Source organism: Vulpes vulpes, chromosome 6, assembly GCF_048418805.1.
Source record: "Vulpes vulpes isolate BD-2025 chromosome 6, VulVul3, whole genome shotgun sequence".
Taxonomy (NCBI): Eukaryota; Metazoa; Chordata; class Mammalia; order Carnivora; family Canidae; genus Vulpes; species Vulpes vulpes.
This window is the reverse complement of record NC_132785.1, coordinates 34,619,642-34,907,999: the sequence shown is the minus strand read 5'-3', so window position 1 is coordinate 34,907,999 and position 288,358 is coordinate 34,619,642. Positions and strand designations below refer to the sequence as shown.

Here is a 288,358-nt window from a genome sequence, read left to right as displayed (position 1 = left end):
AATAGTACTTATAATTCATATTTCTGGGGTCACCTAGAAGTCAGTGAGGCAGCTTTGTGACCTTGGCTGGATTAGTTTACGCACTGGGATTTGGCCAGCTGTCTGTCGATTTGAGATGGCCTTAGCTGTGACTATTGAAGTATATTAGCGCTAGCCTACATATCTCCACTGCTAGCAGGCTAACTTGGACATATTCTCATGGCAGAGGTGCAAAAAAAAGAGCAAATTCATTTGTATATGTGCATTCATAAGCTGTTGTCTGCATCACATCAGCTAAAAACCCCTTGGCTAAACCACTCACATGTTCAATGCAATAATGTGAATGGGAATGGACTTCAAAACGCTATGGCAAGGGAGGTGATAAAGAATTAGGATTGTTTTTGCAACATTATATAACACATTTGTCCCACACAACTTCATTATGACTGTAGTTGATAGTACCAATAAAGTCATGGATTTCTGGTAAAACTGAATTTCCTAGATGAGATAGCAAGATTTTTTGTTCTTGTTCTTTTCTCTTTTGTTTGTTGTTGGTGTGGTTTTTATTGTTTTGTGTTTTGTCTTTCCAAAATGAAGGGCACAATTTGTAGATTTGTCAAAATATCATTTATACTAATCAGTATTTTGAAAGTGTAACTATTAGGCCAGCTACATGATCTTATTATTTAATAAATTAATAAGGACAAAGTCATAATAAAACAGAACAAGCTTATTTGACAAATGTACAACTACATAACAAAATAACTTGTTTCCTTGGTAATCTTACATATTTTATACAATTCAAACATTATTCTGAGAATGGATCTACAACTTTGAATTACTTTAAAAAGTAGATTTATGGACCAAAAGAGTTAATAAAATACAATACAGAGTTTGAATGCAAATAGTTTCTGATTCTATTTTCATCCCCTTCTTGTAAAATTTAGAACACTATTTAATAATACAGTGTGTTATCAAGATACTTTTTATATAACTAAAATAATTGAATCTGCTTCCAGTGTTTCTCCTTCTCAGATCTTTACCTTAATAATTGATCATTAAATGTAACATTTTAATACAGTAATTATACCAACTAGGCCTCTTAAATGTGTCAATCTCTTCTGTTAATTCTTCCCTTATTCAAAAACTTTTCTTAAGCATCTCTGCTAAAGCTAAGCACCAAATTGTAAGTTAGAGCTTAAGTGAGAACTAAGATGTAGAATTTGATATGAAGTATTTAATAATTTACTAGTTGAAAATGACAGAGAAATGCATAACTAAAATATTGCTTAACATATGCTATGATAAAAATGAACTCAGAATGTTAGAAGGTATACTTTAATAATGATGCAAAGAGGGAGATGTGTAGGGTCAACAAAAAATGTCATGCTTCTGTGAATTTCTACATGTTATTTCCTCTATGAAAACACTTCTTAATAGCTGCTGGAAAGCTAATAATTATGAAAACTTAGTTTAGATGCCATATATGTGATTCCTTTCCTCTTTGCAATATCATAAGGTTTTGTTCATTACTCTATCATATCATTTATTCACTAATGTTATCTTTAACATTAGACTGTGAAAGAAATTTGTGAGTTTACGGACTTAGTTTTTCTTACTTGTCTTCTTAGTATTACTTCAGTACATTTGATAAATCCTTAGTAGTAATGAGGAGCTGAGGATTTGGACTCAAATGGCAGTAATTCAGACATTAGCCTCATCACTTGCTTACTGGGTAAGTTGGATGAGACTGTTTCTCTCCTGAAGTAAAGATTTTATAATATAATCCATATTATACAGATATTCTAATGACATAAATTTATAGCACATTACTTATACAGAATAATGGTAGTTATCTAATATTTTATTATTTTTAAAAAATATTTGTTTTTTATTTGAGAGAGGAGAGAGCGAGGTGTGAGCAGGGAAGGGGCAGAAGGGGAGGGAGAAACTTAAGCTCACTCTATGCTGAGCTCAGAGCCTGACCCAAGGCTCCACATGGGGCTAATCTCATGACCCTGAGATCATGATTCTGAGATCATGACCTGAGCCAAAACCAACAGTTGGCCACTTAACCTACTGTGCCACCTAGGTGCCCCAAGTACGTATATATTATCATCACATACTATAAGAACATTGATACCATCTTTTGAATGTTTGTGGCACTTAATCTCTACATGGTCAAAAAAGAGATTAAAAAAGTGAAAATCTTGAACATAAACTCTGTATTTCTTAGAAGTAAATAGGATTACAATTTAAAATTGTAGGTATCTAGAAAATCAATCTGTCTTGGAGTTTTAGTAACATTTCTGAGGGAGATATTACTTATACGCACTTGTTGAGTAATTGATAGGATACTGGAATCTTTACTTTTTAGGATGTTTTCCATCCTAAACATATAGATAAGTGAATCAACTGACATAGAGCAGTGTACAATGTAGATGCTTATGTTTTATTTGGAGATAATGAATAATTTTCCATATAATTAGTTAGTATAGTTGCTTTGGGGAATCAAAATGATAATCACATACATCTGCATCTTTCTTTTTTCTATCGTTAATAACATGAGCTCCTGGTTACAAATTATAATACTTCTGATTATTTTTCTTACCATGTTCATTACTCACTTAAAAATATAGGATAAGTAAATAGCATGCATTGTGTTGAGTGGATAGGCTGCATGTTTAAAATTGTGCATGAATTATTTAGAATTTTTACTATTAACCACATGATATAGAAATGCATCAAGTTCTGTATTATTTCAATGGCATGACAGTTCTTAACCTATTCTATGTGGAAGTATTTATCAAACATTACAATAAGATCACTTTATATAATTAATGTGAATATTTATCTTAGATACACAGTATTCAGAGTTTACATGAAGATTAAAAATAATGAAAAAGCATCTGGATTAAGTTAAAGCATTAAACATCCATATGGAAACAATATTGTTGTATGACTTAAAATGTTATAACTTAACATCTACATTGGTTTTATAAACCAACTAAATTCTCTTATAGTTACTTTAATACTCTCTGCAATTCAACATATTGTTGGTTTATGAACACCTAAACTTGATTAAAGGGAGGTTAAATTTATGTTAAATGTATACATATTACTTTAGAAAAATATAAAAAGATAAAATATTATTTTTGAAATTTATTTTAAACATTCTGAATCAAGTCCAAGCTAAATTATTTAGTACCTTAAGATATGACTAGTGTTCCTTAGGTAGGCAAATTAGAAGTGTCAGGAAACATATTAGTGAAAATTTGACGTTTTCACTAAGACTGTGGGAATGTCTTTCTCTTCTCTACTTTTAAAGTAAAATTGCCCGAAGTGAATTTAAGTTGATGCTTTATTTAAAAAGCAATACTATATTTTATTTTATTTTCAATGAGTTATATCAGAAATATCTCTAATCCAAATATCTTCAAAATTTCATGGTAGAAAACTCAAATACAATCACTTTTTTGAGGGTGCCTGGCTGGCTCAGTTGGTAGAGCATGTAACTCTTGATCTCAAGGTTGTGATTTCAAGTTCCACATTGGGTGTAGAGATTCCTGAAAAAATATAATTCTCAAGGAAAAAGAAAAGAAATCACTTTTCTTGTTCGTGAGTTGCCCCATTTGTTTTCAGAATGCTGTCTTAAGATAATGAGTCACAAATTAGTAGGTAGAAGTTTGTATTTTCTAAGATGGGGCTGCAAAATATTTACTGTCATGTTTTTTTCTGGAAACTTCCCTCTTCCTTTTGCAAACTGAAGTTTAATTGCTCTCACCTTAGTATTGGCAGCTATGACTGCCAGAAATGAGCTATGAGACCTCCCAGGTTTAGTTATGAGAGCAGATATAGCTTTGACCTTTCTTACTGGATATCTGCCTTACAAGGCAGAGACAGGCAAACCTTGTTCTGTAAAAGGTCAAATAGTAAATATTTTAGACTTTGCCAGGCATGTGGTCTCCGCTGCAACTATTCAACTTTGCTCTTGCAGTCCTAAAGCTTCCATACACAATACCTAAGTGATTTGGTTTGACTGAGTCCCACTTAAATTTTATTTACAAAAATAGAAGACCATCCAGATTTGGTCCATGGTTACCGGATGTAGTAAATAAAAATACGGGATGCCTAGTTATATTTGAATTTCAGATAAACAACAAATACCTTTTTATTTAAAGTATTATTTGATCCCAAATATTGTCCAGACTATATTTATACAAAAAAGTTATTCATATTTATCTGAAATTTTATTTAACTGTATCCTATTTTTCATCTGGCAATCCTCTTTGTGCTATAGTTTCCTGACTCTTGGTGTAAGTAATCTCACTCATGAGAAGTTACGCTATAAGAAAATCCAAAACAGCAAAAAGGATAGAATCCATGGAGAAGAATTAAGACAATACAAAGAGAGAGATGCCCAGCCTGCATACATCCATCCCATCAAAGTCTCTGCCATTTCAGCTCCAAATACTACCTGATTAACTGCATGAGAGCTCCTGGCAGAAACGTAGATGGATTTTTGCTCAAATCTTTATATGCAAAACCACAAGAAATAATAAAATGAGACTTGTGATTGTAAGTTACTAATTATTGTGTACATTATTATGCATTGTTATTAACTGGAATACTCCTTCTACACTTTTAAAAAACATTTTCACTGTTTTCTATTTGCATCTAGAATTCCAAGTTGCATGTTTAAACATGATAATATTTGGCAACTCCATCTGAAACCATACCCTAGAAAGTTTGATCACAATAGAGATATTTTTGTGTCACCTCAATAATTACATCTTATTTTCTGGCTCAGTGCTATCACAAGTCAAACAATAGCATTATATAGAAATCTATGTATTCCACATATTTTTTCATAAAATTCAAATGCCAGCGAGTCTTCCTTATTCTTCTATTTATGAGAAGTTTATTTGCAATTAAATCATCATATACAGGGATCTCTATTCAAATTTTTTTAAGACTTTTTTTATTTATTCATGAGGCAAAGAGAGACAGGCAGAGACACAGGCAGAGGGAGAAGCAGGCTCCATGCAGGGAGCCCGACTTGGGACTCGATTCCGGATCTCCAGGATCACGCCCTGGGCTGAAGGCAGTGCTAAACCGCAGTGCTAAACCGGACTGCCCCTCTACTCAAATTTTAATAATGTTGAGCTGAAAATGACTCTTCCTAATGGGATAACGGTTTTGCTGTCAATTTCATTCTTTGAATTCAGCTATTTGAGCACTAAAACATTTGTCTCGAAAACAGAGACAGGTTTTCTAATATCAGGAAAGAGTAGTTCTCAATCTGTGTTGTGAAGTATTGTCACTTGGAGGCTCATTAAAGACACAGGAATTATTACTCCCAAATGACTAAATGGTTTGAAAACGAATTTGGACCAGGAAGAATATAAATTTCTAACATAGTCCTGCTAATCAAAGTTTGGGAAACATATAATAAGTGAAGCTAAAATTCTGAGTTGTCTTAGTATCATTTTAAAAGCATCTTGTTCTTTTTGATTTATCTTTCAAGTTCCTAGAATTCTTTTTATTTTTAATTATGTGCTTCATTTCCATTCTAGCTATGCACATACACACTCACAAACTTAAATAGGAATGCCATGAGGGTCCTTCATTGGTTTTTGAGAATGCAGTGTCAGCAGAATGATCTGCTTCTATAAGGAAGAATATGATATCTAAATAGTAGTTTCTGTTTATTTTATACTTATATGAAAGTGTTTTATGAGGTGTAACAAGTACTTGACAGAATGAGCACTGGGTGTTATTCTGTATGTTGGCAAATTGAACACCAATAGAAATAAATTTATTATTAAAAATAAATAAATAAACAAATATTTGATAGAATTCTTTGCTTTGCCTACTGTCCACCCTAAGCTAGTGGGCTTAGTAGTATTTTTTCTCAAACAAATGAAATCACTTTGTGATCAGCTTGTGCTGATTTACAGCCTGTTCAGTTGGAGAGACAAGGGGAAATGAGGCACCTTATCAAATTGGTTGGCTTGGATTATATGCTAAATAAAATAGTAGTGAGAGCTTTCTGTTAACCTCACATATCATTTGTCTGAAGTTGCATTTGCAATATTTGATTGGTTATTCTATTTTATGATGTATTACATACGTTATGAAATTTGTTTTGTGAAACTTGTTTATATTATGAAAATTTTTACTAATGCATGCTAGAATCTCCTGGTACTTTCCAATCATAATTATTACTGTTGTCTACAACTCTGAGCTGAACTCTTTTAAGAGAAAACATTTTTGCCAATAAAGGAACATTTCTGGTAGTAAAGCTAATTTTAAATATAGCAAAAACATTAATATTCACATATTAAAATAAAAAAATGAGGCATCCTTTGTAACTTCAAATAGTAGATACAGATAAATGCATAGACAGACAGATAGACATATATAAACCCAAGTACATGCTATTTACATAATGCTCTAAATATCTAGAATATTAGATGATGAAATTGTGAAGTAGATGAATAAAGACATTCTTAATATTATCAATAATCAGACAAATGCAAATGAAGATGACAAGATAGGCAATTAACTTTTTAAAATAAATCAGCTGAATATAAACAGGATAGTATTCATCATTATGACTTATTTATTGTTTGTGTGATTACATATTATTATAGATTCTTCATAAATAAAAATTGTCATTTTACTTAAAGTTGAAAATTATGGGTTTGAGACGCCTGGGTGGCTCAGCAGTTGAGCATCTGCCTTTGGTTCAGGGCGTGATTCTAGGATCCAGGATTGAGTCCCACAATGGGCTCCCTGTGAGGAGCCTGCTTCCCCCTCTGCCTATGTCTCTGCCTCTCTCTCTCTGTGTCTCTCAGGAATAAATAAGTAAATCTTTAAAAAAATAGAAAATTATAGATCTTACATGCATGAATGAGGACAATCTATAAAATGTTTATAACATTGCTAAATGCTTTTGAAGGATGGAATACAAAGAGAAATGTACACAACTCATTAACTATACAGGTCAGTGGATTACCACAACGTAATCGCATCTTTGTAACTACAACTGTCAAAGGTCAACAAATAGAAAAAGTAATTGCAACCCAGAAGACCCCTCCTGGTCTCTTCCAATTATTATCCCTGTCCCCCTCCATAAAGGCAACTATTATCCTGATTTGTAATAGTCATTTCATTTTGCTTCCTTTTGAACTTTGAATAATGTCATCACTGCACAAGTACTTTTGTGTTTTCCTAATTTCTTTCATTATTATGTTTGTGAGATTCACTCCACTGTTTTACATAACTCTAACATGTTTATTTTTATGGCTATTTAATAGGTCGTTGTATAAGTATACCTATTTTATGCATGTTTGCAGAGATATACATTTGGGTTGTAGTAGCTATTACTAATAATGCCCCCAAATACATTTTGTGCATGTCTAAAATTGCACATTTGTACACATTACTCTTATATATATATAACGAGAAGAGGAATTTCTGCTGATACACATGTATGCTGACCCTTAGTCAGTACTTCCAAAATGAACATCTCCATTCACACTCTAGTAACAGCATATATGTGATTACAAATTACGTATTTTATTTATTTATTTTAGAGGGAGAGAGAACATGAAAGCTATAGAAGGGAGAGGGACAAGCAGACTCCACACTGAGCATGGAGTCCAATGCTAGGCTTCATCCCATGACCCTGAGATCATTACCAGAGCCCAAAACAAGAGTGAGACACAACTGACTGAGCCACCCAGGTGCTCCACAAATTATATTCTTGAAAACACTTGGTATTTAGATGAAAAAAATCATTTAGTCAATCTGGTAGGCACTCATGGTATATCATAATAGATTAGATTTAAATTTGAATTAACCCTTGTAATTAGTATATATTATTATATATTTGTTAGCCATTTGAATACTTTTCATGTCATGTCCAAGTATTTTTATCATATTTTTAATTTTATGCATGTCTTTTTATAAATAATTGATAGTAATTATTTATGGGTTCTATATAGAAGACCTAAGTCAGTATGTATCACGAATTGTTTCTCAGTATTTCAGCCTTTTTAACTGTCCTAAATATTTAAGCAGATATCAATTTTAATAAAATACAATTCTTTAAAGGTTTCCTTTTTTGGATAAGTGTTTTTGTATCCAACTTAAGAAATGTCTGCCTACCCTAAGATTGTCCTCTGTTATATTGTAGATGTTTTATGTGTATTTTATCTGTTTTACAGTTAGAACAATAGGCCTTTTTTAAGGTAGCTAGTGAAATTATATTTTTACTCCATATTGACATTGATATAAACCTAAAATTAAATAAATATTGATCATTACAAATAGTAAAAAAGTGAAAAATACACAGAATTTCTATGAATTATTTCTTATAATAATATGTGATTGTATCATTATGTTAACATAAAATTTTAAATTTAAAAATAATGAAACTAATATAAGGCAAATTGACTTCATGAAAAAAGAGATCTTGGGAGAAATTTCATAGCACCACTTCTCATGATAGAAAAACCTTAAAAGTCATACAACATTCATTTTCAGAATATGAATAAACTGTAGTATAGTCAAAGAATGAAATAGGGTACAAAAGTAAAAATAAAGGTCTATAATGATATGCAACACCATGATTGAACTTTAAGAACAAAAATATTGGGTGAAAAAAACAACTCTAAATATATTACATATTGTTTCATAATCCATATCTCTAAAAATATATATAACTAAATATTATATAACCATGCATAAATATGTGATGATTGTTGAGAAACAAGAAAGGGGAATGATCAACATTTAAACCTGGTAGTTCTTTACCATTTTGGGAGAAGTAGTGCACTTGGCAGCTTAGGGGAGGAGTATAGGTATCTATAAATACCAGCAATATTTTAATTCTTATATTGGATAGTGGATTAATAAATGTTTATTATTTTGAAAATAAGTGTATGAATGGTTTACAATTAATAAATAAAACAAAGTTTCAACAGTTCTTTTATATATATGCATTTATGTACTGTTAATAATGAAGATTAAGATTAATCAATATTTTGTGTTTCAAATCCTACACCAAAATTAAATTGACTATAGATACTTTTTTCTTTTTTTTAGGATTTATTTACTTATTTCGGGGGTGGGGGGGTGGGGAACAGACTACCTGAAGAGCAGGGAGCTCTCCTGGGACTCTATATCTATATCAGTAGATCAAGATCCAAGCTGAAATGAAGAGTCAGACCTTCAAGTGACTGAGAACCCAGGCAACAGATTATGGACACTTTTAAGTAAATAATTACTTTTTAAAAATGTATTTAGTAGAACATCAAGTCTTGTAATTGTCTAACCTTTCATTCAAGTTTATTTTTTATTTTTTTTTAAGATTTTATTTATTTATTCAGAGAGAGAGAGAGAGAGAGAGAAAGAGAGGCAGAGATATACGCAGAGGAAGAAGCAGGCTCCCTGCAGGGAGCCCAATGTGGAATTCGATCTCAGGACTCTAGGATCATGCCCTGAGCCGAAGGCAGATGCTCAACCACTGAGCCACCCAGGCCTCCCTCATTCAAGTTTTGAACACTGAAATTTCCTCCATTGGTTTTGCATATTGATTATTCTCAGGACTAAATCCTTAAGCATGGAAAAAATACTGAACCACTAATACAAGATTACTTTTCCATTAAGTTACTAAGATAGCCTCTCAGTTTGCAATCTTTTCTAAAGCTCTTAGACTTTTGCTCTAAAGAACTTAATGGAAATTCATACATTTACATATAAATATCATGTTTAGGCTTTGGAATCATTAATGTAAATTAGACACATATCTAAAATATATATATAAATGAATTTATACAATGATATATTTCTATACTTCAGTAAACATTTCATAGAGAATTCTAAAATTTTTAGTTTTATTTTTTCCTTTAGAACTCTATAAAAATGAATATATGTACCATTTGAGAAATTATCTGTGATTAAGAGTGATGTATTGAAAACTGTAGGTTTTGTAGTACACTTATGATTAATTATTTCTACATTCTTCTTGTTTAAGCAAATTAAATTATATTCTGTGAATATTCCACTTATTTCAATAATTTGCAAACAACAAAAATAGTAAAAAAAAAACATGTTTTTATGTGTTCTCTATTTAATCTAGAAAGAAAATAATACTCAAAATAGAACTTAATCAACTGGTAAATATTTTTTTTTTTATTTTTTATTTATTTATGATAGTCACAGAGAGACCGAGAGAGAGGCAGAGACATAGGCAGAGGGAGAAACAGGCTCCATGCACCGGGAGTCCGATGTGGGATTCGATCCCGGGTCTCCAGGATCGCGCCCTGGGCCAAAGGCAAGCGCCAAACCACTGCGCCACCCAGGGATCCCTCAACTGGTAAATATTTTAAGCCTTGAGACTAACACTGATTTGAAATCTATAATACTCTGGGATGCCTAGGTGGCTCAGCGGTGGAGCAACTTGCCTTCGGCTCAGATTGTGATCCGGGAGTCCCGGAATCCAGTCCCACATCAGGCTCCCTGCATGGAACCTGCTTCTCCCTCTGCTTATGTCTCTGCCTCTCTCTCTCTCTCTCTCTCTCTCTCTCTATGCCTCATGAATAAATAAGTAAAATCTTTAAAAATATAGAAATCTATAATACTTTATCAGAATGTGAGATAAAAATCTTTATTTAAAAAATGAGAATTGCTAATAAAATGCAATGTTTCAACCAAATTCTTATGCTTTGGTAAGAAAAATATTTTTAATTGATATATATTTCTTAAGTACTATGAATTATACATATAGATGAAAAATACATGTAATATTATCAAATTATAAAGTTCTGGGGTTTTTCTCTAAAGTAAAAGACTTAACACATTCCTTAACAGTCAGAAATGATTTATAATGAAGATTTTTATACCATAGATTCCAAGACTTTCTGTTACAAAAATACTGTGGGCTTAGCAACTCTGAAATGTATTACAAAACCCTAAAACTGATGTGTAAAATGCATTAAAATATATTTTTAAATAAGGGCTTTCTGTAGACCTCCAGGATAGAGGAATGTACTGAAACAAGGTGAAATGTAGTAACTATATGAACAAAAGAATAATGAATCTTACTATATTTAAAATGAAAACTTCTACATTAAAAAGGACAGTATAAAACAAGCAATATAAGTCAACATTTAAGGAAATGCATTTCCTATGTAAAACTGAACATAATATACAAAATAGAAAAAAGACCCTTTTACAAATCCATACAAAATCAACCCAAATCTCAATATAACAAAGGACAAAAGACATGTGAACAAGTATTTAGCAGAGGAGAAAAATTAATTAAAAAGATACTTTAACTATGGATTAAGGATTAAAAATTAAAACTGCAATGAGACATGTTTTCATATTCATTCACAAGAACAGTATGATTTAATAAAGGCCGAACAAGATAAATAGAAAGATGGTAGTAAGGGAGGGATGGATAGAAGAAGGTCATAAGTGGTGAAGGAAGGAAACAATACTACTAGGCATTGATGAGGCTGTAAAAATTTGAACTTCCATACCATCAATTGGATTGTTAATTGATATGTCCAATTAGGAGAACAATTTGGCAACAGGTAGGAAAAATAACAGTGCACATATCTTTCATTCCAAGAATTCCACTTTGGTATATATATCTCAGAAAAATTCACATAGGTACACAAGTAAGTAATGGATAAGAATGTTGGTTGCAGTCTTGGTCTTAATAGCAAAATACTGATAACCACACACATATCCATCAAGAGTACAATGAACATGCTTTGAGATATATAATTACAACAATATAATACATGGAATTAAAATGAATAAAAGAGGTGTTGCACAGATTAAGTTAAATATCACAAATAACTGAGTCAAAAAGTATAAACTACAGATAGTTATATGCTTAGAGAAATAAAATAGTATATATAGTTTTAAATATACAAAACTGTATATATATGTATTTTGAATATAAATACAAATATGCATACATATATATTCCCAAATACACATATATTCTCATTCTACCTATTTGCAACCCAATATATTTATATTTTATGTTAAATAATATTATTTTGGGGTGCCTGGGTGGCTCAGTCAGTTGTCTGCCTTTGCCTCAGGTCATGATCCTGGAGTACTGGGATCAAGCCCTAAGTTGGGTTCCCTGCTTAGAGGGGAGTCTGCTTCTCCCCTCTCCCTCTGTCTCTCCCCCTGCTTTGCTCTTTCACTTTCTCTGTGTGTCAAATAAATAAATAAAATCATTTTAAAAAAGGATATATTAGTTTTATGACTTTATATTATAAAAAACAATTATACCCCATAGGATAAATCAAAATACTAAAAAATAATAAGATGTTCTAACAAAATTTTGAGTACTTCATATGAAATTTAGCAGCAAATAACATTTTAGGTTGATCTATTACACTTTGTTCATTTTGAAAGCAAGGAAATATGAAGTGGTGTAATAATTATTTATTTTGCAGGAAGAAATACATGGGTCTAACACTAAATCTAAGAGAGATTTTTTTTAAGAGAGATTTTTTTAAAAGTAATAAATGGTCATTCTTTTACACATGAATTTAATATGAAAAATGGCAAATGTTATATTAGTAATTTAGCACAATTACTGTAAAGTCATTAAGAAATCCTATCCATAGTTTTTTATTTATACAATTGAGTTAAATCCAGTTAAGCAACTTAATATTTTCCACCTGCTAAATCATTTACAATGTCATATTAATCATTGTCTATGTTAATGGTCTAAAAGACACACTTGTTAGAGCAGATGTTCTCTGGATAAGGACATAGTTTTAACTAAAGATCGGCACTTGGATATGTTCTGGAGTCTTTCTTAGTATCATGTAGAAGTAACAACCCACATAGTAACCTAAGTTTACAAATCTAATTTAATATGTTAGTAATCTAGAAGGTCATTTATAAGTGCCTATTACATATTATATATTACATGTATTCTACTCAAATGACTATAATTTGAGCTATAAAAAATAAAATTGTACCATTAGAGCAAAAAAATCATGAATTTGAGGGCTTTATTTACCTACATCTTATTTTAATATCTGAGAGGCTGAAAGCAATGCTTAGGAAAAAATCATTCCCGATAATTAAAGAAGACATAGATATACAAGAAGTTTGCTTAGGCGTCAGTGTGTTGTCTTTTTATTTTTATTTATTATTTTTTAAAATATTTTATTTGTTTATTCATAAGAGACACAGAGTGTGCGAGAGAGGGGCAGAGACACAGGCAGAGGGAGAAGCAGGCTCCATGCAGGGAGCCCGACCGGAGATGCCATCTGGGTCTCCAGGATCACACTCTGAGCTGAAGGCGGCGCTAAACCGCTGAGCCACTCAGGCTGCCCCAGTGTGTTATTTAGAGTTGAAAAACAGTATAATAAATCTTGGCTATATTCCCAGCTTACCATACAGAAAACCTATTAATGCACATTTCTGAAATGCCGAGTATTTGCAATGAAAAATGTGAAAATAGATACTGTCATATGACACTGGCAATTAAAAGAGAAATAACAACATGGAAATATTTTTAAAACTTGTTTTATGGTTCACCAACCAACCTTAAGTCACAAAGTTCACAAATAGAGATTTAGAAGTATTCAAAAGCAGCACATGCCATTAATTATAATAACTCCTTTATAATTGTCTGAATCCTTCCCCAAGATATAACTTTTCACAAAGGTGTTCACTATTTATAACCCTCCATACTCATTCATAGCCCCATTTCTATAGATATATGAGGATGAAATAAACTTGAAGGAACTATATTTGACTAAGAAGGATTCTAAGGACCTTTCTTATAATAAGAGCTCATAAAAAGAGAATTCTGATCAGTACGTTTCTTCAGATATATCACCGAGTCAGTGTCTATGTCCATCTCTTGTTGGTATGGCCAGAAGTAATGGAACCATGATTAGTTTCATTTGCAGGGTGAGTGTTGCCACTATCATAATCCTAGGATGCCACCTAGAATGCTATATGAATTATCAACTAACATTTTTCTTTCTTGCCAGACTATTTTGTGAAATGACAGATCTCACCTTGCATGTCTACAACATAATAAAAACCTCCACCAAGAACTTGGTAGAAGAATTTCTAATATCCCTGTAGGAACATGATTCAGCCTAATTCCTAGTCTACTGGGAAAGTATATATTAAAGAGCAGACGCAGGAATCATGCTTCTAATTCTTAAATCAGCTCAATTCCAGCCACTGAGATATTCCTGAAAAACATATTTTCCAAGTTTTTTTTAAAATTTAAAATACATTTAAGATGAAATAAATATATGGAAAATAAATTTTAAAATATATATGTTTTAATTTTGAGGTAAAATATATATTTTTTAGCTAATACTGATCATAGAGTAAATAGTTTCTGAAAGGGCAATATTCCAGTTTTTCCCCCCTACCTTAGCTGGATAAAAGCATCACATTGTCCATTTCTTCAGTGTCTCTTCTCATGGCAAGCCTTTAATGTTACATAAGCATCATCCTAGTAACCTAGAAAATAGTCATAAAGTATGCTGTCATAAATTTACATTCAAGATAAGAAAACATGCACTCTGGTCAGTCAAGATCATGCCTAAATAAGATTCTTATTTTACATTAAATGGGAAGATTAGTTCACTGAAGCAGCAGTATAAAATATGAAAAAAATCCATAAATTTTAAAATGTGAATATTTAGGGGCACCTGAGTGGCTTAGTCAGTTAAGCATCCAACTGTTGGTTTCGGTTCAGGTCATGATCTCAGGGTTGTGGGATCAAGCCCCACATCAGCTCCACACTCATGTGGAGTCTGCTTGATATTCTATCTCTCCCTTGCCCTCTGCTCCTCTCCTCTCTTGCACATGTGCTCTCTCTGACTGCCTCTCTCTCTAAAGTAAATAAATAAATCTTTTAAAAAGTGAATATTTGCATTGCCTACCCAACAAGCATTCCCACCAAATATCTAATAAGCCACACAAAATTAATGTTTCCAAAGACAATTCTTATTTCTTGTCCATTACTTTCATACCTTTTGCTTCTTTCTCTATTTCTCATCTAATTAACAATGATTATGACAACAATAATTCTTTCAGTTACTCAGTTCAAAAACTTTGGTAGTAACCTTTTGACTTCTTTCTACTATACATCAATTATAATCCCCTAATAAATGTATTACTCTTCTTCAGAATGTATCAGGAAAGCAAATAATTTTAACCTCTTTTACCTATATTCTGACATCATAATACTTTCCACATATTGTTCAAATAATCTCATAAGTGATCCCCTGCACTGAGACTTTTTATACTATGACCAGAGACATCCTTTAAAACTGAAACTCAAGGCAGCTGCATAAAGATCTTAACTTTACTCCCCATCTCATGCAGTAGAACCCCAAAGAAATCATCATGGCCTATATTGTTACTTATGATACAGTCCCTGGCTATGGTTATAATACCATCTCTTACTGCTCTCCATTTTGTTTACTCTGTTCAATTTTACTGGCCTCCTCTTTATTCCTTGGGCATGCCTCTCATACTTGCCTTAGGGCCTAATCAATTGCTTTTTATTCTGTGATTCTCTTTTCCCCAGATATTCACAAGACACTTGTCACTTTCCTTGGGTATTGTTTAATAAACTGTTAAATAGTTCTAGTATCTGAGGTGCTTCCATGACCACCCTATATAAAATAACACTGCCCTTTTCACACTTATTATATTTATTTGTATCACTCTTTATAAAACTTAACATTAGCTGATGTTCTGACTTTTATACAATTATTTGTTTAAAAGTCTGTCTCCCCCATGAAGACTAGTATATTTATTAATGGAGAGTAGGATTTTTTTTTCTTTTCTTCACTGCTGTATTCCCATCATCTAGCACGATCCCTGGTGCACAAGAGGTAGTAAATTAATATTAGTTGAATCCGGTTGTTAACTGAAAGAAACTGGTACTATACAATGTATGGGTTTATAATATAACCATTATAGGAGTGCCTGGGTGGCTCAATTAGTTAAGCAGCAGACTCGATTTCGGCTCAGGTCATGATCTCTGGGGTCCTGAGTCAAGGCCTGCATCTGGCTACGCACTTAGCAGGGAGTCTGCTTCAAGATTCTCTCTGTCCCTCTGCCCCTCCCCCTGCTCATATGCACACACTCTCTGAAATAAATAGGGAAATATTTATAATATGTCCATTACAATCAGCAAATTCCTCAAGTACTTCTCAAGTACTAGATACATTTTCTAGAGAGTCAATATTGAGTATTCCTATAAATAAACAAGGAAAATTTCTCCACTTATTTATTTTTTATTTGATTTTGTTGATTGGAGTTTTATCATTTTTTCTCATATGCAAATTGTATACATTTTGTTAGATATATTCATTTTATGGATGCTAATGTAATAGGTATTATGTTTTTTCACTTATTCATTGCTAATGTAAAGAAAAAGTGGTTGACCTTTTTTTTTTAAGGCTTCATTTATTTCTTTGAGAGAGAGTGCACACATGTGTGTGCACACAAGAGAAAGTGAGCAGGGGGAGGAGCAGAGGGAGAGGAGAAGCAAAATCCCCACTGAACAGGCACCCTGACAAGGGGCTCCATCCCAACCGGGGATCATGATCTGAGCTGAAGCAGATGCTGAACTGACTGAACCACCCAGGTGCCCCAAAAAAGTGGTTGACTTTTTTTTAAGGATTTTATTTATTATTTGAGAGAAATCAGGAGAGAGAGAGAAGGAGAGAACAGAGAGAGAAGGAGAAGCAGGCTCCTCATTCAGAGGGGAGCCAATTGAGGCTCAATCCAGGACCCAGAGATCATGACCTGAGCCAAAACAACATAAGCAAAAATAAACAAGTGGGACTACACCAAAGTAAAGAGCTTCTAAACAGCAAAGGAAATCACCAAAAGTGAAATGGCAACTTACAGAATGATAGAAAATATTTGCACACCATGTACCATCTAAGGGATTAATTAATATGGGCAAAGAAACTAAACAGATATTTTTACAAAGAAGATGTACAAATACATAATAGGTAAATTAAAAGATGTTCAGTATCAGTAATCATCACAGAAATGCAAATCAAAACCACCTCATATATATTAGAGATGACCTCATATATATTAGAGTGTCTATTGTCAAAGAGATAAAAAGTAAGAAATTATGGCAAGAATATTGAGAAAGGGAACACTTTCATACTGTTTATGGGAAGGTAAACTGCTATAGTTATTTTGGAAAACAGTTTGAAGTTTCCTCAAGAAATTGTAAATAGAACTACCATAGGATCCAGGGGAAAAGAATATATATATTACGCACTCAACCATGAAACAGAAGGAAATCTATGCCATTGCATAGATGGACCTTAAAGGTATTATATGAAGTGAAACTAGTCAGGCAGAGAAAGACAAATACTGTATGGTCTTACATTTGTGGAATCTAAATAAACCAAACTAATAGAAACAGTATAGTGCTGTTGGAGTGGGGGTAAATGGAGAGATGTTGTCCAAAGGAAACAAACTTTCAGTTTTACAATGAATAAATTCTGTGGCACTTGGCTGTCTCAGTCAGAAAAGTGTATGACTCTTGTTCTCAGGATCATGAGTTAGAACCCCATGTTGAGTGTAGAGATTACATAAATAAATAAATTTAAAAATAAAAAGTAAAATGGGTAAGTTCTGAGGAAAAATTGTAAAACTAATGGTTGTAGTTGACAATATTGTATTGGAGAAGCTCATGTTATACTTTGGGGCATATAATAATAAACATAGGGTGGTTAGCAAAAAAAAAATTAGATTTTTTTTAAATCATAAACTTAGATCATTATATGTCCCAACACAGGAATATAGTAAATGATAGTGAACCATACATAGTACCCAAAGAGAGCCAGATAAATCTTGCCAAAAAGAAAAACAGGAACAAAAATAATCTTACTAGTAATAGAGACAGAGTAAGCTGGCTCCCATCTTAGATGAGTAGAAAAAACAATAGACAATCAAATATCAGATTCAAACATTAACTTTTACAAACATTCTATTCATCAGATCTGGGATATACTTAGAAACCAGGTCTGAGACAAAGAGTAAGGAGTATATTGGAATATAATCACAAGATGAGAATGAGCTGAACAACTAACACAAAGATAAGGAAAATCCAAAAGTGTGTGATTGTTTTACACTTTCTCTTCATATATTCTACAAGCAAGCATAGAACAGTGATTCTATGGTAAAAGTGCTTTAGAGTGTTTCCTCATAAATTATTTACCATAGAATAGTGGTTTTCAAAAAAAATTTAAAAAAAAGGATAGTTGTTCTCAAAATTTACTATGCCTAGGAAGCACATGTGAAACTTCATAAAGATGCAAATTTCTGGGCATCCTCTACAAATATTCTGATTCAGTAGGTCTGAGTAGACTCCACAATTTATTCTAAATTAACATTACAGTTTTTTTTTAATTCAGATTTTCCCTAAAGCTTCCTTTGAGAAACATTACTTAGAAACTGGTGCATGCCCAAGCCTTAAATTATTTAGTCTTGGGGTTGGGCAGAAGAATGGAGCTTAAAAAGAAAGGCAGTGACAGAAACAAGGGGGAATTAGAAGACAAGGAAACACTGCCAACAAATCAGTTCCCAGTATTGGTCAAAGACATAAATCTACATGTGACAGTATTTATCTCATAAAATTAAACTTTGACATTTGTTGCTGAATATTTTAAAGAGGTAATTATATCTAGGTGCACTTCTACCTGAAAATATCGTTGGAAACAAATAATGAATATTTTACCTTTTAGACAAAACTTGTAGTTGATACACAGCCTGTCTTCAAAGCATGGGCTTTTATGCTACAAAAACAATATAAAAAGGGACTGGATAAAACTTAAAAGCTTTGGGGATCCCTGGGTGGCTCAGTGGTGTAGTGCCTACCTTCGGCCCAGGACATGATCCTGGAGTCCTGGGATCGAGTCCCACATCAGGCTCCCTGCATGGAACCTGCTTCTCCCTCTGTCTGTGTCTTTGCCAATCTCTCTCTCTCTCTCTCTCTCTCTCATGAATAAATAAATAAAAATCTTAAAAAAAATAAACTTAAAGCTTCATGAACATTTTTTATTTAAAGAAGAAAAAATGGATGAATGAACTAACACATGAAAAGTACTTGTTGCTTATAAGTAGATACAGTATTTCATTTTTAGGATATTGCTATAATTATTTACTTTAAAAGTCAGTGAAAAGATAAGAAAAATAATGGAACATAATAATTTAAAACTAAGAAGAAGGAAACAAGAGTGTAACAGTTGTGTATCACTAAAAATACAAAAGACAAAAGATATAGTTCTAAAGGACTTATTTACCCTACACAGAATATTTTCCTCTTCTCTGAGCATCACTACCTAAAATTATACAGACACCAAATTACACAGAAGAAAAATGCCAAAGGACAAAACAATTTTGTTATGAAAAAATATATCTTTTAAAACTGTTGTATATAAAATCTACAAGCAAAATAAGCTTTCTAGGTCAAATATATTTGCAAAGTATTTTTCATGATATGAGAGGCAGGTGCTAGTAATTTTTCACTCAGTACAATAATTCAATATAATATAAAGGAAATTAACATAATCAATGGAAAAATATAAAATTGCTATATAATCAGCAATCAGGCAGCATCCTCCTAGGCTAAGTAATCACAACCAGATGTATAATTCATTGAGATAATTAGGAAACATAATTTAAATATTGTAGAGACACAGAAGAATTCATGAGACTCAGAGGTTCAAATGAAATGAGGGAGATTTGTGACTGTCCATATTTGTACTAGTGGATAGAGTAGCCACAGGTGGTAAGCCAGATGATTACACATAAACAGTGTCTGACATTTTGAAAAAGGGAAAATCCATCAATAATTAGAAGCACTGTAGGTGAGTATTTCCACGCCAAACTAACGGTGGGGTTGGTTAGCACAAAGTTAATTGCTGCTGGTGGCATAGAGCACCATGATAGACTGGGGATTGCACAGCAGAAAATTAAAGGTTGGAAAAGATGCCAATTTTTCAGTTCTTTCCCATTTTATTTCCTAAACATAACAAATATAAAACTGGAAGAAAAGCCATTCACTTGTGAATGAATGATAAAGGGAAAGTAATGAAATCACAAAATTTTTATAACAGAAAGAAGCTTGTAAATAATATAATTCTTCTGTTTGCTTTTAGACTATCAAAAGTTCCAGCAGAGTATAGTCTCTCACTATAGGCTTGAAAGCCTGGAAACTACACTTTTGAGATCAGAAAACAAATTTCTTGACAGTAAGGTCAATACTTCTTTGCTCCCTTGTAATGTTATTATCTTTGATGTTCTAATCAAAATTTTGCCCTAGATTTATTCATCTAAAAGATATTTTTGAACAAATCATGTGTCAAACGCTGAAAAACACATTTCTATTTAGGGCAAAAAGTTCCCCAGTGTATTTAGTTTTTGAGTGTTCTAGGGAGTCTTTCATTTTCTTAGTGGGGACACCAGCAAGCCTAGAAATACCACATTTTTGTGTTATTTGGTTTCTGGTCTGGTTTAGCTCAAAATGTATCAAATCTTCACTTATCTAAGTCATCATTGGGAGTGAGGCCTGTCAGATTATCCATCACTATGCACTATAGAGTTATCTATTTCTTGCTTCTCTGTACAAACTCTAATCAGAATCTCTCTTTCAATCTTTCCTGCTTTCATAGACTTGTTCACATTTCCCTTTGGAACTGAGGTTCTTATACATGAGACTCTTTAAAAAAAAAATTAAGATTTCATTTATTTGAGAGAGTGAGAGAGAGCATGAGCAGGGGGAGGGGCCGTGGGAGAGGGCTAAGTAGACTCCCTGTTGAGCAGGGAGCCCAAAGTGGGGCTTTATCTCAGGATCTTGAGATCATGACCTGAGCCAAAGTCAGATGCTTAACCGATTGAGCCACCCAGGCACCCCTGGAACACCCACTCATTATCCTCAATCACTTCTCTTAATGTTTTCTTTGTAGTTTTGCCTTGAAGAAAATTTAGCTCCTCCTGAGAAAATTGTTTCTCTTGATGTATTCTCAAGGTGAGCCTTTTAATTTTCTGCTGTAAGTCATGTGCTCCACATGGAAGGTAAGTTGACTTTCTCATTGTCTACTTCTATAAAGAATTAATCTCTTATGATTATAGCATGTTGAGAAGGGATTTACAGAAATAATTAATGGGAAAAAAGTTACCAAAATGTTATTTCAAAGAAATTTTTCTTTGAACTTTGAAAATCTCCATTGTGTAAGATATAGGTACTGAAAAACAGATGTTGAAGAAACATATGGAAGGACAGAAGGACAGAAGAACATTTAAATAGGTGGTAGAGAAACATCAAATAAACTCTTGTGTGATATCTTCGAAGGTAGTTGATGTGTCTAATGAAATTATAGCTCCACAAAGAAGCTTATAGACAGAATATTTGTAAATATGTGGGTTATTATGGGTTATACTGGTTGTTGCTATTATTATTATTATTATGTGTCAAGTCATCACAGAAAAAGGGATGAGCACACAAAGCAGCCACTGATTTACAAGTAAAAGAGAAGGGAATTTGAGAAAAATGTCCAGAAATTTTGGGGCTCATAGGGTTGGAAGAGGCAACTACATCTTTACCACCAAAGGAGAAGATGAAATCGAGAAGTCATTGGAAAAATTACTTGACTCTGATTATAACTCATTGTAGAAAAAAAAAATTATATTACCATAACGCCTATTGTAGTAACATCTGAATTAAGTAAGGTGTTCCTTAAGTAGATGTTTGCAAAGTTAGTACTTTCAATTGGGCAAAACTGCTCAGATAAAAGAAACTCCAGAGATGGTTGTCTCACCAAAACCTGATCACCTCCATGTACCTATGATTAAGTTGAGAGAGTCATGGGCTACGTAAGGAAAAGGAGAGTAAAACAACAATAACAAATATATATATATATATATATATATATATATATATATATATATATAGAGAGAGAGAGAGAGAGAGAGAGAGAGGATAGATTATAGATATAGATACATATAGATTATATATATTGGATTATATATATGTGTGTATATATATATATATATATATGGATTGAAAAATAAAAATATATAGGTAATAGAAGGTACAATCCAAACTTCTCACTGTTTGAAAGGGAGGTTAGATAAGCAAGTGGCAATAGATAGAATGAGACATGTCAGACCACATAAAACCCGGAAACCTCAGCGTGAACTAATACTTTCTTTCTTTCTTTCTTTCTTTCTTTCTTTCTTTCTTTCTTTCTTTCTTTCTTTCTTTCTCTTTCTTTCTTTCTTCTTTCTTCTTTCTTTCTTTCTTGATTTTATTTATTTATTAATGAGAGCCACAGAGAGAGAGAAAGAGAGAGAGAGATAGGCAGAGACACAGGCAGAAGGAGAAGCAGGCTTCATGCACGGAGCCTGATGTAGGACTCCATCCCGGGTCTCCAGGATCAGGCCCTGGGCTGAAGGTGGCGCTAAACCACTGAGCCACCTGGGCTGCCTCCAGATTTGGGTTTCTAATGACATTCTTCAATAAAATAAATTTGTATTTCACTGTGGAGAAACTGTTGAGTCTAGTGTTAAGGTTAGAGTTTTAGAAGATAAGCCTGGAGAATCTTCTGCTGCCAGGAAGTAAGGGAATGGAAACAAAACAAACAAAATATCACAACAATGGAGGTATAACAAAGAGACACAGAAACGAGAGCTCCAAAGCTAGAATAATCTCAACAACAAAGAAAATTATATAGTGTTGGATTATAAGCCAAAATATAAGATAAATACCTTTTAGACCATACTGAAATAAATGAGTAATTGAAAAAACAAATAAGGGACAAATGAGAAATTTCCTGCATAAAAGAATTCCAAAAATTTTTTGAAGATAATACCCTGCCAGGACAGGAAGCATAACTCTTGTTCCTTAAATGTCAAATGAGCAAAGTGACTTTCTTTTAAAAGAGCAATAGTTTCACAGTTGAATAACCTTACAAACACTATCCCAGAATGGTAATAATAAAGGTCAATATCAGCTGTGATAAGTAATGTTGATAGCATAGCCTATACCCTCAATATAAATTGTTAAGAATAGTACTTAAACTCTGTGGTCTTCATCCCTCAAACCCATAGCCACTACATAACCATGAGAAAAATTATAAAATCAACCCAAATTGAAAGACATTCCATAAAATATATACATAGTACTCCTGAAAATGGTCAAGGTCACCACAAATGAGGGAAGTCTGAGAAATTTCCACACTCTAACAAATCCTAAGGAAACATAACAACTAAAGGTAATATGGTATTCTGGATGTATTCTGGGAAAATAGGTCAAAACTTAGAGAATCCAACTAAAATGTGAACTGTAGATGACAACACATTGATACTGGTTCACTAGTTATGACAAATGTACCATAGTAATACTAAGGGAATATGTCCCGTCCATGAGTATACAGGTACTCTCTGTAATATTATTGCAACTTGTCTGTGAATCTAAAACTATTTTAAAGGTAAGAGTTTATGACAAATGAGGCGCCTCAGTGGCTCAGTTGGTTAAACGTCAGACTCATGGTTTCAGCTTAAATTGTGATCTCATGTGTGAGACTGAGCCCCCGGTGGGGCTCCATGCTCAGTGAGGAAGCTGCTTGAGACTCTTCTCTCTCTCAGTTTCTCTCCCTACTCTCTCTCTCTCTCTAAAACTGATAAATAAATTTTTTTTTAAATCTTATTACATTTGAGGAGGAGGAGCTAAGATGGTAGAGTAGTAGGAGTGCTCTAGGCTTGCCTCAAACACAGGTAGATAAATATCAAATTATTCTTAATGCTCAAGAAATCGATCTGAAGACTAAAAGAATGAACAGTACAACTAGAGAGAGAGAGGTCACATTGTGGAGGGTAGGGGGTGTGGAGATATGGTTTGGGGGAGAAATGGCTTACAGGAGCAGTGGAGGGAAGGGAAACCTAGACATAGAGAAAAAAAAAAAAAAAACAGAGAGAGAGAGAAACATAAGATAGAGTAGAGACACAGGAAATCACACAAGGAAAACCCTTCCCCAAAGTCATTGACTGGGAAAATGAGGGACAATTTTCCTCAGTTTTTACATTGGACCTAAAGACTGAGATTTAGAGATCTGCTACAAGGCTGGTGTGGGGCCCTGAGGGTGCTGCAGTGCTCCTATGGAGAAGGATGGCATATAGCCTGGGGACAAACAGCTTGATACTAGGATCCCCTGGGACACACTAGGAGATATGGTTCCCTCTTCTTGAGCCAATCTGGGAAAGCTGGCATTGCCTCTTACAGGACAAAAGATCCTGCAGGTGCCATTTCCCTCCCTCACCTCTCAGCATAGATACATAGACATCTGCTGAGGATGGCTAACCTGGACACTTTGCTGCACTTTAATCCAAACTCCATACCCTTGCACTTTGCTGTGACTGCCCTTCTGGGACAAACCTGCAGTAATTCCAGCATGGTAAGACCATCCCCCACAGGACCAGCAAGGTCCCGTCACACCAGGTCCCTAAAGTTTGGAGTTTTAAAACTCAGCCAGTATTTTGTGATAGATCGCAAGATGCACTGCACTGCTAGGTGGGAAGGTGGGCTCAACACATACAAAGTCAAGGCAATGATCTGAGGGACACATTGGATACATGAGGGATAATGTTTGCACTTCTGGACGGGCTTCTCAGTCAGCAACAGGTGTGAATTCTTTCCAGGGATGTGGGAGGTGCCTGGCAACATTCGCCCATGTCCCACCATTCCTCAGCATAAATTCAGTAAGCAGCATAGTGCCAACAGTGGTTACACTATTCTATGGCCAGCTGAGATCAGGTGCTGCTGCTTTTCTCTCACAGGTATGCCTGAGAACCAGAGCAGTGGGCCTCTCCCCCAGAAGACCAATATAAACACCCTGAACATATCACATCTGCTGACCATAGAGTGCGGCAGTTTCCGTTCTAGAGGAAATAGCATCATGTCTCCTTGAACAAGCAGACTAGAGTACATCTAGTTGAAACCTGCTACACACTGGATATGATCCAAACACTCCCCACCACAGGCAAGCAGAAACTCTGCAGATGACTCACCTCAGGGAAAGAGCAGCCAAAACACAGCAGCAGAATATACATAGCATACACCAGAGACATTTTCTAAAGCACCAGGCCCTGGAAGTATATGACCTCTTCCTCATAAAGGCATAACTCTCAGGATCAAGAAACATATCAGGCTTTCCTAACACAGAGAAGACACAGATCTAGACAAAATGCTAAGATGGAGGAAAGCACCCCAAAAGAAAGAACAAGGAAGTTCATGGGCAGGGATCTACTCCAAACAGATATAAGTAATAAGACTAATTCAAAATATGAAGTAACAATCATAAGGATACTAGCTGGGCTTGAGAGAAGCATACAAGACACGAAGGAGACCTTACTACAGAGACAAAAGACCTTAAAACTAGTCAGGCTGAAATGATAAATGCAATAAACAAGATTAAAAAATGAGGATGTAATGACCATAAGGAAGGAAGAAGCAGAGGAATTCATAAGTGATATAGAAGATAAAATTCTGGAAAATAATAGAACTGAAGAGAAAAGGGAAGAAAAAAATATTGAATCACGAATGTAAACTTAGGGAACTTGGTGACCCCATCAACTGTATATCATTTATATCATAAGAGTCCCAGAAGTAAAGAGAGGGGAAAGGGTGCATGAGATTTATTTGAGCAAATTATAGCTGAAAACTACCCTGAACTTAGGAAGGAAACAGATTCAGGATGCACAGAGGACTCCCATCAAAATCAAGAAAAGCAGGCCAATCCCAAGACATACTGTAGTTACATCTGCAAAATACAGATAAAGAAAAAAAAATGCTAAAAGCATCAAGAAAAAAGAAATCCCTAACCTACAAAGGAAGACAAATCAGGTTAGTAGCAGACCTCTCAGAAGAATATATGGCAAGCCAGAACGGAGTGGAATAATATATTCAATGTGCTGAATGGAAAAATATGCAGTCAAGAATACTCTATCCAACAAAGCTGTCGTTCCAAATAGGAGAGACAGTTTCCCAGACACAAAAACCAAAGGAGTTTGTGACTACTAAACCAGCCCTGTAAGAAATATTAAAGGAGATTCTTCGAGTGAGAAAGAAAGACTAAAAGCAAAAAGATTAGAAAGGGACAGATAAAATGTCCAGAAACAAGTAATAAAATGGCACTAGATTCATGTCTATCAATAATTACTCTCAATGTAAAGGGACAAAATGCTCCAAACAAAAGACACAGGGTGTCAGAATAGATTAAAAAAACAAAAACAAAAACAAAACAAAACAGAACAAAAAAACAAGACCCATCTACATGTTAACTACAAGAGACTTATTTTAGACCTAAAGACACCCTGAAGATTGAAACTGAGGGGATGGAGAAACATTTATATGCAAATGGACATCAAAAGAAAGATGGAGTGGCAAAATTTATATCAGACAAACTAGATTTTAAACCAAAGACTGTGACAAGAGATGAAGAAGGGCACTATATGATATTAAAGGGATCTATACAAGAAGAAAACCTCACAATGGTAAATATTTATGCTCCCAACTTGGGAGCACCCAAATATATAAAATGATTAATAACAAACATAAAGGAACTCACTGATAATAATAATACAATAATGGTAGGAGACTTTAACACTCAAATTACATCAATAGGCAGATCATCTAAGCAGAAAATCAACAAGGAAACAATGGCTTTGAATGACACTGAATCTAATGGCCTTAGATATATTCAGAACAGTTCATCCTAAAGCAACAGAATATACATTATTTTATTTATTTATTTTAAAGATTTTATATATTTATTCATGAGAGACAGAGAGAGAGAGGCAGAGACACAGGCAGAGGGAGAAGCAAGCTCCATGCAGGGAGCCCGACATGGGATTCTATCCGGGGTCTCCAGGATCACAACCTGGGCTGAAGACAGCGCTAAACCACTGAGCCACCTGGGCTGCCTGAATATACATTATTTTAAAGTGTATTTTAAAGTCTACATGGAGCATTCTCCAGAATGTTCCCTAAGTCTACATTCAAGATCCAATATTTTTTCTTCCCTTTTCTTTTCAGCTCTATTATATTTCATAATTTTATCTTCTATATCACTTATGCATTCCTAAGGTTTCTTCCTTCCTTGTGGTCATTACATCCTCATATTGATAAGTCTGACTAGGGGATTATTAATTTCTAGGTTTTTTTCAAAGAACTACCTCCTGGTTTCATTGATCTCTTTGTTTGTTCCTATATCATTTATTTCTTCTCTACTCTTTGTTATTTCCTTCTTCTGCTGCTTTTAAGTTTCATTTGTTCTTCTTTTTCTAATTCCTTTAGGTATATGGTTAGGTTGTTTTTTTGAGATTTTTCTTGCTTCTTGAGGTAGGCCTGTTGTGTTTTCATTATCATTTGTTTCTGTGTATTTTTTAAAAATTTCTTCTTTAATTTTCTGTTTCACCCATTTATTCTTCAGTAGTATGTACCTTAACCTCTATGTATTTGTAGTCATTCCAATTTTTTTTTCTTGTGGTTGACTTCAGATTTCATAACATTGTGATAGGAAAATATTCCTGGTATGATTTCAGTCTTTTTATACTTTCTGAGGCCTGATTTGTGACCCAGTATTTAACAGACTTATCAAAAAAAAAAAAAGAGTTTTGAATAAAATCACACCACTTGTTTTGAATAAAATCACAAATGAGAGAAATCACAACCAACACCACAGAAATATAATTATCAGAGAATATTATGGAAAGTTATGTGCCAACAAATTGGGCAATTTGGAAGAAATGGATAAGTTCCCAGAAATATACAAAGTACCAGAACCATAGCAGGAGGAAATAGAGAACTTCAACAGATCAATAACTAGAAAGAGATTGAATCAATAATTAAAAATCTCCCAATAAATTCCCAGGGAAATTCTACCAAACATTTAAAGAGGAGTGAGGGCTTAATTTTCTCAAACTGTTCCAAACAAAACAAAACAAAACAAAACAAAACAAAACAAAAAAGAAATAGAAGGAAAACTTCCAAATTCATTCGATGAGGACAGTATTATCCTCATAGTAAAACCAAAGACTTCACTAAGAAGAGAACTGGAAGCCAATATCCATAATGAACATGGATGTAAAAAAAATATAAAAAAAAAAATACTAGCAAATCAAATCCAACAGCACAATACAAGAATTATTCACCATGATCAAGTGGCATTTATTCCTGGATTGCAAGTGTAGTTCAATATTTGAAAATCAACCAATGTGATATACTACCCTAATAAAGAAGAGATAAGAACTACATTACCTTCTCAATAAATGCAGAGAAAGCATTTGACACATTAGAGTATTCATTCTCAATAAACCCTCAACAGAGTACAGATAAAGGGAACATACCTTAACATAATAAAGGCCATATGCAAAAGACCCACAGCTAATATCATCCTTAAAGGGAAAAAGCTAATAGGCTTTCCTCTATGGTCAGGTTATTTAATATAGTACTGGCATTCTTAGCCTCAGCAATCAAACAATAAAAGTCATCCAACTCAGAAAGGAAGAAGTCAAACTTTCACTATTCTCAGAGGACATTTTACTCTATGTAGAAAACCCAAAAGACCCCACCAAAAAATTGCTAGAACTGATACATGAATTCAATAAAATCTCAGGATACGAAATTGACATACAGAAATCTTTGCATTAATTAATATTAATTTCTGTTGTTTCTGATATTGAAACAGCAGAAAGAGAAATCAGGGAATCAATCACAGTTACAATTGCACCAAAACCCAGATACTTCATAATAAACCTAACCAAAGAGGTCAAAGATCTGTACCCTGGAAAATACAGAACACTTCTGAAAGAAATTGAAGGTGATACAAAGAAATGGAAAACATTCCATGTTTATGAACTAGAAGAATAAAATACTGTTAAAAAATCTATACAACCCAAAGAAATCTACACATTTAATGCAATCCCTATCAAAACATCACCAGGATTTTTTACAGAGCCAGAAAAAACAGTCCTAAGTTTGTATGGAACCACAAAAAACCCTGAATAGCCAAAGCAATCTTGAAAAAAAAAAAAAAAGCAAACGGGATGCATCACAATTCTGGACTTTAAGCTATATGACAATGTTGTAGTCATCAAGACAGTATGGTACTGGCATAAAAACACATGAATCAATTTAACAGAATAGAAAATCCTGAAGTGGACTCACAACTACATGGTCAACTAATCTTTGACAAAGTAGGGAAGGAAATCCGATGGAAAAAAGACAGTCTCTTCAACAAATGGTATTGGAAAACTGGACAGCAACACACAGAAGAATGAAACTGGACCACTCTCTCACACTGTACACAAAAATAAATCCAAAATGAATGGAAGACCTAACTGTGAGATGGAAAACTATTAAAATCCTAAAGGAGAACAGAAAAAGCAACATCTTTGACATCGGCCATAGCAACTTCTTATTAGATGTATCTTCTGAGGCAAGGGAAACAAAAGCAAAAATGAACTACTGTGACTTCCATCAAGATAAAAAGTTTCTGCACTTGGAAGGAACCAATCAACAAAACTATGAGGCAACCCTAGGAAAGGGAGAAGGTATTTAAAAGTGACATATATGACAAAAGATTAATATCCAAAATCTATAAAGAACTCATAAAACTCAGCACCCAAAAAAACAAATTATTCAATTAGGATATGGGTAGAAGACACGAATATACACTTTTTCCAAATAAGACATCTAGATGGGTAACAGACACATGAAAAGATACTCAACATTACTCAATATCAGGTGAATACAAATGAAAATTACAACGAGATGTATCACCTCACACCTGTTAGAAGAGCCAAAATTAATACACAGGAAACAACAGATATTGGCAAGGATATGGAGAAAGGGTAACCCTCGTAAACTGCTGGTGGGATGCAAAGTGAGGCAGCTACTCTGGAAAACAGTGTGGAGGTTCTTCAAAAAGTAAGAAAGAGAACTACCATATAATTCAGCAATTGCACTGCTAGGTATTTACCCAAAGGATACAAAAGTACTGATTGAAAGGCACACATACACCCTGATATTTATGGCCACATTATCAACAAGTCAAATTATGGAAAGAGCCGAATGTTCATCAACTGATGAATGGATAAAGAAGTGGTATACACACTCACACACACAATGGAATATTGGTAATAAAAAGGAATGAAAGCTTATTCTTTGCAACAACATGGATGGAGCTAGAGTGTATTATGCTAAGCGAAATAAGTCAGAGAAAGACTAATACCATATGATTTCACTTATATGTGAAATTTAAGAAATGAAACAGGTGTACATGTGGGGAAAATAAAAGGCAAATCATGAGCAGACTCTCAAATATAGAGAACAAACTCGGGGTTGCTGGAGGGGAAGTGGGCAGGGAGATGGGTTAAATGGATGATGAGAATTAAGGAGGGTACTTGTGATGAGCACTGGGTGTTATATGTAAGTAATAAATCACCAAATTCTACTCCTGAAAAAAAAATAAAGGATAGAAGTGTTTGCAAACATGTAAAGATAGAAGAATATGGAAAAAGCCGCAAACTTAACTGGTTGAAACCATACTGTATATATGCCTTCTTTCACCGAACATGTTTCATTAAGATAAAACTATTTGTAAACGTATGTGTAGAAGACTATGGGAAGAGGTGTATGCTTAACATATACAGTTTATTAACTTTAAAAACAAGTTTTTAAGAAGAAAAGCTAGTCAGTCTGAAAATACTAACATTTTGTACCAGATTCCTAGAAGTTGTCTAAGGGACGGATTTTGTTGACAAAAATATTTGTTTATAAAATTTTTACTTTAACCTATATCTTGCAGTGTGGGCTTTAATAGGAGTTCAAAAAATACAAATTCAAGTTTTCTTCCCCAGAAAAAATCCACACTTCTTATTAAAAGTTAACAGAGTAGGTTAAACAACTGCCTTCACAATGATAGCCTGAAAAACAAAACAAAACAAAACAAAACAAAACAAAACAAAACAAACCCACAATCGACTGCATATCAAGGACAACTATCTTGATATCACACATAAAATTTCTAAAATAATATGTACATACTTAGAATAAATCTATTTATGTTACTCCTACTTTAAAGAGTATGCTTTAAAAAAAGTTTATTACATTTTAAAAATCAAAGCAAAACAAAAATAATGATTTGAATGGAAACACATAGAACTTACTGGAAATCCAGGTTCCATTCTACAGCAAATAGGTACATTAAGAAGATTTTTAAAAGCAATTTTTGCCTACCCATACTAAAGTGAGTAAAACTAAAAACAAAAAGAAGTAGGTTTGCCTTGTGTATTTTGATACACATCTCTTAAAAGTGTACTAGTTTGCATTCAGCATGTGAAACACAACAGTAGAAAAGAGACCACATATCAATAACAAATCAATACATTTAAAATTATACAGTAGTTATCAAATTTAAAAGGTAATTAGATGTTATCCATTTTTAAAATTATACTTAATCTGAAATAATTATATTTGCAGCTACCTTTGTTTCCCTTGGAATGTTTTAGTGATGAATACATATTAACAGAAAGCAAATCTAGAACACAGAAGATGTCAACATAACATTCAAAGCATGAGAAGCTTTTGCCTCTTTGCTACATTTTTTACTTTACTATTTATCTCAAATCTTCTAGGGGAAAGATTCTCAGGTGGATTCTTAAAATATAGGCTGTAATTATTCATAATGTCTCAGTGCTACCACTTCTAAAATTATTAATGCAAACTGTGAGAGAAACAACTAGATAACTACTGTGCTCCTGGTGAGTGAGGAGGGTAAGGAGCTGGTCACTGAGAAAATGCAGAGAAAAGGAAACAGGAATCAATAGTTTTGTATAATAAATTTTAGAAAATAATGAGACCTAATTAACTATATTAAGTATATATAAGGTATTCAAACAACTTACTATATCTCCTGACCCTGGACAAATACTTTGGCAGTCATGTAAAACTCAGAAGACAAATGAAGATAAAGACTGTATTTTCTATTTATTTTAATCTGTATCCATCTCATTAGTCACACATACCAAACCAAAGCAAACAAAAAATACCTCTAGCTATGCAGTGTTCAAAATAATGGGATTCCTGGAGAAAAGAAGAATATCTTGGATAGTTTTGCTGAGCTTACTAATTCAGGCAAGACTCCAATAACTGTTAGTTAAGCAGTATTTCACCTTTTATAAGAAACATATAAAGCAGCCTGCACTAGGTTATATATCTTTTGCTTGGGCCAAAGAAAACAAATTGCCATATCATCCTTGGAAATTATACTCTTTCCTGTACACTAGGACTGTTAGTCATAGGGCACTCAATCTGTAACAATAACATTGACAATATTAATAATAAATATTCAATACATATTGCATCATATGTCTTAGGCTCATTTAATACAACTTGGTAAGGCACATGTTATTATTTTTCTCTACTTACAAAAAAGGAAACTGATGCACAGAGTTTAATTTATTTTACACACTCAATTACAAAGTACTTGGGCAAGTGTTCTAATCCAGTTAGCTTGATTCAAGAGTACATGCTCTTAACCACATAATATAATCTATCACCACATTCAAGAAATCCTAAATATTTTCTTATGAATAATGTCATTGTATTTCTGGTAAATATAAGACTTCTACTATCCACTGACTTCAAACAAATTGAGCCAAGAAATGAACATAAGGTTTAGTACTCTGAGATAAATTTAGCATGGAATTTATATCATCTTCAAGACTAATGTTGCACCAACAAGACAGAACATCTGGAAAACCAAGGGTCAGGTAAATCAGGTAGAAGAGACTGAATTTGCCAACCCTGAAAGAAATTCAGATGATTTCAACCCAACATCATATGACTCAGAATGGACCAATGTCAAGCTTTGCCATGGAAGAGTGAAACATTTTATCATGTGAGAGGGAGGCACATATTTTTTAACTTAATGTAAACATAATCATAAATGTTTTGTGCCCTTTTCTGGTCCTTCACCTTGTACACACTTTTCTTTTTTTTAATTCCTTCTTCTGTGGCAAAGTCCTTAAATAGTCTATGCTTATTTTGCCTAACCTCTTTGAACATCAAGTATACAGTATAAAACAAAGGCTTGGAAGGGGAATTTTAGCTACCAACTATTGGAGGAGGAGATGATCAGCTGTCTTTCTGCTAAAGTATAAATTTATGCCCTAAGTTTGTTCAAGATAACAAGTGGGCTGAAATCTCTATACTTTACCTCTGGTAAGAAGCATACACTAGTCATGATTAAATGAAGAAGAACCAGTCTTCTCTCTTCCCCATTTCATCTAGAATGTATTAACAGATGACCAAATTGTGAGCTATCTCCAACTAAAATTGAATTGAATTTGACCTAGACAGCTTCATTCCCTTCAGATTGATGAACACCATGTAAGCTTTTTGTTTGTTAGTTTCTATTGTTTTTTTTTAAGATTTTACTTATTTATTCATGAGAGACACACGCAGAGAGAGGCAGAGACACAGGCAGAGGGAGAAGCAGGCTCCATGCAGGGAGCCTGATGTGGGATTCGATCTCAGGATTCCATGATCACATCCTGGGCCAAACTGCTGAGCCACCCAGGCATCATTTTTAATTTACTTTTATTGATTCTAGTCTCCAGATCATATTTCTTAAAGCATTTACCTTAGAAAATTTGCAATTACAAATACCTTTTCTGCCCCTTTAAGATGTAAATATTCTCTCAACATCATGCCAGCTTTACAACCCAGAAATATTCTCAAGGACCTAGGAGCCATTGATTTGCAATTTAATCAAATAAATAGTGGCCTCATCTCTAGGCAAATTAGCAAACACATCTGCCTAACCACATTGATCAACCTCACCTCTAACATGCTTCATTACATTTGCATGAACTCACTCTAGCACTTAAAAATCTCTTTCCTAGGCACCTGGGTAGTTCAGGCTGTTGGGTAAGTGTCTGCCTTCGGCTCAGGTCATGATACCAGGATCCTAGGATGGAGTTCTGCATCTGGCTCCCTGCTCAATGGGGAGTCTGCTTGTCCCTCTACCCCTACTCCCTGCTATCTCTCAAATAAATAAAATCTGAAAAAAAATTCTATTTCCTTTTGTTTCTCTGTTCAAACTCTCTCCCCTCTTGCAGCAGTCTTGAATAAAGTCTTCCTTCCCTGTTTAACTTGTCTGCTGCAATTTTTCTTTGACAGATTTTGTTACAAATGCATATTTGGATAATTGATATATAGATAAATCAATCTGAACACAAGTCCTGTAAGATCACTCTTCCTTTCTTGGCAAATGATTCTTCTTTAAAGTATTTAATAAGTATTATCTAATTCTAAACTACCTAAAATCTATTTTAATGGCCATTTTGAAAATGATTCTGTTTTTTATTATTGCTGCTATTATTTTTCTCCTTATACATTTACCATACAGTTGTCATTAAAAAGGAGAATACAGAAAAGTTTTCAAAATCCAATTATTATTTATTCCTTTATATTAGTTGTCACGGTAAGATTGCTGAGTCATAGACTACACTCTTTATATAGGAAGTAATGCATTCAGCTGTAAGCAAAAAAGTAAAATAAAAACAAACAAAAAAACCCCATCTGTTTTGAATTCCTTTAACCAGTAGAATCTTTCATTAGTCATAAATACAGAGATAAGCCTTGTAAGGCTGCTGACAGGTCAAGATATGACTAAACATTTCTTCCCATTTTTCTTCTCCACTCCTCTTACATGTTTTTCATTCTCATGGTCATGACTGATAACTGTCAATTAAGTCATCATATCCATATTCAAAAGGCAGAAGTGTGAGGGATGGAGCAATAAATGTTGAAAGGTTGAAGGAGTCCTTCCAGTAAGTTTCTCCTTTCAGTAAACTTTCCTGGAAATTGATAGTGACTTCAGCTTACAGCTAGAATTAGATTGTAAGACCAGTCCTAGCTATAGGAAATTCTAAGAAGTCTATTTATTTAATATCTATGTTAGATGAAATCAAGAGAGAAACAGACTAAATAGTTTTGGAACTGTCAATCCACAAAGTCTGCTTCAATGCTTTTATTTATACTCTATCAACATTTTGCAATATAATTCACATTAACATAAGCATATTTTAAGTAAATATTTTGAAGCATTTTCACAAATTTGTGTACTCATGGGACCACTACCCAATAAAGATAGAGAATATTACCATTATCAGGTTAAGTTTCCTCATGCTCCTAGGCAGCAAATCCCAACTTTTTACCCCAGTCTACAACTGTTTGGTTTGTTATAATAGATGATTTTTTTTTTGTCCTAGAAATTCAAATGCATTGAATCACAATATATAATTTTTGCATCTCGCTATTTTACTATTATAATTTTGAGATTCCACCACAAAGTTGGTATTGATTATTCACTCATTGAAGGACATTGGAGTCATTTTCAATAATCAGGGATCATGAGTACATCTGCAATATTCATACACAAGTTTGTTTGGTAAATTCCTAGTAATTGAAATTGCTATGTTATAGGGTAAGGGTAGTTTTAATTTTATAAGTAATTCCAGCCTGTTTTCCACACTGGTTGCACTCTTTTATTCTTCCATAAAGAGTGCACAAGAAGTACAGTTTTTTTCACACCCAGGTCAATTGTTGCTATTTCAAACTTTGAAATTGTGGTCACAGTGATGGTATCTTGTGATTTTAATGTTTGTTTCCCGAATGACAAAGACTATTGGACAACTTTTTGTGAAAGAGAAGTTCAAATCCTTCACTCACTTTTTTGGAGGGGGGTTGTTTGTTTACTTATTATTGTTACACAAATTTCTTAAATATTTTGGGTACAATGTATTTGTCATGTATGTGTAGTGTAAACACATTCGGTCTGTAGCTTTTCTTTTAATTATTTTTAAAGATTTTATTTATTTATTTGAGGGAGAGAGAAAGAGAGCACACAAGCATTTAATTCTTAATAGGGTAATTAGAAGAACAGAAGTTTCAAATTTGGTAAGTCAAATTTATCAATTTCCTCTTAAACTTAACGCTTTCTTTGTAGAATTTAAGAAATATTTCCCAACTTAAATGTTGTAAAGATGTTCTCCTAAACTATTGTTTCAAGGATTTAGATGTTTGCTTTTATATTTAGGCCTGTGATTCACTTATAACTAATCTTCCTGTATGGTGTGAGGTGGGGTAGAAATTCATTTTTCTTCTTTTGGTACATATATTTAGATTTTCTTACCACTTTTTAAAAAATTTTACTATACTTTCTTTTTAAATCATGTTGGAATATATATTTAAAAACAATTGAACAGATATATTTGGGGCCATTTCTGCCTTCTCAATTCTGTTACCTACATTTGTCTCTGTGCCAGTAGTATTATAATGTAATTATTTTAGCTTTAGAATTAATTTTAACATCATTTAATTTTAACATTATTTAGTCTAAAGCTTCCAATTTTGTTATTTATTATTAAAAAACAAAAAGTCTTGGCTATTTAAGCTTGTTGATTTCTCCTTCCAAAAATATTATGCTGAGATTTTGAATGAGATATTGCTGAATCTATACTTTAAGTCCTAATAGACTCCTAAAGTATATATTTTTGATAAATATATATTTATCCATTTATTTATATATTATTTAATTTCCTTCAGCAATATTAAAATATTTTCATTGCAAGGGCCTTACACTAATTTTGCTAAATTTATTCATCAGTATTCTTGTGCAATTGTGAATTCTATTTCTTTCTTTCTTTCTTTCTTTCTTTCTTTCTTTCTTTCTTTCTTCTTTCTTTCTTTCTTTCTTCTTCTTTCTTTCCTTCTTTTTTTTTTAAAGATTTTATTGATTTGAGAGACAGCCTGCATGGGTTGGGGGAGAAGAGGGAGAAGAAGAAGCAGACTCCTCACTGAGCAGGGAGCCCAACATGGGGCTCCATCCAGGATCATCACCTGAGCCAAAGGCAGATGCTTAACCAAATGAACCACCTAGGCACCTCTCTATTTCTTTTTAAATCTATGTTTCCAACAGTTTATTTATGTGAACATATTTTGTTTACATCAACTTTGCATCTCTGACTTTGATAAGTTTCATTATTTTGTTAATACTTTATTATTTCCAATATTTATGGCATTTATTTTATTCTATTATGTTGTTTTGATGGCCAAAATATATTGTATAATATTAAATATAAAAAAATAATATTAAATATAAGTGGTAAGAGTAGACCTTCTTTCTTTGAATCTTAGGAAAAAATATATTTAGACTTTCACCATTTTATATGACATTAGCTATAACATTTTTGTTGATACATCTTGTCAGATTAAGAAAAAACCTTCTTAGAGAATTTAGGTCACAAATGGATGTTGAATTATGTCAAATGCTTTCTTTTGATTGAGATGATCATATGATTTTCCTTCATCCTGTAAATGTGAATTATTTCTTTCATCTTATAAGTGTGAGTTCTATTATTTCTTTTAAAACCTACCACAGGGAATCCCTGGGTGGCTCAGTGGTTCAGCGCCTGCCTTCAGCCCAGGGCTTGATCCTGGAGTCTTAGGATCGAGTCCCACATCAGGCTCCCTGCATGGAGCCTGCTTCTCCTTCTACCTGTGTCTCTACCTCTCTCTCTCAGTCTCTCATGAATAAATAAATAAAATCTTAAAAAAAAAAAAAAAAACTACCACACAGGTGCCTGGGTGGCACATTTGTTTAAGCACTGACTCTTGGTTTTGGCTTAAAACATGATCTCAGAGTTGTGAAATTTGGCCCACATGGGGATCCACACTCTAGAGAATAAATAATAGGAAACTAGCTGTATTATTTCCAAATGTGTCGAAATTTAATAACAAATTTAATAACAAATTTGTATGTAACAACACATAGATTTTAAAAAGTGGCAATTGATGTTATTTGAACAAGGAGATGAAATAATTATTTTCAGGACCTGTGATAATCTTTTAATAGTTTTAATATAAGTTTAGACTATAATATCAGCTTTGATGATAAAAATCTGAAAAAAATGTTACAGATGATTTTTTAGAATTATATGCAGTGATAAAATGAGGAATGATAGGTTGAGGAGTCAAAAAAGTTTGAGGTAGGAAAAGAGGTACCTGTTGGCTTGGAAATCTTAGACACAGTATTTTCCAATTCTTTGAGGCATATTCCACTTGATTTTGAGTGACAGCTGAAATATTTTAATATTGTAACTTTCTCTTCTTTAGTTGAAGTTAGATTTTTATTCATACTTTTACCTTTTAAGTTGAGATAGCTCTATACTTTAATTGAATAGCTCTGTATTTAATTCAATAGTTCTATATTTTATTTCTCATTTGAAAATTTGGGTAAAACTCTTTATGACATGTTTAATATATAACAGCTAGGAAATATATTTGCACTTTCTATTTCAGAAAATAAGTGAACATTTGTAAATTTTTCTTTTTATTTTATGAAATTATAAAGTATTAGTTATCACATTTAAAACATTATAATTTTTATTTTATGGACTTTTTCTTGTTATGGTTAAACAAATAGCTTAGTGAAACTACACATCAGTTATATATTTTTCTTAAATATGTATGTTCTTTGTTAGTTGATAGCAGGAAAAATGTAGTTTTTTACGTCATTAAAAATAAATACAATTGGTACCTAAATGGCCTGATAACAATCTGAAGTATCAGCCGGCATGTGCACCTTGACCCCATTCATTTCTTGCAACCTTCCATCTTGCTCTTAAGACTTCTAAGTATCGCTTTTAATATTGAAATTGTCATGGTAGTTTTTTAATATTTTTAAACACAGTATTGCTAGACAATATTTATTCTAAAAATGCACATATGAATTAGAATGAATCCTAAGAGCTGATTCAAAGTACCAAAAGTAGCATACTTTTATTGCCTGAAGTCTTTGTAGGTTTGCTCCTACTGAGTTATTGTTGTGCAGTAATGGAATTTGATAGTCCTGATATCTACTTAAAATAATTGTAGCATATCAAGTAAACTCTATATGAGTAAATCAGATAGATCTTGATACCATTATATGTTATATTCATTAGTCTTTTTAATCAGTTTTATGAAAAACATATTTTTTATTTTACTGATTGGGTTAGTTACATTAATTTCACTATTTTTTTTTAATTTTTGTTTGTGAATGTCACTGGGTATGTTTATTAATAAGATTGGTTTTAGGATCCGTCGATAACCAGGAAGGGATATCAGGACCACCACTAGTAAATTTATTTTAATGGCACTAGGTCTTTTTATTGATTTAGTTTTATGTATTAAAAGCTATTTTTCACTAGAGGGTCAAGTCTCTAAGAGCTATTAATGACAATGGCCTCTGAGTAAAATAATAAGAACGAAAATAACCAGATACAATTAAACATTACTCAGTATACAGCTAATTGTTGGAAGCATTTAGAATTTTCTCTGAGATTTTTCCCAGTTTTGACACTTTTATAATACCAATTTTAAAAGATTAGCCATTTGCTTGTCAGATATTTTGGCTCTGTTGCTAATTAAACCTCACAACATTTGGAAAGAATATGCAAATAAATTGTTCCATCCAATGTAAATGAAAGTGCCTGATTTTTCTTAATGCAGAGATTTAATTATCTTTAAATTTTAACTTTGAATTTCAAACCATTCTTATCTGAGTTGTTTATATACTTAACCCCAAGCTTACGTATTTGAAAGTAAAATTGGGCATATTTTTTTATGTTTCTTTTCAATAAAATGAAGTTATTTGGTTGTCTTCACTGGTTTCTGTCATAGTGACCCTAATGAAAATCATAACTAATATCCACATGTTCTGATAGCAATCCATACTGTTAACTAGCTAGTATGTGCAACTTGAACAGTCTGATCCTTGACTTTCCTATGTATCATTTCTGACAGAATTACCTCTCTCATAGCGGCAGATTCTGACAGCATGAATCCTAATAGACTGTGAGCCTCCTCTCTGAAGCTTATCATCAATTACTCACATGAAACAGCTACAAGAATGCAAGTTCACTGTTCTTGTCCACAGGCTGCTTACCAAACAAGTGGCTTCCTGATGGCTCATTAGTCACTGTGCACAGCACAGCTCAAATAGAAAGCCTCTGGTGGCCTCAGGTAGACATTTTAAAGAGAGAGAGAGAGAGAGAGAGAAAGAAAGGAACACACACACACACACACACACACACCTTAAAGAGGTTACCTCTAAGGAGATGAGCTAAGAATATTCAGCGTTATGGAGAAAGTAATAGAAAAATAAAAAATTAATATTTATAAAGCTTTAAGGGGTATCCTAGGGTTTTCAGGGAAGGAATGTACAGCTCTTTTTTGTGCTACAGTGGATTATCATGACTGAACCATGCTACTATTGATTACATTGGAAGAGGAAACCAGTCCATATTAGAAATCAGTCAGTTGGGGAAAGTCTTGTCTTTGGCAAAGATGAAGCTGGCTCTATTATGAAGCTCTTATGTTTAGTTTTGTACATTATATTATTTAATTGAGTCTTATATACATCGTTAACTTATAATACTGCCTGCAGCTTTAAAAAAAAGAAAAGATCCTCTACTCCTAAATTTATATCTTGAAACTAATTTCCAAAATTAGTTTCTTTAAATAAGAAACTAAAATAAATAAATGAATAAATAAGTGTAATGTTATAAATCTTGGAAAACAGTATACAAATATACACACACTTTTATTTGTTGCAAAAAAGTCCTGCATTCTAGATTCCTTTTGGATAAAAACAATGATTTTTTTTTTTGCTAAAGCAAAACTTGAGTAACATAACTTCTAAGTTTTAAAAATAATCTGAAAAAATACTTTCTTCTTATTAAAAGAAATAAAATGCTGACGCTAATTTTAAATAAATTATTTCGAAGGAGGACAGACCTGAAACAAAGGAAGACAGAACATATCCAAAGTAACAACATAAGGTTAGTGTAATATGGATACTAGAGCATGACAAGAGCATAAGAATACAGATGAATTCAGAATAGCTTAAGAATAAAGATGCAAATCAAAAATTCTCAACAAAATATCAAAAAGGCTCAATCTGTTTAAAAAAAGGTTAATGCATCATGAAAAAGTAGTTTCTCTCAGGAATGAAAATTTGTGGTAGCTTTTATTGATTTACTTACTTATTTTTTATTTAAGGTTTTTTTATGTATCTTAGAGACAGAAAAATAGAGTGAGCATGAGCAGGAGGGGCAGAAGAAGAAGGAGAGGGAATCTCAAGCAGATTCCACATTTTTTGTAGTCAGAATAGATACACTGTATGTTCTGAATTATCTTAAATTCATGGTAATTTCTTTCATTGATTAGCATATGTTCTATCTTGGTGTTTCTCATGCACATTTGATTGGGATGTGTATTCTGTTGTTATTGAATAGAAAGTTCTAAGATTATCAATTATGTTAAATTGATAATTAGTTCTATACTTTTTTGTTAATGAAATAATAAATTGTTATTAATAAATTGATTATTTGTTCTGTACTTACTGACCTTTAAATCTATTTAAAAAAAAACAGAAGTGAAGAGATATAATTGAACATTACTACTTCTTTGAGCTATATAATACTTTGTTGAGTGTGATTTGAGACTGCAGTCTGGTGCATATACACTGAAAAGCTTTAGTAACTATATTAACATATAGTTATACAAAGTAGAATTCAAACAAAGAATAATACCAGCAATAGGGAGGAACACTGATTAATAATAAAGAGCCAATTTATAAGGAAAACATTATAATTTTCAGTGTATATGCACGAGACACCTGACTAAGCCACCCAGGTACCCCCAGTTTATATTTTTTATTTGAACTATGCTATCACATTAACTTTGTTTTTTGATTTATTTAAGCTCAGAAACCACCAACTTTGTAATTCTCTTATGTATATTTTCCTCTTTCTCTGTCTTCTTTTGGATTATTATTCTTTTTAGTAATTTAGTATTTCATTATGTATATAAAATCAACGTAACTGTCCTTCATTGTTTAGTTTCTAAACTAAAACATCCTGTCTTTAACTTATCACAACATACCTTCAAGCAACACTTGCATAAAATGTAAAAATCTTACAAGTATCTAAATATTTTTTTGCCTTTCATTTGTCTCATTGTTCTGCCTTTTTATTCTATATTAGTTATAAAACCAACAATAAATTCACTAAAAGTCCAGGCAATAAAAGCAAAAGTAAGCAAATAGATTATTCATACTTAACTTCTGAGCATCAAAGGAAATAATAAAATGAAAAGGCAACCTACAGAATAGGAGGAGATATTTGCAACACAAACATCTGATAAAGGGCTAATATCTAAAGTATATAAGAAACTCCTACAAATCAACAGCAATACTAATAATAACAATAATAATAATAATTATCTCAAAAATGGGCAGAGGACTTAAATAGATATTTCTCCAAAAAAGACATAGAAATGGCTGACCAGTGTATGAAAAGATGCTCAGCATCACTAATTATGAGGGAAATGCAAATCAAAATCACACTTTACATATATTTTAATTATTTTTTTTTAATCTAGCATCAGTAGGGATGTGGAGAAATTGGAATCCAATTACACTATCAGTGGGCATGTAAAACTATGAAGCTGCTATGGTAACTAGTAAAGAGTATTCTCAAAAATAGAACTACCATATAATCCAGCAATTTCACTTCTGGGTACATATGCAAAGGAATAGAAATCAGGATCTTAAAAAGATAATTTGCACTCCATGTTCACTGCAGCATTATTCAGAAAATCTGGGATACAAAACCAATATAAGCATCCATCTACAGATGAACGGATAAAGAAAATGTAGTATATAGATACTACATTTAGTAGTATCGTAATATTCAGTCTTAAAAAGGAAGGAAATCTTGCTGGATGCAACAACATGAATGAAACTTGAAAACATCATAGTAAGTGAAATAAGCCATTCACAGAAAAATGAATATTGTATAATTCTACTCATTTGAGGAATTTAAAGTGGTCAAACTCACAGGCATGAAAAGTAATATAGTGATTGCCAGGGCCCGGGAGGTGGAGAAATCAGGAATTTTGCTCAGTGGTTATAGACCTTTGATTCTTCAAGGTGAAGAGTTTCTGGAGATCTATAGTGCAACAGTATGAATATTGTTAACACTACCAAACTATACAGATAAAATAATAGTAAACTTTATATGTATATTTACCCCAATGAAAAATAATGGGGGAAATTCAGTACATATGAAATCTCTTCATATTACCTCATCAAACTACCTCTGAATCTAAATATATTCTAAACAAATTTTAAAAATAAAAAATAAAAATAAAAACTTTATTTACATGTTAAAAATAAAAAATAAAAATCTAGATTTAAGGAACAAAAATAGCTTGTTTTAAACAAACGTAGAAAAGCATTTTTTAAAATGACTTATTGTGTATGATCTTTAATCATTCTCTATTACTATATGACCATACTGGTCACTAGCTCCAGAAGAGAGTACTATTGAGCCTGGCTGGCAATCATGCTCACCCCATCTGCCTTGTTCCTTTGATACAGAGGTGGAAACGGCTACCATATTTGTTTCAATGAAAGCAAGAGGAGGTTTATTTATTTATTTATTTATTTTTTAAGAGGAGGTTTATCTGCAGCTTCAGGATGGGAAGCCTCTATATATCATTAAGATAGGAGACTTCAGTTGGTCAGAAATCTTGAGATTTTGGTTGCTGCGATAGCCATCTAAACCATGAGGGGAAGGATCCAGGCTAAAAAGGCAGAACTGGTAGAGCTACCCTGATCAAACTGTGCATGAATTCCAACCTATCCTTGTACTTCCATTGCAGTGAGCCAGTTGATTGATCAGTCCAATATGAACCCAATAGGAGTCCAATATAAGTTTCAACTGTCCCTGTACTTCTACTGCTGTGAGCCAGCCATATTGATTAGTTCAATATGAATCACATTTCTATTCTTTGGAGCTCAAATCATCCTACTTAATAAATGTTTCAACAAGAAGAAAAATAAATAATTTTTTTTCAGATTTCATTTATTTCAGAGAACAAATGTGAGAGCAAGTGTGAGAGAAAGCACAAGCAGGGGTGAGAGGGTAGAGGGAGAAGCAGATTCCCCATCACCCAGGGAGCCTGATGTGGGGTTAAATTCCAGGACCCTGGATCATGACCTGAGCCGAAGGCAGATGCTTAACTGACTGAGGCACCTAGGCGCACAATAAATAATTATTTTTACTAAAGAGTTGATCATCTTTTAAATTAATTTTTAAGTAGAAAAAGAAGGTATATTATTAGTATTCTATGCTACATAAAAAATTACCACAATCTGAGTTTAGTTGCATACATTTATTATCTTACAGTTCTAAAAGTTAGAAGTATAGGCAGGGCTTAACTGAATTCTCTGCTTTAGGTCTCACAATTATAGCAACATAGATGAATTCCCAAATACAGTGTTCAGTTAAAGATACAAAACATTACATATAGCATAGTTCTATTAATATGAATTTGAAGAACAGTCAAAATTAATTGGTAGTACTAGAAATTAGAAAGGGACTACCTAGCATAGAGACTGAGGAGAGAGTGGAGGCACAAAGGAAATTCTCTGGGTGATGGCATTGTGCAATAACTGGGTTTTAAATTTAGATCTGAAAAAAATTTGGTAATAATAGCCCTCTATTATATATAATTTTGTGTCAAAAGTATTCAATATTTCAAATTCAACACACACACAAACATACAGGAAATTTTAATAGCTTGCTATCTGCTAAAGATAACTAAATTTGTTATTTTTAAAACTTCCCAGAGCTCTTTCTGTCCATGAGTCCTGTCCCAGTCCTTTAATAAAACCACCTTTTCTGGATTGAAAAAAATAAGTAAATAAAAGTAAAACAAACAAAAACCTTCCAAAGAGAAAGTGTGTGTTCATGAAGAATACTAGAGTATAATTTCTTTCTCTGGTAATAGCACTGTCAACTTTTAGTTTCTGAATTAGGATGGTAGCATAAAACATATATGTGAATGTGTGTATAAGAATATTTTTTTCCTTTTCTAGTATTTGATAGACTTTACCAATAAAGCCAATCGGCTTGGAGTTTTCTTGTAGTTAACTATTTAAAATACCAAATTTGTATCATTAACATATAGGAAGCTATTCAAATTTTCTGTGTGTTTGTGTGTTGAATTTGAACTACTGAATGTTTCTGACACAAAGTTATATGTAATATTTTCTTATTAACCTTACTAGGGATTAATCAACATGATTAACTTTTCAAAGAACACATTTAGGGGGTTGCTGATTTTGCTTCACTGGTTTCTACATTAATTTTTATTGTTTCCCATCCTTTTATTTACTTGGTGTTTAATTTGCTCTTTATTGAATTCTTAAGGTAGAAGCTAAGATTGTTGATTCAATCATTCTTCTAGTATATAGTTATAATACTACAAGTTTCTCTCTATTGATATTTAATTTATAATACCTGTTTACATACTATAATTTTATTATCATTTATTTTAAATATTTTTGTTTAAATATTTCTTGATATCCTTTTTATTCCATGGTTTGTGTAGAAATGTGACTCTCAATTTCCATGTTATTTGGGGTTTTCTAGATATCTTCTTGTTATCAATGTTAAAATACACCTTACATATGCTTTTAGTTCTTTGCAATTTATTCAGTTTTGCTTTGTGGCCCAGCATATTGCATATCTTGTTGCACTACATCTTAAACTAACAACTTAATAATATTAAAGTTGCATTCAAGTATACTCCTTAATCTCTGTTAACATTTTAATAACACAACACTGTTTTCTAGTCATTACCATTTTAACAACTGAAATCCAAACATAGAATAATGAAATGTAATGTATTACTATTAATTTATATTCGGCTTTGTCAACAAAATATTTTAATAAATATGCTTGGCTTAAATAATTTGAAGTTTAAAATTCATACATTATAAATCCTTTCATAAAATTAAATTCAAATAGCCAGAATAATGTAAAATGACAAAAACTGGATATTATTTTAATTGGGTATTATTCTTCCAAGAAATATTGTTTTGTGCCATGTCTAACTGGTAACCAATCCTTGATAATTTGTATTAGTTTAACTCCAAAGAGAATTTTATAAACATAATACAATTTATAAAAAAAAAATACAATTTATATGATTGATTCACACTTGTATTATTTCCTCTATTTTGTCTATAGTCAAAATTAATATGTAAAAATGTGTTCCAGATATAACACTGCATCACAATTCTTTTTTAAAAATATTATTTTAAGAAATGAAAAAATGAGACAGTTAAAGGAAAATTTTTGGAATATTTTGAAGAAAAATTTTGTGGTCACTCTTGAATTATATGAAATTTATGGTACTATTCATAAATGTCTTTTAGAGAAAAATGAAAAATAATATATGACTTTGTCAAAAATAGCCATGTTGTTTGACAATGTAGAAAATAGTTAAACAAATGATATTTGTCTCCTTATCTGCAGAAATTTAGTTTACAATAAGTAAATTGCTGTAAAAAAACTTCTTAGATAAGAGTCTAATTATTAAAGTATAGTAATTTGTATAATTTCAGTAGTTTACAGAATTAATGCTTTAACTAAACCCACATTTTGACTATTTTATATGTAGAATGTATATCATATCACTCATTTGGTTTATATTGGACATCAATAGACTCCTCCTTTCTAACTTCAATAATACAGCTGACTTTCACTTATTAACTAGTCAACAGCTTAGGCTAACCATTGTCTTGTAAAATAAGCAACAGTGCCTTTAGAAAATTGCCTGTACACTATCTCTACTTTGCATTCATCACCAATATTCTAGAACAATATTTTATTCAGTAAATTGGTCTAATACTGGAAATTTTAGATGTGGTGATCTTTGAAAAAAGATTTTGGATACTGACTGACTCCCCTGTGTCACCCCTTAATTCACATCATGTAGGTGTTAATATTCTACCTATGAATAAAGTGATGTCTGGTTTGCAGGTATGTCCTCTCTCCATTTGTAACATAAAGAGTAAGACAGAGAACCTTCATAGATAAGTTTCTTGTTATTAGAAAAGAAAGGGGTTAATAAAATATTCATTTTACTATATAATTGCCAGATTCCACTAGTGTAGCCTTGTGCAAAATTTGGACCTACCAGTCATATAGAATGATCCTGAATTTGTGGAAAATGTTAGTCTTGAAATAAAAACAAAACAGCAAAAACACAGCATGAAACATGACTTATTTTTGTGTTTCTTGCTCTATCATGGATTCGATTCTTTTTTTTTTTTTAAAGATTTTATTTATTTATTCATGATAGACACAGAGAGGGGGTGGGGACAGAGGGAGAAGCAGGCTCCATGCAGGGAGCCTGATGTGGGACTCGATCCTGGGACTCTGGGATCACGCCTGGGCGGAAGGCAGGAGCCAAACCACTGAGCCACCCAGGGATCCCCATGGATTCAATTCTTTTTTTTTTTTAAGGTTTTATTTACTTATTCATGAAAGTCACAGAGAAAGAGAGGCAGAGACATAGGCAGAGAGAGAAGCAGGCTCCCTGCAAGGAGCCCGATGTGGGACTTGATCCCAGATCCCGAAATCATGCGGGCCAAAGGCAGACACTCAACCGTTGAGCCACCCAGGCATCCCTTGGATTCAATTCTTAAAGACACTCTGTTAATACATTAATAAGTATTGTTATTATTGTCTTTGCAAAAAGACAAATGAAGCTCGCTTCTCTTTGCTCTAATTTTCATTCAAAATTAAGATTCTATCCTAAAAGTAAGAATTGTTAGTTATTAGTCATTGTCAGCTAAACACTTCAGCGATTTCAGAACCATAGACTTCTAAACAATAATTCTTTGTTATAATAATGAACAAATGTGAATGGAAAATAATTTATATTGTCAAAGTGGGTATTATTTTCTAGCACATTTCTTTTTTTTTTTTTCTAGCACATTTCTATATGTTTGTCACAAGTACAGCTTTTTGGCTTATAATCCACAAACTAAACACTGCTGCAATTGGCCTTGACAGGCCCAACTAATTGGTTCCCAAGGAGCCGTTATATTCTACCTAGTGAACAGTCCGTGAAGTACACAGCCACTTGTCCAAATCAAGCACAGAGCTAATTATAAAGCAGCAGGAGATACCACATGGTAATAGGCCATGCACTGTTATTAGTACATAATAATTCCATACCCAAATCATCAATTATAGAATTCTCACTGCCTTGAAGAAAACAGTATTGTGCAGGAATGATTACTTGGGGACACTCTCTTAGTAGAAACCATGCTATTTTTATTGTCTTAAATGACTAATTCTTCTAATTTTTCTTAGGAGACAAAAAACAATGTCTAGTCACCAAAAACAAAGCAAAATTAAAGAAAATAAAAAAGAAAACAAAGAGAAATCTCTTTAGTCTCTGAAATCAGAGAAAGAAATACAATTCAAATTATATCATTTGAAAAGTAGAGTGTTACGGCTTAATTTTATTCTTTGCAACTTGTCATATTCTAATGTCTTATTGGGTCCTCTAATTTGTAACTAATTTCAGGAATGGTTAAAAATAACATTAACTATAAATTTATTTTAATAAATATTTATATACTCGCTATACTACTAATAGACACATACTGAAGCTGGCATCACTATTATCCTTTCAGGATTATCAATTATATTCATACAGAAGTGCTCTGCTGTAGCTTAGTGAATCATTGAAAGTAATATAGAAAAAATTTTAAGCCCAAGTTATTCCAGACTAACTCTGAGAAATTTCTCTCCTTACTTAATTACCTTCTTCTGACAATTTGTTTTATAATCAGGTTCAGTCCTCTCTCTGACTTGTTTGATCTTGGTTTGGGTCATTAACTCTGATCTGTTCTTGCCTTTAGATGAAAACATAAAAATTCTTATAATCAGGCACTCTCAATTTTTTCTTCCTTCCTTTCACTAGTTTTCCCTAAAAAAGTGAGTTTTAATTTTTTTCACTTAATTATAATTCAAACCACATACAATTCATGACATAGTTTTTATCTTTATCCACTAAAATTGAGTATAATTCTTCAATTTCTAGCTATTTTTATTGGTAGTGGAACCTTTCTCTAACTCAATGCCTGGAACTCAGTGGAAAATAAAAATTAAGACAAAGTGAGACTTAATATCCGTATGAAGGTCCATCTCACAGGTTTTGCTTACAATGAAATGGTCTGTACCAAAAATGGAATGAATCAATACTTTCAGTAATCTATATCTGTTCAGGAAAACTCAAAATGAATCAGATCTGAGCAGGCTAGTTGTATAGCAGTTGGCTTTATGAATCATTTTACTGTATAAATGTGATTTCTGCTAAAAAATCTCACCTATTTATTATTATATATCTTAAACAATTCAGCATTTGCCAATATAAAATGATCCTATGACACTAGACTCGAAGTTATACATCTCCTTGTTTGATAAAAAGGTCAAGAAGCTTTTAAAGAAATTAAAATTTTAAAAATTATTTCTGTGATTGTACTGTGAATTCCTGAATCTCTCAAACCTTAAGCACAGTTCTATGACTTTTTCATTACCATGAATGTTCTTGTGGCAGCAAGACTATTCATCTTGGAGCCACAAATCACAGACCATAAGCTATAATTCATAATTATTAATTACATTAGTTTAAGCATTGAGAAAATTTCACTAGTCAGGGAGATTTATGATTTATTGTTCAATCCATATTTTCATCACTTATTTAAATGACAATTGGAAGTTATCCAAACTCTCTAAATCCGAGTATCTTCGACTGTACCTTAGATGAGATGTGTTTTGGAACTGGAATTAATTGGTACTATGTATTTAAACCAGTAACAAATTCTTAGTCCTTCATGCAAATCTCATTTTGATAGAGGACGTTTATGTGAGCTGATTACACCTAATTGCTATATCTTAAACCTACTAAGTACTACAACACTTTAATAGCAAAAATGAAACCAATGGAATAGCAGTAATGTTTGCAAAACATATATCTGATAGGGGCTAATATCCAAAATATATTTTTTAAAAACTTCTCACTAAGTAGAAAGAAAAATAAATGATTATAAAATGGAAAATGGACTTTAGTAGACATTTCTCCAAATAAAATATTACAAATTGCCAAATTTCACATAAAAAGTTGTTGAACATCATTAATCATCAGGGAATTGCCTATCTAAACCACAAGTGGTACAGTTGCTATGGAAAACAGTATGGAGGTTCCTCAAAAATTTATACATGCTTAAAAATTAAACTACCATATGATCCAGCAATTCCACTTCTGAATATATATCCAAAGAAAATGAAATCAGGATCTTCAAGAGATATCTGTACGACCATGTTCGTTGTAACATGGCTTGCAATAGCTAAAATATGTAAACTTTAGTTTCCATTCACAGATGAATGGATAAAGAAATGTGGTATCCATTTAATATGCATAATATTCATAAAATACCCTTAAAAAAAAGAAAATCCTGCCATCTGTGACCACATGGATGAACCTTGAGGATATTATGTTAAGTGACATAAGCTTATCACAAAAAGGACAATTACATGATTTCACTTATATGAAGTAACTAAAATACTCAAATTCATAGAATCAGAGAATAAAAGGGTGATTGCCAGGGGCTGAGAGAAGATGAAAATGTGAATTCTTGTTCAGTAGACATAAACTTTCATTTTATGCAAGATGAGAAAGTTCTAGAGATCTGCTGTAAACATAGTATTAATAGTTTGTGATGCTGCACCATGCACCTGAAAAATTTATTAAGAGGGTAGAACATACTATCTTCTTTAAAAACAAGTACAATAAAAAAAAGGCACAGGAAACTTTTAATGTAATGATTTCACAGATACATGCATATGCCCAAAGTCATCAAGTTGTATATATTAAATATATGCAGATTTTTTTCTCTTTTTTTTTTTTGTATATCAATTGTACTTCACCCAAACTCTTTTAAAAAAGAAGAGTAAGGGCAGCCCAGGTGGCTCCGCAGTTTAACGCCGCCTTTAGCCCAGGGCGTGATCCTTGGAGACCTGGTATCAAGTCCCACGTCGGGCTCCCTGCATAGAGCCTGCTTCTCCCTCTGCCTGTGCCTCTGCCTTTCTCTCTCTCTCTCTCTCTCTCTCTCTGTCTGTCTGTCTCTGTCTCTGTCTCTTGTGAATAAATAAATAAAATCTTAAAAATAAAATAAAAAAGAAGAGTAAGTGACAAATATGGTTTAGCTACTGGGCTAGCTAGGAATATAAAAAATAATTGAGAAGTCCTTAATGTTTCCAGTTATAATTTATATAGAAATGTTTAATATGAAAAAGTCAAAAGCAACATTCATACATGCTTGAAAATTTAAGGGTTCATTTGCCTCATAAAATATGCAAAACTAAATGTGAACGAAACTTATTTATTCTTCTATTTAAATGTACAATATCTTCCTGCATATTTGGATATGTTTTTGCTCTAAGAATTTTTTTAAGATTTTATTTATTTATTCATGAGAGACAGAGAGAGAGACGGAGAGAGAGGAGAGAGAGAGAGAGAGAGAGAGCAGAGACATAGGCAGACGGAGAAGCAGGCTCCATGCAGGGAGCCCGACATGGCTTTTGATCCCGGGACTCCAGGATCACGCCCTAAGCTGAAGGCAGGGGCTAAACCGCTGAGCCACCCAAGGATTCCCTGCTCTAAGATTTATGGGAAAAATTGTCATCATGTCATTTCCTTAAGAGGCTCAAATCTATGCACCATATAACTACATATACTTATAAATCAGTAATTATTTTATTAAATAAGATTTATTTTTGAAGTATATTTAAAGATACCTGAATTACATTAATGCTTAACTTTCATATCATTACCTTAGAAATAGTAAAAGGAATGCCATTTTGTTATACATAGTGGAGACACTAATTTTTTCTGCTTTGGCTTCACTAAATCCAACATCATACACCAGAAGGCACATGAAAATGAAAATTATATATTTTTAGCAAAATAAAACTTGATTAAAAAATGGAAAAAGAACCTGATTATACACTTCTCCAATGATGTTATGTAAATGGTCAAGAGATTACATAAAAATTGCTTAATATCACTAAAAATCAGGGAATTCAAATAAAAAACAAGGAAATATCACCTCACAACTATTTGAATGACTATGATCAAACAAAAAACAAGCAAAATGACAAGTGTTGGTGAGGATGTGGTATAAAAGGGAATTCTTGTGCATGGTTGCTGATATTATAAACTGGTACACCCTTATGTAAAACAGTGTGGAGGTTCCTCTAGAAACTAAAGTTAGAACTACCACGTGATCCTGAAATCCCACTTCTGAGTATATACCCAAAACACTTGAAATCAAAATCTTAAAGCAAAATCTGTTTTTACTTTTAATTCATTGTGCTAAACATCCAAAGGGCAATTTAATATAGCCCAAAATTTTATAAAATTGCTCTCTATATTTTATTTTCTTGGATAATTTCCCTCCCATGATTTTCCTTACTTTATTATAATTCTAATTTTTTATTTAGGTTATGTGTTGACTATGTGGATTTCCTACTTAATATCCCATAAATTCTACCTTCTTCTCCATATTTCTATGTTTTTGTTCTACTTTATGGAATATTTTAAAAATATATCTTCCAAAAACAGTTATTTTAAAAAATAGGAACAACACTTATTTTTATTTCTAGGAGCTACGCTTTGCATTTCTGATTTTTTGCACATAGTTTCTTACCCATGTCATAAATGAAATTTGGTCTCTGAAAATGAAGATATATGAATCTTTTCTCCAGACATTTCACTTCTGTATTTCCAATGAATTACTTTTTTGTGTTTTTGTTTGCTTGTTAGTTTTAGGTATCATTCTTTGATACTGGCAGATTTCCTCAAAATTTAGGTGATTTTTGGATGCCCTTTTATATTTAATATTCCCCAAAAAGATTTGTTGGAAACTGTATATTTGATGCTTTCAAAGACTGAGTTTACTGAAAAGAAAGCCACTAGATTCTTAGGAAGAACTCCTGATCATTATGTCCTTTTTATGATAGAGTTTCTTGTAAGTAGAATCTTAGCCTAAATCTTATCAAGAAAATTATGTTTGCCAATTCCAAGGATCTGGAAAGATGAAGGGATTTTGAAAGTCCTCACATTTAGTATGCCAGGTTCGATTATTCATTCCTTTGTGAATAATGTTGCTAAATCTAGAGTCTGATTTAATGTCTATAGATGGACTTCTGAAAATTCTAGGCTCTGGAAGGAGCAGTAAGGCTGGTAAAGCAGGGAACATGGTTTTATCCAATATCTCTATTTTCACATTTTTGTTTAATATTTCCTATTCTAAAAAGTGGCAAAATTATAAATTGTTTCTGTGATACTCCTGATGTATTTTCCTATTTTTCATTGTTTTCTACATAAACAGGAATCTGAATTTTTCTATTCTTGTTTTTTTAAGTGACTTAAAAAATACTTCAACTTTATAATTTTTTTCTTTGTAATGACAGCTTTTATCTGAAAATAGGGGTTTTGTTTCTGTTTTTCTTTCTATTTCTGGTTAAGAGAAGAAAGGGGCAGAAAATTATTTCATCCTGTTCAAACCAAAAGCTTTCCTAAATTACTTTCAGCCAAATGTATGATGATTTTTCCACATTGATTATGTAGCAATCAAGAATGTTTCACTGAACCAATTTTTAAGACTAAAATAATTATTTCTTTTTCCTATTTAATATTGTATGTTTTACAAAAGGGAAAATTTGTCATTGAATTAACAAATAATTTAATTATGTGTTGGCAGAGATTATAGAAATGATTTCTCAGTATTTTCAACTTGCTTAGAACTAAATTTGGCTCAAAATGTGAAATTTATTTAAATTATCATAAAGTTATTTCAAAAGAATTCTATAATATTCTTCATTTTTAGTAATACAAGAAAATTATAATCTTCTTACATTCTTGGGTCTTGATTTGCATTAACAGCATCTTCCAATAGTTTAAGAACTAAAAATATGCAAATAATATTTTTTAAAAGCAGAAGAGCTCTGTAACCTTGTGTACATTTTCATTTAAGAGACTACACACATATTATGTTAAAAAACAAGTTAACACAGAACAGTTTAGTTATTAAGAAATTGTAAAATACAAAGTAAATAGGAAATACAGAAAAAAATCCAAGTAGATTTCTTCTTCCTATCTCCTCCTCCCTCCTTTTTCCTCTTATTTTGCTCTCATACATCTGATAATAATATTTTCTGAAAGTTAACATGTATTTAAGTAGAAATTATGCACCTAAGCTGTCACTGGGGAAATTAAAATACTAGCTATTATTTTTTTAAAGATTTTATTTCTTTATTAGAGATGGGGAGGGAGAGAGAGAGAGAAAGAGAGAGGCAGAGACACAGGCAGAGGGAGAAGCAGGCTCCATGCAGGGAGCCCGATGTGGGACTTGATCCTGGGTCTCCAAGATCACGCCCTGGGCCGAAGGTGGTGCTAAACCACTAAGCCACCGGGGCTGCCCAAATACTAGCTATTAAATAAGATTCTTAAATCTTAAAAATAATATTTTTCCTATAAATGTAAATTTGAATTTATGTATCCAAAATAACTTTTTATACCCTATACACTAATCTTAAAAACACAAATAGGGACTTATGAATTATAATTAAAACAAACTCTCCTCTTATCTTTTGCATTATCTGTAGATGAAAGATTAAACAATTTTTAAACCAATAATTGATCAATTAAATTGACTGAGCTGTATTCCAAAGCTAGCCATATCTTAACAGTAGAAATTTAAACACCTTGGAAACTTCAGTACCTAAGTATTTCTTTTAACCACACTGAGATTATCAGAGATAACAGCAGAGACCACATTCAGAACTTTCTCAGTTAACTGAGTCTATAATAAGCTACCAACGTTACATGTAAGTTTAATATGTATAGTATTATAGATAATATATATGCATACCAAATGCATGCATATAATACACATGCATTTTATATTTCTGTTAATACACACTGTATATATATGCATGTGAATAACAACAATGATAATAATAATATAAAGCACTAACATTTATATTTCCCTTACTATGGACCAGGCAGTATACCAAGCATTTTCTTTTTTTTTTTTAATTTCATAGTGTTATTATTCATTATATAATCATGACAGAAAACAAATATCCATTAACAAGAGTATGATATATACATATGAGGAAATACTACTCAGCAATGAAAAGTAACCAACTGCTGACAGACACAAAATGGATGAATTCAAGTACATTACAATGAATGAAAAGGTTAGATACCAAAATGCATATTGTATGGTGCCATACACTCTCAAATAGATAAAAAATCATCTGTAGTTAAAGAAACCCAGCAATGATTGCCTCAGTGCTGAAGAGAAATTGGGAAAGATTAAAAGGGAATTCTGAGTGCTTTTAAATCATTAGATTATATGATTAACTTTGTATTCACGATTGATTGCCTCTTGTTAATGGAGACATTGGCCTATAATTTTCTTTCTTATTGATTGATTGATTTTTTTTTTTTTTGAATTTTAGGTAGTTAACATACAGTTCAATATTGGTTTCTGGAGTAGAATTCAGTGATTCTTCACTTACATACAACACCCAGTGCTCATAATAACAAGTGCCCTCCTTAATACTCATCACCAATCTAGCCCATCTCCCACCCACCTCCCTTATCACCCCTCAATTTGTTCTCTATGGTTAAGAGTCTCTTATGGCTTGTTTCCCTTTCTCCTTTTTTTCCTTTTCCCCCTTCTCATATGATCATCTGTTTTCTTTGTTAAATTCCACATATGAGTGAAATCATATGATATTTTTCTCTGACTGACTTCTTTCACTTAGCATAATACACTCTAGTTCCACCCATGTCATTGCAAATGGCAAGATGTCATTTTCTGATGGCTGAGTAATGTTCCAATGTATATATTTGTGTGTGTGTATATATGTATATAGATACATATAATTTATTCATTTATTAGTTGATGGGCATTTGGACTCTATCATTTTGCTATTGTTGATAATGCTGTTATAAACACTGGGTACATGTACTCCCTCAAATCTGTATTTTTGTATCCTTTGGGCAAATACTTAGTGCAATTGCTGGGTCATAGGGTAGTTTCATTTTTCACCTTTTGAGGAAACTCAATACTGTTCTCCAGAGTTCTGGAGTTTGTATTCCCACCAACAGTGCAAAAGGGTTCCCTTTTCTGCCCATCCTTGCCAATACTGTTGTTTCTTGCGTTGTTGATTTTAGCCTTATGACAGCGTGAGGTGGTAACCTACTGTGGTTTTGATATGTATTTGGAGCATCTTTTCATGAGTCTGTTAGCCATCTAGATGTCATTTTTGGAAAAGTGTCTATTCATGCCTTCTGCCCATTTCTTATGTGGGTTATTTGTTTTTCTATTATTATATTTTAGTATACTAAAATACATCCTCTAATTCTCAAATCAACCCTGAAAGGTAGTTAGTATTTGATTATCATTCTTTTGCATATGAAGGAACTCAACACAATGAGTTTCAACAATGACCCCTAAGTGACAAAGCCAGAACTCCAACTCTTTTGCAGCGCCAGAGTAGAGCTCTTAACCATTATACAGTATTGTCTCTTATATACCGAGGATTGTTCCTGAGGTATATAAGAGAAAAAGCCAAAACACCTATTTCTTATAACCCTATATATAAAACTTTAATTTTGTTATAAATGTGCATCTATGAAGTGGCCTTATAATTGCTTAAATATATTTCAACATATAAGTTAGGAACTCTGGCATCAAATATTTATCTTTTTTAAGAAAAACTTCATCCACTTATGGTAAATTTTCCCATTGTTGAAAAACCAAAGACACCTTTTATTTGCATTTTGCTGCTGGTAGTGCCTCTTCCCAATTTGAGACGAGAAACCACTCATTCTTACAATTCTAGGAATTCTCCATATTCCAGAATAATTTCTTCAAAATGGGACATAGATAACCATAAAAGTACACCAATAATTTGTCAAGTGTCTGTAGTACGGGTAACATATTATAATATATTTTCAGAATCTCATCTTTTTCCTAAAATACTTAAAATGTACTTATGATGGATGCATCATGCTGGATCTATTGTTCCAATTCTGCTTTTACAATAATCCTCCATTACTTTATGATAAAAGTGTGTATCTTTTACCCATTCCAAATCTTACTCTCTTGCATTTCCCTGTGAATAGATAACATTGATAGCACTGAAACCTCTAGCATTAAAATAGATTATATTAATATGTAAAATGTCAATAGTTAGATTTTTGCAACCATATAAGTTACAAAATTTTAGGTACAATAGTTTTTCAAAATATTTCAGGGACAGATAAGTAGAATACTGGAATGCTTCTTCTATACTTTTTATTATCTCTGTGAAGTAGAAATACAAGTGAGTAGTTGTGAGTAATAAGGAAATAAGAGATTCTGAAGGTTTCAAAAGAAGTGAAATTGTTCTCTCAGAAAATGGGAGTATAAAAGTATTTAGAAAATACACAGGTGATGGGGATTAAGGAGTACACTAGCTGTGAATGAGCACTGAGTGTTAAATGAACTGTTGAATAAATATATTGTATACCCCAAACTTACGTTACCCTGTATACTAACTGGAATTTAAATAAACAGAAACAAAAATAAAATAACAAAACAATAACAAAAAGAAAGAAAAGATTTCAGTACCTCAACTGTTCCTAAATGCCTACTTAGAGTTGGTTCAGGAAATGAGTAAGTAGAAAACTACCTTTAGGCAGATTTGGAGTTTCACTATTAAAATGAATAGAAGGGTGCCTGGGTGGCTCAGTCATTTGAGCATCTGACTTTTGATCTCAGCTCAGGTCTTGATCTCAGGGTTGTGAGTTTAAGTCCCACACTGGATACCATATTGGGCATAAATTCTACTTCATAAACAAACAAACAAAGGAATAAATAATTTTTAAAAAATTAAAAATAATAAAGTGAATGGAAATATCACTCACTACATAAGCTTCAGGTTGAAAGCAAATGTCATATGATGAATCTAATGATATTAAAATATTAAAATGTGACAAAATATGATATTAAAATGCTATAATTATATGTGTATATTTTTTATTGGAGTTTGGTTTGCCAACATATAGCATAACACCCAGTGTTCATCCCATCAAGTGCCCCCCTCAGTGCCCATCACTCAGTCACCCCATCCCCTGCCCACCTCCCCTTTCATTACCCCTTGTTCATTTCCCAGGGGTAGGAGTCTCTCATGTTCTGTCACCCTCTCTAATTTTACCCACTCATTTTCTCTCCTTTCCCCTATAATCCTTTTCACTATAATATGCAATAATTAAATCATTCTTTCAATTTCTAGCAGGCATGCACCTAACATGGTTCCATTCTCCTGAGGCAGCATATTTCCTCACCTAATTCCCTACTCTGTAAAATAGCTCTGTACTCTATAAAATATCATTATAAAGTACTCTGTAAAATATCATAGCATTTTTTCTTTATCCATTCATCAGTTGATGGACATCTGGCCTCTATCCATAGTTTGGCTATTGTTGATAATGCTACTATAAACACTGGGGTGCATGTATGTGCCCCTTTGAGTCAGTATTTTTGTATCCTTTGGGTAAATGCCTCATAGTACAATTGTTGGGTCAAAGAGTAGTTCTATTTTTAGCCATTTGAGGAACCTCCATACTGTTCCCCAGAGTAGCTTTACCAGTTAACAATCACACCAATAGTATAAAAGGGTTCCCTTTTCTTCTTATCCTCTGTTGTTTCCTGTGTTGTTAATTTCAGCCATTCTGACAGGTGTGACGTGACATCACAAAATAGTATTGATTTTTATTTCCCTGATGATGACTAATGTGTTGAGCATCTATTCACGTGTATGTTAGATACCGTCTTTAGAAAAATGTCTATTCACTTCTTCAGCCATTTCCTAACTGTATTATTTGGCTCTTGGGTGCTGAGTTTGGTAAGTTCTTTATAGACTTTGGATATTAATCCTTTATCAGGTATGTCATTTGCAGATATCTTCTCCCTTTCCATAGACTGTTTTTTAGTTTTGTTGATTGTTTCCTTCTCTGTGCAAAAACTTTTTATCTTGATGAAGTCTCAATAGTTCATTTTTTTTTCTCCCCTGCCTCAGAAGATGTATCTAGTAAGATGTTGCTACAGCCGATGTAAAAAAATATTAGGATTTTGATTGTTTTCTGTCTCACCATTTTGAATTTATTTTTATGTATGGTGTAAGAAAGTGGTCCAGTTTTATTCTTCTGCATGTTGCTGTCCAGTTTTCTCAACACTATTTGTTGAAGAGACTATTTTTTCCATTGGATATTCTTTCCTGCTTTGTCAAAGATCAGTTGACCATATATAATTGTGGAGCCATTTCAGAGTATTCTATTGGGTTCCATTGATCTTTGTGTGTGTTTTTGTGCTGGTACCATACAGTCTTGATGACTACAGCTTGTCATGTAGCTCGAAGTCCAGAATTGTGATGCCTCCTGCATTCCTTTTCTTTTTTAAGATTTCTTTGGCTATCTGGGTCTTTTGTTGTTCCATACAAATTTTAGGATTGTTTTTTCCTAGCTCTGTAAAAAGTCCTGGTGGTATTTTGATAGGGAATGCATTAAATATGTAGATTGCTTTGAGTTATATTGACTTTTTAAGAATAGTTGTTATTCCAATCCATGAGGATGGAAGGTTTTTCCATTTCTGTGTTTCATTTCCAATTTCTATCATAAGTGTTCTATAGTTTTCTGAGTATAGATCCTTTACCTCTTCGGTTAGGTTTATTCTGAGGTATCTTACGGTTTTTGATGCATTGTAACTGGGATTGATTCCTTGATTTTTCTTTCTGCTGTTTCATTATTGGTGTTTATAAATGCAAAAAAGGGGAAGCCCCGGTGGCGCAGCGGTTTAGCGTCGCCTGCAGCCTGGGGTGTGATCCTGGGTACCCAGGACCGAGTCCCGCGTTGGGCTTCCTGTATGGAGCCTGCTTCTCCCTCTGCCTGTGCCTCTGCCTTTCTGTATGTGTGTCTCTATGAATAAATAAAGAAAATCTTAAAAAAATAAATGCAACAAGGTTCTGTACTTGATTTTATATCCTGCAACTTTGCTAAATTTGGGTATCAGTTCTAGCAATTTTTTGTGGAGTCTTTTGTGTTTTCGACATATAGTATCATGTCCTCTGAGAATAGTGAAAGTTTGACTTCCTCCTTGATGATCTGAATGCCTTTCATTTCTTTTTATTTTCTGAGTGCTGAGGCTAGGACTTCCAGTACTATATTAAATAATAATGGTGAGAGTGGACATCACAGTCTCATTCCTTACCATAGAGGAAAAGCTCTCAGGTGTTATTCATTGAGGATGATATAAGCTATGGCTCTTTCATGTATGGCCTTTATGATGTTGAGATATGTTCCTTCTATCCCTACGTTTTGAAGGTTTTTATTGAGAATGTATGCTGTGTTTTGTCAAGTGCTTTTTCTGCATCAATAGAAGAGGATCCTATAGTTCTTATCCTTTCTTTTACTAATATGGTGTATCATGTTGATTGATTTGTGAAATTGAACCTCCCTGGCAGCCAATGAATAAATCTCACTTGATTACGGTGAATAATTCTTTAAATAAATTTGTGAATAGTGCATATGGTTATTTTTAAGAAAAAAAGTAAGAAATCATAGACTTTTATACCTTCATTTCAGCTATTATATACCTTTGTTATGAATATTTATACAATTATGTGGAGAATTTCAATACTGTCAGGAGAGGGAAAGGTTGAGACAAGCAGTTTGCAGGAGTCCTAATAGACATTCAAAAATCAAGTTGATTGGAAAGTGACACCTGAAATACCCAGAATAAATTTTTTTGAAAATATATAATAAAACAATAGAAAGCCAAATACAATCCACCTCACCCCACAAAAAAATTATGATATATATTAGAGGAGAGACTATATATAAAATTATATTATTTTTAAACAATTGATGAGTTAGCAATGTTAAAATGAAATGCAAAATATGAAAAAATTAGGTAATTTAAGCAGCCTATGTTGTACAATAAATATATGAATGAAGTACCATTCACTGAGTGATAGTACTGAAAGAAGAGATTTACTTTTCAAAGAAAACTGTTGCAATGACTATGAAAGGGAAGTGTTAAGAATATAAGAAAGTTATTATCCCCATCTTCTAAAATGGAAAGCCAGATGATAATGTATAACATGGTAAATAAAGAAACAACAGTGCATGACAAGAGTTAAAATAATGAAAAGTATTGTCTCTAGAAAGTGGGGTGATGTTCAAAGAAAACAAGGCCAGTAAGTATCTGTTATTGATTTTTTATAACCTCAGTGTAAGCACTATGTGACTTTAACACTATGTACATTTATTATTCAGATATGAAAACAAGCAACTTAAAAGTACAATTCAGAAAAAAAAAGGGCCCTCAAAACACAAAACAAGTAAGCATAGGACAGATAAAGTAAAATAAACTTGACACATAAAGGTAGTGAAAACACAAAGCTATGTATATGTCTATGTATATGTATGCAAATACCCATGCCCACTCAGGAAAGCGATTTTAAAGGCACTTCTGATGCTTTATAGTTCATATGAAAAGGCTAACAAAAAGGACCAGATTGGGTAATAGAAATTACTGTAACATTTGTCTCCTTGAAACCTTTTAAAACATAGAGATACAATGCATTCTTATCACAGAGGATGTAAAAAAAAAAAAGGGTTTAGCTTATCATCATTTGAGAATTATTTTTATGAACATGATTTGCATCCAGTTTAAATTGTGATGAAAAGGAATAAATATGTTCTACTTCCTCTCCCCCAAGCAATTGAGGGAGATTATGACTACTTTTTTGGAAGTGATTAAGAAAAACAGAATGAGTCACAAATGCTAGAAGTTAAACAGAGCTGAAATGGTAAATTATTTCAGAGCAGATGTTTAAAGGAAATGAAACCAACATTTGAGAAGAAAGAATGGGAATTAGAGATCAGGAGTAATCTTTTCAGTGATTTTTTGCTGTACTCTACTTTTGACAGACACAACCTGTCAAATCACTAACTGCATAGAAACTGTTGCTTTAGCAGGGGTACAGTTTCATTCTTTTGTGTGTTGCTGTCCAGTTTTCCGAACATCATTTGTTGAAGAGACTATCTTTTTTCCACTGGATATTGTTTCCTGCTTTATCAAAGACTATACGACCATACAGTTGTGGGTTCTTGAAACCAACAGTACTTATTGACACTTACCCTCTATAAAATATTTTCCATAAATAGGATTGAATTATTAACAATGATAACATCCCTATTTTGTGTATTAAGAGGCTTATAAATAGAAATGCTTTATGAGATGGCCATGATTTTATAATCACTTGAATAATTTTTGGGAACATTTCAATTTCAGCTCTGCTCTTCCCCAAGACCCAAACTTGTCCACAACACTATGCTGCCTTGTACACTTAAGATAATTCTGCTTTTGTTTGTTTGGGAGAACACTGTCAAAGAATGTGTAAGTAAAAATAAAATTTTATTAATTCTGAATATATGCTTAAAAGTGAAGCGATGTCATCTAATTCACCTACCCAAACATTCATTGCAGAGAGTTAATTGGTACTTAAAGGGAAATTTTTCCTTTATAACTTATTGAAAAACAAAGAAAATAAATTTAAAGTTACCTACTGTGGTAGGGAGAATAATGGGCCGCCAAATATATACTTGTCCTACTTCTCGATCTATGAGAATGTGTAAAGTTATAGGACAATGGAGAACTAAGGGTGCAGATGAAGTTAAGGTTGCTTAATTTAGCTGCCCTGGGATGGGAATATTATCCTGGATTATCCAACTGGGCTAATAGAATCACAAGGTCCTTATAAGTGGAAGAGGAAGGCAAAAGAGAAAGAAACCAGAAATGAATGATACTGTGACGAACACTCAGTGCTGATGCAGATGTGCAGATGGGCCTGGAGCCATGAACTAAGGAATGTGGGCAGCTTCTTGAAGCTGGGAAAATCTAAGAAATGGACTCTTCCTTCAATCTCTGGAAGAAATGCAGCCCTATCTGCTAACACCATTTATACTTATTTTGGACTTTCAAACTCCAGAACTAAACAGTAATAAATTTGTATTCTTTCAAGTCATTAAAGTTGTGGTAGTTTTCCTGTGGCAGAGATAGAAACTATGATACTGACTGTAGGAGAGACAAAACTATACTCATCTTAGATTTTTGGCTGATACTGTAACAAAAAGATTAATAAGAGAAAAACAGTCATTAACAAGTGCAATAGACATCATATGGAAGAAACCTAAACACAAAGTAATTCAAAATAGGGGAATAATCACTTCTGCTTATATAACATCTCAACAAAGAGAAATAAATTCATAGAGAAATGCCAGCACAAAAGAAAGCAGTTTCAGGCTTCCAAGGGCAGCAAACTGTGGGAAGATACGTATAAGATAGAGAACAAATGGAGTAGAGTATGTTTGCAGATTCCTCTGGTACCATCTCTAGATTGATAGGAGACAATCTCCAGAAGAGGGAAAATTTACTCCCTTCCTTAGTCTAAATGGAAAGAGTAGAGGGAGCTTTTCTTGTGTGCTATTTCTTAACTGCCTTCAGCTCAAAAGAATTTTTAATGTCAATAATTTGAGGGTAACACACTATGGTTTTCTTCACTACTATATCCTATCCATCTATTGCTAACATCCTTGCTAGATGTTAGCAATAGATGATGAAACAAGAGAGAAAATACTTATTTTCCTGTAAGAGCTTGAATTTTATGTATTACTCAAGGAGTTTTTTTTTTTTTTAAAGCAAACAAAATTAGATTGAAAGTAATTATCAAGGGAATGGGCACCTGGGTGGCTCAGTAACTGTTCAGTATCCCACTTTTGATTTCTGCTCAGGGCATGATCCTAGGGTCATGAGATCAAGCCTGAGTTGGGGTCTGTGCTCAGTGGGGAATCTGCTTGAAATTCTCCCCCTCTCCCTCTGCACGCTCTCTCTCTCTCTTTCTCAAAGAAATCTTAACAAAAAGATAGTAACTATCAAAGAAAAAGGAAAGTGTTGGGAAAGAAAATGAAAGACTTACTCAAAATAGGTCTATAGTTTGCAGTGGGATAGAATCTTTCAGAAGATACCACAGGCACTGATAACTATAAAGTAGGAGTCAGCTATGCTCAGAATATTGTAAAATAGTATTTCCAAGACATAACATTGAGTTCACAAATTGTGAAGACTAGAGGAGCTTGATGCTTAGAGAATAGAGTTACGGCATTTTGACAAAAGCTTACTAATAAAAAGGGTATAAGTTGATTTTGGAAAAACAGTTGAAAGAATCTTAAAGGCTAGGATAAGTAGTTTGGACCTTAAAAACTACAATGAAAATCATCAAATAATTTAAGAAAGAAAGTGACATTATCATATATAAATATTTTTAAGATGACTTCCCATGGATAATGCTGACTGGAACATGAATAAAAGCAGTTTTGGAGAAGAGTATGGAGGCTTTGATTAGTTTAATTTCAGTAAAATGCAGAGAGTTAAATAAAAATGAGACAGGGCAAGAATTGCTAATGGAATGGATAGGGGAGGAGAAAGATGAAAAAAGGATTAGTTATTATTAGGTTTCTAATTAACTGGATAGATGCCAATGCAATTTACTAGAATGGAGGAAATTTTCTAAGGAACAGTTTTGGAAGCAAAATATAGAGTTTCATTTCAATAGGTTAACCTTGAGAGGATTAGTAAAAATCTAAATTAAAATAGTAAATAAGTTATTCAACACAGGCATATATATATATATATATATATATATATATATATATATACACATATATATACACACACATATGCACATAAGTATATATCTGTAGACATGCATACTCACATAAACATATATATATATATATAATTTAATGAGCTAGGTTGTTGTATTTTATTTGGGATTTTAAAAAGATAAATGTACTTTAGCAAAGTTACTAATAGTAGTTATTAATATAATTTGTTCAGTTTGTTAGTCATAGATTCTTGAGGCTATAGTAAATGAGCAGTTGTCATGTCAGTGACTAAAATGAATCATGTATGGGGAAAACAGATACAACTCTAAGTGAACTCTAAGCTTACATTTATTATAATATTATAAACCAACAATACTCAGAACCAGTTAAAAGCAAACAAACAAATAAACAAACAAACAAAAAACCCACTGATGTAATAGAAAGGGTTTTTGATGTTTTAAAGTAAATTATAAATAGATATTTTAGGTTTCAAAATAGATAACACATTGAACTTAAATAAAATTGTATGATAATTGGTCTGTAAATATTCATTAATGTGCTTACTTTTCTATCGAAACCAGTACTAATTGTTAAGTGCTTTGAATTCTCAAAAGCATTTGTGTCCTGTCAAGTTTTCTGCTATTGGCATGTGGCATATGGTGTTAATCAAATTTCATGAAGGCTAAATTAAAGATATTTATGGCTTATGATTATAATTTTACAAGTGTGAAACATCTGCCAAAAGCCAGGGAGAAAGAGAGAAAGAGAAAGATTAAGAGAGGAAAGGCAAAGGGGAGGGAGAAAGGGAGGGATGGGAGAAGGGGAAGGAGAGAGAGAGAGAGAGAGAGAGAGAGAGAGAGAGAGAGAGAGAGAAGGAGAGGTAGAGTAAAGAAAAGGAAAGGAGGGAAAGAAAACTTAGGACTAGAACCTGAGGAGCTTCTTCATGGTAAAATATTGGGTAAAGTACAAATGTCAAATGAGGTGGGAGGAAAACCCCAAGAAACCAGTGTGATTTAATCCAAGATAAAATCATGAGAGAATCATCCTCCATATTAAATAAACAGTTAAGCAAAATGAAGACAGAAATCCATACCAAAATGTAGAGTGGTCTCTGAGATTTCATTCCCTGTTTAGGTTGAAGTATAACCTTCATACAGAAAAATCACACTAATTATAAATAAGCTCAATGAATTATTCCAAAATTAACAAAGATGAACACATCATTGTAACCACCTTGCAGGTCAATAATTAGAACATCACCTGCATACCACAAAAGCCTCCTTCTCCCCCTTTCCCATAACTATGTCATTTCTTCTCCCTGATAGACCCACTACTAAATTACAATGAATTTTTACCAGTTTTCAGCTTTATGTAAGTAGATTCATAGAATATATATTATTTTATAAGTGCCTTCTTTAATCAATGTTTCTGTGTTTCTTCTATGTTATATTGAATGGTAATATTTTCATTTATTTTTATTTCTGAATAGTTTTTCATCTGATGATTGTACCTCATTTTATCTACTCAACTTTGATGGGCAATTGCAATTGATACTGCTATTAATACCTACATATATGATGAGAGTATATGTATACATTTAAACTACAATATGAACTATCTAAATTACCTGACATTCAAAGATTCAGGGAAAGGAATCCCTGGATAAAAATCATAAAATCAACAAAGTATGAATATAACAAAGAGTTGGTTATTATTACAAAACATAACGTGCACGTGCACATACACACACACACACACACACACACACACACCTAATCATAAAGGGGAGAATAGTAAGAAACAGGTAATAAAAGCAGACAGGACCCACATCTTGTGGGTCTTGTCAGTGGTAACTGAGTTTGCATTTCAAAGAGAAATGCTGATAGATTATTTTTTAAATCACTTTGGAGTAGTATTAACATACAAAATACTACAGTTATATGTTAAAGTCCAGGCTAAGGATGGTGATGATTTGTTCTCTGTAGTTACAGTGAATGAAGAGTAAAATGGAATGACTAATGAGGTGTTGTTGATGAATTAGTTGGTAGGGGAAAAAATTTGAAGAATTAAAGAGGCATCAGTGAAAACTTGAAGTTTTACATTGAGCAACCAGATAGATATAGCTCCTATTCCACAAATACTGGAGGAGTTTCAGAATTGATGATGGGCAAACTAAGGCAAAAAAAAAAAAAGTGACTAAGGAAAAATTTCAAATTACTCATCTAGGAGATAATTTGGTATTTGAATTAACAGAAGAGAATGGGTAAGGAAGAAAGCTATATATATTGCCCACCTATTACATATTAGTAACTGTTCCTATGTTAGAAACTTTATAAATATATTATTTATTTTAAAGTAGTTCTACAATATAGCTAATAAGAGGGTTAATAATATGTTGCTTTTAAAGAACTTAAGAAATTCTCCATGACATGTTGTTCTCGTAAAATGTGATGAGTCAGAATCACATATAGATTTTTGGAATATAAACTATATTCCACTTGTCTCTCCAAGTGTTTTCTCCCTAGGACATCATAGTAATTTTCCATAGTAATGTTCAGGATGATTATTCTGACAAAGAGATGACTATATTGCAAATTAACAGCCACAGAGAAAGGAGTTTGGTGCCAAGACAATCATGGATATTGTAATAAGGGTGAAGCATAGTCTTTACAGGAAGTATAATATCTATTATGTTCTGTTTTATATCAAAGAAAAGTAAAATCACAATTCAAAGATTCTAATTTTTTCCCTTATAAATGAATCAGATGCCAGAATGTAAGGTAAAGGAGCAGATGTCTAGGACATTTTCCAGTTTCCATTAAAATAATGATGTATTTAAAAAACTTTATATGTAGGTTTTTAAATGGTCAGCAGTAATGTGAAAGTTTGCTGGACATAAATATACATCCACATTTTAGTAAAATGGTAACTGTGTGGCACTCCCCATATGAAGAAATGAAACTATAGTGTTATAAACAATTTGAATTGCAATTAAAATGAGATTACATTAAATTACTGTTTCTGTTTTTGATTTTACTACTTCACATGAGTATAAGATTTTTATCATTGACCTAATAAGTTTACATATTTTTATTACTTTTTTTCACCTCCCAGAGCCCTCTCCAATAACTTTTTTTCCTTAAGTTTTATTTAAATTCCAGTTAGTTAACATACACTGTAATATTTGTTTCATGTGTATAATATAATGATTCAAAACTTCCATATAGCACCCAGTACTCAGATTTTTGTGTAATCAATCACTTCTTTTCATCATTTAGTTTAAAAATCATACTTTTTTTCTTATATTTTTATTTATTTATTTAAGAGAGAGAGAGAGAGAGAGAGAGAAGCGAGGGGAAAGGGACAGAGGGAGAAACAGACTCCTAGCTGAGCAGGGAGACTGATGGGGGGCATGATCCAGGACTCCGGGATCATGATATGATCGGCAGAAGCTTAACTTACTGACCCACCCAAGCACCCCACAACTCAAACATTTCAATAAAATGATATTATTATCAAGTATTTCTGGCAGTAATTATGATTGCATGATTTGTAAGCCTCCTATTTGTTCTCTGAAGTAGGTTGTTAATGTATTTTATCTCTCAAATTTTCTGTATGTCTTTAAATATAATTAATTACAGTGAAACATAATAAAATCAATAAATTTGATGTCAGTATTTTTTTAAAAATCAGGTTTTTATATGAATAAAGAACAAGAATTCTACAAACTTGTTTTAAACTATAAGATAACTGAGAAGCATTCCCAATGTAAATACTGTTAATGATTAGGCGTTTTAAGTTTAAAAACAGTAAATAATTCCATTAATAGTGCAACCATATTTGTGTATGTAGAACATCTATAAGTGTGCTTGTGTATGCTTTTGTGTGTGTGTGTGTATAGCTTCAGAATTTACAAATTACTCTGATATAGTGATAGAATAAAACTTTGATGTATTAACTAATGAGCTTTCATTTTCATTCATTCCTTTTACTCTCTGCCACTCCCTGTCTCTAGACCTTCTGGACCTTCTTCACTTTTTTTTAATTTTTTAATTTTTTAAAAAATATTATTTATTTATTTATTTATTTAATTTATTATAGACATAGAAAGAGAGAGAGACAGAGACACAGGAGGAGGGAGAAGCAAGCTCCATGCCGGGAGCCCGACATGGGACTCAATCCCGTGACTCCAGGATCGCGCCCTGGGCCAAAGGCAGGCGCTAAACCACTGAGCCACCCAGGGATTCCCCACTTTTTTTTAATGACTTAGCAAAGAAACTTGAGGATGGAAAAAGTTCTTAACTTTTAATATTATACAGTTATAAACAGGAAAGTTAATCTGTTACATAAATAATATAGTATACAGTCTATATTTAGTATATATTTATATATAACATATATATACATACACTAAATCTGAGACAATTTTTGCCCCTTTCCTTCTTACCAAAAGCTTTTAAAAAGAGAAATTTTCTTCTCTTAATTAAACAAAGTAGTCAAATAGGACATGAAAACATCCTGAAGCTGGGGTAGGTCTCAAGAGAACTGCTTTCTGCTTCTCTAACTTGAAGCTAATCGTTTAAAGGATAGTTTGTAGGTGGAACAAATAAAAGGCCAGCTATTTGGGAAATCTGGTCAACAGGGTTATTATTTCAGCCTCATCTAGTTAAGATATAGGAAAGCAGGTAAACATCACAGAGAAGAAACAACATCCAAGCTAAAATGCAAATAGTATGGGTTATGTAAAATGGTTATGTGCAATGTATAAGCAGATGGAATGAGAGCAAACACAGTCTTGTATAGCCCAGAAAGGAAAAAAAAAAAGGAACGAGATGAGCTTTCATATTAATTAAGAGAATATGTCACTAAGAGCCAGGAAAAGGAGAGGACTTGTAGTCAGAACAGAGAATGCAGAGAAGTGCATGCAGGAAAAAAAACAAATAAATATAGAAACAATGTGAGAGTACAAACATCTAAGTTGATGACAGCATGAAGAACCAAATATTAATATGGACAACTTGGTGCCTAGTGAAATATGACAACCAAGGACAGGAGACTAGGTGGTCTCTTCCCACTTTGCTCTGGCATTTTAGCAATAATCAGATAGGCTCCCCTTCCAAGATAAAGTTAAGGGAGACAAACAACAACAACAACAACAAAACATGTTGAATGAACTGACTTTAGCTTAAATTGTGTAGGTTTTATTCTATTCTATAACCAAACAGAGTTTATTATTATAATGAATACCATTCCCTCATGAATCTGGATTAGTTATGAAAATGTGACCCTTTGACTTACATTAAGCATTTAACTAACGAATGGAGAGGTTAAATGATTTGAAAAAGTTACAAACTTATGCATTAACAAAGGTAATGTTTAAACTCAGGCATGTTCAAAGGTGTATCAGAAAGTAAGAATCATTGAAAGCCATTTTAGAGGGCCAACTATTATATATAGTATATATCATTTTCTAATTTACAGCTTGTGTAATCCCCTCTATTTGAGTATGGACTGGATAAAGTGCCTTGCTTCCACTGAATAAAATATGACAAAAATGATGAGATGTCACTTCTGAGATAAGCTATAAAAGACTGAGACTTCCACCTCCCTAATATTCTTTCTCTAGCTCTTCTTACATAATTTCCTGATAAAGGGGATCACTTCGGAGTGAGGGACTGAGAATGATTTCCAGCTCACTAGCTAGTGAGGGACTAAGAACAAAATCCAACAGCTATATGAGTGAGCTTGAAATCAGATGCTTCTCCATTCAAGCCTTTGGATGAGACCAGAGACTCAGTAAACACATTGATTTCAGCTAAGAGACTACAAAGCAGAGGACCCAAGTAAGCCATGACTGGATTCCTAACCCAAGAAAACTGTGAAATAATAAATGTTTTAAGCTACTGAAATTAAATAAATATATAATTGGGACAGGCTAGTCAGAGAAGCCAGATCAAACCAGAAGGGAGGGGCAGAGGCATGGTCAAGTTTCATGGGGAGAGCAGAGGCATGTACAACTCAGAGGTTAGGGCAGGGGCAGGGTGACAGAACAGGATCGGGGTACAGCATAGCCTTAAAAATAATAGACTCATCTTCTTTTAACCATATATCCAGGTTAGGTTCACTAGTTCAGCGAATTCTCCCAATCATGGAGAGACCATGACCCAGAATTATTAATTACAACATGGAGAGAAATTGTCTAAAAGTTTGAGATTTTAACTGTTCAGAGAAAACTCAGTCCTTGTGTTTTAATTTTTATGCTGTTAGTGACCTGTACCTAATAATTTTGATTCCTTACCATTTATCTGAATTTTAATATGAACTCTTAACTATGCTATGCATTATGAAAATGAATTACTTTTATTTTGTGCATAGAAAATTAAATATCTTATTAAGGAAAAGTTGATCAGGTATGTGGAATTTATATCTACCTTCTGATTTATGTACAATGACAAAGACAATTTAAAATGAAAAGTATCTAGCTTCTCATGAGATTTTTTCTATGTAATTAAGCATCACTCTTTTTCAATCACTACATCTTTTAGGAGGAATAAGATTTAAGATCTCACACTTTCATGGTTTAGCTATATGAACATCAATGTTTCATTTAGATTGTGTGTTTATTGAAGTACAGAGAAAAGAATTTCAGTGTCATGAGGTAGTTTTGGTTATTTGTACTCTGAGAAGAGATCTAGATGCTAAAAACCCAATATTAAGCAATAAAAACAAAATAAAATATGCAAATATCTATATGGTTATTGAGCTTTAAATGCCCATTACGTAACTTTAATCGAGACCAGTGGGTTTTCCCAAAAGCTATTTCAAAAGCAAAGAGAGAGTAGTGTAAAGGCTCATGTTTTCCTTATACAGAGAATTTATTGTTCTTTGGGCTATCAGCATGATCCCATTATCTTTAAAGGATTCTTAGATAAAATGTGAAGATTTCAGGAATTTGAATGAGAAAAAAATTTTGTCTATACTTTTAATACCCTCTCATTGAAATTTAACATCTCTTCCAATTATGAATCTCAGTTATAAACCACATCATTAAAAGCAATACCATGACATTTTTTAGAAAAAGATGTCCTAGATATTTACATACCACTTTACACTTATTGCATATATCCCTAAAAATCATCTGTGGTTGTCACTACTTTGAAATTATAGTGTTTTATTAACATGAGACTGCATCATATTATTAAATGCATTAATATAGAAGCATGCAAGCTTTCATATTACAAAAATTTTAATAATTACAGTTAATAGAATTATTTCCCTTTACAGTCCATGTATTTTTGTTTTTTAAAGCATTATTCTGAAAAGAAGTCCATAAGCTTTATATCCTGTGATGGTTTTAGTTTGAATGTGTTTCTCACATGAAAATCTGAAATATTTATTTCAGCTCTCAAATTCTATGCCCAAGGAAGGAATCTTTTAATCTACTCATCAGTATTTATGGATAATATCCTTATCTACTCTCTGCATTGGGTGCTCTGCCATGAAAATTGTTTTGATTTGTTCTTTCCTCCTCCCTGTTTCTCCATATCTTCCTCCCTAAGTCTTTCCTCACTCCCCTCCTTATTCCAGCCTGAGCACTGTCCCTTCTCTGTCTCTATGTATTTCTCTTCTTTCCTTCCTCCTGTTTCATTTTTCTAAATATTATAGTCAAATTATTCTCAACATAATGTGAGCTAATATATTTACCTAGAGAAACATCTTTACAAATTTGAAAAATTACCTGGAGAAACATTTTTACAAATCATGAAAAAGTCATGAAACTCAACATGGGGATATATTAAACCTCACTGATACCTAAAAAAACAATTTTAAAAATAATCTTTAAAATGCGAAACATAAGTTAATTACAGATAGTGAAAAATATATTTTAACATTCACTGTGAACAGCAAAATTAATAATTATTGCTAAAACTTATTTAATTTATCCTGCATTTAACAAACATAAGTTATATTCTATATATATTTGTATATTTGATTCTTTCATCAAAGTCTGAATCTGGTAGTGATTATTTGTTTGATTTTTTAGCATTATAGTATAAAACCATATTATCAAGTTTTATATTTCATCTTTGACTTTTTCATGAAAATCATATAGGGAACTATTTTTTTTCCCAAAAATAATCAAGAGATGCCTTATCTTTTTCTTTAATGAATCTATCTGTTATTTTCTCCAACTTTTTCTTTTACTATGATTTTTTAACCATTCTCTAGGACCACTGTCATGTATTAGATAAAATTCTATTTGAGGGTTGTATTTGTAATTTTACTTTGCATTTGATTTACACTGTATATTTACTATAAATCCCACAAACAGCAAGTAACTGATTCACAGACTGACATTATAGGTAAGGAATAGAATACATACTTGAAAAAACAAAAGACGTTTTAGAGAGGTCTAATTTAATAAGTTGCCATTTAATATTATTTACTTATAATGACTCTTTTTTTTCAATGCACAGTGGTAACTCAAGTAAGAAATCTTTGTATAATAAGGATCCCTGTAGTTAGAATAAAAATAGTAGGATGAAGGAAAATAAGTACCTGTCCATTCCAGACAGATGGGGTAAAATAAGGCATTGATAGTATAATGTATCTGTAAAGCAAATTATATAAATGCTGTTATATAATGGTTATGTATGTAGTAGCAGAAATGCATGTATAAGGGGCTAGAGATGAAAACAGAGGCAACTCTAATATACTCAAAAGAATGTAGTTATCATAAAAGGAATGAAAACCACTGAAAAGCTTCAAAATGGTAATGAAGAGTTAAAGACAAATTTCTGACTGGAGAGATTAAAAAATGATGAAAGCAGAGGAATTAAAGTGAAGATGAACAGAAAGAATAGTTCTGGAGCAGACATTTGTAGAATCTAAAATACCTGTGGCAAATGCACAGGGTTATCAGAAAAAGGAGGCTATGAGTCTGAAATACATGTGTAAAAAGTTTGTGGAGAATTTTATTTTAGTCCTTTTCTGACAAGTACTACTGAAAATGAAATAAAGGAACGGAAATACTAGAAGTGATTTTTAAAAGGTGAGTTGAAGTGGATATATATACAAAACAATAAAAATGAAGTAAAAGTAATACTTTGGAGAAAGCTAATGAGATTCTATTTTATATAAGACATCCAGGGGGGGAGGGGCAAGATGGCGGAAGAGCAGGGTCTCCAAGTCACCTGTCCCCACCAAATTACCTAGAAAACCATCCAATCATCCTGAAAATCTACGAATTCGGCCTGAGATTTAAAGAGAGACCAGCTGGAACGCTACAGTGAGAAGAGTTCGCGCTTCTATCAAGGTAGGAAGACGGGGAAAAAGAAATAAAGACACAAAAGGCCTCCGAGGGGGAGGGGCCCGCGAGGAGCCGGGCTGAGGCCGGGGCGAGTGTCCCCAGGACAGGAGAGCCCCGTCCCGGAGGAGCAGGAGCTGCACCAACCTTCCCGGGCGGAAAGGGGCTCAGGGAGTTAGAGCAGGACCCAGGGGGGCGGGGATGCCCTCGGGCTCCCGGGGACACTAACAGGCACCTGCACCCCGGGAGAGCCCCACACCCTGTGGCCGAGCTCCCTAAGGGCTGCAGCGCGCAGGGCTGGACCCGGAGCAGCTCGGAGGGGCTCAGGCGGCGGCTCCGCGGAGGGGGCTGCGGGGAGGGAGCGCGGATCCAACAGCGCAGGCCCCGGAGCACAGGGCGCGGGGACACAGCCCAGGATCCGGCCTCCCCCGGGACAGGCAGAGGCCGGGAGGGCCCAGGACAGCGAGGACACTCCTGCCTGGAACTAAGCAGATCAGCGGCCCCGCCCCGGAGCCCCCAGGCCCTGCAGATGGAGAGCCCCGGAGCTACTGCGGGAGCTGACTCCAGGGCTGCAGAGCTGGCCCCGCCACTGCGGTTGTTCCTCCTGGGGCCTCACGGGGTAAACAACCCCCACAGAGCGGAGCCCTGCACCAGGCAGGGGCAGAGCAGCTCCCCCAAGGGCTAACACCTGAGAATCAGCACAGCAGGCCCCTCCCCCAGAAGACCAGCGAGACAGACCAGTTCCAGGGGAAGTCAAGGGACTTAAAGTACACAGAATCAGAAGATACTCCCCCGTGTTTTTTTGTTTGTTTGTTTTTTGTTTTTGTTTTTGTTTGTTTTTGTTTTGTTTTGTGCTTTTTTTTCTTTCTTTCTTCTTGATTTCTGATTGCTTCCCCCACCCCCCACCCCGTTTTTCTTTCTTTTTTCTCCTTTCTTTCTTTTTCTTCTCTTTTTCCCCTTTTTTCTCTTCTTTCTCTTTTTTGTTTTTCTCTTTTCTTTCCTTCTCTCTCTTTTTCTCCTTTTCCCAATACAACTTGTTTTTGGCCACTCTGCACTGAGCAAAATGACTAGAAGGAAAACCTCATCTCAAAAAAAAGAATCAGAAACAGTCCTCTCTCCCACAGAGCTACAAAATATGGATTACAATTCAATGTCAGAAAGCGAATTCAGAAGCACTATTTTACAGCTACTGGTGGCTCTAGAAAAAAACCATAAAGGACTCAAGAGACTTCATGACTGCAGAATTTAGATCCAATCAAGCAGAAATTAAAAATCAATTAAATGAGATGCAATCCAAGCTAGAAGTCCTAACGACGAGGGTTAACGAGGTGGAAGAACCAGTGAGTGACATAGAAGACAAGTTGATGGCAAAGAGGGAAACTGAGGAAAAAAGAGACAAGCAATTAAAAGATCATGAGGATAGATTAAGGGAAATAAATGACAGCCTGAGGAAGAAAAACCTATGTTTAATTGGGGTTCCTGAGGGCGCCGAAAGGGACAGAGGGCCAGAATATGTATTTGAACAAATCCTAGCTGAAAACTTTCCTAATCTGGGAAGGGAAACAGGCATTCAGATCCAGGAAATAGAGAGATCCCCCCCTAAAATCAACAAAAACCGTTCAACACCTCGACATTTAATAGTGAAGCTTGCAAATTCCAAAGATAAGGAGAAGATCCTTAAAGCAGCAAGAGAAAAAAAGTCCCTGACTTTTATGGGGAGGAATATTAGAGTAACAGCAGACCTCTCCACAGAGACCTGGCAGGCCAGAAAGGGCTGGCAGGATATATTCAGGGTCCTAAATGAAAAGAACATGCAACCAAGAATACTTTACCCAGCAAGGCTTTCATTCAAAATGGAAGGAGAGATAAAGAGCTTCCAAGACAGGCAGGAACTGAAAGAATATGTAACCTCCAAACCAGCTCTGCAAGAAATTTTAGGGGGGACTCTTAAAATTCCCCTTTAAGAAGAAGTTCAGTGGAACAATCCACAAAAACAAGGACTGAATAGATATGATGACACTAAACTCATATCTATCAATAGTAACTCTGAACTTGAACGGGCTTAATGACCCCATCAAAAGGCGCAGGGTTTCAGACTGGATAAAAAAGCAGGACCCATCTATTTGCTGTCTACAAGAGACTCATTTTAGACAGAAGGACACCTACAACCTGAAAATAAAAGGTTGGAGAACCATTTACCATTCAAATGGTCCTCAAAAGAAAGCAGGGGTTGCCATCCTTACATCAGATAAATTAAAATTTACCCCGAAGACTATAGTGAGAGATGAAGAGGGACACTATCTCATACTCAAAGGATCTATCCAACAAGAGGACTTAACAATCCTCAATATATATGCCCCGAATGTGGGAGCTGCCAAATATTTAAACCAATTAATAACCAAACTGAAGAAATACTTTGATAATAATACACTTATACTTGGTGACTTCAATCTAGCTCTCTCTATACTAGATAGGTCTTCTAAGCACAACATATCCAAAGAAACGAGAGCTTTAAATGATACACTGGACCAGATGGATTTCACAGATATCTACAGAACTTTGCATCCAAACTCAACTGAATACACATTCTTCTCAAGTGCACATGGAACTTTCTCCAGAATAGACCACATACTGGGTCACAAATCGGGTCTGAACCGGTACCAAAGATCGGGATAGTCCCCTGTATATTCTCAGACCATAATGCCTTGAAATTAGAACTTAATCACAACAAGAAGTTTGGAAGGACCACAAACACGTGGAGGTTAAGGACCATCCTGCTAAAAGATGAAAAGGTCAACCAGGAAATTAAGGAAGAATTAAAAAGATTCATGGAAACTAATGAGAATGAAGATACAACTGTTCAAAATCTTTGGGATGCAGCAAAAGCAGTCCTGAGGGGGAAATACATCGCAATACAAGCATCCATTCAAAAACTGGAAAGATCTCAAATTCAAAAGCTCACCTTACACATAAAGGAACTAGAGAAAAAGCAACAAATAGACCCCACCCCCAGCAGAAGAAGACAGTTAATTAAAATTCGAGCAGAACTCAATGATATCGAGACCAAAAGAACTGTGGAAGAGATCAACAGAACCAGGAGTTGGTTCTTTGAAAGAATTAATAAGATAGATAAACCATTAGCCAACCTTATTAAAAAGAAGAGAGAGAAGACTCAAATTAATAAAATCATGAATGAGAAAGGAGAGATCACTACCAACACCAAGGAAATACAAACGATTTTAAAAACATATTATGAACAGCTGTACGCCAATAAATTAGGCAATCTAGAAGAAATGGACGCATTCCTGGAAAGCCACAAACTACCAAAACTGGAGCAGGAAGAAATAGAAAACCTGAACAGGCCAATAACCAGGGAGGAAATTGAAGCAGTCATCCAAAACCTCCCAAGACACAAGAGTCCAGGGCCAGATGGCTTCCCAGGGGAATTCTATCAAACGTTTAAAGAAGAAATCATACCTATTCTCCTAAAGCTGTTTGGAAAGATAGAAAGAGATGGAGTACTTCCAAATTCGTTCTATGAGGCCAGCATCACCTTAATTCCGAAACCAGACAAAGACCCCACCAAAAAGGAGAATTACAGACCAATATCCCTGATGAACATGGATGCAAAAATTCTCAACAAGATACTAGCCAATAGGATCCAACAACACATTAAGAAAATTATTCACCATGACCAAGTAGGATTTATCCCTGGGACACAAGGCTGGTTCAACACTCGTAAAACCATCAATGTGATTCATCATTTCAGCAAGAGAAAAACCAAGAACCATATGATACTCTCATTAGATGCAGAGAAAGCATTTGACAAAATACAGCATCCATTCCTGATCAAAACCCTTCAGAGTGTTGGGATAGAGGGAACTTTCCTCGACATCTTAAAAGCCATTTACGAAAAGCCCACAGCAAATATCATTCTCAATGGGGAAGCACTGGGAGCCTTTCCCCTAAGATCAGGAACAAGACAGGGATGTCCACTCTCACCACTGCTGTTCAACATAGTTCTGGAAGTCCTCGCCTCAGCAATCAGACAATAAAAAGACATTAAAGGCATTCAAATTGGCAAAGAAGAAGTCAAACTCTCCCTCTTCGCCGATGACATGATACTCTACATAGAAAACCCAAAAGCCTCCACCCCAAGATTACTAGAACTCATACAGGAATTTGGTAGCGTGGCAGGATACAAAATCAATGCCCAGAAATCAATGGCATTTCTATACATTAACAATGAGACTGAAGAAAGAGAAATTAAGGAGTCAATCCCATTTACAATTGCACCCAAAAGCATAAGATACCTAGGAATAAACCTAACCAAAAGGGTAAAAGATCTATACCCTAAAAACTATAGAACACTTCTGAAAGAAATTGAGGAAGACACAAAGAGATGGAAAAATATTCCATGCTCATGGATTGGCAGAATTAATATTGTGAAAATGTCAATGTTACCCAGGGCAATTTACACGTTTAATGCAATCCCTATCAAAATACCATGGACTTTCTTCAGAGAGTTAGAACAAATTATTTTAAGATTTGTGTGGAATCAGAAAAGACCCCGAATAGCCAGGGGAATTTTAAAAAAGAAAACCATATCTGGGGGCATCACAATGCCAGATTTCAGGGTGTACTACAAAGCTGTGGTCATCAAGACAGTGTGGTACTGGCACAAAAACAGACACATAGATCAATGGAACAGAATAGAGAACCCAGAAGTGGACCCTGAAATGTATGGTCATCTAATATTCGATAAAGGAGGAAAGACTATCCATTGGAAGAAAGACAGTCTCTTCAATAAATGGTGTTGGGAAAATTGGACATCCACATGCAGAAGAACGAAAGTGGACCACTCTCTTTCACCATACACAAAGATAAACTCAAAATGGATGAGAGATCTAAATGTGAGACAAGAGTCCATCAAAATCCTAGAGGAGAACACAGGCAACACCCTCTTTGAACTCGGCCACAGTAACTTCTTGCAAGATACTTCCACAAAGGCAAAAGAAACAAAAGCAAAAATGAACTATTGGGCCTTCATCAAGATAAGAAGCTTTTGCACAGCAAAGGATACAGTCAACAAAACTCAAAGACAACCTACAGAATGGGAGAAGATATTTGCAAATGACATATCAGGTAAAGGACTAGTTTCCAAAATCTATAAAGAACTTATTAAACTCAACACCAAAGAAACAAACAATCCAATCATGAAATGGGCAAAAGACATGAAGAGAAATCTCACAGAGGAAGACATGGACATGGCCAACAAGCACATGAGAAAATGCTCTGCATCACTTGCCATCAGGGAAATACAAATCAAAACCACAATGAGATACCACCTCACACCAGTGAAAATGGGGAACATTAACAAGGCAGGTAACAACAAATGTTGGAGAGGATGCGGAGAAAAGGGAACCCTCTTACACTGTTGGTGGGAATGTGAACTGGTGCAGCCACTCTGGAAAACTGTGTGGAGGTTCCTCAAAGAGTTAAAAATAGACCTGCCCTACGACCCAGAAATTGCACTGTTGGGGATTTACCCCAAAGACTCAGATGCAATGAAACGTCGGGACACCTGCACCCCGATGTTTCTATCAGCAATGGCCACAATAGCCAAACTGTGGAAGGAGCCTCGGTGTCCATCGAAAGATGAATGGATAAAGAAGATGTGGTTTATGTATACAATGGAATATTACTCAGCAATTAGAAACGACAAATACCCACCATTTGCTTCAACGTGGATGGAACTGGAGGGTATTATGCTGAGTGAAATAAGTCAGTCGGAGAAGGACAAACAGTGTATGTTCTCATTCATTTGGGGAATATGAATAATAGTGAAAGGGAATATAAAGGAAGGGAAAAGAAATGTTGGGAAATATCAGGAAGGGAGACAGAACATAAAGACTCCTAACTCGGGGAATCGAACTAGGGGTGGTGGAAGGGGAGGAGGGCGGGTGTTGGAGGGGAATGGGTGACGGGCACTGAGGCGGACACTTGACGGGATGAGCACTGGGTGTTTTTCTGTATTTGGTAAATTGAACACCAATAAAAATTAATTAAAATTAAAAAAAATAAAAAAATATATATTTAAAAAAAAAAATAAAAAAATAAAAAAAAATTTAAAAAAAGACATCCAGAAAGAGATAATCTGAAAAGATGGTGATGATCCAAAAATTTTCCTGCAAACTATGCCAACTAACCTGGATCTACAGATTAGTTAACATTTGAAATATAAAGTACTAGTTGAAATGATGACAATAAATAAATTCTTAGGAAATTTTTTATAGAAAACCAAGATACTAGAATTTAAAGAGAAAAAATGGAAAGACAACTATATAATGGTGCTAAATATGTTTACTGATTCTATTTTTGCTTTTCCTAGATCTCTTATCAGAAGCAGAAGTAGAATCAGTAAAATATGTTTGGGAAGAAAAAAAGAGTAACGAATTCAGTAAAGAGCCTGTGATGAACATAGAACAGGTTCTAGATTTTCTGTAAGAAAAACTGAGATGGTACCAAATGGAATGACAAATCATGAGATTAGTAATGACATTGTGAAGATATTATGCAAGTCAAAGGAAGAGCCCAGATTGAAGTATGTTAAAAGGTGGGCATAGATTAAAATATGGTGTCATTTCATGGTAAACTATTACAGCGTACAGGGATAGGAGAGGGTTCATTTTGTGTGTGTGTGTGGGGGGGGTTTGTGTGTGTGGGAGGGGAAGGCTTGAACATCTTTCTAGATGGCTTAAACAGTAAAATAGCAATGGATCTATTGTATTGAAAAAAAGTTTTAAATGGGATTGGTATGGATTGGACTAGGAAAACCTATGGAGGAACTGGAAGAAGAGTCCTCTGAGAAGAATAGATGTCCATGCATGTGTGTGTGAGTGTGTGTTTTTTAAATAATTTAGTTTTAGTGCAAAAATACTTAAATGATGCATTTTATCCTTGATTACTTTAATTTTCTTGAAGGAAGTCAGAGATGGTTACACAGGGAAGTGTTAATATCAGCAGAAGAATGAAGATGTGAAAACATCACTGAAATACACGAAGGGACAAAATTCACTGAAGAATAGTACCAACTGCTTAACACCAATTAGAAATAATTTCTCTGAAGCCATCCAGCAGTACTGTATGACTAAGAATTATTAACTTCTTGATCATAGAGCTGAAAGGCAGACTGCATGATTGAGTAAGCTTATAATTTTTCAGAATCATTTCCCTCTTTTTTAAAGTAAACATATATATGACAAATTTTGGCATGTATCAATTGTAAATAAATGAATCCAGTAAAGGTTATCTCTAAAGAGGGCCAGGGTGAATGGTAAGCCAAATCTTGGTTTCATTTTTCTTAGATTCATTTCACCTTCAGAACAAGTGTAGGCACTAGGTACTGACACTAGTATTAAGGACAAGAAAAGAGAAGTAAATCCAACATAATAGGTAAAACTGTATTTACTATGCTCTCAGTTGGTATCTGTCTCTGAGAATAGCTTCTTCAAATTTGCCTTCAAGAAAGAGTGGAATTATATAGAGTGCAGGAATCACCCTGAGAGTGAAAATTCCTGCTGTTTTTTGGGAAACATGATAGAAACACAGACTTGCACAGAAGCACTTTTCCAAAAATAGTGCTCTTCTGAGGATTTGGCCTTTACAATGACTGTCATTTTCTGTAGAGAAGAGTACAAATGACCATAGGGTTTTAATAGATGATTCCAAAAGTGCAAAGTGATAAGAGAATACAGAATCAGTGTTTATGAACAAAAAAGCTAAAAATATAAAAATAAAAAGACCATCAAAATCCTCATACTCCCGATTTCTCTCTCTCTCAATTTCTCTCTCTCAAATACACACACAAATGAGGTGCAGTTAGAGAGAATACTTAATATTTAGATGAGATTCTCATCTATTTTGATCAGGGAAGCAGCTATGAGTCCCCATCAATCAACAGACCTTTGAAATTTTCCTATCACCATGGGAATAGCTTTCCCAAAAGTTTTCTGGGTGGTTTTATTTAAAATTACTGCAGGATGCTTCTAAAGAGAAAAAACTAAGTCTATTGTGTTTGCACACTGCTGACACAAATGGCAACAATTGTTGTAGCTATCAACACTATATGATGATGGTTAATATAAGTTTCATCAATCCAAACCTGTGTGTTCTTTTCTCTACCTCAATATCCATGCCTGGCATTCCTTTTGTTTTTATGACACTGCCTTTTTTTTTTTTTTTTTTTTTTTTTAAGAGAAGGAGGTTTAGGGAGGAAGGGCAGAGGGAAAGGCAGAGAGAGAATCTCAAAGCAGACTCCTGAGTGTGGAGCCTGACTCAGGGCTCAACCTCACAACTCCAAGATCATGAGCTGAGCTGAAATCAAGAGTCGGATACTTAATCAACTGAGTCACCTAGGAGCCCCATGACACTGTCTTAAATGCCAGTTTTCCATTATTTCTAGAACAGAAATCTAACACTAATGTTCAGCTACTAAAAATGAGTATGGCTCTACTGGTCACTTTAGTCAGAATCTGTTATGATTATTTGGTGCCTGTACCATGTTGGTAATTAGGTATTTAATTTAAATTCCTATAGCATGATCTGTACTTTTAGATGTATTTTAAAACTCTTTTTCCTCCAATTGACCAACTTTTCCAGAAGGTACATCGAAACCTCTATTTATGTTCAACAAATATTCCCCTGAATGTTCCTCCTTGCTTTTATTAAACTATTACTATCACTATGGTTCTCATTTTCCTTACCACCTGAAAGTGTTTTTTTTTCCATGCTACATATAACTCAGAGTATGAAAATGGCACTAGTATCACCCCTGCTTCCAAATACTATTTTCAAAATCATGTGGTAAAAAATTCATATTCCTCTGAGTGTGTTCTGTTTCTATTGTGTTCCATGACCTTTATATAAAAAGTATTGATTTACCTTCTGCTAACCTTCTATGCTCCTTTGATAGTTTAAGCTCCTGTTATCATATTCTTCTACTATATTAAAACACCTTCCATTAAAATATATTATTTAGACATCCATGAAAATAGCCCATCCATCACAGTCCTTCTCTTCTATTTCCCTTCAACAACCCATATCCAGTGTTGAGCTTGGATTTTTCATCATTCAAACTATCTTCTCTTAAACAAACTCAAAAACAAGCTACCTTCCAACTGCAACCTCTTAACAGGCAGCATGCTTATTCAAGTATATTCTCTCTAATTTTTCATTTGCTTCAACAGGTTTTCCATCCTCTAACACATTTATATCCTATCCCATCATCAATTCCATTTATTTGACTATTTTCCTAAGAGCTCATGTTATTGATATTACACTTTTATCATTTAAGTTTATATCAACACTATTTTTAAAATATTTTATTTATTTATTCACAGAGACACAGAGAGAGGGAGAGGCAGAGACACAGGCAGAGGGAGAAGCAGGCTCCATGCAGAGAGCCCGACACAGGACTCTTGACCCCAGAACTTCAGGATCATGCCCTGGGCCGAAGGCAGTGCTAAACCTCTGAGCTGCCCAGGGATCCCCTATATCAACACTATTTAAAGGCAGCCATCTGTCTTACCATATACAAGAAGATGCTTCTAATGAAAACAAATTACATAAATTAGAGTAAAACTATGATTTAAATTGTTCATTATTAGTCTCAATTAGGCCTAAACTTTCTGGATATAATACTATGGTGATATGGTAAAAGATCCAGGATTCCTAGAGTAAAATTGTAGATGGTTTGTGATAAGAGTTTTGGTCAAAGCAAGATCAGAGGTTCTAGTCAAAGACTTGACTTCACACAATAGGAGCATCAAGAGACTCCAACGTTTTCTTTATTTGTTATTTTAAAATGTTTTAGTATTTTCTAAGATAATATGAATTTTTAGGTTCTAGCTTCTTATTGTTTTTATTGCTATACAAGCAGCATATTTATCTATCAAAACTTTATCGGAGAAGCAGAACCAATATGAGTGAAGTAAGAGATCTATTGCAGATACGAACTCTTACAAAATAGTAGGAGCTGACTGAAAAGTATCTTGGTGGATACTGTTTCTGCTTTAACAGTGGGTTTGAAGATTCTATAGGTCAACTAAGACAGCAGCTGACAGCAACTAAAGGAAGGATGGATGTGAAAAAAGGAAGAAGATGATAAACTGAAACCAATGAGGACAAAACAGAAGCAATAAGATGAGGCAGGACTATGAGGATGAGGGAGAACATTCTTGAATGAACCTGCATGTTTCTCTCAATGACATGGGTGAAGTTCAAGAATCACTAGCATCCTTTGCTACAGAACTGGAGACGCCCATACATCTCATCTAGGACTTGTAGAATCTATAGGAAGATATTTGGCTGCAGCAGGACTATCTGGGGGCATGGCAGCTACCCCCTATGAATGAGGTAACTTAGCACAACACTTACAACGTGCTTGAGCTCCCACTGTGCTTGAATACTGACACCAAGTTAACAAGTGGTTTCTGTTTTACATCAACATCTTCAATCTTGTGCTATTTCATCATAGTCTACTCATATTCTGGACTGGAAGAAGAATTTTTCAAAATATTATTCCAACTGTAGTAGGTTGGTAGGATACACACCTACTATGGTATCTATTTTTAAAAATTACATTATAAATTTTGGATTATCTGGTAACCCTAAATGTAATTGCAAGTGTCCTTATAGAAGGGAGCCAGAAGAAGGTTCAAGTATAAAAGAGAGGAGAAGAGGTAATGCAATGTTGGAGGCAGAGACTGGAGTAATAAACTCTGAAGATTAGGAATGGCCTACAAATGGTATAATGCAGTGAGCTACAAGAGCATGGAATATTCTCTCATAGCCTCCAGAAGGAAATAGCCCTATTGGCACCCTGATTTTAATTGAATGAAATTAATGTAGGGCTTCTGGTCTCTGGAAATGTAAGACAATAAATTTGTATTTTTTAAAGCTATTGCATTTGTGGATATTTGCTATAGCAGCAGTAGGAAAGTAATATAGATACTACTGTGAGGAAACCAACAAAAATGGTCAGGCACAAAACTATACAAAATTGAAGATATATTGTCCCAAAGAGTAGAGACTACCGTCATGTTATAAAATCCACATGGATCGACGAAAAACGAAAATTCAGATTTCTAGTAGTTCAAATTGGTGAAAGATAAAGGAGAGAGTATCTGCAGTATGCTGGAAGAGTAAGTCAAGACTAACTCTTAAATTGAGGGATAGAAAGCCACAAGGGTATTTTATTTTGAAGATTGTTTCCTCTTAAATCTAACTCCTTAGACTAATACAGCTGAGAAGCAGCTTATTACCCTTCGTAAAAGACTAAGTGGAGATAAACATTTCCTGATTCCTCACAGATTTCAGACAACTGAATTTAACATACATTTCAAATGCAAGAAACATGATAAAATCATTATAAAATGTAAATTAAAGTATTAAAAGAAAATGTTTTAAAATATGATTATAAAACAATATTATTTTTAATACAAAGTATTAGCACATTAAACACAATCTATAGTAATGAAAAAAGAAACTTAAAAACATTAAAGTAACAAATTGAGATGGAAGATTTAGAGCCAGATTTTAAGCTATATTTAAAAAATCAGGTTAAATGTTTAGAATCATGACAGTAAATCTTCTATAAACATTTGACTTGATAATTTTTCAGGAACAGAGCATAACATGCGCACATATAAAAATAAATATTCAAACTTAGGTTCAGAATTTTTTATAAAGTTGGACAATTTTCAGCTGCAGATACAGGCATTTAAATGTTCTAAAGTCTGAGAAAATTGATCATTTTAGCTATTTACTGAATAAAAAGTGAATCAATCACAGTCTGATAAAGGAGCAGTCTGAATTCATCTTTAAAATGTATATCAAACACTAGCAAGACATTACTTCAAATTCCAAAAATATGAGGTAATGGTGGCTTTGTTTTGGTGTTAATTGAAAGATCAAGGAGGTGCTCAGTGGTTGGGTGGGGACTATGCGGACCCTCAGCAGTGCACAACTTCTCATTCAGTTCTTGTCTCTCTGCAGGAAGCAATCTCTCCTTAGCCATGTGTAAGAATATAATTTTACAATTAAAAAAAAAAAAGAATGTCCCTTAACAGATTTAAGTCTTTGAATTATAGTCTTCATGTTTTTGTTTGCTTCTGACATTTAGTGCAGGGTCATTTAAAAATCATCTGATTTAAGAGTCTCATTTTATAGATGATGTAATTGGAGTTCTGATAGTTTCAGTGTCTTCTCTAAGTATACAAATTAAAGACTTTAGCCTAATAAAACATAATTTTAAAGGAAAAGAAAGAAAAAAATCATAAGATACTCTCTTTTTTTTTTTTTGTACACAAATGTTTAATGCCCATTTAAAAAATTGGGTTGTCATTTTGCCAATGAGTAGTAAAAGTTGTTTTTATGTGAATACTAAACCTTATAGATGTATGATTTGCAAAAATTCTCTCCTGTTTTTTAGGTTACCTTTTCAGTTTCTTGATGATGTCCTGAAGCATAACCGTGTTTAATATTGATGATGTCCAGTTTATCTGTTTCTTCTTTTCTTGTGCTTTTGGTGACTTACTTGAGAAATCACTGCCTAATCCAAGGTTACAAAGATTTATCTCTGTTTTCTTCTAAGAGTTTTATTTTTTATTTTTATTTATTTATTTTTTCTGTTTATTAGGTAAGCATTAACATTTTATTTTTTTTATTTTTTTAAATTAATTTTTATTGGTGTTCAATTTACCAACATACAGAAAAACACCCAGTGCTCATCCCGTCAAGTGTCCACCTCAGTGCCCGTCACCCATTCCCCTCCAACACCCGCCCTCCTCCCCTTCCACCACCCTTAGTTCGTTTCCCCGAGTTAGGAGTCTTTATGTTCTGTCTCCCTTCCTGATATTTCCCAACATTTCTTCTCCCTTCCTTTATATTCCCTTTCACTATTATTTATATTCCCCAAATGAATGAGAACATACACTGCTTGTCCTTCTCCGATTGACTTATTTCACTCAGCATAATACCCTCCAGTTCCATCCACGTTGAAGCAAATGGTGGGTATTTGTCGTTTCTAATTGCTGAGTAATATTCCATTGTATACATAAACCACATCTTCTTTATCCATTCAAGATACTCTCTAAAGAAGTAAAGTACTACAATTTACTCTGATAGAATCAGGAACTTTTATTTATTTATTTATCTATCTATCTATTTATTTATTTATTTATTTTTCAGGTGAAACAATTTTATTTCACAGTTGTCTTTAAAACCACAAAGACACTATGTTCTTCATATAAAAACATTAGTACAGATAACTATACTTTCTAGAAAATGATTATATAGACCCTCTCAAAGAAAAATGCACACCATTATATGGTTCAGACAAGTTACTTGGGAAAAACACATCTGGACCGATTCTTAAAACATACCAGAAGACTACACTGCATCTTTTGGTTCAAAGTATAGATTCCTGTCATCAGTAAGGGCTCCTGCATTCTTACATATTTGATAATACACATATAGACTGGTTTGTGACTTAATGCTCCATTGGTTCATCAGCCTTTTCTGCAGGTTCATCAGCAGGTTGAGCAGGCTGTGACTTTCTCTGTGGTCTTTCTTCAAGACCTTCCAGGAACAGAGATACATCATCATCATCATAAATCGTAAACTCCAAGTCTTTACCAACAATTCCAATGGAAACATTCTTTGTAGTTAGGTCCTGTTCTGCAGGAAGTGTCTCCCGTAAGGCACGCAGACCATGTTTAACCAGTTCATTCAAACTGCACTCCATAAACCCAGACATATGTCCCTCCAAGTAAGTACGAGCTGATTGAGAACGGGCTCCAATGGACATGGCTCTACAGTTAAAATAGTTGGCAGATGGACAGGTTTGGAAAATGTGAGGGCCCATATCATCATAACTAGCAATAAGCAGTCCAACACCATATGGTCTCTGGCCATACCGTTGTGTTGGTATCTGGGTCTTGCTTCCAATTAGAGATACAAGACAAGACACAGGAAGAGGTCTGTCAAATACAAATCTGGAATCCAAACACTCCTGGCGCATAAAATTACATAACAGTCTAGCATCAGCAGTAAGTCCCGCAATTGAGATACCAATGTGGTTATCAACATGGAGAATTTTCTTCTGATGAGCTGCAAGCTCTGACTGTGCTCTCTTCAATGCAACCAACACTGCATGGGTTTTTGATTTCAGACCAACTGTGGCTGAACCTTGTTTGACAGCTTCCATTGTATATTCAGTGTGATGAATCCTGCCCTGAGGACTCCAAACAGTGACGTCACTGTCATACTGGTTGGAAACATGGTTCCAGCGTGGGTCCCGCTGTGGCCTCCGGCAGAGGTGGCGACTTCAGGAGCACCTTATATTTTTTTTAATCAACATAAAATTCTCTTAAAATCTCAGTCACTGGTACTTTAATCCTAATTATTTAATCCATAACAGTAAATTTAATATAGTAAATTTAGAAAGATTTTCAAGTTGTCTTCAACATTCCAGTGTTGCTTGCAGGGATTAAAATTTTCATATAACTTAAAAAATAATTTTTTTTTTTGAGAGAGAGAGAGAGAGAAAAAAAAAGGGAGAGCTTGAGGGAGTGAGATGGGGCAAAGGAAGAGGGAGCAAGAGAGAATCTTAAGTAGGCTCCACCCTAGCACAGAGCCAGATCCAGGGTTTGCTCTTACAATCACAAGATCATGACCTGAGCCAAAATCAAGAGCAGGATGATTAACTAACTAAACCACCCAGGTGCTCCTTAATTAAACTTTAAAATAAAATAAAATATGAAGTGTAAAATCTATCACTCAATTACACATTTTAATAAAACAACCAAACTAAATTTTTCAAGTCTCTAAGTTATGTAATTATTTTAATCATTACATTTTTATTCTAAATACAGATATTATCCCTAACCAAAAGTATATCATTAATGTATCTATGATTTATATCATCATCTCTATATTTTATTCTAAACCTTTCCAGGGTTAAAAATATCTTAACCTTAATGATATAATTACAATATTCCAAGTAAACTGGAATTAACAAAGTGAACTGAGGTTAACAGCTGAGGTTACTAAGGTCACTTATTTGCTAGATAATTTTTGTTCAGGGTGATAACTGTCATACACATACACACAGAGTGACCAACTTTTTATTGTTGTTAAATTGGGACCACAATTGGGGTCTCATTGTTCATATTTTTGTGTTCAAATCATGTCAGTATTTTAGTCTTGTTTGAGCTAGGGAGATAAACATGTCTAAATTTCTCCCCACATATGCATACTAAAACAATATTTACCAACCTTTACCATCTGGACAATTTTATATTTACCAGGGTTAGAACTTAAAGGTTCCTATTTTGCCCTAGTAACATTTTGATATAATTCTATCAGATTTTACATTTTTACACAATTCTGCAGGAACCTGTTTCTACTTTATGATTTGATTAAACACTCTCTCCCGCTACCCCCATATCTATCTCTCTCTCTCTCTTTCATTCTCTCTCTCTCTCTCTTTCATTTTCTCTTATAAAAGGTCACAATTCCTACTGTATTCAAATTACATCTAGGTGATTTTTGACTGTTTCCCAAGGATCTATCTGGATCTGAAGTTATATATCTATATCGCTACAATAAAATATTTCATAAAGCCACATCCTAAATATAAATTTAGTTTCTCATTTTGATAGGACTTATTGTCACTGTTTTAAAATTTCATCTATGCTAGTTTCAAGAAGAAAAGTTAATATAATTAGTTGAGTCTGTCTACATAAATATATGTTTAAATATTCCATTATCCCATCTGAATAATGTCAAGGTCAACAGTTAAATGAATGAAATTATGGGAATTCAAGAATACACTCAAAATTCTAACATAGGGTATTCTCTCTAAAAATTCTCGAAAGAGTAATTTATGTTAGATTAGCACACCAAAAATATTATATAATAGAGTGACTAACAATCCTTTGTTTTTCTCCCTAGCCTCAAAGAGGAGAGAGATAGTGGGTTAGGCAAATAGAAACGTAAATGCCTGCCTTGTTCTGATAGATGTAAGGGAGTCAAGATCTTCCTTCTACCCTTTTTGATTTTTTCATTGGACCTAAGAATTAAATTGACATAAGAAAGATCAACAGGACAACATGCAGATTTAAGTTCAATGTGATTGAAGAGCTTTCATAAGATAGACACTTTGCACCTTTTGAAATACACCAAATGGATTGAGTATGTAATTAAAAAACATTTTTTCCCTGTCAGTCATTGTCTTATATGCTTAGCATAGATGTCCAGCTTAATAGTGTATGATAACAGTGTTCCTAGAACACAGCTGAAGACCTGGTGAATCGAAGAAATGTGAGAGGTGGCGCTAGGAGACGGATGTCTATGGAATGATGCACATCCTCTTTTAAGTTGGGAGGATGCAGACCTGTTTCATGAAGAAGCTGGGGGTGGGGGTGGGGGTGGGGAGAACATTTAACAACATGGGGACCAGTCAGGGGAATCCCCTTATTTCTGTTTTGCATATGAGGAACCCTAGAGTAGCTAGTTAAGGCTCTCTAGTTTAATAAAAAAAAATCATGGAGTCTTATGAAGACTCTTCATAGGTGTTAATAGGGATATTATCCACTTATTTTGGTCGCAGTTTCCAATTTTTAAAAATATTTAGGTAATCTTTTCCCCCTTCCCCAAATCCTAATTATTGTAGATTCATTAGTGTTGAACCAATGCTTTCTCATGTCTCAATTCTTTGTATATGCATTCTTTTCAGATGTATTAAACAAACAAAAAACCCTTCCAAAAAAAAGATAGACTCTTTTATACTAGATGGAACAAAGAGAAGCAGTTATGGAAAAGTAATGCAACTATATGGGGAGACTAGAGCAAGATAAGAATTATTTTAAAGAGGTCTATTTGTACAGAATTCTCTCTTGTTTCTGCCTCCCTGTCAAACAATGTTTCTTTTCTCTTGGTAGAGGGAGGGCACCTTTCACAAGGAGTTTTTATCTCCTGGTTTCAGACAGAAAAGGAAATTAGAATGACCTTCCTGTACCTGCTGATTCTCAAGTGCCTTTTTCTTAAAATAATCCTTATGCCAACCTGGTATATTTTGGGTAGCATATTCTGCCATAGTTTGCAGGCTAATTGGAGAAAGTGGTTCCACATTTGAAAGGGGTTTCACATCTGAGCATCTGAATATCTACTTCTACCCTGAAGCTTAAAACAGCCTTTCTTAGGAAAATATTAATGTAGAAAGTTGCATATATTTTGAGTTTTCCTAAAAGTAGAGTGGAGTAGAGTAAAAACAAAAGAGAAAAATAACTCTGTTGTTTGTAGCTATTCATTAGATTGGGTTCATCCAGAGGAACATGAAACAATATACGACACACACCAGTCAGGTAAGGAAGTAGAAAGATTTAGCATAAAGTGCAATAAAGAAGGGGATGATTGGAACAAAACTCTTCATGATAAAATCTGAAGGAAGTGAATAGAAATTTCCCTCAAACTGACATGAAATACAAGGATCTAGGTTTACTTGAAAAGGTCATTAAATGTATTATAAATTTTAACAGGAAGTATCTATATAATACTAATTGTTTCTAAGATTCTTATTAACATAGTAGAAAACAATATCGCTATGTTATTAGAAATGTCAGGACACCTGGGTGACTCAGTGGTTGCGCATCTGCCTTTGGCTCAGGGTGTGATAGCAGGGTCCTGGGGTCTAGTCCTGCATCAGGCTCCCCACAGGGAGCCTACTTCTCTCCCTTTCTATATCTCCGCTTCTCTCTGCCTATATCTCCACTTCTCTCTGTGTCTCTCATGAATAAATAAAACCAGAAAGAAAGAAGAAAGAAAGAAGAAAGGAGAAAGAAAGAAAGAAAGAAAGAAAGAAAGAAAGAAAGAAAGAAAGGTGACATTCTCAGTAGATTGTCAGAATTCTCAAGTTTTATATAGAAAACCAGGCACTTCAATTGAATTCTACATTTTGTCTACATTTATTAAATTCTCAAAAATGTTTGTGTGTTGTCATGCTTTAGTTTGAGATTTTCTTTTTTAAGATTTGGGAAAACACTGCCCCCCCCCTTTCTTTTCTCCTTTGACATTTGTAACAACCTAAAATTTATTTTTCTTTGTCAAATCACCAGCCAATTGCCTGAAGCAGTGTTAACTTTGGCCAATTTTCTAACTTTGAACATAGCATTTAATACCTTTCATTACCAGACTACTACATATCCCTCCAAGTGCAGCTCCTACCTCTCCTCTGAGGAACAAACATACCCCTGGTGAATAATAGATAATATTTGCACTTCCTAAAATATATAAGAATCTTAATCTTATACCCTAATATTTCAAACTTATGAAACATTAACTTCTGAGCTGTCCAAAACTGGTAAGTTGCCTGCCTTTATTGTGTTTCCAGGGAAATGCTTTTTATTTTGCAATATGGGAATTGTCTCTGTTGTTTCTCTCTTACATAAACATTTGAGTTAGTCTGTTGCAGACTTTGCACTTTTATTTACACTTGATACTTCTACTTTGTTAAAGTCAGGGCTAATTACAAGTCAACAGGTAATTAGTAGAAGGAATTAAAGGAGAGAGGAAGAATTTTCAAAAAGGGGCAGAGAGAAATGGTGGATATATGGCATCATTCATTTGTCAAATACCTATAATGTACAGCATAAAGAGTGAATAGTAATACAAACTATGGGCCCTAGTAAATGTATCATTATTGGCTTATCAAATGTAATCTATTTACCACACTGATGCAAGAAGTTAAAAACAGAAGAAATGAGAGGGGGCTCAGTGATTGAGGGTTGGTACAAGAACTTAGTATATTTTTTTTTTTTAGATTTTATTTATTCATGAGACACACACACACACACACACAGAGAGAGAGAGAGAGAGAGAGAGAGAGAGAGAAAGAGAAAGAGAGGCAGAGACACAGCAGAGGGAGAAGCACTCAGGGAGCCTGATGTGGGACTTGATCCCGGGACTCCAGGATCACACCCTGGGCCGAAGGCAGGCACTAAACTGCTGAGCCACCCAGTGATCCTGAACTCTGTATTTTCTGCTCATTTTTCTGTAAAGTTAAAACTGCCTTAAATATAAAGTCCATTAATTTTTAAAAAATGGAATGGGGATCCCTGGGTGCTAAATAATTATAGCAAGGGTCCCTGTGCTAAACCGACTGAGCCACCCAAGTTCTATAAAAACATATTTCATAATAAATCTGGAAGTTAGACTAAATTTTCAAATTAATAAAATAATTATTGTTAGCTGATCTATCACCTGATAGATTTCAATTAAAAGAAGCCAACAAAACTTACAAACTAAAGCCACCATTCCTAAGCTTTAGTGCAGACTGATTTGAATAAAGAAATGAGAGAATGGGGCAGCCCGGTTGGCTCAGCGGTTTAGCACAGCCTTCAGCCCAGGGCATGATCCTGGAGAACCGGGATCAAGTCCCACATCGGGCTTCCTGCATGGAACCTGCTTCTCCCTCTGCCTGTGTCTCTGCCTTTCTTTCTCTCTCTGTGTCTCTCATGAATAAATAAATAAAGTCTTAAAAAAATAAGTAACACTTTAAAAAAAAAGAAATGAGAGAATGAGTAACAAATTTAGTGTTACAGTCCTTTTGTCTTTGCACTTAGAAGGCTCATGCTAGAAGGCATGAAATATCTGAGTCTAATAAAATGGCTTGAATAAATAGTGGAAATAAATTATTATGAGAAAGAACTAATCTCCCACAGACTAATATAACCTTAGATACAAATTATATTTCTTTTATTTATATGCAAATAAGATGTTCTACTTGAGTCTTAAGAATTTCTTAGATATCTAATTGGCATTTCTTATGCTACTGGTGATATCTGAACAAGCAAAGAGAAACATACTCTATTTACCTAATACTGATCAATATTTACATTCCTAATACAAAACATTCTTAGAATCAAAGCATATGTTTAACAAGCTTTCTCATTTTTTTTCTTCAACATATCAAAGTCCTGGCCTTTTATTACTTTATTCATCTTAATCTTCCATTAAATAGTCTTAATATTGTCAAATGTTTTCCCTTACCAACTGTATTTCTCATTTTAATGCTGTTAAAAGGAAACAGTCCGAAATGGAGTCACTTATATACTAAACCCACCAAGATTTAAAAGCTATCTTAATTCCCAAAGGAAGATTACTTTATCCCCAATAGGCCCTTTTGTCTCTCAAAGAAAGGTAATCTCACCTCAAACAACGCTTTTTTTTCATTAATGTCTTCCCATGCTTTAAAAACATTTTCCCTTTCTGCAGCCTTTTGAAGCTTTTTTCATATTTGTAGATGAATCACTCAATAAAACCGGTCAGATCTTTAAAATTTACTTGATTGAGGGCAGCCCGGGTGGCTCAGCAGTTTAGGGCTGCCTTCAGCCCAGGGCCTGATCCTGGAGATCTGGGATTGAGTCCCACGTCAGGCTCCCTGCATGGAGCCTGCTTCTCTCTTCTCTCTCTGCCTTTCTCTCTCTCTCTCTCTCTCATCTCTCCTCTCTGTGTATTCTAATGAGTACATAAATAAAATCTTAAAAAAAATTCTTTGGAGAAATTTGGTTATTTTCCTTGACTTGTACAGTTTACCAAACTCCAGGTTTTGATGATGAATAATCTTGGTGCAGTTCTACATGTATCTTTACACTCTGAATTTCCTGCAACTTGGCAACTATATGAATCCTGCAACTTGGCAACTATATGAAGAAACTCTAGTCTCTACTAGTTCAATCTCTCTGACAAGACCACAGACGGTGTTGGTAAGTATATAAAGACACACAATGTCTAGTTGTCTCTCATTTAGATTTCCACAGCCATTGATGCTTAAATCCTATAAATTATTATTTTAGGGAATTAGCAAAAATGCTGAGATTCTAATTTTATCATTATTTTCATTATTGTTTGAAATGTCTTTATAAAAGGACACAGACTTCATCTTTGATTTGGCAATCCAAGGTTAGAACGGACCTAGGGAAATTTGGAAAAATGCCTGATTCTTTCGCTTTATTTACCACATAATGAATGGTTTTCTATCACTCTCTGAAAATGGCATTTTCTATTTTATCTTTAGGAAATCATAAATATAACCAATATTGGTTGGCTTTGTTGCAATAAAAAAAATAGTTATTTGAAACTCAAATCACTCCATCTTATGACAGTGGAAGCCTGTTCATATTGAATCCTTAGTCTTTGACTCTCAGAGTCTTTAATAGTTTCATGCTAATCTGGTAAGAAAGATATTACAGAATAATATGTCTTCTGCCTCACATATTCAATTAGCCATTTCTTCAAGAAGCTATGGTTTCTGAAAATGAGAAATGGGATCTGGGTGTTAAGGATGCTAAATATTACTGGATTCATCATTATTTCTAGATATTTTTCAGATTTTTCTTTCTGAAGGATTTTCAGATCTTACAGGGAAAGCTAACAAGCATTTACACTAATGTTTTATATAATAAAGTACATGTGATGACATTTATTAGATATAAATACTAAGAGCTAATAAAAGTATACGTATGTAAAATACTGTATTAATATCACTACTTATACAATTGTTACAATTTCAGCGATTATTTTTTGAGATTTTTTTTCCATCTGCTTTCCCTCCCTCCATTTATATAGTTGTAATATAGCTATACTGGCAAAATATATACTCATAATATGCTATATTGTCTCTTAATATACTGTCTTGGTTCTATAGAAAACTAAATTTAATGGTCATCATCACCTTATTTAGGTATCTTTCTGATCATGTTGGTTATCTGAACTCATTGTCTAGTATATTCTTCAGAAATGACACATGAGGAAATATTTACTAAGTTCTAGCACACTAACATTTTGTCTATGATTATATTTGATCATTGATTTTGCTGTATATAAAATACTTGGTTTAGTGCCGACTTCAGCCCAGGGCATGATCCTGGAGACCCGGGATCAAGTCCCACGTTGGGCTCCCTGCATGAGCCTGCTTCTCCCTCTGCCTGTGTCTCTGCCTCTCTCTCTCTCTCTCTCTCTCTGTCTCATGAATAAATAAAATCTTTAAAAAAAAAGAAAAATGGAAAAATGTACACATATAAAATAAAGTGTCCTAAACAGATTACATAATACTTAATAAATTTTGCTTTTAATACCTGTCTCCTTACATTATAAGCCTATTCACCTCAGTGATAGTCTATTCTTTATTTTTTCATGCATTTAGCAATGTGTCAAATTCTCCTCATTTATATAACGTAAAATAAAAATAAAAAATTTAAATATAGCAGTTTAAACATGGGTTAAACAACAGCTTATAACAGCAGCAAAATATTTCTGAAAGAAACAAAACAAAACAAACAAACAAAAAAAACCCACAAGATGATAAAGGCAGGACAGGCTCCTTTACCCAATTTGGTTACTGAAAAAAGTTGAATTAATGAAGTCTGTTTCTCTGTTTATCTGTCTCTGTTTCATTCTCTTTTTCTCTCCATCTTTCTTTTGTTTAATCATCTGTATGAGATGATACTGACATATTATTAAAGTATAGTTAAGTAAAGTTTGATAGGTTTTGGCCTTGACATTAAGGTGAAATCATCATCACCATCCCGATAACAAACCTATTCCTCATTCTGAGAGGCGTGTTGCCACTTTGTCAATCTCTCTTTCCCTCTCCTACCTGTGGCCTGGGCATAATGATTTGTTTCTAACAAAATATAATACAAGTAATATAGGTTTTAAAGAATTATAGTTGCATTCCCCAATGACAAGTTAGAACATATTTATCTATGTAAGATATTCTAAATTTACTACTAGTAATTTTTTATATGATCTTACATTTCATAGCTTCATTGGCTGAAATCCCTCTTTGGTTACGTAATGTTTCCCTGATGTTAGAAATGACATTTCTTGGAAATACAAAATATAATAATAGAGATGCTCTTAGTATATGATTAAAAGACTAATTTCAAGAAGATATTTGAGGCCAGTACTCAAATTCATATTCAATACACAATTCTATAAAAGATATTAAATGAATACAGAGAATGAAAAATTTCTTATCATAAACTTGAAGTGAAAAGTCCTCTCAGTCTAAATTTCCGTATTAGTATCACTTTAACAAAATCAGGTTAGACTGAAAGATACATATATATGGGTTACACATAAATAGAGTAAATCTTAAGTAAAGCACAAGTATATAATTTTTACTTACAAAGTTAAAAAATTACAATACAGGAAGTAAATTAAACTATGTATTGTTTAAGAATTTGGCTGTTAGAAAATTATATGCATGTTAGTGCTTGATTTAGAATGCATTTTCCTTATTTGTTTTTCAGTAACTTTCCAATTCTATTAAAGACAAGGGGAAGTTTCCTTGATGAGACACATAAATGTTGACATAAAATTTTTATTAGTTCTCTCAGTATTGGGGTTACATGATTTAATTCTTCATGTAAGCCTATAATATTTTCTTTCCATATGAGTCCCGTTTGTCTTAATGAACATGAAACATATAGCAAAATCAAGTATTTCAAATATACTCGAAGCCTAGCATTGTCGAAAACATAAGTGATTCATTCCTACCTGCCTCAAAATGATGTTTCTGATGCCCTTCTTATGGTTGTCTTGGCAAAATACATTTTTTTACTTGATAATCTAGGACTTCAGTAAGAATTTGGGGGGGGTCAAATCTTAATGTAGACCTCATCTTGATTTAGCTTTGGCAGATAAAACAAACACAGAAATCATACTTCTTGTTTGCACTTGCAATATTTATCATAGAAACCAAATTATTTTATTGATAAAAAATGTGCAATATGGAGAATATTACACCTTTCCCCACTATAAAAAGTTAGAAAATGTAGGATTGCCAATTATGTAATTTTAAATAACATAATATAATTATGTCATTTAAATTCATATTCATATAAATTTCATATAAATTATTACTTCTCAATGAATTTAACAATGAATAAGTGAATTGTATATTTTAAGTGATTTGCTAGATATAAAAGACAGGCCTGGCTAATAGATAATTATACCTGGAATGATGGTCAATAGAATAATCTTTTTTTTTTAGAATAATCTTAATAAGGAGAAATATTATTTGGTATTATCCAGGACTTTTTCTTTAACTTAGTATAGTTCAATATTCTTAAAATATTTTTTCTCTTAAAAATACAAAGTGTATATGCATATTAATAAAAATAACTAAGAGAATTAATAAATATGTTAAATGACAGAACTAGGATACAAAATATTTGATACCAGAAACAAACAGTATGAACTTAATAATGTGACATTTACTGTAGATCAAAAGCCATACCTTCAAAAATAATAATAAAATAATCATAATTATAACTATAACAATTTGAGAAGGATTAGAAGCAAAGTTTGGCACAAAAGTAAAAATGGAATTGGAAAACTAAAGTTTTGAGCCTTAAGAGGGAGCTGGGCTATCATGGCGACTTTGAGAAGAACTTGAGTGATTATCTCTCTCTGTGGTTAAGCCTCTATTTGTCATGACTAAAACTAATATAATGATCTCTTTAAGTAGATGATTTTGTGGTTCTTCAGAAAGTATCTATAAAATTTAAATTACAAACTAAAATTTTAATAAGTATGATGAGAAACTAAAATCACTGATCTGACATTATATTCCAGATTTGCCCAATATGATGACAGAGCAGATAAATCTGCTAAAGCCCTGAGAATTAAATGGCCCCCAAATCACTGGCTGTCAGCCAAGAGGACCTCATGACATAGATCTGGGTTACATAGAGTGTAAAGGGATAAAAATCTGTAAATGTGGAGGCAAGTGGAGTTTATAAAGAGGAAATTGAAAATATGGGTATGTTCCCAGTAGGATTCATTCATTCATTTATAACTAATTCTTTCATGTCTGTTACAGAAAGCCTGAATTTACAAATGACCATTATCAGTCCTAGGAGATACCACTTCTAGAAACTGTAGTTGTGCTTTCATTATCTTTAAACATAGAACCCCCAATTTTTGGCTTGCTGCAAGACCATCTGGTATAATCTTACACCTCTTAGTTTTCTTTAAAACTATGAATTTTGACTAAATTCTGGTTAATGGTATGTGAGTACAGTGGCCAAATGAAATGTAGGAATTTCATATAAGCAGCAAACATTTTTCCAGTATTTTAATATAAGTATATTTAAATAATGCATGATATCTATTTATATTAAAAATGATGCATAAAATTTCCATGCAGTTTTCATCAAGAGAATAACTCTCTCTCTCTCTCTCTCTCTCTCTCTCTCTCTCTCTCCCTCTTATCCAGGTTCCTGGAATATGGTTAACATAGTTCTGTTTTGCAAAGTTGTAAAATGCAGATGTAGACATCACACTAAAACCAAAACAGCATCAAGATAGGAGGAGGCAGAGTTCTAGATCACATTTTGCTATAGACATCTCTTACAAACTTTAAAAGGGCTATTACAGGTTAAATCCAGGATATTAAATTGGATAAAATAAATTCAATTCTGTTTAAGCCACAGAGTTTGTTCTCTATTATGTACTAAAATTATATCCTAATATATCACCATACTAACAAAAGGCATCCTGATTGTCATTAATTAGTCTTAGATTATTTTCTTTTCCCTCTTCTCTCTTTTTATATTTCACTTGATAATTTGAGGTAAATTTTACTGTTTGTCACAATTGCTAATAGCCTAATTATGATTAATTGCTTCCCTTCTATGGTCATTAATTGGTCTTAATAAATTGAAAGAAATTTAAACTGTCTTACCCTGAAGACCCTTATCATAATTATGTAAGTACAAGAATGACTGAATATTTAGTAAAAGATTTCAGAAATGAGTAATGAAAAGGTTTTTTAAATTAGTATACTTTCTAAAATAACACTTTATTAGAGAAGTTTTAGATTCATAGCAAAATTGAAGAGAAATTACAACAATTCCTCATATACTCCCTACTCCCACACATAAATACTCTCTCCCATTTTCTCCATCCACCACTAGAATAGTACATTTGTTAGAACCTACAGGGTCTCATAATTATCACCAGAAGTCCATAGTTTAAATAATGGTTCACTTTGGTGTTGTACATTGCATGAGTTTGGAGAAATATATTGTATGTATCCATCATTATGCCAAAGTATTTTTACTGATCTAAAAATCGTCTGTGGCCCACCTATTCATTTCTCCCTCCTCCCTAACCCTTGACAACCACTGATCTTTTAACTCTCCATAGTTCTGCCTTTTCCAGAAAGTCACACATTAATTTGAATCATATAGAATATAACCTTTTCATATTGGCTTTTTTCCACTCAGTATTTAAGGTTCATCTACGTCTTTTTATGGCCTGATAGCTCATTTCTTTTTAGCATAGAATATTATTCCATTATCTGGATGCACCAGTTTATCTGTTGTAAACAAGAACATCTTGGTTGCTTACAAACTTGGCCAATTAGGAATAAAGTTGCTATAAACATTTATGTGTAGGGCTTTTGAATGGATATAAGTTTCAACTCCTTTAAGTAAATACCAAGTAGTACAACTGCTGGATCATGTGATAAAAATATGTTTAGCTTTGTGACAAACCACCTTAAGGTCTTCCAGAGTGACTGTACCACTTTGTATTCCTAACAGCCATGAATGAAAGTTCTTGTTGTTCCATATCTCTGTCAGCATCTGGTGTTGACAGTGTTCCAGATTTTGACCATTCTAATGTATGTAGTGTATTATTATATCTTATTGTTTTAATTTGCATTTCCCTGATAGCATATGATATTGAGCATCTTTTCAGGAACTTATTTGCCATTTGGTTATGGGTCTGTCAAAGTTTTTGGTCAAATTTTAATCAAGCTGTTTGTTTTCTTATTACTGAGTTTTAAGAGTTATTTGCATATTTTAATAAGTCTTTTATAAAATGTATCCTTAGCAAATATTATCTCCCAGTCTGTGGTTTCCATTTTTTTTTCACATTGTCTTTTGCAAAGGAAAACTTTTTAATTTTAGGTCCAGAGTATCCATTATTTCTTTCATGGATTTTAATGTGTCTAAATAGTCATCACCACACCCAAAATCATATAGATTTTTCTCTCTTGTCTTCTAAGAGTTTCATAGTTTGCACTTTACATTTAGGTCTATTTTGAGTTAATTTTTGCGAAGGATTTAAGTCTGTGCCTATATACAACATTTTCAATGTTTTAGTATTTCAGTGCCATTTGTTGAAGTGATCATCTTTTTCTCCAGGGAATTGCCTTTGCTCTTTTATCAGAGGTCAGCTGACTATAATCAAGTGAGTCTATTTCTGGAAATTCTACTGTGTCTTACTGATCTATTTGTCTATTCTTTCACCAATATCACACTGTCTTTGTAGTAAGTCTTAAAAATCTTGATGTTGGTAAGTTGATGTCAGTCCTTCAATTTTGTTATTCTCCTCTAATATTGTGTTGGCGATCCTGATTAAATTTTATAATCAGTTTGTCAATATCTCGAAGGTAAATTACTGGGATTGATTCAGAGTAAACTGAATTACAGATCACATTAGTGAGAACTGATGTCTTTATAATATTGGGACTACCTAACCATGAACATGGACTATTTCTCTATTTTTTGGTTACTCTTTGATTTAGTTCTTCGGAGTTTTGTGGTACTCATCATGTAGATCTTACACATATTTTGTTAGATATAAACTCACATGCTATTGTGCCTTTACCTTCAAATTCCACTTGCTGATTTCTTGTATATGGGAAATAAACAGACTTTTGTATATTAACATTATATCTCATTACTATGTTATAATCACCAATGAACCCATTTTTTTTCCTGGTGCTGTCTTGGAAGATTTTTAATCACGGATTCAATTTCTTTAATAGATGTAGGCCTATTCAAATATCAGAAAGGGAGACAGAACATGGAAGACTCCTAACTCTGGGAAACGAACTAGGGGTGGTGGAAGGGGAGGAGGGCGGGACGTGGGGGGTGACTGGGTGGCGGGCACTGAGGGGGGCACTTGACGGGATGAGCACTGGGTGTTATTTACCAACATACAGGTAAATTGAACACCAATAAAAAATAAATTTATTTAAAAAACAAAACAAAACAAAAAAAAAACAAATTGTCTGCTTGTGTGAGTTTTGGCAAGCTGTGCCTTTTAAGAAATCGATATATTTCGCCTACTTTATCAGATGTATAGGCATTGAGTTGTTCACAATATGTCTGTTATCTTTTTAATGTCAGTGAAATGTATAGTGATGTGCCCTCTTTCATTTGTGACATTAGTAATTTATATCATCTCTCTCTTTTTTGTTAGCCAGGGACTCCTGAGTAGAGGCTTTCCAACCCCTGGGCTGTGTCTTTGTTTTTCGACACTCAGCATGGGCTCCTCTGTGTGCATTCGTGTCTGGCCTGGAGAAGCCAGTTCTGACCCCCTCCTTCTTTACAGCTACTGTTATTCTGGCATTTGGTTAAACTGGCTTAATCTGCTTAATGTTATCAGTGCATTTTAAATAGGGGCATTGAAGTTCACTCCCACCACCAGGGCTTTCTTTCGGGTGCCGGGGCCTTAAAACACTAGCCAAACACCCAATTCTCAAATCACAGCCAGGAGTTCTTGCTCCTGGCTGCGTCAAGGTGGCAATGAAATTTTTTAGAAAGAAAAAAAAACTTTTTTTTTTTACTTTTTTGATCTCTTCAAAGTGCCAATTTAGGGGACGCCTGGGTGGCTTAGACAGTTAAGCATCTGCCTCTGGCTCAGGTCATGATCCCAGGGTCCTGGGATGGAGGCCCTTACCAGGCTTCCTGGTCAATGAAGTGTGCTTTTCCCTCTACCTCTGCCTGTGTGCATTCTCTCCTGTGTTTTCTAATATACACATTTAATACTATAAATTTCCCTCCAAGTTCTGTTTTTCATGTATTACACACATTTTTATAAGTTGTATTTTCATTTTCATTTAGTTAAAACATACTTTAAATTTTGTCATGTTTAATGTTCTTCCTTTCTTAATTTGTGGTTTAGTGTCTGACATTAATTTGGGGAAATTGTTTCAAATAAGTCTTTTGTCCCTTTTTTTTCTTTTCCTCTGCTATCCCATTAAGCATTTGTTATACCTTTTGTAGTTGTCTAAAGTTGCTGGATCTCCTGTTTCATTTTTTTCAGTCTTTGTTTTCTTTCCTTTTTGCATTTGAAGATTCTACCGATATATCCTCCAGATAAGATTTTTTTTCCTCAGCTGTATCCAGTCTACTGATGAGCCTGTGAAAGACATTCTTCATTTCTACTACAGTGTTTTTTTTTATCTCTAGCATTTGTTTTTTTTCTTAGAATTTCCATCTTTCTGCTTATATTGTCTACCTGTTCTTGCATGCTGTCTGCTTTAACCATGGTATTTTAAACAAATCATTCAATAATTGGTGTTTTAAATATTGAGTTTGATAATTTTAATATCTCTGCCATGTATGGTTGTCATGTTCATTCTGTCACTCCAAATTGTGTTTTGTTTTGTTTTTGCCTTTTGGTAAACCTTGTATTTATTTCCCCTGATAGTAGAGCATGATGTACTGAGTAAAAGGTGTTACTATATATGGACCTCTAACTGTGTTGGTAATGTGTCATAAGGGAATCATTCTATAACTCTATAGAATGGTCTCAGTCTTTTAGCCTATGCCTCTGGACTCAACTTCACGTGTTTCTCATTTTTTTTCTTCCCTCTTAGGTAGGGCAGGATGACTAAGGTAGCTTGGAGTTGGGTATTTCTCTTCCCTTAGATCAATCGGGGTATGATAACAATAACCCAGTAGATTAGGCTTCTATTAACTAGTTTCCCCTGGGGACAGGTATTGTTAAGAACAGTGATTACTTTTTATTGACACGGTTATACTCTTGATATTCTAAAACCATATATGTCAATCAGCAAATTTTTCTATTTCAACTTTCCATGATCAATGAAACTGTTTTAGAAGACACCCATTTGTTTGAAGAGATAAAAGAGGTAAGACTGAAAAGAGGAAGTAATTTACACCATCTGAAAATCATTATAATATGATTTATCTAAGCGCTGTCCCTGTCTAATTAATTCCCATCTCTAGGTTAGACCTTACAATATTCATACAGACTCTAAGTTGGCCCAGATCTACAGTATTCTGGTCATGCAATACAGAAATTAGGTTTACTTCTTGTATTCCCCATCTGTGTCTCCACTCATTCCCTCTTCCTCTCCCCCCACCTCCACTTCTTTCTGGTATGTGTGCACATGTCCACCAGTTTAGCTAAAGTATAATAGTACGTTCAGGTACCAGTATCCATTTCCCAGTAGCACTGGGTCCTTGGGTCCTAAAATAATAAAAATTAAGTAAGAGCATTAGGCTTTCCTAATTTTTATCTTATTGGCACATAGAATAACCTGTGCAATAAGAGAAAAAAATGTCTACTTCAAGCCTAAGGGAACAATATTGAATATCACACAGATTTAAAAGCAATATAATTTTCCTCCCAACAGAACATGTTGACTTCTAATATGCATGTAATGGAAGAGAAAGGATAGTTAAGAACCATGAAAGTAGTAGCAGAATAATTTAGCTTGTGATGGCCCTTTTATCATTTGTCCTAGAGGCCCTTCAGAATATTCTTTTGAAACTGTTATATTTTATTTATTCAGTATCTATCTATACACATTGTAATATTTGGATTTAAAATGGGGATTTTTTTTTTTACTGCCATACTCCAGCAGATCAATTGTCTTTAATAGAGAAGGTGAATAAAAACTACAAAATGTTACATATCATTTAAAGGAACATGTGACCTCTATGAAGTGTTAACTGGATGACTGTGATCAATAGCCAGAGGAATAAATATTGATCAGTTTTTATGCTGCTGAGTGCAAACATGCAGAAATGGGAAACACTGTCTAAGAGTGAGATATATAATCCCAAAGTCTAATGCTCAGATGGTGAGAAAACTAAAATATTCTCTCAGTTCTGAGATCCTGTCCTGTATGCTTGGAATATACCAAATATATATATACACACACACACACACACACACACACACACACACACATATATATATACACACATTATATATATAATGTATATATTTTTTCTGTTTTTCAACTTAATATATATATTTTATATATATCAAATAATATATGTATATTATTTTTTCTCTTCTTCAACTCAATAAACATTTAAAGAACATAAGTGACCATGAAAGTATAAAATAAATGAATACACATATTACACAGACAGCCATTTTATTAAAGTCCCCTTGTTCCCTTTCATGAGAAATGTTACTTAGAAATTAAGATCTGTGTACTATGGCTGTTCATCATTAGTGAATTATCAGCATTTCTAGGTTCTTTCAGCAAACAATTCACAGGTTTATTGATCCATATGGATAGTTCTAATGCTAACCTACAGCAGCAAGATTTTTCCCTGCCTCCCCTCATGCATCACTTACTTCACATACAAGGGAATTCTGGAATCAACAACATAAATATATTTTTTTCATTTGTTTAATTCTATTATATACACAAATAAACTCTATTTCTAAAAACCCTCTAGATAGTATTATATCTGCATATATCTCATAATGCCACCTTAAGATAAAGTAAAAATTCTAGGTCGAAGAAGTCTGGTGCAAGAAATAACTGTGTGTGGTATTTCTGGCTGGCCTTTGCTCATCCATCAGTCCATTTTTTTAGACTGTTGTTAGAGTTCTAATTATTTTATTTGCCTATTTCAAGTCATCAAATTATCTTTCACAATGATAAAATAATGTTAAAAGTACATAATTTGCCCCTTGAATATATTGGTCATTTATTCCCCATCTTATATTCCATATCTACCTCTCTATACCCACCTTTAGCTATGCTGATTTTACCAATATTTACTACTATTGCTATTATTTCCTACTTCTGAGCGTTTATGTAGTGTTGCTTCTAACAAAAAACAAAAACAAAAACAAAAAAAAAACTATTTTTCTTCTGCTCAGACTAAAGGTGGTGCTAAACCACTGAGCCACATGGGCTGCCCCTTTAAAAGCAATTTTAAGGGACACCTGGATGCTTCAGAGGTTGAGCGCCTGCCTTTGGCTCAGTGTGTGATCCTGGAGTCCTGGGATTGAGTCTCACATCGGGCTTCCTGCATGGAGCTGCTTCTTCCTCTGCCTATGTCTTTGCCTCTCTCTCTCTCTGTGTCTCTCATGAATAAATAAATCTTATAAAACAAAACAATTTTAAGTCTGTGAACCTTGCTGTGTATGTATGTTTGTTTGAAGGTTCTTTTTTTTGAAGATTCTTAATAAATACACACACGTGTATATACAAATTTCTCAAAACTCCTACAGTTTCTTTTGAGCTTTGCAAATATTTAATCTTCTTGATATACCAGATACCTGGAGCCTCTGGTTTCTCTGCTGTTACTCCAAGAAATAGAGATTTCACAGCATGCATATTACTGAATAAGTCACTACATGAGCCAATTATCAGGGTCATCTAAAAAGTGTACAGCTTTCCCGCAGTTCAAAAAACTTTAAATCTAGCAGGAGGAACGTGTATTCTATGTAAATTCTTTGCTTTTATAAAAAGAGTTTGTGGATTAAATAGAAAAGAAAGAAATATGCCTCACTGGATTGATGATGCAAGTTTCTGAATATTATCTATGTTAACATATTTAACCTTCTATAAGCACCACCTTTATGTTATCTGACAGTAGAAACTACATATTTTATAATGCTTAAATGAACTATTCTAGATTTTTCAACATTTCAGTCAAAACTTGTTCATCATTTGGTTGAAATACTTAGGATAATCTTATTCATCAATGTCAATATCAACAGATATATAGATATATGCACATATTGATTTTCAAAATTTATCAATTATGTAACTTAACATAACTAATATTAAGATACTATGCACTGAGTGTATAAAGTCCTTATTTTAAGCACTGGATTTGCTCAAAGAGATTTTGTGATAATATCATATAAGCTAACTGGCCTCTATATTTTGATGCTCATTAAAGCTAAGCTATCATGCCAGATTTAGGCTAAAATATCCGTGAAATCTGATAAAACTGTAATTATGATTGCTTATTTTATTTCATTTAACTATTTCTCCTCCCAACACTGCTAGGTAGTCACATTCGGCTTTATATTTCAAATAGCACTTAACTAGTGCATTGTACTCCTTTCTCACAAATATCTCAACATACACAGTCTCAATCATCCCATCACGGTTTTAGATTACCACCTTTGTCCTAGCAACCAGTACATTGTTATCTGTCCATTTAGTGCTTCTCATGGCCTATTCAGGTTATGATATTTCTTATACCTGTGCAATTTAAGGATTTGCATACATGTTATTAATACTTCCTGTAAAAATATAGTCTTCCATACTTCCTTACATTTTGTACAAAGTACAATTAACTAAGAAGATCTGAATTAACTATTTAACTTTTCATTCAAAAATATCTTCCCAAAGAAGATACAGGTACCCAACCTAGTATCTTTGGGAAGATATTTTTGCATAAGGAAGAGTTTACCACCTTCACTTCTGAAATAATTTCTCTTTATGCCACTTACTCTAAATATCACAGCCATAAACAATTTTAAACACTTAAATTTTCTCTATTGCCAGTTTCTTAGAAGTGTCATCATCTTTCACTATAGTAACTGCATTATGTCCTCAAAAGTGGCTTATATAATTCCATCCATCAGAAAATATTTCCTAAATCTTTTTAATTTCTTGCTTAAATATTTTCCACAATTATTATAATTTTAAATGGAGTGCTCCAAATGTGCTTCAATTTCGATAGCAATGTTCACACATATTGTGAACACTTATCTAGATAGCCACAGCTGGACTATTTATGTCTATGAGATATTAATGTGAAGTATATTTATGATCAAATTTACACAATGCACACAAGTTTGTTTCCTTCCAATGATATATGCAAAAAAAGTAAAGAAAGAGAACTTTATATCTAATTATTTGATTGCATCAATGTCTACATGATACCATGTATATTACTGTATGAACAAAGTCTTGGCAGATATTTGAATAAATAAAAGTTGTATGAGATTTGTGGGTTTTACCATGTTAGGATCTGAATATAAATATTTTTTCCTACAAATATTTGTGAGGCTTGTGCTGGGTTATAATTAATTTTGAGTTTTAGTGTTCAGGTTCATCATAATTTTATAATTTCCTAGGTGTGTCTAGAATAGTGATCTGTATAGGGCATTTTATTCCCGATTTCTGAGGCAAGAATATCCTTAGTATTTTATCCAATATCATATAAATTATTAAGCTTGCCTGGTCTAGCTGGTGGGAATATGCAATTTCTCAGTCCTATATGAATACTGAGCACTGTTTTCTAATCTTCTCAGATTTTATTTTTAACTCAGCTTTGGACAGTTTTCTCAAACACTCATGCTGATCAGTATTCAGGGCCTATTTAGATATGCAGAGTTACTTCTTTGTAAAGGTTTTTTTCTCTCCAGTAATCTGTGTTGTAATTCTCAGCCCCAGTTTTCTTTCTGAAACTTCATCTCTGTCTCCTCATTTTATGAAATCCTCTGGACTCTGTCTTGCTTTCCTCTTTCTTGTCCCAGCATGGAAATTCTCTCAAGGCAGTTAGTTTAGTGAAGAAAGTATCTTATTTTTCCCATGTGTCAGAAAACATTACTCATTACTGGTGTCTTGAAAATCAATGCATATATTCATAAAAGTGACATATATAAAGAAGAAATAGATGATATTGATGATATAAACAATAGAGACAGAAATACATATAGTTGTTTTTTGGATGTTTCAGATAGGAGGGTAAATCTGGTCACTGATACTGCATCTTGGACAGAGGTGGCAACTCTTCAGAATGTATTTATTTTAAATGTGTCTATTTTTCAAAGAGCCTGGGTAGCTCAGTTGTTGAGCATCCAGCTCTTGGTTTCAACTCAGATCATGATCTCAGAGTTGTTGAGATATAGCCTCATGATGATTCCCTGCTGAGAGCAGAGTCTGCCTGAGATTCTCTTTCTCCCTCTGCCACTCCCCCCACTCACATACACACCTGTGTGCTCTTTCTCATTCTAAATAAATAAATAAAATCTTAAAAATATGCCTATTTTTCAAGTTTGAGAGAAATGATTAAGAAATATTGAAATATTGATATAAAGTCAAATATTAGATTATTGTACATAATAAGCTCTGCTTTCACATAAGGATAAAGTCTTGATCTTTCAAAGAAGCTTGAGCTGCAATGGCCACAGAACTTCAATTTTTATCATCACAAAATCACTTGATGACCTAATTAAAACACAGAGACCTATGCATTGCTCTAGACCAGCTGAAGCTGAACTCTGGGTTTGGGCCATTTGAGTAAATATCACAATTATTTTTATTTTTACATTCCTAAATTTTGAAAGTTTCTGTTCTAGATTACTCATATCTTCTCCCTTCTTAGATTCCTACTTTTTAATCATACAAATTGTTTCTAACTGTTGCAGATTACAGCACCATCAACTGTAAGACATGGATACAAATAACATTTACTGAGGATCTAGTGTGCATTTCTCACTCTGCAAGATATAACTCAGGCATTATTTCATTCAGTATTGACTATTATACCTTATTTTTAATGAGAAATCAAAGGCTATTTGCACATTTTTTGAACAGAATCTTAGAGCTTAGTTTTCAAATTCCATATGTCTGAATTCAAAGGTAATGTTTCTCCATGAAGCCTCCTCACTAAGTGACTTATTCCTTGCTTTCGTACTTTATTTCTCCCTTGAACTGGCCTTGTGTTTTGTTTGTTTGGTTTGTGTGTGTGTCATATTTTCCTGCGCTGATAGACTATCTCAAATCCAGACTCACCGGGTGGCCAACTGAAAAAAAGATGAATTTTCAGTATAAAATGGAAGTATTCATAGCATCAATTATATTTTAATAGACAAAATATCAACTAAATCAGTTTGCTATTTTTAATTATTCATCTTTATAATTATTTCTTAAAATAAGAAATGCAGAACTTATTAATAGATAAAATTAACTATTATTTAATCCTTTGGAAATATATTTCTAAGCCAATAATGTAACTTTTTCAAAATGTTTCTCTTAAAATTGATTAAAATGTAAATGGTATGTTTACTAGAAGAACAATATGTATCAAGAAATCATTTATTCTGCTAGCATAAATGACCAGAGAAATAATAACATCATATTTTCAGTTATGGATTTAAATCAATTCATATTTATGAGATTGCAAAACCTACAACCATGAATAGTATTAAAAGTTTTTCAGAAGCAATAAAGATGTAAGTATGCATGATCATTTAGAGATAAAACTTACACTAAGTGGTCTTAAATTAAAAACATAATAAAAATGAATAGATCAGCTTTTTAAAAGTTAAATAATTATAGCTGGAGAACACTTGAAAGCTATTTCCAAATCTAATATTTTTAACTTGCTGTGTAGGCATTGTTTGTTCAATTGTTTCTTTGTTTTTATAAACAGAATAGTTTATGCATGCAACAAATGTATGAGGAATTGCATTTTATGAAAAAAGAAAAGTTTATTTTATCTTCTCTGGCCAATATAAATTTTCATAAACTCTTTGGGTATTTAGCCAACAATGACTTTTCTTAAAAAAATATTTTAAGACTTCTTAGAATGACTTATAAAGGTACCTCTTGTTTGCATCTTATTTCATTTCATATTTTAACAATACTCTATTACTACTTAATGGAAGAACAGCTAAAATGTAATATGTGTGTATGGAAATATATAAGGGACTATGGTTGTGCATATGCCTATGAGTGATTTATAGCTTCATAATGTTATAAGGCTGCTGGTAAACAGGCAAAAAATGTGAAAATTACTAAGTCCTCCTACTCACCAAATTTTATGTATTTTTAAAGATTTTATTTGTTTATTTATTTGAGAAAGAGAGAATATGAGCAGGGACAGGGGCAGAGGGAGAAGTCCCCTTCTCAGACTCCACATCAGACTCCACATTGAGTAGGGACCCTAACCGGGGGATATGGGGAAGGGGCTTAGGACCCTGGGATCATGAACCGAGCCAAAAGTAGACACTTAACTGACTGGGCCACCTATCACCACAACTTTATAAGAAAGATAGTTTGTCCATCAATGTGTATTTTGTGAGGACGAAGAGTAATTCTGTGTTGAGTATTATAAAAGATGACAAAATTTTACGGTTTTTATTATCAGACATCCCAATGTATTCTGAGAGACTCCTTTAAAATATCATATGCATTATTACTTTATCTGATTCTCTTCCTATACCACCACAGTTCAGCAATCATATTTACTATACTGCATTATACTTGTTTGTATGTGTCAAGGCAAAATTTACACCTCTGTGTAGCCTTGTATTCCTTGCAACAAATTCAGAACCTGGCTTAGAGCATATGCTTAAAAAAAACATTTATTTGTTTTAGGATTATGATGAAAGGATGATTAGATTTTCATTCTCAAAAAAAAAAAATTAGGATTTCACAGAAAGATAAGTTTCAACTGTCTAAAGCAATCCAAAGCAGTACAGTTAAAGTCCTCAATAAGTAACATATAACATAAGGAGTTGGGTGGATAAAATGGCTTTAAAACATTTATAGATATAATTTGTAAATTATGTAAAACTATGTAATTATGTAAAACTGAAGTTTTAGCAGTCTTCCTTCCAAGAGGATCGGATATTAAATGCATTAAAAGTTTAAAATGATTCACTAGAAAGATGAAAATAAGCCAATTAAAAAAATGGCAAGCATGTGCTTCAGTTTTCACAGCTTAGCATGGCACTGTTCTATTTTCAATGCTATATTTATCTTTCTTAATGTGGGATTGACTCCAATTGGCTAAAAATACTGCACCCTTTTTTAGTTCAATATTTGAGGTTCAAAAAATTGTTCATTTTAAATATTGGGTTAAGTTGTGTCTGATTTTTAAATTCCACCATTTGTAACACACACAGACATGAATGTGCTCCTTTAATAGCATAAACTATAAAAGGCAATGCTTTGTTTGTTTATCCTATTCTGATGATTATAATCTGGACTGCATTTTTTAAAGTAGGGTTGATTTAATCCAGTTATCTATATATGAATATATCCATATGTGTTCTTAATTTAGGAATTACCATGCCACTATATTCAGAAATGAAAACTAGGCCAATATTTCTATGCATTACTTTAAACACTACTATACAATAAGATTTTTCAATGTGCAGTTCCTGCTTAACATATAAATAGCTCCAATACTACATTGTATGAAAAATAATTGTCTTTCCTCTTAGACACTTTGGATTCATGTTCCCCTTGAGTTGAATACTAGTAGTACCTATCATTCTAAGGGCTAATATATTATTTCTAAGATTGATGGCTCTGTTAACTTTATTGTTTGTTCATACACAAAAGCCAGAAATTCCTTTTGGTGAACAGCCTTATGTGATTGTTGATTTTAATCAAGATTTGTCTTTCTTCCAATGAGTTCTATAACTGCTGACTGCTTGCTTTATGGAATGAATCTAGAAAACAGTTCACTCCCTTTTGAAAATGTAGGCTTATTTTGTGTTAGTTATCTCTGCTAAAATTAATGCTCCTCAAAAAATTAGCTTTACCTGTCTTTCCAATTGCTGAAAGTTTATCCAAGCTACTCTTGCTACCTCAGCATCCATTTTATTTGGCTAAGCTGTGTACCTTAATTCAACACTAGCCTCTCCTGCAAGTACATGCCCTAGAGAGCAGCCCACAGAGTCACAAGCAAATGTAAGTTGCTGATATGATTTCTTCAAAAGTCCTTGTGATCAAAAATCTTCTCAATTTCCCACAGCCTTTCCTTTGTGCACTTCTTAGATAAGATCTCTATGGAGCTTATCAAAACATCACTCTTTTGATTTGCATTGAATAATCTATCCCTAGTCTGAGAACCCCAAAGCACTCCACCAACAGCCCTAATAAATGCATATGCCTCATGTCCTGCCATTGTCTGCCTGCACCTTGTCTTGACCTTCCTGGGTACCCCTCAAGCCCTGTCATGTAACTCCTCCAGGACTTAAAAGTAATACAGTTCTCTGTTTCAATTTATCTTGTGGTCTTCTGTTGAATTTTAGCTCAACCTCTGGCACCCTATTCTTCACTCAGCAAATGTTAATTTAACAAAATCATTACACCAGTATGTAGAAGATACGATCTCTCCCCCAAGGAAAAGATGTAAAAAGCACACAATGAACATAATGTTTTTCTAAGTGTATATTATCTGAATACAATGAATGATATCCTGATTCATGTTCTTAAATACACAATGTTGATTATGGAAAGATGCTATAATTGTGCTTGTAATAATGTAGGTAATTTTATAATTATTGTATGAAAAATGTTTATCCTTAGCCATAAAAAATATTTATTATTAGCTCTGAGAACAAAATCTCTTTCCCTCATCAAAATACGTAGGAAAAATCACCTCAGCTCTTGCTTTTCCTTACTGGGATATTAAGAAAATGAAGTAGTATGTTAGAAAACGGTTTTAATATTTTTGCTGAAAATTGGAGCAGAGAAATAATGTGGTAGCTGTATAAGGATACACCATCAAGAAAAATGTTTGTGTCTTTTTCTTTTAATGTGATATATTAGGGTATACCTTTAAGCTTAAAAAGATTGATCCAGTAGAAAGAAAGGAATAATTCAGGAAAAAAAAATTTCACTATAAAGGATTGAGGAAAAAGTGCAAGAAACTCCATGAATAATGTATAGTGATTCAAGATTTCATCAATGAAAGGATTAGATATAGATAGGTTTAAAAAATCATATGAATACAGGTGACACATTATAGGTACAGAAGTAAAAAGATTATATACAGTTTATAGATTTGATAATGTGAGTTTGTTCTCACATGAGTACAACTATTTTATTGGTGAAAAGAAGAATTGGTTGAAATTTAGAGTAGGCAGCAAATACTGTAGAAGTTTTTAAAAAGTGCAATGTGAAAAAAAGTAGAATGTGAGAAATGAGAATTTATTAAGGAAATATTATTAATCAAAAATTAGATATAGTTAAATTCTCTTTGGAAGGAAATTGTTACCTTTTTTTCCTTTTACTATTATCTGAAAAAGTTACTTAATATTTCTATAACTGTATAGAAATCCTTTCTGTATATCCATGATAACTCCATCATACTACATTTGTTATCATTGAATTTGTTATGTATTTATTATACAGAAGTATATTTTATGGTCTCATTTATTAGTAAGCACTTAAAATTTGTAGGTATATTTTAAAATTTGAAAAACTGAACGCTCTTTGTTGTTGTTGTCATTTTCAACAATAACCTTAGCTTCCCTTTTGTAGAACTAATTTAGATGGGGTTTTCCAAGGAGATTTCAGTGAAAAGAGCGAGTAGCAAAATAACTGAGTGTATGCCATACAGCAATCTTGGTTTGTTTCATGGAATTCTAGTTGGGTAAGAAGTTAAAATGAATAATCTGAATATCCTGAGAGGATATATGAATGCTGATATGTCTGTACTATAGTATGTAAAACTGAAAGACAAGATGTTGTTTGTATGAGAAAGGAAAACTTAAAATCAAAATTTTGGAGGTGATGTAATTACTAGAAATAAAATTAATTTATAGAATTAAGGAAATATAATTAATTAAATTTATGGAATTAAACTTACTAGTGATAAAAAAAGGTCTTGTATAATTACAATAGAAGAGAGTGGCTAATCTAGGAAAGATAAAAGATTATTGGAAATTAAAAGACAAAGAAACTAAGAGAGTAGACCCTAACCTCATAGGTGTTAAATATTGTTTTGTCATTAGGACTATTAAGGGATCAAATGGTTATTGTGGTTCTTGTGTACATAGTAGAAATTCATTTCTGGTTCTGTTAAGATCTGTGAGTCCATGAAAGCTGGAATGAAGAACAAGCAAAAATAAGAGACTGCATTTCAAAGTGGAAGCTTTAAGAATCAATGAACAATTGATTGCTATAACAACCTAAAACTAAGCAAAACTATTCTCCTTCAGTTCCAGCCCTTAAATGATTAAGATGAGAAAAGCACTTTAACAATTCATTCTGGACATGCATAACAAATAAGAAATAAATCCAAATTATTTAAGCCACTGAGATCTGGAGCATATTGCTGATGCAGCTTAAGCCATCTTATTTGACAAGCAGATTGTTAATGCAGTTGCTGAAATAACCAAGAACAATGCCTGCACTAACAGTGGAGAGAAAGATGCTAAATCTTTAACAATTAGGTGCAAGGAATCTGGACATTAATAGGGGACGTGAATGCAGTCCTTCATTCAGAAAATCCATACTTCTGAGATTTTTTTTTCTCACATTTTCTGGGAATTTTGGAAATTGAGGACCCTCAGGTAAGTCTCTTTCTGGAAATTGCCTTCAGCCTATTCATGTGCCTCTTCCCACAAAGTCCTGATTAGGGGTAAGCCCTATACAATAACTGATATCCATATGTGTATACATGACAGTCCCCCTGCCTTTAGAAAGGATGGTCCAGAAGGGTCAACCCAGCTTCAGAGCTGTCAATATTATTTGTCGAATCTTTGTTGTAACTGTATTGCAGTTCAACTCTTCATTTTGCCCTGTTCTACTTTTTTCTACTCCTATACATGTGTTCATCCTGTGGGTACTCTCTAATAAGATTCTTATTTAAAAATTTCTATTCCTTAGGAAATCGATCTGTTGTAACTGTTTCCAACAGTAGCTCAAAAGAACAGACTCTCAGTTGGAAATATGGAGCTGGATCACCTACCAAACATGCTGGAAATATGGATCCCATTAATTGTACTAGGTAAATCAAAACACATAACCCAGAAGAACAGTGCAATTGTGAAAAAAATCACAGATGGCAAATTGGTATAGGACATTAATGGAAGGTGGAAGAAAAGTATAGTAGGTGCACTATTATGAGAACAATGGAGTTAGATGTCCCATGCAGAGTGCTATTAATGCATTGGAGAAGATAATAAAAAAAAATCAAGAATGAATATTAACCAATTAAAGATGAATATGAAAGTCAAGAAGCTGCTGTAGCATCATATAACACAGCCATCTCTTGCTGGATTCACAGAAATATTAGAGTATTAGGCACAAGACTTATTTATAAGAGTAGCATAGCTCCAAAGAAAGATGAATTCTCAGACATTTCAAGCCAGTTTTGACCCAGTTGGGATGGAGTGTGTCTCTAAGACTTGGAATTGAGAAATCTAGGTTGATGATTTAAAACTTTGAACAGGGACACCTGGGAGACTCAGTGGTTGGGCATCTGCCTTCAGCTTAATACATACTCTCAGGGTCCCAGGATCGAGTCCCACATTGAGCCCCCTGCATGGAGCCTGCTTCTCTCCCTCTGCATATGATCTGTCTCTCTGTGTGTGTATCTCTCATGAATAAACAAATAAATACAATCTTTAAAAAAATAAAAAATAAAACTTTGAAACAATATCTTTCTAAACCATCTATTCTCACAGAAATGACCAACTCTTCCTTAAAAGACAAGCTATTAGCCCTTCCCCACAACTGTCTGTGCCTTGTAAGGAAATATACACTTACTCCAACTCTACTCCTACCTTCCTTTCTTACCAGTAACTTTGATTAGGTCACATTAAAACAAGACTACAGAGTGTTGGACCAGTAAAGGAGAGAAAGGACTACACCCCAATGAGGCTGCAGACTTAGCCAGCATACATTCAGGAGCTGGGAAATCATGTATGGCACTTGATCCTCAGGGTAAGTCAGAGGGTACCATAATGTTAGATAAGAAAGAATTTAGTGATGTAAGTGAATTCTTCCATGAATTAGTTATTAACAGAAACACATATCCACCAGGAGATAAGGCTAACTCATAACTAGAAGCTTTATGAGTAAGATGCCCTGCACCAAATAATACTGTCATGTCATTTGGTGTGGGAAGGAAACACATTGGTCAGAGAAATATGAAAGCTATATTATTGGAATAAGCATATTTGATGCTTGGCAGAGTCCTCACATTGAATCCTTGGTCTGTGAGTTAATGGTTATCATCATGACAGATTCCAAGTAGAAGACTTTGGAATTATTCCTCATGCCAGCCGAAGGTATACTTTAAATAATTATAATATATTCTAATGGGAATAGAGAGAATTGTGTCACCTTTAAAGATGGGTGATACTCCAGCAGCCTGGGTGGCTCAGTGGTTTAGTGCCACCTTCAGCCCAGGGTGTGATCCTGGAAACCCAGGATCGAATCCCACATCGGGCTCCCTGCATGAAGCCTGCTTCTCCCTCTGCCTGTGTCTCTGCCTCTCTCTCTCTGTGTCTCTCATGAATAAATAAATAAAATCTTTAAAAAAAAAGATGGGTGATATCCCCTATTATAACCCTATTAAATTAACAATTTTCAGTCCTACAAAAAATTAGAAGTATCCTTTAACATTCAGTTAATAGGCCACTCGCATCTTTAGCAAAGTAACATGGGGTGTTAGAAATATGGTAAGTGGTCATTGAGCAGGGCAATGTGTTACTTCCTATCACTATCAGGAAGGAGTTCCAGAAACGTTTTGGATTTATTTGGGATAAACAAGAGTATAGACTTATATTTTTTGCCCCAGAGAAATGTTAATTCCTTCTAAAATATCATAGTCCAAAGGGATCTGGAGCTTCTGTACATTCTCCAGAGTATCACATTAGTCCATTAAACTAATGATATAATGTTAATCTGTATGGATAAGAAAGAATTGTCAAATATGATAGAAGGGGCTAGGAAGACATATGGCCCCAGAGGTTAGGATATAACCCTTAAGAAGATTCAATAACAACTATAACATCAGGAAGAATCTTTAGGGGCACAATGATTTGGGCCATGTAACTTATCCCCTTAAGTACTGAACAAATTATTATAATTTGAACCCATTCCCAATAAGAAGGAAGCACATTTTTCTGAAGACCTCTTTGAATTGGAACCATCGTATTCAATACTTAGGAATAGTATTCTGATTAATTTACCAAGGGACATGAACTTGCCATGAACTTGCCATGAATCATGCCTGTTGGCACTGATTAGGTCCTGGGAAACGGGGCTCTCTCCAACAGGACTAGATTATGTTAAAAGTATGCCTACAATTAGGTTTTCATGACCTAATCACCTCCCAAAGGCCTCACCTCCTAATACCATCGCCTAAAATATTAGGATTCAATATACAAATTTTGGGAGAACAAAAACATTTAGACCACAGAAGACCATTATCTAGAATATACAAAGAAATCTCACAGCTTAACATTTAAACCATAAAAACTCAGTCAGAATATGGATAGACAATACCCACGGACATTCTGCATTAGAGTATTTATGTTTGGCCAACTAGCACATAAAAATGTTGTATGGTAACAGAACTTCACTATACTTACTGTGGTTAGCACTGAGTAATGTATACAATTGTTGAATCACTATGTTGTATAATGAAACTAATATAACATTGTTTATCAACTATACTTCAATAATACATGTTTAAAAAATGCCAAAAATGTTGGATGTTATTAACCAGTAGAGAAATGCAAATAAAATAACAATAAGGTATCACTATACACCTAAAGAATGGCTGAAATAAAAAATAACACTAAATGCTGGTGAGAAAGTAGGGAAAGTGCATCTGTTATTCATTGCTCATCAGAATGTAAATGTAGTTTGTCACACTGAAAGATAGGCAATTTCTTTTAAAAATAAAAGGAGAGTTAGTCACCAAAATACCCAGTAATTACTCTCTTGAACATTTATCCCAGATAAATGAAAGCATATGTTCATGTAGAAACTTGTGACATATGAAGAAAAGCAACCACTGCCTGAAAAGCCTGAAAGAGAGCAGTATCATCCATGGACAGCCAAATGAATTAAGGAAGAGCCACAACAGAGAAAGGAACTTGACAACAAGAATATATGGTATTGGGGTTTTTTTTGAAAAGCAATAATATTCAACATACACAGGAAAGAGTGTATAGTTGCTTGTAGTGCGGGTGTTCCAAGATGTGACCCTTTGTGATCTCATTCAATTCCATAATTTTTGATGCCATATAAGGATGAAGGATTTTCAAATCTTCATACCTATCTGCTGCAATCCTCTTTAATCCTAGACTATCCAATTATCTACTGAGCAACATCTCCATTTGGCTATTTAACAAGCATTTATAAAATTAACATATCCAAGATTGAAAGCATGACAGTTCCACTCCCAAACTTCTTTCCCTAGTTTCCCCCTTCTTAGTGGTAACATTGTCTGTCATTCACCTTGTCACACAGACCCAAACGTTGAAGTCATCCTTGATTTTTTTCACCTCAAAGCTCACAATCCATCAGCTCCTCCTGTCAGTTCTACTAAAAATCATTTCCTCAATTTAACAATTTATTACTACCTTCAATACCAAACTCAATCCCAGAGTATCATCATCCCTGACCTGGACTAATCTGTTTACCTTTTATTCCAATTTCCTGTTATCGCTCATTTCCCTGGTGCCACTTTATTTTCCTTATAGTCTGTTCTCTAAAACAACTTGTGTGATGTTATGCTGTAGAGAACTTACCATGCTTTTGATCAAAATCCTCTAATGCCTTCATGCCACATTAGATTAACATCTTACAAAACCATACACACATATATAAATACAGAAATACCTTCACAAAGATCCCCAAAGTCATTCTTAGAATCTTCTTTAGCTACCCCTTCCAAAGTATCTCTCTTACACGTTATAGCTACAGCCACAACAATTTCTATTTCTTCCTTAAAAACTTCAAGCTTATTTCCACCTCAGAGCTTTTATACTTGCTGCCTTCTAGAATAAAATACTTTCATTATAGATGTTCAAAGATTAAGCTTTTGTTTAAATTTCACCTCCTCAGAGAAGATATTAGTGATTTCTATCAGAAATATCTGGTCTTCTGCACACATCCCTCACTATCAATTCTGATCTGTTTTTCTTCATAGCATTAACCACTACATGAAGTATTATTTATTTCCTTTCTTTATTTTACTCTGTTAGCACAAGAATTCAAGTTCCATATGTCAGGTCCATGTTACTACAGGAGTAACCAGTAAATATATTTTGAATGCCTATATAAATGAATAATCTAGCTTAACAACAAAAAAACCCCAAAATATTCAAATATATGTATACATATGATTAAAAAAAGAAACAATACAAAAATGTAAAAGCTATAGATATGCAAATTAGAGAACATTTTACCATAATATTATATATCAATGCAAACTAAATTTTTTAAAAGGCAATTTTATATTGGAAAAATAACAGTTATAGTAAAAGTTTATCCTTATTTTAAAAAAATGTAATTCATATTTTTTACTTCCTACCTCATGCCAAAGACTGTCAAATTTAGTATGGATTAAAAAACAAAAGCAGTCAACATTAGAGCCTCCACTTAAGTTACTATCATCTTAAGTCATTCTCTTAAAATCCATCCATTTTTCACACTTGCCAAACTGGTAATTTAAAAGGAGATAGAGTAGTAACAACCCACACACATCTCACTTATTTTTTACGGTGGCATTGGTTAATGAGATTTCTTCAAGGATTCAGTATTGCTTTTGAATACTCCAAACCAATGCAAGAACTAAATTTATTGTTGTTTTTTTAAATATTTTATTTATTTATTCATGAGAGACAGAGAAAAGAGGCAGAGACACAGGCAGAGGGAGAAGCAGGCTCCATGCAGGGAGTCCAATGTGGGACTCCATCCCAGGTCTTCAGGATCATCTCCTGGGCTGAAGACAGGTGCTAAACTGCTGAGCCACCCAGGATGCCCTAATTTTATTGCTAAATAGGTGTGAAACAAATATAAAATCAAATTCTTGAAAAATAATCTTAGAACATTCCCAGGATATCTCTAATATAAACCACAGTGAAATTTGATAAGAATTCACTTCTCATGCGGTTCTGTATCTCCTCTAGTCTAAATGAAAGATAATACATTTGAAATATCAAAATATCATTAGCTTAATTGAATTCTCCATTAGTCCATGAAGTTTCATCATTTTTATTTAGTTTACACATAGTAGCAAGGACAAATACCTACATGGCCTTTGAGTAATATTAGGGGAGGATTCAGAGGGTATTTATGTATTTTGAGATATACACTTTTTATACAGAGAAAAGAACACCCATAGGTGTTTTGATTTTAATGATCACTAATTTAATTCAAATATCTAATAAGGAGAATGTTGAAAATTTCAATATAGTGTAAATTTAATATAATTTCCTTATAACACTTTTTAATGATTTTTTGGTCTTAATCTGCAAAGTAAACATGCAAACTGTTTAAAATTATTATTATACTTAAACCAAAAACAATTATAAAAATACCAATATCATTTAGTAAGTCTACATTTATTTTTATATCTGCATCAGATTATTGCTTTGCTCCTAGCAGACTTGGTGATATCCTATGGTATTAAAAAGAAAAAAAAATATTACTATCTCATAGCTAGGCAACATTACATGGTCATAGTTGTCTTTTAACCAATTCTTGATTTTTTTAACTTCTTTTTTATTGGAGTTCAATTTGACAACATATATCATATCATCCAGTGCTCATCCCATCAAATGCCCCCCCTCAGTGCCTGTCACCCAGTCACCCCAAACCCCCACATAACTCGCTTTCCACTACCCCTTGTTTGTTTCCCAGAGTAAGGAGTCTCTCATGTTCTGTCACCCTCTCTGATATTTCCCACTCCTCATTTTCTCTCCTTCCCCCTTTATTCCCTTTCACTACTTTTTTATATTCCCCAAATGAATGAGACCATATAATGTTTGTCCTTATCTGATTGACTTACTTCACTCAGCATAATACCCTCCAGTTCCATCCACGTTGAAGAAAATGGTGGGTATTTGTCATTTCTAATGGCTGAATAATATTCCATTGTATATATAGATCACATCTTCTTTATCCATTCATCTTTAAATGGACACCAAGGCTCCTCCACAGTTTGGCTATTGTGGACATTGCTGCTATACACATTGGGGCACAGGTGTCATGTCGTTTCACTGCATCTGTATCTTTGAAGTAAATCCCGAGCAGTGCAATTGCTGGGTCGTAGGTAAGTTCTATTTTTAACTGTTTGAGGAACCTCCACACAGGTTTTCAGAGTGGCTATACCAGTTTACATTCCCACCAACAGTGCAAGAGGGTTCCCCTTTGTCCACATCTTCTCCAACATTTGTTATTTCCTGTCTTGTTAATTTTCACCATTCTCACTGGTGTGAGGTGGCATCTCATTGTGGTTTTGATTTGTATGTCCCTAATGGCAAGTGATGTGGAGCATTTACTTATGGGCTTGTTGGCCATGTCTATGTCTTCTTTGATAAAATTTATGTTCATGTCTTCTGCCCATTTCATGACTGGATTGCTTATTTCTTGGGTGTTGAATTTGATAAGTTCTTTATAGATATTGGATACTAGCCCTTTATCTGATACGTCATTTGCAAATATCTTCTCCCATTCTGTAGGTTGTCTTTTAGTTTTGTTGACTATTTCTTTTGCTGTGCAGAAGCTTTTTATCTTGATTAAGTTCCAATAGATCATTTTTGCTTTTGTTTCCCTTGTCTTCATAGATGTATCTTGCAAGAGGTTGCTGTGGCCAAGTTCAAAAAGGGTGTTGCCTGTGTTCTCCTCTAGGATTTTGATTGATTCTTGTCTCACATTTAGATCTTTCATCCATTTTGAGTTTATCTTTGTGTATGGTGTAAGAGAATGGTCTAGTTTCAATCTTCTGCATGTGGCTGTCCAATTTTCCCAGCACCATTTATTGCAGAGACTGTCTTTCTTCCAGTGGATAGTCTTTCCTCCTTTATCGAATATTAGTTGACCACAGAGTTCAGGGCCCATTTCTGGGTTCCCTATTCTGTTCCATTGATCTATGTATCTGTTTTTGTGCCAGTACTACACTGTCTTGAGATCACAGCTTTGCAGTACAACCTGAAATCCAGCTGTGATGCCCAGAAGCTCTGGTTTTCTTTTTCAATATTCCCCTAGCTATTCGGGGTCTTTTTGATTCCACACAAATCTTAAGATGATTTGTTCCAACTCTCTGAAGAAAATCCATGGTATTTTGATAGGGATTGCATTGAATGTGTAAATTGCCCTAGGTAGGATTGACATTTTCACAATATTCATTCTTCCAATCCATGAGCATACAATATTTATCCATCTCTTTGTGTCTTCCTCAATTTCTTTCAGAAGTGCTCTGTAGTTTTTAAGGTATAGATCCTTTGCCTCTTTGGTTAGGTTTATTCCAAGGTATCTTATGCTTTTGGGTGCAATTGTAAATGGGATTGACTCCTTAATTTCTCTTTCTTCAGTCTCATTGTCAGTGTACAGAAATTCCACTGATTTCTGGGCATTGATTTTGTATCCTGCCACATGCCAAATTGCTATATGAGTTCTAGCAATCTTGGGGGGGAGTATTTTGGGTTTTCTATGTATAGTATCATGTCATCTGCAAAGAGGGAGAGTTTGACTTCTTCTTTGCAAATTTGAATGCCTTTTATTTCTTTTTGTTGTCTGATTGCTGAGGTAGGACTTCTAGTACTATGTTGAATAACAGTGGTGAGAGTGGACATCCCTGTCTTGTACCTGATCTTAGGGGAAAGGCTCCCAATGTTTCCCCATTGAGAATGATATTTGCTGTGGGCTTTTCATAGATGGCTTTTAAGATGCTGAGGAATGTTCCCTCTATCCCTATACTCTGAAGAGTTTTGATCAGGAATGGATGCTGTATTTTGTCAAATGCTTTCTCTGCATCTATTGAGAGGATCATATGATCCTTGTTTTTTTCTATTCTTGATATGATGTTTCACATTGATTGCTGTTTGAGTGTTGAACCAGCCTTGCATCCCGGGGATAAATCCCACTTGGTAATGATGAATAATCTTCTTAATGTACTGTTGGAGCCTATTGGCTAGTATATTGTTGAGAATTTTTGCATCTGTGTTCATCAGGAATATTGGTCTATAATTCTCCTTTTTGGTGGAGTCTTTGCGTCTGGAATTGAGGTGATGCTGGCCTCACAGAATGAGTTTGGAAGTATCCCATCTCTTTATATCTTTTGGAACAGTTTTAGTAGAATAGGTCTTGTTTCTTTAAATGTTTGATAGAATTCCCCTAGGAGGTTATCTGGGCCTGGATTTTTGTGTCTTGGGAGGTTTTTGATGACTGCTTCATTTTCCTCCTTGGTTACCAGCCTGTTTAGGTTTTCTATTTCTTCCTGTTCCAGTTTTGGCAGTTTGTGGTTTTCCAGAAATGTGTCCATTTCTTCTAGATTGCCTAATTTATTGGTGTATAGCTGCTCATAATATGTTTTTAGAATCATTTGTATTTTTTTGGTATTGGTGGTGATTTTATTAATCTCTTTTTTCATTTGTGATTTTATTAATTTGAGTCTTCTCTGTTTTTAATAAGGCTGGCTAATGGTTTACCTATCTTATTAATTCTTTCAAAGAACCAACTCCTGATTGTGTTGATCTGTTCTACAGTTCTTTTGGTCTCTATTTCATTGAGCTCTGCTTGAATCTTTATTAACTCTCTTCTTCTGCTGAGTGTAGGTTTTATTTGCTGTTCTTTCTCCAGTTCCTTTAGGTGCCAGGTTTGCTTGTGTATTTGAGTTTTTTCCTGTTTTTTTGAGGGATGGTTGTATTGCAATGTATTTCCCTCTCAGGACTGCTTTTGCTGTATCCCAAAGATTTGGAATGGTTCTATCTTCATTCTCATTAATTTCCATGAATCTTTTTAATTCTTGTCTAATTTCCTGGTTGATCCTTTCATCTTTTACCAGGATGGTCTTTAACCTCCACATGTTTGAATTCTTTCCAAAGTTCTTCTTGTGATTTAGTTCTAGTTTCAAAGCATTATGGTCTGAAAATATCCAGGGGATAATCCCAATCTTTTGGTATCGGGTAAGACTTGATTTGTGACCCAGTATGTGGTCTATTCTGGAGAAAGTTCCATGTGCACTGAGAATAATGTGTATTCATTTGCATTTGGATATAAAGTTCTGTAAGTATCTGTGAAATCCATCTGGTCCAGTGAATCATTTAAAGCTGTTTCTTTGGATATGTTGTGCTTAGAAGATCTGTCATTTGCAGAAAGCGCTGTGTTGAAGTCTCCTAGTGTAAATTTATTACTGTCTGGGTATGTCTTAACTTTGGTTTTAATTGATTGATATACTTGGCAGCTCCCACATTAGGACAAAAATATTCCTGATTGTTAGGTCCTCTTGTTGGATACCTTTAAGTATTATATGTGTCCCTCTTCATCTCTTACTACAGGCTTTGGGATAAACTTTACCTGATATTAGGATGGCTTCCCCTGCTTTCTTTTGAGGACCATTTGAATGGTAAATGGTTCTACAACCTTTTATTTTTAGGCTGTAAGTGTCCTTAGGTCTAAAATGAGTCTCTTGTAGACAGCAAATATATGGGTCATGATTTTTTATCCAGTCTGAAACCCTGTGCCTTTTAATGGGATCTTTAAGCCCATTCATGTTCAGAGTTACTACTGAAAGATATGAATTATGTGTCATCATAATACCTATTCAGTCCCTGTTTTTGTGGTTGTTTCCTTGGACTTCCTCTTTCTTTTAGAGAGTCCCCCTTAATATTTTTTGCAGACCCAGTTTGGTGGTCACATCCTCTTTCAGTTTCTGCCTATCCTGGAAGCTCTTTATCTCTCCTTTTATTCTGAATGAGAGCCTTGCTGGATAAAGTATTCTTGGCTGCACGTTCTTCTCATTTAGGCCCCTGAATATATACTGCCAGTCCTTTCTGGTCCGCTAGGTCTCTGTGGAGAGACCTGCTGTTAATCTAATAGTTCTCCCCATATAAGCTAGGGATCTCTTGTCTCTTGCTCTTTTAAAGATTTTCTCTTTATCTTTGGAATTTGCAGTTTCACTATTAAATGTCTAGGTGTTGTATGGATTTTATTGATTTTAGTGGGGGATCTATCTCCTGGATCTGAATACCTGTTTCCCTCCCCAAGTAGGGAAGTTCTCAGCTATGATTTGCTCAAATACACTTTCTGTTCCTCTGTCCCTTTCGGTGCTCTCTGGAACCGCAATTAAACATAGATTTTTCCTTCTGAGGCTGTCATTTATTTCCTTTAACCTTTCCTCATTGTCTTTAATTGTTTTTCTCTTTTTCCCTCAGCTTCCTTCCTTGCCATCAACTTGTCTTCTATGTCACTCACTTGTTCTTCTACCTCATTTACCCTCGTTGTTAGGACCTCCTATGTGGATTGCATCTCATTTAACTGATTTTTAATTTCTGCCTGATTAGATCTAAATTCTCCAGTCATAAAGTCTCTTGAATCCTTTATGCTTTTCTCCAGAGCCACCAGTAGCTTTATAATTGTGCTTCTGAATTGTCTTTCTGACATCAAATTGTAATCCAAATTCTGTAACTCTGTGGCAGAGTAGTGTTTCTGATTCCTTCTTTTGTGGTGAGTTCTTCTTTCTAGTCAATTTGCTCAGTGCAGAGTGGCTAAAAACAAGTTATGCTGGAAAAAGGAAGAAGAAAAAGAGATTAAAAAAAAAGGAAAAAAACCCTAAAGAACAAAAACAAAACAAACAAAACAAGGCGGGGTATCCTCTGGTTCTCTCGACTTCCTCTGGAGCTTTTCAGCGCTGCTCAGTCAACAACTTGCTCTTCCCCTGTCCTTCCAGCTGGTCTTGGGGGAGGGCTGCTGCGCGGATTCTCAGGTGTGCACCTGGGGGAGCTGCCCCGCCCCCCGTCATGTGCCTGACTCACTGGGAGCTATTTATCCCATGGGGCTTCTGTTCCCTGGTCGCCCAGACCCTCCCAGGCACAGGGTGACACCAGGAGGAACAGCAACAGTGGTTGGCAGCCAGCTCTCCAGCCCTGGGTCCAGCCCCGCAGTAACTCCTGCAGTCTTCCAGTCCACACTGGCCTGATGCTCCAGGGGTGGGGGCACTGACCTGCACAGCTCAGGCAGGAGCTCCTGCACAATGAGCAGGAGTGTCCTTGCTGTCCTGTGTCATCCTGGTCTCCACCTATCCTGCGGGGGGGCGGAGGAGTGCCAGCTCCTGGGATGTGTCCCCCAGAGCCCTCGGCTCGGGGCCTGCACCACTGGAATCGCGCTCCCGGGCCGCAAAGCCCCCTCCGTGGGGAGACGCCACCCGAGCTTCTCCCGGGCCCTGCTGGTCGCTCTAGCCCTTTATGGAGCTCGGCCCACAGTGTGTTGCATGCTGCACCCTGGGGCGCAGTTCCTCTGTTAGTGACCCCGAACCTCGGGGCTCCACTGCCCCTCCTGGATCCTGCCCGAGTTCCCTGGGAGCGCCTTTCTGTCCGGGAAGATTGGTAAATTTCCTGCCTCTCTGGAGTGGGCTTTCCTGTCCTGGAGGCTCTTGCCGGGCGACTTTAGCCTGGCTCCTCACGGGGCCCTCCCCCACTGGATTCTTATTTATTTTTCCCCATCTTCCTACCTTGTTAGAAGCACAAATTCTTCTCTCTGTAGTTTTTCCACTGTTCTCTAAATCTCAAGCCGAATTCGTAGGTTTTAGGGATGATTTGAAAGTTATCTAGGTAAGTTGGGGGTGAGAGGTGACTTAGGGACCCTACTCTTCCGCCATCTCGCCAGCCCCCCCTATTCTTGATAATGGCAGAGGTCTTGGTGACTTCTCACAAGTATTTAAGTCTTGATCACTGGATATATCTCACCATCAATCTAACAAATGGAAGGTATATGTTATATGAGAAAGAATTTGTAAGTTTTTTTCTTACAAAAACTTTCTGTTTTATTTTGTATTAGTTACACAATTCAAGTAAGACACTAATAGGTTGCCTATAATTTTCATTTCCTGGAAATGCATCAATTATCTGTAGCCAAATAGCTCTATGTTTTCGATCACTCACTAAGATTTCTGAATCACCGTTGCTGCCTATTTAATGACATTGTACACTTTGTTTCTTACCATAACTACTATAGCACTAATGCTAGTGACCTCCTCCAACTTCACTGAGATGATGGATCTTATTTCAATATCATTTATTTTGGATGTAATTCCTTGTGTACCAAAAACAACTGGTAAATTTTGTTTTCAAGATTATGGTGCCATTCTCATCAATTTATTTTCTATGAGCATGGACCTTGCTAGGTAAAATTTGGAGTAAGTAGGTGGTGGTTTTTTTCTTGTTGTCTTTGAATTAATTTCCCTACGCATAACGTATTTACTATTACTTTTATGCTTCATGTCAGAAGTCAATATTTGATCACAGTCTTGTTAAACCACACCATAAAACAATGAGAACAACCACTGGCTTCCCAAATTCACAAAATGAATGTACTTTGAATATGGTTCAACAGTATGTTCCATTCTTGTAGGTTGAAAATCTATCAAAAAGTTATACCTACACATCTCTCAATAGTATGAATTTTTTTCATCATTTTATCTCCAGTAATGTATTTGTTAAATATTTAGTGACTAAGATTAGAAAAAAAAATCTTGAAACATGACGGGAGTTTTAGTTTTCTCTTTCGAAAGATCCTCAGGTTTTTCAAGGATAGAAATTGCAATAGGAAGCATTATGAGAGAGGTTTAGAGGTCCATTTTTTTTTTCAAGTTTTTCAAAACCTTCCAGAATTTCTTATTCCAAATGTTGAGATTTCCCCTTTACTGGCAACTGTCTTTACTTTAACATAGAAATCTGGAAATAATGATAATCCAAACATTGTGGCAATTATGCCAGACAGAATTATTTTCTCAATGTCCTAGGTTTTTTTTTTTTAAACCAATTACACATGCAGATTCGGTTTTAAGTATATGCCTTCAGTAAAGAGTTATGAAATATAAGCTTGTTTATAAATATTAAATTGAGGCATACAGAGCTGAGAATAGAATGACTTTTTAAATGAATAATAGGACCATAATTGAAATTGATAGGTATAAGGTCAATTTCAAAGTGTGATATAAGAAGCTGCCTTAAAGAAGAGTTTTATTCATTTGCTTGATAATGTAGATTCTTTGACACTTTACTGCTATTTCTATTGTTATTTTCTCATTAAGTTCTTATTTTTTGGCATGGTATACTATTCAAAATACTTAAGGAAAGAGTAACATTCATCGGCAGCTACTGCAGTGCTTGAAGAGTTGAATCAATAAAAATGTTAAAAAAATAAAATCAGACTACAAAATATTATAATAAAACTGTGAGCTTTTGACTTTAACATTTATTAAATTCATGGAGATACTAGTAATTAATATAGCATATACTATGTAAATATATTATTTGTATTTTACACATTAACCTAAACATGAAGTCGTGTAGTAGTGGCTTGACATATGACCCAGATGATCAAAAGTAAATGAGAATAAGTGTGCTAAAAGAAGAAATAAATTGATTCATAAATCGGGACACTTTTACCTAAACCCGAACCCAGGTTTGAAAACATATATTATCTGAAATTCAGAGATGCTAGATACTATTTTACAATGTTCTTGAGTAACACTGAAGCGAGATTATATTTACATAATTGTTACTTAATTTTATTACACACTTCATGAGTTTTAGCAAGTGCTACTAAACTTGTTTTGTCAAGAGCTACATCAATAATTTTTAATCAATTCATAACAACTTGACATTTTCTAAAGCTCTAGAATTTCTAACTGTATGTGTAATATACTTAAATATTCAAAATCCCAATTCTCTCTAGGTTGTTAAATACTAGGGTTTTATTTTATAGATGCAGTTTTACTATAACTGAGTAAAAATGTATTATATCAATTCAAAATTATGACATTAAGAATATACTGTTAATCACAATGTTATTTAATATTTAATAAAATATTAAATTATCGATAGCCTTCACTATCTCTGTCCTCCCAGAAAGAACTGATAATGTTTCTGTTATAGTTAGGTATGCATATGTGTATATGATGAGAATAATAGTAATAATAACAATTAAACATCTAACAGGTGCTCATCAAAGAGTCTTATATATAATTCAATTAATCTCATCATATTGATAATAATCATTCCCCCCTTACCAATGAGGTACTTGAGATGCTGAGACATTATATAACATGTTCATAATGGGCTGAAAGATGTTCAAAATTCAAAAATGTATGATAAAGACCTAAACCCCAGTAGCCCATATGTGAACTTATTTGGAAAGAGGGTCATTATAGAGGTAATTACATTAAAATGAGGTCACACTGGAGTAGGGTGGCTTTTAATCCAATATGACTGGTGTACTTAAGAGAGGAATTTGGATGTAGGCACAGTTACACAGGGAGAATGCCATGTGATGACAGATGCAGAAATTAAAGTGATAGAGTCACAAGCCAAGAAACACCAAGGATGGACAGCCATCACCAAAAGCTAGAAAGAGGCAAGGAAGCATTTTACCTAGAGAGAGAGCATGGAGCATGGCCCTACTGACAACTTAGTTTTAGACTTCTAGCCTCAAGAAAAATTACAGAATACATTTTTGTTGTTTTAAGTTATCCATTTTATGATATATTCTTACAACAGCTCTAGGAAATTAATGCAGTGTCCAAAGATATGAGCTAGTATATGTTAAGAACTGTGAAGGCTTTAAAACCTTTACCCTACTTATAAGAGAATGAGTTAGTCTAATACAATTTTATGGATGCTGGTCAAAGACATTAGATTCCTAGGTCAGAAAAAAAAAATACTTTATTACTTATAGCACAGTAAACATTTGAAATTCAGCATTTTTTTTTTTTTTTCAATTCCTCTTGTCAGTAAGTCCAGTGAGGACAGAAAGTATGGCTCAAGACAGAGGACTACATAATGCATGGTTTCTATTACAAAATTATGGGAAGTAAGTATGACAGTCTTTTGCTTTGGAAAGAGACAATATCTCTCTTTCAAGATAGTAAGTGTGCCCTTTGGAAGAGAGACACTTTATTTTCTGGGATTATACTAATAACTGTGAAAAAAGTCTCAGAGTACAATCTCTGTCTTTAGTCACAGACTGTGAAGAAGTGCAATAGGCCTATAGGGAAATTTTCTAAAAGTAAGCATCACTGCTGGAATTTTAACCTAGGATACCTGGTTCTCAAGTAGGTATTTTAATTAATATACATTTATATGTTTATAAGGATATATAGGAAAATACAAGCAGTAAGAAATCTCTGTCTTTATCACATGCATACCCATATCTATTATACTTATGTAAGTGTGTAACATATAAAAACATATAAAATGTTTTATATACATATATACATATATACACATATGTATATGTCTTCTTGTGTGTATATAATGTGTGTGTGTGTGTGTATGTTTACAATCTTCAATTTGGATAACTTAAAAATGAGAGAATAATAATAAATTATCAATTTCCCCAGAGCATCTTCAAATAGCTGTCTACTTCAAGGCCTCTCCCTTTACCTCCCTCTTTCATTTCCCCCTACTCTACTCTTTATGTGCATGTGTGTGTGTGCTTATATACCAGTATTTATGCATAGATTGATAACAATTAAAAAAATAAATGTAGCAAAATATTTGTGTATAATTTGCTTTTCTCTATCTAAAAAATCTGCACTTTTAAAGGTAGCCTGTTAAAAAAGTACAGAATCTCATGGAAATACTAGCCTTTGCTTTCTAAAGTGTATGCATCATTCAAATCCTCATTAGCAATGTATGAGAGTTCCAGCTGCTCCACATCCTCACCAACATTTGGCATGGTCAGTCTTTTTAATCTTCACCTTCACTAATTTCTAGTGAAGTAGTTTCTCACTATAAATAATTACATATTTTAAAAATTCCTATTTGATCATGTTATTTTCCTACATACAACCACTTCTTAGTTACCCATCTCTTTAATTAGAACTTCTCCTTATAGCTTGGATGAAAAAGTCATAAAGTATAAATTAAGAAAAGAGCAATTTTCCCATACCTGATGGTTAGATATAAATAATTTATGAATTCACTCACCTCTCATGTCAATGAAATAACTTTAAGTTTACATAAGAAAGACATACACTTAAAAATTCAGTGGGAAACAAATATCATTCAATATTTATCAAACTTTTATAGCTGAGACAATTTATCTTGGAAATGAAAATGACTAGTTCCTACCAATTTTTTTAAGTTCTTTTTTTTTTTTTAATTTATTTATTCATGAGAGAAAGAGGCAGAGACACAGACAGAGGAGAAGCAGGCTCCATGTAGGAAGCCTGATGTGGGACTCAATCCCAGGACTCCAGGATCATGCCCTGGGCAAAAGGCAGGTGCCAAACCGCTGAGACACCCAGGGATCCCGTGTTCCTACCAATTTGAACATATCATTAAGAATTTTTACGTGTCCCTAACCCCATTATCAAAGAATATAGGTTGGGCAATATACTTGAGGTATGTGTAAATGCAAAAACTAAGATTTTCATTTGATAAACAAGTCAATGGATTTGTGATAGTATTGATTCCAACTAATGAAATGTCAAAAGTTAGGAAATGAAAAATAACAAAATATATGAGTCATTGAATAGCTAAAAACTTAAATAAACAAATGCAAACTGAATAATTTATTGTCATCTTACAATTAATAAATATAGACATTTTAAATCAAAATATTAATTGCAATTTTAAAGCAATATCAAGCTTATTCATATTTTGCAGAAAATCTATCAAAATATTTGGACACTTTTTACAAGATTCTTAAATAATATAAATATTTTTTAAAAAAGAAAAAACATTAATAGTTTGAAGATGTACTTGTATCACACTGTAAAAATCCTCTATTTGACTAACATATTCAAAGTAAATGTAACATTTATTTTGATAAATACCAATTTTCCCATTAATAAAGTTTGAAATAAGGTAGGGTAAGGTACAATTTCTCTTTCTCCCTCTTTTCAGGCCTACTATATTGTTTTTTGAAATAAGCATTTTAATACTCTATGAAAGATGTTTTTAAATCATTTTAAAATTATATAATTAGGGTATAAAACTCTAAGCCAACTCACCTGAAGTTCTTAGTAGTTGTACTGAACAAAATGAAGTTGGAATACCAGACCTTTCTGACTGCAGACTCATACTCTTAGAAAGTATAATAATCGCTCTTATTAGGTAACAATATACTTCATTGAGAAAACAAATAATTTAAAGATTCACCACAGAGAAATATGCCACAGCAAAATCTTATATATTTTGCAGAATTTATAAGAAGACATAGATCATTTTTTGTGCAATTATATAAACATAATTAGAGATTGCTTCACAGGTTGGTATCTGCTGTTATTTTTCTCTGTCTTTCATAAATAACTCTTGAAGATAACTTTGACCAAGTGACTACAATATCAACTTCCTCTGGCTATTTTGGCTCCATGAAACTTAGGTTTCTATTCATTTCAAAAGTCCCTAAATTCTGGACTGTCCCAAGTTTAAAGAAGCACTAAGGTGCAAAACAGCCCTTTTTATACCTTCACTCTAAGAATTGATTGACCACAGGGAGATACATTTCCTGTAGAAAACTTCTGTTTTTTCCACCTGCTCAGCCTATCTACTTGCCCTACACCTCACAATGTTCCTGCCAGTCCTGATTTATTCTATTAAAATAATCACTCTCCGTTTGACCTAGAGATGTGTATAGATCCTGTGAAGAGTCCAAGCACTCTTCATACTGCAAATTTGAATAAAATCTCTTCTTACATAAGTCTGGAATAGTTTTATTTGACAAGTGTTTGCAATTTTCATGAATATTAACCTTTGTTTCATGCAAGATCCTGTTTCCTTTCAGACTTTACAGAGTTTACATAACTAAGAGGTGAAGTTATTCTTATTTTATTTTTACCTTGCTAAGCATCAGTGACTTTACTTAGCTCTGTGGCAGTGTAGTGAATAGAATAACATTAGTGCAAAACATATTACTTCAAAACAACTTGACATTTTCCAAAGTTCTCAACACTCAACTTCATTTTAATTCAACATTTTTATACTTCTTTTAAGTGGATAATGTGATAAGTCATGTAATAGGAGTTTTAAAGATGTAGGAGTGCAGCTGTCTATGCTAGTCATGTATATAACTGATACAATTTTACAATAAACAGCAATTTCTGGGAGGAAACAAAACTTTCTCAAAATAAATATACAAAGGAAAGTGACCCTTATTCATGGAATACAAATCTGTAAAGTATAAATATATATGCAAATACACGGTTAGGTAAGAGCATGTGCTCTTACTCATTTTAAGCACTGGCAAGTGATTTAAAGTGAAACTATTTTTTTCTATAAAAAAGATATTTTGATATATTTCTATTTAAGATAATACATTAGAACATTCTTAAAGTTTTCTTACTTAAATAGAAGATGTATTGGGATATATGTATTTATCCAACTTTAAAGTTTTTGATTCAGTTGTTTTTAGTTTTTTGATATAGTTGTACAACCATTAACACTCTCTGATTTCAGAATATTTTTATAACCACATAAGGAAATTCTGTACCTTTTTTTGTCACGCCTCATTGCCCCCTGCCTTTGGTCACTGACAACCACTAACCTACTTTCTGCCATTATAGATTTGCTTATTCTTGGTATTTCCTATAAATTTCAATTACATTTTGTATAAATTCCATTCAGTATGCGATTTTTTGACTGATATCTTTTCCTTAAAATGCTTTCAAAATTTTCCATGTTGTGGTGTTGATTAGTACTTATTTCCTTTCCATTGCTGAATAGTCCACTTATTGATATGCACGATTTGATTAGCCCCCCATCTGTTGATGGGTATTTGGACTCTTTCTACTCTGTTCATATTATAAATGCTGCTGCTTATGTACTTAGTGTCTAGGTTTTTGTTTGGACATGAGTATTTAATTATCTTAGTTATATACCTGGCAGGGAATACTGGATCATATCATAGATTTATATTCAACACTGTTAAGAAATTGCCAAATGTTTCTCAAAGTGTCTATACCATTTTAAAATCCCACTACCAATGTGTGAAGTTTCCAATTTCTCTTTGACAAAACTTACTCTTTTTACATTTTATTTTCACTATCTTAGTGAGAGTGACATGTTATGTGGGTTTTAATTTGTGTTTTCCTAATAACTAATGATGCCAAGCATTTCTTCCAGTGCTTTTTGGGCATCTATGTATTTCTTTGGAAAAATACCTATCCAAATCCTTGACCATTTTTAAAACTGTATTTTTTTTGTCTTTTGAGTTTTGAGAATTCTTTATACTGAATACCAGTTCTTCATCAGATGTATGATATGAACCTGATAAATATATTTGATATCATAAATATTACATCTGATAAGTCAGATATAATAACATACCTGGTAATATATCTGTATTGTATACTTGATAAATGACATGTATTTTCCCATTACATAGATTATTTTTAATTGTCCTTTGAAACAAAAGCATTGTTAATTTGATATCAAATTTATTTTATTTATGATTACGCTTTAATTGTTATATCAACTGCCTAATCCAAGGTCAAAAGATTTACTCCCATGTTTTCTTCAGAGAGTTTTATAGTTTTAATTCCTACAGTAAGCATATGATACAATTTTAGTTAATTTTTATGCTATGAAGTCAAGTTCAAATACTTTCTTTTATAGGAAGATATCTACTTGACCTAGTTCTGATACTTATAAAGACTGGATATTGGTTGAGAGTCTTTCTCTCATCACTTTGAATATTTTGATCTCTCTGGTTTCTTAAAAGAAATGAGTTAATCTCATTTATTAACCCTTATTTATAATGAATGATTTCTCTGTTGTTGCTTTCAAGAATTTTCATCTTTGATTTTCAAGAGTTTGATCATGAGTGACATTGGTGTTTTTCTTTAATGTATCATACCTTGTTTGCTGAGCTCCTTGGATATTTAAATTAATGTTCTTCAAATTTGGGAAGTTTTAAAACATTATTTCTTCTTATATCTGCTCCTTTATCTCTCCCCTTACTTTCAAGGAATCACACTGTGCACATTTTTGTATGGTTGATGGTATTCCACAAATCTCAGGGGCTCTATTAATGTTTATTCCTTCCTTTTCTTTCTCGTCCTCTGATTGGGTAATTCTAATTGACCTATCTTCAGGATTGTTAATTATGTCTTCTGTTAACATAAACCTGCTACTGAGCACTTCTAATACATTTTCCATTTCCATTAATTCCAAAATTATATTTGGTTCTTTTTATATTTTTAAGCTTTTTAGGATATTGTCTTTTTTATGCCACCTTATTCTTATATATTTTATAGGTCTTTAGACATGGATTTCATTGGTTCTTTGAATATTTCTTAATAAAGCTAGTTTAAAGTCTCATAAATCTAACATGTGAACTCTGTCAGGCTTAGTTATGTTAATTTTTTCTATATATGAGGCATTCTTTCTTTTTTTCTTTGCATGTCTAGATATTTTTTGCATTATTTGTTTTTTTACTGGACACTTTAAATAATATAATGTTCTGAGTCTGGTAATCAGATGCAGGGTACATCACCACTGCTATTTGATGTTGTTTTGTTACTGCTTCTATTTGTTCACTGACTTCTAAACTAAACTAATTCAAGTTTGTATTATTTGTATTATGTGGCCAATAAAGTTTCTGCTTCAATACTTAATTATTACCTGGAAATCAGACAGAGATTTCCTTAGGTCCTTGAATTAAGAAGTTTCCGTCTTTTATAAAAATATTTTTTAAATATTTAATTTATTTATTTTAGAGAGACAGACAGAAAGAGAGTGCTCCACTGAATGTGGAGCAGGACACAGGGCTCAGTCTCACAACCCATGAGATCATGACCTGAGCTGAAACTGAGAATCAGATGCCAAACTGACTGAGCCATGCAGGCACCCAAGAGGTCTTTCGGTCTTGACCACCATGTACAATCAGCATATTTGGGACTGTCTTCTACATCCTGGTAATTTATACCCTGGTCAATGTCTTCACACCATTTGTGCAGACTCATGATTCATTGTAAAAGAGAGATAAAGGCCTTCTCTGATATTTCTTGAGCATATAAAGAGCTGTGCACATATGTATGTCCTTTTGAATTTGTGGCAGTATGTTCAAGTTTTTCAAAGCACCCTATAGACAATCTCACTCCTCTGATTTCTGTATTAAGTTTTTTGGCTAGCCTCATTTTCCCCAATTTTTATCCTCCCTTAAACTGGTACAATGTTAATTTCTACCAACTGATTCCAACAAATACTGCAAAGCAAAGACTGTTCACACTGAGTGAGCTCTTCGTTCCAATACAAATCGTTTTGTAAGTCAAAATTTTCAAATAGTGGCCAGAAAGGTTGAATAGGACAATTCTCCAGATTAGATTTGGGGGGGATTTTCAAACTCATTTTGCCACCTAGTGGCTGCTAGGCTTCCAGTTTTCATGGCTACTGTATTTGTTGGTTTACCAGGATACTGTGAAGCTAAGTACAGAAATAATACAACTTAAAACATCACAAACTTCACTGTTCTTTCTGAGATTCTGTCATTTATCTTGAATAAATAACTCACATGTTTCAAGCCTTTTTGGTTATCAGTTTTGATATATGTACAAAAAAGTCCCCTTTATTTTTTCAAGCCAGTGATAAATATTAAAAATTAAATTAAAATTAAAGACATTTTAAGATTCAATGGCAAACAGAATTGTCTATTTATAGTTACTAGAAGGAAATTGCTTAATTAGATTTATTTTACATTGTAATGATTTGTAGGATTTAAGTATTTTTGTAAACATTTTTTAAAGATTTTATTTATTTGCTCTGGGGAGAGAGAGAGAGGCAGAGACATAGGCAGAGGGAGAAGCGGGCTCCCTGCGGGAAGCCTGATGTGGAACTCAATCTCAGGAACCCAGAATCATGACCTGAGCCAAAGGCAAAGCCTCAACCACTGAGCCATCCAGGTACCCCAATTTTAAATATCAAATTTCTATTACTGGTATGTTGCAAATATTTTTTTCTCACTTTAGAACCTTGTTTCACATCTTCCCTAATTGCAAAATGTGTCAGAAAGAAATTACTAATATAAACAAATTATAAATTTTTCTGTAATTGGCATAGTGGCCTTTATCAAAAACTTTTTCTTGCTGTCAACCCTCTTTGTCTGTTTCTTCACCCAGACATCTCTGTTAAACTTATGGTTAAAGTTCCTTTTTATTTTATCAGTGATAAGGCTAATATTTTGATTTCCCAAATGTCTAAATAACTTGTCTACCTCTCAACTAATTCTAAACTTGGGTGAGGAGAGGGTGGTTATTTACTGGACTGTGTGTATCTCCATATTATTGCCTCTTGCTTTTTGCTTTTGTTATACTATTATTTTTTTCTTAAAATTATATTATGTAATGTGTACTGTTATTCATCTATTCCTTCCCAGTTAACAATATAAAACTATGATTTGGGCAGCCCCGGTGGCGCAGCGGTTTAGCGCTGCCTGCAGCCCAGGGCGTGATCCTGGAGACCCTGGATCGAGTCCCACGTCGGGCTTCCTGCACGGAGCCTGCTTCTCCCTCTGCCTGTGTCTCTGCCTCTCTCTCTCTCCCTCTCTGTCTCTATGAATAAATAAAATCTTTAAAAATAAATAAATAAATAAAAATAAAAATAAACACCTTCTTGGCTTTGTTTAAAAAAATAAAAAATAAAAATAAAACTATGATTTGATGGCAGTGCATTTCATGTTTTCCATGTCAGTATATATTTATTTATTTCATTATTTTTAAGTCCCCTTCTGTGGAAGTTTCATAATTTATTGAACTTAGCTCTCCAAAACATGAGACAAAAATAATTAGGGCTGCCTATTCCAGATACATATGGCATTTTTAGTCAATAAGACACCTCCTCACTCACATATTTTCCAATTCTGTTGATCCTCAAATATGTTACGTAAAGATAATTTTACTTTTATACTTGGGCGGCCAGAAAAAGAAACAAACCTAGCATTATCCCACAATTGAGATATCCATTATTAGCCCACAAAATCTTTAAAATTCTCTTGTTTACTAGAAGCTGTCATATGATAGTGAATAAAGTGCACACATAAATATCTAGAAAATTTAATAGGTCAGCTTTCATAATTAACCCTTAACTGCAGGTCACTACTGGATTATTTGAAACACACGTATCCAACACACCTACCAAGAATTTTCTTAGAATTTTGCATATGTAACACTAACCAGAAAATCCTTGCTTTCCTAGACTATGTGTGCCATTATGCAGAGAGCTTTGCTTTTCTCAGTTATTTTACACAGAAAAGAGAGAAATAACACTCTTTATGTCTCTTACATCACACTCCTGCACTTTTCTTTCTTTTTTTTTTTTTTCTTCTTAGCTTACTTGGATTCCAAATATTTGCGATTTTATCACTTATTACCAACATCCTAACACTTCCTGTATTTTTCTACATTTAGAACATATCTTTGCAGACTAAAAACTTCCCTAAAATGATTTGGCTTCCCTAACCTAATCCAGGATTTAGTATATTGTTTATGTGAACTGGTTCCATTATAAATTCAAAGCCACTGATCCTCAATGGTCACTGAACAATGCCCTGATTCACTGCAACACTTTTCTATTCACTCATCTTTATACAATAGTTTTTTCAATCAATTCCAGCCTCTACAAAACTTGGCAACCCTACTTCCTTTCTAATTCTCAACAGAAGAAACTGCCCCCTACTATACAATCAAATAAAAATAGAAGTCTAAATTGACAGACTCTCCTGTTTTACCTGCCAAATGGCCAGCCACCCAGATTCATCATGTCTTTTTTCACTTCTTTTATACTGGGAGAGGCATTTCACTTTCTATGTATTCTCACCTATTTCACTCACAATCTTATATATAATGTTTTCTTTGTTATGTATTTCCAGGCATTCACTCTACTTGATTTTTCCTATCCAGCCTCTTTCAGTAGACATATGTACAAAAACCCTACTTACCTTCCAGTGTAGTTTCCAAATACCTTATTTATTGTTTTTTTCCTTTCCTTTCACAATATATCAAGAATTGCTTCTCTTGCTACCTGAATTTCTATATCTACCACTTACACCTCATTAAAAACATTTATCATTTGACTTCTGAGCATATCACATATATATTTATGTGAATCTAGAACTGATTCTAGATTCTATTTTTTTAAAGATTTATTTATTTACTTATTTATGATAGACAGACAGAGAGAGAGAGAGAGAGAGAGAGGCAGAGATACAGGAGGAGGGAGAAGCAGGCTCCATGCCGGGAGCCCGACGTGGGACTCGATCCCGGGACTCCAGGATCGCACCCTGGGCTAAAGGCAGGCACTAAACTGCTGAGCCACCCAGGGATTCTCCCTATTTTTTAATTCTGATTTTTTGTAGGAAAATTTTGACACAGCTAAGCACACTTGTCCTTGACATAATCTTATCCCTGGCTTTCTAAAAACATTATTCCCTTATTCATTGGCTGCTCCTCCTCATTCTTCACTCTCGTCCTCCTCTACCAAATCCTTAGATAAGGGAAAATTTAATAGGTTAGCTTTGGTTTGTATCTTAGGTGTTCTTATCATATCTCCTGGCTGATTTCAACTATTCTAGTGTTTTAAATTATATTGACAATTCCCATATATATATTATATATGTGACAATTTCTTTTACATTTCAGAAAAATCGGGGCAGCCCCAGTGCCGCAGTGGTTTAGCGCTGCCTGCAGCCTAGGGAGTGATCCTGGAGACCCTGGATCTAATCCCACGTCAGGCTCTCTGTATGATGCCTGCTTCTCCCTCTGCCTGTGTCTTTGCCTCTCTCTCTCTCTCTCTCTCTCTCTGTCTCTATGAATAAATAAAATCTTTAAAAAATAAATAAATACATTTCAGAAAAATCCAAGTGTCTACAAGACACATTTGCTTTTATGGCTCTTGGGCTTTTCAAATCCACAACACTAAACTGAGCTCACAGTTTTTCTTCATTACATCTGAAAAACCAACTAAACAAAAAACCTTCTCTTTTTCCACTCTTCTTTCTCTATGTTGTAAGTAACCTTTCAAGTTATTCAAGACAGAAATCTGAAATAATTTGCTGCCATCCATCTTTATTCCTCATATTCAATAAATTATTATATCCTGCAGATAATCTATGTTAATTATCTGCTCTGAACATTTCCCTACATTTATACTAGTTGCTACTCCTTTGTTCCTAGACACTTTTGCTTCACGTTAGTCTTCTTTAAATACTTAGTGTATTCTGTATATAGTTTTCTTTAGGCACTCACTATATCTGAAGTTCTTATGTCTTGGGTTATTTCATGCAATAAAACCTTATTCATTATTTCTTCAAGAAGCTTTACCAGATTAGATATCCATTATCATAACCTCTAGAGTACCATATGTTTTCTTTTTTTAAAATAAAATAAACTTGATTTTTTTCTTTTGGCTCATATATATCCCTCAAATAACATTTCACAGGCACAGAACTTATTTATGCATGGTTTAACTACTGTATTATTCATGCAAAATAGGTTCTCACTAAAAAATTATAAATGTGTCAACTGTTTTGCAATAAATACTTTCTAGATGTTGGTTCCCACAAACAATGCTGCAGTAAGCACCTTGTACATTTATCTTTCCACATATTTTGAAAAAGTATGAATTTATGTTAAACTAAGAAAGTCTTAAATTGTAGGTACATTTTTCTACAGATCATGGATATTACAAATAAAATATTATTGCCAATCTATACACTTCCATTAAAAGCTGTATGAGAGTGTTTTCCCAAGCTATGGACATTATTTTGTAAATATGAAGGGAGAAAATGAGCTTTCATCATTATCTTAGAACATTTGTATTCAAAGTGTATTTGTTACAGTTTTAAAATATTTTGCCAACTGATACATACATTTCTTTATAAATTATTTTTTTCTGGAAATTTCCCCATTTCGTTTTTGTAATTTTCTAATTCATGAGATTCGCTATTATTTCAAAGATAACTATAATTGCTGATTAAAAGTGGTGCTTGTTGCTGAAAATTCCATGCGTTTCAATTAATTTGAAGAATTATTTCACAAATAATAGACACTGTAGAAATAAGAAGTGAAATACACTTTAGCTACAATTATTTCAAAACAGTGCCAGGAAACACATTTAATAATAAATGCAACCATTATGATTTACAAAGTAATAAATATTGTAAATTCCATTTGTAAATATATTACCAAATAAATAAATGAGGTTTTAATTGCATAATTATGCGAATGGAAATCTATGACATGCTCCAAATCAATGTAAACATGAACATTTTATTCATGTTAGTAAAATTCCAAAGTACTGGATAACTACAGACAGTTTCTAACTTGAGAAAGAAAACAACATAAAAACCAAAATGAAGCCAAAACAAGAGCATGATTTGTTGTCTCATCCAAGAATATCCTAGAACTGAAATTGTATGAAGATTGATTTACCCTTTATCTTTTATGTGTACAGACCTTTCAAGTCCGGATGGCTGTCACTATTATGATTAGGATTGAACATTAGCTGTCTTCACACAACAATGGGTAGATTAGGAAGTAAAATTGGAATTTCTGACAGCCATGACTTGGATATAACCTTCCTGTTCATTTTTTCCCCATTTGCTCGTTACATTTCTTATTTGATGTCAGAAAACAAACAAATTTGTAATTTTCTTTGTAGAATAACCAGCATATTATGTTTTCTTACCACAACACAGTAATTTATTTTCACACTGAGATGAAAACCTGTAAAGATATAACTAATGATAACTCTGACATTATTTTAAAGTATAATTTGTTTTTCTAATCTTAGTTTTGCACAAGCTTATAGCAAGAGAAATATATCAATTAAATAATATGTGAATGTATTTTAAAAGATGATTTCATTATTATACATACATTTTGGGTTATTACAAATGATTAAGTATATATATTTGTGCCTGTAACTCTTGAGCATATATTATTTTCATATTTTTCTTTGTCAAGTTAAAAAGATATTAATATGTGTTGTAATATAACTTGCATAGGAGATAAATTTCAGCAATAACTGGCAATAAAAATGCACATGTAATGAATTAAATAAATTATTTCAAACAGAGTCAATGGGCTATTACCAGATTCAGTAAATAATAAGCATTGAAACTTTGTATCTGAATAGGAACTCATTTATAAACAGTGCTCAAAATATACTGAAATAAATTCAAAACTTTGAGGTGAAAAAGATAAGATATTCTGACCTACTTATTTCACTGTATTCTACAATACATACACTCTCATTTAGTTATTTTTTTTCTGTATGTATGTGTATGCATGTGTTTTATACTTCTTAAGTACTGTATTTACTTTTTAAAAAGTAAATTAAAAGCAAAAGCAGAAGGTACTAATATATAGTATGCACCAAATGTTTAACATCCGATGATAAATATTATGAAGATGTTGTAGATCCTATCATAAATTAAGTGTACATTCAGAAAGATCACACTGAATAGCAGATATTTGTTAGCTATTAACAAACATAATTCCTTATGTATCCATATAATGATCTTATTATATATACATACATAAATAACCTTGTAATGGTATACTAATGACACTAATATATGCTTATTATAAAAGTTTAAGTGAAACTTTTAATATAAAGCAGACGTAAACACAAATATATATAACATTGTATAAACATAATGTTTGATTTAAATGTGGCTGTTGGACTAGCAAATTTTAAAAAATAAAAATAAAAATGGAAAATATCAGAGTAACTTCTGTGACTATGGTATGTCTTCCTTTAATAAGTCGGAATATAAATTAAAACATTACCATGATTGGCAAATATTAATACATCAAAAAGCTTAAATATTATTGTGTGATGAATCATCTCCTTTGGATTCTAATAGGTAAAAAGTTGGGATATTTGTCATGCATGAATCTTGGAGAAAATACAAATATCTCACTATTACCAATTTTCTATCCATCCATTAATCCACAGATTTTTAAAGCAGCTATCTAGACAACAAAAAGCAAGAGAACTTATAGAAAAGTCACATGCACACATTTATATATATAAAATAATATACTACACCTTTTTCTTTTTGCAATATTGTTTCTATGTACAAATCTATTTAACTGTTTGTCTATATGATTGTCAATCTGTGTGTGAGTCTTTATTATCTCTCCCACAGAGCCCTTCAAATCAAGGCAGCAACATTTGTATATGTAGCAGTTTGATACTCATACTGAAGCATGTGGAGCCAAAATAAGCTATATTTTGAATACCCTTGTATATTTGGCTAGAGCAAGTAGTTAAGCAAATGCAAATGATATTTTAGAACAAAGATTATTTGGGTACTGAAAAAGAAGGAAAAGACGACACAGGGAGAAAAGATTACCAAAGGTGAGGTATAAGGTTGATAATCAATCGATCATGTGGTTTTCCTATATGACTTTTACAAATAAGTCTCAGAAACTTAATATGACTGTTTTTTATAATAAAAGGAAAATAAAACAAGCAAGTAATAGTAATCTTACTGGAATCATTATAATCATAACTAATTTCTTTAAATGATTTATATATCAATTTTTAAATCTTATATTCAAGGATCTGTTTATTTTTTTTTAATGTTCATCTAATTTTGGAAACAGTTTTTCATTCTCCCCTAGATTCCTGATATAGCCTCTGAATATATCTTCCTGTTTCTATTTCTTCTCCCATAAAGTACCTTTGGCATTTAAAAGATATATGTAGGGACACCTGGATTGCTCAGTGGTTAAGCTCTGCTTTTGGCTCAGGGTATGGGCCTGGAGTTCAGGGATGGAGTCCCACATCGGGCTCCCTGAGGGAAGACTGCTTCTCCCTCTGCCTATGTCTCTGCCTCTCTCTCTCTCTCCCTCTCTGTGTCTCTCATGAATAAACAAATTAAATCTTTAAAAAATATATGTATATACCTAAATTTGCCCTATCTCTACATAAAACTTTCTTCATGTTTTCTATGAAAATAAGTACAAAACTTCAGTTATCCTACAGCAAACCAGAAGCTGCTGTGCTGGTTTTAACACCCTTTCATTACGTGATATTGTATTAAATATAAAATATATAAGGTACACCAATTTTCAAATGTCATTAAAGATTAAAATGATAATTGTGCTACCCACTAAACATTTCTGTGGTACCTCAAAGATACCTACAACTATTTGTATGTTTATATCTATATATCTATTTATGTCTCTATATAACTACATCAACATCGCTATACTATTACATACAAGGAAAATTTAATTTTATTGGTATTAAATAAGTTTTACTACCCTTTATAAAATGTACAAGAAGAGTCTGAAATTAAAATCTAGAAAAAATATTGTGAATAGTAGAATAAAAACCCATAGAACTTTTCAGGAGGAAGAGCTAAGGTGGTAGAGTAGTGGCAAATATGTAGTCTGGTGGATGCTGCAGTGCTCCTGTGGAGAAGGAGGGCAGATAGCCCAGGAAACAGACAGTGGGATCTGAATACTCCTGGGATGCACGTGGAGGGAATCTAAACGAGGTGCATTGCCTCTCCAGGGACAAAGGAGCCACTGGGACCCATTTTCTTCCTCGCCTCTCAGCATAAGCTAATTTCAGTAAGTAGCACAGTGCCAACAGTGGCTGCATAAACTGCTTACACGAAACCCCACCCGCCCTTGTGCTCTACAGGTGCTGCTTTTCTTGGGCAAGTGTTCCTGAAAACCAGCGCAGCAGGCCCCTCCCCTAGAAGACCAGCACAAACCTCCTGTACCTACTATGCCTCCTGAGCATAGAGATATGTAAAGCTTCAGCTATAGTGGAAATAGTAGCAAGTCTCTTTTAACAAGCAGATCACAGCACACCTATTTAAAACTCAACAGACTTTGGCCAAGGTCTAAATATCCACTACTGCAGGCAAGGAGAAACTCTGTAGATGATTGACCTGAGGGAAAGAGCAGACAAAACAGAGGAGCAAAGTGCACACAGCATACACACAGAGACACTTCCCTGACATACCAGGCCCTGGAGAGTACATGAACTCTTCTTTATGGAGGGGATTCTGTGAATGAGAGAAAGACAAGAGCAACAAGGACTAGAAAGGAAAGAAAATCTCCAGAAACAATAACTGAACAGATAATACAATGGCACTAAATTCATATCTATCAATAGTCACTCTCAATGCAAATGGACTAAATGCTCCAATCAAAAGATACACCCTGAATGCAAATGGACTAAATGCTCCAATAAAAAGATATGAGAATGAATAAAAATACAAGACCCACCAATATAGGCTGTTTATAAGAGATTTACTTCAGACCTAAAGACACCTGCAGATTAAAAGTGAGAGGAAGGAGAAAATTTATCATATTAATGATGGTTAAAAGAAAGCCAGAATAGCCACACATAGATCAGACAAACTAGATTTTAAACCAAATACTGTAACAAGAGATGAAGAAGGGCACTATATCATAATAAAGGAGTTTATCCACAAGAAGATCTAACAATGGTAAATATTTATGTGCCTGACTTGCGAGCACCCAAATATATAAAACAAAAACAAAGATAAAAGAACTAATTGATAATAATACAATAATAATAAGGTACGTTAACACCTCACATCAATAGATGGATCATCTAAGTAAAAAATCAATAAGGAAATGATGGCTTTGAATGACATACTGGACCAGATGGACTAACAGATTCAGAACATTTCATCTTAAAGCAGCAGAATATACAATATTTTCATGTGCACATGAGACATTTCTCCAGAACAGGTCACATACTGCATGAGAAATTCGGCCAGAAAAAAAACTGAGATCAATTCCATACATATTTCCTTACCATAACATTTTGAAACTTGAAGTCAACCCAAGAAAAAGTTTGGAAAGACCATAAATACATGGAGGTTAAAGAATATCTTACTAAGTAATGAATGGATCAACCAGAAAATTAAAGAAGTTAAAAAAATACATGGAAATAAATGATAACGAAAACATAATGGTCCAAAACCTTTGAGACAGAACAAAAACGGTCATAAGAGGAAAATACATAGCAATACTGGTCCACCTCAAGAAGCAAAAAAATCTCTATACAACCTAACCTTACATCTGAAGTTAGTTAGAAAAGAGCAAATGAAGCCTAAAGGAAGAAGATGAAGGAAAATAATAAAGATTAGAGCAGAAATAAATTACATAGAAACAAACAAAAAAGAAGAGTAGAACAAATCAACGAAACCAGGAGGTAGTTCTTTGAAAGAATTCATAAAGTTGATAAATCCTTAGCTGGACTTATCAAAAAAAGGACTCAAAATCACAAAGGAGAGAGGAAAGATCACAACAAACACCACATAAATACAATTATCAGAGAATATTACAAAATATGCCAAAAAATTAGACAATCTGAAAGAAATGGATAAATCTCCAGAAAAATACAAACCTCCAAAGCTGAAACAGGAAGAAATAGAAAACTTGAACATACCAATAACCAGCAAAGAAATGACATCAGTAATCAAAAATCTCCGAACAAGCAAAAATCCAGAGCCTAGGGGAATTCTACTAGACATTTAAAGAAGAGTTAATACCTATTCTCCTCAATTATTCTAAAATTAGGAATAGAAGGAATACTTCAAAACTCATTCTATGAGACTACCATTACCTTGATTCCAAAATCACACAAAGACCCAATAAAAAGGAGAATTATAGGCCATTATCCCTGATGAACTTGGATGCAAAAATTCTCAGTAAAATATTAGCAAATCAAATCCAACAGTACATTTAAAAAAATCATTCACCATGATCAAGCGGGATTTATTCCTGGGCTGCAAGAGTGATTCAATATTTGTAAATTAATCAACATGATACACCACAGTAATAAAAGAAAGAACAAGAACCATATGATCTTCTCAAAAGATGCAGAAAAAGCACTGGACAGAATACAGCATCCATTCTTGATAAAAAAAAAAAAATCCTCAACAAAGTAGGGATAGAGGGAACATTCCTCAACATGAAAAAGGCCATATACCAAAGACCCACAGCTAACATAATCCATAAAGGGGAAAAATTGAGAGCTTTTCTTCTAAGATCAGGAACAAAACAGGGATGTCGGCTCTCACCATGGTTATTTGACATTATACTGGAAATCCCAAGCCTCATCAATCAACAACAAAAAGAAATAAAAAGCATCCAAATCAGCAAGGAAGAAATCATATTTTCAATATTCCCAGACAACATGATATTCTATGTAGGAAACCCAAAAGACTCCACCAAAAAATTGCTAGAACTGTTATATGATTTCAGTAAAGTCACAGGATACAAAATCATCATAGAGAAATCTGTTGCATTTCTATATACCAATAATGAGACAGAAGGAAGAAAAACCAGGGAATCCATCCCATTAACAACTGCACAAAAAAAACATAAGATACCTTGGAATAAATCTAACCAAAGAAGTCAAAGATTGGTATTCTCAAAACTATAAAACACTTATGAAACAAACTGAAGATGATACAAAGAAAAGGAAAAACATTTCATGCTCATAAATTGGAAGAACAAATATTGTTAAAAATGTCTATACTACACAGAGCAATCTACTCATGTAAAGCAATCTTTATCAAAATAACACCAGGATTTTTCACAAAACTAGAACAAACAGTCCTAAAATTTTATGGAACCACAAAAGACCCCAAATAGTCAAAGTAATCTTGAAAAAGAAAGGCAAAGCTGGACTGGAGATATCACAATTCTGGACTTCAGGTTATATAACAAAGCTGTAGTCATCAGGACAATATGTTAGTGGCACAAAAGCAGACACATAGATGAATGGAACAGAAGAGAAAACCCAGAAATGGACCCACAACCATATGGTCAACTAATCTTTGACAAAGCAGTAAAGAATATCCAATGGGAAAAATATTATCTCTTCAACAAATGGTGTTGGGAAAACTGGACAGCAACATGCATATGAATGAAACTGGACCACTTTCTTACACCTTACACAAAAATAAATTCAAAATGGATGAAACACCTAAAAGTGATACTGGAAACCATCAAAATACTAGAGGAGAAGACAGGAAACAAACTCTTTTACGTTGATCAAATAAACTTCTTACAAGACACATCTGAGGCAAGAGAAACAAAAGCAAAAATGAACTATTGGGGCTTCATCAAAATAAAAAGCTTCTGCATAGTTGGGATGCCTGGGTGGCTCAGTGGTTAAGCAACTGCCTTCAGCTCAGGTCATAATCCTGGAGTGCCTGGATCTAGTCAGTCCCACATCGGGCTCCCTGCATGGAGCCTACTTCTCCCTCTGCCAATGTCTCTGCCTCTCTCTGTGTGTGTCTCTCATGAATAAATAAATGGAATCTTAAAAAAAAAAAAAAAAAGCTTCTGCATAGCAGAGAAAATAATCAACAAAACTAAAATGCAACTTTTGGAATGGGAAAAGATAGTTGGAAATAACACTCTGATAAAGGGTTACTATCTACAAACTATAAAGAACGCCTCAACAAATAATCTAATCAAGAAATGGGCAGAAAGCATGAATAAACATTTTTCCAAGGAAGACATCTGGATGGCTAACAGAGAAATGAAAAGATACTCAACATCATTTACTCCTGACTATCTGCTATTAGCCAATTTTCACTGTGGCTTTATTCTTTACGTTGCCATTACCTGCCACCAGTATATTATTATTGAGAATGAGTAAAAACTTGAAACTTCCCAGTACTGTAGTGAAATGATTTTTTTATTTGTATAAATTCTCATTTATATCATAGCTTCTTAACAAGTCACTATGTCCCTACCGTAGTTCTCCTACAGTGGGTTGATAAAGTCAGAGCAATCTTTGAAAGACATAAGTCATTTCATACTGAGTCAAAACCCTGTATACCTCTAATTCTCTCCAGGGTAAAAACCAAATTTGTAAAAATGACATCTATCGTTGTAAATAATCTGACTTCCTGTCTCGCCTCTCTGACACCAAACACCACTGGCCCTCTAGGTTTGCCAGTTAAATGCCCAGACCGAGGTCATTTCACTAGCTATTCCCTGGGCTTGAAATAGTCTTTCATAAGATAACTGAAAAGTTGACTCATCTTTTTCTTATTTTAGCTTATAAGCCATCTTATCAATGAGGCTTACCTCAACTCTTCATTCAAATTTGCAATCTGGCCCCAGCACGCTACATCAGCTTTACCTCTCTATTCCTTTTCATTTTTTTTCATAGCATTTACTTTCTATATTTTAGCATCAATCAGGACTCTAAACATGAAAAAATGCATCTTATTATTGGATTATATTATTGGAGAGGGTTTTCATGCAAGTACTATTTACAACGGTATTTCAGGTGCAAAGAACTATAAGCTATGGTATAAAACTACATTGTTAAAACTGGCAGGCCTAGATGCAGTGGACAAAAGAATATAGAAAATGAAAAGAATCAGGGAGGCCTGGATGGCTCAATGGTTGAGTTTCTGCCTTTGGGTCAGGGCGAGATCCCTGGGTCCCAGGATCAAGTCCTGTAACGGACTCCCCGAGGGGAGCCTGCTTCTCCCTCTGCCTATGTCTCTGCCTCTGTGTGTGTGTGTGTGTGTGTGTGTCATGAATAAATAAATTCTGAAAGAAAGAAAGAAAATGAAAAGAATCATTGAGAAGATGGTAGAAGTAGTGTTGGCAGATGTAGGGATCATTGGTCAAGGGACATGGCCCAAAGTCGAGCAAGATTCAGAGGGAAGATCTGAAGGAATAAATAGCCTTATCTATTCCCCATCTCCCTACTTTATGCAGGAATCCCCATTGGCTTAATCTAATCAGAAGCCAGAGAGATAAGGAGAACAGTGGAATCAGTCCCATATATCTGCCACCATATAACTAGGACATATAAAAGTCAATATATCACATCATTGTATTACATTGACTATTATGTATCTATCTTCCCTTACTAGTAAGTACATAAGCAACATGATAGCTCAGATTCACTATTCAAGAACTAAGATTAGCAGCCTGAAGCACATAAGCAGCACTCAGTAGTTGCTGAATAAATATTGAATATATTAATATATATCTCAGAGCAATAATTAGAGTAATAATAATGATGTAATAATGACAATGGTAGCATCTCTACAACCTCTGAGAAAGATATTTAATATATATGCAACATCTTCTAAAAAGCAAAAGGTAAATACATATATTATCTATATTACATACAAATGCATTTTTAAATATAAACATAAATACATTATATAGATCATTATGTAAAGGTAGTACTTACCTTGAAACCTGTTTTCTTTATTTATTTATTTTTAATATTTTATTTATTTACTCATGAGAGACACAGACAGAGAGAGAGGCAGAGACATAGGCAGAGGGAGAAGCAGGCTCCATACAGGGAGCCTGACGTGGGACTCGATTCCAGGTCTCCAGGATCACACCCTGGACTGAAGGCGGCACCAAACCGTTGAGCCTCCCGGGCTGCCCATTGAAACCTGTTTTATAGTAACATTGATAATATATGACACACAGTGAAGTTTGTCTTTTTGTATAATGTATTCAATCCTCAAAATAATTCAAAGGGATGATTCTTAACTATTGCCATCACTTTCAAATTAAAATACTGAGAAAGATAATGCTGTCTGACTTGCATAAGATCACCTTTAGCAAGACAAACTAGGTTAATTATACAATAAATATTATTTATTTAAAAATTTTCAGCATATAATACTTGGCTCAGCAGTGAGCATCTGCTTTCAGCTCAGATCATGGTCCCATGGTCTCGGGATTGAGTCCCACATCGGGCTCCCAGCATGGAGCTTACTTCTCCTTCTGCCTCTGTCTCTGCCTCTCTCTCTGTGTGTGTCTCTCATGAGTAAATAAATAAAATCTTAAAAAAATAATAATAATAAATAAATAAATAAATAAATATTTTAAAAATGAGTCCATATAAACCTAAGGTTGAATTTTGATAGTGAAATAATATTGACAGAAATAAAATATATTTTTCCTTTAATTTTTTAAAAAAGATTTTACTTCATTATTTGAGAGAGAGAAACAGAGAGCATACAAGCACGAGGAGAGTTAGACGGAGAGGGAGCAGACTCCACTGAGTGGGGAGCCCTATTGTAGGGCTTGATTCCAGGACTCTGGGATGCTTAACTGACTGAGCCACCCAGGTGCCCTTAAAATATATTTCTATTTTATAATACATGCTTTGTAAATAAATATTCATTAATATTATACCATATTTGGGCAAATTATTAGGAAATTAATTCCTTTCAGGTTTTTATCTTTAGACAAATAGATATTCCTTTAGACATTTAGAAGCTTACATTTTATTTCAAGTTTTTATGTAGATTACAGTTTTCATATAGTATAATATTACTCTCAGGAGTAGAGCAGCTTACATTGTAAAACTGGAAAGTTAACATGTAGTTTTATTAATTCTAGATGAATGAGTATTTGCTACTTTAAATGTAATGTGTGAGCTCATATCATTGGTATCAGGTTGTAGCTTGTTAGAAATGCAGAATCTTGGGTGCCTGGGTGGCTCAGTCAGTTAAGCATCTGACTCTTGGTATCAGCCCAGGTTGTGATCTCAAGGTTGTGAGACTGAGCCCCATATGGGTCTCACACTCAGTGGGGAGTCTGTGTGTGTCTCTCTCCCTCTGCCACCCTCCTTCAAATAAATAAATCTGAAAAACAAATTAAAATAAAGCAATGCCGAATCTTAAGTATGGCCCCAGATCTACTGAATTGGGAGTCTGCATTTTAACAAATTCTCAAGTGATTTATGTGGTCACTAAAGTTTTATAAGCACTCTTCTAGTAGACAAATTACTGCTAACATTTTTGTGATTGGTGAGGCTCAAGTGTCGCAGAAAAACAAAACAAAGCAAATTGTCCCTCTGCAAAGAACAAAACCAAAACAAAGCCAAGCCGGCACACAAAAGGCAATCTTTGGACCTATACTTTGTCCTGACTACATTTGGCTGGGTCTGAAAGTATCAGCTTCCTTTTGCCAGAGAACTGTCTGCTGATTAATTCATGTCTCCTGCCTAGTTTTGTTACTGCATTTGAATTTGAGACCCCCAATTTATGGGAAAAGGGCTAATTTTATGATTCTCCTTTACCCATAAATTTTAAAATTCTCTTCAAGCCACAACTTGATTGATACACCCATGATTCTAGCTCTGGCCCAATATATTTTGCACATTCTCCTAACAAGTTAGGGATGAGTCAGATTTAGGAGTTTCTGACCACTGTCATCCAGAACCACTGTAAGCATCCTGTGAATGTTAGAAGCTCAGGTATTTATGTTGGATTAGAGAACATGAAATTAATACCACTGAAAGCTTAAGAAACTCTTGTGTTTATTATACACAGTCATATATCTTCTTTTCTCACCAGCATGTCAGTGGAGGGAATATAGAAGATATAACCTAGAATTGCAGCATAAGATACTGGATAACACATATTCTTATTGATCCTGAGATGTCATAGTTGTACTAGTTGACTCCTGACTATGCAGCTCTTGTAGCGATGGCTCAAAGATCTGAATGTTTCTTCTGTTGGGCTTAAGTCTTGATTCCTAACTCTTTTTGAAAATCAAATTTAAACTTATTATTAAACTTTTTGTATTTTCTCCATTAAAAAAAAAAGTATTTTATTGAGGAATGACTAGCATACAGAAAAACTGTTTGTAGTTAATATATACAACTTGATGACTTGGAGATAAGCATGCCATCAAGAACCCATCACCAAATCTATGCCACAACAGTATGCATCATTTCTAAAAGTTTCCTCCTGTGAGATGCCTAGGTGGCTCAGTGGTTTAGGGCCTGCCTTCAGCTCAGGGCTTGATCCTGGAGTCCAGGGATCAAGTCCCACATCAGGCTCCCTGCAGGGAGCCTGCTTCTCCCTCTGCCTATATCTCTACCTTTCTCTCTCTCTGTTTCTCTCATGAATAAATAAATAAAATCTTTAAAAAAAAGTTTCTTCCTGCACTTTGTTATTATTATTATGGGTTAAATACTTAACATATCTATCCACTTATGAAAAATTTTAAGTATATAATACACTATGATTGTAAGTACTATACTGGGCACTCGATCTCTAGGAGTAATTCATGTTACATAACTGAAATCTTGTACCCTTTAATTGATTTCGCCTCTTCCCAGCCCGTGACAATCACTACTGTACTCTTTGTTTCTATGAATGACTATTTTATACGAAGAAAATATGGCATATACATATAATGGAATAAGATTCAGCCTTTAAAAACAAGGAAAGCCTGCCATTTGCAGCAATGCAGATGAATCTAGAAATTAGCATGCTTTGTTAAGCAACCAGACACAGAAGGACAAATACTACATGATGCCTTTCACATGAGGAAGCTACAGTACTTTCTCTATTTCTGATAATAGGCAGACAATAAATTGATTCTATTCGATTTAAGAAGGATAATCTTTCTCCCACCCTTCTCTATATGTATAACTCTGATTACTGCTTGTTTCATTATTCAGCATATGTTTCTTTATTGGCAATGATTTAACAAAATGTAAAGATTTTTACATTAAATGTAGCTTAAATAAAGAAACATTTAAAGAAAATCTAAATGCAAACAATTATATTCCCATATTTTTCACATTTAGTCATTAATCATAATAGTTGCCACCAAGATATAGGTTGTTTTATTAAAATTGTGTTGAGTTTCCTTTTTATTATTTGCGGTGTGCATATTTTCAAGAAAATGTCACCTAGTAACTTAGTTAAAAATAAATACACTATAACTATGTATATATATATATATTTTTTTTTTATCTCACTCATTCTCCTCTGGTACTCAGAGTACTTCCTCCTTAGAGTTACAAACGTACCTGATTTGTCATAAAAAATTGTCATATTTATTTATTTGTCATAACAAAAAGAGAGATTACTCTTTTAATATACATTTTAAATTATTATTAGTTCTCATTTCTGAATTCACAGTATTCTCCCTATGAAACACAAGGTATGTTTTTTTTCTTTTTTGAGCATGTGTATGTTTGTGTGTGTGTGTATGTCACACACATAAATTTTTTCCTTCATTTCAATTACAGATTATGTGACTTGCTTAGAAAAGGCTTTCTTCTTATATTGAAATGTATTATCCATCTGGAATTTCTTTTATGATAAATAATTTGATAAGACTAATTTTTTTAGCAATAGTTTTCCATCAGTACCAAATACTAACTTAATCCATTGAATATTAACTAGAAACCACCTTGTCATCTACAAATGTTTCATATATAAATGCATATATATAATATATATGTATATTATATATATCCATATACTGATTTCTATAATTGGTCTATTGAATAATATGATGATTTTAAGAATTCTAAATACCATTTAACTTTTTTTAAGATTTATTTATTTATTTGAGAGAGAAAGTGCACACATGTACATGCACACAAACAAGTAGAGGGGCAGTGGGCTAGAGAGAATCTCAAGCGGGATCCACACCCAGCAACAAGCCTGGCAGGGCCTGATCTCATGACACTGAGATTATGACCTAAGCTGAAATCAAGAGTCGGAGCTTAATTAATTGAGCCACCCAGGCACCCCTTAACATTTATGTGTAATTATAGTTTATAAATATACTCAAATATGTGGTAGGACTAATCCATTGACTTTCATTATTTATACAAATATTTCCATTTTTGAAATGATTATTATTTTATAAGAATAACTGAACCTGTTTTTCTAAATATACAATGCTAAAGAAAAAAAGGTGTTGCTTGTAAATGGATACATAAAAAGTCGTAGAATAATGTAGCTAAATTGTTTATAGTGTTTATTATTTCAGCTTCCCACAAATCTAGTATATTTTTCTACATATTCAAATCTTTTAAAATATAAAATTCATGGGAATTAAAGCTTCTTTACATTAACTTGCAAGTAGAACACTTATTCCCAGTTATTTAGGTGGAAGAAAGAAGAATATACTTTGACATAACTTCACTGGAGTTTTCATCATGCATTTTTTAAACCACTACTATGTGCAACTTAATGCCTAGTATAAAGATATGACACACAGATAAACATTAATAAATAATTCAAAAAAGGAACAATGTATGCCATAAGGGAAGCTCATTTACCAATGTTGGAGACGAGCTTCTCTTAGAATGAAGAAAATTTACCTCTGACTAAGCCTTTAAGGTACTTACCCTGTTGGAAACAGAAGGGCTAGTCTGTTTAGCAAAGAATCTTGAGCCAGGCCACAGAAGCAGGATATTATATTTGTAATGCATGTAGTCCAGTTTGGTTATTAGATAGGGGAAAGTATGAAAGACAAGCCTATAAGGATAGCTTAAGGTCAGACTATGGAGAGCTCTGTTCCCTGAGTTGAGAGGATATGTTTTAGGTATTTGTAGTACTTGTAGTCTCCCTCTCATTCTTGAAACTCAGGAAATGAACTGATGATACCTTCTTGTCATTAGAGATCAGTGCACTCAACCAGCTTCCAATCCCTTTCACAAGAAACCACTTTCTTCAGAACTAAAAAAGCCACAGGATGCACAATTCTTATGTGCTCTCAGAACTGCATGACCTTTTTTTGCTGTTTCTAAATCCAAGTTTCATTCACAACTTTCATTCACAACTTTCAGTGTAACAAGCTAAACTAATTTGTTCATTCACAACTTTCAGTGTAACAAGCTAAACTAATTTGTATTTATTTTAATTGCCAGAACAGAACTGGTTCTAGATAAAGGAAGTCAGGCTACTTTACCATTAGGATTCTGAAATTACTATATTCCCACTCCTCATTTTAATTTGACTACATAAAATTAAACATTTAATCATTTAGTAATATTGATCACTTAAAAAAATTCTGTTCTATGCACCTGGGTTGTTCAGTGGTTGAGCGTCTGCCTTTGGCTCAGGTCATGATCCCTGTGTCCTGAGATCAAGTCCCACATCAAACTCCCCACAGGAAGCCTTCTTCTCCCTCTGCCTATGTCTCTGCCTCTCTCTTTGTGTCTCCCATGAATGAATGAATGAATGAATGAATGAATGAATGAATGAATGAATAAATATTTTTAAAAAATTCTGTTCAGGATGCTCAGGATTTAAAATCAATAAAGGAATTAGATAATCATTAGTATTAAAAAGAAACACAACTGAACAATCAGTTACAGTATGAGATGACATATGCTATGATAGAAGCACAGAAAATACGTACACTATTGGAAGACAGTTCCTACTAGGTATCTTGTGTTACCTTATGTCATGCAAGTGAGGTACGAACCACCCTTTTTTCCAGACTTTCTATCTTTTCCAGAATTTGTGTACAGTGAATACCCATGCATGGACTGAATAGACAAGTGTTTCCACTGGAGCAAAAAGGAGGATTATTTACTATTGTTATTTATTATTTATTATTATTTACACACTTCAGTATGATGAAGACAATGGCTTCCTCTGATGCACATGTCAAGCACATTTGCTTGTAATCCATCATAAAAGATTTGGAATCTTTAGTTTGGGGTTCTTCAACTGTGATGCAAACCAACTGCATGCACAGCATTGACCGTAGCCATTCTGGACTCCTCATTTCCATCCCCTAGCTCAGGGGCTTGGGATCCAAGGGAATTGTTACAATCACAAATTTATTCTAATTATTACACCATGAGTAATAAAATTGTTTATCTCTGACCCAGGAGTCTTGTGTCTTCTGTTCTCATTCATAAGACTGCTGGCTTACTATGTAGCATTGAGTCTCAGACTCTCTACAATTTGCAACATACACAACATTTTCCTAGTCTTACTTAAAGTGAATGGGGGCAACTTAAAGTGAATGGGGGCACCCAGTGGTTCAGTGTTTGAGTGTCTGCCTTTGGCTCAGGGTGTGATCCCAGGGTCATGGGATTGAGTCCCACACTGGGGTCCTGCAGGGAGCCTGCTTCTCTCTCTGCCTATGTCTCTGCCTCTCTGTCTGTGTCTCTCCTAAATTAATTAAATAAATACCTTTAATTTTTTAAAAAATAAAACATATGTGTGAATATCATCCCAGCTTCAAGTTATACTACACATATCATTCTGGGATGATAGAGTTTTACTGGTCTTCAAAGATACCTTCAGGAGATAGAGTTTTACTCAAAATGGATGAAAGATCTAAATGTGAGACAAGATTCCATCAAAATGCTAGAAGAGAACACAGGCAACACCCTTTTTGAACTTGGCCACAGTAACTTCTTGCAAGATACATCCACAAAGGCAAAAGAAACAAAAGCAAAAATGAACTATTGGGACTTCATCAAGATAAGAAGCTTTTGCACAGCAAAGGATACAGTCAACAAAACTCAAAGACAACCTACAGAATGGGAGAAGATATTTGCAAATGACTTATCAGATAAAGGGCTAGTTTCCAAGATCTATAAAGAACTTATTAAACTCAACACCAAAGAAACAAACAATCCAATCATGAAATAGGCAAAAGACATGAAGAGAAATCTCACAGAGGAAGACATAGACATGGCCAACATGCCCATGAGAAAATGCTCCGCATCACTTGCCATCAGGGAAATACAAAGCAAAACCACAATGAGATACCACCTCACACCAGTGAGAATGGGGAAAATTAACAAGGTAGGAAACCACAAATGTTGGAGAGGATGCGGAGAAAAGGGAACCCTCTTACACTGTTGGTGGGAATGTGAACTGGTGCAGCCACTCTGGAAAACTGTGTGGAGGTTCCTCAAAGAGTTAAAAATAGACCTGCCCTACGACCCAGCAATTGCACTGTTGGGGATTTACCCCAAAGATACAGATGCAATGAAACACCAGGACACCTGCACCCCAATGTTTATAGCAGCAATGTCCACAATAGCCAAACTGTGGGAGGAGCCTCGGTGTCCATCGAAAGACGAATGGATAAAGAAGATGTGGTCTATGTATACAATGGAATATTACTCAGCCATTAGAAACGACAAATACCCACCATTTGCTTCGACGTGGATGGAACTGGAGGGTATTATGCTGAGTGAAGTAAGTCAATCGGAGATGACAAACATTATATGTTCTCATTCATTTGGGGAATATAAATAATAGTGAAAGGGAATATAAGGGAAGGAAGAAGAAATGTGTGGGAAATATCAGGAAGGGAGACAGAACATAAAGACTCCTAACTCTGGGAAATGAACTAGGGGTGGTGGAAGGGGAGGAAAGTGGGGGGTGGGGGTGAATGGGTGACGGGCACTGAGGGGGACACTTGACGGGATGAGCACTGGGTGTTATTCTGTATGTTGGTAAATTGAACACCAATAAAAAATAAATTTATTTTTAAAAAAAGGAGAGTTTTACTGGTTTTCAAAGACTGATTGTGGAACAATAATGAAGTGTTACTAAGAAGAGTCCAATATCTCATTTGTATATGTAAAATAAGCGGTAAATTGTAGAGACACAAAGTTTCAATTATGCAAGATAAAAAAAAGTTCTAGAGAACTTCTGTGTAATATAGTGCCTAAGTTTAACATATATACTATATCATAGTCTTAGAAAGTAGTTAACATGATATAACTCATATTAAGTGTTCTTACCAGAATAAAAATAGTTTTTAATAGCTAAATAAAAATACATTCCATAATCAGGTAATATTACAGTAAAGTATGTTCAGAGTAGGACAGTTATGTTGTTAATGAGAAAAATCAGGTCATAGATTCAATTAGCAAGAGATTTTACTTTCAGAGAAATATTTGTACATGTTATTTTAAAAGAAAAGATAAAAAACAGCTTGGATAAGCCAGATCAAGTTAATTATCACTAAAGAAAGTCATCGTCTTTAGCTGAAAGTTTATGTAAGAAGGCATTTTGAATGGAATCAATTCATGTAATTGTTTTTAATGTGCTTAATTAACGGAAAGTTTATGAAAATCTCAGCAATTCTTACCTCAATAAACACAATACAATTTTATAAATACATTTCATTATAAAACCTCAGAATTCTCTTATGTATAGAATATAATGTATCATAAAGTGTGCATGTACACATGCAGCATGTACCATGTTACCATGATATTTTCCATTACTTGATTTTTGGAAAGCCTTAGAATATTTAATAGGTAGATTTTTTCACTCTTAGATACTATTTGACATTTAGAATATATGTCATGAGGTTGAATAGCAGAGATATGCACTAGATAGGTTTTTCTCTAATTTGTGAATCAAAGTACATAGGGGCATATCAATTATTGGGGTATATGATAGAAAGTAATATGACAAAGTAAACATACGAGGGTAGTTAGCTTTGAAGCACTGGTTGGTAAAATAATGTCATAGATCCTCTAAAAGAGTGAGATTTTTTAAGGAGTGACATTGAAGAGAGACAATGCTAGCAAAGAGGCATCCTGATTTAAAACGATAGAAAATATGAGTAGAAGTACTAGCAGGGAATCCAGGCATGGTATAAAGTAGGATTACATAACGCAGAGACTTAGTTACTGATAACAAGGCTAGACCTTGTATACAGATAATACATCAAATATTCATTTTCCATATACATACAAAGTATAGTATTATAACTGATCAAACAGTAAGACTCAGCTAAGCTGAGCTGTTAATTTGTTTCATGCAAACTAATACAATTCCATTTGGAAACAAATTGCATTGATTTAACTTTAGGATTGGGATTAAACCACAGAAAGAATAAAACATTGGGGAGACTATAAATTATTGAGGAAAACAATTTAATCATACTATAATATTTTATGAAAAATAAAATAGATACCCCAAAAGTGCATAAGAGCTTTCATAAGGAATACATGTTATATAACATTCCTTTTAGCTTATATTTTATCTTTTCAAACAAATGTATTTGGTATTGGATCAAGATGACCAGTTGTTCACATTTGGCCATTTCCCTGCCCATGCTTTTGTTTCCTAAACCATGACAAAAATGTATTTCAAACATAATAACTCTGTAGAAATCCAACTGAAGAAAAAAAGACTATCAGCACAATGGTAATTTCAGAGAATACCTTAGGATCAAATGTAGTTTTGTATAAGAAAAAATTTAAAATATAATAATTGAAGGAAACTTCATTCCAAAATGTACTCAGAAAAAGGATGCCATTCAGGTAGGTAAAATAGCAGAGGAGTTCTAACTCAGAGCTAACTGCCTAAAAGCATAGGTGTGGATTGATTTATTATATCATCAGTGTAAATAACTGCAGAAAAATATTCAGGAGGGCTGAAGTTTTGGTCAAATCTCCTGCAGCTTGAGGAACCCTAAATATATATATATATATATTTAAGGAGCATCTGTAAATATGGCTACAGGTGTGTTTGGCAGGGAAGGACTCCAAAATATTATTGATTCCCACTAAAGAAAGGCAGGAGGATCTTCATATATATCTATATATATTTCTATATTTTTTCTTGTATCATTTTACTGTATATTTGATTGAATTTCCTGTTACCTGAGAAATTCTTTTTAATTATCAATTGATGTTTCTCCTGTTACCTACTATTGATATTGATTTGATTACATTAAGTATAAGAGTAAAATAAAATTTGTATAGTCATTTCATTGTTTTGATTAAAGTCCTTCAATGACTATTAAAATTTATTTAATAGGTTTGAAACATAGCTTTATACCTAGAATTCAAAATATAAATATAAGACAAGGCTCTTAGGAATTTTATGTTAATGAAAACACTGGAAACATTGAAATTTATATTTTGTGGCTTGATTCAGAAAGATGAAATATTGCATAAAAACAAGCATGTATTCAAGGGAGGCACTTTCATTACATTCTTGTAGAGAAATGTGATTATTTTCATGGTATGTAAATCCTCCACACACTCCTTTCACATTATTCTTTCTCTAGAATCATAAGTTCTATTATGACATGGCTGTAATTCTTTTGAGAACGTAAAGAGTTTTATCTCTTTGACTAAGATAAAAAAAGAAATCAGTGATATGGAGAGATAAAGTTATTTTTTTAATTCATCAAAATATCATTCTATGGTGAAATTTAACCCACACCATACATTATATTATTACCACGTTTATTATTTGGAAATCTAGAGCATTTGCTAATAATCCAAGAACAGGAGTTTTTATTGATTTGTTCCCTTATTTACTTACTCATACCATTACTTATAAAACATTATGAATCCTCTAAGATTTATCTATACACACACACACACACACACACACACACACACACCCCAGGGTTAAGTAAATTACATATACTAGGGCAATATAAATTACAGCAATCTTGTTTAACAGATTATAATCCTCACCTTTCCTCTCTTAAAATATACATTAAAGAAATCATGCATATATTTGTTTTATTTTACATCAAAAATATATTTTCATATGCAGTGTTGTGCTGAGATAAAAAGTTTAATTAAAAGTTACTGGCCTACCATACAGATTGCTAGAAATAATTAGCAAGTGTAAATTACATAAGCAGGAACTGATTTGGGAAAGTCTGTAAATGTAAATGTATTTATATGAAGAGTTACATATCAGGATGTACATTATCATGTCCCCTCTCTCTGCTTTATACTCTGAAAGAGATAAATGATCCTTTATAATCGTTACAAAATGAGCTTCACATTCTCTGGTTATATTCTTTCTTTACTCTTTTTCTGCTATCAGTGGAGATTCCCAAGCTGTCTTATGCTTAATGTTTCTATGTTATATCGTTTTTCATCCTTTTACTTTCAACAGCTCTGTATATGAATATACTAAAATCCTGGTTTTTTATTCGATGTAAAAATCATCTAAAAATCACTGCTTATAATTGGAGAATTACATCTATTATAATTTAATGTATTGATATCTTTGTCAATTATTTTAATGTTTGCTTCCTATTTCTCCCCTCTGTTCATGATTTCTTTTTGTTTTTTGTTTTTTAATTTATAGTGAGTGGTTGCTCTAAGGATTACAGCACAAATCCTGTACATGATAACTTTCCAATAGTTAATTCTATTAATTCCTAATATTATTTGTCCTATTTAGTCATATATTTATTTTTGTAATTATTATATATTCCAAAATACATATTTGCCATTTTCCTTAACAGTACACTGAATTTAAATAATGTATTGTTTTTAATTAAAAATTGCCATCAAAGAATATACTTAAAAATTTAAGTAGTCTTTATTCATGTAAACATACTTACATGTTTAAAATAAAGATAATGCCTTCCTGATAGTGTATAATGAAGTTAAATATATAACTGGTAAGTGATTTATTTAGAAATCCATATTTTATAGAAGTAGTTCTCAAAACTTGTTATTACCAATATATTTCCCATTTATACCACAAGAATGAACTTGCATTGAATAGTTACCTAGTTTCTGAAAAGACAATATTGTAAGCACTATATCCAGGATTATTTCTTGTTATGATTTGGGCTTTATCTAGCTTACCAGTTTGGGGCAAAAACAGACCGCTAGCTACTTTCTGAAAACAATCTTTATTTTCCATTACAGCACTTTCATTCACATTCCCTGTTAATTAGTATCCCTCTTCTCTCATTTCTGTATTTGTACATTTTCCCTTACTTGTCACCTAATGTGAATTTACTATATTCCTAACAAATCCCATTAGAGTAAATTTCCTCATTCAGGTGGGCTCCACTTTTATCACTCGAAGTAGTAAAAAATTCAAGAAAGATGTCTATAGAAGCTATACTATCAAGATACCTTCAGAAAATTCCTGAATAAGTGGTTTGAAATGGTGGAAGTAGGCTTCATTTCTCTGAGTTTTTACTTCAGAGACAGGAAATACCTGTTACAACTCAGTTTATCCTTCAGATTTATCTAAAGATATTTATTGATCATGATGGTCATTTTTGTTTTTTTAGTGATTTTAAAGTTTTCCTTAATGCTGTATATCAGTTTAAACAGACCTCTGGACCTGATCTTATAGATCAGGAAAGCAATGAATGTATTATTATTCTCTGTATACACTTTGAATATATAAAGATTAATTAAATTTTTACTATCACCTGGTATTATATGCAGGATAGCTTAATAATTCAAGTTAGAAATTTATCAATGTAAAACACACACGATACACACAGGAAAATATGTGAGAAGACCCTTTTACTTGTGACACGATTTTTAATAAGTTTAAGCAGTATGAGGATAGAATTTACTGTTCAAATATGCTAATGTTTAAACAATGTAAAAAGACCTACTGATTTTTCTAATTCCTAATACACTTATAGATATTATAAATAAGCCTCAAGTGCAAGTGTTCATGACCAACTTGTAGTATGGGGAAAAGCAGGGTGGTGGTTAGAGATCAATTTATAGTACACAACTTAAAAATTCTCAGTAAAGTAATTGATTAAAAACTGACCTGAGAGAAGGGAAGGATAGAAAAGGAACTCCATTTACAAGAACTGCTGAAACATCAAAATATGCAGTAATTATATACAGGACCCAAGATGAACCTGGAAAGATGCTGAATATAGAAGATTAAGAACATCCACTGGTCTCAAGAAGTTTACAGTCTAGGGGGAAAATAACAAGTAAAAGAATAATTACAATTTCTGAATAGTGATAGCACATTGGCTTTTGCTATCTACTAAGCAAGCAATTAAAGGTCAGTTAAAGATTTGCCAATGCTATAACTGACATTACAAAATTGAGCCTTTGTTTTTGCCACACAATGGGTCTTGCCCTGTGTGGTCAGGCTCTTTTCTCCTTGATATCTGCAAGACCCATTTTCTTTTTTTTCAAGTCTTGTGCAAATTCCATATTCTTAGAAAAGCCTTTTTGCCTATATTAAAATGTGGCATATATACTATCTTCCTGATCTATTCTCTTTTCCTACTTTTCTCCAACGGAACTATAACTTAGTAGATATTTGGCTATTTTTCATCTGTCTCCATTTGTTAGTTCCATAAATATGGGAACGCTTCTTTTCCATTCTTTTTCTGCAATCCCTGGAAAAGGAGCTGTTACAGAATAGGTACTCAGTAAAATATAAATATTTGCTGTTTTGTGAATATGCATAATTAGTAATTTAGAATACTTAATTCCACAGTTCCAACTGTAAGATGTAACAACACATGGTCTTGACAAGTATTTTGATTACCTTCACAGCCTGAAATCATCTGGAAAATTACCTTTTTTCCATTAATTTTATCTTTTGTGGACTCATTTGATAGAATTTTAAAACTTGGGCATAAAGGTCTTAATTTGTTGCCTTTAGTTCTCCGAATAGCTGATTTCTCTTACAGCACAGTCAGTCACATTAATTTTGGGGAAATAAGTTCTGTTCTTTTAAATGCTTTGTGGAAACTTATAGGGCCTATCTTATAATTGAAACTACTGTAAGACCTCAAAACACACCAACCATAAAAATTCAGTCACACTGAATATATACAAAGGTTAGAAGACATTAGTGAAAACATACACATGTTCTCTAGTGAAGAAATAAATTATTAGACAATTTAACAGTCACAGAGAATAATGATCAATTTTACATACCCTCTTGCAACCTCAGGTAAATGGTCAGGCTCTCTCATCATATTCTCTTTGATATAATAACTGATTATCTTTTCAAAAATGATTCACTGCCAGGAGCAGATCTAAGAATCTATCTCATTTTGCATTCAAAATTTGAGTACTCTTACTAGGAAACGGTTCCCAAAATAAAATTTGCTTTAGAACTGACAAAAACTCGACTCATTCAAGAAAGTCACAGTATTATTAAGGCCTTCTCTCAGACCCAAAGAGAACATTGTTAATGACATTACATTAGGCGTACTGAATAGTATCCCATCAAACTTGACTAGTGACTATCCTCCCACCAATTCAGATAATCTCTTCAGGCTCCACACCTCAAAGGAGCTTGTTTTTATCTTCTTCTTGTAACCCACTTGCTTTTTCTGCTGCCTTGACATTTTATGTGTGCTTTTTAATCTGCTGTCTGCATAACTTCCCAGCCCATCAATATCAGTTTGGATTAAATTGTGTATTTGATTACTGATCTCAGACTGTTCCTGAAAACTGTCTTGGAGGTCTTTGTTTTAGCTTTATTTTTTCAGCTTTATTGAGATACAATAGACATATAATTTTACGGTGTACAATATGCTAATTTGATACACCACTAAAATGTAAAATGATTACTACCATAACATTAGCCAAGAACTCTATCACCTCACATAATTTCCTGTGTGTGAAGGGGTAAGAAAATGTAATATAAGATCTACTCTCTTAGCAACTAGCAAGAATATAATGCAGCATTATTAACTAAAATCAGCATGCTGTATATTGTATCTTAGGAATTTACTTCCTTTATCACTAGAAGTGTGTACACTTTGACCAACATTTCCCCATGTCCTCTTCCATCTAGCGCCTGGTAACTACCATTCAACTCTGTTTTTATGAATTTGACCTTTTTGATTCCACATATAAGTGATACCATGCAGTACCGTCTTTCTTTAATTTCACTTAGCCTAATGCCCTCAAGGTTCAACCATGTTGTCACAAATGGCAAGATATCCTTCTTTCTCGTGGAAGAATAGTATTTATTTGTACATATAACATCTTCATCTATTCATCCATTGAGGAATTCAGGTTGTTTCCATAGGGTGTAGAAGTTGCAGTGAACAAGGGAGTACAAATAGATCTTCTAAGATCTTGTTTTTAATTCCTTTGGATCTATACCCAGAAGTGATACTGCTGGATTATGATAGTTCTATTTTTAATTTTTTCAGAAATTTTATTTTTTCAGAAATTTTAATTTTTTCAGAAATCTTTATACCATTTTTCACAGTAGCTGTACATATTACACTCTACCAACAGTGCACAAGGGTTGCCTTTTTTTCCACATCCTTGTCAATACTGTTATATCTTGTCTTTTTGATGATAGCTATTCTAACAGGTGTGAGGTGATGTTTCATTTGATTTGCATTTCCCTAAGATTAGTGATGTCAAATATCTCTCCATGTATCTGTTGGCCATATGGATGTCTCCTTTGGAGAAATGTTTATTCAGCTTTTTTTACCATCACTTAATCAGTTTGTTTTATTGCTATTTGGTTGCACTAATTCTTTATATATATTGTATATGAACCAAATACTAGATAAATGACTAGCAAATATTTAATCCCATTCCATAGGTTACCTTTCCACTCTGTCAACACTTTCTTCTGCTGTGCGTAAGCTTTTTAGCATGATGTACTATTTTTCTGAATATGGAGCTTTTTGTTTTTTTTTTAATTTTTTTTTTTATTTGAGAGAGAGAGAAAGAGAAGAAAGAGAGGAAGAGACACAAGCAGACTCTGCACTGAGCATGCAGGCTAACACAGGGCTCGATCTCATGACCTATGAGATCATGACCTAAGCAGAAATCACAAGTTGGATGCTTAACCAACTAAGACACCCACGTGCCCCTAAATATGATTTTTGAATCAACCTCTTCCTACTCAATCAACTGCGGTTTTCAGAAATAACAATTAATAATGTTGTTTATGCTTTCACTTATCCAACATGGAAGTCCAAATATTGACTATGCATTCATTTCATTTTCTCTGTGTTCTCTAATTAAAGTACTTATTAAAGACCTTGATTTCCAGACACAGTGTATTTATCATATTCTTGTAAGTAAGTTAATGAGATATTTTAAATACAACCTTTCCCCCTATTTCACTGACTTTGAAATCTTGTGTTCTTTTGTTATTCTAATTATTAATATTCACCACATTGTTTTATCTGTTATATACCTAGATTTAGAGAAATTTTATAAGAATATATGTTTACTTTCAACCTGATAATAGGCCTTTGAAACAAACAACATAATCTCCATTTCATGAAAAAATAATATCCCAACTTTGTTTAAACATAAAATACCTAGCAATTAACAGAATGTAGGAGTCACAAGCCTCTTTCATAACACTAATGACACCTTTTTATTGTTTGTTTTATAATTTCCCCAGGATCGATTTCAAGGATTTATTGATGTTTCTGTGAAGTAATTAAAGCAAATAAACTATGTTTCTTTTTTAATTTCCATGCAATGTCCTGATTTTTCTTATTTCAAGTTGTTGATACAGTACAAAAATCTGTTTCATATTTTCTCAGAATTTTTATTCAATGATTTATTCAAGTGAAACTCTTTTAGCTATTACACAGCAGTTTGATGTATTAAATTTTCTCATCACATCTTGCCTTTGATTCTTAGTAATGATAGCTTTACCCTTTAAAAATTGAAGCTTACTTTTTCTTTTCAGAGGTAAAGAATAACAAAATATCATTATATCAGATTCCCTTTTTGCTACATACAAAACATTGATAGTAATTCTCTTTTAGGTACTCATTTGAATCTTTAGTCCTTCCTAATCTGTGCAACCCAATAAAATAAATATTGTGGCTCTTAAACTTAGATGATTACACAAAATAATTACTATGGCCTCAAATCAGAGGATTTATTTGTTCACAGTTATTCTTTGGCTGTGTAACGAATTACCAAATTTTAACAGTTTATAGCACCTTTTTTTTTGTTGTTAAATCTCATAGTTGTATAAATTATAACTCAAAGCAAGGTCAAATGGATTCTCTGAGAAGTGTGAATCAAGTATAAAATCAAGGTATTGTCCAAGTAAGGCTCTTACACAGGTTTTGGGAAAATTTCTTTAAAGGTCATTCAAGTGACTGACACAGTCATTGTCAGTTGTGTCAGGCTAAGGTGGTTGGACTCAGGTCCCATCTCCTTGCTGGCTGACAGGGTTCATTCTTTGCTCCTATAGGCCACATTCACTCTCATGTGCCTTTTTCCAGCCAAGTCTGTCAGTAGTCTGTCAAATCCCCCTCAGGCTACATGTCTCTGACTTACTCTTCTGCCACTAGCCAGCAAATTGGATCTGTATTTTTTAAAGTAATAGTTTACTAAGATATAATTCACATATCATATAATTGACATATTTAAGATATAATGATTTCTATGCACAGAGCTGTGCAGCTATCACCATGATAGACCTTAGAACATTTATATCATTCCAACATTAGTAAACTTCTTTAATTAATCTTTGGATATATTTTCTTGACTAAAGGAATTTCCCCAAAAAATGAAAATTAAGTGGTACTTTAATCTTAACATTGTATTTCTTTCTTCACATATTTTATTAAAGACAATTAAAAGAAATCAATTGGAACTTCTGACATTCTGACCTAAATTTCCTTTTCATCTTCTACCATCTTAATAGTTATTTCTAGATTACAGCAGACAATGTTTGCTAAGTTTTTCATTACCATATAGCATGGATCATCTTTTATTCAGTATCTCATATACTTATTCGGCATCCTTCTAGCCTTCACCAAGAATGTCTGTGAAACTCTTCCACTTTTAACAGTCTTCTGGAAATAATTCTAGGTTCAACTTATAACAATGCCACATTTTCTTTTTCCTGTTACAGCAATATCCTACCTTCAGACACCAAGTTATATTCTAGTTATATCATGTGGAAATCCCTATAATTCCTAAAGTGTTGTGGCTTAAAACAAGAACGTTTTATCTACTCACAAATATTAAGATTACGCATGGTTTAGGAGGAAAGTCTCTAATCTACTCTACATGCTGTCAACTAGAACAGCTCCACTGTGGATCTACTCCCAAGTTGGTCCATTCACATGGGTGGCAGGATAGAGCTTGCTCTTGGCCAGAGGCTACATCAGTTATTTTCATGAGTTGCTTCTATTCTCTATGTAGGGCTCTCCACAGTTCTTTTTGTACTTTGTCATAGCATGCAAGTCCAGTTCCAAGAGTACATACCTATTAAAAGCAGAGAGGAAGCAGAAGATGACAGTTCTAAAACTTGAAACAGCATCAGTTTTGCCATGTTTCATTGATCACAATCATAACATGATAACCCAGATTTCAAGGTGGAAGGTCAGAAATTCACATCTTGATGGGAGAAATGTCAACTCGTCTGTAGTTGTCCCCAATCTAACACAGGAGATAATTACATATAATGTTCCAAAAAACAGCAAAGTTTTAGTTTAAATATAGTTTTAATATAGTTTATTTTTCCACTTATATTTTATTTTCCTTTGAAGTATTTTTATATAAATAAAATTTATTATTTTTAGTGAAATAAGACTGTAGAAGTAAAAATGTATTTATTTATGGCACATGTTCTAAGTGGTTGATGTGATGCTAAGTACCTAATAAGACATTCTTTTTCTTTTTTTAAAGATTTTATTTATTTATTCATGAGAGACAGAGGGAGAGAGAGAGAAAGGGAGAGAGAGAGAGAGAGAGAGGCAGAAACACAGTCAGAGGGAGAAGCAGGCTCCATGCAGGAAGCCTGACGTGGGACTCGATCCCAGGTCTCCAGGATCAGGCCCTGGGCCGAAGGCGGTGCCAAACCACTGAACCACCCGGGCTGCCCCTAATAAGACATTCTTAAACACTATCTCATATTATCCAGTTTTTCAGAGCAATATTTAGAAGGCAAATACATGGTTGGACTTTGAAGAGGTCTCCTATTGGCTACAGCAAAATATTTTCATATATTCTTACATAAAGGAACAAGATTGATTCCCTATAATGACTTAATTTGTTGTTCTCAGTGGAGTTGTGGAGATATTGCTCTAAGAGCTACATTTTTATGTTGTTTTTAATTTCAATTTATTAATATTTTATTTCATTTTGTGTGAGCATATTGTTTCCTCAGGTCAGATATTAACTCTATGCCAATTTGATAGTTAGAAACCAATAAAGATTTAATAGGAGGAGCCTAAGGGAAAGTATGCATTTAAATCAGGTGGTGGTGTTTTAATATTCTAATAACTTTCATCTATGTGACAATAAAATTAAATTTCAAAAGTTTTAATGAAAGGAACATATGATTTATTCTGCTGGATGTTCATGAATCCCTTAAGTGCTTTTTCATAAAATAAACTGCCCAATGTTGCCTTTCTTACAGTGTGTTTCTGAAACACTGGTTCTAGAGAATGGTAATAGAACATAATATGACTTAGAGAATTATCAAAAAGTTGTATTTTTTTAATTATGGGTTTTCTCAAAGCTGTAAATCTTGTAATTCACATTCTATCTCTCCAAATAAATATATGACACACATTTAAAATAAATAAATCTATTGAGGAAGCATTACTGAGAATTGCTGATTCTAGTTTCACTCTTAGAAAAACAATACTTTCTATTTGAATTTGAAAGAAATATAATAAAGAGAGTTAAATTATTAACAACAATCGGAAAAGTCTGGAGAAGCAGTTTCTTGGACCACTTCTAAGAATGATTTCCTGCATAATCAAAACTAAGAACTTCAGAACTCTAACATACCTCACACTCTGAACACTGAGGTAGTAACAGATTATAGTGCTTGCACCTTTGAATCAGTAAGATATAAAGCTGGCATCTCTACTAGGGTCCCCGACCTCATTGGTAAGTAGAGACTAATTCTGAAGCCCCTTCATCCATACTTGCTTTTTTTGTTGCCTACAAAGGTGAAGCCTGGATGTTGGTAGATAAAGATTTTTGTTTCCTTTTAGTTCAGTTATGAATTGAATCCAATTCCAAGACAATAGCCATGAGTTTTCAGGTAATGTAAATTAATTTGCTAAACTCTTCACTATTTGTACAGAGGTGGAAATAGAAACTGAATAGTACAGCTTCAAAATCATTTAGCTTATTTCACTGCAGCTAAGTTTGTGGTATTGCATATAAATATTCTATTACCGTTGTCTACTGGGAACTACCACTGCTACACATTTTTGTATTTGCTCTTCAGACTTGATGCTCTGAAATGAAGAAAGCGGATGTTTGGTTTTTGTTGTTTTTTTTCCCCCTCATAATCCCTGCTCCACATTTCATTGGCCTTTTTAATTTAACTCGCATTACACTGAAAATGGTAAACTGGTAATCAGCATCTGATACAATCTTCTTCTAGTGTACCTTCTTTTAAATCAGAGCCTAAATAGTTAACTCAGCATTTGCAGGGGGTTTGTTTTATTTTGTTTTGTTTTGTTTTGTTTTTCAGCCAGAAGAGTGCATGTACACACAATATCCTGGACAAAAAAAAAAAAAAAAAAATCAAACTGTGGTTTATACTCTTCTAATCCTTCAAAATATTTCTGACTTGAAAAAATACTTTTGCCTTGAATTACTAATGTATCAATTAAATAATTATTACTTATTGCACTTCTTTCAGATCATTATAGTTGCCAACTTTCGTGGTTTTGATGATAGGGTCCTTGAGGAAAACCAGAAAGGAATCTCTTATTACACCTAAATTTAAGTCTGTCCTTATGAGTTCACATAATTCTGAGGAACTCTGGTTTACATTTTTAGAATAAGTTTGGGAGATCACTAAAAACCAAAAAGAAGTGAACAATGAACATGCTTGTCCCCTTACATTTCCACTTAAATATTAGAAAATTTATAGAGGGTGAAAGTGATCATTATCTATATTAAGTAAAATAAAGTGAGGAAAGGACTATTTAATATTTTTTGTTCAAGGGTTCTGATATTAAATCACACAATGTCTAGCATATGACAAATACTTATTAAAATATGTTAAATGATTATTAAGTTACCAATATAACCAAGATGCTTCTGTGGCACTTTTCTTACTTCAGGAAAAACTATAAAATAATATAGGAAATATGACTTACATAGTTAGTACTAATGTGGCAGCATATGTCATATTGCAGGTTAATTTCCATATCTCTTTATGAAATTTGAATTTTAGTCACAATTTTCTCTCCAAAGCAATAAATTATTTGATGCTATTGTACTTTCAAGGATACCAATGTTATTTATTTACTGTGGACATGGAAATCTGGTCTTTCATATAAAATTTAGCTAATTTCTATAAATAATACCTTACTAGTAAATATGTTTTCTATAATGATATATTTAAACAGTTTATATTATATATATACATATATAATACATATATAATATATCTATAATGATATATTTAAACAGTAAAGAAATAAATGGTAATTTTTTAATATGTGTAATGTGATAGAGATAATTACTTAATATGGGGGCAAAGAATTAAATGTCTCACTTCTAGAGTGGTTAGACATAAATTATTTTATCAATATATCCAAATCTAATCTACTAACACTGATTTTTATAAGACTGTGATATACCTTATAATGCAATTTCATTATTAGTTTTAAGGTTTAGTGTTATATTTTTTTAATTTGAATTGTGTTGTCTAACTAATGTCTATATGAAGTACATATAAAGATTTTTTTGTTATTTAATCATTACTGATTTTCATTTTTTGATTACATTAATTTTCTGTATTTTAATAACTATTGGAACAGATAAAATAAGCTCACTTGTTCTACCTTTGGTGTGCAAATTCAATTACTGTTCTTCCTTGTTATTATTACGTATCAGTATTATCAAATGACAAGTAACTGCACCTCAAAATAAATTCAGATGTTTTCATAAAAAATGCTTAGTTTAACTATTAATTCCAAACATAGTATATATTTTGTGATTTACTACAGGACACAATATAGTATATAATTTGTGATCTATGATATGACACAATCTGAGATTCATGAATTTGGTTATGCATAGCCACTGTTTAAAAAAATACTGGAATTTACAAGGAAAAAATCTGTCATATTGTAAGGTCTACCATATTCTTCTCTCTCTAAACATCTGTTGACAGCCTTTGAACCTTTTATTGTTGCTTTGAAACTGACAGGCTTTTACATATCTGTGAAATAAATGTCTGTAATATGTATACAATGTCTGTAATATGTATAAAATTTTGACAGGAACAAGTTGTGGGATTTACCATGAACTTACATAATTGTGATGTATAATTTAGCTCACGGTAGTTAGTTATCAAAAGTAGTACTGAGTTTTCCAAGTGAACTAAGAGTATCCGTTAGGGGGTTGATGATGGATAAATTGAAAGCTAGTAAATATTCCATTCTAGGGGAATAATCACTTGGGCAATAATAATTAGATAGGCACTTCCCTTTTATATAATTTGCCAAAAGAGGTCTTGGAAATGCTTGAGTATAGGAGTGCAAATGAAGAACTGAGATAGAAAAATTTGAGTCTGTTTTCCCAGTGAAATGAAGAATATTAAAACAAGCTTTAAAGCTGTCCCAAATGTAGATGGCTAACAGTTCTGTAAAGATCCTCATTCTTCAAATTGACTTTCTCATCTAAGTTGATTTGTTAGCTACTGAATTTATAGTAATAGACCTCAAAAAAATGTTTGTTTGATATTCAGTAAGTCTGGATTCATTATTTATTATCAATTTAGTATAAAATCACATGCTGCCTTTCTATTTTCACTCTGGCAAGTATTCATATGGTATCATTAGGATTCACTTCCCTTTGACATAGAGAATAGACTGATTACTTCCAAGAAGTTGGCTAGGAATTTTGGAAAACTTATGAATGACCATAGAGAAATATGAAGTCTGTAAGGCATAATGCTAAAATGGCACATATATACATGATGTGTTTATAACTTTAACATTCATTATTTTTAGCCATACTATTTACAACTTCAAATAGAAGATCTGAAGTGCTTATAAAGTGGCAATTTGTTGGCTGTTGTGAAAATATGCTATAAATGAATTCATGAATAAAAATGATCATCTACATGGTCTCTCCTTAAATATTTCAGTTATACCAAGTCCATCCTGGTGATAAATAACTGCATGAAGCAAACTGGTCTGTTTTATTCTATAATACAGAGTATACAATTGACATCATTTTCATTTGATTTTCAAAATCAGCACTTTGTCCTAATTTGTCTAATACTGGGGAAAGGGAAGTTTTTGAAAGGTAAAATGTGTAACTTTTTTAGGTTTTGTAGAATTAATGACATGTGAGGTAACTGACATGTCTGTATCTTATAAAAATAATTCATATATAGTACACAACTCTTCCTCTAATAGTTTTATAAAACTATATAACCATTACTATCACATGACTGAAACACTTATTTAGTAAAGTGATTTGAGATAAATTTATTTTTTGAGATAAATTTAAAATTGACATTTTCTTAGCTTATTATCAAATATTTTATTTCCTAAATACCAAATTATTGAAAAATCCATTACTGAAATACTCAAAACTTATTCTGATATTCTATAATTTGTATTTCCACCTTTTTAATCTTCTTCATATGTGTAATGTATCTATCAATATCCTGGCCATATTAGTCTTGTTCCTGTTCCATAAACATAAGAAGTATTCAACTCGAAATCCATTGCTCAATTCAGAGATGAGTTATAAAGCTCAGGCAGTGTAGGTTACTTTTCTAAGAAAAAATATACAAAGGTTAAAAAACAACAAAACACGAGTAGCTTCAGGGACTTTAAGGAGGCCTGTGAAAGTGCAGGTCATGAAACTTAAGTTTATTAGCCTCATGGTCTATCTACCTACTTATGGATCTTTCCTAGAAGATTTATCCCTTTGCATGGACATATTCAAGACCAAGTACCTAAGATCCTATAAATTTGTTTCATCATTTTTGTTCCACCAATACCTACTCAATCTATTATACCCTATTCAGCATTCCTAGATCCCCTTAAATCTTTTCTCCCCTTTCTCTTTTACTTTTTTCCATGTTACATACCTTCTTACATACTGTATAATTAAATTAGTCATTATATTTGTTATTCCCCCTACTAGATTTCATAAGGTCTACAAGGGCAAGAATTTTTATTTGGCTCATTGATGATTTTCAAATGCTCAGATCATTATATGGCAGTGGTAGGTACACAACAAAAATTAATTAAATGAATAAAGTGACAGTCGTATTTTTCACCAATGATTTGATACAATAACTGTCATTACCTCTCTAAAACACAAATCAGCTTGTTTACATCTTTCAAAAAATATTTAAATTATCTACTACTAATAGTTTGCCACTGAAGTTAAACATCAAATTCTTAAGGATCAATACTTTTTTTTTTTTTGAGTATTGCTGGCAGACAATGTTCTATTAGTTTTAGGTGTAATTTGTGATTTGACAAGTTTACTGTTATATTCACAAGTGTAGCTACCATCTGTGCCATTACATCGTTACTACAGTATCATTGACTATATTCCTTATACTATGCTTTTCATTTTGATTGCTCACTCATTGCATAACTAGAGGCCTTTATCTCTCTCTCTCCTTCACCCATTTTGCCCAACCCTCAACTGCCTGCTCCTCTGGTGAACATCAGTTTCTTCTCTGTATTTAGAGTTCTGATTCTAATTTTTGTTTATTTTTAAGATTCAATTTATAAGTGGAATCATATGGTATTTACCTTTCTCAGTCTGACTTATTTCACTTAGCATAACACCCTTTAGGTCCAGCCATGTTGTCTCAAATGGCATGATTCCATCTTTTTTAATGGCTGTGTAATATTCCATTGTATGTATATGCATGTGTGTATGTAACATAAATACATATACATACATATTTATGGATGTGTATGTTTATGTATATATACTACATTTTCATTATCCATTTGTCTGATGTACATTTAGGTTGCTTCCATGTCTTGACTACTATAAATAATGTAATACATATAGGAGTGTGGGATGCCTGGGTGGCTCAGTGGTTAAGCATCTGCCTTCATGCTCAGGACGTGATCCTGGAGTCCCTGGATCGAGTCCCACATCAGGCTCCCTGCATGGAGCCTGCTTCTCCCTCTGCCTGTGTCTCTGCCTCTCTCTATGTCATTCATGAATAAATAAATAAAATCTTAAAAAAAAATAGGAGTGCATATAATTTTTTGAGTTAATGTTTTTGTTTTCCCTCGGTAAATGCTCAATAGAGGAATTACTGAATCATATGGTATTTCTATTTTTATTTTTTTGATGAAACTCCATACCATTTTCCACAGTGTTTGCACCAATTTGCATTCCTGTCAATAGAGCATGAGGGTTTCTTTTTCTCCACATCTTCACCAACACTTGTGGTCTCTTGAGTTTTTTATTTTATCCATTGACAGTTATGAGGTGATATCTCACTGTTTTTTTTTTTTATTTGCATTTCCCTAATGATGAGTCATGCTGAACATCTTTTTGCATGTCTGTTGGCTTGCATATCTTCTTCAGATAAATGTCTATTCAGGCCCTCTGCCATTTTTTTTAATTGGATTTTTTTTTATATTTTTTTGGTGTTGAGTTGTATAAAGTCTTCATATTTTGAATATTAACCCTTTATTGGATAATTTGCAAATATCTTCTCCCAGTCTTCCACTATGCAAAGAATTTTATTTTGGGTAGTCCCAAGAGTTTATTTTTCCTATGTTTCCCTTGCCTTAGAAGACATGTCTAGAAAAATGCTGCTATGGCTGATATTAGAGAAATTACTGCCTGTGTTCTCTTCTAGGATTTTTGTTTCAGATCTCTTATTTAGGTCTTTAATCCACTTTATTTTTGTGAATAGTGTAAGAAAATAGTGCAGTTTCATTACTTTACATGTATGTAGTTGTCCAGTTTTCCCAGCACCATTTATTTAAAAGACTATCTTTTCTTTGCTTCCTATGGCGTGGATTACATTTACCATATAATTGTGGGTTTATTTCTGGAGTCTCTTTTCTGTTTCACTGATCTATGAGTTTATTTGTGTGCCAGTACCATACTGTTTCAATTACTACAGCTCTTTAGTATATCTTCAAATCTGGTACCTTAATACCTCCAGCTTTGTTCTTCTTTTTCAGCATTGCTTTGGCTATTTGGAGTCTTCTGTGGTGCCAGACACATTTTAAAATCTGATTCAATCTCTCTAACTTCTTTCCAAGTCATTAAAAAAAAAAAATCTCAACATAATAATCCACCCAAACTGCATTTTTACCCTGTTAAAACTCTCAAACACCTTTGTTTTTGCCTTCATGTTTCCTTCACATCCCATAATGTGCATTCTGTCTCTTTATCTCTTTAAATATATACACCCTCCCAAACACACACACACACACACACAGACACACACACACCATCTTCTTTACTAGATTTTAAGCTTTTTGAGGGAAAATAAGATTATGTTTATAATGATAAATTCAGGATTTAACCTAGTGACTGGCATATAATAAATATTAAACTAGTATTTAGTTAATATATGAAGTTAATTTATCATATAACTGAGAATGCTGATATGAAGTTCTTTTCTAACACAGCATATGAAAAACATGTTTTTTAAAGATTTTGTTTGTTTATCTGAGAGAGAAAGAGAGAACACAAAGAGGGGGAGCAGCAGAAGAAGAGGGACAAGCAGACTCCCCACTGAGCAGGAAGCCTGCCTCAGAGCTCCATCCCAGGACCCCAGGATCATGACCTGAGCCTAAGGCAGACACTTAACTGACTGAGCCACTGGGCACTCTAATAAATTTTTTTAAAAAAGGTTTTCATCAAAAACATCTAAAATCACAATATCCACTAAAGTATAAACTACATTATAAATAGAAAATAATAAAAATTATAATAGTTTTAATCTCCTTACCTTCTTCACTTAAAATATAGTGATAACCCTGAATCTTGTTACCAAAACCTTTCTCTATTTGACTACATTATTTAATCAGCTTTTTAATCAGAGTGTATTGACCCCAAATCCCCAAGGTGATTGGAAATGGATGTTCCAAGATAGCATGTACTGGATCTAGACTCTCTAGCACCCACATAATCTTTGTCATTCTTACTACTCACACATTAGTCTACTAAATAGAATAGAGTAAATCCATACTCTGGACATAAACTCACACTAAGTGTCCCACAGGTTGTCTTAGCCTTAACCATGGGTGACTCTGTGCAAAAAATGGATAAAGTTCTAATCCTTCTATTCTCTTGCCATGGTTTTAAATGTTTTTTTTTTTCTTTCAAAATAAATCCACCTTGCTACGTGACATTGATAAATATTCTCCCCAGTCCTAGAGCATATGGGACCAGCCTTGCATGACATTGGAACAATGGGAACTCATATACATTCCCAGCGGGAATGTAAATGAGAAAAGCAATTTGTGGTGGATCTTTTCTGTATCTAGCAAAACTGAAATTGTGCATACATTTTGGGCAACATGGCCCCTAGCTCTGTACCCTAGAAAAATGGTGTCAGGTTGTCAACATGAAAATCCATTACAGTGTTGTTTGCAATGACAAAATATTAAAGATATTTAAAATCTCCTTGAGATGCTGAATCAATAAATATTCAGAAGTATAATCTTACAGATGTGAAATAGGTAATAGAGTTATTGATATAAACATTCATAAAGTACACAGGCACATAGACTGGAAAAGTTGCAAAAGTTGTTATATAATATATATAGTGGCATCTTGGATATAAGGAAATACAAAATACAAAAATAATATTATTTTTCTCTAAATTAAACAGTAAAAATTGACCATAATCTGAAATTTTGTGTCCTTGATGGACCAGTGATAATTCCTCTTCTCCTCAGGAAACAAAGCCTTAAAAAAAAATACACACAAAGTTGGTGGAATCCAAACTAGGCTAATTATAGTCATCAAGAAATTTATGCTAGGGTCATAGGAGAATCTGCTAACCAAATGGGTTTGATAAGCTGGGAACACATAGTTCTGAACAAATGGCAATAATGCCTCTTACCTAAAGGGAGATTACCAGATATAGAGAAGAGGTAATTTGGTTTCAATATTTTCTTTACTCAGCAAATATGAAGCAATATTTATGAGTTTTTATGCCCTCTTTCAGCAATTTATTCTTTCACAAGTAGTTGAGAATAGTTAAGCAATTACTTAAAATTATTAAATTAATGTTAGAATCAGAGTATTTGGGGACGTCTGTGTGGCTTTGGATGAGTGTCTGCCTTCAGCTCAGCGCATGATACCGGTCCGGGGATTGAGTCCCACATCAGCTACCTCCGAGGAGCCTGCTTCTCCCTCTCCTTATGTCTCTGCCTCTCTGTGTCTCTCATAAATAATAAATAAATAAATAAATAAATAAATAAATAAATAAATAAAATCTTTAAAAAACCACAAAAAAAGAATCAGAGTATTTGTATTAGCGATATCAAAATTCATAATGAAATTAAACCAGAGTGGTATCAAAAAAAGAATGGAGATAAAAATCAAGAAAAGAGATTATAAAACCCCAGTGGTATGCTGGCAAAATGGCTTAACATTTACTGTCAAAATAATTTGGACATTCATCCAAAACATTAAAAAAATACCAGATGGTTAATTAGTTCAATAAAAATATTAGAGTATAAATAAGGAGAGGTAAACATAGCATTTGTTTTCTCAAATGGGAAGGAAAGAAAAAAAGCAATTTCAAAATTTTCCGTATCATTAATTCAATGAATGCAAATTAAAACAATTTGATGCTATTTCCCTAAGAGTTTGTAAAAAAAGAAATCATTATGCTAAATGTTGCAAAGTTTGTGATTAAATGAACATTCCAATGCATTCTTGAGAATAAGTTCAATTTTAAAGCTTCTTGAGAAAAATTTCCTGGGTACATTCCAATTATAATTTCCAATTCTGTATACAATTCAACTCAATTCCAGTTTAAGGAATTTTCAAGATAGTTACCATTAAAACATAGGTTTAATTATTGCTTTATTATGTTAAGTGTTATTACAGTTACATTATAATAGTATTATTTTTAATAAAAATGCTAAGTGATCATCTATGGTGAATTGATAAATTATGACAATGTAATATGTGTATTAATATGCATTTATTAAGTTTCATTTAAAATATGTAATAAAGTATGCTTAAGAACTATCATTTAGTGATAACTTCAAGGTCCAAAATATCATATGTAGAATTATTCAAACTTTATATTCCTAAATTGTGGGAAATATGGACAGTAATTGTTTCTGTGTAAACCCTTATTAGTGCCATTAATTTTTATTTTCAGCATATTTTCCACGTATATATGTATTTCCTTTACATCAGAATGAATCTATGTTCTAAAATAATACAAAAAAATGTTTAAATGCCTGCAGTTAGGTGGATGTAACTACCATGAGCATGATAAGCTATTCATATTTCTCATTCTTCAGTCACAGGTAAAATTCTTTCAAAGATTTCCTTTAAAAATACCATACAGGGATCCCTGGGTGGCGCAGCGGTTTGGCGCCTGCCTTTGGCCCGGGGCGCGATCCTGGAGACCCAGGATCGAATCCCACGTCAGGCTCCCGGTGCATGGAGCCTGCTTCTCCCTCTGCCTGTGTCTCTGCCTCTCTCTCTCTCTATCATAAACAAATAAAAAATAAAAAAATAAAAAAAAAATAAAAAAAAATAAAAAATAAATAAAAATACCATACAAAAAATATGCAATTAATATGGAATGCCCACTAGAAAATGACAAACAAAACTAGTCAAATTTCCAGAACAGTATTTCTATGGTGTTTGTGAAAGTAGAGGATCTAGTTTTTTACTTTATAATTATCCTACCTAATTTGTCATTGAAGCAAAATCATAAATGATATTTCAGCAAAATAATTTTATGATCTGTATTAAGTTACTACTGTTGCTATTTAAAAAATCCTCACATATTTGGTATTTTAAACAACACAAATTTCTTATTGTAGATTTTTGGAGGCAGAAGTCCAAGTTGGGTTTCATTACACTATATTTAATTTATCCTCAGGCCTTTTTACTTCTGGAGGCTCTGAGATCTGTTTCTTTGCCTCTCAAGCTTCTAAAAGTTGCCTGAATTCCTTGACCTGTGACTCCATATTTCTCTGACCTCTGCTTCTGTGGTCACCTCTCTGTACCTGTTATCACACTACTTTCCCTTTGTGCGTCATTTGACAAAACATACTCTCACTCTGATCCTGATGCTTCCTTTTTAAAAGGACTGTTATGATTGCCTTAGGCTCACCAGAGTAACACAGGATAATTTCCCCACCTCAGAAATTCTTAACTTAGTCCCATCTGTAAGGGCTCTTTTATCTTTTAATGTACCATATTCACAGGGTCTAGAGATTAAGGTGGGGACATATTTGGGGGCTGTATTTCAGTCTACTATACTACATGCTCACTGAAGACTTATATTAACTTGGAGGATTAAAACAGCTCTTTTGTGGGTAGGCTGGTAGCCTAAAATTTATCATCAAATTTTTCTCTGTGTATAATATGTGAGTAATTTCTGGTTAAATTCATGAAAATTTTAGATGGTGAAAAACAAGTATAATGGCTCTAGTGAGTAGATTAAGAGTAAATAGTTTTTTATATTTGAATATTCATTGATTTAAGTAAAATGTGCATACAAGTTAGCATCACAGGTCAGAAAAATAACTTAGATATATCAAAATTTATTTACAAATCATCATTTTGAACATCTTAAAGATATACAAGTTATAGGAGTCTAAACAGATAAGATATGTAGCATTCAAATTTTATGATTGGTTAGAAAATGTTTATATAATTTAGTATTCAAGCAAAAGTTCTTAGAGTTAAATGAAAAAATGTGTTCTTAGACCCAAGAAAATAAAAAATCTAACCAATTAGTCCATCTTCATGGTTACCTTAGTCTTCTCTGGTTGCACAGAGAATTAGGTAATGTAATTTAGCATATCTTTTCTTTTTCAAATTGTGAAGCCCATAGAATAGTTATTATCTCAAAAACTATTTGTCTATTAGTCAATGTAGGGAGAAGACTTATTCTGAATGCCCACAGCTATCATAAATAGCCTTAATTTATTGAAATGGCCATTGTTTCCCACATGGGTGGCTCAGAGGTTGAGCATCTGCCCTTGGCTCAGGGTGTGATCCTGGGGTCAGGATCGAGTCCCACAGTGGGCTCCTTGCTGAGAGCCTGCTTCTCCCTCTCTCTGTGTCTCTGCTTCTCTCTGTGTCTATCCTGAATAAATAAAATCTTTTTTTTTTTAAAGAATGCAGTAATGTTAATTAACTTGGGTGACAGGCAATTTCAGTCAATTCTCTTGGTAAGAAACTACCTCTAGACAACCAAACTCTGGAAACAAAAAACGTTATGTTCACATTTTTATATTAAAATGTATAGATAAGTACTTGGCATTTATGTTGAGAAGTAATATATGTATTTGATATTCTGTATATTTAAAATGATTTGTATAATTTAAATTAATGAAATAATCCCGCATTTTGACTGATTGCAGGTGTTTTTGTTGACACACTGAATTCAACTGCTAGTTTAAAATCAGTTGTATTGGGCAGCCCAGATGGTTCAGTGGTTTAGTGCCGCCTCAGCCCAGGGTGTGATCCTGGAGACCTGGGATCAAGTCCCATGTTGGGCTCCCTGCATGGGGCCTGCTTCTCCCTCTGGCTGTGTCTCTGTGTGTCTCTCATGAATAAATAAAAATCTTTAAAAAAATCAGTTTTATTTTGTTTTATTACTATTATATAATAATGCTATGTTTGAAAACTTATTGTAACTAATAGTTGGAATATAAAAAGAACTAAATAGTCTTTTGATGAATTAAAGTACTCATTTCTTTGTTTTTGGTAAAGTTATTTGCTTAAATATAACTGAACCTCACTGTAAATATATGTTGAGCTGCACCCTTTGCCTTGTAGTTCACAGCTAGGAACAATGTTCCCAGCAACTTATTCCTATAATATTCCCATAATAGAAAATGTAAAGTTGAGTTAGATAAGCACTGATTATTGTTTCAAATAGGTTCAACACATTTTTGGGGAACTATTAACAAAGATTCATGAGATAATATAAAAATATATAGTTATCAAAAAGCCCATACACAGCAAATATATTTCAGAAGTTCATTCTTTATATATGTTTATACTTTTATTATCAAATGTATACATTCACTAAGTGGAATTCTCTTGAATTACTGTAATGTATATTGTTTGAACTAATACAAAATTAGGTAATGAGCTACATAATATAGGTATTTTATTTCTTATATTTTTTTTATCAAAGATTGAACTTCATCAGTATTTTCTCAGATGGAGAAACTTTAGCAATACTGTAACTATTATAAAATATTTAAGGTTAAAAATGATGATAATGCTCATTGTCATCATAGCAATACAAAAGAGCAAGCATACAAAATAACAATTATTTCCCAGATAACTCTATTCCAATTTTCTGTGAACATAATAAAAGAAAACTTTTAACTTTTTCTTTCCAATCCTGAAACAATATCCAATAATCTTCCTGCAAGTATTTTGGCTAATTTCATTACAATGCTAGTACTGATTTTATTTTTAAGCAGTACAATATAACAGCACTGATTTCAGTAACTCATGATATATAATGCTTATCTATGATGTTCCAAGCACTGTCTTCAGTGCTGAATATTCAGGTCTGAACATATCTTAAACAGTATTCCTTAAAGACAATATTCAAATAAGAGGGGGTGGGGGAGGGAGTAATAGTAGATAAATATTGGATAAGAAAATGATGCAGGAGAATAAAATAGAATCATGTGAGAATATTCAACTAGGTGACCACTTTAGGATGCAGAATATGCCTTAGTTGAGTTCATAGGTCTCTGAGTGATCAGAAGGAGATTGCCAAGACAATATCTGGATTAAGAGGGATCTAAGAAAAAAGAAGATACAACACAGTGCATTTACAATAGGAAGGATCTTTATGAAGCCAAGAAAAAAGGAGAAGGTAGGAAGGTTACAGTATAGTAAGTCAAAAAGTAGTAACATATATGGCAATGATGCAGGCCAATATGAAAAAAAAATTTCCTTGAAGGTATAATTGGAAGTCATTAAACTATTTTAACTAAGTAAGGGATATTAACTACTATTTTTTTTTCATGCTTTGTCTGGATTGGTTAAAGTGTTGGAGAACAAAAAGGGAATTCAGCACAATCCAGAATTTTTGGTTTAAGCAGTCTTTTTTTTTTTTTTTTTTTTAATTCATGAGAGACACACACAAAGAGAGAGGCAGAGACATAGGCAGAGGGAGAAGCAGACTCTATGCAGGGAGCCTGATATGGGACTCGATCCTAGGACTCCAGGATCATGCTCTGGGCCAAAGGCAAGTGCTCAACCACTGAGCCACCCAGGTTCCCTTAAGCAATCATTTTGTGTATTGGTGATGTTTGCTGCAATGGAAACCAATAATGAAGAATCATTTGGGATAGGAAAAAATAATTCACATCTCATATTAGTTTGAGATAACATCCAGGGGAGATATTAAGAAAGCCAATATATATGTATGCCTGATATTTTAGCATACAAAACCCTCAAATCTAATAGCTAACCCAAATAAACATTTAATTCTTCATCACATTATATGAAATTTACAGGATGTCTTGGTCTTTGTTGTGGTAGGCTGGCCCAGCTGGTCTCAGGAGGGCTCTGCTGGGCAACACTTCTAATTCTTTCTGGATTTCCAGCTGAAGGAACATTCACTATATGGGAAATGATTTTTTTCAGGCAAATAACAAAATTTCAAAGGGAGGATGGACATAAACTGTATAAATACATATAAAGTCTCTGCTCAAAAATGGCTCTTTTGTTTATCTTTCATTTTTCCTAACAAGTCATATAGCAAGTCCAAAGTCAGTGAAATGAAGAAATATAATCTTACTACTAAAAATAATGGCAAGACTGAACAGAGAATGCTAAATGTTGTAAAATTTAACATATTGAGAGACATATTTCCTTTTATCATTGAGACATAAGATATTTATTTATTGAATACAGTAAGATTCAGCCACTTTAGGTGCATTTTTTCTTCTCCAAATGACAGAAATATAGGAAAAGTTGCTATCTGAAAATTTTTTTAATCAATTGCCATCTATCTTATTAATTCATAATTGCCACATTCATGACACTCATTTTCACTGGCTCAGAAATTTTACCATTAGAGAATCCCTGATACAATCCAGCGGTACTACCTCACATGAAAATCTTCACATATTTCATACAATGGTTAAATTTTCTGTTAAACTCTGCTTAAGAAACATAAACACAAAACATTATGAATCTGTAGAATAATTTTAAAGATTTGGCAACTAGTAGCCTGGAAAACACAGATCTACTCCTTATAATACATTCTTAGTGAATACTGCTCCCTCTGTGACTCATTCTACTCTTCTACTGGAGACTAATCTTCTTTCCAACTGACACATATATTCCATTCATATATTTATGCCATCATATCAGAATTGGGCTCTGGGGCCATTCTGATTCCTGAGCGTATCTATCTACATTCTGACCCATTACAAGTTCATCCAGTCTTTTTAAATTTGTGTCGTTTAATGTTCAGTGCTGGGGATGCAATGGTAGGTAAGTGATGGAGATGTGACTCAGAACTGTACTGATATAATAGAGTTTACAATTTAACAGTACCAAGACATCCAAACCCTAAGCACTATTCTAGAGGAAAGGAATGAAGCTTTACAAAAGGTTTATTGTTAATCACTAAAATAATCTAGCTTTAAAAAATACATACACAGTACTAACATTATGGTTTAGTTATGCATTTCAATCCATTTTAGAATAATTTTAGATTCTCTCTTTCTCTCCCTCTACAGATGACTGATAGATACACAGACAGAAGATGTAGGTAGACAAATCTTCTTGGGAAATAAATAATCTGTGCTAAGTAGAAGGAGATCTTTTCTTCAATTTTGAGTTCTTCACCTCTTCTAGAAAGAAGAAAGAAAGAAGAAAGAAGAAAGAAAGAAAGAAAGAAAGAAAGAAGGAAAGAAAGAAAGAAAGAAAGAAAAGTTTTAAAGCAACACATGAAAAATGAAACTTTTTTAGATTTTGTTTATTTATTCATGAGAGACACACAGAGAGAGAGAAGCAGAGACATAGGCAGAGAGAGAAGCAAGCTCCATGCAGGGAGCCCAATATGGGACTTGATCCTGGGACTTTGGGATCACGCCCTGAGCCAAAGGCAGATGCTTAATCGCTTAGCCACCCAAGCATCAAAAAATAAACAAATTTTAAAATCTCGAAATTATACATAAGTTCTCAGTATAATTTCCTATTATTTTCCCATAATTTCCAATAGTTTCTTACTGCTGCTGTAACAAATACCACAAAAGTAACGGCTTAAAACAATAGAGATGCATTATTTTACTATTCTGGACTTCAGAAATTCAAAATGATTATCAGTGGGTTAAATATGATAGAACCACTATCTTGCTCTAAAAGCTTAAAGGGAGGATTTTTTTCCTTACTATTTCTACCTTCCAGAGGCCACATAATTTCCTTGGTTTGTGGTCACTTCCTCCTTGAAAGCAATAATGAGCAGGCAAGTCACTCTCGCATGGCACCATTCTTACACTGGATATCCTGTTTTCCTCCTTTGTGATTACATGATGGAGCTTTGTAATCCATGGCAAGTTGTCTTATTAAGATTCTTAATTAAATATGTAAAATCTTTTTGCCATATAAAATAATATATTTGCAGGTTCCATGATTCAGGATATGGACATCTTGAACAGGGGTATTAGTCAGCCTACTACATTTGTCTTCTAAAAGAATATCAGGAAACAAATATTCAAAACATTTTATTCAAACATAGCTGAAAGACACATTCAGAAGTATACCACCAGAGGCACAATCCAAGAAAGACTTGCTTAGCTATGCTTCATTAAAATTAAACATTTTTGCTCTGTGAAAGATATTATCAAGAGAATGAAAACATAAGCCACAGCCTGGGAGAAAGTATTTGCAAAAAACATGTCTGATAAAGGACTGTTAATCATAATATACAAAGAACTAAAAACATTCAACAGTAAAAAATCTAACAACCCAATTAAAAAATGCATGAAAACTTTAAGAGATATCTAGCCAGAGAAGATATACAGATAGCAGATAAGCATGTGAAATATGTTTCATACCACATGTCATCAGTGAAATGTTAATTAAGTAGTGAGAAAGCCATACATACTTATTGTACTGACCCAAATCCAGAACACTGACAATAAATGCTCATGAGTGAAGCAGCAAGAAGTCCCATTTATTGCTGAAAAATGGCAGGCATAGCTACCCTAGAAGATAGGTTGGCAGTTTTTTATAAAGTTAAATATAGTACTATTATACCATTCAGCATTCTTGTTCCTTGCTTTTTACCCAGATTAGTTGAGAATGTATGCACATAAAAACCTGCATATAGATGTGTGCAACAGCTTTATTCATAATTCCCAAAGCTTGGAAGCAACCAAGATGTCTTTTAGTAAGTAGACGGATAAATAAACATCTAGACAATGGAAAATAGTCAACAGTAAACAGAAATAACCTATCAAGCCAAGAAAAGACAAGGAAGACCTTTAAATGAATATTATTAAGACAAGCCAACCTGCAAAGTCTACATTCTGTATGATTCCAAAAAAATGGCATTCAAGAAAAGGCAATGAGACAGAAAAAAAAGAAAAGAAAAGAAAAAGAAAAAGAAAGAAAAAGAAGAAGAAAGAAAGAAAAAGAAAAAGAAAAAGAAAAAGAAAGAAAAAGAAAAAGAAAAAGAAAAAGAAAAAGAAAAAGAAAAAGAAAAAGAAAAAGAAAAAGAAAAAGAAAAAGAAAAAGAAAGTCAGTGGTTGCCACGGATTAGGGAGGAGAGTGGAATGGACAGTTGCAAAACACAGAATTTTTAGGACACTAAAATAACTTTGTAAGTTACAATAATGGTAGATACATGTCATTATACATTTCCCCAAATCACAAAATTTACAACACCAAGAATGAATCCTAGGGTAAACCATGAACCCTGGGTGACTATGATGAGTTAATGTTGGTTAATACTTATTAAAAATTTTTTGATCAGTTATGTTGATAGGGGAAGGCTATATATGTGTGTGGGCAACGGTATATAAGAAATCTCAGTATTTTCCACTCCATTTCATTGTGAACCTAAAACTGCTTTAAAAAATAAGGTATACTAAAAAATACTTCTTAAAAACCCAAGTAAATTCAATTTGACTTATTAAGGTTGTATCCAGTCCAACTCCATAAATATTTTGAGTATTGCATTATACCAGATATCATTATAAATATTAATAATTTCAAGTATTAATGTTAGGAATGACACAATTCTTTCAGACACACTGTTTGCAAAGAGTATTCTTAGCTTATTCCAAGATAGTTTCTAATTCCTACTCATGATACTAATCCAGTTATATAACGCTGAAATTATTTCATTTCCTTTCTTCTGACCATGTTATTATGATTTCTATAGAGAAAATTCTATTATCTTTTCATCAAAATCTAGATTAAATATACTTTACCTTGTGATGTCTTGCAGTCATTCTAGCTATACTAAGTTGCTTCTCCTGTGATTTCACAAATCACTTGTCACGTTTATTTATTGATTTAAATAATGTCTCCCATTGATGGAGGATTCCTGAAAGCAGAAAACATATTATACTTATCTTTCTAATGCCTATAACTTACATAGAGGGTAGCAAGAATAAAATATGCTCAATAAGTTTTTACTATTTAAGTGAATAAAGAGATGATTAAATCATTGAAGTAATAATTGAGAAAAAAGACATATATTTCAAGTTGATTTTTTAAAATAATGTTTTTAACTATGACCTTCACTCTTCCTCCCCTTTTTTCCATTTCTCTGGCTTTTAATATTAAGACCAGTCACAGCAGGAATTTTACATTGGTACTTTAGTCTTTCCAGGTGATCATAAATGTAGTAGCTTTGTGGAAAAGCAGTTGGTTCTGTATTTCTGGGAGTCACTCTGAGTGTCTTCTACCCAGGGGTTTATTATGCTAAAAGTCTTGAAGAGTCATTTTCATGTCAACTATTATACTCTGCAGTTTTTTGCAGTAAGTGACTCTGGGCTGATTCTCTTTGTTCTTTAAGTATCATCAATTTTAAAAGAATCCATTATAACTAGATGGCATTCATGTTATTTAAATATCTGCTGACAGTCAAAGAACTATTTCTGTTCCATCATGCCATTTTTGTTCATTCAATGCTTGCTGAAATTTCTCTGAGATTACTTGGGAAATGTAATTTAAAATTTTCATCTTAGTCTTTGTTAGAGTTAAGAAATAAAAGAAATGCAAAAGATATAAATTAAACAGTCAAGTTGTAATTTCAGAACAAGATTACAATATTAAACATGTAACTGTGAGCTTAATATATGTTCATTAGGATATAATTAAATAATGGGATTTTCTTACTACCAATAAAGCCCCTTCTTTTTACTCAATTCTGGCATCCCTGTTATCTCCATATCTAGTTGACCCCTGATATTAAGAATCATACAGTTGTCAAATAAAAAAGTGAATTACCTGTATCTTTTCATGATTGATAATAAAGTCTTACTTTTAAAAAAGCCAGAGACAAAAGTGTGTAAGAACTTGTTTAGATGGTCTGTGTTGGATTTAAATAGATAGTGATGTCATTAAGACCACAAACTTAGGAAGAGCTGGTCTTTAGGAAGAGTTTCTTTCACACTTGGGCATACATGTGTATATACACACTTATATAGTCAAGAAATAGTTATTTGTTCTTAACCTCCCTAGAGGGAGGTTTTTTGTTTTTTTGTTTTGTTTTGTTTTGAGAGGGAGAGAGAGGTAGGGGAGGGGCAGAAGAAAAAGGAAAGAATCTTGAGCAGGTTCCCTACGCAGCTGACTCAGGGCTCTACCTCACAACTCTGAGATCATGACCTGAGCCAAAATCAACGCTTGACCAACTGGGCCATGCTGGCACTCCTAGAATTCTTATTTTAATCCAGCCAGGTTATTTACGTTACTCAAACGTTACTCAAATAAATAGGAAGAATACATAATTATGCAGGGGCCAGGGCACTTTTACATCCCACTACCAAATTCCTCTACCAAACAATTTCTTGTAATATTAATTCATTACTCTTTGATTTCAATGTCCAAAATGTTGAACTGCAAGACAAAAATATGACTCAAGAAGTTTCTTTGTAATTTACTTAAATGCAGAATGTCTTTTTTTGTTTTGGCTGGGAAATTTGGATAATACAACTCCTCACAGGACCACTTCACCATATAACTCCAGGGAGCATACTTCCTTTGAGGTCAAGTTAGCATAAACACAGACTGTACCCTTTTCAGTCTGGCAATATTGTTGACACACTGTCCACATGAAAATCAAGGGAATCCTTTGGGAGAATCCTCGTTCATATGACAGGGTTGGATACATGCAAACTTTTAAGTGACTCCAAAAAATTATGCAGTCATCAGAATTTGTCTATATATTAATGTTTCTGAATTCCAGACTCATAATGAAGATTCTTAAACCTTCATTTCTTTAATGTTCTAACCTAAAAAATCAGAAAACATTAGGCCTGTGAATTATTACCATAAGATACTGGCTTTGTTTAGCCCTAACACATTTCTGAAAAGAGATGGAAAAATATTGTGATAAACACCCACCTGGTGGGATTCTTATGTGATGCTCCTTTATATGACTTAAATTTGGAGAATAGTTCTATTACTTTACTCCTTTCCTGAGTGTTATTAGTTATTTTTAAATGCTTATATTTTCAGAAAATCTTAATTTTAAAATGTTTAAAATTAGTACTGGTCAGCATCACCCACTCTAAATTATTATTTTGATTGAGATCATATTTAACTTATAGAATGAGGGATGCGTGGGTGGCTCGGCAGTTGGGTGGCTGCCTTAGGCTCAGGTTGTTATCCTGGGATATGAGATCAAGTCCCACATCAAGCTCCTGTGAAGAGAGCCCCTCTGTGAAGAGGCTCCCTCTGCCTATGTCTCTGCCTCTTTCTCTCTGTGTCTCTCATGAATAAACAAACAAATCTTAAAAAAAAATTCACAGAATGATTTACAAATAACTGACATGAAGTCATCCTATCTATTGACATCATACGGCATTCTATTATCAAATGTTTCTGTCCATGACTCAACAGTATTTAAGGTCAATGTGCTAATTTTTTATGTTTATTTAAAAAAAATATAAACCATTATTAGGTATATCTCTTAAGTTAATATATTTTATTGCTATTGAAAACAGGATCTCTATTTTAATGACTATAATTTGTATATAGATATGTTCTTAATTTTTATGATTACATTTAAAATGGCTTTTTAAAATAGATAAAAGTATTTTTCATTTATTTCTCTTCGGTTTTCTAAGTATATAATTACACCATCAAGAAATTATTCGGGCAGCCCGGGTGGCTAAGCAGTTTAGCACGGCCTTCCATCCAGGGCATGATCCTGGAGACCTGGGATTGAGTCCCATGTTGGACTCCCTTCATGGAGCCTGCTTCTCTCTCTGCCTGTATCTCTGCCTCTCTCTCTCTGTGTGTCTCTCATGAATAAATAAAATCTTTAAAAAAGAAAAATAAATTATTCAACTTTTACCTTTAAATTTTAAATTTACTAAAACTTTGAAAGTATTTTTCTAATATAAATTATTACATAAGATTTCCTATAATAAAATGTTTTTTCCAAATAGCAATTTCATTTTACTTATTATTCCTGAGTTATTTTCCCCATTTTTAAGTGATATATATCCTACTGCTCTAAAATTTTTTAGCCTTCACATCACCAAATGCACTTTGGAAAGTTTCCATTGTTTTTGATTCTCAGTATTTCTAGCTTGATCTGTATAAAATAAGTACTTAAGCACTTCCAAAATTTTGGGGAAAAGATTGTCCAATTCTACTTTTGCTGAACTCCTGCCTTACTGTGTTCACCACCAGAGGAAATTTATCTGATAATGGAGATTAAAATATGCATGTGCATGTTTCACACCTGCTTGCTTCTCTCTTAGTTAAATACTTAACTATTCTTTCCATAGATCACAATAAAGATGAATTAAGAAGTCTCTTGTGGGATGACTGGGTGGCTCTGTAGTTGAGCATATGCCTTTGGCTCAGGGTGTGATCCAAGAGTTCCGGGATGGAGTCCCACATCCGGCTCCCTGCATGGAGCCTGCTTCCCTCTCTGCCTGTGTCTCTGCCTCTGATTGTGTGTCTCTCATGAATGAATGAATGAATGCATGAATGAATGAATGAATGAATAAATAAATAAATAAATAAATAAATAAATAAATAAATACAATCTTAAAAAAAAAAAAAAGAAAAGTCTCTTGTATTGGGGTCAGCAATTTCCCTTGCAATAGGCTGGTTAGGAGTCATAAGTCCTGTAAAACAAAGGATTTCAAAATCTAGACATGAGGAAAATAGTTGAAAGCTTGATATAAACTACATATCTGAGCTGTGCTTCCTACCATCAGATATACCAGATATACCATCAAAACCCGAATTAGATTCTTATCTAATACCCACATTTATTTCCCATGGATTGGAAGGGATAGAAGGATTGCTTCTCTACTACCAAATGGCTGATGTGGAAAAAAAAAAGATAAACATGTAGGGAAATATTTTTAGATAAATGTGGTTCAACTATATGATAAACAGCACTTTCATGCGAAAGTACATACACTTTTAGGAGGGTATTTTAAGTGTCATTGTACAGATGGAAAGAGAATTTATATTTGTCCCTTGCTTGATTCAAATAAACACTAGCAAATGCACACTAAAAAATATCCAGTAGGAGTCATGACTTATAACTGCTTTCCTGTGTTATCTATGAAAGGCAAATTGTGGCATTTAGCCTGAAATAATGTTTGAACTATGCACTGATTGTCACATGAGATATATTTTTTCACATGTGTTTGTGATTTTTTTTAAATGGGTAGACAATATGTATATATCAAGGAAACTGGGCTTTTTCAGATAGATAAACACAGCAGTAAAACTGGGTAAACCATGGATGGTTTCCTCTGTTTCAAAGATATACAGAGAATGTTTTAGCTATTACTCCATCAACCAATATGTGTCCTGACATTTAAGTGGAGAAGTATTACTCTTGCATTTTATTTTCTTGATTCACAGTAGATAATTAAGTTAAAGACTTTTGAAAGACTGGCAACATGGAGAAAGACAGATATGTTGGTGTGATAGACACAGGATCTGATGAAAAAGATTCTTATACGTTTCCATCACCTAAGATGGAGACATAATGAATAATTGACTGAGATCATGACTAAGTGATAGTCAACGAGTTGCCATCTTATCCTCAAATATGATAAATAAATGCAAGTGAGAAATCCAAAATGCTTGCTATAAACTCATTTTGCAATTACCATAAAGACTTGGAACATGGCCTGTATATATTTTGGTAGACTTTAATAATAATAATTAATGTTATTGCTCTAATTGCCATATTTGTTGTCAGGAGTTGTTATTTTTTTAATTACGTTGAAAGCTAAGAAAATATGAACATAACCATTTGAATCAGACTACATTACAACATCATTTTTAGAGTACTCCTTTTCTTTTTTTTTTTTTAGATTACCCTCAATTCTACAATTAACATTTCTTCCTTTAACCATCCTATTGGAGATATATCTTCTACTTGTAGAGATAAATATGTATCCATCAATATAGTATAAAGAAAAGTATATATATTTTTTATACAGAATAACTTTTAAAGAGGAAGAGATAGAGTTCAGTTATCTATCTTATTAATTCTTTCAAAGAACCAACTCCTGGTTTTGTTGATCCGTTCCATAGTTCTTCTGGTCTCGATTTCCTTGAGTGCTGCTCGAATCTTTATTAACTCTCTTCTTCTGCTGGGTGTAGGATGTATTTGCTGTTTTTTCTCCAGCTCCTTCAGGTGTAAAGTTAGCTTTTGTATTTGAGTTCTTTCCAGTTTTTGAATGGATGCTTGTATTGCGATGTATTTCCCCCTCGGGACTGCTTTTGCTGCATCCCAAAGATTTTGAACGGTTGCATCTTCATTCTCATTAGTTTCCATGAATCTTTTTAATTCTTCCTTAATTTCCTGGTTGACCCTTTCATCTTTTAGCAGGATGGTCCTTAACCTCCACGTGTTTGAGGTCCTTCCAAACTTCTTGTGATTTAGTTCTAATTTCAAGGCATTATGGTCTGAGAATATGCAGGGGACAATCCCAATCTTTTGGTATCAGTTCAGAACCGATTTGTGACCCAGTATGTGGTCTATTCTGGAGAAAGTTTCACGCGCACTTGAGAAGAATGTGTATTGAGTTGAGTTTGGATGTAAAGTTCTGTAGATATCTGTGAAATCCATCTGGTCCAATGTATCATTTAAAGCTCTCGTTTCTTTGGAGATGTTGTGTTTAGAAGACCTATCGAGTATAGAAAGTGCTAGATTGAAGTCACCAAGTATAAGTGTATTATTATCTAAGTATGTCTTAACTTTGGTTATTAATTGATTGATATATTTGGCAGCTCCCACATTCAGGGCATATATATTGAGGATTCTTAAGTCCTCTTGTTGGATAGATCCTTTAAGTACAATATAGTGTCCCTCTTCATCTCTCACTACAGTCTTCGGGGTAAATTTTAGTTAATCTGATATAAGGATGGCTACCCCTGCTTTCTTTTGAGGACCATTTGAATGGTAAATGGTTCTCCAACCTTTTATTTTCAATCTGTAGTGTCCTTCTGTCTAAAATGAGTCTCTTGTAGACAGCAAATAGATGGGTCCTGCTTTTTTATCCAGTCTGAAACCCTGCGCCTTTTGATGGGGTCATTAAGCCCGTTCACATTCAGAGTTACTATTGACAGATATGAGTTTAGTGTCATCATGATATCTATTCAGTTCCTGTTTTTGTGGATTGTCCCATTGGACTTCTTAAAGGGGAATTTTGAGAGTCCCCCTTAAAATGAGAGCATTGCTAGATTAAGTATTCTTGGTTGCATGTTTTTTTCACTTAGGAACCTGAATATACCTGCCAGCCCTTTCTGGCCTGTCAGGTCTCTGTGGGGAGGTCTGCTGTTACCCTAATACTTCTCCCCATAAAAGTCAGGGATTTCTTGTTTCTTGCTGCTTTAAGGATCTTCTCTTTATCTTCGGAATGTGCAAGCTTAACTATTAAATGTCGAGGTGTTGAATGGTTTTTACTGATTTTAGGGGGGGATCTATTTCCTGGATCTAAATGCCTGTTTCCCTCCCAGATTAGGAAAGTTTTCAACTATGATTTGTTCAAATACATATTCTGGACCTCTGTCCTTTTCGGCGCCCTCAGGAACCCCAATTAAACGTAGGTTTTTCTTCCTCAGGCTGTCATTTATTTCCCTTAATCTATCTTCATGGTCTTTTAATTGTTTGTCTCTTTTTTCCTCAGTTTCCCTCTTTGCCATCAACTTGTCTTCTATGTCACTCACTCGTTCTTTCACCTCATTAACCCTCGTGGTTAGGACTTGTAGTTTGGATTGCATCTCATTCAATTGATTTTTAATTTCTGCCTGATTGCATCTAAATTCTGCAGTCATGAAGTCTCTTGAGTCCTTTATTCTTTTTTCTAGAGCCACCAGTAGCTGTATAATAGTGCTTCTGAATTGGCTTTCTGACATTGAATTGTAATCCAAATTTTGTAACTCTGTGGAGAGAGGACTGTTTCTGATTCTTTGAGGTGAGGTTTTCCTCCTATTCATTTTGCTCAGTGCAGAGTGGCCAAAAACAAGTTGTATTGGGAAAAGGAGAAAAAGAGAGTAGAGAAAGAAGGAAAGAAAAGAGAAAAAGAAAAAAGAAAAAAGGAAGAAAAAAAGAAAAAAAAGAAAAGAGAGAAAGAAAAAGGAAGAAAGAAAGGGGGTGGGGGAAGCAAACAAATGAAAAAGAAAAAAAAAGAAAAGAAAAAGAAAGAAAAAGAAAAAGAAAGAAAGAAAAGGAGTGGGGGAAGCAAACAAATGAAAAAGAAAAGAAGAAAAGAAAAAGAAAAGAAAAAAAAAAAAAAACACGGGGGAGTATCCTCTGATTCTGAATACTGTAAGTGCCTTGACTTCCCCTGGAACTTTCCAGGGCTGCTTGGTCAATAATTTGTTTTTACCCTGTCCGTCTAGCTGGTCTTCTGGGGGAGGGGCCTTTTGTGCTGATTTTCAGGTGTTAGCACTTGGGGGAGCTGCTCAGCCCCCTGCCTGGTGTACGGCTCAGTGAGTAATGTTTATCCTGTTTATCCGGTGAGGCCACTGTGAGGCTCAGTGGGGGCTGTTTACCCCGTGAGGCCCCAGGAGGAACAACCGCAGTGGCGGGGCCAGCTCTGGAGCCCTGGAGTCAGCTCCTGCAGTAACTCCGGGGCTCTCCGTCTGCAGGGCCTGGGGGCTCCGGGGCGGGGCCGCTGATCTGCTCAGCTCGGGGCAGGAGCGTCCTTGCTGTCCTGGGCCCTTCCGGCCTCTGCCTGTCCTGGGGGGAGGCCGGATCCTGGGCTGTGTCCCGGCGCCCTGTGCTCCGGGGCCTGCGCTGTTGGATTCGCGCTCCTGCCCCGCAGCCCCCTCCGCGGAGCCGCCGCCCGAGCCCCTCTGAGCTGCTCCGGGTCCCGCCGTGCGCGCTGCAGCCCTTAGGGAGCTCGGCCGCGGGGTGTGGGGCTCTCCCCGGGGCGCAGGTGTCTGTTAGTGTCCCAGGGAGCCTGGGGCATCCCTGCCCTCCTGGGGTCCTGCTCCAACTCCCTGCGAGGCCTTTCCGCCGGGAAGATTGGTGCAGCTCCTGCTTCTCCGGGACGGGGCTCTCCTGTCCTGGGGACACTCGCCCCGGCCTCATCCCGGCTCCTCGCGGGCCCCTCCCCCTTGGAGGCCTTTTGTTTCTTTATTTCTTTCTTCCCCATCTTCCTTCCTTGATAGAAGCGCGGACTCTTCTCACTGTAGCATTCCGGCTATTCTCTCTTTAAATCTCAGGCTGAATTCGTAGATTTTCAGGATGATTTGAAGGTTATCCAGGTAATTTCGTGGGGACAGGTGACCTGGGGACCCTACTCTTCCGCTATCTTGCCCCTCCCAGGCAGATGACTCTTAAAAACATGTTCACTGGAGTGAATCAATCTCTGGTTGATTTCAAAGTGGTGGACTGACATTAATTGGTTGGTTTCATGAATTTAATAAATAGTCCATTTATTTCCTTAATATTTATACTAATTTTAATGAAATAACTCAACAGTTACACGTTTAATTTTTCAAAGTATTTTCATCATTTTTATCATTATTGCTTATTTTGAAAGAACACTATTTTTTTTTTTTTATTATTCAACACCACTTTGGGAAAGCTAAGAGAGGAGGACCATAACACTATTTCACATTACCTTATTCCGCCAACATTAGTTACATAGGGAGTCTTAACAGTTGGAACCATTTTTATTTCATCATTATTCATAACTTGAGTTAAAGGAACTGGAAGAAATTTAGTGTCATTATATGTGATATCCAAAATGGCTTGCATTCTTACCTCCAGCAACCTCAGAAGTAGGATTCCATTTGAAAATTAAAAGTGGTGTATAACAATTCTGCTCTTCAGGATATGTTACATACCTTTGGCTTTATTCAGATATGCATTTTGAGAGTTTATATACCTATCCACATTCCATCAAAGCTGCAGCTATCTAGTGTATTGAGTAATACGGAACATGCATTTCTCTCCACACTAGCTAATGCAAAACAAGGAGGTCCTTAGTATTTCATGTGTAAGATTCATTTTAATAGCTTCTCTACAAGGGATCGCCAATATGATGTTTAAAGAGGCTCCTAGATTTTCTCCCACTGAAACAGTGTAATTCTTTTTGGCAATTATGTATAGGAAGGAGTTATTACAGCCACACATATCTTCCCAACCACCTTTTGGCTTTACAGTCTTCTGTTCTACCCATTCCATCATCAGGTGTAACTAGGTATTTCGGCAGCCTCAGGTTAGTCCTTAGTTTTTTTCACTTTTTACTAACTTTCTCACTGCCTAAAATTGCTTTTTGACTCATTAAATTTCCACTTATCTTTTATCTATTACCTCTAAGTCATTTATGTGATTTTCTCTTATAAATGGTCACCTTGCTTGAGTGACACCTCACCAGCAATGGCTTAGAAGCAACTCTATCAACATAGGATTCCACAACCATTTTCCTCATTCTCACACTGTAAAAATAAGTAAGTAAATAAATAGCCATCACTTAAATTATAATGCCAAGGTTTGGTTTAATTATCCTGTTCATAAATATACACATATAAAGCTCAAATAAAGAAAATGGATAGAGCAGAAATACATAAAAAAGCACAAGCAATCATAAACAGGTCCAAAAACTTTCAGGCACCTCTTCCAAGTTGTATAACCAGATAAAACAATAATATACCATCAATGTTTTCATCCATAAACAATGAAGACAGATTTGTATTGGGTGCCCCCAGAGGGTTTCAAATTTAAAATACTTTTAACCACTAAGAAAATTTAAGAAAGAAATACATTCAAAAAAAAAAAAAAGAAATACATTCAAAAATACTAAAGTATATCAATATGAGATCCTAAAAACTATTCAAGTAACCCAAAGTGAGACAAGAGAAACTTATATGAAAAGTGGAACAAACAAAAACACAACTATATAAAATGGCAGATTTAAGCTCTAACATAACAGTATTACCTTAAATGTAAATACTCATAAAACACCAACTAAAAGGCAGAAAATGGATTTAAAAACAAAACAAAACAAAACAAAACATGACCCAGCTATAAGCTGTTTACAAGAAACTCACTTCAAATTCAACAACATAGGTAGATTGGAAGTAAAAGAAGATAAATAAAAAAATATATGCCATGCAAACTATAGTAAAAAACAAATAAAGCAGGAGTGGCTGTAATATTATTAGAACAGAATTCAGAGCAAAGAAAATCACTCCAAACAAAAAAGGTACAATGTACTGAGATCTATTTACCAGGAAAACAAAAGAATCCTACAAGTCTACACACAAGCAAATATACCAAGCAAAAATGGATCGATATGTAAGGCAAAATAGATAAATCCACTATTATAGGTGGAAACTTTAATATAACTGATACAACCACCAAAAAAGAGATGTGAATAATACAATCAACCAAAAGTATCTAAATTGACATTTCTTCCTAAATTGATCTGGTTTAATTAATTTCTACCAAAGATATATATATCTATATCTATAAATACAGATAAAGATATATAGATATCCTGTATGCATGTGTGTGTGTGTGTATATATACACACACACATATATGTATACACACACAAATATATAGGAGACATATAGGAGACAGAGTAGCTTGTTCTAAAACTTACATGTAGTTACTGTCCCTTGACTGGCTAAACCATTCTTATCAAAGGAAAAAGTGAAGAAATTCTTCAATATAAAGCAAGAGTTGGCAAAGATAGAAGGATAGACATACTAAATATGAACAGAGACTTTAGAAACAGACCCACATAAACAGATCCCAACTCTTTTTTCTTTTTCTTTTTCTTTTATTTCTTTTTTTTTTTTTTTTGACAAAGTTGCAGAAGTATTTGAATTGAGAAGGAATAGTTTTTTCAACCAACATTGTTAGAGAAACTGGGCATTCATAGGCAAAAATAAATAAAGACGGAAGAAAGGGAAAGTTACCTTTAAACCATGCAACTTCTACAAAAATTAAATTAAATGGGTCATGTATTTAAATATAAACACAAAAGTACAATATATTTAGAGAACTTAACAAATCACCATATGAGAAAATCTTCAGTATCTGGGACTAGGAAAAGAGTTTTAGAACTTGATACCAAAAACATGTGATACATGAAAGAAAATATAAATTGGACCTTACCAAATTTAAAACTTCTGCTCTGCAAAAAAGATCCTATTAAGAGAGGGCAGCCTGGGTGGCTCAGCAGTTTAGCACCTCCTTCAGTCCAGGGTGTTATCTCTTGGAGACCCAGGATCGAGTCCCATGTCAGGCTCCCTGCATGGAGCCTGCTTCTCCCTCTTCCTGTGTCTCTGCCCCCTCTCTCTCTGTGTCTCTCATGAATAAATAAATAAAATCTTAAAAAAAAGATCCTATTAAGAGGATGAAAGATGTTAAAGACTGGAATAATGTATTTTCAAACCAACTAGCTGACAAATGACTAGTTTTTAGAACAAACAACAAAATTAGAAAAATTTAAGATAAATGGTCATTTCAAAATAAAGGATTTAGAACTGGCAAGCAAGTACAGGAAATACTGTTCAGTATCATTACCCATCACAGAAGTACAAATTAAAATTAAAATGACCAAAATAAAAATAGTAACAATATCAAATGTCGTTGAGGAAGTGGAGGCACTGGATCATATTATTGGGAAAGTAAAAAAGCAGTCACTCTTTAAAATGGTTTTGAGTCTCTTATAAAATTTCCATAGATCCCAGTATACGTATACTTAATAGTCTCAAACTAGAAATGCACCAAATATTGCATGAATGCTGAGGGGTTGAACATGCTAGGAATTCATACCATGAAATGCTAAGCAACTAAAAGGAACAAACTTGTAATAATAGACAAGAGCTTGGGTGAGTCTGGGGAAATTACGATGAGTAAAGAGAACCAAAGTCACAAGGTTACACACTGGGCACCTAGATGGCTCAGTAGTTGAGCACCTGCCTTTGGCTCAGGTCATGACCCCCAGGTCCTGGGATCACATCTCACATCAGGCTACTTACAAGGAGCCTGCTTCTCTCTGTGTCTATGTCTCTGTCTCTGTCTCTCTCGTGAATAAATCAATCTTTAAAAAATAAAAAAGTTACACACCGTATGATTCCACTTATATAATATTCTCGGAATTACAAAATCATAGAAATGGAGAACAGACTAGTGTTGTCAGGTATGGCCAATGGAATAAGGGAGGGGAATGAGAGAGGTAGATATAGAAGCTCAACAGTAGGAATTTGTGTGGTAACAGCATTTTATATTGATTGTGATGGTGGATACATGAACTATGCATGCACTGAAACAGCACAGATCTCAGTTCAAATGAATACAGACACATGCACACACAAGTACTAGTAAAACTGGGAGATCTGAATAATGGATCATATCAATGTCAGCTACCTGGTTGTAACATTACTCTGTAGTTGTAAAAAAAAAAAATGGTAGCACTGGTTGAAACAGGGTAAAAGGTACACAGGATACCCTTGTATTACTTATAACAACTACATGTGAATTTACAAATATAATCTCAAAACAAGTTTAAAAATTGTGGTTGTTAGAAATATTGTAAGGCTTAATATAATGGTATATTCCTTCATAGAGGACTTTCCATCTTTTTTCTGCTATTTGTCATTTTGCATAAGACATCTCAGAGTATTCAAACCAGTAATACAATGAAAGGATTTGGAATTCAAGGAACTCTACAACTGATGTGTATTTCTAGTTTTTCTTCCCCTTAGAGTACAATTCTTTATCTTCCTAAATCCAAAACAAGAACTTTACACTAGTGTCCTTTCTTTTGCAGACTCTAGATGCCAACATCTTTTCCTCTAGCCCAGTGATTCTAATAAGCAGGGGGTTATGGAGAAGGAGTGACTTTTTGCTCCCACTCCACAAACCCAGGGAACATTTGGCATGTGTGTCAAAAATTTCGTTGCCACAGTAGGGAAAGCGCTATTGGTATCTAGCGTATAGAGAACAGGTGATGGTACTAAACACCTTGCAAATCATAAGACATGTCCCACAACAAAGAATCATCTAGCCTAAAATGTAAATAGAATGTAAATGTAAATTCAGAAACCCTGAATTAGCCTCAGGAGGCTGATGTAAGGGATGCTCAGTCTTTCAGCCACATATTATAAAATCAGATAAGGTTTAGAGGGTAAAAACCACTCTAAGTATTACTCTCATCTACCTGGGTTCTATTATCTCTTACCTACTGGCCAGGTAAATAAATCATTACTGTGTTAACTCCCTGATGCCCTGAAGCAGATGCAATTGGTCCAGAATTTCTAGTTTTCTTTTTAGCCCAGAGTTTCTAGTTGTTCTCTACATTAATTCTAAGGTATCTGATACACTATCATGAGAAGATGAAATCCATAAATACATTTATTAAATTTTAAACGTATTTTTTAGTTTTTATCAAGTTCTAATGTTCATTTTAGAGGGTCTGTTTTATATTTTATCCACCTGTTCATTCTGTATATCTACTGTTATACAATTCTTTACACCCAAAATATTTTAGAGCTTGCCTCGTATTGTTCAAATACATCCATTTGTCAAAATGTGTTTATCATGTGCAAAATCTAGAAGCCTTTGCTGATCTGTCACAATTTTCCATTTATTCTGTTGATTCTCAACCATGGTTATATTTTTTTAGTACTTTCTTGATTTAAAACTGCTACTTAACTTATGATATGTAAAAATCCCTAAGGACTAGAGTTTAGAGGTCTGGGCTATGGGCCAGTGTTGAGACTGGAACGCATTACAGTATTCTTTTGGAGAAGGAGGGCAGAAGCCTAGAAACAGAGAGGGCAATCTAAGATTCCCTAGCACACACCAGTAGAGAGAATTCCCCCTTCTTAGGATGCATCTGGGAGAGGTGGCATTGCCTCTCAGGGGACAAAAGAGCTGCTGGGTGCCATTTCCTTCCCCTATCCCTCATCATATGCTCAGAAACACTTGTTCAGTGCAGCTAACCTGGACATCAGCTTTTTGCTGAGCTTTACCTCAAACTCTAAGTTCCTGCACAAAGGTGTGACTCCCCTTCTGGGACAAATCTGCACCAGCCACAGCATGGCAACACCCTCCTGCAGAGGATCATCATGGGTCCTTATCATTCTGGTCCCTAAAGTCTGGGATTAAAAAACTCAGCCTGCCTGCTTGGGATAAAGCACAGGTGCATTGCACTGGCAGGAGGGCAGATAGGCCTGACACAGAAACGGCGAAGGCAAGGATCTGAGGAACACCTAGGATGCAAGTGAGGAGATTGTTCGCCTTTCTGGGAGGATTTCCACAGTGGTGGGCGTGAACTCCCCTCTCTGGGAATGAGGAAGAGGTTTGGTGGCATTTTTCTAACCTGGCACTCAGCATAAACTAACTTCAATATATATGCAGCACAGTGCCAATAGTGAAGGTGTAAGCCGCCTACACCAAGCCTCACGCCTCTGTATTCCTCAGGTGCTTCATTAGGACAAGCATGCCTGAGAACTAGAACAGTGGGTCCCTCCCCTAGAAAACTAGTACAAACACTCTCCACACATCATATCTACTGACCAGAGAGTACTGCAAACCTTTAGCTCTAGTGAAAGAGCATCCAATATCTTTTAAAAAGCAGGCCAGAGCACACCGAGTTAAAACTCACCTGACTCTGGCCAAGGTTCAAACACCCCCCACTACAGGAACATGAAGAAGTAGACAAAATACAGTAGTAGAGTGCATACAGCATACACCAGAAACATTTCCTGATGCAACATGCCCTGAACAGTATATGACCTCTTTAAAAACCTGTTGCTCTCAGAACCAGTAAACATAACAGGCTTTCCTAACACATAGGAGAAGACACAGACCTAGACAAAATACCAAGTTGGAGGAACTTATCCCAAAAGAAAGAACAAGAAAAGGTAATGGCCAGGGACCTACTCGAAACAGATATATAAGTAATCCAGAATTTAAAGCAACAACCATAAGGATACTAGCTGGGATTGAGAAGAGCACTGAAGACACCAGGGAGTCAACACAAAAACAGACCTAAACACTAGCTAAGCTGTAAAGAAAAAAAAAAAGCTACAATCAAGATGCAAAACAACTGGATGTATGACCACAAACATAGAAGAAGCAGAGGGACAATGAAGTAATGCAGAAGATTAAATTATGAAAAATAATGAAGCTGAAAAGAAGAGGTTAAGAAAAATCTTGGATCACAAATGTAGACCTAAGGAAGTCATGAACTCCAAAAAGCTTAATATTCATATCCTAGGAATCCCAGAAGAAAAAGAGAGGGAAAAAGGGACAATAGGTTTATCAAACTAGATTTTTTTTTTGACAAACTAGATTTTAAACCAAAGACTATAATAAAAGATGAAGCACACCAAATTATAGTAAAGGAGTCTATCCAACAAGAAGATCTAACAATTATAAATACATATGCCCCCAACTTAGGAGCATCCAAATATATAAAACAGTAACAAACATAAAGGAGCTCATTAGTAATAATAATAATAATAATAATAATAATACAATAATAGAGGACTTTAACACGCCAATTACAACAATTACTCTTACACCCCCCTTATACCAACGGACAGATCATCTAAACAGAAAATCAACAAGGAAACAATGGCTTCGAATGACACACTGGACCAGATGGACTAACAGACAGATTCAGAACATATCACCCTAACAGCAGAATACACATTCCTATCCAGTGCATATAGGATACTCTTCAGAAGACATCACATATACTGGGTCACAAATCAAGCCTCAAGTACAAAAAGACTAAGATCATATGACACATATTTTCTGACGACAACACTACAAAACTTTTAGCCAATCACAAGAAAAAATTTGGAAAGACCACAAAGGGAGGTAAAAGAACATCCTACTAAAGAATTAATAGGTCAATCAGGAAATTCAAAAAAGAAAATAATAAAACATAGAAACAAATGAAATTGAAAACTCAATGTTTCAAAACTTCTGGGATGAAGCAAAAGCAGTCATAAGAGGGAAGTATAGAGCAATACAGGCCTACATCAAAAAGCAAGAAAAGTCTCAAATACATACCTAAAAAGGAGTCAGAAAAAGAACAAATGAAAGCTAAAACCAGCTTAAAAAGGAGAATAATAAAAATAAGAGCAGAAATAAATGATGTAGAAACAAATAGTAGAAAATACCAATAAAATCAGAGCTAGTTCTTTGAAAAAAAATTTAGAAATTGATAAATTCCTAGTCAAAAAGAAAAAAAGAAAGGACCCAAATAAATCACAAATGAGAGAGAAAAGATCACAACTAACATCACAAAAATACAAACAATTATCAGAGGTTATGAAAAACTGTTTGCCAACAAATTGGACATTTTGGAAGAAATGGATAAATTCCTAAAATATATAAGCTACCAAAACTTAAACAGGAAAAACTTGAACAGATGGATAACTAGCAAAGAAATTGAATCAGTAATCAAAAATCTCCAAACAAACAAAACTCCAGGACGAGATGGCATTCCAGGGGAACTCTAACAAACATTTGAAAACAGTTAATACTTCTTCTTATCAAACTGTACCAAAAAATGGAAATGGAAAGAAAACTTTAGAACTCATTATATAAGGCCAGAATTGCCTTGATTCCAATATCAAAGATACCATTAAAAAAGAGAAATACAGGGCAACCCGGGTGGGTCAGCGGTTTAGCACTGCCTTCAGCCCAGGGCATGATCCTGGAGACCCAGGATCAAGTCCCACGTCGGGCTCCCTGCATGGAGCCTGCTTCTCCCTCTACCTGTGTTTCTGCCTCTCTCTCTGTGTGTCTCTCGTGAATAAATAAAGAAACTCTTTTTTAAAAAAGAGAGAAGTACAGGCTAATATCCCTCGTGACCACGGATGAAAAAATTTTCAACAAAATACTAGCAAATCAAATCCAATAGTACATTAAAAGAATCATTCACCATGATCAAACTGGATTTGTTCCTGAGTTCCAAGGGTGGTTCCAAGGGTGGTTCAATACTCACAAATCCATCAATGTGATATACCACATTAATAAAAGGAAGTAAAAACTATATGATCTTCTCTACAAATGTAGAAAAAGTATTTGACAAGGTACATCATCCATTCTTAATAAAAAACCCTCAACAAAGTAGGGATGGGGAGGGGGACATATCTCAACATCAAAGGCCATATACAAAAGACCCATCACAGTTAATATAACCCTTAAAGGGGAAGAATTGAGAGCTTTTCCTCTATAGTCAGGAACAAGACAGGGATCTCCACTCTCCCCATCATTATTTAACATAGTACTAGAAGTCCTAGCCTCAGCAATCAGACAACAAAAAGAAAAGGCATTCAAATTGGCAAGTGAAAAGTCAAACTTTCATAGACAACATGATACTCTATGTAGAAAATCCAAAAGACTTCACCAAAAAATTGCTAGAATTGATACATGAATTCAGTAAAATTGCAGGATACAACATCAACATATAGACATTTGTTGCATTAATATACAGCGATAATAAAGAGGCAGAAAGATCAATCAAGGAATAAATCCCAGTTATAAATGCACCAAAACCCATAAGATACTAGGAATAAATCTCACCAGAGAAGTAAAAGATTGGTAGTCTGAAAACTATAGAACATTTATGAAAGAAACTGAAAATTACACAAAGAAATGGAAAAGCACTCCAGCTCATGGACTGGAAGAGCAAATATTGTTAAAATATCTATATAACCCAAAGCAACCTATACATTAATTCAATCCATATCAAAATACCATCAGCATTTTTCATGGCTCTGGGACAAACAGTCCTAAAATTTCGTTGGAACCACAAAAGACCCCGAAGAGTCAAAGCATTATTGAAAAAGAAAAACAAAGCAGGAGGCATCACAGTTATGGACTTCAAGTTATATGACCAAGCTGTAGTCATCAAGACAATATGGTAGGGACACCTGAGTGGCTCAGGAGTTAAGCATCTATCTGCCTTTGGCTCAGGGCATGGTTCTGGAGTCTTGGGTTCGAGTCCCACATGGGGCTCCCTGTATGGAGCCTGTTTCTCCCTCTGCCTGTGTCTCTGTCTCTCTCTGTGTCTCTCATGAATAAATAAATAAATTTTAAAAAAGACAGTATGGTACTGGCACAAAAACACATAGATCTGTGGAGAACAGAAAAACCCAGAAATGGACTCACAACATATGGTCAACTAATCTTTGGCAAAGCTGGAAAGAAAATCCAATGGAAAAACAATCTCTTCAACCAACAGTATTGGGAAAACCAGACAGCAACATGCAGAAGAATGAAACTGGACCACTTTCTTACACCATAAAATAAATTCAAATGGATGAAAGATCTAAATGTGAGAAAGAACCATCTAAATGCAAGACAAGAAACCATTAAAATTCTAGAGGACAACATGGACAGCAACCTCTTTGACATAGGCCACAGCAGCTCCTTACTAGACAAATCTCTATCTCTAGCGGCAAGGGAAACAAAAGCAAAAATGAACTACTGGGACTTCATTAAAATAAAAAGCTTCTGCACAGAGAAGAGAAACCATCAACAAAACTAAAAGGCAACCTTCATAAGGGAGAAATACATTTACAAATGACATATCTGATAAAGGTTTAGTATCCAAGATCTTTGAAGGACTTATTAAAGTCAATACCCAATGAATAAATAACCCACTTAAAAATGGGCAGAAGACATGAAAAGACCCTTTTCCAAAGAAGACATACAAATGGCCAACAAATGTATAAAAAGATGCTCAATATCTCTCATCAGGGAAGTACAAATCAAAACCATGATGATATACCATCTCACACCTGTCAGAGTAGCTAAAATTAACAAGAAACAGCAAGTGTTGGCAGAATGTGGGAGAAGGGGAACCCTCTTGCACTGTTGGTGAGAATGCAAATCCAGTATAGCCATGGTGAAAAACAGTATGTAGGTTTCTCAGAAAGTTAAAAATATCCACAACACAGCAATTGCACTACTAGGTATTTGCCCAAAGGATACAAAAATACTGATTTGAAGGGACACATACACCCCAAGTTTAGATCAGCATTTCTAACAACAGCCAAATTATGGAAAGACCCCCAAATGTCCACTGAATGATGAATGGATAAAAAAGAATTGCTAGCCAAATTTTGGGAAAAGCCCAATGTCCATCAACTGATGAATAGATAAAGATGTGGTAGATATACACAATGGACAATCAGAAAGAATGAAACCTGGCTATTTGCAGCAATGTGGATGGAGAGTTTATTATACTAAGCAAAATAAGTCAGAAAGAAAAATATCATACAATTTTACTCACGTGTGGAATTTAAGAAATGAAACAAATGAACATTGAGTGGGGAATAAAAGAGAGAGGCAAACCATAAAACTGACTCTTAGAGAACAAAGTGAGAGTTACTGGGAGGGAAGTGGGCAGTGGATGAGCTAAATGGGTGATGGATATTAAGGAGGGCACTCGTGATGAGCACTGGAGCATTGGATGTTATATAATGATGAATCACTAAATTCTATTCCTGAAACTAGTATTACACTGTTAACTAGCTAGAATTTAAATAAAAACTTGAAAAAAATTTGACAGAGACTTGAAAAAAAAAAAGAAATATAACATTGGGTGTCACCTACACTCAAATAAAAATAAAAATATACATGGAAAAATCTGAATATTTTTACAGTTCTATCTTATATTAATAAACATGCATATACTAATAAAATACACTAATAAAGTGAATGGCAAATAAAACAATAAAATTGTATGCTTGTGACAATTCAGAAGATAATTTTATATATTACTACATAAATCTATGTATCAAATAAAATATATTTAAGACATTTTTTTCTGGAAATACTTGTATATAATATATACAACACACAATAAAATAAACATGATGTTTATATGAACATAATGGTTTTTATTAAAAAATAATTCCTTGTATCTTAGAATGTTAAACTTCTAAATGATACAGTTTTTAAACTATTATAATTACAGTTTTCTCCTCATACTCTTGATCAGATTATCAGCCACTTTATAGAAAATGCTTCAGTGTAATTTTATCTGAATGAAGTAATTTGCTTTTGAAAATATGAAAACCACTACTATTTTGCAATTATCCAAAATCAGGTGATTTCTGACTAAAATTAGTGTGATTTCGACTAACAGTAGTGTGATTGTGGAAGAATTTTCTGAATCAATTTAAAAAATTATGTTTACCATATAGACAATCATAAATTCTATTTGTTAAATTTAATTCATAAGAATATATTTAAGAAATATTAAAAATATTTTGTTTGAAAAAAAAATTGTTTGACCATCAAATACCATGTCCAAGGAAATGTCAGTGTTGACAAATTAGTCATATTGTCTTATAGACCCAACACTTTGTAATTCTTCTATTTAAATAATATTAAGGTAAAAAGAAATGCTTTTAGCAGTTCTAGGTAACTGATTTGTCTACTTACTATTCTGAATCACTATAACATTGAAATGTAGTTCCAAAATGACCAATAATTTTAATAAATATTTTGAACTAAATATTTTATCTTTCTTGAAACTAGAAAATATAATTTATTCATTCAGTACATATTTGTAAAATACTCTTTATGCATTTAAATAGGTCATGAGTGAGCCCATAAAATCTTTACTTCAAAGTAAAGTAAAAGCTTTATTTTAATCCTTTTAGAACTAAAGACATCTTAATCTTCATGTGTGAGAAGAAATCTGTATGTCTTGTCCATGAAAGCTGTTCTTGCTTTCTCCAAAAAAGGTATTTGTAGAAGGTGGATTTCAGGGATGCATGATATTTTAAAGTTTTTTCATTGTCTTAAAAATTCAAATTTTAGCTCTAGGAATTTCACAGCAAAGTATTGATGCAACCTAAGCCTCCAACTTTATGTGCAAAATATTCATGCAAGACCTTGGAACTTTGTTAGATACACTCTTTTCCTAATGATGTATTTATAAAAATTAAAACATATTTCAAAGAATTTTTGCAAAATATACTTTTCACATATTAAATTATAAAAATATACTCTTTCCCTCTGTCTCTCTGCCTCTCCATCTGACATTCTCTATGTATCATAGTACACCTAAGTTTCAAAATTCTTAACTCAATGATTTAAGTATCAAGACATATGAATATGTCCTTTTGCTTGGGAAAGAAATAGGAACTCCCTAGGACCTTTCCAATATACTGCTTTTAACTCTCACCACAGCTCTGTCATGTTGACAGGTCTCTTTTTCCCTTTTCCCTGGAAGAGAGACAAATAAGTGGAATGGAAAACAAAAAGCAAGCAGGGCACATCTTTCTTTGTGGTCACTGGAATTATACTATTCAGATAGTGTCATAATCAACTTCACTCTCTGAGAACCAATGTTCAGAACTGGATGCTATGCAAGTTATTTAACTTTGATTACAATTCCTTTGTTGACTATAATGATACATGGAATAGTGCTGTAAGCCCTTTGTTTCTCAGAATCTCAAATTTATTTCATTTATGATATGGCACTTGAGCAGTTCAATACTATCATATTTTAAAAAGTCTTTTTTTTATTTATTTATGAGAAAGACAGAGACAGAGGCAGAGAAAAAGGCAGAGGGAGAAGCAATCTCCTCACAAGGAGCCCAATGTGAGACTCCATCTTAAAACTTGGAATCATACCCTAAGCCAAAGGCAGACACTCAACCGTTGAGCCATCCAAGTGTCCCAATACTATCATTTTGGTTTTATTTATTTATTTATTTATTTATTTATTTATGAGAGCACAAAAGAAGGGGGAGGGGCTGAGGGGGAGGGAGAGAATCTCAAGCAGGCTCCAACTTCCCACTAAGCACAGTGCCAGATGCAGGACTTGATCTCACCACCCTGAGATCATAACCTGAACAGAAATCTAGAGTTGGTCACTTAACCGACTGAGCACCCACACACTCCAATACTATCACCTTAAATAAATACAATGAATCTTTATTTTATTTATATACATAAAATCCCTTATTTATGTTGACAATATTTTGGTGGATGACACAGGCCCTACACTTAAAGAGATGAACAATTATCCAATGCAGCATGTGATAAAGTAAATACTATAAACTACAAGTTCTAGAGAAATTTTGGGAATTTTAGAAGTTTGAGAATTGATCACTAGAGCATAGTAGGGAAGGTTTTTCTGGAAGCAAGTCCTTAACCAGGTCTCAACAGAAAGGACGAATTCTGATAAGTGAAAAACAAAGCACAATTTTCTATAAAAAATATGTGGAATGTTGTGAAAAATGCTGAGAAAAATAAATATATGTGGCTTTGAATAAGGAAAATGAAAAGCAATTGGTTAGAATTAAGGGACTTAGGGAATTATAGTGTGAAATACATGAAGAAATGTGTAATGTAGTAAATTGTAAATGGATTATTACCTGATTTTTAAAAATTTTATGCTGTATGCAATAAAACAGCTATTCTCCAGAGAATAAGAGAGATAAATAGCACTAAGAGGACTTACTGCTATAGTAATGGCATATAATAATGAAAACTTCACTAATTTTTGCATCAGAAAAGTTGGTGATAAAAACAACTTTAAAAAAATAGAAATATAGGAGGCCTCATTCCAATATACTACTGATTTCTCTTAAATGATTCATTCACCTACATTATAAATACCAATAGCTATTTGACAGATTGCTCTACGCATTGAGTATACAATGACAGACAGAAGAGCCATGGCTTCTGCACTTACAGAATTCAGAAGGACAGATCCAAAGCAAGCAAATATATACATGTTCAAATCATTTGCTCCTGATATAGTGAAAATTTCCTAATTACCCTCAAGAGATTTGAACCTTCTTGACATAATAGAACACTGAAAATATTTTTTTATTTAACACATATGTCTCAAGGGTTTTAATTTATATTTGTGTCAAGCAAATGTGACCCCTTTATTAACAGAGATCTTACCATTGGGAGTACAATAGAACTTGACTCTGTGTTTAGTATTTTGAAATGCATCTGTGAATGTGGATATATATATACACATAATACACTTAAATATAGTGACAGACTTGTTCTTTTACTTTTGTCACTATCTTTATTCCCTTGAATAAGAAAGTAGAAGTCAAAGTTGTCAAGGATTACTTCTCAACTGTGCAGTAAAGTTTCAAGTGCTCACAGGCATATGACTGGATCTTCAAGTATCTTATTTAAGAAAGGACTGGCAGGACATGAGTGGCTCAGCAGTTGAGTGTCTGCCTTCAGCTCAGGGGGTGATCCCCCCAGTGCAGGGAGTGAGTTCTGCATTGGGCTCCCTGCAAGGACACTGCTTCTCCCTCTGTTTATGTCTCTGCCTCTCTCTGTGTCTCTCATAAATAAATAAATAAAATCTTAAAAAAAATAAGAAAGGACTGGCTATGGTATTCAAAGATTCCTCATGGCTCAATAAAAGCCATTCATTTACAGAATTGTACTATGCAATTATTTTTTTCTCTTATAACTAAACATGACAAACAGAAAATACATTTCCAGAGACATCTATAGTCCATATTTTCAACACCATATGAGCATAAATAATATCGATCTGCTTTAAGCTTCCATATTATTTTTTTAAGATTTAATTTATTCATTAGAGACAAAGAGAGAGAGAGGCAGAGACACAGGCAGAGGAAGAAGCAGGCTCCATGCAGGAAGCCCGATGTGGGACTCCATCGCAGGTCTCCAGGATAAGGTCCTGGGCCGAAGGTGGCGCTAAACAGCTGAGCCACCCGGGCTGCCACAAGCTTTCATATTAATAAAATCTTCTTTTGGTCAGCTTTTTGCATCTTGATTTTACTCACAAGGACTGTCCCCATTTCCATTTTATTTTTTAAATTTACTTCAATAAATTTTATCTAATGATGATTCTTCTTATATCACCAAGAAAATGTAACTTTCCATTATCTCTATTAGCACCACTTTCTACTTACTGAATTAACTAAATTCAAAACCGTTTTTAACTTTTTCCTTTATCCTTTGCAGTATATAAGTTGTCCTTAAATGTCAAACTCAAATGGTTCTTCTTGACTCTTCTGCCCTGTATTTTTTTATAATGAAATACTACACTTTGCTTTTTAAAACCAAAGGAACTGTAACTGCAAGAATAATATCACGGAATGCTTCAGAAGGTCCAGTTGAGCAGGAGCCTGGCTTACTCTCACATTACTTTTCTTCTACAGGCTTCATGCTGTCCGTGGCTCAGGGGAACTCACCATCACTGTGAGGATATACAAGGAGACAGAGGCAGTGAAATTCTGAGAAGAAATTCTGAAAAGGCCACCAGAGTGTCTTCCTTCTCCATGCGGGGAGCTGTGAATGGATTCTCCTGGGCCACAGGTTTGCTCAGTAATTCTATAGCCAACCTTTAGGGATTTATAAATCCCTGTAGAGTGCTCAAGAGGTACTTTCCCCTTCAAAGAACAGCCTTCTCTCAATCTCTACTTGGAGGTACAACCCAGGGGCTTTCTTTTCATTTGGATCTGGAAAAAAATATGCACCCCAGCTCAGAATGGCTTCCTATACAAGGCCCACAGTATCCTATACTCCTTGAGTGGAATGCTCTGTTGGTCCTTCCTTTTCTTAGCTTTTGATGGCTGCTGGAAATCCTTGACATTCCTTTGCTTCTAGCTGCAGCACTCCAATCTCTGCCTTTTTTTTTGCATGGCAATCTTCCCTCAATGTAAGTGTGTGTCACTGTATATGCAAATCCCTCTTTAAGAACACCAAGTCACTAGATTCAAAGTCCACACCATACTACCTTACTTTAACAGTATTTACAAAGGCCTTGAATTTTGTCACTGTCATCTAAGGGCAAATTGTTTGTTGCTTCAACGTCCCTCCTCTGCCCACTTTTGACTTTTTACCTAATTTCTCTGAGTCTGCTCCACACTCAACAGATTAGACGTTTGTACCAAGCAATAAGCGTCATGGTGGCAACTCAATTTTGCCCAAGATAGCACCTTCCTGTTGAGCCAGGTGTATTTAAATTAATCAACAAGCATGACGACCACATGTTACAATCCCATTCCACCCTTAACACCCAATAACAGCTGCTGTCTACCTGTTTTTTAGCTCTTACATTTTCACTACATCTGTTTGTATTTAGCTTGGAAAATTATGCTTTGAGGTCCTGGGTACCCTCTGTTTGGTCCTTGGGGATTAATTTTTTTATAAATTTGTGTAATTTAATGTGTTACAAGTATTTTACATAGGTCCTGATTTTACATGATCCGGATTTTGAAGCAACTTAATAAGCACCTAAATAAAAAGTTTAACTCCAAAAAAGGATATTTGTGATCCAGGAATGTTTCATTCAAGCAGCTGATGAACAACATGGTATGTGTGCTACAAAATGGATGCTTCTATCTTCCAATATTCTTTGAGAAGCCCCTTTGTGTTCCATTCTCACCAGAAAAATGAAGAAAAGAATTCTGTGAAATGTAATAATTCAACCTTGCTAAACTAACACATTAACAAAAGCTATCATACATAATATTCTTTTGTATGTTAAGATTTTCCTAGAGTTTAGTTTTCAGTTTTTTAAAAATTTTCTACTCTAATACTAATACAAACTTACTGATATATAAATATTTCTAAGACTTTCTTAAAGTTGCTTACAAAAAGTAGAACTGTTGAATTAATTGATCTGCATATTTAAAAAACTGCTTTACATGTATTTTCAATGTAAGACCTCCCATTTTTAAAAAAATGGAATTTCTATATGTATATGCATATATATGCATAGGTGAATTATATATATATGCATAGGTATACACATAGGTGAATAATAATATTTCAATTTAAATTTTATTTTTATAAATGTTTAATAATAGTTTTTCAAGTATTTGCTGGCATTTTATATCAGTTCTATGGCTATTTTTCTTATAGATTCAGTAAGCTTATTGTTATAACAAAAGTATTAATAAATTCTTATTAGTAGTTTCAGATCCTCAAAGAAAAACTTCAAGAGTATATGGTTTCACTGGTAATTTCAACTAAGCATTGTGAGAATGAAATAATAACTCTTCACAATATCTTCAAAAAATACAAGATAAGAAACTCAACTCAATGAGTACATCTTCAACTATCCTAAAATAAGACGAAGATAACACAAGAAATTAAAGCTAATATCCAACATATATATGGATGCAAAAATTATCAATAATGCATCAATAGTTTGAAACCCACAATATAAAAATAAAATATCACAATCATGTATAATCTATCTCACAAATGCAAAGCTGGTTCAACACTCAAAAATCAATGTACTTCATTACACAAAATGACACGTTAAGAGAGGAAACATGATTATGTTAATAAATGGAGAAATTTATTTGAAAAATGTAATATTCTTTGATGTTAAAAACACTAAGAAGTAGAATGAAATCTATTCAATTAAATAAAAAATAGCTACAAATAATCTCTAGCTAACACCATAATAAACAAAATAATTTTCCTCCACCAGGCAAAGATATTAACTCTCACCACCCTTATTATCATACTGTAAGTTCTACCATTTTCAATAAGTCAAGAAGAATAATTCAATAGTGTTCATCTTTTAAAGGAATAAATAAAATGCCTATTCACAGACTTGATTGTCGATATGGAAAATCCCAAGTCATCTATTAAAATAACAAACTACTCAAAATTAATAAATCAGTTGAACAATGTCATGTGACATTAGATCAATATAGAAAAATCTGTCATACTTCTGTTCATTAGCAATGAAGATTGAAAACCAAAAGTGTCATCATTTACCTGAGTTTCCCTCCAAAAGAAAGTAGCTTTAAATCAAATATGTGCAAAATCTGTACATTGAAATTTGCAAATTACTGATGTAATATTTCAAGAAATATAAATTGAAGAAACCCCCCCTGTAAGTAGGATCAGCCCTAATCCAGAGGCAGCCCATCCAGGTGCCTTCCTGAAGTTTTAGCAAAAAGCATTCTGTTTGTGATAAAAAAACCATTTCCCCCCACACCCTGATTGGAATGTCCCTGAATAGGTTCATGTTGACCTTCTGAGAAATCAACCTGGATGCTATGCGACTCCCGCGGTTCTTTTGTCTTTAAGCGGGTTTTTTTCTTTTACCTTTAAAAGATAATTGAACACCAATAAAAATTAATTAAAAAAAAAAAAAGATACCTGTAATTGCTAATCGGGGCCCTCTTCCTCCTCGGAGGCAGAGAGCCCGTTTGAGCAAACGTTCAATAAACCCTCTTGCTAATTGCATCTGCCTGTCTGGGGTCTGAGTCTCTGGGGCATCCACCGGGACACGTTGGCACCCGTGAGCCAGGGTCCAACAAAATAAATGTAAGGGCATATCATATTAATGAATTTGAAAGACTTATTATAGCTATCAAATATTCCAAACTGATCTACAGACAATGTAATCACAATGAAAATCATAATATGATTTTTTGTAGAAACAGATAAGTTGATCCTAAAATTTATATGGGTAGTAAATGTAACTAGGTTACCCATAAAAGTTTTGCGAAAGAACAGAACAAGTCTGCTCAAAGTGTTATGGTCTGGAAATTGTTTTCCTCACTTCAAAAAAAAAAAAAAGTTGAAGTCCTAACCCTCTCAGTACCTCAGCATATGATTGTATGAGGAAACAGAGCCTTTATAGAAGTAATCAAGTTAAAATGGGGTCATAACATTGGGCCCAAGACAATACAATCGGTGTCCCTATGTAAAGAAAAAAATCTGGACACACAGAAATACATAAAAGGAAGATAATGTGAAGAACTCCAGGAGATGGCCATCCACAAGGCAAGGAGAGAGACCTGTAACAGATCTTTACAGCCTTTATAAGGAACAAGCCCTGCTTTAAATTTCAGATTTCTAGCCTCCGAAATTTTGAGACAACAAATTTCTGTTGTTTCAGCTCTGCAGTTTGTGGTACATCATTAAGACAACCCTAGCAAATTATTACACACAGTAATTTAAGAGTTGATTTTAAGAGTTACTATAAAATTACATTACTCAGGAGAGTACAATATTGTTTAAAAGACAGACAAATGGAAAAATAGAAAATACAGAAATAGACCCACAGAAACAGGGTTAACTGATGTTTGACAAAAAAAAAAAAAAAAAAAAAAAAAAAAAGCAAGGGTAACCTAATGGAGAAAGGATAATCTTCCATTAAACAGTATTGAAACAACAGGACCTCTATATTTTATTTATTTTATTTTATTTTATTTTTTTAAAGATTTGTTTATTTATTTATTTATGACAGACAGAGAGAGAGAAAGACAGAGAGACAGAGACAGAGACAGAGACAGAGACAGAGACAGAGACAGACACAGGAGGAGGGAGAAGCAGGCTCCATGCCGGAAGCTCGACACGGGACTCAATCCCGGGACTCCAGGATCACACCCTGGGCAGAAGGCAGGCGCTAAACCACTGAGTCACCTAGGGATCCCCGGACCTCTATATTTTAAAAGAAGATGAAGATTAAGACAGAGATAATAATGTAATAATGAAAAGGAATTAGAAGAAGAAAGAAGAAGTGGAGGAGAAGAAAGAGAAATAGCTTGGCTTTCACTTTACACTACATAAATATAAAAAACTTAGAAAATTTTTGTGATCTTGGATAGTACATAGTTGTCTTAGAATATCAAAAACATCTTGCACAAAAGGAAGAAATATGATAAATTTAACTTCATCAAAATTGAAAATATTTTTCTGTGAAGAACAAAGTTAAGAGATTACAAAGTCAATCCAGGGAGTCAGGAGAGACCTAAAACAAAAACAAAAACAAAAACCTAACTTGCAAACACACAGCAAAGAATCTGTATTCACAATGCATAAGGAATTATCAAAATTAACAGTTAGTAAACAAACCCTAAAAAATTTGCAAATGATGTAATTAGACAACCAAAGAAGATATGTGGGTTATAAATATACATTTGTAAAGATGCCAAACATAATTTGTCATTAGGTAAATAAAAATCAAAAGTATGGTGAGAATCCAGTAAACATCTACTAGAATAGCTAAAATAAAAAAAAATACTGGGAAAACCAACTGTGGGATAACCCATAGGCAATGAGATCACACAGACATTGCTGTGCAAAATGTGCAGCCACATTGGAAAAGTGAAAACACTTACTTTGTGTCCCAACAATCACACTTCTAGGTGATTATACTCTACAAATAAAAACTCAGAATCAAAAGCTTGTATACAAATGTGTATTTTGTCAATAGTCACACTTACCCTGAAAGCAACCCAGTGAGTAAATGGATAAACTGTGATACATTCACACAATGGAATACTATTCAGCAATAAAGGTAAATTAATGTTTTATTTAACAACATGGACAAATCACAAATAAATTATGCTAACTAATAAAACAACTCTCAAAAGTTTGATTATTGCCTGATTCCATATCTGTGACATTCTGGAAAAATCAAAAATAGGGAAACTATGAACAGACAAGTTGTCATGGATTAGCAGTGGAAAAATGATATGAATATAAAGGAACAGCATGACAGTAATCTTTGGAATGTTGGAATTATTCTGTACTCTGCTTTTGCAGGGTTTATTATAATATATTGTATAAACTCATAGACCTGTATACCAAAAAGAATATTTAAGAAAACTGAAAATTTTAATTTTTACTAATGAAAAAAATTATAGTGGAAGTCAAAAACATTTGAGATGCTCAAAATTAACTTTATTTAAGAAATAAGTAACACTGAATAATTTTGATATTGTGTTCAATTTTTCTTTGTGCTGTTTGTAGGCTAGGTGTTTAAAATTTGGAAATCTTAAAAAATAAAAATAAAAAATAAAATTAGGAAATCTTGCAAACTTTGTGTGGATAACTATGTATTCTTAAAAAAAAAAAATTGCTGCCTCATTGTATTTAACATACCAAAAGAAATTACCTGCTGCCTGTTTCTCAGGAATATAGGTTTGACAGATTTGACACATAAGTATACTTTTATTATTTTCCTGCAAAGGGGCTAGCAATGTTTTTAAGTGATTAAAAAATTACTAAAGTTAAATATAAATTATCACAGCAGCACAAGCACCAATGAAACAGTCATCCTTAATGCACTATTTGAGGTCAAATAATGTCACTTCCTTTCACAAGAACTACAATCTAATACCAAACTCATTATTAGATAAATTATATTTATTTCCTCAGGATATGATGCTCTGGCTAAACTATCAAATCATTTTAATATAGAGTTAAGCCCAGTAGAGCCATTTTTGCACTGTTAAATCTAAAACTTAGGAAACTATAGACATGTACTTATTTTTTGCTATGATTTAGTTTGCATACTGAAGTAAATAATACCAGATTGTTGAACAAAAAGAAAATGTATTATGTTGTTCATCTTCTAAATACTAATGAACGTCAACTTGTGTTCTAATGATCCCTCCAAGGGAAGCCTACTGATCAAGAAAAGGCTAGCTACAAGAAAAAAGAATCCCAAGGCAACCATTCTATGCTCTCATAAGGCAAATTATAATCAAACAGATGATGGTTAATTCCTTTTATAGAACACAAGTTTTAATATATTGAACTTCATAACAATGGATTTATTTTTAAGAAAGTTCTGTTTATTGTGCTGTTTAATTTTGGGGTAAGACACATAGTAAGAAATAACAAGTTTGGGACAAATGTCTATGCGATGACATACTACTAGTTTAATGGGGTTAAACTTTGGCCTCACTTCAATGTTTGTTACATTGCTATAAAAAAATGAATAGAGTTAGCTACTATAGAATGAAAAAAATTAAGACAACAGATCCAGCAAGAGACAGATGTTTTTATTCACTCATTAAAAAAAAAAAATCTAAATAACTTAAAATAAACCAGATCCTGACCAAGGAGGTTGGCATATAGCAGAAAACATTAGGAATATAAACACCTACCATCTTACATTCTAGCAGAGGTCAACAGAAAATTAAAAATTGATCTAACAATCAAGAAAATTATCAAAATGCTAAGAAATAATAAGATCTAACAGAAAAAAAATTACAAGGCAAGGGTACTAGGAAGAATAATGTCATTCTGTTGAAAAAGGGAAGTCATGATCAATATTATTAGAAAGATACCTGAGCAAATACATGAAGAATGTGATACAAAGTTGTAGGGAACATAAACTTGAATTTCTTTGAAAATTTGATAAATTAATTTCTAAACCACAAATTCCTTTATAAATCTTTGGCCCCAAACAGTGATTTGACACATAGGTGAAAGTCAAAATAATAAAATAATAATAATAATAATAATAATAATAATGCAGAAATTGAGTCCTAGCAAATTGTTAAGACAAACTAATACTTTTCTGGAAACTATGGAATTAGAGCTAAAGTTCACCTTGTAAGTTTTAAAAGCCTCATTCCTATGAGTCTATATGTAAGAAATTGTCATAGGCAATCGCACTATAAATGGAGTTCTTAGCTACCAAAGCTTTGCAGCATTCAAGGAAAATCACAACAAGAAGTCTTATAATGGGAGACTATACTGGCCAGGGTGTTGGTAAAAGTGTTAAGTGAAATTCCTCTCTGATAAGCCTTCTTCTGACGAAGAACCTTAACAAGAAAAAACCCAGGAAATATACAAGGTTGCGATGCAGAAGCGCTTAGGGACAAAAGAAAGGAGATACTCAGAGTGAAAAATACGATTTTTTTCCCCAAACAGCACCCTTTATTCATCTATAAGACAGGAGCAACTAGAACAACATCCTTCTACACAGCATTCTATTTTAGATAGCATAAGAAGTTTGTCAAAAAGAGAAACAGGGATCCCTAGGTGGCTCAGCAGTTTAGTGCCTGCCTTTGGCCCAGGGTGTGATCCTGGAGTCCCAGGATCGAGTCCCAGGATCGAGTCCTATGTCAGGTTCCCTGCATGAAGCCTGCTTCTCTCTCCTCCTGTGTCTCTGCCTCTCTCTCTCTCTCTCTCTACATCCCCCTCCGTCTCATGAATAAAATCTTTAAAAAAACAAAAAAAGAAAGAAAACAAAAAGAAACAATAAATATTCCATTCCCTTCTTTATTCCTCAAAGCCCCCAGATCATTCAGGTTTTCAGTTAATATACAAAGGGAGAATTTACAGCACCCAGGTAGAAATTGAAATTTCAAAAGAATACTTATTTACTTATTTATTTGAGAGAGAACATGCACAAATAAGTGGGAGCAGGGGGCAAAGGGAGAGAGAGAATATTAAGCTGGGTGTGAAGTCTAATATGGGGCTCAATTTCACGACCTTGAGATCATGACCTGAGCCAAAATCAAGAGTCTGATGCTTAACTTATTGAACCACCCAGGTGCCCCTGAAAGAATACATATATTGACTGGGGACAAAGAGAAGAAATCCATTTATTTAAGGATAAATATTACCCAGTAAAAGTTCTAAAAAATATAAGGCAGTATAAAAAACATATAACACTCAGGTGTTAGATAAGAGATTATTTAAGGAAAATCATTTAAATTATTCCAAGATTCAATCTGTAATTCAGGATATTTCTGGGATCTCTTTTATCTTTTACCTTTCTTATTCTCCTCCTTTTTTTGAAGGTATCAATGATGCTTAAAGTTTGTGGGTTATCAGAAAGTGCCTTTCTCTTCTACGTACACCCTGTGAAATATGCTTCCAAGTTTGTGTGCCCTACCTCAGCTATTGAAACCCGTTGGGGAAGGATACTGGATAGATCTTCCTTGACATTGCCGCTATCCTTTCTGCTCCCAAAGCATTAGCACTGCAGGTAGGTTAAGAGCATACAAATTTCCTTCCTGAATTATTTATAGGTAATCTAGTTGTGAAATTACAACATAAAGAATCCAACTTTAAACTTCTTAAACAATTTAATTTCATGGCACAGGGACTTAAAATTTTTACCCTACCCTTTTCTAATCCTATGTATGTATATAGGATTTTATATAATAGGATAATATATATAATAGGTTTATATATGTTGTATGCCTGTTATATTCTATATATTCTCTATATATAACATGTATCACAGAAGTGAGTGCAGTTTTCTTTTATGAAAAGTCAGAAATCTATAGAATTTTCTCAAACATATTTTATTATACATTTAATACATGTGGTAGTGTGACCCTAAACCATTCAGTTCTTATAGCTTCAATAAGACCTAAATCAATCCTACTGAAAGAAAAAGCCAGTTCAATTACTGAAAACGAAGTATTTTCTCTTTCACATTTCCTTTTAGGTTTTCCCTTAAGTTAAATAGCAGGACTACAGTCTTCTTTCCTTTTTGACATATGTAATGAGAACATTACTCAAAATATGTATAATTAAGTTGTTGTTCCAAGAGAACATAATTATAAAGCATATGAAGTACAAACATTTATCAGGAAGGATGTAGGATTGTTCTTGGAGACATGAATTATTATGTTAAGAAGATTCTGGCAATTATCTGATAAAGCCATGCAAATATGGGCATCACAATGAGCCACATTCACTTTATTTTTTTGTAAGTACTGATGTGTGTGTGTGTGTGTGTGTGTGTAATTTTAAATGTTTATAACTTTTAAAATTTATAAAATATGTCTGTGTAATCATTTTTGGATTAAAAAACTTAAAGCTGGGGATCCCTGGGTGGCGCAGCGGTTTAGCGCCTGCCTTTGGCCCAGGGCACGATCCTGGAGACCCGGGATCGAATCCCACATCGGGCTCCCGGTGCATGGAGCCTGCTTCTTCCTCTGCCTGTGTCTCTGCCTCTCTCTCTCTCTGTGACTATAATACATAAATAATAAATAAAAATTAAAAAAAAATTTAAAAAACTTAAAGCTAGAAATTTAGAAAACACTTGTAGACTCATAAAGTTCATAGCCCATTATTTTTGTAATAAATCATTTTCATTATTTTATATTACCTTAACTATATATTTGACTATTGTCAATATTCTATATTATTACTGTACAAATGACATATTATATTATTATATGTAATCCATAGTTTTATCAAGTGCCTTTACTCATTAGAGTAAGTGGAATCACTTCACTAGAGTAAGGGCAATGAGGAAAGTAAGATATACTCTGCATTCTCCACAGGCACAAAATGTAATGGGAAGCCAAAACCTCAATAATAAAGAGTTTAATGCAATATCTGAAAAACAGCTAAATTTAATGCAAAAAAAGTTAATGATTTAAAAATATCAAAATTCTAGGGGCACCTAGGTGGCTCAATCCATGAAACATCTGCCTTTAGCTCAGGTTTTCAGGGATCAAGCCCTGTAGTGGGTTTCATGCTCAGTGGTGAGTTGCTTCTTCCTCTCCCTCTGCCCCTTTCCCATCCCCTCCCCTCACCCCATGCTTTCTCTCACTTTGTCAAATAAATAAAATCTTTAAAAAATATCTTAAATAAAACAAAATCCAAAATTAAAACACATCACATCCTTGTTGTTGTGCAACTTTTCTCACTAGTTTAACCCTAATCTTGGCCCTACTGGAACATCTTTTTCTTCCCCATTGACAGACTGTCTATGTGATTTGCATTGGTAAGTGGTATGTTTGCATATGTGAAGCAAAGAGAATCAGTATGATTGTTATTTGCCTTGACCTCTTGCACTCTGTGTTCCTGGATGAGAAAAACATCCCTGGAGAACAGCTGGTCTACAAGTAAAGGAATAAATATGACTCATAGCTTGGGATCAAGATCAGCTGAGCTAAGGTCAAGATCAATTAAATCCTAGCAGAATGTGAACTGACCTTAAGACACTTGAATATGAAGCACACAAAAATAATTTAGTTGGAAAGGCACATAAAAGTTGTACTTTATTGAACATTCTTATCATTTAACAGTTGCAATATATGCATACATTGGTATTATGATGCATTAATGGAGATAGAATTTACACCATAAGAAGATAGTTTAAGAATGGAGTAGAATACATTGAAAACTAAACAACCATACAAAGAGAGAAAATCAAGATGAAAGAATAAGTCATCATAAGGTCTTGCAATTCCCATCTGTCAACAGCATTTAAACAAGCACAAAATGTCAAAACATTTGTTTTAATAAAAGATCTAAAAGAATCATTTGAATATACAAAGAAATATACGATCACAAGTGTGCATCTTCACAATTTATCAGAAAGCACATTTGTGTACCTACCACCCAGGTCAAGTCAGAGAACATTACCAGCAGTTCAAAAGCTATTGTTCCTTTTAATCATTAAAATTTCCCTCTCCACATAAAGTGTGTAATACTGCTTAAGTGTGTAATACTATCTTAACTTAGTGGTTTTGGTCATTTGTGAATTTTATATATTAGAGGACAAATAAAGAGGTGTTTTTTAATCCAACATTTACCCACACTTTTGGTTTTAGCATTATCTTGTACATATTTATTATTCTACATGTTATTATTACTCTACATATGTATTACTACATAAATTTATGCATGCCTTTGTTATTGATGGACTTTCAGTTAGAATTTTTTTCTATTCTGCTATTCTAAACATTAGCATTAATATTCCTGGGCATGTCTTCTGCTCACATATGCATACATTTCTATGGATATCATAGAAATAGGATAGGACTTAGTGGTGCATAAGATATTTGTTTATGCAATTTGGGTAGATACTGCCAAAAACTACTCTCAACAATGTTGTGTGTGACTGATTAAAACATGAGAAAATAAACACTAATGGTAGTATTAACAAATACTTCCCATTTAAATATGTACCAATATTTTAATTACTAATTGCCTCTGACTCCATGATTTTTTAAAAATATTTTTTTATTTGAGATAGAGAAAGTGCATGAGCAAGAGAGAGAGGAGGAGCAGGGTTAGAGTAAGAGGGAGAAGCAAGCTCCCCTCTGAGCAGGGAGCCCAATGCAGGGTTCAGATTCCAGGAACTGGATATCATAATCTGAACCAACACTTAACCCAGCTGAGCCACCTAGGCACCCCATCCTCTGATCCTTTAATTTTAAATTGGGAATATTTTTTACAAGGAAATAATAAGACAATTCTGCATAAAATGGTATATAAATACGACCAGAATATATAATAATAGAATATTAGGAAAATTAAATAAATTACACTCATTAAAAGATTAATTCTGGCTGCATGTGGAAGAAAAATGTCAAATTTTTATTATGAATAAAAACACAATATTTAATAAAAAGAATTTTTAAATAAGACATACAAAATGGCTTACTTTTTTGATAAGTGTATGTATCACACATTTTCTGATAAGATATTTGGGAAGATATACATCTCAATTTTAAGAATCTTGAAAAAAGTGGGAGATTTAGAAACTTGTTTCCTTAATTCAATGTTTTATATTGCTTAATAATACTATATTTCAATTATATTATTTTGTATAACATTTACAATAGTTTAAATGTAAAGAAGTAGGATGCCTGGGTGGCTCAGCGGTTGAGCATCTGCTTTCCACTGAGGGTGTGATCCCGGGGTCCCGGGATCAAGTCCCACATCGAGTTCTTTGTGTGGAGCCTGCTTTTCCCTCTGTGTTTCTGCCCTCTTTCTCTGTCATGAATAAATAAATAAAATCTATTAGTTAATTAATTAATTAATGTAAAGAAGTAATGTTTCCCATTAGTTTTTAAATGTTTTTTTAAATCTTTAAAATATCCCCTATTTTATTACATTTTATTGCATTTCTTTTATATACTTCTTTTATACATTTATTACATTTCTTATCCAACATGAGTTTTTACAGATAAGAATTTTTTCTTCTTTTATCCATAATCTGTGGCATATATAGGTAGACTAGGTGAGAGATGCTATACTTTAGATAAACAATTTTACTGGATTATCACTGATTTGGAAATTAGTGGATTAATTTAAGACTTCAGCATATATAACTCTTAAACCAGGCATACATCTATGACTAACAAATATTTGTTTAGTGAAGTATTTTGGGCTGACTACTTAACATCACAAGCCTTCAAGCTTACGACTATAAAAAGAGAAATAATAACTACCTTGTAAAGTTATGGTAAGGTAACCTAATCTAAACTTCCTTGTAAAGTTATGGTAAGGTAAAGATAATCTAAATTTCCTGCAGGACTGCATATACTGAGTTGTTTGAAATTGGATGAATATTGGTTTATGCTCAACAGCAATTATATTTTCCCTGTTTCAATATAAATTACCCATTTGGTCAAACAGAAATATAAATTAGAATAAGCTTATTTGGACTCCCTGTGTTAGGTAACTAGATATTCTGAAAAGATAACATATGGCATATATTTAACTTTGGAGTTTTAGCTGATGTAACATATAGGTGTGTACATATTGAGAATACGCCTCGGTTAAGAGCTGGAAGGATTCAACTGCAACATGTGCAGAGATAGCAGATTTATAAAAATGTCAAGATACTGGTCATAAAGGTGTACTTGAACTCTAGGTGATTTTAGTATAAAATCTCACTTTTACCTAAAAAACAACTGGAAAAATCTGAGCAGAGGAATTAATGGACAAAAACTGAGAAACTAAATTAAAGGTAGTTCCATTCATTTCACTGCCTCCATGCACGATTAAGAAATGATGGTTTAGACATAGGTGAAACCATTCTGAGGCACAGACAAAAAGTGAAATTTACAACCTTCCCTCTTACAAATCAGTAGAAAAATAATAAAGATGCCTAACAAACATAAGTAAAAGCTACTGAAATTATATATAAACATACATATATATATACATACTTTACAGATAAAACTATTTTTAAAAACTTGACTAAGTGAATACTTGTTTGACTCAATTACATACACATATGCATATATAATATTTTATTAATATATGTTTGTACAGATATGATTGAGTGACAAATTTTCAAAAACAAACCAGTATGTGCCAAAAAAATAGTACTGGATAAAACAGTACCATCCTAAGTAAAAGAGAAGTTAAATCACAAGGTTGCTATGATAGAACAACAAAATGTACAGAAAATATAAGGTATTGCTTTTATAAAGTCATAGCTAGCTATATTTCATGCTATTATTTCCTTATTAGATATTTATTTTATTCACATCTTGAAATACTGAAAAGTGAATTATATTAAGGTTTTTTTTTCGCCCTAAAACAATGTTCCTTTCTAGGAATCCCCTACTGATTTTGTTAGGTTTTCTCTCTCTTTCCTGACACTTTTTTTTTTTCCTTTCTCGCTGATTCAATTCACCCTTACCAACCCCTCTGTAGGAATTCATCAGGACCCTGGATGGATACTGATTTTTCTTTCTATCAACTATAAAATAATATAATAAAAAGACCATATTTTAAACTCTCAATTCCTAAATCCACATAAATGGCCTAGTTTTTAATTCAAATATGTATATCTGTCTTCAACTGCTTATATAACAGCTCCACATAGATACATCATTGTTATTTCAGGCTCATCTTCTTAAGGGTAATATGTCTTAATTTTGATCTTACTTTTTTTAGAATTCTGATCCTTATTTTTGTTGAATGGTAGCACTGAGGTTCTTCAAAAGGTTTGCAAAAGCAATTATTCTTAAGGGTTGGCGATATCCATGTAAAGTTAGGATAGCTTTAGTATTGTATTGGGTAGATTTAATGTTATAAGGCTTTAGTAGAATGTGCTTGTTTTATTTTCAGTAATATAGTCTAACAATCGGTGAAAGAGATAGTTAATATTTATGGTTAGTATTTCTAACAACTTGAAACTAACAATTATTAACTACTTAACTGTATCACTTTAGTCTCAGAAAACTTTAAAGTAGTCTTACTTAACATACATAATTCTGCTCATGAAAAATGGCACTAAGATTTTAAGAGGCACATTTTACAACAGACCATAGGATATGGTCGTATCATTTTTCTAATATTATGTTACAAAAAAGGAATTATTAAAATATTAAATATTTAATACATATAGTTATAGCTCCAAAAATTATCATATATCTTGAAAATTAAACATACATGTGTTCTCATTTTTTTTTATTTATCTATTTATGATAGTCATACAGACAGAGAGAGAGAGGCAGAGACATAGGCAGAGGGAGAAGCAGGCTCCATGCACCGGGAGCCTGATGTGGGATTCGATCCCGGGTCTCCAGGATCGCGCCCTGGGCCAAAGGCAGGCGCCAAACCGCTGCGCCACCCAGGGATCCCATTCTCAAAGTTTTTAAAGTCACAAAGGTGAATAAGTTTTACTGTGATTCTGAAAAAAATGGTTAACAAGATAATTGTAGTATTAACACATAGCACAACTCTCTAGAGAAAATTAATCCCCTCTCTCTCCTTCCCACTCTCTTTCTCTCCCTCTATCTCTTTAAATTAGTAACTGGTGGTAAATCTTAAGGGATTTCCAAATAGATCTCCACTCTATTTGCCACAAATAATACCTTTTTCTACATGTCCTCTTGTACCATAGAGCATTCATTTATATTGAGTAAAAAAATGACACAGATGACTGGGATGATTCCTCACAAGGTATTTTTTTCCCCTAGGAATTCTCTCTCCCTTTTAACTATACCCCTTACTTGACTCTCATTACTACTAATAACTCAGTTATTAACACAATCCAGTATCAACTTTCTATGAATTCAAGTGTCTTCTCAAAATCCTGAGTAACTGAATAATGTAAAGAGCACAGAATTATGTTATTCTCAATTATAAAGCATATTACTGCTCATCCAATTCTCCCTTAGGGCCAGCCTGAGGAAAAAATAGATGATATTTCAGGGAGAACATTTCTTCTCATTCTCAAAGCCTAAAACTCAATACCAATGTCCTCTGCAGCCATCTTTTATTTTTCACTACTTCTGGAAGTATCTCATTTCACTACTATCTGGAAGTATTTCTCATTTTCTCTCCCTTTCTTAGCTATTATTTTGTTACACTACGAACAGTGTAAGAAACAATTTGCCTGAGTTCAATAAAAAACACATTAAAATCCTTCAAAGCAATTAACATTTTGTTCATTTTCATAATTCATCTCTACAAACCCCTTCTACCCCACAGATACTGAGTTTAAACAAACTTTTCATACATTTTTTATAGTATCAGTATTTTAAATCTGAACTAGACCTATGGGTTTAATTCCAAATCTAAATTCAGCAGAAAAAAAAAATAAAATTGAATCCAGAGAGTTTAGATGATATTGTACTGTCACTGAAGACGAGAGACTTTTAATATAAACTAGAAAATACAAAAAAAAAAAAAAAAAAACATTAGAATTTGAAATATAACTAGATGTGGACTTGAAACTGTTTTCTGCCTTGGAGAGCTAATAAAGTAGGTTGAATTACTTTGTTGATATTCATAGTCTTTAGTCCATGGACACTGAAAGTATCAAAGCATAAAACAAACAAGCCACTTTCCTAAGGAAGGATAAGTCTTTCTGATGCTGGAAGCACTATTTCTTTCTGTTACTTAAAAACTACAAGGAAAAATCACTTTAGCATGCTGTTTATAACAATAGCTAGAAAACTTGAAATGTCACAGATTGTTTCTACACCAAGTACTCTTCAAGAGTTAACAGTTTTTCAAGGGACAAAATATCTAATTGTTTAATGTCAATAAAATTACACATTTTAGATCACCATAGTTTCAAATACTTCTTATAGCAATAAAAATATCACTTTAAGCTTCGAGTCTAAAGATTTATAAAGTTTTAACATGATATTTATAACATTGATTTATTTGATGTGAAATAGAAGTGTTTTAAGCTAGTGTATATTAGCCTAGTAGATTCCTGAAAACCTTTCACAGATGTGATGGCAAGGTTTGAAGTTTTTGTCTCATATACATTTGTATCTATATTGACAATTACCTGACTGAAATTAAAGCTGAGTGCCCATCAGCCAATGTAAATTCAAGCAAAACAGAGTGAGATTTATTATGTTTTGGTTTATAAAATCTCAGTACCACGGAATTAGTATATACTTACTAGAAAATCTAAGAGTTTTTCTTCCTGATCATTTAAGAATATGGCAGGTCTTCTCAAGCAATTATACAGGCCTACCATCCAATCAACAGAATAGCAAAAGATACTGATTTGATATAAAGTTGCAATTTAATTATTATCCATTTTGTAAGGTTGATCTATCTTAACCCTTTTGTATTACTAGTCTCTCCAAATTACAATATTTGAATATGTTTCAAAATGAAAACCAAAAGAAATTGCATTAAGATTGTTGACAATCGGGATCCCTGGGTGGCACAGCAGTTTGGCGCCTGCCTTTGGCCCAGGGCGCAATCCTGGAGACCCGGGATCAAATCCCACATCGGGCTCCCGGTGCATGGAGCCTGCTTCTTCCTCTGCCTATGTCTCTGCCTCTCTCTCTCTCTCTCTGTGACTATCATAAATAAATAAAAATTTAAAAAAATATATTTAAAAAAAAGATTGTTGACAATGTAATATAATAAGATTTCCTATTAACCAAGAAGTATAATTAAACATTTTCAGACCAGCTTGAATTCATTTATAGACGAACACTTGAGGATTCTGAATGTAATCAACACACAGGCAAAATGAAATATCTCAACTGCCATATAAATGTAGGACAGAGCATAACATAGAAATTCAATGAGAAGCACAGGACCAGAGAGATACTTCATTAAAACGAGGGATATATCAAGTGAATGATCTAATGATACTGACTTATATGGCTCTGCCTAAAGGAATGACTTGGATTCTACTCACTCACTTAGCTTATGTCAGCCTATCAGTTGGCAAATCCTGACTGTGCTTAGCAATGCCTATCACATCTTAGATGCCTCACTCATATAGGAGCAGCCAGCCACCATCATAAAATATTTGACAAAAATTCTCAATTTACAGATTTAAAAAATAGGATAAAGGAACATAAAATATGGAAGTTAAATTCAAAGAAAGAAGACTGAAAAATAACCTCATTTATGAGAGGCTAAGAATAAGAGAAGTCACATTACAATGTAGCTTATGCAAGAGTCCACAAAAGATCAATATATCACTAAATAACTGCTGATTTTTTTCTATAATAATTTCTTGCCTCTCAGCAATGATAGCATAAAAACCATTATTTTTGTATTTATGCTATCAGAATGATGGCAGATTTATTTCATAATCAAAGTGTGAGAAAATAATGGTAACTACATATCCCTGAAAGTAGAACTAAAAATGGAAAAGCAAAAATATACATATAAAAAGAGGAGTGGTCTAATATCCAGTTATAGAATAAGAAAAATTGAGGGGAAATTGAGGGGAATTAAGGGGAAAAGTTCAAAGAAAAACTAAATTATCAAAGAGAAAGAAAATTCTAGATTTAAAAGACCAGTTAAATTCCCAAATCAGTGAATGCGAAAACATACTCCATAACATACCATCACAAAGTTTTAGCAACCTTCAAGAGAAGTTCTTGAAAAGTGAGAAGACAAAAAGAGGAAAAAAGAAAGAATATAAAATGCCTAAAAAAAATTATGTTTTTCAGTAGTCACTTTTGAGGCTAGAAAACAATGAAGGCTTTCACATTACTTCCTATTCAACAGTGAAGAAAGAAATGACATAATTGGGATGCCTGGGTGGCTCAGCGATTGAGCGTCTGCCTTTGGCTCAGGGCATCATCCTGGAGTCCTGGGATCAAGTACCACATTGGGTTTCCTGCATGGAGCCTGCTTCTGTCTCTGCTTCTCTCTTTCTCTCTGTGCCCTTCATGAATAAATAAAACCTTTAAAAAGCATAATTTTCTAAAAAGTCACATTATACTTACCCACCCGCCCCCTGCCACCCACCATGAATTTTTTAAAGCCAACTCCTAAGGAATGTACTCCAATATATCACCTTGAAAAAAGGTATGACACTCAAGAAACTGCCTACTTAGTAAAGGAACAGGAGTATAGGAAGTCCCAAGATAAATGTGATGGATAGATACATTATTAGGCTGGGTCAGGCTCAGAGAAAACATATCTAGATGAAAACAGAGATATGAGAGCCTCCAAGAGCCATGCCACTATGTAAAAGTGGGCAGAACACCTTATGGGTTAAATATCTTCAAAGGAGAATTTAAATTTTGTTAAAAACTATGGAGAATAAGTGATCACAAAAACTTAATTGCATCACTGAATAGAATTCAAAATTTGATTATTACTCATTAAGCTATGATACTCAATTACAAATAGCTTTAGTCAAAATTATCATTAATAGTTCATTAATCAAGATTGTTGTAACTCTATCGACATTATGGGAAGAGTATAAGTGGATATGTTTAGGTGTGTGGGTGAGTGACATAGTTTAACTTTCATCTTCCGTTAAATGCCAAAAGATAATGAAAAAATTTATAAATTAATATCAAATGCTATTTGATAATATCAAAAGGAACAGCAAGAGGACTTGAGAATTATGGTCTCTGGCATGTGTAAACTAGGGATGAAAACTACTGCAGTAAAAGACAAGTTTTTATTACTGCCATTTTAAGTCTAATAGTAGTTAATATTTTATATTATAATCACAGTTTATTTTACTAGAATTATAAAAATAGACATAAATAGGAATTTTAGCTTTACATTCATTAATTTGAAAAATCATTATGGTCTAAATACATAATGAATAAATTTAAGTATGTGGTGTGTATAAAATCAGGATAGCATCCCCCTTCCTCTCCTGAAGTCTGACAGATAAGGCCAAAGAGTAATCAGATAGAGGCCACAATTACCTTACTGAAGCATTGCTTATATTTGAATGTAGCTGGAGTGCCAAGATGTAAATATTAGCACCTGGTAGACAAATCCACCCAAATACAGTCAGTGAAACACAACTGCAAACCCCTGTTTTTTGTAGGTATCTGCCCTTGTGAAACATATGCCATGGAAGACAGAAAGTGAACATCTTCCTGCTGTTTCTGTGCCTGTTGCCAAGAAAAAGGAAAAAGGATAATGAATTTTACCTAGTTTATGTTTCCCAATTTTCAAGTAAAGCACTATTTATTTTCTAGGGAAGAAAACTGAAGAAGGTAGATAGATACCACAAGTGTTAAAAAACTGAAGCTTGTTTCATATAAAAAGTAATACTCTGAATAGAAAAGATACCAGCAATATGACTATACAACCAGAGAAGGAATCTGCAATCTTTATCTCTCCTTACTTTCTACTGCTGTTTTATATGTTGTCTTGGTATCCCTGATTTTCAGTGTATATTTTTACATTAGAAACCCACAAAATAGTCATTAATTAATTAGGTAATTTCACTAAGCCTACTTGGCTCCCAAGGCTGACAATCTATTCACTATTCAATTGCCCATCCAAAAACATGATCAACTGCATAGTCTACTATGTATCAGTGGTTCTACAATGACATCAAATAGTATAGTTATTTCAATAACACAAGTTGAATGCAAAGATGCTCCAAATTTCAGTATAAATCTTTGAAACTATCAAAGGATTTCTATGTGTATTTATTCAGAGAGAAATTTAAGCTTAATTTTAAATTCCCTTAAAGGTTCAATATCAAAAGTCACTTTCTAAATGAAATAAATTCTCCAATAACATTCCCTTGTTTTGGTAAATAAAATATCACTATAAACTTAAATTTATCCTCATTTTTTTCTTTTTTATTGTGTTCATCTGTCTGTGGATATTTTTTTTAAGATTTTATTTATTCATGGCGGGGGGGGGGGGGGGGCGGCGGCAGGCAGAGATACAGGCAGAAGGAGAAGCAGGCTCCATGCAGGGAGCCTGATGCGGGACTTGATCCTGGACTCCAGGATCATCCTCTGGGCCGAAGGCAGGTGCTAAACCGCTGAGCCACCCAGGATCCCCTGTGGAGATTTTCATACAATCTCTACAATCTACGGTTGTAATGAAAAAGTATTAAGGCTATTTGCAAAAGGATATGCAAGGATGGATCTGGCCCACCAGTACTAGTTTAGTAACTCCCCTTTAGCACCAAGGGTTTCCAATAAGTCAGAATGATCACAAATATTGAGTGGGGAAAGGTGAAAGTCAGAATCCTCATAGAAGTATTGGAGCAAAGATCAAATCAGCCAGGGTACAAAAATTAATGATGTCTTTCCACGTAGGCTACTGTGACAAGGACTTTTATCATTACCATAATTGAGAGACTGAAGCATGGAGTAAATAATCAAAATATTATAGATTAAGAATTATGTCTAATAGAAAACTGGTGAGTTAGCTGACACAGGGAACCGACAAGGAATGAATAGATCACAAAATGCCTGGTAATTTTTTAATTAATTGCATTTTCAGGGATCCCTGAGTGGCTCAGCGGTTTGGCGCCTGCCTTTGGTCCAGGGCATGATCCTGGAGTCCCGGGATCGAGTCCTGCATTGGGCTCCCTGCATGGAGCCTGCTTCTCCCTCTGCCTGTCTCTGCCTCTCTCTCTCTCTCTATCATGAATAAATAAATAAAACCTTTAAAAAATTAATTGAATTTTCAAAGGAAAGATAAGCCATAATAAAAAGAAAAACAAGCAAACAAAACCAAAGCATTTGTATTTTTAAACATCTGGGTTTTCAAACATACACTGATCATATGTAGGCATCTATGATATCCAACACAAATATAAACATGACTAACAGACAAGAAGACACCTTTCAAAAAGCAAAACCAGGATCCAGAAACAATTAGTAAAGGAACCCTTCCTAAGGAGTAAAATCAGGAACTAATCATTTTTATAACTACTCCAAGTTGATACGGACCAATAACTTTTATGTTGTCTCTCTCATTTTCCAATTTTTTTTTAAGTTTCCTCTTCGTGAATTTCTGTCTCTATTGTGCATGAGCCATCTGTAGAACAGGACTTTGTATGCTAGGTAACAGGCACCTAAGCCAAAACCAAGAGTCAGACACTTAACCGACTGAGCCACCCAGGCACCCCTTAAGGGCGAGACTCCTTAATTCTTTTTCGTAACGTTCACTGCTCTTCTGTAGAATTACTTAGGAAATTATCTTTTCTTCTCACTGTTAGCTCATGTAGAACACAGGTGACCATAAAAGAGATGGTCCCTTTTCTAAGATGCGCCTTTTCTAAGGTACCTTTTCTATGAGGCCACTTGCACCTTTGGAAGGCCACTCTTTCATTAAAAATAGCATGAGAGGCATCTTCCCTCTAAGCATTGCAGATGCCTTGTGAGGATATTAAATGTTATGAAAAAGTATGTTCACTGAAAACAGACACATTACCTTTTAAAATTAAATGGCTGTTTTAAAAAATATAATCATGTCTTATGGCTGCTTTTTTATTTACATAGAAACTTAAATGGCTTACATGTGCAATAAAAATCCAAACTATAAAATATCCTGACTTCCCTTTCCTTCCACATTTAGGCTTACTTATTTAGGGAAACAAATGCATCAATTTTGCCATTCCCCAAATACATTATGCTTTTCCAATACCTTTAAAATTCCTTTTTCTAAATGAAGAGGATATTGCTGAATCCTCATTTTTGAATCTCCTGTTGAATCGCATGCTTTTGGTTTTAGCAATAAACACTTTCTCAATAGTTTTCATTTTAATTGCATTGGGTAGTTCAAAAGATTCATAACTGAATCCATGTAAACAAAATCTAGCTCACCTTAAAAACATTAGCATCTCTAATGTCTGTGACATACTATAAAATCAATAAATATTTGACAAAAGGATAAATTTGTGAGTAGTAAGTAGTCTAGCTTATCAAATTTTGCTGGCTGAGTAATCTTTAGGAATATAAAAAATGAAACAAGTTATTTTAGGGAAATAGCTAGTTCCATTAAAATAAACCACGGATAAATTAATGTAGATAAATTTTCTTTGATTGTTGGTCTCCTAATTAATGATTCTTTACAATATTTTCTTTTATCAGAGCATATGTTCAGATTCAAAATTTCCACCTACACTGTATTATAGGCATAATTGCTTTACCCTGATCTTATTTTTAATCTCACCATTAAAGATGCTTCTTGGTTATCTATAATTCAGTAAGTGGCAGTTCATTTTGTTGTTTTAGACTTTAAACTTCAATTAAGTCACTTAGTGAATATTTTTTTTGAAATACATTAAGAATTTATCATTCACATTTTAAATCTGTGCATCATCAGTATATATGTTTAAATAATTGCCCTTACCAATAAATTTGTTTTGCCAGAATACAGCCTTATGAGAGCCTTCTCTTTATACTTAATGTACTAGTATGCTTCTAGCTTTCATTATATTTTAAGAGATAAGGAGGGGAATTGCATAGGGAACACTGTATTAGCAATGTTGGTCCTTAAACAAATAATTAAATGTATGTTTTTTTTTTCTCAAGACTTAAATTGTGTGTTATTAAGAAAACAACTATCATGGGGAATTAGAGAATAATGATATATTAATTTGTGTTTTGAAATTGCCTACTTCTGCCAGTGGAACCTATATCTTTGTCCTTCACCAGAGAAGTAGAGGCCATCATTTATTCATTCAATACATACTTTTGAGTGTTTAATATGCACCAGCCCTTGTTCTTTGTACCAATAAGAGTTAATAAAACAGAATAAACTCTCTGTTCATGTTTCACGAACTTTGCACTTTAGAGAGTGAGGAAATGAATAAATGCATACAGACATGTGCATGCACACAAAAACACAATGTTACAGTGTCTAAGGTACTGAGGAGCATGAAGAAAAATAAAAATAGAAAGTAAGAAATTCATCATATACTCAGAGAGGGTTGGAAAGTCACATAACTAGTCTTAATTTTAACACGATGACTTTAGTTATCTCTTTTTGAGAACGGTCTAGAGGGGACAAAGGCTATAGCTGGAATACTAGTTAGGATACTACTGATATAATCCATTTGACAGACTATGTGCAGTGAACTCATACAGGGTGGCAACTGTGTAGGTGGCAAGGGATTGTGTCCCCCCAACACACACACAACATTAAACTAATAGAATTTGCTAAAATAGAGAAACAAATCCCTAAAAATATGATGTAATTAAGAGTAGAGTTGGCATTAAGATGGTAGAAACTTAGAATGAATGAATATATATATAGGAAAAGCAATATTTTAGTTTATAAATGTTAAGTTCAGAACATTTTTAGATATCTCCTGAGTCAGTAACTGAATAGTTATACTAATATCAGACCAAATGTGTTAGTTAAGAAACAGCACTGGAGAAAATGGTACATTTAGCATAAATATAAAAGATAATGTTCACTAAGAAAATAGTATTCTAAATTTATGCATACCAAATATAAAGAATGGAGTTCAAAGAATATTATCTTTAAAACACTGGCTGATATATATGTTAAATTTGAAATTACTGGTTATGGTAAGGATATGGTATGGAAAGCAAGCTGCCAATGAAGGGAGTAGAATATAAATCCAGGAGAAGAGGGCAATCAGCTGAGAGTATATGGTATTGGAACAGGTGCCATGACATTAGAATCACCAAGAACTCTGACAAAAGCACAATTTGAGTTAGGCACAGAGAGCAACTGTCTTAGAGAAGTAAGGAGAAGTGGTCAAAATACCTGCATATTACTGCAAAGAGAAAAAGTTTTGAGTTATATTTTAATCATAAAATTCTAAATTTAGTATTTTTAGAAATGGGTGAAGGAAACTAGTCTAAAAATGGCAAATAGCAATTAGGAGGAAGCTAAACTACTTCCAGCCTGAGTATGAGGTTATATGGGAGTTGTTCAAGAGAGGTCACGTCTCCTAAGGAGGGTCTAGCTTTACTAATTCAAGTCAGAAAAAGAAAAACTTACACAAGCTGTTAGGACTATTGGAGGCTCTTTCTCTAATAGTATGTCAGTTTCAGAGGGCATAAAACAAAAGTGCTAGAAGTTCAAGAGATGTAGGTGTTTAGATAAGAAGAAGGAATATACAGAAATACATAGGGATTAGTATGCAGGTACTAAGAGCTTATTGATAAAGATTTCTGGAACATGGTGGTAACTGGCAAAATAGGTATGACAATAAAATGCAATTAGCCTTATGCTAGAAATTGGCAAGGCTCTGAACATTGATAGTTATATTTTACGTAGTTTATCTGCCATAAATTAATGGGTCTGAATCTTCCCTTGAATGAATGATATTAATATGGAAGCCAGGTATGGGGTAATCGATGTTCTGTTTTGGTCACTGGTGGTGATAGTGGTAGTGGTGATGAAAATGACATGGGTGTGGTATTTTAGCAAATTTTCATGGCACTGCTAATTGTTTAGTTGGTGTATTCATGCCTTTTAGATGAAGAAGCTCTCTAGAAGACTATCTTCTTAACAATATGACTTTAAAATACTTAAAACTGGGTATAAGTTAAAATTTCTGAAGCCACAAGCACGTATATTACTAGAATTGAAAGATTAAGTAAATTGATGGCAGATGGTGGGACCCAGGTTTTTCCACTGTTTGAGTGGGATGTTACAGGTAAGCAAAGTGAGACAGCTAGAATGATCCATATGGTATTACAACAGACTTGGAGACATTAGTATAAATTCATGTTCAGTATAATATATACACTGATGTTTATATACAGAAATAATTACAGTTATGTGTTTATACAAAGGTTACTATGCACACATATAATCTCCTGCATCCTTATCAGAAAGGACCCAGAAGCAACAACAGCCCCATAGCAGTGAGAACACCTAGCATGTCTTGATTCCCAAAACCATTCTCCAGTAAAATAAACCAGAATTTCTTGAAGAAATGTTTGATTCTAGGACTAGAGAAATACACAATTTTAGCCTGGGCCATCTTATACTGTCAGAAATCCAGATACTGCTGGAAAAAAGCCCCATACTAATGAGGTTAGGTCAAAGTGACATAGCTGAAAGAGCTCTCAATTTCCAAAGCTGGAACAATTTGAGCCACAGAATAAACTAGCATTATATTATAACCCAATTACAAAATGTTTATCTATGAGTACAGTGAATTATGTCCTTTAAAAGGTATATTCAAGTTCTAAACACTAGTACCCATAAAAGCAACCTTATTTGAAAATAAAGTCTCACAGATGTAAGTAGTTAAGATCTCAAGATGAAATCATCCTGGATTTAGGAGGAGTTCTATTTCTTTCTTTCTTTTTTTCTTTTTTTTTTTTTTAAGATGATGGGTCCTATTTCCAATGGCTGGTGTCTATACTTCTAAGAAAAAGAAAGATTATGAAGAGACACACAGAGAACAAGAGACGGTGATGTAAAAAAAGAAGGCAGAGACTGGAATGATACAACTTCAAGCCAAGAAGTACAAAGGAATGTTAGGAGCCACCAAAGGTGGAAAAGCAAGAAAGGATCCTTCCCTAAAGGTTTCAGAGCTACTGTGGGTGTGCCCACACTTTGGTTTTAAACTGGTGGCCTCGGAACTTTGAGAGAATACATTTCTATTATTTCAAGATGGCAAGTGTGGGAATTTATGACAGCAGTCCTAGGAAATGAATGTAACTTTTCCACACCGATATTAATAAATGTCTAGAAAACAAATACCTTGGGGACTATGGACAATTGTCTTGTGCAAAATAATTCCAATTAATTTATGTAGATATGCCTCCTTTGAAAAGTTGGAGCATAATAATGAACTCTAAAGTAGGGAAACTTGGCAAACCCTACCTCAGACAAGTGAGAAGGGTTAACATCAAGAGTGATACAGTTATGTTGATAATATGTACTCATGATATGATGCATTAAGAATGATACTTTAGGGGGGAGGGGCAAGATGGCGGCAGAGCAGGGTCTCCAAGTCACCGGTCCTCAACAAATTACCTAGAAAACCATCCAATCATCCTGAAAATCTACAAATTCGGCCTGAGATTTAAAGGGAGACCAGCTGGAACGCTACAGTGAGAAGAGTTCGCGCTTCTATCAAGGTAGGAAGACAGGAAAAAAGAAATAAATACACAAAAGGCCTCCAAGGGGGAGGGGCCCCGCGAGGAGCCGGGCTGAGGCCGGGGCGAGGGTCCCCAGGACAGGAGAGCCCCGTCCCGGAGGAGCAGGGGCTGCACCAACTTTCCCGGGGAAAAGGCCTCCCGGGGAATTGGAGCAGGACCCAGGAGGGCGGGGATGCCCTCGGGCTCCCGGGGACAGTAACAGAGGAACTGCGCCCCGGAGAGTGCGCCGAGCTCCCTAAGAGCTGCAGCGCTCGGCGGGACCCGGAGCAGCTCGGAGGGGCTCGGGCGGCGGCTCCGCGGAGGGGGCTGCGGGGCGGGAGCGAATCCAACAGCGCAGGCCCCGGAGCACAGGGCGCCGGGACACAGCCCAGGATCCGGCCTCCCCCGGGACAGGCAGAGGCCGGGAGGGCCCAGGTCAGCAAGGACGCTCCTGCCTGGAACTGAGCAGATCAGCGGCCCCGCCCGGGAGCCCCCAGGCCCTGCAGACGGAGAGCCCCGGAGCTACTGCGGGAGCTGACTCCAGGGTCCCAGAGCTGCCCCGGCCACTGTGGCTTCCTCCCGGGGCCTCACGGGGTGAACAACCCCCAATGAGCCCTGCACCAGGCAGGGGCAGAGCAGCTCCCCCAAGTGCTAACACCTGAGAACCAGTACAGCAGGCCCCTCCCACAGAAGACCAGCGACACGGACCAGTTCCAAGGGAAATCAAGGGACTTAAAGTACACAGAATCGGAAGATACTCCGTGTTTTTGTTTTTGTTTTTTGTTTTTGTTTTTGTTTTTTGTTTTTGTTTTTGGTTTTGGTTTTGTTTTGTGCTTTTTTTTTTCTCTCTGTCTTCTGGATTTCTGATTGCTTCCGCCACCCCTCCTTTTTTTTTCTTTTTTCTCCTTTCTTTCTTTTTCTTTCTTTTTCTTCTCTTTTTCCCCTTTTTTTTCTTCTTTCTCTTTTTTCTTTTTCTCTTTTCTTTCCTTCTCTCTCTTTTTCTCCTTTTCCCAATACAACTTGTTTTTGGCCACTCTGCACTGAGCAAAATGACTAGAAGGAAAACCTCACCTCAAAAAAAAGAATCAGAAACAGCCCACTCTCCCACAGAGTTACAAAATATGGATTACAATTCAATGTCAGAAAGCCAATTCAGAAACACTATTTTACAGCTACTGGTGGCTCTAGAAAAAACCATAAAGGACTCAAGAGACTTCATGACTGCAGAATTTAGATCCAATCAGGCAGAAATTAAAAATCAATTAAATGAGATGCAATCCAAGCTAGAAGTCCTAACGACGAGGGTTAACGAGGTGGAAGAACGAGTGAGTGACATAGAAGACAAGTTGATGGCAAAGAGGGAAACTGAGGAAAAAAGAGACAAGCAATTAAAAGATCATGAGGATAGATTAAGGGAAATAAATGACAGCCTGAGGAAGAAAAACCTACGTTTAATTGGGGTTCCTGAGGGCACCGAAAGGGCCAGAGGGCCAGAATATGTATTTGAACAAATCCTAGCTGAAAACTTTCCTAATCTGGGAAGGGAAACAGGCATTCAGATCCAGGAAATAGAGAGATCCCCCCCTAAAATCAACAAAAACCGTTCAACACCTCGACATTTAATAGTGAAGCTTGCAAATTCCAAAGATAAGGAGAAGATCCTTAAAGCAGCAAAAGAATAAAAGTCCCTGACTTTTATGGGGAGGAATATTAGGGTAACAGCAGACCTCTCCACAGAGACCTGGCAGGCCAGAAAGGGCTGGCAGGATATATTCAGGGTCCTAAATGAAAAGAACATGCAACCAAGAATACTTTACCCAGCAAGGCTTTCATTCAAAATGGAAGGAGAGATAAAGAGCTTCCAAGACAGGCAGGAACTGAAAGAATATGTAACCTCCAAACCAGCTCTGCAAGAAATTTTAAGGGGGACTCTTAAAATTCCCCTTTAAGAAGAAGTTCAGTGGAACAATCCACAAAAACAAGGACTGAATAGATATGATGACACTAAACTCATATCTATCAATAGTAACTCTGAACGTGAACGGGCTTAATGACCCCATCAAAAGGCGCAGGGTTTCAGACTGGATAAAAAAGCAGGACCCATCTATTTGCTGTCTACAAGAGACTCATTTTAGACAGAAGGACACCTACAACCTGAAAATAAAAGGTTGGAGAACCATTTACCATTCAAATGGTCCTCAAAAGAAAGCAGGGGTTGCCATCCTTATATCAGATAAATTAAAATTTACCCCAAAGACTATAGTGAGAGATGAAGAGGGACACTATCTCATGCTCAAAGGATCTATCCAACAAGAGGACTTAACAATCCTCAATATATATGCCCCGAATGTGGGAGCTGCCAAATATTTAAACCAATTAATAACCAAACTCAAGAAATACCTTGATAAAAAAAAAAAAAAAGAAAAGAAATACCTTGATAATAATACACTTATACTTGGTGACTTCAATCTAGCTCTTTCTACCCTCGATAGGTCTTCTAAGCACAACATCTCCAAAGAAACGAGAGCTTTAAATGATACACTGGACCAGATGGATTTCACAGATATCTACAGAACTTTACATCCAAACTCAACTGAATACACATTCTTCTCAAGTGCACATGGAACTTTCTCCAGAATAGACCACATACTGGGTCACAAATCGGGTCTGAACCGATACCAAAAGATCGGGATAGTCCCCTGTATATTCTCAGACCATAATGCCTTGAAATTAGATCTTAATCACAACAAGAAGCATGGAAGGACCACAAACACGTGGAGGTTAAGGACCATCCTGCTAAAAGATGAAAAGGTCAACCAGGAAATTAAGGAAGAATTAAAAAGATTCATGGAAACTAATGAGAATGAAGATACAACCGTTCAAAATCTTTGGGATGCAGCAAAAGCAGTCCTGAGGGGGAAATACATCGCAATCCAAGCATCCATTCAAAAACTGGAAAGAACTCAAATTCAAAAGCTCACCTTACACATAAAAGAACTAGAGAAAAAGCAACAAATAGACCCCACCCCCAGCAGAAGAAGACAGTTAATTAAAATTCGAGCAGAACTCAATGATATCGAGACCAAAAGAACTGTGGAACAGATCAACAGAACCAGGAGTTGGTTCTTTGAAAGAATTAATAAGATAGATAAACCATTAGCCAACCTTATTAAAAAGAAGAGAGAGAAGACTCAAATTAATAAAATCATGAATGAGAAAGGGGACATCACTACCAACACCAAGGAAATACAAACGATTTTAAAAACATATTATGAACAGCTGTACGCCACTAAATTAGGAAATCTAGAAGAAATGGACGCATTCCTGGAAAGCCACAAACTACCAAAACTGGAGCAGGAAGAAATAGAAAACCTGAACAGGCCAATAACCAGGGAGGAAATTGAAGCAGTCATCCAAAACCTCCCAAGACACAAGAGTCCAGGGCCAGATGGCTTCCCAGGGGAATTCTATCAAACGTTTAAAGAAGAAATCATACCTATTCTACTAAAGCTTTTTGGAAAGATAGAAAGAGATGGAGTACTTCCAAATTCGTTCTATGAGGCCAGCATCACCTTAATTCCGAAACCAGACAAAGACCCCACCAAAAAGGAGAATTACAGACCAATATCCCTGATGAACATGGATGCAAAAATTCTCAACAAGATACTAGCCAATAGGATCCAACAACACATTAAGAAAATTATTCACCATGACCAAGTAGGATTTATCCCTGGGACACAAGGCTGGTTCAACACTCGTAAAACCATCAATGTGATTCATCATATCAGCAAGAGAAAAACCAAGAACCATATGATACTCTCATTAGATGCAGAGAAAGCATTTACAAAATACAGCATCCATTCCTGATCAAAACCCTTCAGAGTGTTGGGATAGAGGGAACTTTCCTCGACATCTTAAAAGCCATTTACGAAAAGCCCACAGCAAATATCATTCTCAATGGGGAAGTACTGGGAGCCTTTCCCCTAAGATCAGGAACAAGACAGGGATGTCCACTCTCACCACTGCTGTTCAACATAGTTCTGGAAGTCCTCGCCTCAGCAATCAGACAACAAAAAGACATTAAAGGCATTCAAATTGGCAAAGAAGAAGTCAAACTCTCCCTCTTCGCCGATGACATGATACTCTACATAGAAAACCCAAAAGCCTCCACCCCAAGATTGCTAGAACTCATACAGCAATTTGGTAGCGTGGCAGGATACAAAATCAATGCCCAGAAATCAATGGCATTTCTATACACTAACAATGAGACTGAAGAAAGAGAAATTAAGGAGTCAATCCCATTTACAATTGCACCCAAAAGCATAAGATACCTAGGAATAAACCTAACCAAAGAGGAAAAAGATCTATACCCTAAAAACTATAGAACACTTCTGAAAGAAATTGAGGAAGACACAAAGAGATGGAAAAATATTCCATGCTCATGGATTGGCAGAATATTGTAAAAATGTCAATGTTACCCAGGGCAATTTATACGTTTAATGCAATCCCTATCAAAATACCATGGACTTTCTTCAGAGAGTTAGAACAAATTATTTTAAGATTTGTGTGGAATCAGAAAAGACCCCGAATAGCCAGGGGAATTTTAAAAAAGAAAACCATAGCTGGGGGCATCACAATGCCAGATTTCAGGTTGTACTACAAAGCTGTGGTCATCAAGACAGTGTGGTACTGGCACAAAAACAGACACATAGATCAATGGAACAGAATAGAGAACCCAGAAGTGGACCCTGAAATGTATGGTCATCTAATATTCGATAAAGGAGGAAAGACTATCCATTGGAAGAAAGACAGTCTCTTCAATAAATGGTGCTGGGAAAATTGGACATCCACATGCAGAAGAATGAAACTGGACCACTCTCTTTCACCATACACAAAGATAAACTCAAAATGGATGAGAGATCTAAATGTGAGACAAGAGTCCATCAAAATCCTAGAGGAGAACACAGGCAACACCCTTTTTGAACTCGGCCACAGTAACTTCTTGCAAGATACATCCACAAAGGCAAAAGAAACAAAAGCAAAAATGAACTATTGGGACTTCATCAAGATAAGAAGCTTTTGCACAGCAAAGGATACAGTCAACAAAACTAAAAGACAACCTACAGAATGGGAGAAGATATTTGCAAATGACATATCAGATAAAGGGCTAGTTTCCAAAATCTATAAAGAACTTATTAAACTCAACACCAAAGAAACGAACAATCCAATCATGAAATGGGCAAAAGACATGAAGAGAAATCTCACAGAGGAAGACATGGACATGGCCAACAAGCACATGAGAAAATGCTCTGCATCACTTGCCATCAGGGAAATACAAATCAAAACCACAATGAGATACCACCTCACACCAGTGAGAATGGGGAAAATTAACAAGGCAGGAAACAACAAATGTTGGAGAGGATGTGGAGAAAAGGGAACCCTCTTACACTGTTGGTGGGACTGTGAACTGGTGCAGCCACTCTGGAAAACTGTGTGGAGGTTCCTCAAAGAGTTAAAAATAGACCTGCCCTACGACCCAGCAATTGCACTGTTGGGGATTTACCCCAAAGATTCAGATGCAATGAAACGTCGGGACACCTGCACCCCGATGTTTCTATCAGCAATGGCCACAATAGCCAAACTGTGGAAGGAGCCTCGGTGTCCATCGAAAGATGAATGGATAAAGAAGATGTGGTTTATGTATACAATGGAATATTACTCAGCAATTAGAAACGACAAATACCCACCATTTGCTTCAACGTGGATGGAACTGGAGGGTATTATGCTGAGTGAAATAAGTCAATCGGAGAAGGACAAACAGTGTATGTTCTCATTCATTTGGGGAATATGAATAATAGTGAAAGGGAATATAAAGGAAGGGAAAAGTAATGTTGGGAAATATCAGGAAGGGAGACAGAACATAAAGACTCCTAACTCGGGGAAATGAACTAGGGGTGGTGGAAGGGGAGGAGGGCGGGTGTTGGAGGGGAATGGGTGACGGGCACTGAGGTGGACACTTGACGGGATGAGCACTGGGTGTTTTTCTGTATGTTGGTAAATTGAACACCAATAAAAGTTAATTAAAAAAAAAAAAAAAAAGAATGATACTTTACCTCTGTGGTCTTCCTCCAAAAATACCACAACCCTAGTCTAATCATGAGAAAAACATTACTGAAATCTCAGCAGGGGAACATTCTACAAAATAGGACTCTAAAGGTCATCAGGAAAAGAAAAATCTGTGAAGCTGCCACAGTGTAAAGTCTAAGACAGGATTTAGATTTAGAAATATGGTGTTCTTATCTTAATACAATTCTGCAACATAAGAAGGACATTAGTTAAAAACTAAAGAAATATAAAGAATATTGATATGGGTATATTTATTGTGACAAATACAGTTAGAGGAAGCTGAGTGTGAGATATATGAGTAATCTCTGTACTATGTCCACAATTTTTCTATAAATCACATATTGTACTGTATGGTTATAGAAGGTAACTACACTCTTGGTAAGTATCTATAGGGTACAGAGATGTTGAAACACTGTTATACACCTGAAACTGAGGTAGCATTGTGTGTCAACTATATTCAAATTTTTAAAAATTAGTTTTAAAACTTAAATAAAATTAAAGTTTTAATGTTTATTTTTGAGAACTTAAAACATACCTCATATTGGAAAAAACTTCACTATAAGGAAATAGTTAATGATACTAATATATTTGATAATTCAAACTGAAAATGTTAAAACAGTAGGAAAATAATAATATGAAAAATATTATATTAAATAGTACAGAATATGAGTTTATGCAACAAAATTCCTGATGTATCAAAAAGTTATTCATTACAAAAAATATAAGTATTATTAACCCAAGTTACCAATGCATTTTGCTTGGACAATTGCAATAACCATAAACTGGTCTCTCTGCATCACCTGTTTTTTTTTCCTAATATGTTCTTTGCACTATATATTAAGTGATGCTCTCAAAATGCAAATCTGAACAGATTACTCTTAGACTTAGCTGCCAATCATTTCCACTCACAATGGGTACAAAGCCTTTTGTGAGATATGACTAAGCTACATTTATGTATAAATAGCAATCAGTTGCCTCATATTGACCTTTTTCTCTGCTTTTTAATCCCATCATTTCTTGCCACAGGACCACAGGACACACACCTTAAAAACACCTTTCCCTCCCTTCAACTAATCTATTTTTAATCTTTCTTTAGGTCTTAGGGATCATCAGTTTCTTACTGAAGCTGTTCCTTAATCACCAGTAGAGGTAAGAGTCTTTGTTATATACGCTTATAGAACTTTATTCCTTTTCTTTACATCATCACAGTTTGTAATTATACTTCAATTAGTAATTAGTGTGATTATACCTTTCTCCCTAGACTGGAATCGCATCAGAACCTGAACTATATCTGCTCAATATTGTGTGCTCAGAGCCTAGCATAATGTCTATCATAAAAATTTCTATACAGAATTTTTTCAATAAAAAAATGTGGAGGAATAAATGAGAAACAGAAAAGGAAATCTTGTAAAAATAAAACACATGTAGTTGTGTATAAGATCTAACACAGACTTCAATGTTCTTGAGTTCACTGCACGATTATAATTCGACTTACAGTCCTAAATTCTTAGATAGTAACTTGAAAACTAGTTTTGAGTCTTATCTATGAAGTTAAATCCAAGAAAATAGAGAATATATGAGTGAGAACATTAAAATGAATGATAATTATACACCTTCAAATCACTGGATTTTCTGCATGAGAAAAATAACAGAAAAAATGAACCAGAATAAACAATTTAAAATAGAATTACAAATAAACATCTAGAATAAGTGAGAACTATATTGATTATTCAATAAGCAGTAGTGATAGAAGAAGATAATTGCAAAAAGTGAATAAGATGCATAGATTATATCTAATAACAATGTATACTCTAGCTAGATTTAAGAGCTTTACATAACAAATAGTCAACAAAGGATTCAGAGAATATGTATGTAAACATGTTTAGTAAAACTTTACCGATTGTATACTCTGATGTGAAATATCTATATACCTGTACACAGATATACATAAACACACACACACCCCTATTATTTTTAATGATAATCAATTTTTATTTTAAGACATCCCCTCCCATATAGTTGTTTTTGCACCTATATTAAAGTTAATTATATAAGCTGGTTTTGTTTCCTTTTTTTCATTTAATTCAAGGGAAACCTTATCAGATTAGTATTTTCTCACCTCTTCTCTTTTAGTTGATAGATCCAGCAATCCATTTTTATCATAGCAGTGGAAGGCACATAAATTCTAAGCTTGCATTGTTTCATTCTACTCTAGCCAATATTTCACCATACTTACATCATCCCTTCTATGCTGGCCTATCCTGAAACTCCTCCATTTTTATCCAGTTTCCAGTAGTTTTGGTCAATGACAGTGATACAGTTGATCTCACCAAAAGACAACTTCAGATCACTTGCCTTCTATTCAAGTCTGCTTTACTTTCAACTATACAGAAAAAGTATGTATGGCTATGGGATGGCTAATATTATGTGTCAATATGCCTGAGCCACAGGGTGTCCAGATTAAACATAATTTCTGGGTCTGTGAAGTTGACTCCATTGAGATTAGCATTTCAATCAGTGAATTTAATAAAGTAGATTACACTCCCCAGTGTGAATGGGCATCATTCAATCTTTGAGCCCCTGAATAGAACAAAAGATAAAGAAATCGCCCCTTTGTCTTCCTGCCTTCCTGCTTGAACCAGGATATAGGTCTTCTTCTGCCCTACCATAGGATTTACACCATCAATTCCCCCTGGGTCTCAGGCCTTTGGATTCAGACTGGATTACACCACTATCTTTCCTGAGTCTCCAGCTTGCAGATGGCAGATTTCAGAAATTCTCAGCCTCTATAATTATATGAACCAAGAACCAATTGTATGTATCTATCCTTATTGATTCAGACTCCTGGGAGAAACCTGATTAATACAAGCTGCTTAATGCATCCAGTCAGAGTATGAAAAGACACTGCCAGACTATGTAAGCATATATGTCTAAGGCACTCAATACTTCTATTTTATACTCCACTGTCTTATGATATGATCTTGCAAACAATTCTGGTTAGGTATTTTCTCATTTGAAACATACAGAAACTAGTGTGGACACAGTTTTCTACTTCTGAGGATCCCTGAATTAAGGGTTTCTTGAAACCTTTAATTATATTTAATCCAAAGAGACAAGCTAAATCAATGACCTCTTCAGAGAATTACATGAGTGTCTTGCTATATTGGTCTACATTATAGCTCATTCTTTATCACAGACCAGAAAAAAATTATTTTTATTTTTGCTAAGGTAAAATTATAACTGCAAGAAATAAGTAAATATTCTCTTAAAGGTGAGGTTACTGGCATGATCTCAGTTGTTGAAACTCTATGAAATGTTGATATTCAATTTGTCTCAAAATCTACAAATAAAAATCATAAATGCATATATAATTTTGCTAGAATGAAAATACCATTTTTGATCAATGTTACTCATTTACAGAAAAATTAATCTAATTAAAATACTTCCACAAAGTATATTAGTGAAAACCAAAGAATGTTTATGAAGATTTTAAATAATGTGGTGGGTATCTTAGCATGTTTAATATAGTCAAACATAGATTTTTAAATAGACATAGATATAAATAGATACTTTAAATAATAGAATGTTTGCACTGATACTCTCTAAATGAGGAAACTAGCAGTGTTCTATTCTTCATTTTAATAATGCAATAAAAACTTTTAAATATTAAAATAGTAAAGAATATAATTTTCTTTTCTTCGTCCTCTCCACCACAAATTGAACCAGTAATCAGTCTGATATTTATTTTCAAAAACGTTTCTTTGCCTTTGTACTTTTATCCATAAATAACATCATCATTTTCATTTTTTAAATGTTTTTTCTTGAGCATATATAGTAAAAAATGTGAATCTAAGTTCAGAGAAAATGTGTAATGTGGAAATACACATTTAGAAGTCATTAGCATCCATGACCTTTTTCTCTCATGACTTATCCAATCTACCTGAAACCTTACTGCCTCCATTTCCAAATTGTACTCAGAATGCTATTAGCTCAATGTGTTGCTGCCTTTCTGGTTCAAGCCAGAAGCAATTTCTCACTCATGTACTACTCTTGCTCCTATAAAGGTCATTCAACACAGCATTAAAGCTCACCTAATATATAAATACAGACCTTTCACTCAAAAACGGATTTACAATGTTTCCCCAACTCACTTTACATAAAAACTGAAGGCCCCTGGGCAGCCCAGGTGGCTCAGCGGTTTAGCACCGCCTTCAGCCCAGGGTGAGATCCTGGAGACCCAGGATAGTGTCTCACGTTGGGCTCCCTGCGTGGAGCCTGCTTCTCTCTCCCTGTGTGTCTCTCATGAATAAATAAATAAAATCTTAAAAAAACAAACAAACCTAAAGGCCCTCATTAAAACATTGATACCACTGGGCAAAGATACTTTCCAGTATAGCCTACAGTTATTACACTTTGACTTCCATACAGTTATGTGGCCACAGCTTTAAGTTTTCCTCTCCACTTACAGCATATCTTTTCTCTGCTTCTTTAATGTATATATTTATGTCAGAGTTTTTAAATAAAACCAAAGTACAAAAAAAAAGAAAAAGAAAGTACTTTTGAAAGTATAGTTTAAATCTTCCAATACATGTTGCAATTCTCCGTATACAGAACTAGATATATGTATCTTCTGAAAATTGTTCTGCCTAGCTCCCAACCTGGGACAGTGTATAAAGATTCCCTGGAGTTATGAAGACATTAAAATTTTACTTGAATAAAAAAAAAAAAAAAAAAAAAAAAAAAAAAACACTACATTTTCAGTTGTATTGACTGAAGACATTAAAATTTTACTTGAATAAAAAAAAAAAAAAAAAAGATTCCCTGGAGTTCTCTAAAAAAAATACAGTTTGAGTTTCCACAACACCCAATAAGAATCCATGGTTTCAGAGTGGGAATGAATCTAAGTGCCCTAGGCTCTGTGCTCTCTCCCTCTGCATTTTTATTCTGAATATCTTCTAGCACACTTGTAATTTATTTTTCTCAACTCTTTACATGCACTTTCTTCTCTATTAAGCCACATTGATCACTGAAATCAGTATCTCCCTCCAAGTCCTCCATATATCCTGTACAGACTCACACATTTACCAAAAACAGCTCTCTGATCATATAGTTTGATTCCACAATATCAAATCAAGATATGTAAATCATTTGCCATGGGCCCATTCATTTCCTGGAATTATGAAACACAGACAGCATGAAGCATGTTTTACTAAAAAGCAACTATCAAATACTATCAATTACTAATATAGAGTAGAGAAGAGTAAGTGCAAGAGATCTACAATTACTGCCTCTTCCAGAGCTGCCCATTTTGGGGCCAACATTATTTTTACATTGTCTCTGTTTTGCCAGGTGAACATATAAAATTAAGAGTACTTTTGAAACTACTAACACGGGACGCCTGGGTGGCTCAGCAGTTGAGCATCTGCCTTTGGCCCAGGGCATGATCCTGGAGTACTGGGATCAAGACCCACATCAGGCTCCCTGCATGGAACCTACTTCTCCCTCTGCCTATGTCTATACCTCTTTCTCTGTGTCTCTCATAATAAATAAATATTTTTTTTTAAAAGAAACTACTAACAAAAACATACTTTGGGAAGCTTCATTTATCATCTTTTAGTTCTAAAATATATATGTTATATGAAATAATATAAAAGACAACAAGCAAGAAAAAGACAAGTTTGATACATAGAATATAATTTGTAAGATGTGTGTATATATATATGTATACATATACAATGCACTATTCTTAAGTTATATAAACACACTGGATATTAATCAGAATATACTTGTTTTGTGAAAGTTTCACAGAGTACAAAATTTTATATTAGGTTATCCTATATTCCCATTTCTTTTTTTTTTTTTATATTCCCATTTCTAATTCATATCACTTCATATTTCCTGATCTATATTATAAATGCCATTTTATTCATGGCCAAAAATAGATTTTCTCATTTAATTAAAATATTTCAAATTTCTAAATTACTAGTGTTATGCATTCTTATTTGTATTTCTCTACTATGTCACTCACCTAAGGTTTATCACATTGGAAGCTACCAAAAGCTCTTTTGCCCATTTTTATTAATAGCTTACTTCTGTCCTAGCTCGATTAATCTAAAACTATCAGGAACAAATTTTTAGCCTAAAAATTTAAAGTATATTGGTCTATTTCAAAGTGGGAGATTTCAAACCAGATGAAACAAGAGTTACTTCACAAAAAAATTGGAGAAAATAGAATAACTGGTTTTTAGGAAAGGGTGAAGTTTAGATAAAATTTAAATGAGGCAGGACTCACAGCAAAGCCTGTGTAGAAAGTCACCATCTGGCCTGTATTGCAAAGTGAACCCAAGATGTGTTTTCTTGGGAAACTACAAAGTTAAGGAAAAATATGGGAAGGCATATCCAGAAAACTTTTATCTAAAGCTTTGCACCTGGGTTATAAATTGAAGTGCTTCTCCGTGTCAAAGTGACTTAGATCCTCCAGCTTAAAGTGGAATTATAACCTACTGATATCATTTCAAGTAGCAAAATTCCTAATGGTCTGAGTTTAGAAAACAAATATTCTCAGGGTGGAAGAAGGTGTAGTCAGCCAAATAAGGGGATTTTTTTTTTTTATGACACTTCATAAGTGCAACACTGCCCTGGCTGACATATGATTTCCTGTTAAATTTTCTCCTGGCTCTGCGTCTACTATTTGGGTCTGTTGAATTACTTGGCATATTTTCATTTCTTTGTTGGAGATAATCTTTAGTTTCTTATTTCTATATGCCTAAATATCACAATTCTAGTCATTATACTTACTAATACAATCTGTTTTTAAGAGAGCTTTCTTGGGTGGCTCAGTTGGTTACGTGTCTGTCTTCAGCTCAGGTCATGGTCCCCAGGTCCCAGACTGGAGCCCTGCATCCAGGCCCATCAGGCTCGCCACTCAGCGTGAAATGTGCTTCTCCCTCTGCCCCTCCCCCTGCTCATGTTCTCTCTTTTTCATTCTCTTTCAAATAAACAAATCTTTTAAAAAAAATAAAAGGTTTCTTAAAATAACGTTACATCTCCAATACCTTTTGAATTTCTTTAAAGCTTACATGACATAGAATAAAAATAAATACAAGAATAATTTAGATACATCATTGAAAGGTATGAATACATATATTTAAAAATAAATCAGATAAAATTTTAAGTTATTTAATCAGAGTATCATGTGGAAATATAAATAAAGTAAAAATTACTGACCAGATTTAAAAGGACTTGCTTCTTCTTCTTTTTTTTTTTTTTGCTATTGTTTTTTTCAACTTAGATACTTATAGGGTGATGCTCTAAATAACCTGATGAGAAGAGAGAAATCAGATATATGAATAATACAAACTCTAACCTAGTCTACTTAAAAAAAAAGTCCTATTAAGGCTAAAGAATCTAGACCAGCTATCTATGCTAAAAAGTTTCATTCAGGGGGATTCCTGGGTGGCTCAGTGGTTGAGCATCTGCCTTCCGCTCAGGGTGTGATCCTGGAGTCCTGGGTTCGAGTCCTACATCGGGCTCCCTACATGGAACCTGCTTCTCCCTCTGCCTGTGTCTCTGCCTCTCTCTCTCTCTCTGTGTGTCTCGTGAATAAATAAATAAAATATTTTTAAAAAATAAAATAAAAAATAAAAAGTTTCAATGTTCAAGTTTGGAGTACCACTTACATTCATTCTATATAATACAAACAACATGAAATACAATGATGGAAGGACCAGGAAAGGTGAAAACAAATAGGTAAAATCCAGGATATGTGTAAAATTGGTATTCTGGCAGTACTAATTATACAATAATTAGTGGACATATCTCAATCCTATTTGAGAAAAAAAATTAGGAGATTTGAAGTAATTATTTAAAGTCCTTAAAAGAGAAATCTTTCATTCTGTCTCTATGAAGGAAAAAGTTACATAGGAAACTTCTATTAATACAGTCTACTGAAACTCATAATACATTTGTGCATTTCTCTAAGTAAGAAATTGACTTTACAAAGTTAATTTCTTTTTACAACATTTCATTAAGACTCATCAAATTAGGTATTTTGCACCATTTGGAGTTATACAAAAGTTGAATATCTTGAAATTAGACTCACATTCCTGCTGTTCATCTTCAGGAGAATGTTTTCTAAGATGAATTAATATGCAAAGTAACAGTTGTACTTTAATATTTTTTATTACAAGAGTTTTACAACTATGCACTTTTTTGTATTTGTCACTGATAAATTTTAACCTTTTCTCTTTTCCCTGATTATCATCTCAAAATAGAATTCTAAGTGTATAATCAGTCATGAAGTATTTGAAGTGTTTCTGAAAACTCACTGAACAAACAGCAAAATAATATTGAATTGCTTCAAAGAGAATCACATTTCACCAAATTACTAATTTTGAATCAAGAGTCATTATATGAGGATTAGACAAAAACCTTTCCCTTTCACTTTTTTAACCTAGATATTTCAGTGTCCTATTTCAAAATTATGTAAGGCCCAGTCATATAATGCTGTTTAAAAAAATATTTTATTTATTTACTCATGAGAGACAGAGAGAGAGAGAGAGAGAGAGCGCGGCGTAGAGACACAGGCAGAGGAAGAAGTAGGCTCCATGCAGGGAACCCAACGTGGGACTCAATCCCTGGTCTCCGGATCACTCCCTGGGCTGAAAGCGGGCACTAAACTGCTGAGCCACCCGGGCTGCCCATGTAATGCTATGTGAACCCTATGTTTATTCTATAGCCCTATTCTATTTGTCAGTAGATTCAGCCAAACTATAAAGAAGTAAAAGCCATTAAGAAAAAAGAAAATAAAAATATTAACGTTAATAACCTAATATATCCATCTACCCCTCTGTAGGTACTCATTCTCATTTCTTTCTGCATTATTCTTTTTCTGCTACTTTTAGGGGAAAAAAATAGGGAGATATATTCACATGTTATTTTATTTTTCTTATACAAACTGTACCCTACTATACATACTTTTTTGTACTTTCTATTTTCAATTAACAATACATTATGGAAAAAAAAAACCAATACATTATGGAAATAACAATACCAGTTAATAAAGATTATTGTCAATGTTTTTTAAAATTACAATGGATTTTATTGTCTGTCAGAAGCATGGTTTATTCAATTAATTATGCATGGAATACAGGTTTATATATTTCATAACCATAAATAATGGTCCAATGAGTAACTACTGCTTATCAGTTAATGGACTGTTGGATGTGTATTTTCAGAATAATGTCCTAAAAGTGGGACTTTTCAAAGGTAAACATATATATTTCCTACTACATATTAGCAAATTTCCTTCATTAAGGATTGTATCAAGTAACAACCCCAGAAGTAATTCAGGGAAGTACCTATTTTCCCACAGCTTCTCCAAGATAAGCCTTTATACTTTTCTAGTCAGGCTTTTAATTGTTTAGTAGAATAGTTCTCATTACAGTTTTGTTTCATCTATCCAGTATCATCACTTCTACATTGTTTGATTGCATTTGATCAAGAAGGATATTCCTAGGATCTGTACTTCTCTAAGTTGCTAACATTCTGTAATTGCTATGAAAGTAACATGTGCATATACAATGAGAAGGAAATAGGAGTAGCCTTTATGGTGCTACAGTGACAAACACGAACTTTCCAAGCTTATACTCAATAATCTTATTAATTGGTCATTACTTTCATTGGCACTAAAAATTCAAATTCTTTTGATGTTACTCTTTTGAGACATTTTTTTCATTGTATGTCCAAATACATTTCTGTTATTTCACAACTGTTATATTGAGAAAAGAAAATTTCTCTAAGAAATTTCTCTAAGAAAAGGAAATTTCTCTATTAATGCCTAAGCATTAATAATGTCACAAGTTTACACAATGGAGCAAAAATAGAAACTGCAAACATACTATGTTCCTTTTGGTGCTATATCTTTTTACTAAAGTAATTTTTGATGCTGTATAAAATAAGCTTTCTTCCAATCCCTTTATTGTAGGTCAAAATATTCAGGCTTTATCTGAATATCTCACAAATTTTAAATAGTAATTCAATGTTAGTCATTTTCAGTGAGAAAATAAATACTATGAAAAATCTTCAACTATTTAGAATTAAATTGTATGCTAACTGCAATTTAACAGGTTTTAGCCTTCTGTCACTGCTTGACCTATATAAAAACAAGACTTCATATTGTCTGTGGTATATCTGATTTCTTTTTTTTGTTTTGTTTTCTAAAGAATTACACCTACATTTGCAAAGGAAAAAATTAAAATATTTTCAATTTTTCTCTAGGAGTAAAAACAACCCCAAATTTTGTGTTTCATTCTACTTAAAAAAGCCTAAAAGGACAACAAAAAAGACACATAGAAAAATAAGACATGTGAATCACATTTAGTCTTTATATTAAAATCATAGGTCAGCCCGACATTTAAGGAAAATACTCAGATTTAAATGAAGTGATTTTTAAGTTTCTTATATGTCAATGTAATGTTCAAATAACTGCTTTAAAATGTTTATCAATTAAAGTTATCAATAAAAATGATTAATTTAAATTAAGGATTTACTTGACAAGTATTTAATGAAAGCAGAATTTAAAGAGAAGAGCTGTGTACAGGTTTAAAGGACAGCAAGTATTTGAAGCAACATTCTGGTAGTAGCCTCAGTAAAAAGCCATTATACCCATATGCCTGAAGGGGAAATCAATGGTGTTACCAGATTTCTGACCCCCAAAACAAGTGACTATGTGACATTAATCAAATAGTAATTGCTAGAATAATGGCAATGCAGAGAGCATAGAAGGGTATATATCTGTAATGTATTTCTCCATCTGTCTTCTAATAGTCTGTTGAGGTTTTTAACATGCTGAATCCAAGGGAAAATCAGAGGGTAAGGAAACCTACCATAGTTATATAATATGTAGTCATTAGATTTAAACCTAGGTATTTCATTGTGAGTGCTGGTAATGTAAATGATACTGTGTTTCTAATTTCAAATTTCATTTTGATCATTGTTCATACATAGGAAAGTGATTGCCTTGGCTTAAACGGTCCCTTAAAGCTATGCATCTACTGTTGCATTATATAATAAAGCTATGTTTGCTGTTAAAAAATGAGCATATTGTTGTGCCCAAGATTACGAATCCGAGAAAACCACCGGGGAGCCGAGCTTGGGTCCAAGTATACCCGACACAGCGGAGCAGGGACTTGGACCCCGAGGGGGGTTACAGCTGGGTTTTTATGGGCTGGTCTAGGGGATTTTCAGAAGGGGTGGAGGAATTTCTTAAGCTCTGTTTTCATTCCAATACGGGACTTTCTGTCTCTGTCAAGGGCGTTCTGAGCTCTGTTTTGATTCTGATATGGGACTTTCTGTCAAGGGCATTAAGCTCTGTACTCATTCTGATATGGGACTCTCTGTCAAGGGTGTTCTGCGGTTTTTCCTGTAAAGGTCAGCTCTTATTCACGGGGCCTGAGATGGCTATACTTGTGCTAATGCTAAACTTGAGGTGGAATGGCGTTAATTTTCTCAGCCTCCATACATATGAGATCTCCTACACTGTGCAGTGCCTTTCATTTTACTTTGCCAAAAATGCCAGGAAGTAAGAATAATTTCTGGTATACTGATTGCATTCCTCCTCATGCTCAACCTTTTGCAAGGCAAAATTACCTTTTGTACTATCACATGGTACAGGTAATTTTCTTCTATGAATTTAAGCCATCCTAATATCCTGCTTTGCCTGAGCGAATGTGCTATGAATGCCACAATGTCTGACTGGAGCCTAGACTTCAAGAGGCCTGGCACATTTTCTCTAACTCTTCCTATGAAGAACACAGCCACTTCAGTAGAACCAAGTTTCGTCTATGCTGAAGCAGAATGTGAGATCACATGATGGAGAGCCAAATTCCCCTGCTAAATTATCTTTAACCATCCAGTTGATCCACATAATTGTGAGAAATAAGATTCATATTGTTTTAGGCCACTAATTTTTTTTAATTAATTTTTATTGGTGTTCAATTTACCAACATACAGAAAAACACCCAGGGCTCATCCCGTCAAGTGTCCGCCTCAGTGCCCGTCACCCATTCCCCTCCAACACCCGCCCTCCTCCCCTTCCACCACCCCTAGTTCGTTTCCCAGAGTTAGGAGTCTGTATGTTCTGTCTCCCTTCCTGATATTTCCCAACATTTCTTTTCCCTTCCTTTATATTCCCTTTCACTATTATTTATATTCCCCAAATGAATGAGAACATTTGTTGTACATGATAAGCGACAAAGTTTGCCAATCTCTATATCTATACTGATTTTGAGTTTATGGAGGGAAATTAATAATCAGATGTTAACTACAATAAAAAATCATACATTTGAGAGTTTTTACATTACTGCAAAACACAACTCCTCCATTTATGCACATTGTGTAAATGTATAACATTATGTATAAATGTATAACACTTATGTATAACAATGAAGTATAATGTCTCAAATTGAAACAATTATAATTTCTCTGTCACTGTGTGAACATTACATTTGTTATAACTTTATTACTAAACAGTATTTTCACTGGCTACATAATTCTAAATTAGCAATTATTTTAAGCTGGTTCATTGAAGATAGCATTCCATAGTCTTCTGATTAGTATTTTATATGACAAGTCAATCATCAATTATATTTAAAAATAATTTTTTCTTTCTCAGCTTTAAAAGTTTTTCTTTGCCTTCATTTATTGTTGTTATTGTTGTATACATGATAATTTCATTTTATTTCTTTAAAATTAAGCTACTTAATGTTAAAAATGCTTTCCAGGTGTAGACTGTCCCCAAATTCTTGACTTGCATGTTTGTATTTCCAACTTCTGAATTTTATCCCATTAATACTGTGCAATCTTGTGCAATTCTAAGATAACTCTAATCAAACATTTTCTAGTTTTTGTTTGGTTGGTTTTTTATTACCACTCTCAGGTGGGAGATTTGTTCCATGTATCTTAAAATAATCAAGTCAGGGATTTCTATCATTTATTTTGTAATTTTCATTATAAGCTATGTATTATATTGATTTTTACACTCTAATAAGGTATATATATATGGCATATAGAATTATAAAACGATGTACCATTCACCCAGCTTAAGAAATAGAATTCTACTTCTGTTTTCCTTCTAAACTGTACAACTAGTCCTCTTTCCTACCATAAGTAAACACTATTCTGAATATTCTTTTTTATCAGCCTTAAAAAAATCCAGACATATGCAACAACATACATGAACCTAAATGACATTATGCTAAGTGAAATAAGCCAAATATTGCACTTATGAGGCATTCATATAATAGAGTCAAATTAATAGAAGCAGAAATAGAAGGGTGCTAAGGGGAGGCAGAAATGAGAAGTTGCTATTCACTGAGTCTACAGTTTTAGTTATGCAAGATGAGTAAGTTCTAGAGACATACTGCACAATATCATACCTATAGGTAACAGTATTGTATAGTACACTTAAAATTTTGGTGAGAAAATAGACATTGTGTTAAAAGTTCTCACCAAAATAAAATAAATTCAATTAAAGCAGGTGGAAAACGGACTTTATGTGTTTCATGGTGCAGATAAGCAAGAATTCCAACCCCTTCAGGGTATATATCAGTAAGTCCTTTTGCTTAGTCACAGTATAAGCATAACAAAGTTTTATGATATTCAATATGAAAGCAGAAATGTACAGAATTAAAAGCAAACATAAAATAAAAATTAGTAACAAAGGCAGACAGATGTTGGTCACTGCAAAGCTTTATAAACTAAGACCTGCTTATCATAATAAAAAAAGAAGGGGACAAAATAAATATTTGAAATAAAAACTGGTAATTTCACTCATTAAAATCTTAAGTACATAAATAAGAAAATATTCACAAGCATATTATATTTTTTCAAGAATGTCAGGTTAGTTTAATATTTGAAAGAACAGCTAAGCACAATAACCAAAAGAAAAATTATAATCTTAAGATATGTAGAAAAATATCTTAAAATCAACGCTGATTTACAAAAATTTAGAAATTTGGAATTGAAAGTAGAGAAAGAAGATTTAAAGTAACTGGCTTAGAGTCTATTTTTTATTATTTTTAATACGTGATGATGCAAGGAAATTGGGTATAATCATCTTGTCAATTATACCTCCTCTGAGTGAACAGATTAATGATATTTGCTAGAAAGGAAAAATCATGTTTCTATAACACCTTTAGCAATATTGCTAGCTAAGGATTTTCTAGATTAAATAGAACACAGGATCTATGAGGTAGGGCTTCTAAAGTCAGCCATGCAGACAAACAAGTCCCAGAGTTATGAAACAGAATAGTTACAGAATTTAAATATCCCAAGATAATCTTAAATATTAAGAAAAAAATGATAGAAGTTGATTACTATATTAGTTCCTATGGCAGCTACAGCAAATTATCACAATCTTTGTGGCTTAACTCTGACAGCAATTTATTGTCTCATACCCCCTGAGGATAAACTTCCAAAATCTATACTACTGTGCTGAAATCAGTGTGTATCAGCAGGGCCAGGGTCCCTACTGAGCCTGTAGGGTAGAATCTTCCTGCTCTGGTGGCTGTAGGCAATACCTCGCCTATAGTCACATCACTCCAATCTCTATCTCTGTGTCACTTATCTCTTCCTATTCTTCTGATTATGCTGAATCCAATCTTCTATTGTCTTGCTCTTCTAAGGATGTAATTACTCAGATAATCCAGGATAATTTATTCATCTCAAAGTTATTAGTTATCTCTTCGGTCTTTTTTTTTCCTCATATAAATTAATATTCACAGGTTCCTGAGATTTGGGCATAAATACTGTTTGGAAGACTATCATTCAGTCTACTATACTGACTTTTATTATAAAGATTCTCACATGCAGAAGACTTCTCCAAATGCACTGGGTTGATTGTATATGCATACATATAAAATGAAACAAATACCTAACAGCATTCAGAAATATTAACTCCAGATGAAGTGTGATATTAGACATAAAACCATACATAAATTTTTAGATGTTTTTTATACACAAACACACACACACCTTGGAAAGAGAAAGCAAAAGTTTTTATAACAGGTAATCAAACCCAAGAATCCTAAAGAAGATGATTTACCAATTGGATATCATTCATATTGGGAACTTCTGCTTATTAAAAGGAATCTTTGAGTTAGAAAATAAGTCACAGAATGAATAATGATATTTAAAACATACAACTAATAAGGGTTGTTTTTCATATCCAGTATAAAGAACTCATAAATGGGTAAAAAATTTAAAAACAATCACCCAACCCATTATATAAATGGTCAAAATATTTAAACAGCCAATGGGGGGAAAAGATATACAAATAAGCAATAAAGTTATTTATGGAAGGATGCTAAATGATATTGCTCATCATAGAAATGCCAAATAAATGTAAAACAACCACAACTACAACTCTGCATGGCTAAAATATAAAGCCCAAAACTAAAATATAAAGCCCAAGAATACCAAATGTTGACAAAGAAATGAGGCAACCAGAACTCTTATACACTACTTTTAAGAATGGAAAATGTTAAAAATTCATCAGAAAATATTTTCTCCACATCTACTAAAGCTCAACATACACTAACGGTGAGCACTACCACCCTGAGTGTATACCTAACAGAGTTTCACACACATACATACCAAATTTATGCAATTGTCCCAAACTAAAACAAATCCAAATTCTCACCATATATAAACAGAAAAATATAGTTTATTGATTGTAAAAATACTATCCAACAATGTAAATAAGAGATTCAGCTACCAGGAACAGTAATAAATGATCTCACAAACAATAATGAATTTAAAAAACCAACATAAACTCATATATATTTTATGGTTCACTTATTACATAAATTATAAAACCAGGCAAAATTAGCAATATATTTTAAAAAGTGAAGACAGTACTTACCTTGGAAAAGATACTTTAGACAATGACTGACACTTGACAAGAGCTCTGAGACATAAATTATATTGTCTATTAATTTAGGTGGTGAAAGCAAGTTTGTATCCACATACAATGCATGTAATTTACCGCATGTATGTTATACTTACATGCATTTTAAAGAGGAATTTCATTTTATTTTATTTTAACATTTCTGACAATATTTTAGTAGGAGGGATATCCAGTATATTTATTCTGGCATTTCCTCATTTAATAAGACAATAAAGACATTTCAGCAATGCATTTTTAAAAGATTTTATTTATTTATGTGAGAGAGAGTGTGTAATCATGGGGAGCAGCAGGCAGAGGGTGAATCAGGCTCCCATTGACCAAGGAGTCTAATGTAGGGTTCAATTCCAGGACTCTGGGATACTGGGACAAAGGCCGACCCTTAATGGACAGAGCCACGTAGGTGCCCCAAAGCAATGAACTTCTATCATAACGTAATAGGTAAATTGCATACATATGTGTATCCTCACCTCTGTCTCACATACACAAACACACATATCAAACTCTAATTTATTCCCCTCCAGAAATGGATTTTTTTTTTTTTTTACCATTTTTGCTTATTGTAAAATGTAAACTCACCTTCAAGATAAAAGTGAAAAGAAACACTTGAGGGAGTAATTATAGAAAAAAAAATTCAATTTTGCAGAAAGGTAATTTATAATCTTAATTAACTTACACTTTCATAATGTTTCTATTGATTTCAGCCGGGACTCTCAGAAGCATAACACGTATAGTAGTTGTTTACTTGCATATTTACATTTAACAAAAATATAATATACCTAACCTTATATCACTAGGTAAATAGTCATGTTTGATTTTTATTTCTATGCATTACACTCTTTCTGGTAAAAATTGATTAAACGGGCTTGTTACTTTCAATTATCCTGAATGTGCTGAACTGAAGTTTGCTTTCACCTATTTTTAAAACCACAAAACATGAAAGGGAAAATACATTCTTGAAGTAGTTATTTAGAGTAATTTAGAAAACATAGAATATTATTTTATGCTTGTAAGGCACTGGGAACAAATTTAAATTCATTTTTAACATGGCATAATGCAGTTCAATTACCGTAGTTAGGACTAAAATGAGGATAAAGAAAACAGCAAACAATTTAAAGTGTTAAAGTACACACACTAAATCAGAGGTCTTTTTAAAGCATAATTCTCTCAGTGCCTGAGTCTCTGGAATTAAGTTAACCTACGCAGGACAATATATATATATATATATTTTTTTTTTTTTTCAGAACCCTGAGGAATGATTGCTTTTATTTTTTATTTTAAAAATTTTTATGGGGGATCCCTGGATGGCTCAGCGGTTTAGTGCCTGCCCAGGGTGTGATCCTGGAGACCCAGGATTGACTCCCACATCAGGCTCAATGCATGGAATGGAGCCTGCTTCTCCCTCTGCCTGTGTCTCTGCCTCTCTCTCTCTCTCTGTGTCTCATGAATAAATAAAATCTTTAAAATAAAATAAACTTTATGGGTCAGAATTTTTTTGTATCATTTCTTTCTCCCTCAATCATATGTTCAAGATACATATGTATTATCTTCCCTTCACGGAAAGGTCAGCAAGACATGGAAGTACACATTTTAAGTATACTTAAAAGCATCAACTGTTGAAGTCGGAATTCCAACCTCAGTCTATTTAATCCTGAGTCCTTTGTGGTTGTGAAAACATGTTTTCTTTGATAGGCTATTAATAAATTCCCCATCTGCCCACATCTCTGTGTGCAATTGACCTGAGAGCGATGAAGGACGAAAGCCACTTACCCTAAGATCCGGGAGAGCGCCCAAACTCTGCAAAGCGACTTGGGGAGAAACGCCCGGAAGCTGACCCAGGCGGCGCCTCGGCCCAGAGGCAGCGCGGCAGCGAGGGCAGCTGACAGGCCACAAGCAGGAAGGGCCGCCGACGCGGCTCCCTTCCAGGCCTCGGCCCTCAGCCCGTCCGTCTGCGCTTTCGGTCTTCGCGGCAGCAGCCAGCAGCCTGCCTCCTCCCGCTGACTCCTCTGTGAGGAGACCCGACTGGGTCTCACCGTCCACCGGGACAAGAGGGACAAGCGGAGTCCTGCGTGGAGCGCGTCAGGCCCTGGCCCTACTTAGCTGTCTCAGGCTGTCGGGAAGGCTGGCTCGGCTTTAGCTCCACGCCAGACCTCTCTGAGGCTGCGCCGGCCACGCGCAGCCCGCCTGACGTGCTTCCAGGCAAGGCATCACGGGAGTCCTCGGAAGAAGGCCTGAGGAACACGTGGCTGTGGGCGGGGTAAAGCTCCATCCGGGCAATTCGGAGCTCCCCACCGCCCCTCCCCTTTCCCCGGGCCTTGGCCTATAGGCTCCGCCCCCTAGTTTCCCCACCGGGAAAGCACTTTGAAGGGCAAAGTGTTGCGGCAGACGCAGGTGGCCGAGCGGGCTTAGGTCCTCTATATAGACCTTTGAGATTCTGGAAGGTGCTCAGAAGACCTGCTCAGCAAAGACAAGCCATCCAAGTAAGTTCCTGTGCTTGTTCCCGCCACCGACTAGTCTAGAATGGTCTGTTTCTTTCCTTCCTCTCTCAGCCCACCTTTCTGGAGGCTCAGGTGTGAACTGGCAGAGTCCCCTCATGTTGTCCCTCAGCAGCAGGGGATGACATCAGGCAAATGGAGGAGGTGCCGCTGGGACCCTCCGCCTCAGAGCTCAACTGAGGGTCTGTGACCATCCGTAAAGGTCGTCAAAGAGAAGATTCAAAATAAAACAAAAATATCTCTTTCAGCCTGTTATTTTTTTTTTGACAGAAAAATTGGGAAAATAAACAATCCTTTCACTTCAGAAGTTTCCAGACACATAATAAAATACCGTTGACACTGAAATGTAAATGTTAAATGTATGTGTCCTAAAGGAAAAAAAAAAAAAAAAAAATATATATATATATATATATATATATATATATATATATCTCCAAACTTATTTCCAGTAAGTAAGGAAAGGGTCACTCAGAGGTCCTGTTTACTTCTAGGTTCTGTTATTTATAAGCTCTGTGACTTCGGGTGAGATACTTAACTTCTCTGGGAAATGTACTTAATGATAGGGTTGTTAACAATATAAAATTAGTTAATATTTCCAACTTCAATTAGTGCCTGCAACAAGATAACTGCTGTATATAGCAATTATTATTATAATTAGTCTGTTTTCAAAATACAGATAAAGTGGGAGGAAAATAAAGTTTATTCTATTTAGAAGAAGAAAAAAAAACATGAGATTGGAGTCTTTTATCCATTTGTACTGCTCTATGACTGGTTAAGGCATTATTCTCTGACACCTAATTTCTACATCTATGAGAAGAGTGCAATTTCAGAGGACCTTTAAGTTGGTTGTATTTAATGATTTTTTTTTTTAATGAAAGAATTAGAATGTTATTTAATTGTGTCTCTGGTACCAATTTGCTGCTTTCTACAGGTAAAAAGAAGTTTTTAAAAAATGGATAAAATCAATAGGTATCCTATCAGAATGCTCTTACATGCTCAATGTTCAATTTATTTCCTAATTTAAACCCTGATTAACTAAGAAGGCAGAGGATCAGCTTGTTTTACCTCACCTGGGAATACAGCATCAGGTGACTCAAATTTTTCAATAATGAATATGTCCACAAATGACTAAAAACGCACTAAGAACGAATCGTGGGTTGCAGAGAGATTGTAGTAAGCAGACAGATTTGCAAGTATGAGATCTGCTAATAATGAGGTTCAACTATATTTTATGCCATGCTCTGGTTCTGACTTAAAAGATGTTAAAAAAAGATGCTTCACCCTTGCCAACTTCTAGGTATTTTTTGCAGACACATAAACATAAAGCTAGTCCGTAAATATGTAAGCATAACTATTACATAACCAGAAAGCTAAGTCAAAGGTCAAAAATACTCATTACCCCTTTAAGCCATTTATGTCCAGGCCTTCAGACTTGGTATTTTGCCATTTTACTAGGATGAACATGATGCTCCTCTAATAGTTTTGTTTTGGTTCACATCTGTGAATTTCAAGCTGCCTTCTATAGGATAACCTACCTAAGCTTTGACTATCAATATTTCAGCTGAGACTGCATGATGACTTTTCAGAATGAACAGCCTCAACATAGGTTTTCCATTCAGTATACAAAAGGGAGAATTCTATATGGTAGTCATGTAAGCATCCATGCCATCGATTCCCCCAGTCACTTATGCCCTAAATTATGTCCTGCTTAATATATATTTTTTAAAGATTGTATTTATTTATTCATGAGAGACACAGAGAGGGAGAGAGAGAGGCAGAGACAGGCAGAGGGAGAAGCAGGCTCCATGCAGGGATCCTGACGTGGGACTCGATCCCGGGTCTCCAGGATCATGCCCTGGGCTGAAGTCGGAGCTAAACTGCTGAGCCACCGGGCTGCCCATCCTGCTTAATATATTTGATCTTTACCATATGAATCTGGAAAATAAACCAGTTAGGCTATGGGACTTGGCATCTTCCACCCACTCCTGTGACCTTGATAATTCTTGTGTATTGTTACCATGAACAAATAAATACACAAACAGAATACTTACTAAGAATTTCATGGGGTAATTTTTTTTTAAGATTTTTATTCATTCATGAGAGAAAGAGAGAGAGAGAGAGAGAGAGAGAGAGGCAGAGACACAGGCAGAGGGAGAAGCAGGCTCCATGCAGGGAGCCTGACACTGGATTTGATCCCGGGTCTCCAGGATCAAGCCTTGGGCTGAAGGCGGCGCTAAACCGCTGAGCCACCTGGGCTGCCCTCATGGGGTAATTTGAATTATTAAATTTATATTACCTTTGTCATAATTATTGATTGATATCGTTGAATAAAAGACTATTCATCAAATCATTTGGAAGTGATAATGTAAGGTTATGGTTACATTTGTTTAGAAAACAGCAACAACAACAACAATAAAAAAAAAAAAAAAGACCCTTTAAGTCTTTTCATTAAAAAGGCCTGAAAATTATCACGAATTCTCTAAGAATTACATTCTGAGTGCCAAGACTGTGGTTTCCAAAACAACATTTTAAAGAAGAGATTTGTTTACCTCAAGCTACTGAGAATATTCTACTGTGTTAACTTAGAGAATCTATAAAACTTTCTGTTTCATGTTTGGGCCTACAGTACTTTTGAAAGTGATTTTTTTGTGTGTATCATGTCAAGTAGGGGTAATGATATCTTTCTCATGTCAATATTCAACTGATCATGTACACTAGTACATGAAACACTAGTAGTCCAAAAAGACATGACCAATAAGCAAATCTGCTTTTGTATGACATATGACCTAAGAAAAAAATTTTACATGTTTAAGTAGTTAGAATAAATAAAAAAGATAACATACTGTGACATGAAAATTGTATGACTCGATTTCAGAGTTCATTTATGCGGTTTCTTTGGAGCATAACTGTGACCATTTGTTGACATCTCATCTTCTAATGCTTTTAGGTGGAATTAAATAGTTGCAATAGAGTCTACATGGCCTGCAAAACCTTAAATGTTTATGATTTAGCACCTCACAGAAAAAGTTTCTGATTCTTGGGAAAGATTCATTTTCCCACTGTAGTTGGCTGTCACTTTTGACAAAAATCAAGTGGCTATATATGATAGGGTAATCTCCTGAACTAAGTGACTCATTATTCTATGGGCTTATCTTTGCACCAAAAACACACTTAACTAATTATTATAACTTACAAGTATACCTTGATATTTCAAAGTATAATTTATCCAATTGTGCTGGACATAGCTATATTTGGCTTTTGCTGTTTTGTATTTTTTATAAATTTTGTATAATCATTATTAATTCCCCCACAACATAAATCCTGGATTTTGATTAGGATTGCATTGAATTATAGATCAATGGGGGAGAATTTATATATTATGATAATGAGATTTCCAATACATAAATATGAACTATCCTTTTATTAATTTAGATTCCTTTTTAAATTTCTCTCAATAATGTTTAAAACCTTTATTGTAAATGTCTTCTGTATCTTTTATTAGGCTATATATTTGATGTATTTTATTTCATGATGATATATTAACATACATATGTATATATTGGGGGAAGTAATTTATGTAGAAATTTCTTTGAATTTTCCTTGTATACAGTATTGTTGCCTATAAATATTGACCATTTTTATTTCCTGATTCCAACACTAATAATTTTTATTTCATTTCCTTGCCTTTGTTGAAATAGCTTTCTGGATTCAACATGGAGCCACTACTACTGCCTGGGTTGCCATGTCAGCAAAGTGAAACAACATTCTATGTTCTTGTAAATGCTTTTCTTGACCAGAAACACAGTATATCCAGGGCACCAATCCTCAAACACCAAGCGTGCTCTGGGGCTTCTCATCCCAAACAAGATATACTGTGTGACCTCAGCCAATCAGTTACTTTATTTTTTTCTCTTCTTTATTCTTTTTCTCTTCTTTATCCTCCATTTTGCAGTTATCCAAAAGAAGACTGTCCACTTCATGAAGTGTTAATAAAGTTTATTCATGTGACCTAAATTGTTGTCTTTAATAACTTTTAACAGTTCTTGGTGACAAGCAATGGGATCTTGAAGCTGAGTGCTAATGGCTTTGAAGAACCAGTTGCACAGACCAGACATTCATGGGACCCTTTGAACTCACTCTTCATCTAGTTTTTACCTAGGCCGTGGGTAAGTCACTGTCAGATTTGAGCTCCACCCCATTGTGTGCAGCTCTCTGACCCAAACTTTACTTAAAAAGCATATGTATATATAAGGGGTGGCAGCCATTGGAGGACTCACAATGCCTTGAGCTAAATAAACAGCAAAGGGGCACCTGGGTGGCTCAGTGGTTGAGCATCTGCCTTTGGCTGAGGTCATGATCCAGGGGTCCTGGGATCGAGTCCTGCGTTTGGCTCCCCACATGGGGCCTGCTTCTCCCTCTGCCTATATCTCTACCTCTCTCTGTGTGTCTCTAATGAATAAATAAGTAAAAATATTTTTAAAAAATAAACAGCATAAAAATCTGGAGAAGTTGGAGAAATAGATGAAGACAACAGATTTGGACTGGTTTGACCATTAAAATTAAAACTTTAATTGGCACAAGTTGAACTATTAAAATCCATTGGGCACCTATCACTATAAAGAAATATTCAAGTGAAAGTTGTAACAGATCTACTGCTAATGATCTTGGAAGCTAAAGCTTCAAAACGGTGGTCATGTCAAGCATTTAAAAGCTGTTATAGTGCTCTCTCCTTAATTGAAAGACTCCCATGGTAGGATAAATTGGTCATGGAATGAGTTAGATTGGCACTAGGTCACCTGCCAATCTTGAGAAAATTTACATGCAATGACGTACACTGTTAAACACCATAAATTCCCCAAGCCAACAGCACATCACCCTTAGGTGTTAATTTGGCTCCAAGGAGATTTAGCTGAAGAAATGGGATCCTGAAGTTTCAAAGAACTGAGCATGCCCTCTGCTTATTTTATGTTTAAGAACTATAGTCCCAGAAGCTGTGGACATCTACAAAAATGGTAAAATCTTACTAAGACCATGTAGAATTACATTGGAAACTCAGAGAATGTTCCAATTAGATAAAATCCTTCATTTGAGAGGTTCATTTAAAAGCAAGATTTCCCAAATCAAACAAACAGAATGGGATATCTATTTTAATTGGCATGCTGAAACTCCCAAAAGTCTCCAAGATGCCAAAATAGCTTAATGGAAAGATTAATTGCATAAAACTAAGGAAAAATTAAATACATAAGAGGTACCTAAGTTTATCCTTATAAGACCGATGTGACTCCTGCTACTCCCCTTTATCCTTTTTACCTGAGTACTCACAGTCTATTAATCCTCTATCTGAATCACCTTTCCACTTTGAAGAGACCAGAAGATCATAAACAGAAGTCTACCAAGTTAATATGGTCTGACAACTATAATAGCTCCAAGGCCATAAAGCTAAGGCAACCTCTGGGACTCCCTTGTTTTACCCTCCTAGGGATTCATCATCAGAACACTGATGGACCAGAAATCAGTGTCTCACTTGCAGTCAACTGGGACACTTGGAAAAAAAATAGTGTCCTTGAAGGTTTCATGAAAATTCATCCACACCGACTTGAATGCCCCAGAACTACACTCCATTAAGAGCCCTTTCCAGAATTGATGAGATCTCAAGGGATTCACCAGTAAACTGTTACTAGTTTTTCCCTTAAACAGCCAAAGGGAAGGTAAGATTAATGTAAAATCTTGCCAAATTCTGGCAGGTACCAAAGTTATATGTTCTACTTTGAACCCCACTTGTTCCAGTGTCTGCAGATGGGATCCTGGAAGAATCTAGTGTAGGGTAAGAATTCTTACCAACTTAGTTCTCTCAGATTTATGCAATGCCTAGTCAAGAAAGGAAGGTAAATTTCATGATACTCATACCTTTTTCAAAGCCAGATTCTTATGAATTTGGTTTTGGGGTGCTTATTGGTTATGGATCCTTTTTCTCTTAGGGATAGCTATTGCCTTCTTGTTCATCTAATTGTGTGTTCTGAGAATTTGACTTGGCTTTCTGCCTGCCTGGGGCATGCAGGTTGTTGGTTCTTACAAAGGCAGACAGCACAACCATTAGGTTGAGGGCCCCAAAATTATGGCCAGACAGAAACGTGGGTTGCATTTCATTTGTGACTAGATAGAACTAGAAAGAAATGTGGGTAGTAGTCCGTTTATCCTACTGTCAGTTGCCAGCTCTCAGGGAGTTTGTCTGAAGTCTTTCTTTTTTGGGAGGGAGGTATCTTTGGAAGTGACTCTGAATCTCAGAGAAATAGTATCATTCTCACCCTTAGGGAACGCTTCTTTTGTCTATAAAGTCATTCAATGCTTCTATGAATATTTATTTTTTGTAGTGGCTAAAACCTGACAAGGTATTTGAGAGGATTTTTCTTAAAGGTAAATCTATAATCAAATGATGTCCAAATTGGAAGCTAGTATTTAGATCCTGATAGGAATTTTTTTTAGGCCTTCTCCCCTAAGTTAAATGAAACTTGCCCAAAGGGAAGAAAGGCATTAAATAAAATAAGAAATGGAAGAGTTGGAAGAGTTATTACTAGTGCCTTAAAATGGTAAAAATGTCAATTTACCTACTTGAGTAGGTGCTACCTGGTTATATAAGATTAGAGGGATCCCTGGGTGGCACAGTGGTTTGGCACCTGCCTTTGGCCCGGGGTGCAATCCTGGAGACCTGGGATCGAATCCCGCGTCGGGCTCTCTGCATGGGGCCTGCTTCTCCCTCTGTCTGTGTCTCTGCCTCTCTGTCTCTCTCTCTGTGACTATCATGAATAAATAAATAAAATCTTAAAAAAAAAGATTAGACAATGTAAGGGTTATAAAGATGGTTCATAATAGGACCAAAGGACCTAGAATTAGTATTGATTTGTTATTTTTTTAAAGATCCCTATTTTATTTGTAGATTATTCATTCATTCAAAAAATAATTTTGACACCTATTTTGTACCCAGAACTCTTCTAATCACTAAGGAAACAATAGTGAAAAAACATGACCCATTTCATAGAGCTTAGAATCTGGACATATATATTATATGTATTTATATAACTTCTACATCAAACTTCAAACCTGAATTTTGTGCCTCTGAATTCCGAATCTTAAATGTTACCATTTAATCAAAAGGTTTAAAATATCAATCCACTCATGGAAAAAAAGGCATTTGTTTCTATAGATAAATTCAGTATTCAACAAAAATTATCTTCTTTCTTACGTTCCTCAGAGAAATTTATAATCTCCAAACTACCATATCATTTTTTTCTTGTTTGTTAAATTCAGAGGGTTTGGATCAAATAAAAGGAGGCCTTATCAAATATTATCCATATATAAAAGAGCCAAAAATGCTTCTCAGATATCAGCACTGTAATATGATATAAACCATACACATGCCAAAAGATCTCAGAGGTCAAACAAGAGGCAAAGAGAACAACTGGCGGTCCTCATTTTGTATGGTCCCAATATGTACAAATTGTGATTACCATGATTTAGTTATGTAATGCCAGTCACTCAACAATAGAGTTGATTTCAGTTACCACAGAATATTAACTAGGTAACTGCATGAAATATGTACTTGCTGCTAACCCTTCAGTCCACAAATCACTATATAAATAACACATGTGCATCAAAATTCATGTTCAGTCTTACTACTTTCTTCAGTCTGTTGGTGATTGTTTACTATGCATCTGTTATTCAGTGTATGCACAGAAACAAAGTATAGTAGTTTTGGTGCCTCCTTGTCTTTAAGTGATAAAGCCATGTGCCATTTTTTAAAATAAAGGATACATGAAAGAGGGACTTAATCAACAAAGATAAATGTATGGCAGAGAAACAAAATATAAAAATGCTGGAAGGAAAATTAGAATCTTTTATAAATAGAAACATTGAATAAATAGCTGGCCATAGGGATATAAACATGTACTACTTTGAGATGCTCCTGATACACAGCCAGAGAAACTTAATTAAGATAAACTTATTGGCATAAAAGAGGAACATGATTAGGACAAAATGGATAAATATATTTCATAAATGATGCTTGAAAAAAATAAATTACATAGATATTTTATAATATTGAAAGTGCAAATGATAAAATCTTGAAAGGTGATCCAAATTTAGAAAGGGTTTGACAACACACTAATGCATAGAAAAAGATGCTCACTCTGTGCAATAAAATATATAGGAAGAAAAAGGCAAGCATTATTCCAGCTATATTTAAAATTTTATACAAGCAATAGAATAGTAATAAAATGATTGGTATTTCCCATACTTTATAGTGTATTTATGATATAATAAAAATATATATTTAACCTCTGTCCCCTGTTCTGCCATAGAGCTCCTAAAACCCTTGGAATTTCCTGAGTAATTAAGAGTTTTTTTTGATATTTCTAATGAACTGCCTATGATCATAGCAGAGTTTGTGTTAAGGAGGAACTCAGAGCCCAAATATGGCCTCAGGATGAGATTGGTAACTAGAAAGGTCAAATGATTGTTGGGTTGGAACAGTCAGCCCTAACTACCAAAGTCCAGGAAGAGTCTGGGGGCTGCAGATTGACACCTATAAAAACTCTGAATCCGTGGAGATTCAGAAATCTTTCTGGATTGATGAACACATTGAAGTGCTATCCTCATACCTTGTCCTATGCATCCTTGCAATTAGATGTTCCCAAGTTGTATCATCTAGTAAACTGGTAAGCCTAAGTAAAAGTAAATAAAATGTTTTCCTGAGTTCTGTGAGTCATTCTGGCAAATTACTGAACCTAAAGAGTGGTTGTGGGAACCCCTAAATTTATTCATTTTGTAAAAAATATGGGTGGCCCCTGAGACTAAAAATGTGTCCGAAGGCAGTTTTATGGGACTGAGTCCTTACTTTGTAGAGTTTGTGCTAACTCAAGATTGTGTTAGAATTGAACTCAATCATTGGATATCCCAACTCTTGTCAAAGAATTAAAGTTAGTATAAAAAAAATCCATGCAATTTGGTGTAACAGTGGTGTCAAGGAAAAAGACATCTCGATATTAAATAATTATTTACCCTTATTATTGTTTTATTTCATTATAAATATATGCTGACAGACTTTTTAGTTATTTTTTAAATATTTATTTATTTATTTATTTGAGAAAGAGAAAGAGAGAATGAGAATGTGCAGGAGGGAGAGGCAGAGGGAGAAAGACTCCCAAGCAAATTCCATGCAGAGCATGAAGCCTGAATTGGGGCTCAATCTCAGGACCCTGAAATCATGCCCTGAGCCAAAACCAAGAGTCAGAGGCTTAACTAACTGTGCTACCCAGGTGACCCTAGAGAATTTTTAATGTTTTGCCAAAATGTTTAAAAATTATTGATAGATTTTCTTCCCACTTATTAAGATACCTTTGAATGATTTCAGCTTGCACAGTCATGTTTTTGTTGTTATGACCATACAAAGTGAGGACAGATTATATAAAAGTTTGCTTAGGTTATTTACCTGTTTACCTTTGTCCTTTCATTGCAACACAATAAACCTTAGCTTTAGTGTGATTTGGATAAAAATATAATATATAAAGAAGAAACACAAATAAAATCTGAAGTGTTTTAGGGATTCCTCAGTGTTTTGTTATTCCAGATGTAATGAAGAAAGAGGAAGTAAAAGTCCCATTTTTGATGAGAAGCTTAAAGGTCCTAGAGCCCTGGACTCTGGTTTTATTCTGAGTTTAGTTTTTGGTTGAGGGGTCTAACACTTAACTAGTATTTCAATTTAGTAAGCAAGTAGCTGAACAGTACAAATGTATGTTCCTTCTAAAACTATGTTAATTACCAAATAAAGAACTAATTGCATGTAATCAGTGGAACAAACCCATTGTGTCCTTTCAGATAATTGTTTTGCTAAGCTTGATTATCACATTGTGCTAGAACAGTGTGGATCTAGTAACAGTATTTAAAAGTTTTAACCAAGTCCATTATTAGCAATAAACAACTCAAAATATCTTTGTTAGGAGGCATGGGTCTTCTAGAAATTTCATAAAAATTGCTATCTCATCTAAATAGATTAATGTGCTTGAATTCTCCTATATCCATTAACTGCTGAAAAGCTGCTGTAACGTAGAATATAACCATATATTTGTTTAAATTAACAAAAAATCTGTGTATAAAACAATAGCAATTTTATTTTCAGTCCTTTTACAACAATGAGCATTTTATATCACATATAATTCCAGGACATAATCAATAGTCAACTCTCTTCAGAGGACAATAACAAAATTCACGGTCTTCTTGATATATCATATTCAATGTCCAGTATAAAGTAATTAAAATAAAATAAAATAAATAAAATAAAATAAATATTAGACATGAAAAGGAACAGGAAATGTGACCTAGTCAAGAGGAAATATTTGCCAACAGAGAAAACCTGAAGAAACTCAAATGTTGAAATCAGCAGAAAGTGTATTAAACCAGTTATTCTAATAAATATATTTTTTTAAGTAGGATGAAAATATGGTCATAAGAAAAGAACAGATGGGGAATACCAGGAGTAGAGTAAAAACTTAGGAGATTAACATTTTTTGTAAATGAAAGTTACACTATATGAAACGAAAAATTCACTAGCTGGAATTTTTTTTAAAGATTTTATTTATTTACTCATGAGAGAGAGAGAGACAGAGAGAGAGGCAGAGACACAGGCAGAGGGAGAAGCAGGCCACCTGCAGTGAGCCCTATGCAGGACTTGATCCCAGGAATCCAGGATCATGCCCTGGGCCAAAGGCAGATGCTAAACCTCCAAGCCACCCAGGGATCTTCCCACTAGATCAATTTAATGGCAGATTATATATGATAGACGATTAGGACAGAAAGTTAAAAACAGATAAAGTTAAATTATTGAGCTGAAGACCAAAAGGAAAAATTTTGAAAAAATAAAAACAAAACAAACAAACAAAAAAAACCCCCACCTTATTATTAAGTAGACAGCATCACCCTGCCTAACATACATGTAATTTGAACCCCCAGGGAGATAAGAAAGAAAAGGACAAAAAAAAAAAAAAAAAGAAAAGAAAAAGAAAGAAGGAAAGGGCAGAAGTAAAAAGTATTTGAAGTATAAAAATGCAAAATTTTCCAAAATAAATGAATACAAACTTATTGATTCCAGAAGCTCAGTAAACCTCAAGAATGATACATACAAAGCAAACTATACTTAAGCACAACATAGGCAAAATTTTTAAAACTAAAAAAAATCAGTAAATCTTGAAATAGAGAAATAAACCAGATTGCACAAAAGAAAAATATGATGATTGACCTTTCATCAAGAGCAATAGAGACAAGAAGGCAATTGAAAAACAGCTTTAAAGCAAAATAAAAGTAAATAAATATCAACACAGGATTTTACTTAACTGAAAGTATACCTGAAAAATTAAAGTGAAATAAAGACATTTATAAATAAAGAAAAATTGAGAGAATTTCTTGCCAGCTACCTGAGCAGTGGTTTTTTAGTTGTTACTGCCTGTCATTCATCTGACACTCTTAGACCTGCCCACTATTGCAAATATTATGAGCATTTATTCTGCGTAGACAGAAAGTTTCATCCCCTTTCTGATAATAGTTACTGAGACAACCACAAATACTGATCTTGAAAGGAAGGAAAGCTCAAGCAGGATGGAAACTAGGCCAGTTGTTAGAACTTTGGCAGATTAATTTGGGAGACTAGAGGGTTAGGATGAGTAGTGCTTGCTAGTTAAGTATTAGCAGTAACAGGGCTGTCTTAAGTCTTAACCTGTCCTGCATGCATGCAGTCTTTCATGCTGACTTTGATACATTTGAAGATAATAGTAAAAGGTCTCTAAGTTTTGGGAACTGAGTTCTGGTTCCTAGAGAAACTTTAGTCCTCTTGAAGAGATTTCCTTTATGTCAGGTTTCACATGGAAAATCTTAAAGAGAAATTGCCTTGGAGGCCCCTACTGCTCTGAAATGGGTTTATGATATTAATGAAGGTCAACCATTAGAGAATGAGAAAATAAAGAAAGCTATCTAAATTCTTACAGTCAACTCCACCCATTAAAAACAATGACACTATCTGTTTTATTGAAACAGAGTGAAAATTTAGGCTATATAATCTTGATAATGAGATATTGGATACCCATATTAGAGTATACTACTCAAAGATTGTCTATAGGTGAGCCAGCCCACATCATCAGAAGACTCTGATTTGTACCCAGCCAGAAAGTAATATGGCTAAAGCTGCTGAGTGAAGGGATTGCCAAGCTTTAAATAGATTGACCTGTTGCATGACATAGAGCATTAGGTGGGCTGAAAATATTAGAAAATTGTCTGGTTCACCCATGGGCTTCTGCACATAACTAAAAGTTCTCTCCCTTCAGGCCTCCTGATTTCTTTCTCACTCTCTATCTATATATCTTTATATTACTTTTGTCCTCATTAGTCCTACTTCTTGAGTAGTTCTCTGGAGAATTAATAATTCTTAAATTGATGCTAAATGCCCTGTCCAATTCAAGAACACGAAATTCAAGTTTGGTCCCTTCAATTCTGCCTCTTGAAGTTTGACCCATTTGGAATGACACAAGAATAAATCGTTATTTATCCTGAAAACTGTTCTAGGACATTTCCATCAGTTTCTGTTAATTAGATCACACCTTAGATTTCATGTTTTTGTCCCCATTCTGTCTGATACTTGAATATCCAGCTTTACTTTGAAACTCTAGTCTTCCCTTCATCTTTTCTGTGGCTTCTGAAGAGAATTAGAGTTAGTGTCTTTGTTTGTAATCAAAGTTAACAAACAAAATTCTTAGCATTTTTTTCAAAAAAAAAAAAAACCTTTTGTTTAGTTGCATAAAGTACAAATGATGTGCTGACATCAAATTATCTAATTATTTACAGTTACTCATTCTATATAATGTGGTATATTTTGTTTCATGAAAATATCAATTTGGCAAATTTTGAATGAAATTCTATTCCATACACTAATCTTTTTTTGTCCTTGTCTATAAGCATATATTATGTCATTATGAAAGTTAAATGAAATAAATTCATAATATAGGTTGATTCATTCAATATTTACACTTTAAGAAAAGGATTAAAATTAATTCTTAAATATAAATGTGTTACAATTATATATTATTATTGTAGTGGTACAAAGGAGTTATATATATTGCAGTTTTGGCATTAGAAAGCTCTGGGTTTGACTAATGACTGTTCACTTACTTTATAACACTAGTCATTGAAATTAGAATGCCCGAATTTTCAACTACTAAAATGAATAATTATAGGACTCACCCTTGCAGGTTTATCTTATGAATCTTGTGAAAATTAAATGAAATTTCTGTTTAAAGCATTTACCTTAATACCTAATGCAATTATAATTAGACACTATATGTTGACTACATTTATTTTACTTACAATAAAAGACAGTGCATTCCCCTTTACATCTCCGTGCCATATGGACGTTGTGATGATTACAACTTTATTTACAATGAAACATATATGGAAATGCGAGTACCATGAAGTTGAAGCTACAAAATGAAACTGAACAGAAAATTACTGACCAATTTTAGTTGCTTCATGATCTACTTACTTTATACCATTCTTAATATTTGGATTTAACTGGGACACCTGGGTGGCTCAGCAGTTGAGCATCTGCCTTTGGCTCAGGGAATGATCCCAGATTCCTGGGATCAAGTCCTGCATTAATAAGCTCCTTACATGGAGCTTGCTTCTCCTCCCTCTGCCTGTGTCTCTGCCTCTCTTTCTGTGTCTCTCGTGAATAAATAAAATATTTTAAAAAATAAAATAAAGTTTTAAAAAATATTTGGAATTAGGGATCCCTGGGTGGCTCAGTGGTTTAGCACCTACCTTCAGCCCAGGGCACGATCCTGGAGTCCCAGGATCAAGTCCCACCTCAAGCTCCCTGCGTGGAGCCCGCTTCTCCCTCTGCCTCTGTCTCTGCCTTCTCTCTCTCTCTCTCTCTCTCTCTCTCTCTCTCATGAATAAATAAGTAAAATATTTTTAAAAATTGGAATTAATTATAGATCTCCTTAGTGTTTCTCACTTTTTACTAACCCTATATCACAGCCTGGAAATATGTAATATGATTAATGAACTCTTAGTGCAAACTTTTCCTCTTTCTCCAGTGAAAATGTTACTACTGGGAGCAGTTATTAGTGACTTTGAATATGTGAATGTAAAATCCAGATTATTAAAACTCGACCCCTAAAATTAATCCCTTGGTTTCTAAAACAGATTCTTTATTCATAAGTAGTGACTCTTTGGAAAAAAAAAAAAAAAGGTTAGTTTCTATTTAGAGCAGAAAAAGTGCTTTTGTTCCTACTTTGATTTATTTTGGCTATTTTTTAAATATTTATATCCACAGAAAAAAGACAAGTTTCTCACTGATACATTACAACACATCAGTCAAGCTGATTTAGAGGCTAACTACTGCCATATATAATATAGTCATATCAAAAGTGCTAACCTTTTCAAGGAATATAGTTTTTATTTTAAAATAAGTTCTGTTTTAGCATGAATGTTTACATTTCTTTGTTTTTAATTGATGACATATAACTGAACATAAATTTATGAAACAATTTATTTTGCTGACTTTTTAACAATACTTCTTAAACACGTTATACAATAAGATGCTTCAAAATAAATTCCATGCTTGATATGTCAGCTTATTCTTTTATATGATAACATTTCTACTTAATAGTGCTGTATTATCTTCATTCTACAAAGAGCAAATATAAGCAAAACAATTAAGTAATTTTCTAAAGGCAAAAATGGGGGTCAATGTCAGCAATCGGATTAGAGCTAAGGATGCTTTGATTCCCAGGACTGGCTTATGATGATTAAAAATGCCTCTTTTACTCAGACTTCAATAATTAGTTAGAAGTTAGATCTTCCAATTGAAAACTTAAAACCTAGAATGTTTTGCTTCTTCTAAGAAATACTGAAAATTCACTAAATATTTAGTAAACCAAATGGGAAATTTGAAAGATAACTTAATGTTTTTCTCTGTCTAGATATTTTATATCTATATTCTTCTTTTCTCATATTTTCTACTTATCTACTTTATCAACAAAACTTATCTCCATCATCAAGTCTGAATTGTGTCACTTCATTCATCCTCATGATACTATCTCACTAAAGCAGCACTTTACGTACATCACTTACAGATATGGACTTACCACCACTTTTGATCCATTTAACAACCAGAATATACTTTTCAAAAATTGTATTCAGTCCTATCATTTTGGGCTTGAAACACTAGTATTTCTCAGTGTAATTTCAACATTTTCACTTCAAGATTTTTGCATTGTGCCCTCCTTAAATTGCGCTTCTTCAGACTTAGCTAATGTTTTTGTTTTTGTTTTTGTTTTTTTATAAATCCAATGACACCCTGAACGATATATTTAGAAACTACATACAGCTATATTTAGCTATATATATATTTAAAACTTTCAAAAATCATTCAGTACCATCAGCATGTTCATTTATTTGCATCTCATGTTCTTACTTTATTTTCCTCATAACATTTATCACTATGTAAAAAAACTGGTATGTTTATTTCCTTGTCAATTCCTGTTCCCTCCACTCACACAGCAGAATCAGAAAACAGAAATGAAACCTATCTTTTCCACCCCTGCCTAACTTTAGTATGTAGATGAGTATCTGAGAGATGTAAATATCCAAGTATATATTTTTGATGAAAGTAATAGATATAATCTGAGAAACACTAGGAAAATACATATGTTATCTGATGAATTGTTTTCTACTATGAGTACTAATGTCACTTTTATCACACCATCCTTGCTTGTTTCTCTTTAAAAATTCAATTTTCCAATAAGGAGAAAAAATAAATTGGCAGCACAGGAAAAATAAATCGGCATATCAATCTAAGCTTATTCTGAAAAAAAATCATATCTTATAATGACATTTAAATGATGAGAAAATCATTTATCTTCTACAACTGTACGATGTTGTAAATACATTTATATTCTAAGTGTTACATTTAAACTCAACACATAGAGAAGAAACTTGTAAAAATATAGAGAGAGCCATATTTCATATATATTTGGAAAGACTGAGTAATATGACACCATGATTTTCTGGTGTCAAGGCCATGGTCCAAAAGGATGATGATCATGATAGTTCAGTCACACTGTAACAATCACCTCTTTGACTTTTCTGATTATGTGTAATTGATAGGTAATAGATATAAACTGTAGTAAAAATTATTTCTATGGTTCAACAAGATGACCTTTGGGTTTCTTCCACCCATGGCATTAAATTAAGTCAACCTTGATTCTGGTACACATAGCTAAAGGCAGTTACCGTCTAGCTCATTCTGCCTTTGACCCAAATTCACATAAGGGAGAATTATTAAAAATTGTGGATAAATATAGCATATTATAACCTTGATGCACCATGAAAAATGGACTTCATTTGACCTGAGGATTTTTTTTTTAAGTTACTTCAAATAAACCACTTCAACAGATGTATTTATTTTTCCAAGAGCATGAAGGGAGTCATGGAAGTCATAGTAAAGGAAATACAAATACAGTATCACTGTATTAATCTTTCAAATAATTTACTCTGAATTCCCTTTTTTCAAAATCTGAGCATGGAAAATAGCTATACCAAATTTTATAGTACTATTCAGTTTCTTTAATCCTCATCAAGCCTAATGCGTGCTTATAATAGATGGTTCCTCTTGTATCTCACCTCCTTCTAGATTCTCTTTTGTAGTAATGATTTTCCATAGGCAAAATAAAAGCCTCTCTTGAGTTTCAGGAATTTCCAGGGATGCCTGGGTGTCATAGCAGTTGAGCACTTGCCTTTGGCTCTGGGTGTGATCCCAGAATCCAGGATCGAGTCCCACATCAGGCTTTCTTCATGGAGCCTGCTTCTCCCTCTGCCTATGTCTCTGCCTCTCTCTCTGTGTGTGTCTCTCATGAATAAATAAATAAAATCTTAAAAATAAAAGAATTCAAAAAAAATAAAAGAATTCCTAGATATGTTCTTTGAAAGAACATGGAATGTCTCTTTGTGATGCTGCCTTTCTTATAGGACTTCATTCAAATTTGCTATGCATTAGCTCATATTTCAGCACTTAAATCTTATTTTTATCCTTTATGCAAAAAATATTGAAGTTGTATATTAATGGAAATGCAGGTAAGTTATTGTATATTAGGACTTCTTCACTTAGAGCATAGACAGTGAATCCAGCGTCATTCATATGAACATCCATATGAATTGAGGGGGGAGAGAGATTGCTTTATATTTTTTAATCATTTCCATCAAACCAACATTCATTGAGCACTTCACTATGTGTATGAAAGAATAAAACAGAGATGCCTGGGTGCCTCATTGGTTGAGCATCTGCTTTTGACTCAGGACATGATCTCAGGGTCCTGGGATCGAGTCCCACATCAGAGTTCCTGTAAGAGCCTGCTTCTCCCTCTGTTTATGTCTCTGCCTCTCTCTCTGTGTCTCTCATGAATAAATAAATAAAATATTTTTTTAAAAAAAGAATAAAACAACAACAAGAAGCTAAGATGTATCCTCTGTGTTCATGGAATTCACACAAAGAAAGAAAATATTTCTAACAAGTGATATTTATAAGCAAAAATTAATTCAAATAGTTGAACTTACGTGATGGATTCAGAGGAGCTTTAAATAAGACTAAATGAAGGAGTGTTCCTATAAAAGAAGTGAAAACCTTTCCAAGTCAAGATAAAAGCTGATGAACAATGCTTAGATGTGTTAATAGCCTGGTGGAATAGGGATCTCAAACAGTTTAGCATTTATAGCATAACAATGGAATGGTTGTAGCACAAATAGTACAAACAAATCAAGTTTTATAGACTGCAAAAAATATGCCTCATGGCTTACTTAGCAAATTAGCATTGATAGATTTAAAATTGTTATATAATTTGCAAATGAATATTTATATACTTTTTAAAACAATTATTATATACCTCCCAATATTCTTCTTGCCCTTGTAAACAGTTCATTTTTCTGTAGCTTCATTATTATACAACTTATAGAATAAACTTGTCAAGTTCTATGAAAAAAAAAAAAAAAAGACCTCTATTGTATTTTCTTTGGTGAGGGGCAGATTGTATTGCATTTATATAGCAATTTTGAAAGAAGCGACATCACAGTAATATTGAAGCCTCCAATTTCTGAGCATGGCATATCCTTTCATTTATTTGTCTTTATTGATTCCTCTATTAATGCTGTCTAATTTTTAATATGGAAGTCTTGATACCTTACACATATTTTCTTAAAATTTTCCTAAATATTTTATGGATTTTTACACTTCTATGGAATGAATTTTTGAGATTGCATTCCACTTTTCTTTAGCATACAAAAACATACTTGATACCTCTATGCTGGTTGTTTTTTTGATATCCTTGTTCATGTAGTTTTTACTCTAGAAGATTGTTTTTTAGATTCCTTAGGATTTCCCACATAAGCAATAATATCAGAAAATACAGACAGTTGCATAACTTTCTGAATTATGTGTAGGTTTTTATAGTCTTATTATAATTATAATTATTGTAATATTATTATACTATTAAATAAAAGAAATGAAAAAAAATAAAGATCAAAGTCCTTGCCTTGTGCCTATGTTAGAGGGAACATGATCTACTTTCCACCATAAACGAACATGTATTTTCCTTAGCAGAATTAGTTAAAAATAAGTAATAGGGAGGGAGGGTCAAGATGGCGAAAGAGTAGGGTCCCCAAATCACCTGTCCCCACCAAATTACCTAGATAACCTTCAAATCATTGTGAAAATCTACGAATTTGGCCTGAGATTTAAAGAGAGACCAGCTGGAATGCTACATTGAGAAGAGTTCGTGCTTCTATCAAGGTAGGAAGACGGGGAAAAAGAAATAAAGACACAAAAGGCCTCCAAGGGGGAGGGGCCCCGCGAGGAGCCGGGCTGAGGCCGGGGCGAGTGTCCCCAGGACAGGAGAGCCCCGTCCCGGAGGAGCAGGAGCTGCACCAACCTTCCCGGGCGGAAAGGGGCTCGCAGGGAGTTAGAGCAGGACCCAGGAGGGCGGGGATGCCCTCGGGCTCCCTGGGACAGTAACAGAGGAACTGCGCCCCGGAGAGTGCGCCGAGCTCCCTAAGGGCTGCAGCGCTCGGCGGGACCCGGAGCAGCTCGGAGGGGCTCGGGCGGCGGCTCCGCGGAGGGGGCTGTGGGGCGGGAGCGCGAATCCAACAGCGCAGGCCCCGGAGCACAGGGCGCCGGGACACAGCCCAGGATCCGGCCTCCCCCCAGGACAGGCAGAGGCCGGGAGGGCCCAGGACAGCAAGGACGCTCCTGCCCCCAGCTGAGCAGATCAGCAGCCCTGCCCCAGAGCCTCCAGGCCCTGCAGACGGAGAGCCCCGGAGCTACTGCGGGGGCTGACTCCAGGGCTCCAGAGCTGGCCCCGCCACTGCGGTTGTTCCTCCTGGGGCCTCACCGGGTAAACGACCCCCACGGAGCCCTGCACCAGGCAGGGGCAGAGCAGCTCCCCCAAGGGCTAACACCTGAAAATCAGCACAACAGGCCCCTCCCCCAGAAGACCAACTAGACGGACCAGTTCCAGGGGAGTCAAGGGACTTAAAGTATACAGAATCAGAAGATACTCCCACGTGTTTTTTTGTTTTTGTTTTTTTTTTTCCTTTTTGATTTATGTTTGCTTCCCCCACCCTTTTCTTTCCTTTCTTTATTTTTCTTTCTCTTTTTCTTCTCTTTTTTTCTTTTTTCTTCCTTTTTTTTCTTTTTTTTTTTCTCTTTTCTTTCCTTCTTTCTCTCTCTTTTTCTCCTTATCCCAATACAACTTGTTTTTGGCCACTCTGCACTGAGCAAAATGACTAGAAGGAAAACCTCACCTCAAAAGAAAGAATCAGAAACAGTCCTCTCTCCCACAGAGTTACAAAATTTGGATTACAATTCAATGTCAGAAAGCCAATTCAGAAGCACTATTATGCAGCTACAGGTGGCTCTAGAAAAAAGCATAAAGGACTCAAGAGACTTCATGACTGCAAAATTTAGATCCAATCAGGCAGAAATTAAAAATCAATCGAATGAGATACAATTCAAACTAGAAGTCCTAACGACGAGGGTTAACCAGGTGGAAGAACGAGTGACTGACATAGAAGACAAGTTGATGGCAAAGAGGGAAACTGAGGAAAAAAGAGACAAAAGATCATGAGGATAGATTAAGGGAAATAAACGACAACCTGAGGAAGAAAAACCTACGTTTAATTGGGGTTCCCGAGGGCACCAAAAGGGACAGAGGACCAGAAGATGTATTTGAACAAATCATAGCTGAAAACTTTCCTAATCTGGGAAGGGAAACAGGCATTCAGATCCAGGAAATGGAGAGATCCCCCTCTAAAATCAATAAAAAACGTTCAACACCTCGACATTTAACAGTTAAGCTTGCAAATTCAAAAGATAAAGAGAAGATCCTTAAAGCAGCAAGAGACAAGAAATCCCTGACTTTTATGGGGAGGAGTATTAGGGTAGTAGCAGATCTCTCCACAGAGACCTGGCAGGCCAGAAAGGGCTGGCAGGATATATTCAGGGTCCTAAATGAGAAGAACATGCAACCAAGAATACTTTATCTAGCAAGGCTCTCATTCAAAATGGAAGGAGAGATAAAGAGCTTTCAAGACAGGCAGGAACTGAAAGAATATGTGACCTCCAAACCAGCTCTGTAAGAAATTTTAAGGGGGACTCTTAAAATTCCCCTTTAAGAAGAAGTTCAGTGGAACAATCCACAAAAACAAGGACTGAATAGATACCATGATGACACTAAACTCATATCTCTCAATAGTAAATCTGAACGTGAACAGGCTTAATGACCCCATCAAAAGGCGCAGGGTTTCAGACTGGATAAAAAACAGGACCCATCTATTTGGTGTTTACGAGAGACTCATTTTAGACAGAAGGACACCTACAGATTGAAAATAAAAGTTTGGAGAACCATTTACCATTCAAATGGTCCTCAAAAGAAAGGAGGGGTAGCCATCCTCATGTCAGATAAACTAAAATTTACCCCGAAGTCTGTAGTGAGAGATGAAGAGGGACAATATATCATACTTAAAGGATCTATGCAACAAGAGGACTTAAAAATCCTCAATATATATGCTCCAAATGTGGGAGCTCCCAAATATTTAAATCAATTAATAACCAAAGTGAAGAAATACTTAGATAATAATACACTTATACTTGGTGACTTCAATGTAGCTCTTTCTATACTAGATAGGTCTTCTAAGCACAACATCACCAAAGAAATGAGAGCTTTAAATGATACACTGGACCAGATGGAATTCGGAGATATCTACAGAACTTTACATCCAAACTCAACTGAATACACATCTTCTCAAGTGCACATGGAACTTTCTCCAGAATAGACCACATACCGGGTCATAAATCGGGTCTGAACTGATACCAAAAAATTGGGTCATCCCCTGCATATTCTCAGACCATAATGCCTTGAAATTAGAAGTAAATCACAGCAAGAATTTTGGAAGGACCTCAAACACGTGGAGGTTAAGGACCATCCTGCTAAAAGATGAAAGGGTCAACCAGGAAATTAAGGAAGAATTAAAAAGATTCATGGAAACTAATGAGAATGAAGAAACAACCATTCAAAATCTTTGGGATGCAGCAAAAGCAGTCCTAAGGGGGAAATACATCGCAATACCAGCATCCATTCAAAAACTGGAAAGAACTCAATTACAAAAGCTAACCTTATACATAAAGGAGCTAGAGAAAAAACAGCAGATAGATCCTACACCCAGTAGAAGAAGAGAGTTAATAAAGATTCGAGCAGACTTCAACGAAATCGAGACCAGAAGAACTGTGGAACAGATCAACAGAACCAGGAGTTGGTCTTTGAATGAATTAATAAGATAGAAAAACCATTAGACAGCCTTATTAAAAAGAAGAGAGAGAAGATTCAAATTAATAAAATCATGAATGAGAAAGGAGAGATCACTACCAACACCAAGGAAATATAAACATTTTAAAAACATACTATGAACAGCTATATGCCAAAAATTAGGCAATCTAGAAGAAATGGATGCATTTCTGGAAAGCCACAAACTACCAAAACTGGAACAAGAAGAAATAGAAAACCTGAACAGGCCAATAACCAGGGAGGAAATTGAAGCAGTCATCAAAAACCTCCCAAGACACAAAAGTCCAGGGCCAGATGGCTTCCCAGGGGAATTCTATCAAACGTTTAAAGAAGAAATCATACCTATTCTACTAAAGCTGATTGGAAAGATAGAAAGAGATGGAGTACTTCCAAATTTGTTCTATGAGGCCAGCATCACCTTAATTCCAAAACCAGACAAAGACCCCACCAAAAAGGAGAATTACAGACCAATATCCCTGATGAACATGGATGCAAAAATTCTCAACAAGATACTAGCCAATAGGATCCAAGAGCACATTAAGAAAATTATTCACCATGACCGAGTAGGATTTATCCCCGGGACACAAGGCTGGTTCACCACTCGTAAAACAATCAGTGTGATTCATCATATCAGCACAAGAAAAACCAAGAACCATATGATCCTCTCATTAGATGCAGAGAAAGCATTTGACAAAATACAGCATCCATTCCTGATCAAAACACTTCAGAGTGTTGGGATAGAGGGAACTTTCCTCGACATCTTAAAAGCCATTTACGAAAAGCCCACAGCAAATATCATTCTCAATGGGGAAGCACTGGGAGCCTTTCCCCTAAGATCAGGAACAAGACAGGGATGTCCACTCTCACCACTGCTGTTCAACATAGTTCTGGAAGTCCTCGCCTCAGCAATCAGACAATAAAAAGACATTAAAGGCATTCAAATTGGCAAAGAAGAAGTCAAACTCTCCCTCTTCGCCGATGACATGATACTCTACCTAGAAAACCCAAAAGCCTCCACCCCAAGATTGCTAGAACTCATACAGCAATTTGGTAGCGTGGCAGGATACAAAATCAATGCCCAGAAATCAATGGCATTTCTAAACACTAACACTGAGACTGAAGAAAGAGAAATTAAGGAGTCAATCCCATTTACAGTTGCATCCAAAAGCATAAGATCCCTAGGAATAAACCTAACCAAAGAGGAAAAAGATCTATACCCTAAAAACTAGAGAACACTTCTGAAAGAAATTGAGGAAGACACAAACAGATGGAAAAATATTCCATACTCATGGATTGGCAGAATTAATATTGTAAAAATGTCAATCTTACCCAGGGCAATTTACACGTTTAATGCAATCCCTATCAAAATACCATGGACTTTCTTCAGAGTGTTAGAACAAATTATTTTAAGATTTGTGCGGAATCAAAAAAGATTTGTGCGGAATCAGAAAAGATTTGTGCGGAATTTTAAAAAAGAAAACCATAGCTGGGGGCATCACAATGCCAGATTTCAGGTTGTACTACAAAGCTGTGGTCATCAAGACA

At 34.0% G+C, this 288,358-nt stretch overlaps 1 pseudogene; it reads right to left on the bottom strand.

The window, feature by feature from the left end:
• Nucleotides 1–87,649: 87,649 nt before the first annotated feature.
• LOC112910245 (proteasome subunit alpha type-1 pseudogene) lies at nt 87,650–264,658 on the bottom strand (annotated as a pseudogene).
• Nucleotides 264,659–288,358: the final 23,700 nt, after the last annotated feature.